The following is a 248,452-nucleotide window of genomic DNA, read 5'->3' on the forward strand; positions in this document are numbered from 1 at the left end:
CACCAGTTTCAGAATTCAATCAATAGGAGAGAGATTGATAATAATAATAATAATAATAATAACTTATCTTCGAATTGGTTTTCGTATCTAACCTCACCTACGGTTATAAATGTTGGGTAATGACTGAGAGAGTACGATCGCGAATACAGGTGGCAGAAATAGGATTTCTCTAAATAATCTCTGAGAAACGTTATTCAACAGGGTACGAAGCTTGGCGGTCAGGGATTCTCCCCAGATGGTGTCGCTATTTCTCTGCTTTGAGAGGCCACAGCTCCGGTGCTAAGAACGTATGATTAGAATGTTGCAAGACAGATTCTTCAAGCAGATCCAACCAGTGGGAGACCTAGGGACAAACCAAGAACAAGACGGTTGGATAACATCCATAGTCTTAGTTGGTCGCGCTTGGGAGTTAAACTAGAAAGTGTAATGACAGTTGCATCTGATAGGTCCCGACGGAGGGTGGAGAAAATGGGTGGGTGGTTGGATGCTGTCAAAGCTATCAACTTTCCACCAATAGGTATGCTAGACAGTTATTTGGCAGCATCATGTGTCAAGAAGCCCAATGTTAATCTCTATATACTCTGGTTGTGTAGGGAGAGGCCACAGTGCATTGCTTTGCCCGGTGCCTATAATACTGTTAAGATGGCTCTGCCAGGAAGTCTGCAGAAACAGTACAGAAACTTTTGAGTTGTGTTCAGAATTTTAAAAGGCAGCAGTGTATTATTACTCAGTTTCGTGTATCTTTCAAAACAGAGGTGAAATTGAGAAAATGAGCTTATTAGTAAAATCGGTATCTTGAGAAGTTTCCAAAGCTTGGGATCCGAAGAAAAATTCAAATATATAAAGATCTTTGGTAGTGAAAAGGTTGGAAACCGCTGCTCTTTGTGAAAGCTCCACCAGCTACTAATAGCAGTCAAATATTCCCTTAAAAACAAACAAAAAAAATTTAGGACATTGTATAAAGTTGTCCTAGAAACACTATTAGCAATTAAGACGGTATAATCATGGCTGGAATGCCTTTGAGCATAGCTCTGCTTGACTGGGGCTGATCTGGAGCTAAACAGGAATAACTCTCCTTCATCAATGTTGATAAATGGCAGAAGACTTAAAACCTTTGACAAAATACTGTGTAGCATTTAGATCAGTGTTTCCCAACCTATTTTCCCCCAGGCCCCACTAAAACTTCCCAGAAAAATTTATGCCCCACAGGTAATTGGAAAATTTTTAATTTTTAATATTTTACCACAATTATTTAATACAAAAGAATCTACAAGTAACTCTTTTATTAAGTACTGAGTACGAAAAGAAGTACATTATTGATTAAGAAAAAAAGTGAATCACTTTAATAAGAACCTTGTGCTTGGCAACTACAGCTTCACGCCCCACCACATTTTCCCAGGCTCCATCGGTGGGGCATATACCCCACGTTCGGAATCAGTGAGTTCAAATCTTCGAAGCCAACTTAGTCTTTTATCCTTCTGCGATCAATAAACAAAAGCACCAGTCAAGTATTGGAAACAGTTTACATTATTAAAATGAATCTTAGGAATGAATAGAATTACTAATAGATTTTCACAGTCTCACTGTGCAGCACCTTTAGCAAGTATTTTCTACAATAGCCTCATAGCCTCGGGCTGAATCATGCCTCGTGATTGAATTTGGTTGAGAGAAACCTTGAAAGCTCGTCACACACACATGTATGTGTGTGCGTTAGTTTCCCACAATGGCTTGACAACCGGTATTAGTTTGTTTACCTCCACGTAATTTAGCGGTACTGTGAAAGTGGCCAATAGAATAAGTACCAGACTTGGAAAAGCAAAATTCCCTAACATGTAAGTACCGGGGTCAATTTCTTCGACACCTTTCAACGCGGTGCTCCAGCGTGGCCAATTCAGTGAACTGAAATAAGTAAAGAATAAAAAGAAAGGTAAAAAAGATGTCGTGTTTCAGTGGAAGTTGTTACATGGTCGCTCCTAGTTGCCAATCTCTCCCGTGTCGTAATCTCAGACATCCACAAAAGATGGGATGGCCAAGGATGGAACATCTCTGACTATTTAAAAACAACAGCCAAATTTACTTCAATTAACACCCTTCCGTCTATGTTCCCTCTGTGGGTGTATGCAAAAAATTTCTAGTAAGCAAATGTTGTGTTCCTTTGCAAAGTATGTGCATACCCATGTGAGTAACCATCACTCAAATTTCTTAAATAAAATTTTAAAAAGTACAATTTCATCTTGAAAACCCATATACGCGCATTTTTTTCGCTCCAGGTTGTAAAATGTGAGACGCGCCCACCTTAAAAGGAACACTGCCTACCCTCTTTAAAAAGGGAGGATAAGCTAGATAATGTAGACTTGGATACATCTCCTGAATAAATGGTGTGATGGTCACGGTTAGAAGATCTTTGAATATAAATTTGCTTTCTCAGGATGCTTGGGGACTAAACATCATTATCACCACCACCGTCAACAAATTACGACGAAGCCTCTATGTGGTCACTAAAATGATTAGAATTAGCAATCAAGGGCACATTGGACAATGAGATTTTTTTAAAATACGTGATGGTCATGGCTGGGATACCTTTGATCACGTGTCTGTTCAGTCAGTCGACCTAGAAATAAATAACTTGTAAGAAAAATATGATTTGAAGAATCACACACGTGTTACGACGAAAAAAAGGTCCTCGAGATTAAATTCTTAATTCAGAATTACAATTAAATAATGTTAATTTTTTTTCTTTTTGCTACCCACTATATAATTTTAGCGACAATATATGGTAAATGTAGCAGAGTTGTGATGATATTTCTCTGGATAATATCTTAAATGATTATTGAGAAGATGACCGGCACAAGAATTTATACGTTATGTATTGGTCGTTGGTCAATGGGCCGCTTTGCGTGGCGTATGAATTCATATGTTAAAAGATACCAAATTAATGAACAACAGACTTAAGATTGAATGTGTTCTAACAGTACCAATACTACTTTTCATTTTTCCAAACATAATGTAACTGCAACTACATTATTGAATATGTATTTGTTGTTGTTGTTTAATCCCAAATCGATAAAACCGAACCAGATTGATATGAAAATGGGGGTCGATATGATCGATTAAATTCTCTTGAAGGCAGTGCTCCAGCATGGCCACCATCCAATGAATAAAACAAGTAGAAAAGTCAAAGACGATACTGTAACAACCGCTATTGTTTTATTCCGGCAGTCCTTCGATATAGCTCGACAAGGCCGAGACATTTCACTTGAGGTATCTCCGTGAATTGTGGAGTATAGATATAACGAAATTATGCCAGCAATGTCTCATTTTAAACTTGAATGCAAAATCCGCAAATTTCCAAGCAGAAAACAGAATCGAACTGCCATTTGCTTCCACAGAAATACCCGAAGTGAAGTGTTTTGATTTTGTCGAGTTATATCGAAAGAATGCCTTTATTCCTTAACAATGGAGACGTTTTGTAGCCCAATAGGGTTTATTAGCTTGCTGTGCTGGGATCAAACAATTTTTCACTTTCAATACACGACTTCAGATCAAACCACTTGTTAATAAAATACAACTCCCAACTATTGTTTTTTTTTTCTCACCCCACTCTTTTTACCCCCACAAATGGTTTCAATAGAGTTTTTGCAGAAAGATTTGAAAAAAAAGAAAGTTCGGGGCTAATGCAGGATCATACCCCTCCTTGAAAACTGCATAAAAAAAAAAAAAAAATCGGATTCCTACTTCTTAAATGCCGGGGATTACGAATATACAAAAAAAAATACACCTTTTGAAATTCCCCCCTCCCCCTAATTAAAATATTTGAACTATTTTTCAAATTTTTTTTAAAAACCTCCTTTTCCAAATATAAAATCTCACACCTTAACTTCCCCTTCCCCTATATTTAAAATTTTTCAAATCTCACCCCGTCTCTCCGATGGACCTGGTGCACAGTTACCCCCACCCCTAAAAAAACAGACCTTTCCGATTTTTTTTTTCAGTGGATTCCTATGGTTTTGATGACGGAGATTCTAAATGTGCATAAAATCACGTTATCAAAATTTAAAATTCAGTAAGCATATAGATATGTGTATAAAGAGACGTATGTATGTATGTATATATATATATATATATATATATATATATATATAGACATATACAGATAGATAGGTGGACATGGATAAACGTATAGGCATAAATAGACAGACTAATAAATAAATGATTAAAAAAGTTCAAAATTTAAAATTGAGGGAGAGGGTGAAATTTGAGCCCTTATTAAACTTTATAACATTAATTATTAAACATTAATGTTTGTTTCTCATAAAATGGTATATATTTAATTTACATTTAATTATTATTTACGATTATTTAAGGTACAACACAAGTAAAATGCAAATAATTTTCACTTTAATGTTTTTGTCTATATCTAATTTCGATTTGCTTATGCTCGTCAATTCGTTAAAATCTCTTTAAAGTAAACAAAATCAAAATTTTAAATCAGGGAGGGGGGGTGAAATTTGAAAAACTATTTTTTTTTTTGCATATTCGTAACCTCTGACATCTAAAATAGGAATCTGAAGGAATTTTTTGTTTTTAAATGCATTTTTCAAAGAGAGGTGCGATTCTGCATTAGCCTCGAAAGTTCTTTGGTAATTTTCTTCAAATAAATAATGTTTATGATAATTTAACAATTTGCCAGCAGAATCTTATAAAATGACAATGTTCTTAAAAGATGTACATTTAGATGGAAATAAAATTATTAGAAACATTTCAAAAAACAAAAAAGAAAGATTACAATTATGTTTTTTATTCTTTTACTTGTTTCAGTCATTTGACTGCGACCATGCTGGAGCACCGCCTTTAGTTGAGCAAATAGATCCCAGAGCTTATTCTTTGTAAGCCTAGTACTTATTCTATCGGGGTCTTAGACTGAACCGCTAAGTTACGGGGACGTAAACACACCAGCATCGGTTGTCAATGTTGGGGGGACAAACACAGATGCACAAATATTTACACACACATACATACACATACGACGGGCTTCTTCCAGTTTCCGTCTTCCAAATCCACTCACAAGGCTTTGGTCGGTCCAAGGCTATAGTAGAAGACACTTGCCCAAGGTGCCACACAGTGAGGCTGAACCCAAGACCATGTGGTCGGTAAGCAAGCTACTTACCACACAGCCACTCCTGCACCTATGTTGATAAATATCTTTCAAAAGTGATCAAAGGAAATAATTCAAATGGTCTATACCATGAATTTTCATAATTCAAGTAGGTGGTGATGTATTGAATGGCACACACAATAAATTCTTGGTGAATTGAAATTTGTCTTTTAGTTTGAGAATGAAAACAAAATCTCAATGGCAACTGTTAGAGACTGTCAAATAAAATAGGAGATAATTTTTAAAAATTAGAATTTCATTTCACAGAAAACTGGATTTTTATACTCAGTAGAAAGAATATAATCTTTCTTATCAGGCAATGTGACAGCTACATGTTTCAGACTTCATCAGTGAAGAAGTATCTTCTTAAACCAGCTTTAATTAGGGGACAGAGATTTTTACAAGTACAAAAAGAGTTAGCCAGAATTTCAGGTAATGGATATGTAGCAAACAGTCACCAAATACCTAAGCCAAGATTTGAAATCGAATCCACATTTAACAATCTATTATTTTAGCCTGTTGCTCTAAGAATTTTATGAGAATAAGCTAACCTTTTTTAAGGCATTCATCAGACAAAGCTGATTAGAGAGGAGACATCCTTTGTTTTTACCTGACCTAATTTAGTTATGAAGTATATAAATATGTGAAGACAAATAGCTTTATTTCTCTTTGGGTCAACCATCTTTGGTCAAAGAGCAACTTTTTCAGTATGCTGATCAATGTACGATAGTAGATTTATCATCCTCTCTACTAACCTAGACTATTATTCTGTCTCTCTTTAGTATTAACTCACAGACGAAGCTAGTTACCATACACAATGGACATAGAACTAAAGGCAATTTATTTACTACAACAACAAACAAGCTGTGTACACAAACTAAAAAGCTGTATTTTCCATATTGTAATGACTAATATAATAATTATCTAAATAAATGATCATCATAACAAACCAATTAATAATATTCATCTTCATTCATTCATTTATATGATGCAACATTGTCATTACAAACTGATGACTGATTATCATATTTTTGTTACAGATATTACATAATTAGAGAGATAACAGAATTTTTGTAATTATGCCAATTTTACTAGCCAAAATTCTTCATAATACCTTTTTTTCAACAGGCAAGTACTATGTTACCAAAGAGCTGCTTCACAAAAATCCTGCTGTAACAAGGAGTCTCCTAACACAAAATGCATTTTTCTGTTGACTTCCATGTAACACAGGGAAAAATGTGTTGCATTATGGAACTTTGTCAGAACAAGATATTTCAGGCATGCAACACTTTCATAACACAAGGATGTCTACTCCTGTAAAATCACTGATCAATATAGGTTTTAAGAAAACTATTCTTTACAGATGAAATCATAACAGGACTCTAGCATGTTCACAGCTGTCACCTTACCTGAAATCACTAGGTTTTTCCTTAAACTTAAAAATATAATTTTCTGTGAAATTTATTCTTGTTTTTGCTTTTTAAATATTCCCTCTTTGTTTTATTTCAGTTCCAGTTATAATTGCCATTAGGTATTTGTTTTCTTTTTCCAAATAATTCATTGAGAATGTTTTAAATATATCACTCAGTGCCATCACCACCTACCAAAATATCTTCTCTCAGATCAAACAGTTTATAATTGAAAATGGTACAGAGAACTAACTACATGTCCGTTTGAGCAGTGGATAAATTGATTTGTGGTAATGGTTCTGGTACTCTGCACTCTGAATTCAAATCTCACCAAGGTCAACTTTGTCTATCATCATTTCAGAGTTGATAGAATAATGTGCAAGTCCTGTACTAGGGTTGAATCTTCCATTTCCATCATTCTATCTGTTTCTCTTTCTGGAAGAAATCAGCAATGGTCAGACCTAGAGAAAAATAGACTCTATCAGGTCTAAAACTAGCCATGATATGCTGTATGTCATGATAGGGATCAGGACCCTATAACTCTATCAAGAAATAGAGGGCTGATAGCAAGGCAAGGATTTTTTTTACTACTCACTGAATTTGTTAATCATTTAGCTATTATATACCATAGCTCTGTAAAGTTCTCCATCCTAAAAATTGTTAAATATTATCTTCTTGAAAGTAACCTATACTTAGCAAGCTTCACACATTTCATTAGGCTTAGTGCCAAAAGATAAAAAAAAATAAAATAAAACTAAGGACTGATTATTTATTGGAAGAAAAGTATTTCCATTCAATACAAATGCATAATTTTATAATCACTTTATCTATACTGTTTATCTGTGTGAAAACTTAACATATTGTTATGGATTTATTATTCAATAAGAAACAATTTCATTGGTGAGTAGTATAACATCCCATGCTGTATATTGGTCACTGGAACTATGTACATTGTATGAATTTACTTAATGAAACATGTTCCCAAATGAGGATTAAAAGCAGACAACAGCTGGCTCTCACTGAACTTATTGAATTATCAAAACACCATTAATGCTAGACCATTTATTGAATAACTATAAAAAGTAATTTGCTTGAAATCACTGCTGTCATGTTGGGATATCACATCAGACAACCGGTGCAGGGAGCAGGATATCAAATTGACGGCAAACAATTTTGATTGGTTATAAGGAGGACACAAGTATTACAATAACTCAGTTTACCAGCTAGTATGAATAAATAGATATCCACACTTTTAAACAAATACTATATTTTGTGCTTATTGAAAACTAGCATTATTTGTGGAAAATTAATATAAAATCTAGAATTTTGATCAGCTCCTTGCTGATGCATTGTCAAACTTTTAAATTGTAAGAGACTGGCAGTAACTCTACAGGCAAACTTGGCATAGAGTGAAAACTGTTACAGACACCCTTCCTTTCCTCAAATGTAAGCATTAAGAACTGAAACAGGATTTGTAGGGTTGTTAGATTGTTGGATAAAATACATTGGGGGTATTTGTTCTGACTCAGCATTTTGAGTTTGGAGCAGATTCAAAACCAAATTGCCAAATTGCTGAGCAAAATGGCATGGTTTAGTCACAGTCATTTCACATGATCAGCTGATTAACTGAGCCGTCATATGTGATTTTCTAGAACCTTTCTAACAAAGCTTATAAAAAGACGAATTTTTGGTGCTACACTTCAGAATGTTGGAGACTGCCACTGTGATATTACATTCTCGTTTTTCAGTCAGAGCAGAAACAGCATGCAACATGTTTTAAGGCGGCAAGCTGGCAGAAACAGCACGCCGGGCGAAATGTTTAGTGGTATTTCATCTGCCGTTATGTTCTGAGTTCAAATTCCGCCGAGGTCGACTTTGCCTTTCATCCTTTCAGAGTCGATAAATTAAGTACCAGTTATGCACCAACCAGTACCAACCTAGATGACAAGTTCAAGTTTTACTGAGGTCAACTTTGGAGACAATAAAGGAAGTACCTTTGAGGCCTTGGGACCAACAAAGTACTAGCTATTACTATGGTCCGTTCTCTGTCCTCCTCTATAAGGAAGAAATTGACTGTGTTCAGGTCTGTAGAAGGATAGGTTTCACCAGGTATAAAATGAAGATACATCGTATATCATGGCAGTGGCCCCTACAACTCTAGCAAGAGTTAAGGGCATCAAGTAAGGCATCATCATCCTCATTTAATGTCCATTATTCCATGCTTGCATGGGTCAGATGGAATTTCTTGAGGCAGATTTTTCATAGCTGGATGCCTTTCCTGTCACCAACCCTCACCTGTTTTGAAGCAAAGTACTATTTCCCATGACCAGACATGCTTTTCACTGATTGGAAATGAACACTGCTTGTATAACAGTGATGCTCATTTACATCCATCATGTAATTTAAGGCATAGGTACAAACACACAAAAATATACAGATATATGCATAAATGATGGGTTTCTTTTCAGTTTCCTTTTACCAAATCTACTCACAAGGTTTTGGTCAGTCTAAGACTACAGGTGTTGGGCAGTGAGATTGAACTCAAGACAACATGGTTGGGAAGCAAACTTAACCACATAGCCATACCTGCTCCTAGACTCTTGATAGAGTTGTTAGCTAATGTGAAGGCTTACGATCATGAGGTTGTGAGCTCGATTCCCAGAGCAGGCTGCATATTGTGTTCTTGAGCAAGATACATTATTTCACGTTGCTCCAGTTCACTTGGCTGTAGAAATGAATTGTGATGTCACTGGTACCTAGCTGTATCGGCCTTTGCCTTTCCTTTAGATAACATTGGTGGCGTAGAGAGAGGAGGCTGGTATGCATGGGCGACTGCTGGTCTTCCATGAACAATCTTGCCCGGACTTGTGTCTCGGAGGGTAACTTTCTAAGTGTAATCCCATGGTCATTCATGACCAAAGGGAGTCACCCTAGCTCAAAGACACAACAAGCAGGGAGATCAGTGGTTTACCTCTTGTTACTTGCACTGCATTGTGTTTATGGCCAAAATACTCAACACTCCATGCTCCCAGTTCATCTAGCTGTAAGAGGATACCACAAGCTGGTTCAGATTACCATTGTAACCAGCAACCACAAAATAAAATTGACAAATAATTGTAAATTTCTCCAAGAAGAAAACTTACCTAGGATAAGCTGGTTTTTGTATCCAGAGTGAGATTTGTTCAGCATTCAACTGAATGCTACAACTAATGAAGATATAGACAAAGCCTTGTGAGTGGATTTGGTAGGCAGAAACTGAAAGAAGCCCATTGTATATATATGTGTGTGTGTTTGTCCCACCACTATCGCTTGACAACTGGTGTTGGTGTGGTTACATTCCCATAACTTAGCAGGTCAGCAAAAGGAACCGATAGAATAAGTACTAGGCTTACAAAGAATAAGTCTTGGGGTCGATTTCTTCGACTAAAGTCGGTGCTCCAGCATGGCTGCAGTCAAATGACTGAAACAAGTAAAAGAAAAAAAGATAGCTCTAGATAGTGTGAAAGTCTGTATAGAGACTAATAGTCATAATCAAACAGTTTCATGTTTATTCATTTTTCTTGAGGCCTAGAATTCATGAAGGTGGTCACTTGGTTCCCATAGAATACCTGACTGGCTCCCGTGCTGGTGACATGTAATAAGCACCATGCATGGGTCATTGCCAGTGCTGCCTGACTGTCTCCCCGTGTCAGTAGCACGTAAAAAGCACCCACTACACTCTTGGAGTGGTTGGCATGAGGAAGGGCATCCAGTTGAAGAAACACTGCTAGATCAGATTGGAGCCTAGTGTGGCTTCCCACCTTGCCAGTCCCCAGTCAAACTGTCAAACCCATGCCAGCATGTAAAACGGACATTAAACGATGAAGAAGATGATGATAATATCACAACATTCATCTGAACAGGAAGTCGGTCTTTTGCTGGATTCAAGGCCAGCGATTTTGAGAGGAGGGGAAATTGATTACATTGACCTCTGTACTTGATTGGTACTATATTTTATTGGCTTTAAAGGAATGAAATACAAAGGTGACTATGGCTGTACTTGAACTCAGCACATCAAATGCCAGAAAAGATCTGACATGCAAATGATTTTGCCAGTTTGTCACCTTTTTAATATTTAGCGAAGAACATATGCCGTGCATGCCCTCAAAGTCTTCAACAAAGATGAATAAGAGTATATGTGTGTGTGCGCTTGTACACATATTTATATATGAAGGGGTTTGAAAAAGAAAATACAAGAGGATCAGATAATTATGATTTTACTTAATCCCCTCTTAGATTCACACACTTCTTGCCACCATCCTCCAGTTTTTCTAAGCCTTATAAAAAAAAATTCAGAATGGGCCTCCAATGGCCTTTTGTGACACCCTTAAAACCAGGAACTTTTCAGCATCCCCTCGTATATAATGTAGTCTTCTGGCTTGCCATTTCCTGTCAAAATTGTCCAACTCGTGCCATCATGGAAAATTAAATGATGACAATGATATATATGTGTGTATACATACACACACTTTTATTTATGGTGGGTTTCCAAAGGCAGAGATTTGGTGATGACACTCTATTTCATAAATGTCATTTTGTGGATAATTCCCTTGTTTGTTGCAAGAGTCCATCTTAAGTGGATACTGGTGTTAAAACCAGTTCTCATAAATGGGGCATGGTTAACCCTCTCAAGTATGTAAATACCTAGCTTGTGTAGTAGTTATAGTGTTCCATGTGAAATATTAAAATGAGGAAGAAAAGCAGAGTAAAAGAACCATTTCAAGGCCTTCATGGAGACATGGGGGCACAAATGCTTATAATAAATTGTATTCAAATAAAGGCACACCTGGACCAGGTGGTGAAGTTAAGCTAGGTGAGACCATTAAGCCGACCTGAAAAAACTACTTTCCAAGTACTAAACCTGAGATATTCTGGTTGCCTTGACAAGTTCCAATGCTCAAATAAATGATCCAAAACTATAACAACTGTTATAATAGGGCAGACATTCACTCAAGATCTTAAGTGAGGTTCCACATAATATGCATACACTAAACATTAAATAGTATAAGTTAATGAAGTGTTTCCAGGTGGTCACTTGATTGTTAGAAATAGCAACTGAATTTCCTTTGAATTAAGTCTCCACCCTTAAAAATAGAATGCACATTTTCTTTTATCCTTGACTCGTTTCAGTCATTGGACTGCAGTCATGCTGGAGTACTGTCTTAAAGGGTTTTTGTTGATCAACCCCAATACTTATTCTATCTGTCTCTTTTGCCAAACTGCATGGTTATTGGGATGTAAACAAACAAGCACCAGTCAAGCAGTGGAACAAACATGAAGACACACACATACAGATGTGCATGCATGTGTGTGTGTACGTGATGAGCTTCCACACAGTTTCCATCAACCAAATTCATCCACAAGGCATTAGCCAGCCTGGGAGCAAGGGTAAAAGTGGAACTGAATCTGAAACTATGGGGTTGCAAAGTGAGCTTCTTAACCACATAGCCATACTGTTGTATAAAGTAAATATATTGTTTAAATAAAAGATGACCAGGGCTGATTTTAGGGATAAAAGTAACAACATTAAATGGGAAAAGTCTTACAACAGACACCAAAGTTATTTGCTTAACTCTTTAGCATGGCCTAAATATTTAAAAAGGTTCATGTTAAAACCAGCCAGATCTGGTCTCTCATACCTATCCCATAATGTCATTCTAAAAATAAGCAATCACACTATGAAAATGTCTTACCTACAAAATAATGCATGATTAATTCAAAAAATCATCATCATTTAACGTCCGTTTTCTGTGCTAGCACGGGTTGGACGGTTCGATCGGTGTCTGGGAAGCCAGGAGGCTGCACCAGGCTCCAGTCTGATCTAGCAGTGTTTCTACAGCTGGATGCCCTTCCTAATGCCAACCACTCCATGAGTGTGTTGTGGGTGCATTTTACGTGCCACTGGCACAGGTGCCAGGGGAGGCTGGCAGCGGCCACGATCAGTTGGTGCTTTTTATGTGCCACCGGCACAAGCCAGTCAAGGCGGCGCTGGTATTGGCCACATTTGGATGGTGCTTCTTACATGCCACTGGCACAGGTATCACAACTGCAATTTCCATTTGATATTTATTTTGATGTTGATGTACTTGACTCAATAGGTCTCCTCAAGCATAGCATTACAATTGAGAGTAATTTGAATGCTAAAACCCACATGCCCATGCATACACACAACACATACTGTTTGATTTTATGGCAAAAGCTGCAGTGAAATTGGTGCTAAACATGCCAGTGTATACACTTTGGGATCACACCAACAAGGATGAAACTATTTTGTCAGTGTTTAGGAAATGTAATCTAATCATTCATGCTAAAAGGAAAATTTCTTCATCATCATTTCATATCTATTTTTCTATGCTTACATGTGTCAGAGTTTCTTGAGGCATATTTTCTTTGGCCAACCTTCATCCATCTCCATGTAAGGTAATATTTTCTCATGGCCAGTCATGTTTTTCACTGAAGACTGGAAACAAACCTCTTCGCTTGTATAACAGTCGTGCTCATTTACAACCATCACATGGCTATACACACAACAGGCTTCTTTCAGTTTCCATCTATCAAATCCACTCCCAATGTTTTAGTTGACCAGGGGAAATAGCATAAGACTTTTGCCCAAGGTGTTGTGCAGGAGAACTGAACTTAAGACCAATATGGTTGGGAAGCAAGATTCTCAACCACACAGCTATACCTTCAAGAATTTTTATTTAAAATGAAACACTTTAATAAAGTGTGGTTTCAGACAGTTTAGCATTAAAAGATGTTAGAAAAAAATTTTTTAAATCAATATTTATACAAACCACTAACATAAGTAATGTCAGATTATAGCAACAATTGGAAAAACAAGAAACAATTTGACTTGGAGGATCAGACTTTATTTAATAAAAACACTGACTCTGTGTCAATGTCTACATACACACACACACATGCAACATTGTGTCATTCATGTAACATTGCTGTGACACTTGTAACACACGTAACATCACCAAAACATTGCTATGACACACATGTAATAAATGCTAAAGGATCCACCACCACCGCCACAAAAAAATAAATAAAAAAGAGTATCTATTTTAGAGATATGCTTATTTACACAAGAATATTTCTGAAGAGAGCAGTAATGTCACTGTAACCCCGCAGGATTGTCGATATAAGGGCAATATCAAAGGATTCATCTTCACATTGCGATTCAAGGGGATATATATATATAAACCACAACAGTCTCCTCAGAATTCAGTAATAAGCAGTACCTCCACATGGTTCTTATATACAACTAGGTGAACTGGGCCTTTGACAGTTAGGTGCCTTGGTCAGAGATACAGCAAAGCACCAGTGATGAGGTAGAAGCTACAGGCCCTACAGTTAGTGCACCTAAGCTGCAATTTAAAGTTATACTTTCTCTCTCATATACATACACATATATATAGTAGAAAAATGAATGGGAATTAGTGCATACAAACATAAGAAAAATGTACCCATGCACAAAGTGTAGATCAATATATTTATTCACAGCTGAATCTTCATTACAACTAATTTGAGTTTCATGTTCCAGATCATCAGGTAATAGACATAATAAACATTATATATAAATATAGACACTTATATGGATCCAAACATCTCTATGCTAGCATGTATACCTGTCTTATTTTCTTTTAATAGAAGCAATAGCGCTAACAGTTACTATTGAGTACCAGCTTTCCTGCTACCGACTGTGAAATAAGATTTCAATGAGTCTTCTCTTAGTTGACAAAACTGAAGCAAGAGGTTTATACAGGACCAAATCATGCCCAGAATTGTCTCTCGTACAGACCTGATGGAGATCACTTTGGTAGCAGACTTAATCTATTGCCTGATTCAACACCATCTGACAGCTTGACTATTTTTGATATAATCCACTCTATTACATGTATTCAAACCAGATCTCTGTTTTGAGGATACCATCCTCCCTCCTGCCAGTTTTTGAGGCTCTGTTAAAGGGTCATGGGCACTGCCTTCTCTCTTGACTAAAGACAAACAACAAAAAAGCTAATATCTTTTTCATTATTGCATTAAGCATGACAAAACTGAAGCAAAAAGAGTTGTCTGTCTTGCTTAAGAGTACAAAACGAGGAACCCTCCATGGTAATATTTAAAACAATCACAAAGTTATTAATATCAGGAATTGACAATTCTGAGCCAACATTTATATAATATACGAATTATATTTAAACAGTATGAAAAAATGCATTTGTTGTTTTATCAATGAGTTGCCAAAACTGAGGTACAAATGTTTTGTATGGTACCTAAATATGAGTATTCTAAATCAGACAGTTGGCCCCAGCCCTGTCGAGGAAATTTTACATTTTAATAAACACAGTTGCACATTTATCTCCTGAAACAGCAGCCCCAATTCCCCAAATTCCATTGGAGAATGGACTTTGATAATAAATCTTTAAATTCCAACAACTTATTCCCTTCACTTAAATTTCATGCTCATGTCTCAATGCCAGTGAAAGGAAACTATTAATTACTGATTCAAGTCCAAATGCTGTTTTCTTCAACCCTTTAGCATTTAAATTGGCCATATCCAGCTCAAATAGTCAACCAGTTTTAAGTTCAAACCAACCAGATCTAGTTTCTCATATGTACCCTAAAAGTAAACAATCACATCATTCAAGATCTTAAAGCTACAAGATAATTCATAATTCAAAACAATGTAAATAAATAAGAATAACATTTGATAAAGTAATCTGAATGCTAAAGGATAAAATAATATAGAACTAACACCTCTATTACTAGCAATGAATTTATGTACAGCTCCTTATGACCATGGTTAAATGACAAAACTGTTACATTCTTTCCATGGAATTTGAAATCGGAAACAAACTACAGCTGGAGTCATTTACATTCCTCCCTCAGACACCATCCTGATAGTAGACTATTAATGGAAAACTAACCAACTTTCAGAACTAAAGAAGACAAAACTAAGCTTCCATTTTCTGACCAATTCCTCAATAAATCACAAACAACCAGCTTGTCACTAAACTGTCCACCATTAACGTACACTTGTATTTTATTTATTACACCATGTCAGACTGGTTACTAAACTGTCTGCCACTAAGTCAGTGATTCTCATAAATCAGGGACTGTGACGATTGAAAACAAGACAGAAGACAGACAAATAGCCATGTTTTATAAAATTAAGATGCTTTACAGACTTGAGAGGATAAACAAATTTAACTAATATTTTAGGAAGGAGGGGAAGCTGGCAGTTACCAGTTTCAGAACCACTACTCTAACTTTCACTTTATTTACTAAGCAATATATCCAAACTCATTAATAAACTTTTTCACTACAGACTTATACCTATATTCATCAAACAATATGTGAGATTCATTACAAGAGGTTCATTTGGTACTGAAATCCCCTCTCAAGTTTTAGTGAAGCTATGTTAATGTAATTCATCTCCTGGTGATAGTTTCAACAGAAATATGCAAACATTAGTATCTCATTGACTATCAAATATAATGAGGCAAGCTGTAGGCCAACAACAGAAAATCATTAACAGTAGAAAATTAAAAACACACCTCCAAAGCAAGGTACAAACACTACTTGCATAACAACACAAATGCCACTTCCACAGAATCACAACAACAGCTTCCTTCAAGCAGACTGGAGCAGTCAAGGGAAGGAAGCGGAGGACACAGAGACGGCAAAGAAACAGGTCTCCTTGTCTTTGACTATTTACAGAAATGACTATCACAATCCAAAAACCACTGAAGGATACCCTACACGATCATCTGACTTAAATAGCAGCCAAATCTTTTTCAAATCCCACCTTTGCCATTTTTTAAAACAGATGAATGCCATATCACAATGTATTCACACCTCTGATGTAAACTAGGTTTGCAAAGTCAAGCTGGTCATGGCAAGAATGTCTTTGATTATAGGTCTGAGGTTAAATAAAGCAACTTTATGTTTATATGAGAGAGAAAGACAATTCAGACCTAACAACAAGGTCTTATCTGAATTTACTGTGCATTGTTCATTATTAGAGGTAGAAGTAGTGGTGGTGGTGGTTATGGTACCAAGTCATCTTGGATCGTAGAATGTGACACAGAATCAATAAGTGAAAACCTGGGCCACTAGTTTGAAATTGGTATCTTACTGAATCACCTTATAGGGCCATAAACCTTAGGACTTGGCAGGTTAACATTCATAAGAAAACTGTCATTCAATTTCTGTAACTTTTCCAATTATAATTCCACAGGTATGTGAATTAAATAAGGTATAATTTTTTTTAGATAAAGACTTCAACATTTGTTCACTTTCTAATAAATATATCAGTCAATTTGTGGCTAATAGCATATCAATTTTTTTTAGACAATTTTATGAGCATATATCAATAAATTTATTTTACCAAAAATTTTACTTTGGTTTGGTCACTCTTCATTGTAAAATTTGTAAAATTCTCGAGAGCTTTACTACAAATTTCATTGGCATAGGATTTCTCCTGTTATATCAATAAATTAAAAAGTAGATCTAAATCTTCATCAAAAGATCGATTCCATGGAAATGCATATTTCCAAACAATATTCTTCCTTTGTCAGTGAACTAGATTGTAGCTTGGGAAGATTGCATTAACAACAGCTTAGTAAAATTTCACAGAACATGAAACGGTAAATTGTTCCAACAGGACTCCAAAAGGATGGTTTACCACCAATATCACCAGTAGTTCCTCAAACAACATCCGTGATTACTGTACAGTTTCCTCACTATTATTTGTCTCAATCTTTACAGTAGTTAATGCTCGGTTATCTGACAGCTGGTTAGTTAATTCTTGATCAACCGATGGCTGGTTAGCTGGTGATTGGTTATCCAACAGCTGGTTATCTACTGGCTGGTTAGTTACTTGCTGGTGAGCTGCTGACTGATTAGCTAATGACTGGTTCTTCGTGTGAGTCTGTTTGTGGCGAGATAAATTGCTATTCTGGGTAAAGGACTTACCACAGACGTCGCAATAATATGGTGCTCTCTCTGTGTGAGTCAGTATGTGCCGAGCTAAGGTGTCATAACGTGCAAATGCTTTGCCACAAAGGTCACACACATATGGCTTAACTCCACTGTGAGTAATCTGATGAGTAGTCAAAGCACCACTTCGTGCAAAACTTTTACCGCAAATGTCACAATGGTATGGTTTTTCACCAGTATGCATACGTTTATGATAAACTAATGCATTTCTCTGTGCAAATTTCCTACCACAAAAATCACACTCAAATGCTTTCTCACCTGTATGGGTCCGCCTATGACACTTCAACATACTGTTTTGAGCAAACGTTTTCCCACATATATCGCAATGGTAAGGCTTCTCCCCTGTGTGAATACGTTTATGGCAAATTAGAACACGATTTTGAGAAAAAGCTTTGCCACATACATCACAGGAGAATGGTTTTTCAGTAGAATGTGTTAGTTTGTGGCCCCGAAATGAACTTTTGTCTGAGAATGTTTTACCACAGATTTCACAAGCATAGGGCCGCTCCCCGGTATGGATGCGTACATGAATAGATAAATGATTATTTCGATAGAAACCTTTGCCACAGATCTCACAACGATAAGGCTTTATACCAGTATGGGTCAGTTTGTGTCTAATCAAATTGTAAATGTTTGAGAAAGCATTACCACAAAACTCACAGACGTATGGCTTCTCTGAAGAGTGAGTCACTTGGTGGGTAGATAAACCACCCTTTCGGGAGAAAGCTTTGCCACAGATGTCACAGTGGTACGGTTTCTCTCCTGTGTGTGTACGCACATGTGTAGATAAATAGCTGTTTCGAAAGAACCCTTTGCCACAAATTTCGCAACGAAATGGTTTTTCGCCAGTGTGTGTTAATTTGTGGGTTGTTAGGGACCCGTTTTGTGAAAAGGTTTTGCCACAAATGTCACAGTTGTAAGGTTTCTCACCTGTATGAATGCGACTGTGACGAGATAAATATGTATTTTTTGAGAATTTCTTACCACAAATGTCACAGGCATATGGTTTGACTCCAGTATGAATCATCTGGTGAGTGGCTAAAGAACTGCTATGAGAGAATGTTTTGCCACACACGTCACAGTTGTAAGGCCGCTCACCTGTGTGTATGCGTTTGTGAGCAGCCAACTGACTGCTCCAGGCAAATGTCTTGTTACAAATATCACAAGTAAACTCCTTCTCTTTATCATGATTATGCTTATGGCGGAGGTAAGACCGTTTTAGAGAGAAAGACTTATCGCACATTTCACAGTGAAATGGTTTCTCTTCAGTGTGGCTTGCTTTGTGGAGAGACAGATCAGAATTTAGTGAAAAAGATTCGTTACAAATGTCACAGGTATAAGGTCTCTCTGCTGCATGGACACGGAGGTGCTTAGTCAAATGAGCACTCTGAGAGAATGCTTTACCACAAAACTCACAGACAAAGGGTCTCTCCCCTGTGTGAATCCGTCTGTGAATGGATAAAGCACTGCGATGAGAGAAAGTTTTCTCACAAACTTTACACTGATGAATTTTCACTTTTGTATTTAGACATTTATGTTGAGTGATATCACTTTTAAGAGAAAATGTTTTCCCACACAATTCGCAATGGTTGGTACTTCCCTTTGACTGACTCTGTTTGTTGCTCACGGTCAACTGGACTCCTTTATACTCACCCAAATTTTCATGGTTGGACTCTTCTTCTTCTGAGTGAATTTCTTTTCCAGTAGACAACTGGCTATTGTGAGAAACAGACTGACTTTTTGTGTCACAGTTGAATGGTTTCACATCTGAATGTGTCTGTCTGGTGTTATTCTCCTCAGAAAATGTCTCATCAGTAATGTCCTGATGGAATGGTTTCACATCCAACAGACTCTCATCTTGACTGTCCCCACTATACTCCATCGTTGCAATGTGAAAATGTTCTTGTTGCAATAAAGACAGTCAATATAAAGGCAGGAGTCAGACAATAAACGCCATGTAGTTAACAGGTAACATAGTGCTGCAGGATGCAGGGGGAGACAAACAGTCTTGCTACAGCAATTTACTTTCTCAAAAGTCAATGATTCTGTACGTCTGAGACATTCAGACAACAAACCAGTTTCCCTTGGCAATTACTACAATAAAAAAAAGAAATAAAATGTGTCACCGCAAATGAAATTTTATAACATTAATATTTATAACAAAAATAACATCATAAAAATCCTCATTAACAACACCACTACCAGTAAACAATGGAGTTTCTAATATGGTTGCTCAACTTGCAACAAATAGCAGCCAAGATTTCCTCAAAACACACCACACTGTCTTGAATAAGAAACACACACATTAATATATACACAAACATGTGATTTATTAATTACATATTAGTACAGGTAATATAATCAGCAATTATACTGTACAATCAGTACACAATAATATAGATGTACAAATTTCAAGAAAAGTGTGTACACCAACACATATCAAGCAGGTCACCTATTCAGCATGTTTTTTTTATTACAATATGTAACAGATATGTTCCTTAGAAGCATATCTGTTAGTATATTGTACAATAATTAATTTATTATATATTATGCATGTAATATTATTTTGAAGTCTTTTATTCTTTGGTGTAAAGGGAAGGTACTGAGATGGAACGAAATACTACTATGTTTTTCTTAAGCATTCTGACATCTGCTCCATCACACGCACATCCAGCAAGACACCATTGTTTTAACGCCTATCAAATTTCACAATCAAGGCTATGTCTGACTACAATCTTTGAAGTGCTACAGTGGTATTGAAACTAGAAGCACATGATTGTAAATTTCTTAACCAGGTTACCATATCTGCACCATGTTGTATTTTCATGTGTGATTTGGGAAATTTGATTTCAAACTCAACTTTAAAGAAACTCACCCCACATAGAGATAAATTGTTCATATGTATGGAATGAGTTGTGTCAACCATTGCCTTGAGATAAAATTACACAAATGCTTAAAGTAGGAATTGGTGGACTGTGTGATCAAGCAGACCTATGACCAATTATTGACACTTACAAAGAACTTATCAAACAGACTAAATAAATGGATGCTACAAATGGCCCTAAATGTGAAATGGTAGCAACATATGACAAATCAATGCCTTTATGGTGACCTACCAAAAGTTAGAAAGGAGATCAGGCAAAGATGGCTGCAACCATCTGGTTCCAATCTGAACTGGAAGCATCCAAATTAGGGTTGTGGAACCCACTTCATGATGATGTGAAATGGGGAAAATGTTATCACACATCAACATCTTGATTGCAGACACTGGCCTGGAAAGTATCCGGGACCTTGAGACAGTGATAGTGGACTGAGAAATGTAGTGGGTGGACCTTGTTGCTGCAGCCCAGGTTGGAACCCGGCCACAATAAAATAATAATAACGATCAAAGTTCTTCTAACCATGAATTCCCATTGTTTTCCTTCAGCATGTATCTAGGACTACCTCATCCAATGCAACTTTCTTTTATAAGATGATGTAGTATAATCTGAAGTTAACCAACCATATTGATATTCCCTCATTTTCTCAATGCTTCTGAGGTTGGTTAAATGCACAGGCATGGCTATGTAGTAAGAAGTTTGGTTCCCAACCACATGGTTCCAGGTTAAATCCCACTGTGTGGTACTTTGGACCACCAAAGCTTTGTGAGTGGATTTGGTACACAGAAACTGTAAGAAACTTGTAAGAAACACAGGGTGCAATGGGTAAATTGTTGCCATTTTATATTTTTAATTTCACACATGTGCATTGTTAGCTTTTGATTTTGTAGACTACACAGTATAGTAGGATCAGTTGGGCACTGTCTGGGAGAAAAACAGCACCATGATGCAATTCACTCAGCCAGAAATTTGGAAACGACATGCTGTACTGCTTGGCATTCATGCCGGAAGCTCCAGTACAGTGGTGGACACACGGAACAACTGTTGGCTTGCCGTGTCCCCAAAATATGTACTAAGAGTGATAAAAATCAAACATCCATTCAACATGTTTGAAGTGATCACTAGTTATGGCGATGTTATGCCTCCATTCATCCTCCCACACAGCCTCAGACTCAACACAGAGACCTGCATAAAGTGCATGGAGGAGAGTGGCTGCTGGAACACCCTATGTCTGGCAACAGGACTCTGCATCATACCACACAGGCAGGAGAACCCAATCATGGCTATTAGACAATTTCTGCAACCACATCACCCGTAACATCTGGCCACCTAACTCCCCAGACTGCAACCACTTGATTATTATGTGTGAGGCACAGTTGAGCGAGAGACAACAAAACTCCTTGTAACACTAAAGATGAAGTGAAGGCAAGGATTATGGCAGCATTCAACAACTTAAACAAGAAGACTGTGGTTGAAGCCAAAGGTGATTTTACTGAATAAATTTACTCTTTAGTATTTCAAGATATTTTTATGTAATTTTGGTAGATATATCTGTTAAAATGAGATGTCAGTGTTATTTTAATTTTTGCATAATTTAGACAATATATTCACAACATCCTGTATTATATATATGTATGTGTGGGTCATTGTTCCCTACTACCACTTGACGGTGTGTTTACACTCCTGTAACTTAACGGTTCGGCAAATGGGATTGAGGCTTAAAACATTAAAAAAAGTAATAAGTGCTGGGGTTCTGCTAATTACATTTTTTGTCTTACAAATAAAAGAGAAGAAACCGATTTCCCCCACCCAAACTTCCAGTCGAAGTAGAAATATACTCTCTACATAAATAATATCTATAGTTATTGTTGTTTCATCCCAGGTCAACTCTGACTGAGCTATCGTCAAAGGCAATCCTAATGTGACCTTCACCTTTAACAGTATAGCTTATTCTATTCTTTTATATGTATAAAACACAAGAGACAGGGCACTGTGCTTAAAATCCTTTCCAGAGTCGGTGCAACTAGAAGGCAGACAGTTATTCTCAAGCCAAAGACCTGCCCCGAATGCTTGCAACAGAGTAGACCCAACTAAATGCAAAGGACCAGCTGTGATTTTAAAACCTGCGAAGGGCTTAATGCTACATTATACATTCTCAACAAGGATGCTTCAGAGGAGTATTAAATCAACCTCACTACTATGTATTTTACAGACGCCAAGATGTAAACTTTGGCGAGATTTAAACTCAGAGCGTAAAGGGCCATAACTAAATAATACATGTCAGTTTATTCGATGCTCAACGATCCTGTCAATCCATCAAGGCGCTTCACGTTCTAAGTTTAGATCTCGCTGAAGTCAACATTTACTTTCTACATTCCGGGGTCGATAGAATAAAGTACCAGCCACGAAGTGAGACTGATACAATATTCCTTCAAAGCATTCTAGATGCGAATGAAATTATAGCAGAAGACCATGTCCAACATTAGCTGGATGTTTCGAGCTGCATTTGTTTAAAGCGGATCTTTCCCATACAAATACACCACAACAACGTTATCTCACCCCTCGGTCATCTTAATATCCGTAAGCCTTTTACATCAGAGACATAAACCTTTCATATTTACACCCCATCCCCATATTTTACACAACAGACTTCCTTGCAAAGCATTAAATATCAGATGCTTGCAATTTACTTCGTCTTCTTCTCGGCATATAAGCTTTACAGCTGTAACAAGGATTAGTTCTGTTTTAGGGGTGTAAATGTATGTGTGTGTATACACACACGTACATATATATATATACACACATACTTCAAACAATCATTTTCAAAGCAGCCGCCATGTTATGGAGGGGAAGTAACTGTCTGTGACGACTATAATCCTCTTTAATCCGAACGATAAGCCGTTTTCTTCATGAAAGCGTTCCTTTGTCTTTGTAATTATGAGCCAACCCATGTAAAAACAAAACCTTTGGCATTTTTAACATTTACATGAGAACTATACAGAATATCTCTGATGCTGCGGCAGATGTACAAAAAAGAGTAATACATTGGCATTTGAACAAAAGCAGACACCGGGTTTCATGTAAGTGCAGCAAATATGTCAACAAAAATGTAAATAAAACAACGAAATACTTACAGCAAGAACATGAATGGCAATTGAAGCCAGCAGATAGGTGTGAATAGATGAAGCAGTTTTTATCTTAATTTAGCCGATATATAAGAAGATAAAGTAGTTTTCTACATTTGTAATTTGAATGAAGTTCCCCTGGGATCTCAGATAATATAAGGACATAATATCTGGGATGTTTCTAACTTCAGTAAACAGAAGAAAGCTAATAAGGGGAGTTAACTAGGGACACATATTAACTGTATACAGATATCAGTTTTATGTTGCATACTAATGTTTAATAATTACCTCCCCTCTCATAACGCCTAGCCATCCTTTTCATGTATATATATATCAGCATGTATGTAAATATATAATGAGATCGTCCTAAAAACGAGACCCTCGGTGGTTTCTGTTACCAGGAAAAGGGTGTAAGGTCAGGTTTATCCCCACCATAGCCTTTGTTTTTGCCGTGCTGAATCTTGAACAAGAAATAGGAAGCATCTTTGTAAGAAATTTTTTACTTATTAAAGTAGGTCGGCCGCATCATCATCACTACAAACAACAATTGTAACAGGTTTTGATTATAAAGATTTGTAGCCCGACGGGAAATATAGGGAATAAAGGAGATGGTGGGGTTAGTGAAGCTTGCATGAGAAGGATATTGACGATGGAATCAAGCAGCGATCCGGTCAGTTAACACGAGCTAGAAGCTTAGTTCTAGACAACAGGCAATGAGTCATAAGCATGTCTGAAGTTAATCCTGACCAAATCTCGATAGAGATACAACCTGACCTTAATCTGTACAGCTTGATTTATTGTTTATAAATGGTAAATGTATCATCTGTAGCATACAGAGGCTACAGTTTGAACTCAAACTGTCCATTATTTTTTACACACTGAATTACTGTATACGAGGTATCCTGCGAATGTATAGTCCTTGAGAAAGTGCGCGCGCGCGTGAAAGAGAAAGAGAGAGATTAATATATCTTTTCTGAAACAGAAAAGATACAATACGTAATAAATTTTTGGAATAGCTCTCCCTCAAAATCTCATACTTCATGTGAAAGGAAAAGAGTCTCTCTTCCTTTATTTTTCGGCAAAAGGGTGGTGCTCCAGCATGGCCCCAGCCTCTGGCTGAAACTGATAAAAGAATCTTAGTGTCTTATACAATACAAATTACGATTCTAAAAACATATTTGTGCCTTCATCTCCTCCCTTAACATGAACAATAAGACATCACAGGACAGCTACTCCAAAACTTCGCCTAATACAGAATATATTCAACCCTTTCAAATAATATATATAACAAAGAAATATATTCTTATGAAATTTTTCAAAGACCTTACAAATAAAAGAGAAGAAACCTGAGAGCCCTGATCGAACACACCTATAATCAAAGACGATCCAATGTGTTCATTCTTAACACAAAATAAGAGTAGGAATCTTAGCTGTTATTTCAGATGACCGCATAGAGGACCCCTTTGACATTGGGCATAGTCTCAAAGTAAAAAACATACATATACTTTTATATTAACTGTAAGTAGAAAATCTATGTGAAGGTAAAGATCTTCCAACCATGACCAACCTAACTTTTATTAAATTATAACAAAGGCTACATTATCTAACATGTTCCGCCTTTGTATTTAGTGAGGTCAAAAAGGTGAATGTGCCTAAGGCCCTGGTAATATAATCTTCTGGTTTCAAATGAGTCATGATAAAGAGCATCAAGTGAAATGAAGATACAAGTTAAAGTTGACTGCTGCATTTATTTCACTGCTAATAGAAGATGCAGCAAAGTGGTGTACATGAATAATTCTGTTGAAATACATTGGTTCCTCATGCAGCTTGTTCATGTTAAGGTGTGCAGGAAAAACACAAAGCATGGTGACAAGAATCTCTCCTCACTGGTATTTTAAAAGAAAATCCTTGTTTTTGTGGCCACTGGGTATGCTCAAACAGACCACACATTTTGCTGTGTTAGGAAGAAGTCTGACTAGATGACTCAGATCATCCAATCAGCATGAACAGGTATGGTCATATGACGACATGCAGAAGAACCAGCATAGGAACCAAAACGGGCCTATTTAAGTCAAGAAGGCCAATTAATGAACATAGTATACACTATATGTGTTTAACCCTAAGTCAGCCTCAGTCCAGCAGACTTAGGATCAAAGTTATTCTAGCTGTAATAATGCTGTCTTTTATTAAGTAAGGCAATATACTGCAACCTAATGAAGGCACATGACTCAGTGGTTAGAATGTTGGGCTCACAATCGCGCAGTAGTGAGTTTGACACCTGGACCAGGCTGTGATCTGTTCTTGAGCAAAACACTTCATTTCACATTGTTCCAGTTCACTCAGCTGTAGAAATGAGTTGCAATGTCCCTGGTGCCAAGCTGTATCGGCCCTTGCCTTTCCCTTGGATAACATCAACGGCATGGAGAGGGGAGGCTGGTATGCATGGGCAACTGCAAGACTTCCATAAATAACCTTGTCCAGACTTGTGCCTCAGAGGTGAACATTCTAAGTGCATATAGCCACTCTTCAGGTTAAAAATAACAACAATAATAAAATAATTAATTAGATAAATTGATAAATATACGTAAATAATCTTATAAAATATTAAATATTTTAACAAATATATTCTTGTTTAAAAAATGAGATACAATTAATTAAAATATTTAAAATAAATATCTATCTATCTATCTATCTATCTCTCTCTCTCTCTCTATATATATATATATACATATATAAGATACTAAATATACATTAAGTGAAAATGAAATACAACACTTTAAACTATATACATTAAATCAAATATATATATATATATAATATATATATATATATATATAATATATATATATACAGGGAGAAGTCACAAAAAAACAAAAGACGAAGACAGGTGGTGTAGACAACAAACAGATGTATTAGTTCAATGCTTGGGAAGTGAAAAAGTCTTTAACATTTCGAGCCTACGCTCTTCCACAGAAAGGAACACAGAGAGAAAATAAAGAATGTGTAGTGGCTAGTGATCTGTCATAGCGAATATATCATCATCATCATCATTTAACGTCCGCTTTCCATGCTAGCATGGGTTGGATGATTTGACTGAGGGCTGGCGGACCGGATGGCTGCACCAGGCTCCAGTCTTGATCTGGCAGAGTTTCTACAGCTGGATGCCCTTCCTAACGCCAACCACTCCAAGAATGTAGTGGGTGCTTTTACGTGGCACCGGCACGGGGGCCAGTCAGGTGGTACTGGCAACGATCATGCTCAGATGGTGCTCTTGGCACCCTACTAGCACGGGGCACAAGTGCCAGTAAGGTGACGCTGGTAACAACCACACTCGAATGGTGCGTGTTATGTGCCACTAGTACGGAAGCCAGTTAGCTGCTCTGTCAACGATCACACTCGTATGGTGCTCTTTGCACCTCGCTAGCTCAGATGCTAGTCATCGAATACAAATGTTGTCTCTTGTTACTTCTAATCACAATATTTGGAAGACACATCTTGAGTATATATATAAAGGTATCTAAGTTACCACATGGTGGTGGTATTAAACTAAGAGATGGTTTAAGTTTGGGCTTTGATCTTTATGGTACTTTCACCAACCATTTTACCAAATTTACTAGGTGCCTTTTATTGTGACATTAGAAGTCTAGTCTTGTCAACTCAAACAGTTGAGTGTTATGATTTACATATATTACAGTATGTTGATTTATGTTCAGGGTTAAAATCTCAACTGCGTTAACTTCAATGCAGGCAAGAAATGAAATAAGTTACTTACAGAGATCAAATAAGTTGTACAGCTCTCTTTTACGCATTTAAGGGATTTGTGCAGTTAAGAAAATTACATGGTTGAAGACAGGATCCTTAGATTCACTTGTATCACGTTCCTAACAATAATAAATGTTAGTTCATTACCAGGTCCTGTTTGACGCCATCTGGACATAAAATAGCTTGAAAACCTCATTTATTTCATAGTGTCAAAATATGAAAACATTTCCAGCGAGATGTTAATCACCTAATCAAATTAAATGTTTTAGTCCCACGTAATTTAACCACCTTGGAGAGGATCAACTGTGACACTGAACCTGGAACTATGTGGTTGGCAAGCAAGTAACTTACCACACAGCCACTCCTGCGCTTATAGTTATGTATGTTATTTTTCTTTTATTAATTCTATTTCCTTACATGGATTAGAAATCGAGAGCAAAAATATTTTAATCCAAAAACATAATCAACATACTATTGAAGGGATAAAGGTAAATATTGAGAATTCAGAGATGTTATCACAAATATCTTCCCAGAAGATTGGGTATGTCCGAAATGTCAGAACCCATCTCTCCCTCACAACATACAAGCTTATTGTATTTCATGAATATTACTACATGGTCAGCGAGAAATAGCAGTTAAACTTCTCTCAAATAATAACATTTTGAAAAATAAAGAAGCTAATATTGTACCATATGTAAACTTACATCAACATGAATCCACTGTTGAGTTTTTAAGTCCACATCATGCCGAGTAGAACCCATATCCTGGTTAAAATAAGAACTAGTCAAATACAGGAGTTGTTCTAATCAGTTATATCCTCCATACAAAATTGTGATCTTGTGCCTGTGTAGTCCTAGATACATTGTGACTGATGATAGAAAGACAAGATAGCCCAGCACCATGTAGAGACTACGCTAGTCAGTAAGACAATTTTTAGGTTATACGACACGAGTTCCCGCGACCAATCATGAAAAATCTTATAATATCCAAATTGTTAATTACTTAAACAATTAATCGATTCCTAGAACTCTCTCCGACAGAAACCATCTTTAATTATACGAAGACAAGGAAAACGATTCTATAATTGACAATTTCTGTAAGGTGGTGAATGACAGGATTGAACAAATTTTTTGTAGTATTTAGTCACGTTTATTTACTGCGAGTCCCGCTGAAGTCAAATTTATCTGTCATTCTTCCACAATAGATAAACTAAGTACCAGTTTTTATTGTTTATTGATCGAACACACCTATAATCAAAGACGATCCAATGTGTTCATTCTTAACACAAAATAAGAGTAGGAACCTTAGCTGTTATTTCGGATGACCGCATAGAGGACCCCTTTGACATTGGGCATAGTCTCAAAGTAAAAAAACACACATATACCTTTATATTAACTGTAAGTAGAAAATCTGGGCGAAGGTATACGCACACCCGGTGTTGAGGGTTAGGATTAGGGTTTAGGGTTAGTTTTAGGGTTTAGGATTAGGGTTTTTGTTACGCCAAAAACGGGGGATATGCGTATTCTTTACCTCCGCCGAAATCTGATGTTGCTGTCAACTTAGAAACAGCGTAAAATAGAAGAAACATGAAATTTGAATGAATAACTATAGGAGGCACAGACTTTGATGTAAACAGAACAAATGTTTGTAAATAAGACTGTAAAAAAAAGTGTAATACTTACAAAAAAGAACATGAATGGATGCTTAAGTGAGCTAAGAGATATGAAAAGATGAAGTAATTCAATTTGTAATGTGAATGAAATTTCCAGGGATCTTTGATAACGTCGTAGGATTAAAAGGTCCGATATGTTTCTAAGTTCAACACAAATGATGAGCAAGGGGGATAACTATGTGGGGTACTCAAAACGTAGCAAATATTAGAGGGTTGAGTAAAATACAGGGAGGCTAGCTGCTTGTAAAAGTGGATGCTAACGTACTTTATACAGTGAAACAAGATATTAATTAAAATTAAACACTTAGTCTTAAAAAAAGGCCATTTTGTAAACGACTAATAATGGGCATACATGGTAGGGGGGACAACCCTGCATATCATTTAAATATAAAATACAGCATGAGGAATAAAAATGTTTATCATTGGTGCAGTCATAACTCTAAACATATTTCGGTATTATTAGACCTCACCAGCGAAGTATACTAATTAGAAATACATTAATGCATGTATGTTTATACAAATTTTGTAAAGATATACAATATATACAAATGTTGTAAAGATCAAACTGACTACTCATACTATATAATCACACCATCACTATTATTATCATCTAAATGCTTTCTACTTCTTTAACATGTTTTAAAACAATAACCATATTTGAATAGTGATTATATGAACAATACATATATACTTGTATGCATGCATGGATTCACAAACGCGAGCGCATACGTACACACATCACATTTTTACAAGAAAGGCTGACAGTGAATTCAAAGTTTGGCTTGCTCACCTTTGCCAAACATTTATAAGGTGGGTAAGCGATGACTTTGGAGTTACTGTCAGCTTTTTTCTTGTAAAAATCAATAAAAATATTGAGTTATCTTTCAGTTTCATTTTAAATTGTTATATATAATTTGAATAAAAACAAGCATTAACACACACACACACACATGTCACTCTGTAAGGTGGTTGGTGTTAGGAAGGGCATCCAGTCATACAATCCCAGCCAAAACAGACAGTGAAGCTTGGTGCAATCTTCTGCCTAACCAGCCTCTGTAAAACCATCCAACCCATGCCAGCATGGAAAACAGATGTATGATGATGATATATATATCATGATTTAAGATCCACTTTCCATACTTGCATGTGTTGGGCATTAGGAAGGGCATCAATCTGTGGAAACCATACCAAACCAGACTAGAGCCTGGTGCAGCTCTGGACAAACCGGCCAACCCATGCCAGCATGAAAAACAGATGTTAAACAATGAACATGATGGTTTTCTACAGGTTCACACTCTCTCCTTATATATATATGTTTATACACACATTCATACAGTCTTGCAAGCTTCATGGTGACCTCACTAATGCTGGTGACACAAATAAAGCTCATAGTATAAGCTATAAAGTGGTTGCCATTAGAGAGGGCATCCAGCCATAGAAATCATACCAAAGCAAACGCTGGAACATGATACAGTCATTGTATCCATTAGATCCTGTCAAACCATCCAATTTGTGGCAGCATGGAACATGGATGTTAAATAATGATGATGAGGATGATGAATGAACATGATAACACTGTTTTGTTCAAATGGTATCATGTGAAAACATATGGAAAGTAAACATTCTCATGCACACACATACAATGCGGTGCTGAAAAGTTCCTGGCTTTGAGTAAAAGAAAATACAGGAGGATCAGTTATGATTTTATTCAACATATTCTCCTCTCAGATTCGAACACCTATTGCAGCAGTCCTTCAGTTTTTCTAAGCCCTGTAAAAGAACTCAGAAGATTGGGCCTCCAACTAGACCTTTCATGATAACCTTAAAGCTAGGAACTTTTCAGCACCCCCTCGTGCATATACATATATGTATACAATAGTCTTCTTTTAGTTTCTGTCTACCAAATCCATTCACAAGGCTTAATTGGCTTGAGGCTATAGAAGATACTTGTCCAAGGTGTCACACATTGGACAAGACTACCAGCTTTTTAACCACAAATTCTGAAAGATGCACTGGACAATGTTTAATGGCAGTTTGGAATCAAGACACTGTTAGGTAGTATGAAAGACAATTGTTTGGGATTCTTTCTACTGAATTTCTTACAATTTAAATTTTCACTTGGAATTACCTAATCCCATGTTATGTTGTTATTTTTATATCAGTGGATACATTGCTCAGTGCATTGTTAAAGATGGCAATAGGGAAGGAGATACGGTCATTTGTGGCAGGTTGAATGACAGCAGAAAAACATCCATGTTGGTATATGTTATCATCATTTAGCATCCGTTTTCCATACTGACATTGGTTTGATGGTTTGACATAAGCTGGCAAGGCCAGGAGCCACACCAGATTCCATAGTCTGTTTTGGCTTGCTTTCCCCAGTTGGATACTCTTCCTAACATCAACCACTTTACAGAATGTATTGGGTGCTTTTTAAACAGCAACAACACCAGTGGGGTTTTTTTGTATGTGGCACCACCATATGCTTTTTACTTGGTACCAGCAGCAGTGCTTTTTAGGTTGCACTAGCAACAGGGACCCTTAAATGACAGCCAGTTTGGCCATATTTGGAAAATATCCTTGAAGATAAAATGGAAATCATTAAAAATATTTGTTGTGGCAGAGGGTAGTAAAATAGGTCTGTGGAAACCTGCTCTTTATTCACTTTCCTCAATTGAATTAAAAATTATTTAAGAAACCAGAACACTATGCTTAGCCTGCATACATCCTAATCAATGGGTAAGATGCTGTCTCTCAGATTTTAAAAATATTTTCAGTTTACAAAACAGATTTTTGTCATTCTCTTATTTGCTTCCTGCTCATTTAAAATAATCATTAGTTCAACATTAGAGGTACCATGTAAAGAGCAACTGCACCAGCACTGCATAAAAGGTACCTGTGCTGGCATCACATAACATATCCTGTTGTCACAGAAAAAGCAACTGTGCCAGTGCCATGTAAAAAGCACCCAGTACACTCTGTAAAGTGGTTGGCATTAGGAAGGGCATCCAGCTGTAGAAACCATGTCAAAATAGACAATTGGAGTCTGGTGCAGCCCTCCGGTTTGCCAGCACCTGTCAATCCGTCCAACCCATGCCAGAATGGAAAACAGATGTTAAATAATGATGATTAGAGGGATTTCCAGAAGGTTGATGACAAAGGAAGTGGGGTTTGGATGAAGGAGTTAGCATTGTGAGACCCAGAATAAGTGGAGGAAATGGTATGCAATTGTATGGAAACTGTTATAAATAACAGTGAGGTGACAGTGTGTCTGTAAGTTGGAATGTGTGATGAGTGAGTTCATGTTAATCAACCAGATGGTTTCTTTTTATTTGGTAAAATATTATCATATTATCATGCATGTAATAGCATCCTTATATGTTGGAGCAAACTCTGTTGTAGTCCCACTGAAGCTGTGTAAGGTCAGATGTTAGAAGCTTAATTATGATCCAGATCTAAAGAAAGCTAATATTAACGATACAGTTTTTTACTATGTTATGGATGTCAAATCATCAGTGATTGAAATGACTAGCTTTGTAGCTACTAAAGTAGAGGCACATGGCCAAGTGGTTTAGGGAGTTTGGCTTGTAATTGTAAGGCTGCAGGTTCAATTTCTAGACTAGGTGGCACGTTATTTCTTTGAGCAAGGCAATTCATTCTATATTGCTGAAGGCTACACTCTGTAATGAATGCCAGCCATTGCTGGTGCAGCCTTTTTTCCTATTTCTTATATTATAAACATTCTACTGGAACAAGGGTGACACAGCTGAGAGGGTGTTTGTCTGCTTAGACTACACGAGCACCGAAAACAGTGGTTCCCAAACATTTTGGGGTTGCTGGCTCCTTAGCACCCAGGTTGCATTCCTAGTCCCACCCCTTACTGCCACTACAAACATTGACCACTTTCTGCAGCAAATTCAAAACAACTGAATTTGATAAATAAAACTTAACCTAATTAACCCATAATTTTGTTGTTTTTACATCCATCACCCCCTTTTGGTTACCCCATTATCACCCCACTTTTCTTCAACATCCCCCCAGCCCCCAAATTTTCCACTGCCCTCTCTAGGAGCTACTGACCTAAAACAATAAGTAGATGCATGATACAGATTAGCAAGCTGTGTTTGTTTTATGAGTGACAGCTGAGTGTATTTGTAGACTGAGGGTTGAATTGTCTCCTGACAAAGTTGGTGAGAAAGATATCTATCACTTTGAATATGAGGATTAATTTTATGTAATTTTTTTTGTACAGTGGAAGAAAGCAAAGTTATAATTATGCATGTCCATGTTTATGAAAGTAGTGCAGGTATGATATGCAGAGTTTTTGAGAATGATACATCAAGTGTAGAATATAAATGAGTAGTGATGAGTGGTACCAACATCAGGAAGTATAATGTTAATGTAGGAAAGGAAAGATGAGGCTGATAAAATAAGAAAACTTTACAAAAAATTAAATCCCAGAGATCAATATAATCAGCTAAACTGTTGAAGGCAGTGCTCCAGCATGACCACAGTCTAATGACTAAGACCAGTAAAAGAGAGAAATATCACAAAGGCATGTTATTATAAAATACGTTTTATATATCTTTGGGGTGTAATTTTATAGGTAATATCAACAGGGATAAAGAATTTTATTCAAGAACAATCCTAATTGTCAGAATCACAGTCCTTTTTTAATTTTTTTCACAACAGGTTCACTATCATCAAGGCTGCTATCATTCCAATCAACGTCATCTGTTAACCAGTCAAAATCATCATCAAATTCTTTGCTGAAATCTTCAACTTCCTCATGGTCTTTTTTAGTAGGAGTGGTTATTTTGAAATGTGATGTAATCTCTGTTTGGTGACGCTTGGAATCTGCAAAATTAATAACAGAGATGGTTATCACAAACTAGAATAATAACAAAAATAGCATTAACACATCAAGCGCAACGGGTCACGATCGTGACTGTGAGGCACAGATTGACAGGCCATGATCGTGGCCCAGATAGATGCGTTTAATTTATGGGTGTTTGTTGGTATCTAATGTCACTCAAACGCTCTCCGATACCCCACAGAATGCAAGAGGACTAATAGTTCAACTAATGACGTTTCAGATGATATAAAACTTGCCACTATTATATACTAAGAAGATATTTTAACTATTTTTTGTTTTATATGTCTGCATAGTAGTCTCATTTGCATAAAATGTGCTCAGCAGTCAATGCTATGTAAGTGCAAATCCCAGTGCTTTATGGGTTAAAAGTGGTTGTTGACCTGTTAGAATAGCAGCTAAATCACCTTCAAATCACACATCCCACATCTAAAAAAAGATCATCGTCTTTTAACATCCACTTTTCAATGTTCACATAGATCAGAGTTTAAGGCAAATTTTCTACAGCTGGATGTCCTTCCCTTTGCCAAGCCTTGCCTGTTGTCATGTAATATTTCCTCATAACCAGATGTCTTCACAAAAGATTGGGCATGAAAGACACTGCCTCCATGACAAAGACATTTGCTTTGCAACTATCATATGATGTCATAGCAAGGAGACAATAACACACACACAACAAGCTTCTTCCAGTTTGTCTACCAAATCCATTCACAAGGATTTGGTTGGCCCAAGGCTATAGCAGAAAACACTTGACCAAGATGCCACACATTGGGATTGATCCCAGAATCATGTGGTTGGGAAGCAAACGTCTTACCTCACAGCCATACCTGTAGCTACACATTAAAAAAGAACATTGCAAGATATTGTAGAGTGAGGAACATGATACTGGAGAAAAAAGATATGGTCAAAACTTGAATGCTTTTAATCATACATCTGCTTTTCGACAATAACAACAATGTAGATCATATACTTCTCGTTTCTCTTTGGTTTCTACAAATCTTCATTCAACATTTCTGTTTCATTACTACGCAACACTGCACTTATTAACTGTATTCTAACGTATATAAAGAACCCTTTTTTGTCAAAAATTAGGTTAAAAAAATATGGAAGTTTCTTATACATGGATAGCATTATAATCCCTTACAAAACCTTTTTTCCCAATTTTAAGCCTCAAAAATTAGAGGGTTCCTTATACACATTAAAATACAGTGGTTACTTCCACCTACCTCAAATAGTCAGCTCTTTTCTGTCTCCTGTTTTTCTGGTATGATGGTAGCTTATATATTTATGTGTTGAAGGAAGTCAAGTCATTATCAGTACTTTTTAATGACTACTTTTTTCAGACAGGATTCATTGAGGCAAACTTTCTATGGCTTGATTTCTTCTTGTTACAAATCCTCACTTGTTTTGAAGCAAGCTAATACTTTACCCTTATCCAAACATGTCTCCAAGGTAGGCTGCTTGTACGACAGGGACACTTGTTTAGAATTAGCACATGATGTAAAGGCAAGGAAATACACATACACATATTCATCATCGTTTAACATCCGTTATCCATGCTGGCATGGGTTGGACTGCTTGACAGAAGCTGGTCAGCTGTCCAGACTCCAATTGTCTGTTGTGGCCTGGTTTCTATGGCTGGATGCCCTTCTTAATGCCAGCTACTTTACAGAGTCTACTGGGTGCTTTTTACGTACAGCGGTGCACTTACACAGCACCAGCATGAGTGCATTTTATGTAGCACTGACACCTGTAAAGGACAAGTCTCTGTATGTATGGATGGCAGTGATTTTACTTAGGTTGATGCATCTTCTGAAGTACAGCAAATTTCCACATCTCCCAGTCCCATGTCATTTCTTCAGTGAGGTGCAACATCCAAAGATCTTTTCTCACCACTTCATCCCATGTCTTCCTGGGTCTACCCTTTCTACAAGATCCCTCCACAATTAAACACACACACACACACACACACACATTCATTCTTTCATACCCACGCTCAGTAGGCTTCTTTTCCATTTCCGTCAAACAAATTTGCTCACATGGTTTTGGTTGGGCCAGAACTACAGCAGAAAACACTTGCCACAAGTAAAACACAATAGGACTAAACTTCAAGCATATTTAGTAAGTCCTCATTGTAAAGTTGGTGCTCCAGCATGGCCTCAGCCAAATGACTGAAACAAAAGAATAAAAATAGAGAAATACCTTCATTTTTACCTTGCTTTTTCTCTGTCCCATTTTCCTGTACAGACACCAAGTTACCATCAGATTCAGCAGCATTGTCATCCAATATATCGTCATCATTTATTGAGTTGTCATCATGGTTTGATTCTTCAATGAAAGACTCCTCAAAGCATTGAAGAATAGTTTTTTGACGGGGATTCTAGAAAGGGGGAAAACAATAACAATTATTATAGCATTAATAGTTTCTAAATGTTGATGCAAGATCACAAATTTAGGTAAGGATGTAAAGGGCAGTGGAGTAGCTAGTTTAAACCGTGCTTGGGGCAAGCTGCAAAAATGCCTTCCCCCACCGGTTACAAAATCCATGATATTATATAGTACTCATTTGGAATTAATGTTTTAAAGCAATATTTTAGGAATAAATATTTTACCAGGGTTCATTTACCTGCCAGTTCAGTACAGCTGGTAATTCAAAATATATTATTTGAATATTTACTTTTACAAAACCTCCTTATTTTAACTGTTAAATGCACCAACTTCCCTGATTGAAACATTAAAAAAATCAATGTGTGAAACGAGATGTAATAAAAAAAAAATACAGGCACAGGAGTGGCTGTGTTGTAAGTAGCTTGCTTACCAATCATATGGTTCTGGGTTCAGTCCCACGGTGTGGCACCTTGGGCAAGTGTCTTCTACTATAGCCTCGGGCCGACCAAAGCCTTGTGAGTGGATTTGGTAGACAGAAACTGAAAGAAGCCTGTTGTGTGTGTGTGTTTGTCCTGCTGCCATTGCTTGACAACAGATGTTGGCGTATTTATGTTCCCTGTAACTTAGCAGTTTGGCAAAAGAGACCCATAGCATAAGTACTAGGCTTACAAAGAATAAGTCCTGGGACCAATTTGTTCGACTAAAGGTGGTGCTCCAGCATGGTTGCAGTCAAGTGACTGAAACAAGTAAAAGAATTGTTTAAAGTCTCAACTTTCTTGCTTTTGATGAGGCAACCTCCTTCAATCAGCGCCCAGGGCACATGTCCCCCTTGCCGTCACTCCCAGTTGCGCTACTGGTAAAGGGTAATCAGATCAACCCCACTACCCAATCAGTATTTATCCCATTGGCTCATCATGTCCCAGAAGGATGAATAGCAGCTCCAAACATAAAAGAGATACAACTGAATAACTCTTGATATTTTGTCAGGTACTCTACCAAGTATGCCATCAACAGCAGGAACAATAATTATAATGGTTCTTTATTGGGGTACAAGGCCATCGACGGTAAGGTATAAGTTGATTCCATTAACCCCACTAATTGACCAGTAGTTTATTTTAGTGACCCCACTGAGATGAGGGTCAAAGTTGACCTCAGCAGGATTTGAAATCAAAAAGACAAACAGCCAGAACAAATATTGTAAAGCATTTTGTCTGATGTTCTAACGATTCTGCCAACCCATCAACCAAGTAATGATAATAATAATAATTCTTTCTACAACAGTCACAAGGCCAGAAATTTTGGCAGAGGAGACTAGTTGATTACATCAACCCCAGTGCTCAACAGGTACTTATTTCATCAACCCCGATGGGATGAAAGGCAGAGTTGACCTCGGTAGAATTAGACCACAGAATGTAATGAGTCAGAAGAAATTCCACTAAGTACAAGGGTGAGTCAAAAATTATCAACACTTTCTTCATATCTTTATTATTGCCACACTGCCTTCTGCGTATGTCTGCTTATAGTTGGTACTATTGTGGTCATGTGATCAAAGTTTGAGTCTGATCAAGCGATTTTTCTTTCTGGCTTTACAGTGTAAGCATGGCTGCACCACGAGAATTTGCACCAAAGAAGAACAAAGAGCAGTGATCCCTGAGATGGTAATGGTGATCCAATTCCCCATTACCAACTCTTGAACTTGCTGAATCTTCTCATCAGTGGTGAAGGTTGACGGGTATCCTAAACACTCTTTGTGCACTACACTTGTCCAGCTACTATTAAACTTGATTCACTCGAACACATTTTTACACAGTAGTGCACTGTCCTCCTATTGTGCTGAAAGCCTCCAATGAATTTCAGTACCTGACAAACCTTTCAACCAGAGAAATCGAATCACTACTCCTTGTTCTTCTTTTGTACTTATTGCTAGTAGAGTGCCCATGTAAAGCCAGAAAGAAAAATGGTGCGATCAAGCTCAAACTTTGACCACATGACCACAATAGTACCAATTAAAAGTACATATGCGCAGAAGGTAGTGTGACAATAATAAAGATATGTTACATTGAAAGTGCAGATAATTTTTGACTTCCCTTGTAGTTTGTCTGATGTGCTAACGATTCTGTCAGCCCACCACCTTTCACAATCCAAATAATAATAACAATGATTTCTGATATCTAATACTTATGGATCAAGGCAGCTGCTATTCCCGGATCAAATCAGTTACTAATTATACACCCAACATTTGTTACTTATGGACAAAAGTACTTGCTATTAATCGATCAAGACAGCTTAATAATCTGGAAATCCATAACTTCTTAATAGTTCAGTCAGTTACTAATGTATCATTCGATCATCACTGACAATATCTATCTGCCCATATATTATTAAGAGCTGGAAGTCCATACAAACTTTTAATCATATTGCCAACCAAGTTTATACTTCTTTAATATAATAAGGAGAGAAATGAAAAATACAGGGAATTGTATTGAAGTGTTGAAAGTGAATACTTACTTGGAATAGAACAGTGTCTGTTTCTGAAAAGTCATCTTTAGAAAGACCAGCTTTACCCAAAATATTCAGCTTATTTTGTATAAGAGGCCTAATAAAGGGGAGAGGGTAAGAGAGGTTTAACAGCGAAATTATCATCAATATCATACATACGTGTGTGTGTGTGTGTGCGTGTGCATGTATGTATGTATAAATAAATATAAAAATGGAACAAAAACGCAATAGAGGACATTAAAACATTCGAACAGATAGATGATACAAAGGTGGATAAGAGAAACAACAATTAGGACAGGCAAAAAAAGACGGGTCATTCATGGCTTTCTTTCCTCAGTCAAGTTCCAGAAGTCACGACCATTTCGGCCAGTTACACTTGAGATGGTTCGATCTGGTTGCCCCCGAAAACGTCTAAGCTAAGAGCATTAGATTCCTTTGTAAGAAAGCTACCGAATTTGTACAGCAACAAAGACAAAAGAATGGAGAACATATATATAATAGGCATGGTTTGCTCCTGGCACAAAATGTTATTAAGGAGAGAGAATTTTCCTCTCAGACATATTTATATCTACAAGCAGGGTGGTGCTGAAAAGTTCCTGGCTTTGAGTAATAGAAAATACAAGAAGATCAGTTAATTATGACTTTATTCAACATATTTCCCTCTCAGATTCACATCTTTATTGCAGTGGTCCTTCAGTTTTTCTAAACTCTGTAAAAGAACTTGGACAATTAGGCCTCCAATCAGGCCTTTCACAATACCCTCAAAGCCAGAAACTTTTCAGTATCCCCGTGTAAGAACTTACACGTTATTTTAATTCTCTTTTTTTTAAATACAAAATAAAATGAAGCTCTTTAATTTCACACACACATATGTAAAGATGTGAATGCATAAATATTACCATATAAAATCATCAGCAGTTCCTGTAGCAACAAGATAATGAATGTTTACTGAATCCATTTGTCCAATTCTATGTACTCGATCTTCAGCCTGGACTAGAATCTGCCAAGAAGAATATATAAATTAACACACAAATACAAATATAACACACACACACATATAGTTTTCATGAAGCATTGCCTGATATATACATATATATAAATGCTATTAATTATTTTTTAAAGCTAAAAAAACGCAAGTGATAAAAAAATTAATAATACAGGTCAATAGTTATTACTTTTACCAGGTATTTCAATATTTCAGGGTCAGGAGTCCTTCTTCAGGAAATTTCATAGAAAAGACGTAATAACTTGTCCTGAACTTTTCCAAGTGTAATAACCTGTCCTGTACTTTTCCAGTTTATAATCTTAAGAATATTATTTCTCTTGCTTGCATTTTTCCATGTAACGACATGGAACTTACATGACAAGACCTCTCAACTGAGTGGGAGAGTAATATTGAGGGAGGTGGATTAATAGCAAGTGATGAGAGGTTAAAGTATGATAGAAGGACAGGAACCAGTGCCTTGCTGTAGAGGAGATACATGGCTAACCCAATTAGGAAAGAAAGAGGATAGCAGTGAAGATGTATCACAGCATACACTCAAGTTACAGAAAGATGAACATAAGAGAAGTAGTATGGTGGGGTAAGTAGGTTTGCTGGAGTGTGAGAGGTGAATGGCAGATAGAGATGGGGATAGAGGGAAATGCAGTGAGTGATAAACATGGATTAGTACATAAATACCTTCACTGCAAAACCTTGAAAAATCAATTACATAAAGAGCGGAAAGGAAAGAAAATATAATCAACAAATAATTTTTGTACTCACTCCTGGGTTCCAGAACAGTTCAGCAAAGATAACCAAGGATGCTGCAGTTAAATTTAACCCAGCATTTGCAGCACAGATGGACAGTATTGCTAACTGAATATCTTCATATTTTTGAAATTGGTCACAATAAAACTTGCGCTGTTGACTAGTTGTTTTCCCATCAATGCGAATGTATTCAACTTTGCACTAGAAAGAATTATAATAAAGACAGAGTGTAATGTTAGCAGAGAGATTTTGTCAAAGATAAGAGTTCATAATTTACTTAAATTGCAAGATCCTCTTATGAGGGGATGCTGAAAAGTTCCTGGCTTTGGGTAAAAGAAAATACAAGCAGATCATCGTGCTGGTGGCATGTAAAAAGCACCCACTACACTCACGGAGTGGTTGGCATTAGGAAGGGCATCCAGCCGTAGAAATACTGCCAGATCAGACTGGAGCCTGGTGCAGCCTTCTGGCTTCCCAGATCCCCGGTCGAACCGTCCAACCCATGCTAGCATGGAGAACGGACGTTAAACGATGATGATCAGTTAATTATTATTTTATTCAGCATATTCTCCTCTCAGACTCACACACTTTTGCCGTGATGCTTCAGTTTTTCTAAGCCCTGTAAAAGAACTCAGAAGGTTGGGCCTCCAACCAGGTTTTTCGTGATCCCCTCAAAGCCAGATACTTTCCAGTACCCCCTTGTACATCCTTTAAACACATATTTACTATCCCCCCCAATCCCAATCTCTCATTTATATAATTCTTTACCATTCCACTTTTCATCATCAGTATCATCATTTAACGGATGCTGTCCATGCTAGCATGGGCTGGATGGTTTGATTGGGCTGGCATGCTGGAAGGCTGCGCCAAGATCCAGTCTGATTTGCCAACCACTCCAAGAGTGTGATGGGTGCTTTTATGTGCCACTTGTATGGGTGCCATTTGCGTGACACCAGTATCTGCCATGACTGCGATTTTTCTCAGCTTGATGGGTCTTCTTCTCAAGCACAACCGAATGCCAAAGGTCTTAGTCATTGCTTCCACAAGGCCCAACACTCGAAAGGAGCTTGGCTACTTTGCCTCCATGAGCCCCAACACTTGAAAGGAACTCAGCCACTTGGCATCCATGAGGCACAACGATCAAAGTTTGATTTTCTTTATGTACCACTAGCATCAGTGCACTTGGCTTGGTGGGTCCTCTTAAGCAGAGCACATCGCCAAAAGTCTTGGTCACTAGTCAGTGCCTCTGTGAGGTTCAAAGTTTGAAATTCATGCTTCCCTACCTCGTCCCATGTCTTGCTGGGTCTACCTCTATCACAGGTTCCTTCAACAGTTAGGGAGTGGCACTTCTTTACACAACTGTCCTTGTCCATACACATCACATGGAGGAGGCGTGTGAATGTACAATTCTACATGTGAATGTATAATTTACCAGCATCCAAGCAGTGCACTAGGACTGAACCAGAAACCATGTGGTTGCCTACGTCTACCACACAGCCATGCTTGAACCTATCACTACTGTAGCTACTGCTGCCTCTTCCTCTTTGAATGTAATATATCAAAACAAAGACAATTCACTTGTGTCAGGATGCACTACTGTAAAGTGGTTGGTGAAAGGAACAGCAATCATCTGCGGAAATAAACCTAAATTGAAATCATCATCATCATCACCACCACCACCACCACAATCATCATTTAACGTCTGCTTTCCATGCCGGCATGGGTTGAACGGTTTGATTGAGGACTGGCAAGCTAGGAGGCTGCATCAGGCTTCAATCTGTTCTGCATGGTTTCTAACACCAACTACTCCGAGAGTGTAGTGGTTGCTTTTTACGTGCCATCAGCACAGGAGCCATTCAGGCGTCACTGGCAACAACTACGTTTGAATGGTGCTTTTTACATGTCACCAGCATGGGAGCCAGTCAGGCAGCACTGGCATCAACCATCCTCGAATAGTGCTTTTTACGTGCCACTGGCACGGGTGAGTAAAATATGGTCCTCCAACCTGAAGGTTGGAAAAGCAGTAATTCAATATAAGACCTAAGACCATAAGAACTCACCTAATCCATGCCAGCATGGAAAGCAGATGTAAAAATGTTTAAGATGGTCATTATGTGGAAGATAAGTCACTAAATCATTGATCATCATTTTAATGTCCACCTTTTCCATGCTTTCATGGATCGGATGCAATTTGTTGAGGTGGATTTTTTTATGGCCAGATGCCCTTCCTGTCATCAACTCTCACCTTTATTCCAAAAAGGGTAACATTTCCAGACAGGTTTTCATGAAAGACTGCAAACAAATGACACCACTAGCATGATGGGGACACTTGTACAAACTCTCATAGTAAGTCAAAGCAAGGTGATAGTAACACGTACATACATACACAATGAGCTTCCTTTAGTTTCCATCTACTAAAACCACTCACAAGGCTTTGGTCAGTCCAGGACTTTAGAAGACACTTATTCACTGTGCCACTTGTTGGGACTGAACCTGAAACCATGTTGTTAGGATGCAAGCTTCTTTACCACACAGCCACATCTGTGGCTATATTGATTATTTTCATAAATCAAAACAAGCTGTGTAATAAGAGCAGAATGGATAGGTGAGTGGTTTAACAGACTAACCTTATTTTTGATATGATTTTCAATGGCATCCATCATCACACAATGGTGTGCAAATACCAGGAACTTTTGACCAGCTTCCACTCGGTCTGTGATGTAGTCGCTGTTGGATAAAACATAGAATTGGTAGAGATACATGTTTAAAAAAGTGAGATGCAGGAAACATGTAGTAGTGGCAGCTGGACATAGAATGGACATGGGTTTGTGTGTTGGCATCTTGTAAGAAAAATATACATCTTACATACTAACAAATAGATTAGTGGTATGAAAGTTGGACAGAGAAGACAAAAGAGAGGGAGGGAGGGAGGGAGGGAGAGAAGGATAAAGGAAGAAAGGAGAAAAGAAGGAAGTAAAGGAGAGAAGCTAGTGTAAGAGTGTGAAATAGAAAGCGAATTATTATATTTTCTGGCAAATAAGTTTACATTTTCAGACCAAAATTTACAGCAAAAATGGTAGGTTGACTCATACAACAAAATGACCTTGGCGGACCATGATTTGGAAAGACAGTGACAATGTTTGAATATTTACACTATAAATTATGTTGATTTCTATGCCAGAAAATACAGTAAGAATACGTGATGGTAGCAGATGTTAACTGATGTGAGAGTTTGCTGTAGTGGTGTGAATACATGGAGGGTTAGCTAGAGATAGAGATAAAATATTGACAGACTTACCAAACAGCGGAACACTTGGCTGATGCTGTTTCTTGAAAATATTGAAACAAGAGATTTCGCCTTTCCTGTAAACACAAAAGAAAACAAACAGTTTGCATATATGTACAAAAGGCAAGTGACTTAGGCTGACCTAGAAGTAAATGGCTGCTAATGATTAAACATATAATTGCAAAAATATACTTTTATTTCTTTACTTGTTTCAGTTATAGGACCATGGCCATGGTGGAGCATCATCTTTGAAGCTTTTGATAAAAAATTATTCATCAAATGTTCAAAAGGTAGGTAGGTGTGTGTGTGTGTGTCTCTCTCTCTCTCTGGCTTTCATATTTTACTTGTTTCAGCCATTAGATGGAAGTCATTCTGGGGAGCCACCTTGAAGAATTTGAGTCAAACAAATTGACCCCAGTGCTTAATTTTTTTGTAAATATGGCATTTATTCTAATCAGTTGCTTTTGCCAAGGTGCCAAGTTATGGAATCACAAACACAACACTGGTTGTCAAGTGATGGTGATGGTAGGACAAACAAAGACACACACACACATACATACATATATATGATGAGCTTCTTTCAGCTTCCATCTGCCAACTCTACTCACAAAGCTGCAGAGGAGGAATAAGAAATAAAATGTTTTTGGTAGTGTAGAAAATAGTATATTGGAAATAATAATGTTAGTCTGAATGAACGTAATTTCTTCTGACTAACCTTATGCATATATGTAAGTATTCATACTCACACAAAAGGCTTCTGCACAGTTCCTCTCTACCAAATTCTACACACAAGATATTAGGTAAACTGACACCATAGAAAAAAATATTTGTCCAAAAAGCTTTGCAGTAGGACCATACTCTAAACTACATGATGGTGAAGCAAACTGTTTTTGGCCATAGATGGCGCTGCTACCACCAACGACGATGCCATCATCGGCATTTAACATCCGTTTTCCATGCTGAGATGGGTTGGACAGTTTGAACAGAAGTGGCAAACAGGAGTATTGAAAGAAGTACTGAGATATTTCATAAAGCAGTATTGCAATGCATAGTTGAGAGGTAACGAGATCTAACATAAAACAGTAGTAAGATGTATCATAGAGAAGCAGTGATTTATATCATAACAAGTTACTTACAGCTGATGTTGATTTCTCTACCAAGGCAGAAACTTTTTTCATGGAGGCATCAGTCTTAATGGCATTGGGATTCAACAAGACAGCTTGTCTCCTTTTGGATGGCAACTGGCTGAGAACATCTTTCTTCATCCGTCTGTAAATAACAATAATTAGAAACAATTATTATTATTATTATCATCATCGTTATTATATGAAAACAAACAGCTTATTTTGCTGGGTATGATGGAAAGTGTCAGCTGTCCACAGCCAGCAGACTAAGAGGACACTTGTTTACTGGTCAGGCTTCAAGAACCCTATGAAGAATTCTGTGCGACAGGTGCTTAAGAAGTTATCCCCCAAGACTAAAGCATTGTCATCACTGCAGTATTTAAATAATACCTCCAACCCACCCCCACCACCCCCATACTAAACCATTTAAGATTTTTCATCGTCTCTCCTCAGACTTGCAACTCTATGTTACATTTTGCCTACAGATAATAATTGGATGGAGAAGAAGGTAGAATAAGAGGAAAGAGAGAAAGAAAAACAAGAAGGAAAAACAAGGAAGTGGAGGGGAGGGTGCAAGAGAAGATGGGCATAACGAAAAGATAAGCCATGAAGTAGCTAGCTTGATCTGTAATAAGCAACTGTATGGTAGCACACCTGTTTCTGTCTTCACTCCCGATCTTTCTCTCTCCAACCAGGTAACCTTGTACTTCCTCTTCAGCAAGACACCTATATCTGTCACATTATAACCTTTGCATCATCACTTCTTCCAATGCCTCTTTCCCTCTTAAAAGCTTTTGTCTTGCAAGTACTTGGTGACCCTGTCAGTGCAGGTGCCACTTAAAAAGCATTCGGTCCACACTGTAAAGTGGTTGGTGTTAGGAAGGGCATCCAGAAGTAAAAACCTTGCCAAAACTGACCTTGCCTGTGCTTGTGCCATGTAAAAAGCAATAAGTTCACTCTGCTGAGTGGTTGGTTAGGAAGGACATCCAGCTGTAAAAATCTTGCCAAAACAGTCACAGAAGTCTGGTGCTGGCTTTGGCCTGGCCAGCTCTTGTGATACCATCCCACCCATGCCAGCATGGAACGCAGATGTTAAATGATGATGATGATGATGAAACAACAACTACGAAAGTGAAACATTATCTACAACAACAACAACAACAGCAACAGTAGATATTTAACAGTTGGGTACTTACCTGATCATAACCTTCTCTTCCATAAACACCTGTAGTTCAGCCATGTTGGAATAACCACTGAAATCCCAACCCCAGGCATTCTGGGAATGAAATGAATATTTTGTTATAGAAGCATGTATAGTATAGGACTACAGTGTGTAGAATGTCTCTCTTGTATTGTATATAGCATGTAGAGTAATCTATATGATATTGTCTGAGGCAAAGTGGATGAGTTCCCTTTGAGCATTGGGCCTCACAGAAATAAGTTCCTTTTGAGCATTGGGCCTCTTGGAGGCAATGATCAAGACCTTTGGCATTGTCATGGTAGATACCAGTGTTATGCAAATGGCACCCATGCCAGTGGCACGTAAAAGCACCAATTACACTCTTGGAGTGGTTGGCATTAGGAAGGGCATTCAGCCACAGAAACCATGCCAAATCGGATTGGAGTCTGGTGCAGCTTTCCAGCTTGCCAGCCCTGGTCAAACTGTCCAACCTGTGCCAGCATGGACAACGGACGTTAAATGATGATGATGATGTAGGTGCATGGCTTAGTGGTCAGGGTGTTGGACTCCTGATTGTAAGATTGTGATTTCGATTCCTGGCCCAGGCGATAAGTTGTGTTCTTGAACAAAACACTTCATTTCATGTTGCTCCAGTCCGCTCAGCTGGCAAAAGTGAGTGATACTGCAATGGACCAACGTCCTGTCCCAAGAAGAATACATGCAACAGAGAAACCAAGAAACTGACCCTATGCTCCTTACAGAGTAATGTGGACTAACTATTGTCTATAGTGTGTAGAATATCAGTGTGATGTTGTGTACAGTGTGTATAAGATACTTTCTATAGGGTAATGTGTAGAATAACAAGGCAGCGAGCCAGCAGAAACATTAGCACGCTGGGCAAAATGCTTAGCAGTATTTCGTTTGTCTTTACGTTCTGAGTTCAAATTCCACCGAGGTTGACATCCTTTCGGGGTCAATAAATTAAGTACCATGTTCATACTGGGGTTGATCTAATCGACTGGCCCCCTCCCCCAAAATTTCAGGCTTTGTGCCTAGAGTAGAAAAGAATGTGTAGAATACGTTAATATTATGTATAATGTGCACAATATTTGTGCTGTATTGTCTACAATGGGTATACAATATCATTGAGGTATTATATATACTGGGTACAATATCAGTATAGAATTGACTACAGGGTGTATATAGTATAAAGATGGTATTGTCTACATTGTGTATACAACAGCCATATGGTATTTATAGTGGAAATACAATATCAATGTAATAATGTTTACAGTAGGTTTCAGCAGCCTTTTACAAGAAGCGAGCTGCATGAGACACAATTCATCAACAGGTAGACTACTAAAAAGATTGAAAGTAATTTTTTGTTAGGTGTACCATTCAGGAAGTCCTACAGGCTGCACATTGTCTATGACTGGTTTACAGAGTGTACACAAAATCAATATGGTGTTGTCTACAGTGTATATATAGTATCAGTGTGAATAATATTAAAAAAACTAACACTCATACAAGCTCAAGAGAAGTCTCTACAAAGCCACATGGCCTACTACAAATATTGGTCAAATCTCTCTTAAATCTCATTCTGTCTTATACACACTTTCAAATACAATCACACATGGATACACATTAACATGCATGCAAACACACAACTACATACTCATTTTCAAACTTGCACACACTTTTACAGATTCACACACATACACATATTCAACACAAACGTACATATTCGTGTATACAATACATACACACATACTAACAATTCAAACTGAACATTAACCACACTAATTTCATCTGGATATTCCACTATCCCATCCCTTCTCCACCTGACAAGTCAAACAAGAAGAATGGTGCTGATCTGTGGGCACTGCATTACATCTTCACAGAGCATCATTGTAATTCAGTCTCTGAAAGTTACCAATCTCACCGAAGGGTTTCACTCTCACACATCCTAAAAATACCTTGTGCTCCTTACCTTTTTGCCATCACAGTAACGCAAACCATATTCAGTGAAATTAATAGGTTGAAGTACCCCAACAATTTGGGTGAAAAGCTCTGATGGACGAGACAAAGCAGGTGTCCCGGTCAAAAGGATCACACGGGTAGCATTCTGAAAATGTAAATACATGGCTATTTGACAGTGGAATAAAAAAAATCCCTTTCTTGAAAAACAAGTAAGGACTGGCAACAAGGAAAGCATCCTACTATAAAATATTGATTGCAAATTTTGGTACAAGGCCAACAAATTCAGGGAAGGAGTAAGTCAATTACATTAAACCCAATGCTTAATTGGTACTTATTTCATTGACCCCATAAGGAAGAAAGGCAAAGTTGACCACAGCGGAATTTGAACTCAGAATGCAAGGATGGACACAATGCTGCTAAGTATTTTGCCTGATGTGCTAATAAATTCTGCCAACTAACTGCTATCTATAAAATTTTCTTTTCTACTCTAGGTACAAGGCCTGAAATTTGGAGGGAGGGGGCCAGTCAATTAGATTGAACCCAGTAGACAACTGGTACTTAATTTATTGACACTGACATTGGCAGAATTTGAACTCAGAATGTAAAGACAGACAAAATACCGCTAAGCATTTCGCCCGGTGTGCTAACGTTTCTGCCAGCTTGCCACCTTGTCATCTATAAAATATTCTTTTCTACCCTAGGCACAAGGCCTGAAATTTTTTTGGGGGGGAGGGGGGCAGTCAATTAGATTGGTCCCAGTACACAACTGGTATTTAATTTATCGACCTTGGCGGAATTTGAATTCAGAACGTAAAGACAGATGAAATACTACTAAAATTTCGCCCAGCATGCTAAAGTTTCTACCAGCTTGCCACCTTGCCATCTATAAAATATTCCCTATAAGTATTCTTTAAGTCAGCATGAAAACGTGGACATAAAAATGAAAGAGCAAATTTCATCATCACCGTAATCATTTAATGTCCATGCTGCCATGGGTTGGACAGTTTAACAGGATCTGAGGGGGTCCAAGGATGGCACCGTGCTCCATTATCTGCTTTGGTATGGTTTTTACAGCTTGATGCTCTTCCTAACACCAGCGTACAGCATGTACTGAGGGCTTTTTTTTGTGCCAGCTGCACTATTGAGGTCACTATACAGCTTGCAGGACTATGAACCCTGGGAGAGGCGGGTATCAGCTTCATGCTAGGGGACAAGGTGTGTAAGTGTGTATGTGTATTTGTGTGTGTGTTTTGTGAAAGACAACTAAAGGGTTGGCATCAGGAAAGGCATCCAGCCATAAAATGTGTGGGTTATCTATGACAATTACTGTGCTAAATATTAATGAAATAATACACTAACCTGGAGTATTGGAAGTGCTGCTTTTGTTCTGGCACTCTTGAAATTCTTCAGGAAGTGGGATTCATCCTTTCAAGGAAAAACAAAAAAAGGAAAATACACAAAGAAAAGATGATACCAAATGTCAGAGAATGTTGATAAAAATACAAAAGGAACAAACACTAAGGTGTAGCATGGCTGTTCACACACAGGCATCATAAAATATATATATATATATATATATAAGACGGAGATATCAATCATTATTCTCTTCCTCCTTGCTACCACTGCCATTGTCATCGTCATCATCATACATCTGTTTTCTGTGCTGGCATGGATTTCATGGTTTGAATCTGATGAGGTGCATGATTGTGTTGAATTCCAATGCCAGTTTTGGCAAAGTTTCTATGGCTGGATGCCCTTCCTAATGCCAACCATTTTACAGAGTGCACTGGGTGCTACTTTCATGCTACTGGCACCACTGATGTCACCAAGTAACTTGCAAGACAAAGAAAAGAAAAAGCCCCCTTCAAATGAGTGGGACCGTATTTGAAAGAAGGGGAGGCAGCTTTATGCCAGGTGTTGAAAGGTTAAAGTATGATAGAGAGAGACAAGCACAGATGTCTTATTTCTTTATTGCCCACAAGGGGCTAAACATAGAGGGGACAAACAAAGACATTAAGTCGATTACATCGACCCCAGTGCGAAACTGGTACTTAATTTATCAACTCCGAAAGGATTAAAGGCAAAGTCAACCTCGGCGGAATTTGAACTCAGAATGTAATGGCAGACGAAATACTGCTAAGCATTTCGCCTGGCATGCTAACGTTTCTGCCAGCTCGCCGCCTTAAGATGTCTTGCTATAGTGGAAACAAAGCTACCCCGTAACGGTGAGTAGAAGTAGCCAGAAAGATGACAATGATGGTGGTGCCAAGGTGTCGAACCACTCTTAAGGTAGAAGATGAGTATAAGAGAGAATACAGACAGATAAATGGGGGTGGGGAAGAAGGAGAAGATTAGTAGTATCATTAAAGTATGAGAGGAGAATTACAGATGGTTAGAATTGGGAATAGTGGTGAACATAATGAATGATATACAAGGGTGGTTGTGTAGTCAGAGGTAAATATTAGTATGAGGGAGGAGGAAGGTGAGAGAGATAGAAGTGGCTCAGAATGGAGCTGACAAGCAGCAGTACAAAAGGTGTGGAGAGCAACAGTATCAAAAACCTGTAGATAGATCAGAAAGTAAGGAGATGATATACATACAATTACACACACAAGCTTCTACACAGTTTTCAGCAACCAAATTCAAACTCAGAAAACATTGGTCAAACAGAGGCTACAAGTGAAATGACAACTGATCAAAATATCTGTGCTCTTGCTCCCATCATAAATAATACTCTTCCCCATCACACTAAACAAATTAAGAAGCAAGCACACATACATTCATATATGTATGCATGCATAGTTAAGAGGTATTTGCGTATATATGTGTAAATGCGTGAGTGAGAGGGCAGAGGGAGAGAGCCAGAAAAAGAGAATGCATGTGTGCACCTGCATATCTGTGTCTGTTTTTTTGTCTCTTTTTCTACACAGAAAGCTCAAATAATCAAGCTGCCAAAGCCCTCCACCCATGTTTCTCCTGTGCCAACCTGTACAGTCATGCAAAACTTCTGCCACTAGCTTCTTTGATGTTATTGCTAAATCTGGATTTTGGTCTTCCTCTTGTTCTTTAGCAGTATAGCATACCTGTTTAGCCATCTATTTAAAACTGTATACAGCTATGGTACGACCACACTTGGAATTCGCATCATCAGTTTGGAACCCCTATCTTGCACAGAACATTGACCTCCTGGAATCTGTCCAGAGACGTGCAACCAAACGCATACCCTCCATCAGACACCTACCATATTCTGAGCGCCTTGTTTCCCTGGGCATGGATTCACTGAAGCTCCGGCGTTTGGCGACGGACTTGGTAAACACCCACAAAGTTATCAACCACCTCACCAACAACAACACTGAACACCTTTTTGATCTCCATGTGTCTAACACACGTGGACATGCCTACAAAGTCAGAAAACAACACAGCTCCCATGACTTTCGGAAACATTTTTTCACGCTCAGAGTTGCTGAAGCATGGAATAAACTGCCTGCGTCAGTTGTTGACTGCCATGACACTGCATCCTTTAAGGCCCTCATGCTTTCCGAAATCCGCCGAAACTACACCTGATTATATATACACTTTAGATGAGTTGTAGTGCACCTGAGCACTGTACACAATTATTATTATTATTATTATTATTATCAAGAACCTATCTACAAAGTATTTGGCCAGAAAAGCTCCATTTTCTTTTCATGATGGTATTTAAGCCATATTTGCCTATAAAAAAATGAAGTTATAAAATTTCACTGTATTTAGATTAAACGTTATGGTAAGCTTTCACAATCTGGAAGAGAAGGTCAGAATGCAACTGTTAGCTACTGGTGTTGACTATCTGCCAAACATTTCATATGCTCAGTCAGATGCTTCTCAGCGAGTTCATGTCCAAACAAGTAGGAGCAGGTTTTTGCATTGCAAAATTGCAACCAAGGGTATATATGGGTTAAGAGTCTTTCCTGGCACTTCATCTTGCAAAGGGCCCAATCATTAGTTCCTTTATCTATCCAGCTTATTCTGAAAACGCATCTAAAACACCGCTGTTGTTCAAATGCTTCAAATTTCCTTTTATCAATTTCCTTTATAATCCAGCATTCAGCTCCGTAGGTAGCTATGAATAGTCCACATTACTCCATAAGGAGCACAGGGCTAGTTTCTTGGTTTCTCTGGTGCATGCATTCCTCCCTGGTTGCGACACGAGTCTGTCACAGGATTACTCATTCTTGCAAGCTGAGTAGATCTGAGCAATGTGAAATGAAGTTCATTGCTCAATAACACAGCACATCATCTGATCCAGGAATCAAAACCACAATCTTACGATCATGAGTCTAACACCCTAACCACTAAGCCACGCACCTCCATAGGTGGCTCTGCTAGATATCAATGAATCGAGGAGTTGTTTTTTTGTTTGCAAGGAGATGTCCTTCATCTTCATCACTTAACGTCTGTTTCTCATGCTGGCATGGGTTGGACAATTTGAGAGGAGCTGGTCAATTGGAGAGCTGCCCAGTTTCCATGTCTGCTTTGGCATGGCTTCTACAGTTGAATGCCCTTCCCAATGCCAACCGTTTTACAGCAGTTTCTATTACACAGCACTGGTACAGGTACTTTTATGCAGTGCCGGCACGGGTGCTTTTTACATAGTACTGGCACATGATTAGGTATACTCAGCTGGAGAGAGATGCTAGGGACATGCCTGTATGCAAGGACAACCATGTATTTACTTAGTTTGACATACCTTCTCAAGCACAACAAACTGACAAAAGTCTTGGCCCATCATCCCCTGGGTGAGGCCCAACACCTGAAGATCGTTTTTCACCACTTCGTTCAACATCTTTTTGGGTCTACCCCATCCACACATTCCCTCCACAATTAGAGCTGAGCCTTATTCTTTCATATAGTGTTCAGTGATATCATGGCATTCTTGGCCATGCCTGGTTCATAAGGGCCGGTTTCCTGGTTTCCTTGGCATATAGGTTCCCCACCTGGACAGGACGCCGGTCTGTCGCAGGTGAGCTGCAAGATGCAGAAGGAAAGAGTGAGAGAAAGTTGTGGCAAAAGAGTCAGCAGAAGTTTGCCATTACCTTCTGCCGGAGCTATGTGGAGCTTAGGTATTTCACTCATAAACACACACATCACCCGATCTGAGATTCAAGCCCGCGATCCCTCGACCTCGAGTCTGCTGCTCTAACCACAAGGCCATGTGCCTCCACTTATCAGTGTCTGTGAATATATATTTACATACAACCAATGCCAATATGAAAAACAGACATTAGAAGCTGATGATGATGATGATGACAACACACACGCATATATGTATACCCTGACACACACATACACATTACTGACATGGAACCCTACTTACCATAATTACAATTTTAAACTTCTTGGTTAACAATTCATTTGATTTCTTTGACATCAGATCATAGCTGAGAATATTAACCATTCCACTTACACCACTATCTTTGCCTTTCAAGGCCACATTTATCTCTTGTGGATCCAAGCTGGGTACCCAGCGTCGAATTTGCTGAACAAAAGAGGTGATGATAATAATAATAATAATAATAACAATAATAATAATAATAATAGTAACCATAAGGGCATCACAGCAAACCACAGCACATACCCAAGGCACACAGAGCTGTGCTCGGTAGTGCAGTGAAAGCACGTTATAAAAATAAGACTACTGAATAATAATAATAATAATGTGATAGATAAAAGAAAAATGGAAACCAAGATCATAGATATTGCCACACCTGGGGATATAGGGTATAGATGACAAAGAGCTGGAAAAGATGGAGAAATATAGACTACTAAAAGATGAAATTACAAGAATGTGGGCAATGAGGAGAGAAATTGGAATTGACATGAGGGCAGAGCCAATCCAAAAAACTGCTCTGTTGAGGACAGCTAGGATTTTGAGATTGGTGCTTGGGTGTTGAGTGTCTTCCATGAGTTAACAACCAGGTACCAAAGCTTATGATTTATGGAAACAGATCCGGTGAGATCTCTGACAACAAGTTGCTGTCCACTCTCACAGAATCAACCAGAACAAGTAAGACCAAGAGCTCTAAGAAATAAAATAATAATAATTGGTCCTTTTCGTCTATGCAGACGGTCAATTTAGCTTAGAGGTCACTTAATTGAACATATTAGGGGCTCCCTTTCTTGCAGCTTCTTTCATGGCTGATTCTTCCTATGATTGAAGCGCAGCTTCTGTCACAGTACTTGCATGCCAAGAGGGTGGCTCGGCACTCTGCATTTCTGTTGTTTTCCTTTCGCCGCTGACGCTTCTTAATTTTTTTGTTTCTGTAGCTATTCTCTAGCGAAGCAGTTCCTTCCCTCACTACAGTCTTCCATGTTGTTCTGTCCTCAGCCCTCTCTTCCCAAGTGCTGACATCCACCTCACACTTGGACAAACTAGTTTTGCAAGTGTTCTATACCTCAGTTTTGGTCTTCCTCTTGGTCTCTTGCCCTGGGCCAGTTCTCCATAGAGCAGTTGCTTCAGGATGCGATGGTCATCCATTCTCCTGACATGCCCCAGCCACCTTAGTCTTCTCCTGCACCAGCACTTAACATTGGTGACCTTGTTGCACCATGTTAGGCCTAAGATCTTGCGGAGGCATCTGAGATAGAAAATGCAGAGGCAGCTTTCCTGTCTGCTGTACAAGGTCTATGTTTCAGATCCACAGAGGAGTGTGCTGAGAACACATGCTTCATAACTCCTGATCTTTGTCTTGATGTCTAATCTCTTGTTCTTCCATACTTGTTCTGTCAGTCTTTCAAAATTTGTTGCTGCCTTCCCTATCCTGAAATTAATCTCATCATCAAGTGAAGTAGTAGAGGAAATGGTAGACCCTAGACAGCAGAACCTGTCCACTGTCTCAAGCTTGATATGGCCTTTCACTGTGCCCTCCTGAGTGAGGATGACTGTCTTCTTTACACTGATGACCAAACCGAAGGCCTTACATGCTGATGATAGGTGGTCCATCATTATTCCTGCTGAGAAGGACTGGTGCTAAGACACAACCTTGTTTTACTCTGCTGTTGATGTTGAAGCTATCTGATATTAAACTGTCAAAGAGAATATTGGCCTTCATGCCATCATGGAATGAAACAATAAGCTGCAGTAGTATTGGGGGACAGTCACATTTTCCAAGCACCATGTACAGTCCTGACTCTAACCCTAACCCTCATACCACTTTACCATGTGAAAAGGGGATACCATTTCACTACAACATCCTGAAAGGATGAAAGGCAAAGTCAACCTCAGCAGAATTTGAATTCAGAATGTGAAGACAGACAAAATGCATCTAAGCATGCTAAACATGCAGGGACAACTTGAACCTAATCTAAAATCAAAGTGAAGCCAACAATTGAATTAACCACATACCTAAAATATATCCCAAAGCTTGTAATGAATTTGCTTAGTAGTTTAGCACATGCAGATTTAGATGAATTATTTCTAATAATCTAAAATATGTATATAATAAAATTATTTATAATTTATATGCATGTGCTTAGTAAATATAATAAATTAAATAGAAAAATACAATTGACAATAACAATTTATAACACATATATAATATACTATAAAACTATAAAATAAACATCAGATAATATAACCAATTTTTTTTTAAAAAACCAAATATATATATATCATCGCCATTTAACATCCTTTTTCCATACTGGCATGGGTTGGATGGTTTAACAGGAGTAAACAAGGGCAGGAGTTGCACCAAGCTCTATTGCCTGTTTTGGCATGATTTCTACAGCTGGATGCCCTTCCTAATGCCAATCACTTTACAGAGTGTACTGCATACTTTTTACATGGCACAGATAGATAGATGGATGGATGGAATGACAGACAAATAGGTAAGATAAATAGAAAAATAGATGAGATTATATATATGCATGTATCTAAAAATATGAAAATTGAAATAGAAAAAAATTGTAGCCAGAAACTTTGTTTGAAGATAAGACATACCTGAGCCCAGTCAAATCGTACTGAAGAGGGAACAACAATCAGGAGGGGCCACTCATTTCTGTAATAACAGGCAACTGAAATGGCTTGAAGTGTTTTGCCAAGACCCATTTCATCAGCCAACAAAATCCTGCCTCTTCGTTCAATACTTATTCTGTGAAAAGATTGATGTATATGATATAAATATTGAGATGAAATTTATCACACTTCATGTGAATATCATGGATATTCTATATAAAATACTATGTTCTGAAGAGCAGGTAGACTATTCATTCCATACCCACACAGAAAAATAAATACTGAACAAAGAATGACAACAGTTGATATTAGGTAGAGTCAAAGGGATAAATGATTATCTTATGAACTTCATTAGTTTACAGCTGTCTCTGCCATAAAATGAAGTGGACTTATAGTTGAATAATGTCCTACAGCTTCACTGGAGCCTCAAATATAAAGTGCAGTATTTGGAAAAAGGAATTACAGTTATTCCTTAGACATGTTAGTTTCTTATTACCACTCTGTACCTAACTCTTCATTCTGAAACAAATGTATATTCAGCTCTATACAAGGTTATTAGTCTCGAAATGCCTCAGCGAAATATATATATATATATATATATATGGCTGTGGTAAGTAGCTTGCTTGCCAAAAAATTGACCCCAGGACTTATTCTTTGTAAGCCTAGTACTTATTCTATCAGGCTCTTTTGCCGAACCACTAAGTTATGAGGGACGTAAACACACCAGCATTGGCTGTCAAGCGATGGTGGAGGGGACAAACATGGACACACAAACATATATATATATATGATGGCATTCTTTCAGTTTCCATCTACCAAATCCACTCACAAGGCTTTGGTTGGCCCTAGGCTATAGTAGAAGACACTTGCCCAAGGTGCCATGCAGTAGGAATGAACCCTGAACCATGTGGTTGGTTAGCAAGCTACTTACCACACAGCCACTCCACACCTATATATATACATATATATATATAATTTAATGAAGACACAACAAACGGATATATTACAAAAACATAACAAACAGAAAATTTGTAGCTTATTTCTCATCAGTCAATGTCCAAAAGAACATTACAATTTTGGACCTTTAACATTAATATTGTTCACTTTTGGTGGCGCAAGGGCAAAAAGCCACTGGGAATAGTTAATGAATGTACAGAACAGTGACGAAAACAAACATGACAAAATAAAACATAAATATGTAAAAAAAAAAAAAAGGCATGCAGCCACAAGACAGACTGACATGGGGTAATGAAAATACATGTGTGTATATATGCGTATATATATATATATATATCAGGATGGCCATTTCTTTCTTGCTAAATAAACATGCACTATATATTTGTTCTTCACTCATTTATTATTGTTCTTATGCAATCCAGAATGGACTCAACAGAACAGAAGGAAACTCATGGTTGGAAGAGTTGCTAAAGAGGTCACAGATGAGTGATGAAAAATTTCCAGACAATGGACATAAGATGAAATAAGAACAATAAATAAATGAAGTGAAGAATGAAGATACAGTGCATGTGTTTATTTGGCAAGAAAAAAAAATATCTGTTTCAACACACATTTTCACATCAGTAATCTTGCAAAACAAATTCATAAACATCATCATCATCATTTAATGTCTGTTTTCCATACTGGCATGGGTTGGATGGTTTGACTCAAGTCTGGAGAGCCAGCTGCTGCACCAGGCTTCAATCTGATCTGGCAATGTTTCAACAGCTAGATGCCCTTCCTGACACCAACCACTCCGAATGTATTGGGTGCTTTTTTTACATACCACTGGCACAGGATCCAGTCAGGCACGTCTGGCATCAATCATGTTTGGATGGTGCTTTTTATGTGCCACCGGTACGGGAGCCAGTCTGGGGATACTGGCATCAGCCACATTCGGTTGGCGCTTTTTACATGCCACTGGTACGGAAGCCAGTCAGGTAGACCTGCATTCGACCATGTTCAGATGGTTCTTTTTATGTGCCACTAGCACGGGAGCCAGTCTGGGGGTACCGGTATTGGCCACATTCAGTAAGTGCTTTTTATGTGCCACTGGCACAGGAGCCAGTCAGGAGACACTGGCCACAGCTACGATATTGGTTTTACTTGACTCAATAGGTCTTCTCAAGCATATGCATCAGGAATATTCTTAACAGGGCTGGACATGCATGGCTGCAATCTCACTTTAGTTTCTGGGTCTTCTCAATCACAGCATATCTCCAAAGGTCCCGGTCTCCTGTCATTGCCTCTGTGAGGCCCAATGTTTGAAGATTATGCTTCACCACCTCATCCGATGTCTTCTTGGGTCTACCTCTTCTACAGATTCCTTCAACAGTTAGGGAGTGGCACTTCCTCACACAGCTATCTTCATTCATATGTAACACATGACCATACCAGCGCAGATGCCTCTCTCTTGCACACCACATGTGACACTTCTTATGCCCAACTTTTCTCTCAGGCCACTTACACTGTTGTGTATGCACACTGACATTACACATCCAGTGGATCATACTAGCTTCATTTCTTTCAGGCCTATGCATGTCCTCAGTATTCATGGCCCATGTTTCACTTCCGTGTAGCATGGCAGTTCACACACATGCATCATACAGTCTACCTTTTGCCCTGAGTGAGAGGCCCTTAGTTGCCAGCAGAGGTAGGAACTCCCTGAACTTTGCCCAGGCTATTCTTACTCTAGTTGCTACACTTTCAGAGTAGCCACCTCCACCACAGACTAGGTTGCCTAGGTAGTGGAAGCTATTAACTACTTCTACATACACACACATACACATATATACATATTTATATGCATGTACACCAATCTCTATGGAGGGAACCTGCAGAAGGAGAAAAACCCAAGAAGATATGGGATGTGGTGGTAAAGCATGATCTTCAAATGTTGGGCCTAGTGGAGGTGATGACCAGTGACCAAAACCTTTGGCAATATGCTGTGCTTGAGAAGACTTGTCAAGTGAAATTGTAGTCATGACCATTGTCAGTGTCATGAGAATGGCACCCATAAATTCGTAATCATGGTCATTGCCAGTAGCATGATCCTTGAATGTTGGGCCCTATAGAGGCGATGATAGATGATCAAGAACTTTGGCGATATGCTGTGCTTAAGAAGACTCATCGAGCCAAGTGAAATTGCAGTCGTGACTATTGTCAGTGTCATGTAAACGGCACCTATGAAATCATAGTCATGGCTGTTGCCAGTGTCGTGCCGGTGGCACATAAAAAGCACCTATGACACTCTTAGAGTAGCTGGTGTTAGGAAGGGCATCCAGCTATAGAAGCCAAACCAGATCAGACTGGTGCAGGCCTCCAGCTTACCAGTTCCGGTCAAACCATCTAACCCATGCTAGCATGGAAAGCAGACGTTAAATGATGATGATGAAGCATACATGTACTGTATTAACAGCGGTGTATTTGTAAGGCAGAACAAGAACATGTCCGTACAACAATGGATATAGAATGCTTTAATAAGAGAAAGTATGTCAGTTGGTCAACTGATTATGTTTTATTCTGCTCTAGAATGTTTGTGCTGACTGATGATGATGATGATGTTTGGGGAAAGGAGAGTTTAAGAATGCAATATACTCACTTAACCCCTTCCAACTGGAATGGCATCAAACTCTCCAGAAGGCATTTATCTATTATAGACAAATCAATAGCTGATTTGGTAGGTGATGATGATGATGATGATGGTTGCTGCTGCGTTTTCATTTTGTGTGCAAAAATCTGAACAATGAAACTTGGCAGTGGTACAACTTTGACTTCTGGTTCTAAAACTCTGGCTTGCTTCACTGTAATATAAAGAACACATTAACATCATCATCAGCACCACAATAATTTAATTTAAATGCGGGAAAGAAGACAAGGGTTAGGAATCAAGAGAGTATAAACTGTAATCCCTCAACTACTACGGGTGTAATGTTCCAAAACCACCACCCCCGCGATAGGTGAAAATCTGCAAAGTAGAAACAGTACTGTACTGTATATTTTAAAATTATTTTTATAATCTGTATATATTTATTTTATTATAAATGCAAAACAACACCACAGAGGAATCGGCGTAAGTTTAAATAATAAACCGTGACAGGTGAACCGTGATATGGTGATGAATTACTGTATATATATAGGATCTTTTCCTTTTGAACGGCACATGTCAACACAATTTCTAGTTAACTTTAAAACTTCGTATACTGGTAGAATGTGTCAAAATAAAACATTTTTTTCTCTTCGCTTTCTTGATAAAATTGTAATTTGTTTAACGTAGTTTAATTTTTCGAATTTTAACCAATGAATCGCCTCTAATTGAGCTAAAATCATTTGCTGTGTCTAAAACTGAGACAACATCTTGTCACTAACCCTAACCCTCACCCTAACCCTAAATTTTTTTTTCTTAATTGTTAAATTAATTTAATTGTTACACGTGTAAAAAAACGAAAAGCTAAAACAAAAAGCGTGAGTATAAAATTATAGAATTATTTTGTTTGTTAATTGTTTAAATTATTTTCCATTGCTTTCGTTTTAGTCTTTCATTTTTTTATACGCATAACAATTAAATTAATTTAACAAAAAAAATTTAGGGTTAGGGTGAGGTTTAGGGTTAGTGACAGGATGTTGTCTCAGTTTTAGATGCAGCAAATGATTTTAGCTCAATTAGAGGCGATTCATTGGTTAAAATTCGAAAAATTAAACTACGTTAAACAAACAAATTACAATTTTATCAAGAAAGCGAAGAGAAAAAAATGTTTTATTTTGACACATTCTACCAGTATACGAAGTTTTAAAGTGTTTAGTTAACTAGAAATTGTGTTGACATGTGCCGTTCAAAAGGAAAAGATCCTATATATATGTATATATATGTGTGTATGTGTGTGGAGGCGCAATGGTCCAGTAGTTAGAGCAGTGAATTCACAGTTGTGAGATCGCAGTTTCGATTCCTAGACCAGGTGTTATGAGCATTTATTGAGCATAAACACCTAAAGTTTCATGAGGCTCCGGCAGGGGGGGGGGGGCAAAACTTGCTGTACTCTTTCACCACAACTTTCTCCCACTCTTTCTTCCTTCCTGTTTTTGTTGTACTTGCATTTCAAAGGGCCAGCCTAGTCACTCTCTGTGTCACGCTGAATCTCCCTGAGAACTACATTAAGGGTACATGTGTCTGTGGAGTGCTCAGCCACTTAAACGTTAACTTTATGAGCAGGGTGTTCTGTTGATTGGATCAACTGGAACCCTTGTCATAACTGACAGAATGCCATGACGATATATATGTATATGTGTGTGTGCACATATATAGTTAATCCAAACAAGAAAGCACAAAAAAACACAACAACGCGAGGACATGGAACAAATATAGTATTATTGAACGCTCAGGAATAATATATATATATATATATATATATATGTAAAAAGCACCCACTACACTCACGGAGTGGTTGGCGTTAGGAAGGGCATCCAGCCGTAGAAACAGACCCCAGTTAAACCGTCCAACCCATGCTAGCATGGAAAACGGACGCTAAATGATGATGATGATGATATAATTGATATAGGATAAAAATTCTTTCGGGAAAAAAATTTTATCAATGGCCAGCATATCAAAAAATGCCTTTAAAAGGTAAAATTTTTTTTTACATAATTTACAAGATAAGAGCAGAAGAAAAATTCTAATGCCAGATACGCCGAAATAAAAAAATTGTCAATAACCATTAAATTTATGCGTCTCGAAATAAACCGATAGAAATCTCTAAAAAATTCGTTATTACCATATTGGTCCAATTTCGGGGTTAATTCACAAGAAATTTCCCCCTCTTCAGCGGCACATATGCGAGATATAAATGAAATACTTATTCATACCCATGGAAGAAGTAAGCATATATATGGACGCTAAATGATGATGATGTATGTATATATATATATATATATATATATATATAGAGAGAGAGAGAGAGAGAGTGATGATGATGAGAGAGAGTAATCCCTTGACTATCACAGGTGTTAAATTCCAAAACCCTCCATGATAGATGAAAATCTGCAAAGTAGAAACAGTACTGTACTGTATATTTTTAAAATTATTTTTATAATTTGTATATATTTATTTTATTATAAATGCAAAACAACACCATGGAGGAAGTGATGTAAGCTTAAATAATAAACCACAACATGGTGAGGGATTACTGTAATGCGATTTGTGATGATGATGAAGATGCTGATAAAGATGATGCGCCAGATGATGATGATAATGGTAAAGATTCAGACGAGCTTCAGAGATCCAGAAAAAGGTTCAATGGCACTGTCCTTCCTCCTCTAACCAAGACATTTAAATAAAAAGAGAATGAATATTTACCTAGTTTATGATATTCCTGCAAACTGAAGGACCATTTCCTTGTGACAGCATCTGGAGACATTAAAGGACAATGATGCAAAAAATAATAGATATGATTAAATTGATTGATTCAATAGATAATTGAAGAAGACTATCAATTCTTTTGCTGGCTGGAGAATGACTCCTCTTCCTATGTTGCTGCCACCTTCCAGCATGCCAGTCCAGTCAAACCATTCAACCCATGAAATAATAGAATGCAATTTGAAGAATTTGATTGTCATTTCTAGCAAGTCAGAGAATCCTGTAGATTCCTTTGTTAACTCATCATTTTTTGAAGTTGATAAACTAAGAACTTTTCAAATAAAGAAGTCACTGTAATCAACTAAAATTCTGAAGACAATGTTCCAGCATGGCTACAGTTCAATGGTTGAAAGCAGTAAACGAATTTAACAACAAAAGTATATGAAAATTGTATATTGAAAGGGAAACAACATGTAAAAGTATAAAATACAAATATCTAAAACATTCAGGTTGTTATTGTTGTTTAGGTCATCCCTGGGTGAGCAGGTCTATGATCAAATGCATTCATCTGAAACCGTCTCTTCATTTTAGGGCTAAGTAAGGCTACAGTTAGTTGCCAATGTCCTTTTCCTTATTTAGGACAGTAGGATATAAGTTGAGAGAATTAAGCTACTATTTCTGGTAGGTCAAGGGACCATACTGAAGATTCCTGGTGGAGCTCCAGCTTGGCCACAATCTGAAGGTTGGGAGCATAAAAGAGCAAATAAATAGACATATTTTTTTCAATCAGACAAAATGTAATTTAATAAATAAAATAAACAAAAACTAAAACAGCAGGAGAGATGCATGGAAATAGCAGTCACATCATCATCATCGTTTAACGTCTGCTTTCCATGCTGGCATGGGTTGGACAGTTTGACTGAGGTCTGGACAGCCAGTGGCTGCACCAGGCTCCAATCTGATCTGGCAATGTTTCTACAACTGGATGCCCTTCCTAACACCAACTACTCCAAGAGCCAGTCAGGTAGACATACATAGATTTTAAAATCACATCCTTCCAGCTTGTAAAAAAAGATGCACTGAATGATGTGATCTTGAATATGCTATAAAAATAAAGACAGGATGGTCGTGGATGGAATGCTTTCAAGCAATGTTTGCCAGGGTAGTACACTATAACAACATCAACAAAAAGAAAAATATAAAAGTAAAAAGGCCTTTCTTACCATATTGTTTTGTCTCCATTGTCTTAAATAAATCTATTAGTCCCTGATTAAATATCACATCAACAAGAAATCTTGATGGAGATTCTAAAATAAATTTAGCTTCAATAACTTTCTTTGGTGTGCTTTTAAAAGTTTTATGATGAGAACTGTTTGCGAAAGAGTTTGTTTTTTGTGGCAACATTCTGCCATCTTTATAAATTGTTTGTGTTTTCGATACATAATTACTTTGTGAAACAGATCTACTTGATGTAACTGATGGACTTGAAGGAGGTTTTACAGAATGAGATGGAGTTGGCCTTGGTGACAACTGTGCTTTTTTTTCAGCAAGCTTTTGCAGTGCTCTTTGACGGTTTTCATCGATAATTTTCCTCTGCTCAGAGGTGAGACAACTAGACATCTTTATTCATAGAAGTAACCTACAACAAAAGAAATTTTTAGAAATCCTTTTATACCATGGTAATAGATGTTGGATAATGAGTGAAAGAGTATGATCACAAATACAAGCAGTTTAAATGGAATTCCTTCAAAACATCTCTGAGAGTAATGTAACTTGACAGGGTGTATAGCTCAGAGATCAGGGGGTCTCTCCAGATCAAGCCACTATTACTCTGCATTGAAAGGTCAAAGCTCTGGTACAATGGACACATGATTAAAATCTGAGATGGGCACCGTTAATTGAAAAGTTAACTGTGTTAATCATTAATCCATTAAATGTTTGAAAATGGAAGTTAATATTAATCTGTTAAAGTTAACTTTTATTGAGGAAAGTGGGAGGAAGGGGAGGAAAGGGGGAAGGAATGGGAGGAAGAGAAAATGGAGAAGGGGAGGATGAGGGGATGAAGGAGAGGACAGAGAGAAGGGTGAGAGTTACAGTTAGGGTAAGGGAAGGAGGAGGGGATGACGGGGAGAAGGGTGAGGGTTACAGTTAGGGTTAGGGAAGGAGAGGAAGGGAAGAGTTGCTGGAGGAGGAGGGCATTGAGGGGAAGGGGAGGAAGGAGGGGAATAGGGAGAAAAGAGGGAATGGGAGGAGAAAATTAAGGCGGCAGAGAGAAGGGGAGGAAGTTCCTTTCTCACTTAGACATCTATTGATATTTTTCAATATTTTTCTCCCCATAAACAAATTTTATGGAATAATGATGTCAAAGTAACACACACATAGTCCCAACTGAGTGAGGCTGTGTTATGTGTGTGTGTGTGTGTGTGTGTGTAAGAAAAAACCCCCACCTAAAATCATCTTTAGTGTTCATATTAATCTGTCAAATGTAATGCTTATTTGTTCATGTTATTTTGAATTATTCAGGTTCAATGGGTGTGTCCAGAATATTTGCTTGAAACTTTGTAAATTTTTTACATACAGATTTGAAATTTTGTCAGTGGGTGCTTTATATACCACTGGTTTATAGTTACATAATTTTAGCTGATCTTGCTGAGTAAATTTGACTTTTATGGGCAGATAAATTCAATTAACAGACGTAAAAACAATAACATTATGGATAAACACTAAAACTGAAATTCTAAATGCATCTTGCCTGTTTGATTTGTTACTAAAATTATCTTAAATGGCAACCAACAAAAATTTTGCCACTTTTCAAAATGAGGTACATTAATTTGAATTAATTAAAATATAGGTATAAATGGTACAAGATTTCATTCTTTTGGTAAATATTTTGTATCTTGGTGTGGAATAATATTTTTCCACGTTTTTTTTCAGGTGCATTTGACGTATATGACCTCCAAACCCACTGCAAGCCACTTTTTACCGAAAAAAAGGTGGGAGGGGTAGTGGGTACCTCTAAGTTTCCCAACAAGAGAATTTTGTTTCGTGGGTCTTTTTTTCTTTTCCAGGTTATTTTGCATGCTTTCAATGAATGTGACACTGAAATCATGCGTAAACAGCTCCTTTTTCCAGAAAAGGAAAGATTTGGCTGCTATTTCTAATATGCCCTGCTACCATGTAACAGCTATTTGCATTCACACCGAAATATTTACCAACATTTTTCCTTCCATTTATTTTTTCCACTTTATGGAAGTCAATATTTTCTCTGTTGACATCCACCTCAGCAAGGTCACAGAACAAGTGGAAACGCATCAAGCAACAAGCGAGTGGATTTGGTTTCAAATCCAGACAGGGCCAAACGAGGTCCTACAAGGTATTTATGATAACAAGTGGCATTATATCAGGGTTGAAAGAATGGCGCATACAATATTAAATATGCTAAGACAATCTGAAAACAATAGAAACTTTTAAATGCTTACTGGTTTTTATGAAATTTTTGGGCTAACGGACTTGAGTCAATGGAAGTTAATTAGTCCAATAATGATTTTCAAAGTTAACTTAAAAGTTAAATCATTAATGAAATGTTAACTTTGTTAATTAATGATTAACGGACTTATGCCTAGCTCTAAAATGTTCTTTTCTACTCTAGGCACAAGGTCCAGCTCTGATTAAAATGTCACAGGAAAGAACTGCACGACAGACTCTTGAAGCTGAGGTAACCAGCAGGAGTCCCAAGGGGTGATCAAGAATGATCCATAGTCTCAGGTGGTTTTGCTTGGAAATCCAACTGAAAAGTCTAAGGACAGTTGCTTCTGAGAGGACCCTATGAAGGAATACTTGACAACAATATCCTCAGGAATAGAGGTCTGTGAAAATGGATAGATGGATTTTATACCGTTTTTCTGTTTTGCATGTTTGAGATGTTGTTCTGTTGAAGGAATTTTTACAGTTGGATGGATGCTCCATTCTAATCACTGCCCATTCAACTGTGAAGTAATAGGGAACCTGTTTGGAGCAGGGGAAGGAGAGTTACACTATGCTCAAGGGACAAAATACAATCATTGATCTTATGATTTATTATTAGAGAAAATGTGTGATCTCCTTAAACAAGTTACTTAAGTACACTTTCTCTAGTTTACCTGATGAATATAAAAAGTCCTGCTCTCTACTTCATAGTTAAGTGTTTAGTATCAAAGAGGCACTTATCCAGTCCCCCACAAAAAAATTCAAGTATATAATAATGGATATAAAGAAATTGCAATTTTGATGTCGACTTTTCTTGTTTCAGTCATTTGACTGCGGTGATGCTGGAGCACTGCCTTTAGTTGAGCAAATCAACCCCAGGACTTATTCTTCGTAAGCCTAATATTTATTCTATCGGTATCTTTTGCCGAACCGCTAAGTTACGGGGGACGTAAACACACCAGCACCAGTTATCACATACACAGTTTCCGTCTACCAAATCCACTCACAAGGCTTTGGTCGGTCCGAGGTTATAGTAGAAGACACTTACCCAAGGTGCCATGCAGTGGGACTGAACCCAGAACCATGTGGTTGGTAAGCAAGCTACTTACCACGCAGCCACTCCTGCGCCACTTATGTTAGCATAAGTCTTTGTCGAAGCTGGCTTTTCTACAGCCAGATCCTCTTCCCAGAGAACTGTAGGCAAGTGACGACACTCATTTGAGTGACCGGTGACTGTTTGTTTACAATCAAGACAAAGAGAATACATATTCAGTCATGCCCGCACATACACATACATCATCGTCGTTTAACCTCTATGATCCCTGCTGGAACTGATGCGATGAAAGTTTGACAGTTATTCCCAGAACTAATAGCGATCACACAGACAGTTTCATTAGTTCAAAGACTGAGATCTCCATTGAAGGATAATCATAGTTCCTTAGACCTAATTTTTATAGGTAACACAGTGCTTTGAAGTATTAAGTATTCAAGTGGTGGGTTTGTTTCTATAATATGTGTAATGTACGTAGCTACTCGTCAGAGAGAGAGAGATGTCAACGCACATTAAAATTAATAGTGAGAGTTGAAAACAACGGGCAATATGGTGAAATAGAAAATAGTCGCCAACACCTCAAGACCGTGAAGAAAAGAAAGAACAAGCAAACAAAATCAAGAACACTGGGACAGAACTATCACCCGATGTTCAAACACGTGCGAGATAGAATGACTGATTCACCTGCAAGTTGTGACATACGGTTGTATCTTCGAAATGATTTATTACTCAGACAGGAATATTCTCTGGTGTTTAAGAGGAAGTCGCGACGGTTTTATATGACTGGGTACGGGATAATTATGATAATGAAAGTAAATATTTCATTTCTTTCACTTTCTTTAAATAGAGATGATGTAATAAATAATGGACAAACATTAGAATCATTAAAAAAGGTCTCTAATATTAAAAACTTATCTAATATTTAAAACTTATCTATACTTACATTAAAAATTAAATAAGCTGGGATTTCTTCATATAAAATCACTTTCATGTAGGTAGAAGATGACTCAAGTCAGCTTCATAAAAGAAATACTAAATAGCAGAGGGAAGAAATTTCTGATAAGCATATCAAGAGTAAATTATAAACTTAATTTTTGTTCTGTTTTAAGGGAGCAATGACATTTAACCGTTTGAGTAACAGTTGTAAACACCATCGTGCTCTTTTGGTTATGAGGAAAATAAACTTTAAAACGGACAATCACAGTATAAGTTACCTAAATATATTCTTTCCACTAGATTCGTTGGACCGAATTAAAACTTGATAGTTTGCCATCCATTTTTTGTACCATTTTTGTTTTGTATTATTTTCTTTTCTTTATTTTTCCTACTAATTAATCAAACATATAGTCTTCGTATATATATATCAGAGATGCATATTGAAAAAAAGGTGGTTTTCTATCCAATAACACATGTTCAACGGATCTTTTCGGTTTGACCGGCAGTTTTTTAAAATAATTTCCACGTAACTAAGCACTTTTAAACTTCGTATACTGGTAGAATGTATTTATAAAACATCTTTTTCGGCGATCTTTCGTTTGTAGTAGCACGTTTCCGTCGATGATTTCCGTAAAAAACTTTTATTTTTTTACATATGGGCTTGCGGGAACATTTGAAGTAATGAGAGCAAAAGAGACTAAGAGGAAGCGATTTTATGACGAGGGAATTTTTATGATAACAAGTGGCATTATATCAGGGTTGAAAGAATGACGCATACAATATTAAATATGCTAAGACAATCTGAAAACAAACGAAAGATCGCCTCTTCTTGGCTTTATTGAGAAAATTCTATAGTTTGTAAGATATTTGTTGTTGTTTTCTTCAATTTCTGCAATTTCAACCAATCGATGACATCTATTGAGGTGAAAACATTCTGTGCCGTATGAATATGTCCCTCGTTTAAGAAACAGATTGGGTTTATTTACATTTCTGAAGAAAAATTATACCCCCCCCAACCCTAACCCTAAAACAGATTGAAATGCAATAGATCGATACTAGGGTCATAATTATGGGTGACAATTTCATATGACACCGCTAGAAAAAAAATGCCGTTCAAACCGAAAAGATCCCTATAAACTTATAGTTATCGTTATTTCTCACATACTACATATGTATGTATGTACAAATGAAAACCTACAGTATGGTAAAAGCCATAGCCACTCATAATAAAAAGGAGTACTGGTGGAATGTTCCAGTGAAAACCTCAATAAAATGTAAACATAGGTGTAGGAGTGGCTGTGTGGTAAGTAGCTTGCTTACCAACCACATAGTTCCGGGTTCAGTCCCGCTGTGTGGTACCTTGGGCAAGTGTCTTCTACTATAGTCTCGGGCCGACCAAAGCCTTGTGGGTGGATTTGGTAGACGGAAACTGAAAGAAGCCCGTCGTATATGTGTGTATATATATTTATGTGTGTGTCGTGTATCTGATTTCCCCCCTCCCCAACATTACTTGACAACCGATGCTGGTGTGTTTAGGGTCCTCGTAACTTAGCGGTTCGACAAAAGAAACCGATAGAATAAGTACTAGGCTTACAAGGAATAAGTCCTGGGGTCGATTTGATTCGACTAAAGGTGATGCTCCAGCATGGCCGCAGTTAAATGACCGAAAGAAGTAAAAGAATAAAAGAATAGATCTGACATAGTAATTTGGGACGGAGAAGAGAAACTGTGTATGGTTGTGGAAATCAGCTGCCCATAAGCTAAAGACGGACGAAAAAGAAAATACCTATGCTGAACTACTGAGGAATCTTCAGCTACTCTATCCTGATTACAAGTTTATACTTGTAATCATTGAGGGACTAGCATATGTAACACACTGCTTAAATACCAATCTTGAGAAATTAGGCTTCTCAAAACCAGAAAGGAGACAGATGATTCGAAGACTACAGATCCAAGCCATCACTAGAACAATAAAAGTCTGTAAAACTTTCCAGAAGTTTATCCATGTTTCTGGAGAGATTACGTTTTTCTTTGGTGGTATATTCTTTTTTCAATATTGTAAACAAAAAATTATGAACACAGAGAAAAAAATACACGTTTGCTGATCTCAAGAAAGTCTCATCTCCCTTCTGTCTTGAGACTACATCAGACGTGCTGCAGCATGCCTTTACTGATCCCAACAAAGTCTCACCTCCCTTCTCTCTCGAGTCTCTATTTGACGTGCTGCAGCATGCATTTGCTGGTCTTGAGAAAGTCTCATGTACCTTATCTCTTGATACTCTCGCCTTCGGTTTTCTGTAATCCTCCTTGCTTGATAGGTGTTTCTGAAGAGATTACGTTTTTTTCTTTGGTGGCATTTTTTTCTTTCAATATTGTAAACAAAAAATTATGAACATAGAAAAAAATCATACATTAATATCTATTTTGTAAGCAGTTGTATGTAGCATGTCTGTAATTTTGTGTGCAGTGTAAATTAAGCAAATGTAAGCAAATTGTAAATACCTTACAACCTTGCGATAATTATGAACTGGTAACTGAACAGTAGATATGTATTTTTAGATACCTTGAACCTGCCACTTAATTGTTCTTTGTCAAGAGTTTCGCTTCCAGCCGTTCTCATCACGTATGTATATGTATGTGAGGATATGTGTGTATGTTTAATAACGTACGTAATGGCCGCGCAGACACCCACACACTCAGACAAATATACATTCATATACAAAATGTGACGATACACACAAATACACTCTCACATACAGTCACATACATATAGTAAGAGAGATACATGCAAACATATATTCACGCATGTCAGTCGTACATATGTATATGTATGTGAAGACGTGTGTGTATGTTTAATAATGTACCTAACACAGAAGCACATACACACTCATACACCCACACGCATACACTGACAGACACATACACACTCATATTCAAAATGTGACATCGTCATCGTGATTGTATAAAATGTCCTTTACTATCACGTACATATCGACGCGCAAACACACACACACTCACAGAGACACACACAAACTCATATAAAATGTCCTGTAATATAGTTGACTATAGAAATATTATATCTATGCAATGTTATATTGTTTAAATGGAAATGAAAAAAATTACATATTGACAGCTGCGGGGTGTAACACTATAAAGTAAGAGAGACACGCACAGGCATACATTCACGCATGTCAGACATCACATATGTATGTATAGATGTGTGTGTGTGTGTGCTGAATAACGGCCCTGGTGCGGAAACACAGACAGACACATATATTTACACGCATAAACACTCATATGCAAAATGTGACATTGTCGTCGTCGTGGTATAAAATGTCCTGCACTATATTTGACCATAGAAAGATTATCTCTATAATGTGTTATAATATTTTTATTTATATATATATATATATATATTATATATGGAAAGACTTCCGCCCATCCCCCCATTTTCTCCCAAATATGTTTATTTAATTTTTTTTTTTTTTGCCAGAAATCCCCATTTTCGTATACGGAAGTTCTGGAAAATTGCCAAAAAATCAGCATTGTTAAATTTCCCCCCTTCCCCACCCCAGCTCTTCATTTTGACTTTTTCCTCAACACTAACTCTAACCCTAAAACGCTAACCCTAAAACGCTAACCCTAAAACCCTAATCCTAACCGTAACTACAGGAATGTTTTGAAATTTTTGTCCGAATCATAATGTCTGTATTTTTCTGCATATTTAGAAAAACAAATTCCTAAAAAAAATTTTACCAAGATTTTGGGAAATTTGTTTCAGAATCATAATATCCGTATTTTTCCGCATATTTTGAAAAAAAAATTTCAGAAAAAAGCAAGAAATTAAGGAAATAGGGGTGGTGGTGGGGATAATTTTAAAATGCCGATTTTTACCAATTTTTTTTTTTTTGCTGATTCGTATTCCCCGTAGCCGAAAAGGGTGGTTTGTGTGAAAAAAGAAAATTAAGAAAAGGTTGTTTTTGGGGTGGGTGCGGAAGTCTTGCCATATATATATGGGAACGTCTTTCACAGCGGTGGTGCCCCAGTATGGCCGCGGCCTTCGGGCTAAAACATTTAAAAGGATTTTAAGGATTTATATATTGGGTTGGCAATTATGTACCCGCGGTTTTTTGGAATCAATTTTTTTTCGAGAATTCTATTTTTTAATCATTTTGGAATCTTTTTTTTATAATTAATTTTAGTTAATTTTTGTTTATTTTCAGATCATTGAAATGGAATGTCAAGTTAAGAAAAACGCGCATTTTCGACACCTCCTTCTTTTTGCTTTTAATCAAGGTTCTAAGGCCACAAAAGCTGCTCACGACATTTGTGCTGTGTATGGAGAGGGTGCCATAGTTGAAAGAACCTCTCGTGATTGGTATGCCAGGTTAAAAAAATGGAAATTTTGACCTCAAAGACGCACCTCATTCTGGCCGTCCAGTTGAGTTCGATGAAGAGCAATTAAACCAACGTTTGCACGAAAATTCTCGTCAAAAAACAAGGGAACTGGCAGAGAGAATGGAATGCTCCCATACTGCTACAGAGAAGCATCTTCACTCGTAGCAGTTGCCTACATTTTGTATGTAGTGTACCTATAACGAATCAAACCCTATGGATCGATTTATGTATTTGTTTACATACACATTCCATTTGCATCTATGTTCATTGATACACACTTAACCATTACAGGTAGCTTATCTGGTATTCCTTGATGAAATCTGCACAGACTCCGTTTAAATGTGATGGGATCCTTTTCCTCTTTAATCAGTTTTGGGACAATGTTAAACAGGGCAGGGCCTGTTGAGGAAAAGAAATTATGTCGCAGTGTACCTATATGTTGTGATCTTGTATTGGGCAGGGGACGTATGGCCCGTGGTCCCAGCCTTGGATGAACCTTGAAACTAATGTTCAGGTCATTTGGGCAATGCTGGCGGTACATTCTCCACATCGTACAAATGATGTACTGCTCGCAGCGACGCTGGAGAGAGTAGAGTTTCAAGGCTTTAAGGCGGTCCCAGTAATCGAGGTCAGTCATGCCTTCAATTCGTTTAGTGAGTGCCATCTGGGGTGATTCAATCCTCGAGATGTTTTGTTTTGTATGGGGAGATCACAAGGGGCAGCAATATTCGAGGTGTGGCCGTACAAAGGAGAAAAGTGGAATAATGACGCCTAGTTCTCTGGACCGGAAGGTTCTTAAGATCCAGGAGCTTGTAGCGGGCGAAATTGATTAGTAAAGAATATTATGATGTGTTGATAGTTAGCAGTTACGATAAAAATTTGTTGTTATAATTGCATGTTGTAGGATAAGAGGTTAGAAAGGATCAAGTGGTGAAAACATTTTTTCGGCCTAGCTAAAGGCATCTGGAAAATCTAAAACTGCTGTCAGAGAAAAACCATTGTTCCACTGTGGGAAAAGTTCTGTAGCAGTGTTAATTTAAATTTGGCTGTGGTGGATCGAATCCGCTTCATGCTTGCAAGATTCACTACAAGCTCATCCTACGTGCTATATCGACCTTATTGTTGATGTGGGCACTCCAACTGAGATTGTTATCAACAATTACACGCAGGTCTCTGATATTATTAGATGCTGTGAGCGGTTCCCTAGAAGGAAGAGAGTATGGCTGTTTCAGTATAGACTTTCTCCTAAAATATCTTTTTTTATCTAGTCGAGTTTCGTAAATTTTATATCAAGTGCCATTTTTCCTTGACTCTCTTTTATTTGACCCAGATATATATATACTTATTTAATTTCTTCTGATTTTTTTGATGTCTAGAGATGGATATTGATATGTATGAGTCTGTTTTCTGGAGAACTAAAGTGGCAAATTTACATGATCTTGTCTAACTCATTTTGTCCCAGCCAAATTGGGTTTTTTATACGCTCAAATAGAACGGTAATGATTTTCTGAAATAGGGATCAGATTATGTTATAATGCTTTTTATGCATTTATGGAAGGCAATTTGCTTAGCTTTTGTAAGGGAGTGAATATTTGCAAAAAATATATTTTGTCTCAAAGTCAAAACTGCAGAAAGAATACCTCATTTTGGTACTCGTCTATAACAGTAATTATCTTGACTTGTAATAAAACATAAAAAAAACTTTCATATGAGATTTCAATTTTTGACATACCGGGGCTGTGTGGTAAGTAGCTTGTTTACCAACCACATGGTTCCGGGTTCAGTCCCACTGCGTGGCACCTTGGGCAAGTGTCTTTTACTATAGCCTCGGGCCGACCAAAGCCTTGTGAGTGGATTTGGTAGACGGAAACTGAAAGAAGCCCGTCGTATATATGTATATACATATGTGTCTGTGTGTGTTTGTGTGTCTGTTTGTCCTTCTAGCATTGCTTGACAACCGATGCTGGTGTGTTTATGTCCCCGTTACTTAGCGGTTCGGCAAAAGAGACCAATAGAATAAGTACTGGGCTTACAAAAAAATAAGTCCCGGGGTCGAGTTGCTCGATTAAAGGCGGTACTCCAGCATGGCCGCAGTTAAATGACTGAAACAAATAAAAGAGTATACCATTGTGGTTAATGGTGGTGCCTCAAGCCCTCAACCCTTTTTGGCAAGGACTGGCGTACTAAACGATGCATAAATCATCGGAATGGCGTACTAAACGATGCATAAATCATCGGACTGGCGTACTAAACGATGCAGAAATCATCAATCTTCAGCTTTTATAGAGTAGAGGGCCTCATTAACATTTCTCTAATTGGGCCCCGCACTTCCTAGCGCCGGCCCTGGTTTCCCTCACACCATATTTTATTTAAAAATAAGGACACATTGAATATCGTGATCTGACGGTATAGTCATCAATGGAATACCTTTGATCACATGTATGTTCGAAAGATAATAACCCGGGAGTTTTATTAGTAACCACAACAACCACAACAACAAGTCTGCTTGTACTTCCTCTCTCTCTCTTTCAGCTTTTTTACCGACCGGAAGCCTATGTAATTCAGACATGCGCGTTGTAAGCTTCTGTCCATGGTGGCTGAATGTCGCAATTAAGCGTAATTTGCGGCTTGACTTTTACATATAAAGATATATAAACAACATTATACACACAGATATATATACACATATATAAAGAAAGATAGATAGATATATATATTTATATTTTTTCTATTTAACTCAGTTTTCTCAGCCCATGGAACATTAGTGAACCGTGAGAGAGGGGTAAGCTTTGCTTTATCTTATTTAAATTGTTATTTTGCTTCACTCAGCCAATTAATATACACACATACATGATAAAAAGCACACATAAACACACGTGTGTATGTGTTTTGATCTTTTTCATCTATACACAATTTTTGCATTTGCTTCTTGGATGGAAATCTGTCTTTTCAAGTCAATTACGTCGTTAACGATTCTTCGAAAAAGAAAAAAAAAAAAGAAAACAGATCAACATTACATCCCATTCCTCTCCCTCCTCCATCTATGATTTTCCGATTTTATTGTCTGTTTAAGAAATCAAGAGTATTTTAGACATTTAAAAAAAAGCAAGGAAATGTTTTTCATGTTTCGTTTTTGTTCCAGTTTATATATATATATATTATATATATTTATGTATGTTTTTTCGATTTTAATTATATCCCTTTTCTAGCTTTGAGTTCAAATCCCTTCGCAGATGGACGTTGTTTTACCTTAGAATAAGTACCGCTATGGTACTTCGCTTCATCCCAAAGACTCCTCTTCGTCAACCAAAATGTTTGGCCTTGAGCCAATATAAGAAACTATTAATATCATAGTTTTTCGGTTTCTCTTTTATCCTTCCGGTTTTGGGAGCGGTGGAGTCGATCAAACGAAACGATACCTATCATGTACCGAGGTAAAAGTAGCCATCTACTCGACTGTGCTCTCTCCTTCCTCAGATTTCTGGACTTGCGCCGATATTCCAACGGAATTTGAACTCGGAATGTAACGAGCCGGAAGAAATGCTGCTATGTGTTTTGTCTGGCATGCTAACGATTCTGTCACATCGTCTCCATAAAATGTCAAGCCTTATGCCTATAGTAGAAATAATAATAATAATAGTATTATTATTATTATCGGCGACGAACCAGTAGAATCATTAGCACACTGGACAAAATGCTTAGCGGCATTTCTTCCGGCTTTACGTTCTGAGTTCGACCGTCGAAGTCAGTTTTGTCTTTCATCCTTTCGGAATCGATCAAATAAGTACCAGTTGAACACTGGAGTGAATGAAGTCGACTAGTCCTCTCTCCCAAAATTTCAGGCCTTATACTGTCTGTAGAAGAAAGAATTGTTATTATCTTTGGCGTATTGGACAAAATGCTTAGTGACATTTCTTGTGGCTCTTTACATTCCGAGTTCAAATCTCGTCGAGATCAACTTTGCCTTTCATTCTCTCGGGGTCGATAAAATGAGGTACCAGTCAAATTTCAGGCCTTGTGCTTGAATTAGAAACAAGGGCCCCAAGCCAGTAGGACAGGTGTTCCCAAACTTTTTCGGACTGCTGCTCCCTTGACGCCCAGGCCACATTCCGAGCGCCTCACCCCAACTAACCATCACAAACATAGACTCCTTTCTGAAGCAAATTCAAAGCAACAGTATTTCACAAATAAAACTTAACCTAATGAACCCATTATTTTGTTGTTTTTACATGAATTGTTACCCCATTATCGCCCCATTTTTCTTCAACGCCCCCAGGAGGTGCAAAACCGTCTGCTTTGGAAACCACTGTGTTAGAATTGCTGATACGGCGGATAAAATGCTTTGCAACATTTCTTTTGGCTGTATCTTTTGAGTTCAAATTCAGCCGAGGTTGACTTCGCTTTTTCCTCCTTTCAGGAGTCAGTAAAATAAATACTACTCAAATACTGGATTTTCTTCCTTCCACTAAAATTGCTGGCCTTGTACAAAAATATGAAACAATTATTATTATGGGCATTGAGCGGGTAGAATTGTTAATACATCAGACGGAATGCTTTGCGATATTCTGAATTCAAATCCAGCTGAGATCAACTTTGCATTTAATCTTTTCATTGTCTGTAAAATAAGTACCAGTGAAGTACTGGTATCAATGTAAGGGATTAATCTGCTGGCCCTTGTGTGTATATTAGAAATAATTGTTGTTTAGCTCCATCCAAGTTCTGATCCAACAGATCTCCTCTCAGAGATGTTCCATCACCACCATTCTGTCTTTTATTCAGGCATAGTATATCTAGAACAGCTTTATCTAAAACAGTGGAGTCACAGTCTTGGAGTTGGAGTCAGAAACAATTAAGGAGTAGCTGGAGTCTGAGTCTGTAAAACTATACTGACTCCGACATCTTTATTGTTTAATATAAACCAGTTATAACATATAGGCCTACTCAAAGTACAAGTGTATGCATAATGAAATATGCAGACCACAATCACTTAATTACATATAGAGGAGTCAGATTTTTGTTTCGACTCCACAGCCCTGGTCATGTTAAAATTTGTGCAACAGATTGATTATACTTTTACACTGCACAAAATAATTTAACAATTTTTTAATATAATTCCTAATATTTAATTATAAAAATATGATAGTATTTTTTAAACACTGAATGACTGTGTGGGTTTACCCAAGTAAAATAGAAATCAAAGGGGTTCATAGGTAAAAAATGATTGAGAGATCTAAAATGATCTAAAGTGTCCTTTGCGGTGGTTGTTTATTTCTAGTTCCAGGCCAGCCCTAATCTGGAAGGCTTACAACCAAATGTGTTTCACCATCAATCTTTTATCCTGACGTAGTGTATCTAGGACTAATTTACCCGATATACTCTTTCTTCAACATAGTAGGATGTGATTTGAGGAGAATGTCAAATCGCCTCCCCAGCAATGATCTCTTGTGACTGGGCTTTCACCTTGACTCTTTTGCGCAACATTTTCCCAGAATTAGGGGAATCTGAGGAGAAGAGGATCAAGCAGGTTAACTTTGTGTGTGTGTTTGTTTGTTGGGGTACGTACTTGATTATTTGGATCGTGGTAGTTAGTTCTGTTGTTGGTAATGGACAGCTGTTTGGGTAGAGGTAGATAATGCAGTTGGTAAAACCCTAAACATAATACTGTCTTCTGATATAGACAAATTTTGAAATCAGACTCCTGTAACAAACTTACTTTGCAGCTTACTAGAAAAAAAAAATCAGTACCAGTCATGTTGTCATATAATTGACTATGTCCCCTTCTTCCCACCCAGTGTGGCCTTGTTAGGACTCATCGTCATTGTTTTAATGACCACTTTCCCATGCTCCCATGGGTTGAATGGAATTCGTTAAGGCAGATTTTCTATGGTTGGATGCTCTTCCTGTTGTGAATCCTGAACTATTTCCAAGTAAGGTAATATTTTCATGGAAGATTAGGAAAAAAGGATGCTGCTTGTATAGATATTAAATGACAATGACATCGTCATCAATTAATGTCCGTTTTCCATACTGACATGGGTTGGACCTTTTGACTGAGGTCTAGAGAGCCAGTGGCTGCACCAGGTCCCAATCTGATCTGGCAGAGTTTCTACAGCTGGATGCTCTTCCTAATGCCAACCACTATAAGAGTGTAGTGGGTGCTTTTTACACACGCGCATACATATTTACATGAAAGGCTTCATTCCGTTCTCAACGGTTCGGTTGGTCTGGAGTTTCTACATAGTGGGACTGAACCCATGACCATGTGGTTGGGAAACAAACTTCTTACACAGCCATGCCTGTGTGTATTTGAATGAATAAACAAAATCGTTTTATTATTTTAATGTATTTACATCAACCTTAAGTTGAAAAATTCCTGGAGAAACCAATCTTAATGAGCTGTGTGTCTATCTATTTCCTGCTCTTCACCACTCCTTCCCACTTAGATAGGTCAGTTAGACTCTTGCTAAAAATGTGTCCTTCTGTCTGATATGTAGAGGTGAAATGTCTTTTTTTTTTTAGATTTGATATCATCATCATCATCATCATCATCGTTTAACGTCCGTTCTCCATGCTAGCATGGGTCGGGCGGTTCGACCGGGGATCTGGGAAGCCAGAAGGCTGCACCAGGCTCCGGTCTTATCTGGCAATGTTTCTACAGCTGGATGCCCTTCCTAACGCCAACCACTCCGTGAGTGTAGTGGGTGCTTTTTACGTGCCACCTGCACTGGTGCCAGGCAAGGCTGGCATCGGCCACGGTCGGATTGGTGCATTTTACATGCCACCTGCACGGAAGCCAGTCGAGGTGGCACTGGCTTCGGCCACGATTCGGATGATGCTTTTTACGTGCCACCGACACGGAAGCCAGTCGAGGCGGCGCTGGCATCGGCCACGATTCGGATAGTGCTTTTTACGTATCTCCAGTCCAGGGTCCTGGCATCAGCCGGGTGCCAGTCATAGGATTGGTTCATGTCATTTTATATGTGTATATATATATATATATATATATATAATAATTATTTTCTTAAGTAAGAAGATGGATTTGGTATTAATCTTTATTTTGTACAATGGTAATAATATTTACTAACAATAGTTACTGCTTGAAATACTAATGAGGCTGTAGTGATCCACAGATCTAATCAGGATGCCAGAAGGTATATGTGTGCGTGTGTAGATATATGTATGCATGTGCATCTGTGTGTATGGGTAGGGCGGGGCAGGGTATGTATGCGTATGTGCATATGTGCATGTATGCACATGACATGCAAGTGTGTGTGTGTTTATATCTATGGGTAGATATATATCTATGCTCATGTAAATATATGTATATGAGAGTGTGTGTGTATGTATATGTGTGTCGTGCATGTGTATATACATAAAAATATATTTATGTATTTAGGGGCCCAAGTGTATGTATGTGTATATGTAAATACATATGCATGCATACATGTACGTATATGTGTATGTGTATATATATATATATATATAAAGACAGATATATATATATATATATAGGCACAGGGATGAGTGATTCACCCTTGGTGATACAGACGCCAAGCAGGTCAGATTGCCTGTGTACTACTCCAGTCTCGAGGCAAGCGTGACAACACACTACTCATGAGGCTATCTTCTAACCATAAATTATACCAAGTACAGCTGAGATTGATTGGATGGGTGGGTGGCCAATGTTCCCTGTGTGAGTGCATTTATGAGCGAAAGTGTGTGTATATGTATACGCATCCTGATCTAAGCTAGTTAGCTAAACAACTTTCCGCCCCCTAGATATCACAGCCTGCGTATATCTCTCTCCCTTCTAATACCATTACTCTGTCTTAAACCCAATGTAACTCAATCCATCCATTAACTTCCTCTACAAACTTTTTTTTTTTAATTGACTATTATTTATCTATATTTACAAGTGTTTGCAACTCTTACTGAGAAAAGATAATAGTATTAGAATATTGTAGTGATGCTTCATTCCATAAAAAACTCAGGATCTTTAGCGAGACACAAATCTTTATGTATAGATGTATCTGATGAGACCCAGACCGCAAAATTGATGTAACACATGTTGAAAGTAGTCCCACCCATAAGGATGGGTCGAAACAACCATTGTACAAAATAAAGATTAATACCAAATCCATCTTCTCGTTACTTAAGAAATTATTATTATTATTATCTCAACTAACATTATGGAATTCCTGAAGTAGATCCAATGGAAACATACCTCAACTGTGGATGACACCAGTTAGCCCAAACTGTGCCAGTTCCGCCTGACGGGCTCCTGTGCCGGTGACATGTAAAAAAGTACCATCTGAACGTGGCCGATGCCAGTACCCTCTGACTGGCTCCTGTGCTGGTGGCATGTAAAAAACACCATATGTGATTGACCCCAGGACTGCCTGACTGGCCCCCATACTGGTGGCACATAAAAAGCACCATCGGAATGTGGCCAATATCAGTACCCCATGACTGACACCCGTATTGATGGCACGTAAAAACCACTATCCGAATGTGATTGATGCCAGGCCTGCCACACTGGCTCCTGTGCTGGTGGCTCATGAAAAGCACCCACTACACTCTCGGAGATATGCCACTTTTTCTGAATTTTATGAGAGAATTATTTTATTTGTAAACCCTTTCAGTACCAAGTAAATCCTTCTCTGTAATATTTTTATAATATTGATATTCTCATGTTTAATTGATATAATTTAATGCCAAAAATAAACATTTTTGGTGTGGATTCTAAGAACATTAATAGAGCAAATTGTTATGTTTTGTTTCTTTCGATTGTTTGGTTTAGCAGAGGGGATTGCACCCATGGAGTTTGCTGGCTCCTGAAAGACCAGTGAGGTCATTGTGGTTGATTTATTTGAACAACTGCAAGTTTTGGGCAGGGAGGGATACCACAGGCCTGACATGCTGGGAAGAAAAGACTGAGCAAAGTGATTAGTGAGAGAGCTTGGGGTTGGGAAGGATAGACCTGTAATGAGCTGGCACAAAATTAGTCAGCTTTCATGAGTAAGAGTTGTAGAAGAGGAGGTAGACTGATGAGATGGTACATCTATGATCCAGGAACTGGTGTGTTTTAGTAAGCAACTTTATGTCAAGTAGCTGTGTGGCCTTTTTTTTTAAATGTGGTCTGGAATGTTTGTATGTGTAGCAGCAGTATGTGTATGACTGACAGTATACCAGCTATGACTGTCCATACATTTTTGTATAAGTAGTGTATCTGGGATCACATAGTTCATTGTGTTTTTGTTTGCAAATGGCTGTGGTGTAGTTGGAGGAGGTTTGGCTGCTTTTTTTCTAAACAGGAAAAGCAACCATACTGAAACACAAGGCTTCTGTAAGAAGTCATTCTTTCAAATCTTCAGGTTGTAAAGCTTTAATACTCATTTGCTATAAAACTTTTATGGTAAATGTGGTGTATAAAAGATTGTGCATGTGTGGTTAGGAAGCTTGCTTCCCCACCATGTGGTTTTAGGTTCAGTTCTACTATGCAACTCTTTGGATAAGTGTCTTCTATTATAGCCCCAAGTCATCCAAAGCCTTCTGACTGGATTTGGTAGACAGAAACTGAAAGAAGCCCATTGTATATTTGTGTTTACTCTTGTTTTGACATCATTTGACGGTTGTAAACAAGCATGTTGTTTATTTCCAGTTTTCTGTGAAAAATATGTCTGATCACGTGGTTATATAATTATCTTGCTTGAAAACAGATAAGGGTTGACAGCCGGAAGGACATCCAGCCATAGGAAATCTACGGCAAACTCCATCTGATCCATGCAAGCATGGGAAAATGGATATTATATGATGATGAGTATTTTAAATTAAATCATTGAGGTTGATTGCTGAGGAGTGCAATCCTTACAGAAAACAATGGTGAAACTTGTGTTATCATATTTAATAATAATAATAAATACTAAGTATCAAAAATCCAGTTAGTAATAATTATTTGGTAGAGAAAAGATAACATTAATTCAATGATTGATATTTATTTCACTCATTTCAGCAAATATGGATGATATTAGTACTTGTTTCAATATTATGAAACCTCCTCAGAAAAGCATAAACCTCCCTGTACTTACTGAGGTGTTTACAGACTGTGTGATTTTCTGTCTATTTTTGTATAGCTTAAGTGAGATTTCATTCTTCTTCAATTAACTATTTTTATAGCTAGGATCTCTGTTGTTTGTCACTAAACCATGAAGTGGGAGTGGCACACATTAATGGAGACAGTAAAGATTTTGGGTGGTTCAGTTTTGGTTGGAACATATAATAGCCTTGGAGTTTTGTGCTCTGTGATCTTTCATGTGAAACTTGAGCTGTGGTCTCTACCTCCATTTTTTTGTGTATGAGCATTAGATGGCAGAATTGGTGTGTTATGAAAATACTGTATTTGATGGTATAAAAGACACACAGGTATATTAAATGCACCACAATTTCAGCAACATACTCAGCAAAAAGTGAGTGTCTGAGGAAAGCATTAGCTTATGGGAGGCCTAACTTTGTGTATAGACTCAAGGTAATTTTTTTCTTTTTGTGAGAAGAAAATGCCACATGCTATCAAATATGGTACCTTGTGGTATTTCTCTCCAATTCATTTACATCTTTTTATGCCTAGGTCATATTTTATTTATTTTCTTTGTTCTCCTCTGGGGTTGATAAAATAACTACCAAACCAAGTATTGGATTCAATGTACAATGACTGAAACCAATAAAAAAAAATCTAAATGTATTTTAACTCTTTAGCATTCGGATTGCACTGTCAAATGCAAAGCTTATTTACTCAAATTGTTTTGAATTAATCCCGCATTATCTTGTAGCTTCAGGATTTCAATGACGTGATTGTTTACTCTTAGAATTACATTGTAGGGTAGGTGTGAGAGGCTGGATGTGGCTGGTTTGAATATAAAATAGATAGGACATTAGGGCCGCATATGACTGGTTTGAATGCTAAATGGTTAATGTTGTTTTCTTTCTTTTTGTCAGGTGATATTTTAATTGCTGAATGATGCTGGCCCCCTCGATGAATCCACATGATGCTGCAGCTCAGATGACTACAGTGAAGTCATACATTGCTTTAATTGCGGACCCTACACCTGCAAGTAGGTTTCTCTCCTTTTTTGCTTTTTATTTTTTATTCCTATTCTTAACTTTATGAAGTGGGCTGAAAAATTACTGGCTTTGGGTAAACAAAAATACAGGAGGATCAGTTAATTATGATTTTTTTCAACATAATCCCCTCTCAAATTCACACTTTTTGCAGCAGCCCTTCAGTTTCTCTAAGCCCTGTAAAAGAGCTCGAAAAGTTGGGCCTCCAACTAGGGTTTTTGCAATACTCTTAAAGCCAAGAACTTTAAAGCAACCCCTCATATAGTATCACTGAGTTTGATTTCATAATCCATTTACTTAATATTTATCACTACTTCGATCCTTGTAAGTAACCCACCTAAAAGTCATGGGCCTCAAGTAGACATTTCATAATCCTGTACTTGCTGGAGTATCAGTTGTAAACTTCATGTAGGAAAAGATTTTAGATGTGTGTTATTGATAGGTTGCTAACATGGTACCTAGAGTGGTATTAAAAGGGTTAACCACTTCACACTGTTCTTAATTGTGTTGTAAAGTTGTTCTTATGAGTGGGTTACCTCAACTCCACTGTTCAACTGGTACTTATTTTATCAATCCCAAAAAGATGACAGGCAAAAATGGCCTCTGCAGAATTTGAATCCAGAATGTCGCCAAGCATTTTGCCTGGTGTGCTGATGATTTTGCCAACTTGCTGCCTTGCCAAAAAAAAACCCCCAGTTTTGTAGACCTGCCTAACCTATATCAGTAGGGAAAAAAGGTTCATTAAAATAAAGAAGATAATGTATTTTATATTGATAATGATAATTCTAACATCCATATTGGTAGCTATAAGTCTTGATTAACAACAATTGATATGGTGAATTTTAAATGACAAGATTGTGTAGCAGAATGATGACAACTAACTAGTGAATCATCTCCTAGTGATACATCCATCAGTTTTCCCATTTATTGGTTGAGAACGTTGGTTTAGTATCTTCTAGTTGAGGTTATTGTGATTATTAGCTGATAAGATCTGACTGCTACCTGCTTCCTTCTCTCAAACTAACTACTCTACACTGCTGAATGTATCAAGTGAGGGGTGGCTTTCTTAATCATTTTAATAAATGCACCCTAATATCCTGAGCCACCTTAGTTAATGCTCCCCTCTCAACTGAAGTTAAGTTTTTGTCTTGCAAATTCTTTGGTGATCTTGTTGGTGCTGGTGCCATGTAAAAATCACTCTGTAAGTTGGTTGGCATTAGGATGGACATCCAGCTGTAGAAACCAAGCCAGAACACATGACTAGAACCTAGTGCAGCTCTCCAGCTTGTCATCTCTGGACAAACTGTCCAACCCATGCCAGCATAGAAAACGGGTGTTAAATGATGATGATGATGATTTGGTCATTCTGTGGAACTTGTCAGTTCTCTACTGATCTCTCATGAGTTCTGTTGTGCATTTGGTTGTTCTCTCAAACATTTGGTGATTCTGCTTATTTTGGGATGTGTTTGAGATCCTTTGTTACCTTCCTATTGTTAGCACTTAATACTTGAACGTGGCAGTGCAAGCTAAGAAAATATGAATGAATTATGTTAATTATATAATTCCTTTTTGGTGATGACTATTTTTCTCTGATCTCTTGTAATTCACTGTCTAGTTTTGATTTTGGAAGTCTTAAACAATCTTGGTTTTAATAATAATTTTATAAATTAGCAGTCCTCATCTGATAGGGATCTGAATTAGATATTAGCTCTTACCTGTGATACAGTTTGGAGAGATAAATAGATGAAGAGAGATAAGCTTCATCAGATTGATGCCCCCTAGATACACTAAACAAAGGGAGTTGATGGAAAGATGGATAAAACGGGGAACCGTCAACTTTGTGGTCAGCAGTTTGTGTCCTGATTGTGGTACTGTGCTGTTATCACAACAAAGAGTTTTTAAACTTTCAATCATCATCATCATCATTTAACTTCCATTTTTGATGTTGCCATGGGTTGAATGGTTTGACAGGAGCTACCCAGGTTCTATTTGTCTGTTTTGGCATGGTTCCTATGGCTGGATGCCCTTCCTAATGCCAACCACTTTACAAAGTCCATTGGGTGCTTTTAATCTGACACCGGCATGGGCACTTTTATGTGGCACCAGCACTGGTGCTTTTAACTGGCACTGGCTTGGGCACTCTTATGTGATATCAGCATAGGCGCTTTTACGTGGTACTGGTATGGGCACTTTTACATGGTACTGGCATGGGCACTTTTATGTGGTACTGGCACAGATGCTTTTACATGGTACTGGCATGGGCGTTTTTATGTGGTACTGGCATGGGCACTTTTACATGGTACTAGCATGGGTGCTTTTACCTGGTACTGGCATGGGTGCTTTTACATGGTACTGGCATGGGTGCATTTATGTGGTACTGGCATGGACACTTTTACATGGTACTAGCACGGGCGCTTTTACGTGGTACTGGCACAGATGCTTTTATGTGGTACTGGCATGGGTGCTTTTACCTGGTACTGGCATGGGTGCTTTCACATGGTACTGGCATGGACACTTTTACATGGTACTAGCACAGGCGCTTTTATGTGGCACTGACACCCACAAGACTGCATGACTAGAATCTCTCAGCTGAGAGAGGAACAAAGAGGACATGTCTATGTATGTATGGAAACCAGCCAACTACTTCATCTTCTACTAATTTGGCAAATACACAAGTCAGAAATGGAACAGAAGGGCTATTGCAAATATTGAAACCTTGTATGATGAAGGATGAACTACATAGTATAGATTAACAGCTAATAATTCAGACTCGGAGCTTGGCAAACCACAAAGACAACACAGAGGAAGAAGATATAGAAACTAAAATGTCATGCCAATTAGGAACAGATTTGGAGAAATTCTAATTGAAGCATATGTCTGTAGGGTTTTAGTAAGTAGGGAAGAGGAGAGGACCCTGATATTAGTGAAGAGTTAGTGGAAGGAAGGGCATCCAATCATAAAGTCATAAATTTCATTGAAGTGCAGGCTAGCATAGAAAAACAGACCTTTATTTTGGTTTGATGTTTTTCTTCTTATTTTTATTTTGTTGAATTTCTCTTATAGTTGTTGAAAAGAAATTAAAAGCTGCTCAAGAACTCAGTGAAAATTTTGAGGTAAGTGATAATGAAAATATTTTAACATAGAAGAGTGGCTGTGTAGTAAGTAGCTTGCTTACCAACCATATGGTTCCGGGTTCAGTCCCAGTGCATGGCACCTTGGGCAAGTATCTTTTACGGTAACCTAGGGCTGACCAAAGCTTTGTGAGTGGATTTGGCAGACAGAAACTGAAAGAAGCCTGTCGTATATATATGTGTGTGTGTGTGTGTGTGTATTTGTGTGTCTGTTTGTCTCCTCAACATCGCTTGGCAACCAATGCTTGTGTGTTTAATTCCCTGTAACTTAGCAGTTTGGCAAAAGAGACCAATAGAATAAGTACTAGGCTTATAAAGAATAAGTACTGGGGTCAATTTGCTCAACTAAAGGCAGTGCTCCAGCATGGCCGCAGTCAAATGACTGAAACAAGTAAAAGAATAGTTTACCTAGCACCTGAAAAATAGCTGTTGTTATGTGAAGGTCTTTGATCGTCTCTATGTAATAGCAACAGCATTAAAGTAAGGTCTCTCATTGCTTTAGAATGATGAAATTAAATTTTCCCAGTCAAAAGTTAAAATTTTTACTGTATTCATATTGTGGTACTTTCTAATGAAGATTTGTCGTATGTTTTGGTCTACCTGAAAAGATACAGTAGATGTGATGTTAAGATAAACTTCATTGTTATAAGTTCCAATCTTCCTATACTTCATTTCTGAATTCACTCTAGTTAGTTGGTTCATGAATATTAGGCCCTTATAATTCATAGCTGAGTTGTTACTGTTAGAAAGAATTAATTATTAAAATGTCATCTCACCTATGCTAATCTAAAAAACAATTTTTTAATGTTTTGAAAAAGTCAGTGTTAACATTTGATATATGGAACATTAAAATACTCATTACAATAAAGGGAAAACAATATTAATCCTTTTGTTACCAACCTGGCCGAAACTGGTTCTGGCTCTGAGTTCAAATGTTTTATTTTCATAAGTTTTGAATTAAAATTTTCCACCAGACCTTAGTCACAATTTATGTTCCTAAAACTAGCTGAATGATAACTAAGTTATTTTACTAAATTCTTTGTTATATTTAAAGTAATTGAAAGAAATACAGAGCATCTCAAATTAAATACAGTAACGAAAGGGTTAATGAAAACAGATATATTTTTTAGCATATAAAAGAGACATGTCTAGAGATAATTTGATTTTGTTCTTGCTGAAGTATTGACTAATGAATTACTAAATATGCCAGATTGTACATTTATTAATATTGGAAAATATTACTCTCTAGAAATGAAATAATTTAGGCTCATATTCCATTAGTGTATTCCCTTTCATCAAAGGATTGTACTCCTCTTTGCAGTTATATGCTGCTCTGTACAGGATTGTACTGCCCATTTTGATAGTGGCTGAGTTCCTATCACATGTTGGGCCTCACTGAGGCAATGACCAAGACCTTTGGCATTATGTTGTGCTTGAGAAGAAGACCCATCAAGCCAAGCAAAATCACAGTCCTGGCAGATACCAGTATCACACAAATGGCACCCATGCCGGTGGCATGTAAAAGCACCCATTACACCCTTGGAGTGGTTGGTGTCAGGAAGGGCACCATACCAAATCAGACTGGAGTCTGGTGCAGCCTTCCAGTGTGCCAGCCCAGTCAAACCGTCCAACCCATGCCAGCATGGACGTTAAATGATGATGATTCCTTTACCTAGTGAGTGTCAAGGAGTCAAATTAGCTAATTCACTGACTGACATTCCATGAATGATTTATTCTCTTTCTCTTTATTTCAGAGTATAGTTATTTCTCCACAGTATCCACAATTTTTACAAGATGCTCTTAGAGTATTTCTTAAGATTCTGGATGAAGGGGAGCCACATTTTGTGGCTGAACAAAATATGCAGGTGAGTTGTAGTTGTGTCTGCATGTGTAGTTGTGACTCTGTGTGTATGTGTATGTAGACACAAGTGTTTTGTCTGCGTGGGTATATGGATGTACATATGTGTTTGTGTGTATACATACATATATAAATATGCACACACACATGTATATTTATTTTTATATAAAGTTGTATTTACATGTGTATATAGTGTTGTTTAATCTTTGATGGTATATTGACTATGAACTGTTTTATTATGGTGAAAGACATTGCATTATTGACAAGATTGAAAAGACTGCAGATAGTCACTTTCCACTTCAGCCAAACTCTCATTATCTTCAAATTCCACTTAAGGAGGAAGGTGCCAATCTCAAGTGGATTTGCTGAAAGTTGGGTAAAAATAATGAGTTTACTCTTTGCATGTTCATGTAAACTATAGAACAGTTGAAGGAAGGCACCTACTCTCTGTAATCAATGAAATTCTGAATCTGTGAGGTTCCTTGAGATTGACTTCTCGTAGCTGTCTTCCAATTGGACTTCTTATTCCATTCCTTTGTACATTGATATTTTCTAAAATTGATTCTATGTCACTGCCCCTGCCAACTGTTTTTATAATTTGTTTTTGTAATGTCCACATATTTGTCATTCTTGTGGCAAATTATAAAGGGTTATCATTTTAGGGTCAGTGGGCTGGCAGTCATTAAAACTTTGGACAAAATACCTCACAGTATTTCTTCTGGCTCTTTATGTTCAGATTTCAAAACCTGCCAAAATCAACTTGTATTTCATCATTCGGGGTGGTGGTGGTGGGTTGGTGGTGGCAGAGGCGGGATCAATAAAATAAAGTATCACTCAAGTATATTGGAGCAATGATATCAGCTAACCCAGTCCTTCTAAATTTCAGGCTTTTCATCTATGCTTGGAAGAATTATTATTGTGATTCTCTGTTCTTCTTTTTACAGCAACTCCGTAAACTGTTGTTGGAAATTATCCACCGAATTCCATGCAACGAATACCTGAAACGGTACATTCCTCAGATCCTTCCTTTGATGTTTAAACTTCTAAAGGTAATTATCAATTCTCTCTTCCAGTTCCTATGTGTTTTTGTTCTCTTCTAATTTAAAAAAACCAAAAAACAAAACAAACTTCTGTTCTGGCTTGTTGCACCTAACTCTCTCTGGGAGTTACTGCTAGAAAGGTTTGGTAATTTTGGTACTTCAGAAGTGCATATTGTGGTGATATAGCGAAAAATTTGCATGCAATTATTGAAAAGCTAATACTGTTAACATAATAATATTATTCATTTTCATGTCTTAGAAAGAACTCATTTGTTTTTTTTTTATTTCTTTGTTTAGGTTGAAAATGAAGAGAATGTTCTAGTATGTCTCCGGATAATAATGGAGCTTCATCGCCAATATCGGCCACAGATGAATGAAGAGGTATGTATGATAGTCAGTGGGATTTGAAACCTCCCCTTTGTTATAGAGTCATATTGGATGCAAAGTTAAGGTTCCTCTCCTTATTTCCAAATTACTTGACATTTCTTTGTCAGAACAATGTAAAATTAGGTCATGACAATGTAATGCTGTTAGTGTAAGGAATTATTAAGATGAATGCAAATCGTATGACAAAGTTCTGTTGAATGATCATCTAGGCCCCCAAACCTGATGCCCTCTCGACTTTTTTTTCTGTGGGTGTCATAATGAATTGACCCCATATCTGTTGGTGTACTAAAGGAGACAATTACATTCTTTTGTAATAATATCATTACAGCTACCTTGTAATTTACAGACTCAAAAATGTCTAAACATGTTGAAAGCTGCCTGTTTGAGCAATTGTTGTAATTTTGAACATTTAAATGAATTAAGTTCTTTTTCTATGGGCTTAAATTTTTGGGCTACTCTATATAATGTATGTGTGTGTGTATATGAGAGATCTCTGTGTTTTGTGTTAGCTTTCCATGCTACTCTACCCATGCCAGCATGGAAGACAGATGCTAAATGATGATGATTATTATTATAATAATGATTGTGTGTGTATACGTGTGTTTCACTATATATATATATATATATATATACACACACATACACACACACACACACATCTACATACACACTTTATTAATAAAGCTGTAAAAGCTTAACAAAAATTGTTACTCAAAGTTTCACGCTCCCATTCGTTGGACAAGCAGGAACGTGAAACTCTAAGTAACAGTGTTTGTGATGTCTTTGCAGCTTTATTAATAAAGCATATTACTCTACCTCCAGTATTTGAGTACTATTTTTTCCCACCTTGTTTCACATTTATGTGCTTACTCTGGTGTGTGTGTATATATATATATATATTGTAATCACTTGCCATATTGTGGTTCACCTATCACACCCTCAGTACATCATGGATTTTTCTGGCTAATATATGTAAATTTATATCGCAGGTTTCTGCGGTGAATAGGTATTTATATTTTTTTTTTAGATTTTAATTATTTCTGTGGTAAAATAAGCATTTTCACGCTTAAAAATTAATAAATAGAAATACAGTACAGTACTGTATAGCACATTAATTAAAATATATTAAAGAAAATATGTAGTGTAGATGAGTAAACAAAGAATCAGTCATCATCATCATCATCATTATCGTTTAACATCCGCTTTCCATGCTAGCATGGGTTGGTCGGTTCAACTGGGGTCTGGGAAGCCCGAAGGCTGCACCAGGCCAGTCATATCTGGCGGTGTTTCTACAGCTGGATGCCCTTCCTAACGCCAACCACTCCGTGAGTGTAGTGGGTGCTTTTTATATGCCACCGACACAGGTGCCAGACGAGGCTGGTGAACGGCCATGCTTGGACGGTGCTTTTTATGTGCCACCGGCACGGAGGCCAGGCGAGGTTGGCACAGCCACGATCGGATGGTGTTTGTTACGTGCCACCAGCATGGAGGCCAGTCGATGCGGTGCTGGCTACGGCCACGTTTGGATGGTTCTCTTATGTGCCACTGGCATTGGTACCATAACTACAAATTATATTGATGTTGATCGATTTTGATTTGATTTTTTTGATTTCCATATAATGAAACTAAGGAGGCAAGTGTGTGGTGGTGTTTTACTTCATCTCTGAAGTCAAGGTTTAGCTTCTCCTATTGGACAATGCTGGAGGTCATGTGCTGTACCTGTCGTATGAGGGCACACAAATCAAATTTTTACCGCGAAACACCACACCACTGATCCAGCCCATAGATCAAAGTGTTATTCATGCTTTTAAGGTGCTCTATATGCAAATCTTCCTGCAACACCTGCTTGAGACTATGGACTTGGATGGTATCTTCTCACCGAAGGAGTACTGGCATGGGTACACCATTGCAACATATTCAGAAGGCCATAAAGGAGATGAAGAACAAAACTTTGAATGCCAGCTGGAAGAAATTGTGGCCTGATGAAATCCACCACTCTGCAGTAGATAAGACAGTGAAGCTGGCAAAATTGCTAGGAGGAGATGGCTTCACCGATATGATTATCGAGGACGTTAGTAACCTGATCGAAGCCCACTCAGATCCGTTAATGATAGAGATGACGAAGTCAGAAAATGAGGAAGAAGAAGAAGTTGGCCTGTCATTAGAACACTTCGCAACTCCAGCAAAAACGGCAAAACAACTTCAGAGAATGGCAGAAGATTGGGATTCCCATATGATTCATGTGTTGCAGTTCAGAAATGCAGCTGATAGAGCCATAGAAGTTTATAAAAATCTTACACAGAAGAAAAGGCAGTGCCAACAATCACTATGTTCCTCACCAAAAAAAAAAAAGAGAAAAGATATGGGTACTCCTAAGAGTGTGGAGAGAGTTTATAAAAGGTTAAATATCATCATCATCATCATTGTTTAACGTCTGCTTTCCATGCTGGCATGAGTTGGACAGTTTGACTGAGGACTGGCAAGCCAAGAGGCTGCACCAGGCTCCAATCTGATTTAGCAAGGTTTCTACAGCTGGATGCCTTTCCTAATGCCAACTACTCTGAGAGTATACTGTTGTCAGTCTGGCGGCACTGGCATCTGCCACAACTATAATTTCACTTGACTCAACAGGTCTTCTCCCTAAGTTTCTGCATTGACCACCAGATAAGGGATCGAGGGACCCTATTTAAGGCTTTATAATAAAATAAATGCATGCAAACTATAAAAATAATTTTTCAAAAAATATACACTGCAGTACTGTTTCTACTTTGTGGATTTTCACCTATTGCGGAAGTTTCGGAATGTAACACCCGCTATAATTGAGGGATTACTGTGTGTGTGTGTATATATATATATATATGAATATTGTGCATGGATGTGTATTTATAATTTCAGATACAAGGGTTTTTGCAGTTCGTGAAGAAGATATATGCTAACTTGCCCAATTACTTGCACAAGATATTTGAACCTCGGCAGCAAATAAAAGTGAAAGATATCACAGAGGTGAATGTTGATGTCTATCTTCAGGAGATCTTCACAGTTACCACTATTATGACCGACAAAAAAAATGCTGACAATCAAAGTGTATCTGTAAGTTTACTTAGTTGTTGCACATCTCATTGTTATTGTTGTTGTTTTCTGTCTCTTTTTTGCATCATTCATATATACCTGTCTCTATGTTATATCAAACCACACTGGTTACATGTTATACTGGAATGCAGTAAATGCCTCCAGATCACACCAGAATACTCTGTTGGATTACATTGTCTTGTGTTACACCAGACTACACCAAATATCTACATGTTACTCCTGACCACACCATATGGCTACATCCTACACCTGACTGCACTTAATGCTTGCATATTACATCAGAATACACTAAATGCCTAAATCTTACACCAGACTACACTAAATGCCTACATGTTATACCAAACCAAATTACAGATCTTTCTGAAGCGTCTATATTTTATTTGTTTCCAATTTTAGTACAACATAATTCCACGAGCTGTTCTGTCCCTCAAAGTCCTCGCTGAGCTTCCAATTATTGTGGTTCTTATGTACCAGATCTATAAACCCAGTGTTGACTATGATGTCTCAGAACTCATACCTCTCATAATGAACACCATCACTCTTCAGCCTCAAGCCCAGCTTCGGTAAGTTTTTTCTTCCTCAATTACACCCTGAGATGTCTTGTTCATGTCATGAGTTAGTTCAACAGTAAATCAGGCTCTCTGATTTTGTGCAGTGCATCATCATCATCATAATCTTCATCCTCATTTAATGTGTATTTTCCATACTGCTATTGGTTGGACAATTTGAGAGAAGCAGACAAGGCCAGAAGCCACACCAGGTTCCATCGTCTGTTTTAGCTTGGTTTCTACAGCTGAATGTAGACTTGTGTCTTATCCAGAGGATGATTTAATTCTCATTCTGTGTTTTGTTTTCTGGTCAGAACACTTTGTATCTATTTTATATTACTTCAGTTCACCTACTGTAGCTTTCAGGAATATATAATGAATCATCTGGGGAGTGTACAGTGTTTTATAAAATAAAATTATAATGTAGGGTATCTAAGAGATTCCACCACGCTGAAAATAGCAGTCAAAACTTGACTCTAAGACTACATTAAATGTTCATATAGCACCAGGAGAGAAGACAAAGAGACAAAATAAACTAGCAAAAAATTACTGGATAATTCCAGATCCTGGATTTCTGGCTTTGCATAGAGATGCTCTGCCTTCATCAGTAGAATAGTCTCAGATAGTGTTTTATAAAATAGATAACAATTTTTGCCTTACATTCCCCCTGGTTTGTAGGATCATTAAATTTAGTACCAGTCAGGTACTGAGGATAGATAACATTGAACACTTTTCTCTCCTTTTGCAACCTCAAAGTAAAATTAGAAATCCTTGTAATATTCCTTCTATTTTAATATTTAATTTTTATTCTACTTCAGCAATAATCCAGCTTTTAACAAAGAAGTGTTTGTGGACTTTATTGGTGCCCAGATCAAGACCCTGTCTTTTCTTGCATATATCATCAAATCTTACCAAGTAATAACAAACAAGCTTTCTTTTCCTTTTCTTTGTTGCATTTCTTTTTACTACATTATTTACATTTGACGGATATTTGTCCTGTTTGTTGTTAACACGACGTTTCGGCTGATATACCCTCCAGACTTCATCAGGTGTCTTGGGGAAATTTCGAACCTGGATTCTCATTCCTAAAGTATTTTTCAATGTTGTTGTTGTTAATATTGTTCAGGTCACTGCCTGGAATCGAGCTCGGAATCTTGGGGTTAGTAGCCCGCACTCTTAATCACTACACCATTGCCAGTGTTGGTGTGTTTATGTCCTCATAACTCAGTGGTTCGGCAAAAGAGACTGGAAGAATAAATACTAGGCTTCAAAAAAATAAGTCGTAGGGTCGATTTGTTCCAACTAAATAAACCAGCATGGCCACAGTCAAATGACTGAAACAGGTAAAATAATAAAAGAAAGCAAGAATTTAGAAACTGCCAGATAATGAAATAATTTACTTTTTATGATAGAACTCAAAGTAGATAAAGCTGTAAATAATAGTGTGTAATTATATATTGGGTTCAAAAACTCCTTTGGATTGTGAAAGTCTAGAGGTTGCCTGTGGCATTTAACTCTTTAGTATTCAGATGACTTGGCCAATCTATTACTTAATTCAAATTGTTTTGTACCCTTAACCCTTTCGTTACTATATTTCTGACCAAAATACACCTCTCATGAGTTTCAATTAAATTCTAAAAAAACATGGATTTAGACTAGTTTCATTAAACAACTGTAACTTTTTTTACTTATAAACATATTAATGTGATATTTGGAATATAATTAAAGAAAATGTTCTTAATCAATTCTATTGCATAACTTTTGTCTCAAAGTGACTCTAATTACAGGTAAATCCAGGTAAACTGAGCAAAAGGTAAAAATATAAAAGTTTTGTTTAAACATCATCATAGAAAATTAATCATCATCTAATATTTAATTGGGTATGCAACAAAATTTTTGATATAGAAGAACTGTGCACATCACTAGATTATCAGATGAATTTAATGCACAAAAGAACATGTATACCATAAAGGTGAAATAAACTGAAATACTGGAATCTACCGTAAGTTTGACTGAACTAAAAAATCGGTCAAAAAATGATATACGACCCTGGTTATGGTATGGAAGTGATAAATTCCAGACACATTGTACCCTAAGCCATGCTGACTAACATTGTTTTCCCTGTATAAAAACTAAATCCACAGCAGTACCCAGTATTTGCTTCACAAATTTTCCAAACTTTGATCCCCCATTTCGTGGGCTTTCCTGGTATATACTGTTTGTTTACATTCTGTGTAACAGTTTGTTTCAACAGTGATTGCTTCAAACAAGCATACTGAAAAAAATACTTTTACCCTTTGTATTCAAAAACTGTTGGAGTGATCTTTATATTTGTATTTGAAAATGTTACTAATAATGGCTCATTTGTTATATTTAAATACTCATAGGATCAAGTATCCCAGAATTCCCAGCAGTTGGTACAAGGACTGCTCGGTTTGTTTACACTGTGTCCGCCTGAAGTTGCTCATTTGCGCAAGGAACTATTGATTGCCGCACGTCACATACTCACCACTGATCTACGCAACAGTAAGTCACCTTTTCTTGGCTTTGTTTCTTTGCCTTTTTTTTTTCTGTATTGTAGCAGTTAGCTGGTAGAATTTTTATTCACTGACTCCCTCTGTATGCTTGTATGTATGTAAGAACCCTTATCTTGAAATATGGTTGTAAAATGAGCTATGTTGTACATTTCCAGTCTTCAGTGTAAAATGTGTCTGGCTATGGGGAACAGGAAAGGCATACTGTTGTAGAATTTCTGTCTGACTCCATGCAAGCACAGAAAAGTGAACATTAAACAATGGTGATGAGTGTTTGTGTGTACATATGTATATATCTTTGTATGTGTGTGTATATATGCATCTGTATGTATGTCTGTGTGTGTGTGTGTGTGTATATATATATATATAGATATATATATATAAGGTTAATCCAAACATAAAAACACAACAACGCAAGGACGTGGAACAAGTATTGTGTTATTGGATGCTCAGGGAAGGAAAGAAAGAAGGAGGACTTAATGTTTTGAGCGGAGCTCTTCGTCAGAAACATAGAAAAAGGAAAGATCCAAGGAATGGAAGATGGAGGAAAAAAAAATTGCCAACGATACACACGTGGTATGTACATACATGCATACATGCGTGCATGTATGTATGTATGTATGTACGTATGTATATATGCATGCATGGTGCAATGGGTAAATTGTTGCTGTTTTGTATTTTTAATTTCTTGCATGTGCATTGTTTGTTTTAGATTTTGTTGACTACACAGTATAGTAGGGTCAGCTGGGAACCATCTTTGAGAAAAGCAGCAGCATGACGCAATTCACTCTGCCAGAAATTTGGAAATGACATGCTATACTGCTTGGCATTCATGCTGGAAGCTCCAATACAAACATTTCAGAGTGTTTGGGTGTCAATCTGAGGATAGTGCAGAGAATTCGGAAAGAGTTGGATAAGTCTGATGGTGATTACGATGGTACAGCAGCTTAGAAAACTCACTCTGATTGTTCTGATAAGAAAAGAACTCCTGCATTTGTTGGTGATATCCAGACCATGATTGACAACGATCCTGCCAACTCAATCAGGTCCATCGCCAGGGACATGGGAGTATCTGAGTTCCTTGTCAGGAAGGTAGTGCATGAAGACATTTGATATTCCTCATACAATTTTTATCTCAAGCTATCAAGGACAAGAAGAACGACTGCACTACAAAGCTTTTGAACAAACTCAAGCATCCCTTCCAATTGAACACACTTCGGTTTTTCTCAGTCAAGAAAAATTTCTACCAGGATCAGATGGTGAACATACAGAACAGCTGTTGGCTTGCTGTGTCCCTGAAACATGTACTTGTCATGCTACGATTTCATGGGTGCCATTTACTTGACACCAGCAACGGTCCACTTGTCCATGCTTGCATGGGTCAGACAATTTGGTGAGAGAAATATTCTATGGCTAGATGCCCTTCCTGTTACCAACCGTCACTTGTTTCCAAGTAGGATAATTTTTTCCTCATGACCAGGCATGTTTTTCCACAGAAGTCTGTAAATGATCAGCCTTGCTTGCATGTGATAATGCTCATTTGCAGCCTAAAAATGGTGTCTGGACAAGGGCATACACAAATGTACGTGCATGCATACCTGTATGCACAGGTAGCGTGTTTCAGCTTCTGTATATCAAATCCACTTGCAAGGCTTTGGTTGACCTGGGGCTTTAGTAGAAGACATTTGCTCGAGGTGTCTTATGAGGGATGGAACCGAAGACCATATGGTTGGGAATCAAGCTTCTTAATCTCACTGCAAGTGAAGGCGTGTGGCTTAGTGGTGAGGATATTCTGTGCATGATCGTAAGGTCATGAATTCAATTCCTGGTGAAGCGTTGTGTCCTTGAGCAAGACGCTTTATTTCCCATTGCTCCAGTTCACTCATCTGGCAAAAATGAGTTTACCTGTATTTCAAAGGACTGACCTTGTTACATTCTGTGTCATGCTGAATTTGATTAAGAACTATATTGAGGATACAAGTGTCTGTGGAGTGTTCAGTCACTTGCACATTAATTTCATGAGCAGGCTGTTCTGTTGATTGGACCAACTGAAACCCCTTGTCGTCTTAATTGACAGGGTGCCAGTTAATCTTGCAGCTATACCTGTGTCTAATTGTTGTGTTTTAACTGTTTATCCTTTCTGACACCAACTACCAAAACATTTTACTATTTGTTTTTTCTTCCAGAATTTGTTCCCTGTATTGAAAAAATGTTTCAGGAGAATGTAGTGATCGGCAGTGGTTGGACAGCACAAGAATCTCACAGGTTTGTATAGTTTGACTTACTGTAAAAACTTTTCTCATTTTGTACTGTTCAGAGCAGTGATTCTCAACTAGGGCCCAAATGACCCTTGAGAGTCCATATAAGATTTGCTGTTAAGGTTTATGTGCCATGAACTGGTTATACTTCTACAATACACAAAATGTTTTAATAATTTTTTATACAATTCTTAATAATATTTAATTATAAAAATATGACATTGAAGTCTGTGTGAGTCTCATCATCATCATCATCATTTAACAACTGCTTTCCATGGTGATATGGGTTGGGCAGTATAACAGGAGCTGGCTAAGCAGAAGACTGCACTAGGCTTCAGTGTTTGTTTTGGCATGATTTTTATGGCTGGATATCCTTCCTAACATCAACCACTCTACAGAGTAGATTGAGTGCTTTTTATATGGCACCAGCATGACCAAGGTCAGTTTTGGCATGGTTTTTGCACCTGGATGCCCTCCCAAATGCCAACCACTTTACAGTGTGGACTAGGAATAGGCAGAAATGGTTGAGAACCACTGGTTTAGAGAAATGAAGTGCTATGGAACGTAGCACTACTATTAGTGTCTGTTTTTCCCTCTTCTATTTCAAAAATGATTTATTTTCTCTTTGTTATTTCAGGCCACTTGCTTATAGCACTTTAGCTGACTTGATTCACCACGTGCGCCAAAATCTGCCCCTTAATGATCTCTCTTTGGCGGTGAATGTTTTTGCCAAGAACGTACATGATGAGTCCCTGCCAAGCAGTATACAGACGATGTCCTGCAAACTGCTTCTCAATCTTGTGGAATGCATTCGGACCAAGAGCGATCAAGAGAGTGGCAATGTAAGCCCCCACTTTTCTTCTCTTTGTCATATAATACACTTTATAATATATAGCTGCAAATGAACAGAAATCTCGTTAACTAGATTATTAAATTTACTTCCCCAGGGAACTTATTTTTCTCTTGGATTGATTGAGTCATTAAGAGCTGAATGTTATTGTTTAACCCCAAGTAAGGCTTGACTGAGTAGTTTTATTATCATAGAAATTCTGTTTTAGTCATACTGTTTCTTGGATTATATTAATTAATGTGTCCTCCTTTTTAAGAATATAGCATGTAATTTAGGGAGATTTGATTGCTATCTCAAGCAGCGAATTTGCATAGTTGTTAGAGTATCAGATGAAATGCTTTGCTGCATTTATTCCAGCTTCTTGAGTTCTGAGTTCAAATCCTGCCAAGATCAACTTTGCCTTTCATCTTTCCTGCCCAGATGACTAAAATGGTGACGCCTTGGAATATTTTTTAAAGCTTTACATTCTGAGTTCAAATACCCCATTCTTATCGGTTTACATGGTCTGAACTCATTGCAAAGAAATCAAATCTAAAAGAACAGGCAAAAAAAAATTGATATTTGGATTTTACTTGAAATGTAATTAAAAACTGAGATTGTAACATCTTGAATTTCAAGCAAAAAGAAAAAAAAACTTTATTGTCTTAAATTTAAACTTCAGTTTAAATCCTTAGGATCTTGGTTATGAATAGATCTGAGTTTTTATTTATTTGTAAATTTTAAATAAAGGAAATGTAAAGTTTAAATTTGAATTGAATTTCCCTTCTCTAGTGGAGACAATTTTTCTGCTTGACATGATTCTTATGAAGAAACTGGCTGTACATTGTCCTTGATAATGTTTGTAGTAATGTGATTCTCCACAAATCACAACATTCATCATCATCATTGTCATTTAGCATCTGCTTTCTATGTTGGCATAGGTTGGACAGTTTGAGGTCAGGCAAGCTGAAACTGCACCAGGCTCCAGTCTGACCTGGCAAGATTTCTGCAGCTGGATGCCCTTCTTAATGCCAACTACACCGAGAGTGTAGTAAGTGCTTTTTACATGCCTGCCTTTCATTTTCAGGAATTGCTCTGTATTATCCAATGTTTCTTTGTTACTTTAAATACAGTAAAGTGTGATTTGAGAGGGGATTCAGCTTGCTATTTCTAGCAGTTTTAGTGACCATGTAGAGAATCTTTCAGTAGCTCATGTCAACCTTGTATTGTTATAATGTTTTACTTTTGTTTTTCTTTTTCAAACATACAGGGCCGTGAATTGTTTATGAGAATGTTGGAGGTTTTTGTTTTAAAATTTAAAACAATTACCAAAATTCAGCTTCCACAGATCCTCCAGAAATGGTAAGAACATCAGTTTTGCTTACATGCTTCTTCATCATTCTTTGTGGGTGTTAAATTTCATATAGTGGCAAGCAGGCAAAACCGTTAGCACATTGGGCAAAATGTTTAGAAATATTTCTTTCAGCTCTTTCTGTTTTGAGTTCAAATACTGCTCTGGTTAACTCTGCCTTTCAGTACTTCATGATTGATAAAATAAATTAGCAGTCAAGTACTGGGGTCAATGTAATCTCATGATGGATGCCTACTAATCAGCCTTGACTCACTGATTTTCTTCTGAATGGTGGAGTACCTAAAGTACCAATGTTGAAGAAATACAATACAAAATTTTGAATCTCGTTGAGGCAAGTGAAAATCAAATCAAATCAAAACAAATCAAAATAGATGAACATCAATGGAATTTGTATCTTTGTGGTACCAGTGCCGGTGGCACGTGGCACACAAGAAAACCATCCGAACGTGGTCGTAGCCAGTACCGCATCGACTGGCCTCCGTGCTGTGGGCACGTAACAAACACCATCCGATCGTGGCCGTTTGCCAGCCTCATCTGGCACCTGTGTCGGTGGCACATAAAAACACCATCCGAGCGTGGCCGTCTGCCAGCCTCGTCTGGCACCTGTGTCGGTGGCACATAAAAAACACCATCCGAGCGTGGCCGTTTGCCAGCCTCGTCTGGCACCTGTGTCGGTGGCACATAAAATCACCCACTACACTCTCGGAGTGGTTGGCGTTAGGAAGGGCATCCAGCTGTAGAAACACTGCCAGATCTGACTGGACTGGTGCAGCTTTCGGGCTCCCCAGACCCCAGTTGAACCTTCCAACCCATGCTAGCATGGAAAGCGGACGTTAAATGATGATGATGATGATGATTATTACCTGTAACAGAGTGGAATTGATTCCTTTTATTCTAATTTTCAGTATTGTGATTCATGTATTGAAACTTTAACTTTATCCTGTTGCACTGAGATTAAACATCATCAATGTGATAATGTCCATTTTTCTAAGCTTCTCAGAGTTGAACAGGATTTAGACAGTTTGACCAGGTCTGGTATGCCGAGGGGCTGCACCAGATTCCAGTCTGATTTGGCATGGTTTCTATGGCTGGATGCTCTTCTTAACGCCATAATTAGAATGTATGTGTGTATGTATGTATGTTTATGCCCTTACACTGTAAAAGCATTCATGGTAAGAGGGAGATTATGGAGAATAGAAGATATAATGTACTATCAGTATGCTGTATCACTTTGTATTATGAGTAGCAACTAAAAGAGTTGGTGTCAAGAATGGCAACTTACCCAGAAATATTCTCTAAAAGTCCTGTCCAACTCTTGGAAACTTAGAAGAGTGGACATTATAACATCAATGATAAGTATACATACACAATATATATATATATATATCATCAAGATATATATTTATATATATCATGTACACTCTAGTGTCTGCCTTGGCATGAATTGCAACACCTGGATACCCTTCTTAATGCTAACCACTTAATGTGTACTGTGTGCTTTTTTCATGCCAGAAGTAATGGTGAGGTTACTATGCATTTTGCAGAAGTACACTCTTTGAGTGGAGGCAGCTTTATGCTAAGAGACAAGCGGTTAAAGTATGGTATATATACTTATGCATGTATGTATACGCATACATATGCATATGGATGCATGATATATATCATCATCATCATCGTGTAACATCTGTTTTCCATGCTAGCATATATATATATATAGGGTAAAAATTAATTAATAATTTTATCAAGTAGTCAGCAAGTTAAAAAAACCTTTTTAGGTGAATTATAGAAAATATTCTATAATTATATACATAATTATAATCAGGGGTCAGCTAATTGCCTCGCCACATACTGAATTAGAAATAGACACTGTCTTTTCAACTATCATAAAAATCTCCGAGACAATAGCACTTTTTTATGCAGGCAAAAAGAAAAATGATGAATCCACATGACTTTGGTTAATCACAGACGCGTTTCGAATTTAAAGTAAATTATATTTACCTATTATTCTCCTCCGTGTGATACTCCAAGTTATAAATTTGCAAATGTTAGGGTTAAATATGTATGCAATCAAGTGTCATCACATAACTAATATTCGACCTCACTCATATTTATGCTTGTATGTATATGCATACTTATTCATATGGATGCATGAGATACATATATATGTGTGGGAGCTATATATTTCTAATCATACCTATTCTATTTGTTGTAGTCGACAGAGTCAGCTGAATGCAGAGAAGTGTGCAGCAGATAGCAATGCCAAACCAGATGTAAAGACTCCAGAAATTACAACAGTTGATGTAAAACCAATTCTTCTGGAAATGAAAGAAAAAGAGGAGAAGGTAGGAGAAATGCATTTGTCTCTTTGAAGATTGTTTAGAAGGGAGCTATTTATATGCCAATTTAAAAGACGGAGGTCTCATGGCAAAGAGCATCAGAAATCTGTGATAAAAATATCTTTGGGATCAAATTTGTCTGTTACTTGTGTCACTGAGGACAGCAGTAGATCTCCTCTATTTCCCATACAGTGTTATCTGTATAACTAAAATGCCTATACACTCCACCTAAACAACTTTCCAGGCAGTTTGGCATCAACATTCATCATTCACCCATACAGTTTATCCACCTCTTGGTGAGCTGGTAGAATCGTTAGCACGCTGGGCGAAATGCGTAGCCGTATTTCGTCTACCACTACGTCCTGGGTTCAAATTCCGCCGAGGTCGACTTAGCCTTTCATCCTCTCGGGGTCGATAAATTAAGTACCAGTTGCGCATTGGGGTCGATATAATCGACTTAATCCATTTGTCTGTCCTTGTTTGTCCCCTCTGTGTTTAGCCCCTTGTGGGTAATAAAGAAATAGGTATCCATCATGCTCCCACCTCTATCCTTTCTAGTGCTGGTGCCATAGTACAAAGCATGCAGCTATGTCTTGTCAAAGATACAAGAACCTCCTTAATGCTGATATCACAAATAAAAATATAAAAAAACAACCTCATTTTACACTTGTAGCAGCTGGAATATTCCAAACTGCATGTTTGGTTTCAGTGATGAGTGAGTCTAATGTACTTCCAGCTGGTGGATACATACATGTACACACATACTCATGTATTCGTTTATGCATACATACAGTGTCCCCCAACTGGCTCCTGTGCTGGTGGCACGTAAAAAGCATCAGTCAAACATGGTCAATATCAGTGCTGCCCGACTGGAGTGGTTGGTGTTAGGAAGGGCATCCAGCTGTAGAAACATTGCCAGATCAGATTGGTGCCTGGTGCAGCCTACTGATTTGCCAGACCTCAGTCAAACTGTCCAATCCATGCCAGCATGGAAAACTGACATTAAACGATGATGATGATGATGATTATACATGTACATCATCATTTAGCATCCATTGTCCACGCTGGCATGGGTTAGATGGTTTGATCAGGTCTGCACCAGACTCCAGTCTGATTTGGCATGGTTTCTACAGCTGGATGCCCTTTCTAGCACCAACCACTCTGAGAGTATAGCAGGTGCTTTTTACATGCCATCAGCGTGGATGCCATTGATCTGACACTAGCATCAGCCATATATATCATCATCATCATCATTTAATGTCCATTGTCCATGCTGGCATGGGTTAGACAGTTTGACTGGGGCTGGTATATTGGAAGGCTGCACCAAACTCCAGTCTGATATGTCATGGTTTTCTATGGCTGGACACCCTTCCTAATGCCAACCACTCTGCTATCTGAAATGATCCTTGACCAACTAATGCTAGCAGGGAAAAGCTACTCTTAAATGAATATAGAATAGCAGTTGAAAGTAAACCAAGTACACTGCCCAGTTTAATACCACCACTTCCAGGGTTTACTCTATTACAATATTCAGACGAAATCTTCAGTTTCCTTCTAACCATGTTTTGTCAGTAGATAGACTGATCTTCAGCAGTATCAGGCTTGCTGGCATATGATGGCCGGAAAATGTCATATGTACTAGCTTCTCCCAACACGACCATAGTAAAACAATAACAAGAAACATTTTAGTGAATGTGCTGTTAATCATCACTCATTGTCTCTTTCTTTTCTCTCTTACAGACTGCTCGGTTTGGGGTGTCCGCAACTCCGTACACAACATATTCTGTGGCGGACTGCCGAAGTCTTGTGAAGACGTTAGTGTGTGGCGTAAAGACTATAACCTGGGGTTTAATAGCATGTAAAGGAGGACCAGATTTAAACAAACAGTTCCTGCCTAAAGAGATCTTGGTTTTCATCCGCCTTGTGCGTTATGCATTGCAGGCTCTGGATATTTATACAGTGAATCTCTCGTCTACAGGACAGGCCATGGTCAGACCGGCTGTGTAAGTTATCATTTCAGGCATTTGGCCATCTTCATTGTTTTTTTCTCTCTCTTTCTTTCAATTTTATTTTTTCAGCTATTAGAATGTCATACATGCACTCCTTGTGCATTTGACAGACATATACATACACATTTTCACATGCATTGGCTCAGTCATTTATGCTTCATTTGTAAAGGCGTTTGGCTTAGTGGTTAGGGTATTCGGCTCACAATCATATGGCCATGAGTTCAATTCCTGGCAGCACGTTGTGTCCTTGAGCAAGACACTTTATTTTACATCGCTCCAGTCCACTCAGCTGACAAAAATGAGTTGTACCTGTATTTCAAATGGCCAGCCATGTCACATTCTGTGTCGCACTGAATCTCCCTGAGAACTACACTAAGGGTACGTGTGTCTGGAGTACTCAGCCACTTGCATGTTAATTTCATGAGCAGGCTGTTTTGTTGTTCGGATCAACTCGAATCCTTGTTGATATTAACTGACAGTGTGCCAGTTTGTTACACTCACTCATACACATACACACTGTCACATGCTTACAAATATACACAGTCAAGATTATCCCACTTTTCTTTGTTCCGTGATACAGTGTTTGTAAATTTTTTACTTTAGTTCTTCCCTGTTCTCAGCAACGTCTTCTTTTTTACAGAGGTCAAAGTGTCAGGACAAAAGAAGAGAAAGAAGTACTTGAACACTTTGCTGGTGTGGTAAGTAATATAATTCATGGACATACAGTAATCCCTTGCCATGTCGCAGTTCACCGATCGTGGTTTATTATTTAAGCTTACATCATTTCCTCCTGGTGTTGTTTTGTATTTATAATAAGATAAATATATACAAATTATAAAAATAATAAAAAAAACATACAGTACAATACTGTTTCTACTTTGCTGATTTTCACCTATTGCAGGGTGTTTTGGAATGTAACACCCACGATAGTCGAGGGATTACTATATACATACACACACACGCACACATGCAATAAGAGTTACTATACTTCTTGCTGTGAAGGTGCATGGCTCTGATTAGAGTGTCAGGCTTACAATCATGTGGTAGTGAGTTTGATTTCTGGACAGGGCTGTGTGTTGTGTTCTTGAGCAAGAGACTTTATTTCATGTTGCGCCAGTTCACTCAGCCGTAGAAATGAGTTGCAACATCACTGTTGCCAAGCTGTATTGGCCTTTGTCTTTCCCTTGAATAACATCAGTGGTGTGGAGAAGGGAGGCTTGTATGCATGGACGACTGCTGGTCTTCCACAAACCACCTTTCCTGGATTTGTGCCTCAGAGTGGAACTTTCTAGGGACAATCCCATGGTCATTCATGACTGAAAGGAGTCTTGTCTCCTCTCTCTGAAGCTTTTCTCTCTTTTTATTGCTGTCCTCAAGTATTTGTACTTTTTCTTTGCAGTTTACAATGATGAATCCACAGACATTCAAAGAAATCTTTTCTATCACAATAGAGGTGAGGACCATTATCATTTTTTTTTTTGTTTTAATTTTGATTTTCACTTCCCATTGATTTCTCCATTAGGTTTTGCTGTTGTTGTTTAGCTCCGAGTTAACCCTGATTGAGAAACTATGATCAAAAGTGTTCTAGATGTGGCCATCATGTCTTTTTATATATCCAGGATTACATTATCCATTGTTTCTTTCTTCTTTTAAAACGCTTGTAAAGGAAGTTTGGTTGCTACTTCTAGCATGTTGCATGATTGCATAGAAACCTTCGTGTTGGAAAGATTCTACATTACTTTTAGATATCAAACCAGATCTCGATTTTCTTGAGTATCTCTCCTGGTAAACACACATCCTCTACATAGCAAAGACTGCATTTCAGCAACTAGTCTTTCTCTTCAGAACCAGGAAACACTAAAACCCTCAGCAACTATTAACCCTCTATGAAGGTAATGTGAGAACCACTGTGGAGTACTGCTCCCACATCTGGACAGTATAGCACTGTCCAAGATGCTAGAATGCATTCAAAGAAAGAACACCTGACTGGTTGACATGAAACCCATCATCAACACACTCCAACCTTTCTCCATCTGACTCACTGTCTCTTCTCTCTGCTTTTTCTATCACTGCTACTACAATGGCTTCCATTTCTTGAAGCTAAATAATGTCATGTCACCCTAACTGAACCGCTCCTGATTCACTCATCCTCTTTTCCTTTTCTACCATATTGTGTTCACCTTTCCATGCTCCTTATTAACCAATATTCCGTTGTGCTTTCTTCCCAGAAAGTAACCATTTGAACTTCCTCTCTGTACATGTTTTCTGTTACAGTCATTGACTTGCAGCTGTTCAAGACAAACATCCATATCAACCTACACCAGTCATGGTCCCTTCCTCTAACCCAAACCAATAAAAATGCATGATAGACATGCAATACATACCCATCTCCTTGTCACCACCATCCCCTAATGGATGGAGTAGCAGTTTCATAACATTGCTAGTTAAATTGTTGTGGTTTTATGGTTTAGTCCAAGTAGGAAGGTCATCAGCCATAATCTTTTTTTTTCCCTTTTATTGACTCTGACGTTGCTAGGAGAACCACTCTGCTGGGTGGTTGATGTTAGGAAGGGCATCCAGCCATAGAGACCATGCCAAAACAGACACAGAAGTCTGGTGCAGGCTCCTGCTTGGCCAGCTCCTGTTAAACTGTCCAACCAATAATGATGATGAACCCATGCCAGCTTGGACAACAGATGTTGATGATGATGATGATGAGAGAGAGTTATCCCAAGACCAGAAAATGTTTGCACTGGGGTAGACTCTGCTAAAGTTATTGAATGATCAGATGGTGATATCAAACATAGCGATGCATTAAATGAACTTCAAGTCAGCTCTGATGATACAAGCCTATGAACTGAAACTATTCCAGCTGTGACCATCCCAGCTTTTATTCAATCATAGTATATCTAAGACTGTGTTATCCAATGTACCTTTCATTACTATTGTATAATCTGCATTCAGGTTGATGGACTAAGTCTCTACAGTTGACACCAGGGGTGAACCCAAGGTGGGGGCCTGAGGTGCACATGCCCCCCTCAAGAAAAGAAGTGCACCCTTCTAAATAATGTTATTACACCCTTTTCTCCTGGAATTGTATTCCCTTCTGACCTTGTGCCCTCCCTTCAAAAAATTCCTAGGACCAGCCCTGTACACAGTGCACTGCTAATCACAGAAAATGAACTCCCAATCTTTCAGTTGGTTGTCTGACATTCTATCAACTCAACCATCTGAAACTGCCATAGTCATGTGATCCTACCAACATATGAGTTACAAAGGAGCTTCTTTATGATCACTCCACACTCTACTACCTTAAATGGGTAAGGGGATGTTAGGTGATAGGGGTGGTCAAGTCTGGAATAGTTTTTCCCCCTCTCTCAAATGCATTCTCACTCATTTGAGGGGGCTTTTTCCTTTTCCTTTCACTAGGGCTATTGTCATGTAAAAATAAACATCCAATACATTCTATAAAGTGATTGACATTAAGAAAGAGCATCTGGCTGTAGAAGCCATACCAAAGCTGGAACCAGACACAGCATCTTGTTAGACCTTGTCAAACTGTCCAAATCATGCCAACATGGAAAACAAATGATGATGATGATGATGTCTGCTGGATCAGCTTGACATGGAGGGAAACAACAACAATAGGCATACAGAAAAAGTCTGGATCAATCTTAACATAAAGCACTGTATAGTTGAGTACACTGTACTGTCTTCTACCAGAAGGAGACATTGTGTATCTGGAGCATTGTCCTAATAACATTCATGTTTCTATTCCCGTTACACTTCATTCATGTATTTCATTTTATATTTCCAGTACATGGTTGACCGTATCCATAACAATTATGCACTCCAGGTAAGATATTCATTGTAAATCTTGTGTGTGTGTACTGAAGTTGTTTTAACCCTTGGCATTTAAACCAGTCATGTCTGGCCAAAATATTCTGCTTGTTTGACGATCAAACCAGACAGATTCAGTCTCTCACACCTACCTTACAATATCATTCGAAAAATTAACAATCACATTATTGAAATCTAACTTCAAGTTATTGTAAGACAAAGTCATTTCCACTTAAAAACTGTGAAATTTTCAATATATGATTTTTTTTTTCAATGATTGAAATGGTGATTGATTTATTGTTATGGCTTCAGCAATTAGTGATTCTGACTTTGTCCTCAAAGATTTACAAAAATGTAGAAGAAATTAATAGTAGCTTGTCTTTGGATGAATCAGATATAGATGTTTCTGAATTTTCATCTGATGAGGAAGAGTATTTTGATAGCTAAACTGATGCTTTTCAGGACATCATTCAAAACATTATGGAAACATGGTTAAACACTACAACACTAAGACACCTTCCTGATTTTATTGAAAATACATAATTATTTCAAGTCTGCTTGTAAGAAATTTACAAAGTTACAAATATTGTTGACATCCTCTGTCTTGAGTATGATTAATTCAAGACAATGTGAATAAATAAGCATTACATTACATGACTAGAGACTGAGACCATTGGCGATATGCTGTGCTTGAGAAGACCCATCAAGCCAAGTGAAATTGTAGTCGTGACCAATGCTGGCATCATGTAACTTTCACCATTCGAGTGTTGGGCCTCATGGAGGCAATGTGGCCGATGCCAGTGGCACTTAAAAATACCCATTACACTCTTGGAGTGGTTGGAGTTAGGAAGGGCATCCAGCCAGAGAAATCATGCCAAATCAGACTGGAGTCAGGTGCAGCCCCTCAGCCCTGGTCAAACCATCCACCTCGTGTCAGCATGAACATTGGATGTTAAATGATGATGATGATTTAACATAGTAATCTAAATGCTAATGGCTTAACAGATCTGGGATATGATCTTCTCATCTATAACAAATTGACCTCTACAGGCAAAGAACTTGTGAAAATCCACAAGAGAAAAGAGAATACTTAGTGATGTTGAGGAAGTAGGAAGACAATTGTGACTGTTACACTGTGAAATTGAACCTTGTTTGTGACATGGCTGGTCATTGGTGAAAGAGACCAGTTATTAAGGAGAGGGTGTAGGTTTCTATGATTTCTGCGTGTTGTCTCACAAGTATTACTGTAACCCTGCAGTTCAACAACATACGAACACTCAGAGCAAGAATTCAAACAGTTCAATATGGAAATGGGTGGGGAGAAAAATTATTGGTTAATCAGGCATTGGAGATAGTGTAACTAGGTTGTCAGAGAAAGATAAACATCCATAATGGATTCTTCAAGCTAGAAAATTGATGAGAGATATGTTTTCTGTGCTGGTTTGTGTTGCTGTGTTTATTTCTGTATGTTGGTGTATTTTCTTAGTGTGCGTATATGTCCCTGAATGCAAATGTGTAAGTGTATATACATTCCTGAGCAGTCAGTGTGTGTTAATATACAGACGAGACTATTTAGTTATGTGTGTGTACTTATGACTACAAATGTGTTTGTGTATATGCATGTGTGTTCCTGAGTGCAAATGTGTTTCTGTCTGTGTATGTATTTGTATACCAGGATGTGTTTCTCTGTGAGTTTGTGTGCTTGTATATGAATGTATTAACTTCCCTCTACATTATTCCTCTCTTTGAGAAAATAACCCTACAAATCTATTGTTATACTTCCAGATCATAGCCAACAGTTTCTTGGCTAATAACACCACCTCAGCAACATTTGCTACCATTTTGGTGGAATTCCTGCTTGCTAGAATGGAAGAAATGGGATGTAAGTACCTTTCTTTCTCCTTTCACACACTCTCCACCCCCGTTGTATACATATACACATGCACACACACACATCTCTTCCTCTTCAAAACAACACCATATTAGATGATGGAGTGGCAGGAATGATAACACATTTGTTAAAATGATTACTTCACTGCTATTGTATATTGTTTTATTTTTTAAGGCATGAAAGCTGCAACTTCTCATATTGTGTCCTCCCCCCAACTTCCACACTCTTTGTCTGTTTAATGCTGCATTCTGTAATTTGTTGAAATTGTTTTCCAGCTTCAAATACTGAAAGATCAAATTTGTATCTGAAATTATTTAAATTGGTGTTTGGATCAGTATCTTTGTTTGCGGCTGAAAATGAGCAAATGCTGAAGGTATGTTGCAGATTCAAATACTGAAGATATATTATATATTCAAATACTTGTTGTTAAGATGATAATGAATTGGCAGAGTCATTAGAGTCTTTGAATAGATTGGCAGAGTCATTGGTTGGATTCAACAATGTCATAGAGTCAATGGATGAATGTGGCAGAGTCAGTAGAGTTGATGGATAGAATACCTCACTGTAATTTGTTCAAACTTTCTGCATTCTGAGTTCAAATCCAGCTGAAGTCAGCTTCACATTTCACCCTTTTGGTCAGTGAAAACATACTGGTTGAGGGCAGTAGATTGGTAGAACTGCTGGAGGGATGGGCAAAATGCTTTGCAGTATCTGTTCCAGCTCTTTGCATCTTGACAGCAATGCATCTAACAAGACTGTTAGCCATCACTTTTTTTGTTAATTACTTGTCTTGAAAGTAAAGAAACAAAACACTATTTTTTTAAATGCATTATAGTATTTATCTGTGTTTAAGCTTTGACATGTTTGACATAGCATTTCAACCCTTCAAGACTGACAAACGAAATACAAGGGATATCCTGTGATCAATTTGATTGATTATAAAGTATCCTGTCTTCTCTCTAAAATAGTTGACCATGTGTCGATGAAAATAAAATAAACATCTTTAAGAAAATACAGTTTGGCACCAAACTGTTGGTTCGAGTTGGCAGCGTTTCTCTTGTATAAGCATCAGTGGTCTGGAGAGAAGAGACATTCCTGCTTTTCTTCTCAAAACATGTTGCCTTGACCTGCTCATATAAGAGTCAACAAAATACAAGATGACATATGATATGGTGTTATCATTCCTGCCACTCCATCATCTAATATTTTGAGTCCAAATCCTATCAGATTTAACTTTACCTGTTATACTTCCAGAGGTGGATCGAACAAAATACCAGCTGCAGACTCAAGTTGCTTTAAATGACAATATCTACTCCCCAAAATCTTTAGGCTCCTGCCGGTATTAGAAACCATCATCATCAAAAGCAGTAAGCTGGCAGAATCATTAAGCATGCTGGACAAAATGCTTATTCCATTCATCTCTATATTCTGAGTTCAAATTCCACCAATATTGACTTTACCTTTTGTCCTTTCAGTGCTGATGAAATAAATACCAGCTGAGCTCTGAGGTCAATGTAATCAACTAGCAACCCCACCCCATAAGTTTCAGACATTGTACCTATAGTAGAAAGGATTATGCTTATTATTAATGTGGATTGGTAGCATTATATGTTTGGGATCTGTACATTCTGTGTTCAAATCCCAACAAGGTTGACTTTGCCTGTCTTCCTTCTGGGGTTGATAAAGTGCCACTCAAGTAATGGGGTTGATAACATTGACTAATCCTATCATCATCATCATCATCATCTAACATCTGTCTTCCAAACCTCAGCCCCTTCTGTTAATGTTTTATTTTCTCTCCTTTAGTCAGGAGGAAGATGGCAAGCTAGCAAAATTGTTAGCCCATTAGACAAAATGCTTAGTGGTATTTCTTCTGGCTGTTTATGTTTTGAGGTCAACTTTGCCTTTCATCCCGTCACATTCAATAAAAATAAAGTACCAGTCACATATTAAAGCTGATGTAAGCAACTTGCCCCCTCTCCTCAAAAGATAAATTGCTTGCCTTGAACCCTGCACTGGATCAGCATCATGTTCAGTGACTGTTGTTATCTCAAGCACTTTTTACGCTGTGGAAACCGAGAAACCAGCCTTAACTCTTTCAAGTTGGAAGGTACAAATAAAGTACCACTTATTTGTATCAGTTTAATGAGTGGTGGTATGTAATTCGTACGGAAACTTAAAATTCTGTTTGCTGAATGGTTGCACAGAAAACGTACTGCTTCATCTATCAGCCAATCAGAAGCTACCCTTACATCTGGCAACAATTTCTGCGACACAAACGGAATATTTTCTCAGTTGAATCCATTTTGTGCCAAAGGTCAGTCGATGGAAAAACAAGAAAATTTTTGCCCTTCTAGAGTTTTTTTAGCCTATCTATCTCTCCCCTGAAAGACTCCAAGAGTCCAAGGGCTTGAGAAAAATCAGGTGGAAATGTCAGTAGCCTTGACCTCGACAGGCTCTTGATGAGGAAGGATTTAATGGTTAATGTGAGTGGAGTGAAGAAGGTAATGATAGGTTAGGATTAGACAGGATTGGCTGGAGGTGGTGATATTAATTTGTCCCAATTATTGATGTGTTTTTTTTTTTTTTGGTCAGCCTCACCTACATACCATCGTCAACCGTTCCATGTCATTGGCGATGACTGCAAAAGAACCATACAACTATTTCCTCCTGTTACGGACTCTGTTCCGCTCTATTGGAGGAGGAAGTCATGACATGCTTTATCAAGAGTTTCTGCCATTATTGCCAAATTTGCTCCAAGGTAAGTGAATGCTATTGTTGTTTAATCCCAAGTCAATCCTGATTCAACAAATATGGTCTGAGATATTCCATGTGTAAGCATTATATCATGCAGTATTATATTATGCAGTAGTATGTGATATCCTTGATACTGTATGATATTCTTGATTTTGTTGATATATGATATGAGCATGTTTTTTCTTATCTTTTAGGTTTGAACAGTCTCCAAAGTGGCTTACATAAACAGCATATCAAAGACTTGTTTGTTGAGCTGTGCCTAACAGTACCTGTACGACTCAGTTCCTTATTGCCATATCTACCCATGCTCATGGATCCTTTAGTATCAGCTTTAAATGGATCACAGACCTTAGTTAGTCAGGCAAGTAGTTCAGATTTTACTCTCTGTTGGTTTGCTTTCAAAAATTGTTCCTAACTGACATTAATATTATAAAAACTTTAAAAAAAAATTAATGTAAATATCTTTTTAGTACACAGAAGGGCATGTTTAAGGACTAATGTCAATGTTTGCTTTTACATAGTTAAAAGGATAAGAGATAAATCTAAGTTTAGGGCATTGCTCTATCACAGATAACATTTCCAGGTGATTTGGTGTCATTTAATGTGCTAGAAATAGCAGTTAGATTTCACTCACATCACTCACTCTACTGTCTTAAGGAAGATATGTTAGATTATGTAGTCACAATTATCCCTAAATGACAAGGTGTTCATGGTTGGAACACTTTTGATCAGAAGTCAACTGGGGTTAGTAAACAACAATATGAACAGGACCAATATTTTCTGCTAATGTTACTTGTAATAAATATTATGACCCAAGAAAAGGTTTATCCCTCATCTCCTAAATCAGAACAAAACAGAAATTGGGTAATATTTAGAACTTTTATATTTTTTAACATTGTGAGAAAATTTCACTGTAAGAGAATGTGTGGCTGTTATGCTTTTCTGCAACATTTGTTGAAGCTCTACTAGACTAGAGACTGATGTATGTATGGTGTTTGTTTAAGCATTGTGAAATGTTTGTCCTGTATGCTATACTCTGTGTGTGTGTATTGTAATATGTAATCATAAAATTATTTTTACTGTTTTGATTTCAGGGTCTTCGTACATTGGAGTTGTGTGTTGACAACTTACAGCCAGAATTTCTATATGAACATATTCAACCAGTCCGTGCTGAATTGATGCAGGTCAGATTCTAGATATTTCTTTTACTTTCCCATGCTGCATCACATCTTGATAACTCTATTAGAGATGGCATTATGGTGTGGCTTTCATTGATTATTTTTGTCTTTTTATAGAAGATGAATGGAGTTAGTTTCATGGTCAGTGGTACTGGTTGCGGTATTGGTGATGGCAGCAGCTGATGTTCCAATCAAACCCAAGAGGCTGTGTTTCCATTGGTTTTTCAGACTATTGATATTACAATACCTGACACAAGTGCCATCATTTTCTTTTATTATTGTGGGATTTGAACTGAAAATGTATAGAATCAGATACCACAAGGGATTCTGTCCAACATTTCAATTTCACCAGTCCACTGCCCTGGATCAATACATTTTTATCAACCTTAATAGGTGCACATGTGGCTGTGTGGTAAGAAATTTACTTCCCAGCCACATGGTTTCAAGTTCAGTCCCACTGCATGGCACTTCCGGCAAGTATCTTCCACTATAGACGAGCTGACCAAAGCCTTGTGGGTGGATTTGGAAACTGAGCAAAGCTTGTCATATAAATATATGTGTGTGTTACTGCCACCTTGTCTTGGCTTCATGTGATAGTTGTAAACGAGTGTGATCATTGTGCAAGCGGTATCCCTTGTTTCCAGTCTTCCATGAAAACATGTCTGGTCATGGAGAAATAAATATTACCTTACTTGGAAACAGATAAGGGTTGGCTACAGGAAGGGCATCAGTCTGTAGAAAATCTGCCTCAACAACTTTCATTCGACTCATGCAAACATGGAAAGGTGAATGTAAAATGATGATAATATTGATGGTGATGATGATGAATATATCCTGTGTCATGCAGAGTAAAGGATGAGGAAGGGAATTAGATATGAAGCTGGGAAGTCAGCAGTTCAAGTCTTGTTTGGCCGGATTGTATAATTTTGTTTCCTTTTTTTTTCTCTAGGCATTGTGGCGTACTTTAAGAAATCCATCAGACAGCATTGCTCTTGTTGCCTTCCGCCTTCTGGGAAAGTTTGGTGGAGGTAACCGAAAAATGGTTAGAGAGCCTCAGCAAGTAAGTTTAGCATAAATTATAATAGCATGTGTATGTGTTTAGCATAAATCATATTTCTTGTGCATACAAGTTTAGCATAAATTAGCATAAGTATCACCAGCTTGTGTGTGTGTTTAAATTTGCATAAAATATATTAGCTTGTGTGTGTGTATAAGTTATTGAATGTAGAATCACCTTCTTTGCTTGTGTGTAAATTAACATAAATTATAAAGTTTGTGTGCGTGTCTGTTTCAAAGTGGATTTTCAGCTTTTCCTCTTTATTTTCCTTATGGTTGTGTTTATCTTCTTCTTCTTCAGCTCAACTATAATGAAAAAGAAACAGTTGGTCCCTGTGTTGTACTTCAGTTCCAAGATTGTAAGATTCCTATTAATTTACCAGTAGAGAAAGTAAGTACATTTCATTGCTTGTAAGGTAGTTGTGTGTGTATTAGTATTGGTGAGTGAGTGTTTATCAGTTGGTCCAGTTACCTAGTTCTCACAGTTACAACATTGTCCATGAACAAGTACAACTGAGTGAACCAGAGCAATGTGAAATGAAGTGCTCAAGAATAGGATGTGCTGCTTGGTCCAAGAATCGAAACCATGACTTAGCAATTATGGGTACAAAACCCTAACAGCTGGGCCACGCTGCTACATTAATCTGGAGCTGAAAAGAATTGACTTTACAGAAGAACTTCAATTGAAATGACTATCTTTTTTTTTTATCTATTATTGGTGGTAGTGATGATGATGATGGCGGTGGTGGTGGCAGAGTTAGGATATAGCAATAACTGATCTCTCTACATCTTCCCCACCTGCATTATTGTTTAGCTCCAGGTCAGTGCTCATTGAGCAGACATGTGTCAGAGTGTTGTCACTATGACCATTCTTGTTTATCTTAAAGGGTATATTGGTTCTCACAGTAGCGTCGTATGTGTGAGTCATTGTGATAGCATTGATACTTCACTGCTACCATGACAACCATATAAGTTTATAAGTTGAGTTAACAGAGAGGAGCTAGAACTATATGAAATCTCCAGATGGTTTTGGCTGAAAAGTGTTGGCAGAAGGGCACCCAGAAGTCATGACCTGTAGGTGGCCCAGCCCTCTCAAGAGTGTAAGAAGTTAAAGGTGGAAACACTTGCCTGAAGAGTGTTTCTCTTCTGAAGTCAGCTCTCTTGAGGGTTTCTTACCACTAAAGCTATATTACTGAATGGGCTCATCATTGTTTTAAAGACATTTTGATTTGGTTGCTCTTTCTAGCAGTCAAGTGACTATGTAGATGTTATCTACTTTCATTTAACCCTTTTGATACCAACCTAGCTAAAACCACCTCTGGCTCTGTAGTACTAATGTCATGTTTTCAAAAGTTCTGAATTAAAATCTTCCATCAAACCATAGTCACAATTTATGTTCCTAACATTAGCTTAATGATAACTAAGTTATTTTACTAAATTCTTTGTTATACTTAAAATTAATTGAAAGAAATACAGAGTATCTCAACAGAAATATCGTAACAAAAAGGTTAAGGGTGTGTTAAGAGCAAGTTTTCAGAGATATGGAATTCTTGTTTAAGCCACACCCGACATAAATTTGTTAGATTTTTTCCTCTTTGTGAATAAAAGAAACTTTGCAAAGTTCATATCTGACATACATCATATTTCTCTCAGCAAAAGAGCAATAGACTGTGTATCATACTTCACTGAGAATGTTTGCAGGAAAGCTGGGGTGGAGTGAATGTGATTACGAAACGAAATAGAATTGTGTGTGAGTGGTACAATGTTTCTTGATGTTTGTCTCTGTGTGTTAGGTACATGCATTTTGGAGAGAGAAAGAGTGTGCAAGATAATCATTCATTGTTTTGACATAAATCCAAATTAAACTGTAATAATATTATAATTTCTTTTCATTCTGTTCTATTACACAGGCCATTGACACTGCTTTGTCCAACCTGAAGTGTAGTACAACAAATGCTTTTGTATTGCGACAGTCTTGGGAACTGATTCGCTGTTTCTTGGTATCAGCCATGAGTCTAGATGACAGCCGCCAATCTCTTCAGCATCTCTTCGCACACAACAGGTCAGTATACCTGCTGCACAAATCAATTTGTTAGTAAACTCTTCAGAAGTAGGTAGGTTGGGTGACCAAGATGTTTGTAGGCCCTCTCTGACTACTGAAACAACCTGAGCATTTGTAGGTCAACACCAACAAGAAAAACATGACTGGATGAACAAATTTGCTTCAAATGTTGGCAACAGAGTGAAGCACTCAATACAAAGGTACCCAATAAAAGATGGTAGTGTTGTTAAACCAAACAGTATGCTAGCCTACTGTCTAATGTAGGCACCAAATGACCAGGAGTTTGTGTTAAATAGGGTGGTATGTTAGACCTATTTTATATATATTAGTCAGTGGGGAAGGAACAGAAGTAGGCCCATCCAGTCTGGTGAGATTTATGTCATACATAGTTGATGTAAACATCTACAGATCAAAGATCTGCTTGACCAGGACTAATCTAGGGATATGCAATGACATGCATATCTACATATATATATATATATATATATATATATTATATATATATTTATTTATACATACATACACACACATACATAAAATATAATTTTGGTGTCTAGTCTATGAAGGCTTAGATTATATATTCAGAAAAATCACCTTTCACTGTTAAACCAATACAATGCAATGAAGAAGCTCAAAGCCTATTCACTATAAAACTGCCTCTCATTTTTGTTTCTGTTATGTTATGAACATTTACAGCTTCACAGAAAAGGAGATCCCTGTTCATTCTGGACCCCTATACAAAAATCCTGATGCCAACCTACGCAAGGTTCATGAACAAGCTCTTACAGGAATGTTTGGTAAGTAAACACCTCTTATTGACATTTTGATTTTTTTTTTGTCATCTTTTTTACAAGCAATGGAATTAAAAGGTGGAGTGACAGAAATAGTGAAATGCCAGGCAGATTACTTTATGGAGTTTATTTATATATCCTTACTTTGTTCTAATTCTACAATGATTCACTTTGACTTTCATAGGCAGGCATGGCTGTGTGGTAAGAAATTTGCTTCCCAACCACATGGTTCCAGGTTCAGTCCTACTGCATAGCATCTTGGGCAAATGTGTCTTCTACTATAGTCTAGAGCCAACTAAAGCTATGTAAGTGGATTTGGTAGATGGAAAATGAAAGAAGCTTGTACATATGTGTGTATGTTGTAAATCATTCTTTTCCAATATTCTGCTAAAACGTGTCTAACCATGGGGAAATATTACCTTGTTTGGGAACAGGTGACGTTGGCAACAAGAAGGACATCTGACTGTGGAAAATTTGCTTCAATAAATCTCTGTCTGACCCATACAAGCATGGATAAGTTGATGTTAAAACAATGATTCTATCATGAATATGTTTTGATCAGGAGCACAAACCAGTGGTTTAAAAACAAAAAAAAATTATATAAGCTATTGGTGCAGGAGTTGCTGTGTGGTTAGTAGCTTGCTTACCAACCGCACAGTTCTGAGTTCAGTCCCACTACGTGGCACCTTGAGTAAATGTCTTCTACTATAACCTTGGGCCGACCAAAGCCTTGTGAGTGGATTTGGTAGACAGAAACTTTATATCATCATCATCATTTAACATCCATTTTCCATGCTAGCGTGGGTTGTACAGTTTGACTGAGGTCTGGTAAAGCCAGCAGCTGCACCAGGCTCCAATCTGATCAGGCAATGTTTCTACAGCTGGATGCCCTTCCTAACGCCAACCACTCCGAGAGTGTAGTGGGTGCTACATATATATAGTGAGAATTTACAAAAAAATAAAAGATGAAGGCAGGTGTGTAAACAACAAACAGATGTATTAGTCTAATGCTCAGGAAGTGAGAAAGTCTTTTACGTTTCGAGCCTATGCTCTTCGACAGAAAGGAACACAGAAATAAACAGGGAGAGAAAATCTAAAAAATATATATGTGTGTATGTGTTTGTATGTCTGTGTTTGTCTCCCCAACATCACTTGACAACCGATGTTGGTGTATTTACGTCTCCATAACTTAGCAGTTTAGCAAAAGAACTGATAGAATAAGTACTAGGCTTACAAAGAATAAGTCCTGGAGTTTATTTCTTCAACTAAAGGCAGTGCTCCAGCATGGCCACAGTCAAATGATTGAAACAAGCAAAAGAATAAAAAGAAAAAGCTGATAATCATGCAATGCTTAATCCAACATTTTAACTGCCCATCTTAATATGCACTTACAGATTGTTAATTAATAAATGAAAGGATGTGAAGTTAAAGAGCTGGATTACTGACTACTTTGTCACTAGAGCCATTGAGTTATGTCTCTGAGTAATGCACTTAATTTTGCTTATACCACATTGCTTACTTCACTGTCCAGTGATTAATTGTGAGGACAGGACATTCATCTGTGAAAACAGACAAATTGCTCCAACAAATATACCATGACTCTTATATAAGGACACAAAAATAGATAAAAATTGTTATAAATGGACAAAATCATTGTTAAAAATGGTGAAAAAATGAAAACACGTGATTGTTCAATTTTTGAAATGTGGCTGTGATTCCAGGTGCAGTCCCACCTTGGACAAGTTTTTTCCACTATATTTCCAGGCGACCACAGCCTTGTGAATGGATTTGGTAGACAACAACTAAAAATCCCATTGTGTGTTTGTGTGTGTGTCCTTGCCATGACATTGTGTGATAGTTGTAAATGGTTGTTACCATCATAAAAACAGTGTCATTCATTTCCAGTATTCTGCAAGAACATGTCTGGCCATGGGAGAAATATTACCTTGCTCGAAAACAGTTAAGGATTGGTGGCATGAAGGGCATCCAGCTGTACTAAATCTGTCTCAATAAACTCCAACCAACCGACGCAAGCATGGAAAAGTGGATGTTAAAATGATAATGAATTAATACATTTATCAAATATTAATGAAAAATTTTTTAAAAACTGGCTATTATCAAAGGAATATTTGCATTTGTTTTTCCAGTGGCTGCTGCTATCAAAGAACTCCGTAATCCTGTTCTTTCATTTATGGGATGCATGGTTCGGCACTACACAATGGTTGCTATTTCTCATCAATGTGGTAAGCCTTTTGCATGTTTATTCTTTTAACATTTTGTCTTTTATAAATAACCCCCAAACCTTTCACCTCACCTTTTGGTTCTTCTCAATGAATCCACTTCGTTGCAAGCATTCAGATCAGTTCTTCAGTCTGAGATTAACTCAGTATCATAACATGCTACTTCCTAAAGTGCCACTGTATTAGTAATGATTACTCCCATCTCCTCAACCTCTTGGCCCTATTGAGCATTCATAAATGCTGTTTTTCATACTCTCACTTGGTTGTAAAAACAAATATAATACCTCCTTGTTGAGAATGTAATACTCCCTTGATGAGAATGTAATTCCCCCCTTTTTGAGAATGTAATACTTTCTTGTTGAATATTAATTTTCATCAAGGATCGAGATACCTGGCGCCTGGCTGTACTTAAGAAGTTACACACCCCCACAACAGAAGTGTAAAGCACTTCTGGTAGTGCCACATAAAAGCACCTGTGTGGTGCCAAGTAAAAGCGTCTGTATGATTTGTAAAAGTGCCAGTGTGACACCACGTAAAAGTGCCAGGTAGTGCCATGTAAAAGCACCCAGCACACTCTGTAAAGTGATTGGCGTTAGGAAGGGCATCCAGCCATGGAAACAAATCAGACTGGAAGCCAAGTGAGACTGGAGTCTGGTACAGCTCCCCAGCTTGCCAGCTCTGATCAAACCGTCCAACCCATACCAGCATGGATAACAGATGTTAAATGATGATGATTAATTGTGATGGTGTTTTGCATAAGTTTGATATCGTTTTACAGGCTGAATGCCTGTAAGAATGCAACAAATGATGGAATGCTGTGTTGGAAAAGACTTGATTAACCTATGCAAATATGGAAAAATAACTGTACAGTGATGCTTGTGACAGCCATCATTGTTATCATCATCATCATTACAATATACCCTCAATGTCATCTTTGTTTGGGTTTCAGTGTGAAGGCTTACTATTTGGTGGTATTATTGTTTATTAATTTAGGCCCATGATAATGTGTCTTGGGTACACTTGGCTAAGTCCCTCTATATGAGTGCTGTGCTAAATGTCAGGCAAGTGGTTGAATAAGTGGTGAGAGGTATTGACCTCCCCCGACCCTGACATACATTTGAGCTTTCTGAATTTCAGAATTTCCCTTTCTATTTCTGTTGCTGCACCTCTTCTTTGTTGATTGGAGTTTGTCCTATACTGAAGGCTTAGAGACTGAACTGCATTGCCAGTGAAACACAAATACTCCTTATTTTGTCAGCAACACTCTATTCATGCCGCCAGTTTCCTGTTTCTTGCTTGCCCTGCTGGAATTGCCATCTGTACCATTCCTCTTGTAGGTCCATTCCCAGTTGGGGAGAAGCAGAACAAACTGCAAGGAATCGATACTCAGATATTGGTTGATGCTATAGCTGCTGTGATGGGACATGAAGAGAAGGAACTCTGCAAACCAGGAACTGTTGCCTTGATGCTCATTCTAAATACTGCCACAATCATTTTGGGCTCACAAGAACGTGTAAGTACCTCTTTATTATTTCCATCGAGAACTATTCATCATGTATAATTCTTCACCATCTTCACTCTAACTGTTTATTATATCAGAAGGTTTCCTTTGCATGTAAACTCTTTGGGGATGGATATACACATGTATGGTCAGGTGGACAACACACACTCTAGAATGCACACATATTTGGATACACACACACACATACATACATGTGTGTTTGTATGTGTGATCGCACATACATACACATGACATACACACACACAAATAGACAACATGAACACATGTATACAAGCATACGTTCATGCACACATGTGGATGGGTGATGAGTGATCAACACTCATGGATGTCTACATGCACACACACACAAGCATATGATTTGACAACAAACACAGAAGGCCTCACACACATACATGCATACAGACATATGTACTCGACACCATATACATATTACCACTATATTCCCACATTAATCTAATCATGTTTATTGTGACCAATTCCCTCTTTATCTTCTCAACTCCTCCTACTCTTTCAGGCTTGCCAGCTGCCATTTTTTGAGTATTTGGTAGAACGTCTCTGTGCCCTATGTTATGACCGAGCTTGGTATGCTAAGTATGGCGGGTAAGTTGATACTCTTCACTTTTATATCTGGCTGTGTGGTAAAATGTTTACTTTTGGGTTCAGTCCTACTGTGTGGAACCTTGGGCGAGCGTTTTCTACTTTATAGCTCCTGGCTGACCTAAGCCTCATTAATGAATTTGGTAGATGGAAACTAAAGAAGCCTGTCATATATATATACGAGGGTGAGTCAAAAAGTAGTGCCATTTTGTTGAGGACAGGTATAATTACCAACACAGGAACATGTATCATACATCAAAATGAAGCTGGTCCTCTGTAGATCACATCGCTACTCCTCAACATAGTGACCGTTTCTCTCAATATCAATGTTCCACCTTTGAATGAGAGCATGCATCCCTGCCTCATAAAATTCTGTTGACTCTTCTTTGAGCCACTTCTTCACTACAGTTTTCACTTCCTTGTCACTGGAATAATTTAGTGCCTTCACATTATCATCTCTTCAGCCCCATGAAAGAGGGTTTGAGAGGCAAACATTATTCCAGTGACAAGGAAGTGAAAAATGTAGTGAAGAAGTGGCTCAAAAAACATTCAACAGAATTTTACGGGGCAAGGATACATGCTCTCCTTCGGAAGTAGAACATTGCTATTGAGAGAAACGGTGACTATGTTGAGGAGTAAGGATGTGATCCACAGAGGACCATCTTCATTTTGATGTATGATACATGTTCCTGTGTTGGTAATTATACCTGTCCTCAACAAAATGGCATTACTTTTTGACCCTGGCTTCCCAGACCCAGTCAAACCGTCCAACCCGTGCTAGTGCGGAAAGCGGACGTTAAACGATGATGATGATGATGATGATGTATGTAAGGGGTGGTGTAAAGTTCCAGGCTTTGTGCAAAAGAAAAATACAGGAGGCTCAGTTAATTATGATTTTATTCTACATATTCCCCTCTCAGACTCATACACTTATTGCAGCAGTCCTTCAGATTTTCTAAGCCCTGTAAAAGAACTTGGAAGGTTGGGCCTCCAACTCGGCCTTTTTGCAATACCCTTAAAGCAAGGAATTTTTCAGCAGCCTCTGTATGTATGATAGATTCTCTTGTCATAAATGACAAATGAGAGTTCAATAAAATAAAGCAGTAATAATGTTCTGTGGACACAAATGTGTCTCTTGAAGCCTGCTGGTGTCTGGCAAACCTTTTGGCAAATGGAACAAGCTGAGGATTCAGTTTGATCGAGTGCTTGTGAATCATTTACTATTTGTTTTCTTGAGTGGATGGCAAGGCCTGCTTTGCTTTGTGCTAGAAAACCACAATGGCAGGTAAAGTTTCCATTTAGAAGAGCAGCTTTTTGCCAGCACGTCTTCATATATATATGGCTGGATGAATGTGTGTGTGTGTGTGTTACTATATCCTTCCCTTGACATCACATGATTGTTGTAAGCAAGTTTCACCATCATGCAAACAGTGTCCTAGGTCATAGGGAAATATTATCTTATTTGAAAACAGGTGAGGGTTGGCAACAAGAAAGACATTTGGTCGTAGAAAATTTACCGTAGCAAATTCTGTGCAACCCATGCCAGCATGGAAAAATGGACATTAAAATGATGATGATAGTGTGATATGTATATATGAATGCGTGTGTTATTGTCTTCTTGCCTTGATGTCGTTGCCAGTGCCGCTGGACTGGCTCCTGCGTAGGTGGCACATAAAAGACACCATTTGAGCGTGGCTGTTGCCAGTACTGCTAGAGTGGCACGTAAAAGCATCCATTACACTCTCGGACTGGTTGGTGTTAGGAAGGGCATCCAGCTGTTGAAACTCTGCTAGATCAGATTGGAGCCTGGTGCAGCCATCTGGTTCGCCAGTCCTCTTTCAAATCGTCCAACCCATGCCAGCATGGAAAGTGGACGTTAAACGATGATGATGACATAATAGTTGTAAACAAGTGTCACCACCATGTAAAGGGCTGCCTTTCGCTTTCTATCTTCCATAAAAACATATCTAGTCTTGGGGTAAACATTACTTGAAAACAGGTAAGGGTGAGTGGCAGGAAGGACCTCTGACTGGAGAAAATCTGGCTGACTAGTGTGACCATGGAAAAATGGATGTTAAAACAGTGATGATGGTGACAAATCTGTGTGTGTGTATTTTTATCTATCATGTTTTAAACCATCCCGTTTCTTTCCTCAATATTGCAGGTGTCAAGCGATTAAAGTCCTCTATGAACATATGCCAAAGAAGTGGGTTCTACAACATCAATTTGTATTTCTGAAAGCTTTACTTTTTGTCATGTTGGACCTTACTGGTGAGGTGAGAAAGACTTAAAGTATACTTTAACATTTGTAAATGATGTTTTAGTCTTCATCCTTTGTTTCATGTCCTCTGCAACCTAAGTAACAGAATCCTTTAGAATTTATTGTTTATATTTTGGAAATGGTTGTTGTGTTTCATTTTAACTCACATCAGTCCTCATCAAGCAGGCTTCTCATCTAAGACATTCCATTCATGAACATCCCATCTTTGTTTTTTCAAACATTGTATAATTGTGGGTATGGCTTTGTCATAAGAAGTTTGCTTCCCAACCACATGGTTCTGGGTTCAGTCCCACTCTGTGGCACTTTGGGCAAGTGTCTTCTACTTCAGCCTCAGGTCAACCAAAGTCTTGTGAGTGGATTTGGTAGATGGAAACTGAAAGAAGCCTGTCGTGTGTTTGTGTGTGTGTTTGCCCCACCACCACCACCACCACTTCACAACTGGTGTTGGTGTGTTTATGTCCCTGTAACTCAGTTGTTCAGCAAATGAAACTGATAGAATAAATACCAGGCTTTAAAAAAGTTAGTACTGGGGTCAATTTGTTTCAACTAAAGTTTTTCAAAGTGGTGCCCCAGCATGACCACTAGCTGATAACTAAAACAAATAAAAGATAGTATATTTTAGAGTACAACATCTAATGTGTCCTTATTTTTTTTCCTTAAGCCCTAGGGGCTCATAAGTTTCCCTGCTGTATAATTGACCAAGGTCACAACATTTTCTCCCTGAACAAGATTCCAGTCTGTTCAAGCCCAGCAATTTTGAGGAGCAGGGACAAGTTGATTACATTGACCCCAGTACTTGACTGGTACTTTATTGACCCCAAATGAATGAAAGGTTGGCTATATGTGTATTGGTCAGTGAATCCTTATTGTCCTTTTGAAAGGAGTTTCTCTTTAAACATCAACTCATTAAATTATGCTTTCTGACTCAGCTCAGTCAAACCATATACCTGTGTACCTACCATGTTACTGGTCATAATCATTTACAAGTTCTTATTTTATGATGAGAGATTATTATAACAAAAATTATGGCCATCTTAATCTTTTATTTGTTTTAGCCATGTTGGGGTACTACCATAGAAATGACTCTGGTCTATACTTTAATTGCAAAGTTATAAATCAAGAAAGACTACACAGTCGCTTGACTTGCTAGAAATAGTAGCCAAACCCTTCTCAAGCTACTCTTTAAACTCCTCAACTCTTTAACTAGTTTCAACTTAAAAACTCAGCCATGCTGGGGCACTGCCATTAAAACTAGGTAATGGGTGTATATGCATCGTTGTACTGTCAACTATTTTATAATAGAAATGATAAATTTAGATTATGAAACCAATGCAGTCCTAGATATAGATTTTGTGTATCTGAATTAAAAAAAAAAAAAAAAAAGGATGAGTTGCTGAGGCTGATAAGTCAGATTTGACCTGGGGCTAAACAACAGTAACAAGAACAACAAGTACAAAGCCATCTCTCTTTTAACATGTAAAATTTATGTTTTGGTGTTTTTTTTTTCTTTTTGCAGGTATCAAGTGGGGCAATAGACTTGGCCAAAAATAACATGAAGAATATGTTGATTCTTTGTGCCAAAGAGATTCCAGATGCAACAAATGATCTCCTTGCAGTTCAGAAACAGTCTTTCCACGATGTCACCTTGGAGCTTGTACGGCAGGTGACCTCTTCAAATACCTTGATAAGAGAGCAGGTAAGATTGGAGTGACCTCTTGAAAGACTTTAATAAGTGGGTAGGTAAATTGAGGGCCCATTTCAAATACCTTGTTATGGGGAAAGCTGCAACTTCTTCACATATCTTAGTAAAGAGACAGCTAAGATCAGGCAACCTCTTTTATATTTTGGGTTGAGCACACATGAATGGCTTTTTTAAAAATAATCTAACAGTTGCCAGCATCATGTAAAAAGTACCCATGGGATGAGGTGGTGAAGCATGACCTTCGAACATTGGGCCTCACAGAGGCAATGACAGGTGATCGAGACCTTTGGAGATATGCTAAGATTGAGAAGACCTGGCAACTAAAGTAAGATTGCAGCCACGCATGTCCGGCCCAGTTAAGAGTACCCCCGATACATCATGCGATATATGGTTGAGAAAACCCTTTGAGTCAAGTAAAACCAATATTGTAGCTGTGGCCAGTGCCCTCTAACTGGCTCTTGTGCCAGTGCATGTAAAAAGCACCATCTAAATGCAGTCAATGCTTGGTCTACCTGACAGGTTCCCGTGCCAGTAGAATGTAAAAAGCACCATCCGAACGTGGCCGATGCCAGTACTCCCTGACTGGCCCCAGTGCCAGTGGCATGTAAAAAGCACTATCCGAACATGATCGATGCCAGGCCCGCCTGACTGGCTCCTGTGCCAGTGGCATGTAAAAAGCACTCACTATGCTCTTGGAGTGGTTGGCATTAGGAAGGGCAGCCAACTGTAGAAACATTGCCAGATCAGATTGGAGCCTAGTGCAGCCGTTGGTTCTCCAGACCTCAGTCAAACCATTCAATCCAAGCTAGCATGGAAAACGGATGTTAAAACGATGATGATGAAACCACTATACTCAACTAGATGTGTAATGTTGAGGAATTATATTGAATTATAACAAGATTCAGATGCAGTCTGAAAAGGAGAACTCTGCACTGCTATGGGCATGTGATGCATACAGAGGATGGCAGTTGTGTAGAGAAGTGCCTCACGCATTGGTAATGTATTGTGTCAGTTAAGTGTTGGTTGAAGTCATGATCTAACATGATGTTTGATAATATATTTAACTCAAACTTCTTGGATTGATCTATAATATTCTACTGCTTCCATCAGACTTGATATTGTTTTATCACACTGTGCTATATCTGTCCCTTTTTCATATGATTAATTCCTTAAAAAGTCAAATTAAAATCTCTCATCTTGGAAGATGAAGTTCCAAAGACAATAAAATTATAATTGTTTTAACTATTAACTTCATCTCTTGCAATAAAAGAGTTCTCAATATTTACATCCACACTAAGTTTCAATTGGTTTAATTTCATTTCATCATTAGGTGTCATATTCAGTGAGTCCTTGAATACATACAGCAAAGTTTGCTCTTTAGCAAGCATTTGAGCCAGGTTTGTGATTTGAGGATAACACCATCCTTCCCACTCTATTTTCACATAGAGTGGGAAGGGCAGTACCCATGAGCCTCTGTTTTTCTGAGGTTTCAAGACTGATGGGAAGAAGGCTGGAGTTATCCTCAAATCACAAACCTGGCTCAAATGCTTGCTAAAGAGTGAACTTTGCTGTATGTATCCAAGGACATGGTAGTGGTGTCAAACAAGGTAACACATTGAGTTCACGCAGTACTGGGCAGAATCCAAACTAGGAATGCTTATATCTAATCAAAGAGTAACAATATTCTTATCTACAAGATCACTGATGCATATCCATGTATCAGTATCCTGATGGATAAAATTTAGAGCTTGAATCCAGTCTGGCATTGATGTACACATCCAGGAATAAGACACATGAGAACAACCAGTGATTAGTGGGATTGAAACATAGGGTAGACATAAATATTGTAATAAATTCTATCATTTAATACTTAGAGCAATCGTAATTGTGTTAACGATGTCTAATTGTGTGTGACATTTTATTTTCTTATTGCTAGGCAATGAATGCTTTAGAAGTATTGGCGGAGACAACCGGCAAAACAGTTACCGACATAATGGAGCCGCACAAAGAGGTTATGCAGGATATGATCCCCCCCAAGAAGCATCTTCTGCACCATCAGCCAGCGCATGTTCAGATTGGATTGATGGTCAGTTCAGCGTCTCTCTCTTTTCATGTGTTGTTGACTATGATGAAACTACTAGGTTTATTTCTGCTAATTGATCTGTATTTTCTCTTTCTGTAAGACATTGTGCTTAATCAGCATAGATTATTATTGTTATTATTAATATTAATGTTCCACTGTGGTTCCAGAAAAATGAAGAATATGACAAAAGTTTTTCGAAATATTGGTGGTAGAAAACCATTGACAAGACTGTATAAATGCTGCCTGTTGTCTTGAAGTTGAATGTCTTTTAATCCTATTTTGTAGGAAGGGAGCACGTTCTGTACAACTCTACAGCCGAGACTTTTTACCATAGATCTCTTGAAAATGGAACACAAGGTCTTTTTTGCTGAGGTATGCTTTTGTTTATCATTGCTGTCATCCTTCAGTTTTTCTTCCCTTTGTATTTTTGACCTTTTCCATATATATTTTTCTTCTTTTCCATTACTTCGTTACTCTCTGTTTTCCCATCATTGTGTTTTCTGGTGTTTGTCTTTGAAATGTTCTGCCATTTTAGAGATTTCTCTATTACTAGATATACATCTGTGACCATAGGTGCAGGTGTGACAGTGTGGTTAAGAAGTTTGCTTTCCAAAGTTTGTGCGGCACCTTGAGCAAGTGTCTTTTACCAGAACCTCAGGTTGACTAAAGCCTTGTGAGATGGAAACTGAAGGAAGCCCATCCTCTATATATATATATATATATATATATATATATATATATATACACACACACACACACACACACATCACAGTATCGACCAGATGGGCATAATACTCTTTGCATCATTTTAGCTTTTGAATGGTGCCACCTTGCTGGCTAGGTGAGTAGGCCAACATTCCCTCTGACCAGAAGGATATTTCATTGCAAGGGTGACCCATTTACAGCTGAGAAGACCCTCTAAATAGAGACCTGGTCCAAATACTTTGCAACAGTATGTATTTGGCTAAAAGTACCCGAGGTGCCTGGTGGTGGTCTTGAACTTGATGAAGAATTAATTTATCCACCAAGATTAAGCCTGCCAGGCAAGATTAAGTCTAGTGTTGAAGATTAAGTCTAGTAATCACCCGGTCATTGGGTCCCTTTAACAGAGTCTAATTTGTTGCAGACATTCTGGCAACAGATCCAGTCTGGGAATAACTTGCTGCCCTCCTCTCCAAGCATTAGTCTTGAAGGTTCTGCAAAAAATAGTCACAGATGGTAGCCTGTCTCTTATGGAATGAAACCCTCCCTCTTGCAAAAAAAAAAAAAACCAAAACAAATGAAAATGTTACATCTTTGAGAAAGTTCTAAATATTACAAATATTTACCAATTCCTCTCTTTTTCTCTTTTTCCTTTTTTATCCTTTCTTGTTCATTATCATAAAATAAACCAAATCTGCTTCTTGTATTCTAATTGATTCTCAATTTTTTGTTATTGTCAGCTCTTGAATCTTTCAAATGCTGAAGATTCTGCTCTGATGAAGATGGCCTGTTACAAGAATATCTCCAACTTAGTTCCACTCCGCAAGAGTACTTTACGTAAGTAACATATCTTATGGAATGCTAATCATATGCAAATCATTTCTCACAACTTTTTCTATTGGCCAGTAAAAATAAAATGACTGTGTGATGGTCATATGAACTGACTGAAGCAAAAAGAAACTCAAAATATTCTAAATTATTTATTGAATTAATTTAAACAATAATTTTTCTTTTAGAAATTGTAAGAAGAATTTTCACCCTAAAACAACATAACCTATTTCATTCATTTTTGTTGTCTTATTGTGATTCAGCTAATGATATAGTTGTTGTTTTTAGTCCATGTCAGTCAGAGACATTTCAACAGTGACCATCCTGTATATTTTCCCAAACACAATGTAACTGAAATTACATTATACTCCCATTTTTTCATGACAACAGTGTATGATTTGAGGGTGCCATTTTGCTGTTGTATCTAGCAGGTCAAGCAACCATGTTTTCTCAAGATGCAGCTGTTTTGGTAGTTAGTAGCAGCTGACTACTAAATATGTTCTGTTCCTTTTAATATCTCTGTATTTGTGTGTTTTATAGGAGCCTTAGCTGCGTGCCATTATATCCAACCGAGTCGAGAAAAAATCTTCCACTTGCTTTACAAAGCATTAGACAGCAGCAATACAGAACTGCAACAGGCAGCTCATGAGTGTATGAGAAAGGTATGTATATAGGTGTGTGTAGTGTGTGTGAGTGTATATGGATGTGTATGTATGTATATAAGCATCACATAATGTATCTGTGTGTGTATATGTACATATGTATCAAGCTATGTATCCACTTTTGCATATACTATCATTATACATTATCATCATTATTGTATGCATATGCATATATATATATATATATATATATATATATATTGTGTCATCCCATAAATAATGCGGTTTTTTCAATTGCATGAACTAAAAGTCGGAGGGGGACAGGATAAACTGCCTGAATCAATTTGCTATAATAGCAGGTAGTAATTTTACTTCGTATTTATTCTTAGCGCAAATTTTGATGAGTGCAGTTCGACTTTAACAGTTATTTTTTCAAAGCTATAATGGAAGTGACAAAGGAGCATATTCAGTCTATTTTGCTTTATGAGTTCAATAAAGGCAACAACACAATGGAAAGTGCAAGGAATAATAATGCAGTGTATGGAGATTAGGCAATAAGTGTCAATGGTGGTTCCTGAAATTTTGAACCGGAAACCACAGCCTCGAAGACGAGCCTCATCCTGGAAGATATGTAGAGCTCGATGAGGGCATCCTGCAAACCTTGGTGGAACAAAATCCCATCGTAACAGCAGAGGAACTAGCAGAGAATCTTGGATTTGGTCATTCAACCATTCATCTATGTCTGTGCTAGAAGAATAACGACCATCTTTGGTTTCAAGATGAAAGGCGTTCTTCCATCGAGATAATGCTTGGCAACATGCAGTGAGGATGACATTCCAAAGGCTGGAGCAGTTTCAATGGGAAATTGTGCCTCACCCACCATATTTGTTGGACATTGTCCCACCTGATTATCATTTATTCTGCAGTCTTCAAAATCATTTGGACAGAAAAAATATGAATTCTGTAGTTGAGGTCAAAACAGTACTGAAGAAGTATTTTTTGTCATGGATTAGTGAATTTTGGAAGAGGGGCCTTGCAAATCTGCCACAGAGATGGAAGAGCATTGTAGAAAATGAAGGAGAATATCTATTTTAGATTAAAAAAGAACTTTGTTTATCTTAATTTTAAAAAATAAAAGAAGTATAAAAAAATGCATTATTTATGGGATGACCCAATATATTCCCAAGATTAGCATCATCATTGCTTTATATATATATAATGTATATAGTATATATTGTGTGTACAAATAAATGTATGATTGCTACTGTTGTGTTTAGAGCTCCACATAGATTATCATCCTCCAGTCTCCTACCAGTATTGAGATATGGTTTACTAGTATCGCAAGAAGAATTACTGGTTATGATATACAGAGTAAATGTAGGAGAAGTTATGATACACAAATTTTATATCATTTGTTCCAGTACATTTTGCCATTGAAGTTGTTTGGAACCTCTCCCTAGGGTGTTTTGAATGCTTAACCTCAATGGGTCATCAGGGGAACACTTTATTTCATTAATTTCTGTAACATAATGTTGTAAATTGTTCCCTCATTGACCTATTGTGGTTCAGCATCCTGCTGCACTTCGAGTATTCAATGCAGAGGTTGCAGAGAACTACACCAATGACACGTATGTAGGGAGCAAATGATATAAACTTGTATTTATTATAATTACTCCTACATTTATATGGCTATGAGGTTAGAAGTTTGCTTCCCAGCCACATGGTTCCATGTTCAGTCCTACTGCATGGCACTTTGGGAAAGTATCTTCCACTATAGCTTCGGACCAACCAAAGCTTTTTGAGTGCATTTGATAGGTGGAAACTGAAAGAAGCCTGTCGTGTATGTATATATATAGTCTTTGTGTCTGCATTTGTCATCCCCCACTACTGCTTGATTTTAAATGATGAGTATATGTATATATGATATGTGGAGGCGCAATGACCCAGTGGTTAGGGTAACGGACTCGCGATTGTAGAATTGTGGTTTCGATTCCCAGACCGGGCGTTGTAAGTGTTTATTGAGCGAAAACACCTAAAGCTCCACAAGGCTCCGGCAGGGGCCGGTGGCGATCCCTGCTGTACTCTATCGCCACAACTTTTTCTCACTCTTTCTTCTGTTGGCCTGCTCGCTTAGCCAGCGGGGTGGTGTCATCTGAAGGCTAAAACAATGTGAAACGCATTGTGACCAGCGACGTGTAGCAACATCTGATAGCCTGGTCGGTCACGGTGACGATGATATATTTATATATGATATATATATATATATATACACACACACACACACACATATACATATGTATTGTTTTGTAGCTTTATGTGATGTATGTGTGGTTTATGCCTATGAATGTTGTATGTGTGTGTATTTTACCTCTGCATGTTTGTGTCTTTGTTTTTCTTGTCTGTACTGTGTGTGTTGTACATGTAACTTGAACCTGTTATGAACTAGTTTCTGTTTCTCACCACCAGTTTATCTCTGGCTTCAACATTGATATGGAAATGGTTCACGGCGACATGCGACCCCTTCTCGGCTTGCTCGGTGACTACCGCAACCTCAACTTAAATGTGATACAGCGTCTTACTAGCCTCACCCAACTGTTCCCACACACCTTTAAAGAGAAACTTCTTGAACAATTATTGGTAAGTTGACACACTGTCTCAGTATATCTTCAATCAATCACGTCACGGCACAAAAGCTAGCATTGATTTACTCTGTCTTTCATTGCACCATAGAATATAACAGAGCAGTACTTCAACATGGTTAACTATATCTACAATTACATCATAGAGCAGAAGTTGACATTGGTTCTTGATAACTTCCAGTTATATCACTGAACAAAATCTGACACTAACCCACTTCATGTATGTTTTTTTTCTTTTTTGATAATTCCAACATTTCTTTTTAGACACATCTGAAGAAATTCATGGAAGTGGCGATCTCAAACCAAAAAAGTGGTCAACAACGAAATAATGGTCAAGTCTTGTCTCAGGTAAGATTTAAAAGTCAATTTTTGTTGCTCAGTCCTGATCAGTGAGCACTGTCCTTCCCTTTCTTAAATAGATAGTAGTGTGTGATTTCATTACTTTTTCTAGTGGACCAAGCAGTCACATATGAAGCACCCTTATTGCCTAGTTGTAGTAGTAGTAGTTGTTGCATAAGTCTGCTTGATCAGGTCCACCTTGATTGACCATACTTATGGTTAAGACATTCCAGTTATGACCATGCCATCTTTTGTCATAAATCAGTCATTTTCATTGCAGGAATTGAAAATTTGTGCTGCCATTATCAACATCTTCCACTTAGTGCCAACTGCAACCCAGAAGATTATTGAACCCCTAACGAGACTAATTTTCCAAACAGAAAAGGCCCTATTTATGGAGGTAAGTACACTATTACTTTCTCGTTTGAATATCAGCTGTGGTTTTAGTGCTACCTTTTTTTTTTTTTAACATTTTTGCATTCTCTTTGGGCTGAAGAAATAGAAGTGAAGTTGCAACAATAATAGAATGGTGGGTGAAATGTCTTGTAGCAGTTGTGGAAAATCTTCTTAATGAGCTTAAGCATAGCTAGTAACCACAATGTTTTGGAGTTGGTCTTGCTAGGTGATTCCTTAGGCAGATGTCATTGCAATAGCCTCAGATGATTGCTAATATCTTGTAAGTCAGATTTGGTTAATGGATTCAGAGTTTCGTCCTCCATCTCCTCATTGCATCTGTCTTGGAGTCTCACTTCCGACTAAGCTATGCAAAGCATAACGTATGTTGCTGAATGCCCTGCTGTCTATTATATCTATATATTGTGGAGGAATTATCAAATAAAATCTATCTGTTTTTCACAGGCTGGCAGTCCATTTAGAGAACCCCTCTTGAAGTTCCTACTTCGTTTCCCAGGACCAACTGTAGAATTGTTCCTCAATGACAACACAATTATTGACCAACAATGGACGAGATATTTAGAGGTAAGTTTCTCTTCCATTTCCTTTCCTGTTCCACATATTTCCATTTTTATAGCCATCATTTTTCCTCCGCTTGTATCAAACTGTTGTTTGGTTAGAGGTGAGGGTCACACCTTTTCATGTTAGTTGGTCTTATTTATTTGTTTTTGAATCATTTATCTTTTACAGTTTATTGTGAAACATAAAGATGCTCAAGTGATCCGAGATGTAATCATGGCCAACCCAATGAGACTCGTCAACATGGCTCTCAAGAACATTCAGGTATCTTATTCCATTACAAAGTCCTTTATTTGAACCCTCCCCAGCCCCGCACACAACCTACTAATGTTGATGTCAAAATCTAATGAACAGTGGATTAGGGACTATTGAAATTATTATATTACACTAACTATTTGTATCGAACTTTAATACATTTGTTGAGCCTGATGGGTTGTTTGGCTAAATTCAGCCTCAGATGACAATTTGGTTATTCTTGTTAACCCTTTCAAGACCAAATTTCTATTGAAATATTGCCTGTATGTTTTAATTAATTTTGAGAGATTTGATAAAATTAAAAATTTCCTTTTTTGTTGGTGTTTTAAGGAAAACTGAATAATAATAAAAATAAAAAAATTAAGATGGAGTACTTGTCCAGCAAGTGACTTGATTTGAAACTGTGTGCTGAAACTGAAGCAACTACATGGTGGTAGAGTCATTTAATAACATACTTAGATATGTCATGAGCCCCAAGATTGATAAGGCTGGAGATTAACCCAGTTTCCATAGCATATGACTGGGATTACAATACTGAACAGGACATCAGGTCATCACAGGATTAATTTCCTACTTATTGCTGGAATTCATTTACAGCTGGATGGACCAAAGCAATGTAAAGTGAAGTGTTTTACTCAATACAATTTGCTGCCTCATCCAAGAACTGAAACCATAATCTCACCGTTGTGAGTGCAACACTCTAACCACTATGTCATTCACAGAGCTGTTAAATTCACTTTAAATTTATTACATAATGTGTCAAAATTTTCATTGCACTACTGTAACCTGGTCACTGACATGGATGAATGTGGACATTGTTAAAGGCGCCATATGCCCAGGTGATGGTGTTAAACTGGGCAATGAATTAAACCTACCACCTAAGTAGACCTGGACAGGATTTGAATTTAGAGTGCAAAGAGACAGAACAAATGCCACAAGACATCCAATCCAATGTTCTTACAGTTCCATCACTCCACCACCCTGGGTATATCCACTCAAAATTCAGTTATCATTAACTGTGGAAAGCAATTATATTCCATGGCTTTGAAAAAAAAACCTCTTCTTATGCTGCAAGAAATGGAGACACCTCCTGTGACACTTTTTATGTTTTTCAGATTTTCAAAATATTTTCACATCATCGAACATCTTTTTATAGTATTTTCAGTGGTGGATATGAAAACTATATTTACAGGAGATGCCAAAAAAGTTTTTCAGATGCAGAAAATATCATTTCTATTTTTTGAGGGATAATTACCATCATTAAGGGGAATGTCCATGCAATTTAATTATGCTGTCAAAAGGTTAAATACAAACAATTTAAAACATTTTCTATCATGGAACTAGAAGTGGATTCATGTGATTTGGTATTGAAAGGGTTTACCAAGAAATGACAGTCTCGAAACACTGTAACACTATATATGGTTTCTTGAATATAGTAATCCCTCGACTATCATCCCAAGGCCCCTCCCCCCATGATAGGTGAAAATCCACGAAGTAGAAACAATGTTGTACCATATATATTTTTATAATTTGTATATATTTATTTTATTATAAATGCAAAAGAACACCATGGAGGAATCATAAGCTTAAATAATAAACCGTGATAGATGAACCATGATATGGCAAGGGATTACTGTATTGTAAAAGCAATGATTTTTCTTGTTGCTGCTGGTTTTGCAGATTTTTTCTGAGTTCATTCTATATATTTGATATAAGAACAAGTTGGTCCATAGATTTAATAGATATAAATTGATCTGTATATTTGGATCACACCTGCTTTTGCAATCATTAGTGAAAATATTTTTTCAGATTATACATGTGTTTATAGCCTAATGCAGAATGCATTGGTCCTTAAACTTTAAAATATCAAATCCCCACCACTACTAAAATATTAGTGAAATGTTTTGTCTCTCCTGCCTTAATGAGGAGACAAAATATTATAGTTGTTTGCATTGCTTTGATTCTTTTTTTCTTTTTTTTTTTACAGAATGCACAAGATACACAACATGCACAAGATATCAAAGCAGAAATGCAATTCCAGGCAATAAGGTTGATTAGTCTTTTAGTAGAAATGAATGAAACATGGTTGTCAGACCAAGTCTTAGCTGTAAGTATTTATTTCTCATTTCTGTACTAGGTTTACATTTGTTTTTAGCAAAAGCCACTGTTGTTTGTCATCTTGTTTTGGCTTTGGATGTTGTCCTCATCTCATTTCAGCACCAACTATCACAATTATTTCATCTCATAATCTTCATCATTATATTTTAACAATAACTGTTGCCCTCCTCCTCTCCTTCATCATCATTTCATCCTCACTGTCCTTTCTTTCTCCCTTCTCTTCCACTCTTTTACCTCTTTCTCCTCAAAAGCCTTTACTGTTTCTTATTTCACCAGTAATTATTGTCTTTCATTTTCAAAATGCTTTAATCACCTTATAAACACCATTAAGTATTCATCAATCAATTGACATTTCCAATCAATACTATCTATGGACTCTACACTTTAACATCTCTACAATTTTTCATTGAGTAACTGTATAAATGTGGTATGATGCGGCTATGTAATGGTGAATATGGTGTGGAGATAAAACTAGATTTGGATGCCTTATCAATTTGTTAATTAGTGTCTTGCAATCTTGTTAAGTTGAAATTTTGTAAGGGTTGACTTAGCCCTTTATTGCCTCCAGACCTCATTTTGGAGCTGCAGGTTTGGCATTCTGGTTAAGGATTTCATTTCACAACCATGTGGTTTTTCAGTCCCACTGCATGGTGTACCTTGGGCAAGTATTTTCTGATTTGGTACTGGTTCATCCAGTCCCATGTGAGTGAATTGGCAGGTAGATACTATATTAAGCTCATTGTGTATGTGTGTGTAAATATACATGAAAGTCAATACTTTGCTTGTTGTCATTATGAGAAAAGCAGTGTTGATGTTGTCATTATGACTGGCTGCTCTGTGCTTTCAAAAACCCAAGTACCCAAAGAACAAGTTAGGGTCAGCAACAAGAAATGTATTTACCTTAAAGTCTTGTTTCAAAATCAATTCCCATCCAAGCCATGCTAGCATGGAAAATTAGACATTAACCCTTTAGTATTCAGATTATTCCGTTAAATGTAATTCTTATTTATTCACATTGTTGTTGTTTGTTCCTTCTTGAACCACACCTGGTTCTTAAGGGCCAGTTTCCTGGTTTCATTGGCATATGGCTTCCCCATTGGATGGGATGCCAGTCCATCACAGGTGAGCAGCAGATGCAGGGGGAAAGAGTGAGAGAAAGTTGTGGCAAAAGAGTCAGCAGAAGTTCGCTGTTACCTTCTGCTGGAGCCGCATGGAACTTAGGTGTTTCACTCATAAACACACACATTGTCTGGTCTGAAATTTGAACCAGCAATCTCTCGACTCTAACTACTAGGCCATGTGCCTCCACTTTATTCACATTGCTTTGAATTAATTGTGCATTACTCCTTAGCTTCAAGATTCTTATGATGGGGTGGTTTAGTTTTAGAATGACATTGTCGGGTAGGTGTGAGAGGCCAGATCTGGCCACTTTGAACATAAAGCAGGTAGAATATTTTAGTTGGATCTCTCTCCCTGGTACTCCGTCGGTTATGATGATGAGGGTTCCAGTTGATCCAATCAATGGAACAGCCTGCTTGTAAAATTAAGTAGCTGAGCACTCCACAGACACGTGTACCTTTAATGTAGTCTTCAGGGAGATTCAGCATGACACAGTCAAACCTGGCCCTTTGAAATACAGGTACTACTCAACTTTGCCAGCTGAGTGGACTGGAGCAATGTGAAATGAAGTGACTTGCTCAAGGACACAATTCTTCGCCAGGAATTGAACTTACAACCTTACAATTGTGAGCCAAGTACCCAACCACTAAACCAATGTACTTTCACTTTGGTTGGATATGGTCAGTTTGAATGCTGAAGGGTTAAACAGTTGAATAAATAATTCTGGAGTCTGCTCTTTCCTGATCATGTGTCTAGTCAAAAAATGTCAGCTGTTAGACCACTACGACCTTGTAGGGTAAGACTGGGTTACCTCATCATGACATAATAGTACAGTGGTAATTGTGTTAATAGAAGTGGTGGTAATATCAGGAGGAGTAGTGTCAGTAGTTCAACATGTTAACTTTACTCCCATTGTGGTTGCTACTGTGAAGCATTTGCATTCATTGACCCAAAGTATCTAACTTGATTTTCGTGTGTATGTGTTTCTGTACTCGTTATGTTTATCTGAATTTTGTGTGTATGAGGGTTTTTATTCTTTGTCTGAAACTGGTGTGAGAAAGGGACTTAGAATTACAAAATTAAAAAAACATCACATCCTCAGATCAAAGATTTAGACTGAATGTTTGCAACAGACTAAACTTCACTAGAGGTATCTAGGGGCCAGCTCATGGTGATGTTAAATCAGACAACAAAGAGTACCACCTTTTAGTTATCTGGACCCTACAATCTCATAACTACACTGATATTTTCTGTTAAGTTTACATGTGTATCCAAAATGTTTAATCCACTCCTATTATTCTTTCTTTAAAAGGTGGCCAAGTTAAGAATGATTTGGACATCAGATAGTTTTCAGGAAAAACATAAAAAAATTGTAAGTATTTCAAAACTTCCATTTCTCTTTTATTTCTGAGATTGCTGTTTAGTATTCCACTGAGTATTCCTTAAATACATGGATAACATTCCCTTATCAGGTTTTCTGATTGTTCTAATTCTTGTTATTCTCTGTCGATTGAGAAAGACACCACCACCACCACCACTCACTCACCTGCAGCCTATAGCCTGTATTCCACAAACTTGACAATTATCAAAATGTACAAAACTTCAATAATCATTTACTCAGTAAAATGAAAAACAAATAAAATAATTCAATTTTTTCAAAATCATAGAAATCCATAATACTGAATTTTTTTCAGTTTTACAGTGTTAAATGGTTGAGGGATAACTCATCCCCTGGATAGCAGATAGCTCTTTCTGTAGTAGGAATGCAACTTGTACAACAAGCCATTGAAATACTCATCGGTTCTAGCTTACTGTGTCTGCTAATTATGCAACACCAAAGTGTCAATTTTTCAGAAGAAGTTGTTGAAATGGTTGTTTGACTAGTTAGAAATAACAGCCAAATCTCTCTCAAATCACATCCTACTGTATTATAAGAAAAGGGTGTCCAACTCATGCCAGCATGGAAAAAAGGATGTTAAATGATGACAATAGTCCACTTCCCAGCTTACTTTAAAGAGGTTCCATAAGATTGAAACAACTTCTTCCTCCAAATTGAGATAGTACTTTGTTTGTTGTTGCTTAGCCTCTTGTAACTGATTGAGTAGGTCTTATGATCAAAGACATTCCAGTCTTGACCACCTCATCTTTTTAAGGGTACCTAGGACCACAGTGATATGAGAGTGATTTAGCTATTGTTTCATGCAGATTGAGCGACCATGTAGAGGATCTTCTGCTGGTTCATGGCAATACTGATGGCTGTTGCAGTGCTGAGTCAAACTCTTTAAAATGGTTGGCGTTAAGGGCATCCAGCCATAGAAACTGTGCCAAAACAGTTATGGATCTTGATACTGTCCACTGGCTTGTCAGATCCTATTGAACCATTGGACTCATGCCAACTTGGAAGCTGGACGTTAAATAATAAATTTAGAAACAGGCTCTTGTAGATTCATTTACTCCTATGTATAACACTACATAAGAAATTTTTCATTGAAGCTTCCCGAGTTAAGAATATTCATCAACATACATACCAATATTTATCACTTTTTTATAAAATAAACATTTTATTTCATAAGTAATTTACATAAGAATTTTGTTTTATAAATTATTTTATGTAATCATTTTATTTAATAGATATATTATAACATTAGCAGTTTTGTGTAATAGATACTTTATAACCGGATTTTTAAAAAGTGATTTTTAAATGTTGTTGGTTTCAGTTTGTATAATAGTTGTGTTTGTTTCCAGGACAATTTGGACTACATTCACTGGCAAGAACCAGCTCTCTTAGTTCGATGTCTTCTAACATATTTCAAGTAAGTAATCTGCTTCAGTCATGTATAACATTTTTTTTCTCCAGTGTTGGTACAGGTTGGATTAGTCTGCAGTACAATGTCTCCTTGTGAATTTTTATGCTGTCAGAATCACCATCCATGTGTCTGTCACATGTTGTGTCCATGGTTCTGTCATATTACATCCATGAGTCATTGATAATTTTCGTGACTGATGGGTGGAAAAAAGCCTGCTCCTAAATACTTACAGCAGTTCAAACTCTGCTAAAGTGCTCCAAATACCAGATAGTGGTGATAAACCAGTGGACAGATTAATTCTATCACTCAAGAACAGGAACAGTTTCTTGAACAGATTAATTTCCATACAGTTTTGCTGGGAGTGAATTTCACTCCTAAGTCCTTGGCTATTCAAGGCTAAGGTAGTAAATACTTGCCCAGCATGCTGTTAAGTGTAATGGAACCTGAAATCACATAGTTATGAAACAAGCATCTTAACCACACAGCCATTCATTTTTGAGTCGATTATATAATGACGCTTCTTTTAAAATATTGGTGTCATTGGCATGTAAAAAGCACCCACTACACTCTCTGATTGGTTGGCATTAGGAAAGGCAACCAACCGTAGAAACCATGCCAAACCAGACTGAGTGCACTCCTCCAGCTTGTCAGTTTCAGTCAAACTGTCCAACCCATGCCAGCATGGAAAGCAGACGCTAAATGATGATAATGTTGAGTTGTTATTTATTCTACTTGTTCATGTTGGATATGGGATGTTTTGGCACTGACTTATTGACATCAGATGTTTTAATGATTTTTCTCATTCTATCCCTTCCTTCCCACTTTCTGCTTATGTATGTGAACTTTATTCTCTTTATGTGTGTGAGGAGGTTGGGAAAGTGTTCATGTCATTTGTGTTCAGTTAGTAAATTGTAATGTCTCTCTCCTTCATTCTCTCTCCTCACCTCTTCTCTCCCTTCTTTCTCCTCTCTTCGCCTCTCACTTCTCTTTCTCTTCCTCTCATGTTTGTGAGCATATTTCTCTATGTGTAGAGAGAAAGTGTTTATGTCAATCATATTCAGTTAATAAACTGTTGTCTCTCCCTGTTTGTCATCATCATCGTCATCATGTGAGCATATTTCTATGTACATGAAGAGAGGGAAAGTATTTATATCAGTTGTGTTCAATTAATAAATTGTAATATCTTTCTCTCTCTCTCATTGTCTCTATATATTTCTACATACTTGTGTGTGTGTGTGATAGTCTCCAGTGCCATATACTGAATGTCCAGTCAGCCATACCAAATTGTCAGCATCCAAACACCTGTGTCCAATCATTTCATTCTGTCAATGCTTATATTTCAGACATCACACCAAGGAAATTGACCTCCTCTTCCAGATATTAAGATGCTTCATCAACCGGTACATTCCACAGTTTCAGTTTGTAAAGGACTTTCTAGATGATGTTGTTGCTGCGGTTAGTAAATTTTTTAATGAAATTTCTCCTCACATCATTAGATAAAGGTAGGGCCTTGTGTCTCTTCAAAACAAATCCAATGTGAAAGCACACCAAGAAGGATCTATGAATTAGTTGTGTGATACAACATGGTAGAGAGTTCTTTATTTCAGTCATTAAACAAGATGTGGCACCATCTTGAAAGGTTTTAATCAAACAGGTCAACCCCAGTGATTTTAAGCTATTTTTAAGCCTGATCTCTTTTGCCTCACACACTGGTTGTCAAGCAGTTGGGGTAGGGGAAGAAATACAGGCACAAAGAGATACACATACATATGTATATGTTGGATAGAGTGTCAGGCTCACAATCATGAGGTAGTGAGTTCGATTCCTGGACCGGGCGTGTGTTGTGTTCTTGAGTAAGACACTTTATTTCCACATTACTCCAGTCCACTCAGCAGTAGAAATGAGTTGCGACGTCACTGGTGCCAAGCTGTATTGGTCTTTGCCTTTCCCTTGGATAACATCGGTGGCATGGAGAGGGGAGGCTGGTATGCATGGGTGACTGCTGGTCTTCTATATACAACTTTGCCCGGACTTGTGCCTTGGAGGGAAACTTTTTAGGTGCTATCCCACGATCATACATGATCGGAGGTTGTATGCGCATACGCATATGTGTATGTATGTATGTGTATATATATATATATATATTGAAAAGTTAATCAAGAAGCAGATAAAGCTATACTAGCCTGGAAATATTGGGTTAAAAACCCCTTTTGGACAGAACAAGCTGAAGGCTGCCTGTCCCAAGGACAGCTTCCAAGATACACCATTCCAAAAGTTATTTAATATCCTTGAAGTTTCTAGATTTTTATGATGTTACCAATGTACTCTAGGCTTCCACACAGTTTCTGTCTGCTAGATTCACTCACAAGATTAGCGTAAAATGTGGTTGTCTAAGGTGCCATGGAGTGGGATTGAACCTGAAAGCACATAGCCATGCTTTAATCACCTTATAATTCAGATTCTTGGCTTTTTATTTAAAAAGAAATTTGTTTATTTGTTTTATTTTAAAAAATTGTTTCTGTCTTATAATATTCACAGACATATCCTGTAGAATGGAAGCGAGATGCTTTTTTTAAGTTTGTCGATGTCTTCCATTTGAAGAACTGCCCCCAAGAATTGAAAGCCAAGGTTTGTTCTCATCCTGTTTTTTCTTTTTAAGTATATATGTAGGACAATGTGTGTGTTAGTTTATCTATCTCTAAGAACCTCACTGCTACACACACACACGCATGCACACACCATATTTTCCTATCTTTGCTGTCTTTAACCATTACACCACCACCTCCATGACCACACCACCAGCTCCTTAAATGTACCAAACTGTTTCATGTATGTCTTGTTCTCATCACTTAACCCATTAGCATTTAAACTGGCTTTATCTTGCCTAAATTTTCTACCTGTTTTCTGTTCAGACAGGCCTGATCTGGCCTCTCGCACATACCTTTCAATGTCATTCTAAGGATAAACAATCACATCATTGAAATCTTGAAGCTATGAGATAATGCATGGTTAATTAAAAACAATGTGAATAAATAAGCATTAGATTTGACAGGGTAATCTGAATGCTAAAGAGTTGAACATTTAACAAGATGGTGAGTCAGAAATGATGGGTGTAGGTAAGTACTTAGGCATGTATATCTGTATGTGTCTAGGAATGTGTGTCTGGAGTGTATGTGGGCATGTGTCCAGATATGTATGTGTGGGTATATATCTGAGTATGTATGTGTGAATATGTTGGTGTATATCTAGGTGTATATGTGTGAGTGCATATGGGTGTATGTCTAGGAATATGTGCATTTGTGTGTTATTGTGTGTGTGTGGGGGTATGTCTAAGTATGTTTGTGTCTTGGTGCTTGTTGGTATCAATATACATGTGTATGTGTGTATCTGTAAGCATAATTCTATGTGTACTTGTGTCTATGGATATGCATGTGTCACTGTAAGCATACTTCTAGATATGTATACAAGGGCAAATGGTTAGGATATTTGCTGCACAATCATGATGTTGAGTTTGATTTCACTGTGGCATCTCAGTCTACTCTCGTTTACTATAAAGCTTCAAGTTCCCCAGTAAATATTGATGATGATGATGGTGATGATGCAGTATCCAGGCAAAGAAACACACACACACACACACACACACACACGCGTGCAACTGGCTTGTTTCAGTTTCTGTCTATCAAATCCATTCATAATGCTTTGGTCAGTCTGGAGCTAGAATAGAAGACATGTGCCCCAGGTGCTACACAGTGAGGCTGAACCTGTGATCCATGTGATTGAGAAGGAAACCTATTTAACACAAAGCTGTGCCATGAAGGGCATCCAGCCATTGAAAATCTCCTTCACCAAATTCCGTCTGACCCATACAAGCATGCGACAGTGGTCATTCAAATGGTGATGATGTGGCTGAGTATTCCACAGACATGTGTGCCCTTAATGTTATTCTGAGGGTGAATCAGCACAATGCATCAAGTAACCAATACATCAAGTAACAAGCATCTAACAGACTCCCATAGTGTTTATCCATCCAGTTTCATTCAGTTGATTAAATTACTGAATATCATTGGCAAAACTGACAAAGGTCCATTTACCTATTTACTTTGTGTGGGTGTGTTTAAATAAATGTACACATGCCTACATATGTGTCAGTATTGAAGAACAAATGTTCACATGTCTGTGTGTCATTGCTCAGCCACTGATAGTCTCCCTACATATATTAATTCCTTACACTCTGTATAATAATATGTGCATCTTATCTATTTCCAGATCCTGCAGTACATTATCATTCCCTGTTTCCAACACGCCTTCGAACACGGTGAAGATGAGGCCCTGATAGGGGGACCTCCCAGCCCGGATCAAGATAACTCTGATAATGTTATCAGTGTTTTCATTAACCGTGTCATTGATCCAGAGAATCCATTTGGCACCTCCGATGCTGTCAGAATCCTTCTGCTCCAGTTTTCCTCACTACTTGTTGAACAAGCTTCTCCACACATCCATGATGCTGCTAATAAGTAAGTACACACTCTTTATACCCCTCCCCATCTCTCTCTGTCACTCCCTTGTATGTATATGTGTGTTTCTGTGTATATGAGAAGATCTGCGCTCTACAGTAGAAGTAAGGCTGATCCCCTTGGTGAAGAGAATCAAACTGCAAGAGTTGTGTTCCAGTGCCATGTAAAAAGCACTCTTGTCGGTGTCACATAATATCACCCAAACTCATATCACCTAAAACTATGGTGCCTCTTAAAAAGTGCTGGTGCAACATAAAGAACACCCAGTACACTCTGTAAAGTTGTTGGCATTAGGAAGGGCATCCAGTCATAGAAACCCTGCCAAATTAGACTGGAGTCTAATACAGCTCTCCAGCTTGCCAGCTCTAGTTAAACCATCCAAACCATGCCAGCATGAATAACGGATGTTAAATAATGTTGATGATATATATCATTTCGTTTATCTGGAACTATGCTGTCCTATACCTCCTTTGTTTTTTAAAATAGTAGCATGTCATTTAAAAGCAATTTAAATGCTAGTTCTAGAAGATTGAGTGATCGAGTGGAGGCTCTCTGATTGGCTTGTAATAATAGTTGATAGTAACATTAGTTTCTACTATAGGTACAAAGCCTGGAGTTTTTGGGGACAAGGCTAGTTGATTACATCAACTAAAGTATTGGTGCAATATAAAAAAGCGCCTAGTATACTATTTCTATCTATTTCTACTCTGGACTCCCTTTCCTTTATTGTTATTTATTGCTATCTCTTTGACTCTTTCTCTCTCCCTCTCTCTTAATTTTCTTCTTTAATTTTGTTTCACTCTGTGTTGTGTATCAGAAAGGTTGATTGTTTGAGGGAGCAAACAAGCAAGTGAGAGATGAGTGAAAGAGATTACGAATGAGAAATAGAGAATTACTTGACTATCTCTATCAATTCAACTTTGACTATTCTCTACAGGAAACAGGGCAATAAGTTACGGCGCCTTATGACATTTGCATGGCCTTCATTGTTGCCCCGCAACTGTGTTGACCCAGCCAACAAATACCATGGACACTTGCTGTTAGCCCATATCATAGCCAAATTTGCCATTCATAAAAGAATTGTCTTGCAAGTAAGTTTTTAATTTTCTTTTCTTTCAAACAACTCACCTCCACAACACTAATGTTAATAATATGCCTGTAAGTCAGAAATGAAAGGGATGTGTGTGTGATGAACAGGTGTTAAAGAAAACTGGGGGACAAACAGATAATCTATTTCAATTGTTTCTTGATATTTCAGGTGTTTCACAGTCTCCTGAAAGCACATGCAGTGGAAGCTCGAGCTGTAGTTCGGCAAGCTCTTGAGATTTTAACACCAGCTTTCCCAGGAAGAATGGAGGATGGCAATGTAAGTTGAGCCTCTTTTTTTTTCATTTTTTTTCACTTCTGTCCCTTTTTCAGTGTCTCCTTCTTACTCTCAGTGACTTTTCTTTTGTATTTTGTCCTGACACAAAGGATTTTTCAGTAGATTCTATTGATCTATGGGTCCAAGAAATGTGGTATGACAAATTTCTCATTTTCGTCCAAGTCTTGCTGCCATACAGTAAGACTTGAACGTAAAGCACTTACTACCCTCTGCTGGATATTTTTTTCCCTTCTAATATAATTCACTTTTTACCCTTCTTTTTGATAATTCTCTCTCTTCTAATTTCCATTTCTCTGGCTTTTCCAGCCTGCTTTTCCTCTAGTTATTAACCTTGAAAAGTTCAAACAGAACATTTATTCTATAAACTAGAAGTTTCTTTATTCTTTCACTCACAATCTTGTGCTACAGTACCATGCTATAAAGCAATTCTATGTGGACTTTGTGTGTCTATATTTTTTTTTTCAACAAAAAGTATTTAAAGAAATAAGCCACTTGTTTTAGATATATCAATTACTTCGATGTTTCATATATGGAAAACTAGCTTTGTGTATTTTTGTGTGTGTGTTTGTATATCATAGGTGCTACCATAGTGATGTGGATATAGTAAGTTTTGTTACCACATGATTTCAAGCTCTACTTCACTGCATGGCATCCTGGGCAGATGCTTTTTATAGTAACTTCATTCCTACCAATTTCTTGTGAGTGGAAGTGGTAGCTGTTAACTGTATGGAGGCCCTTCATATATTTATTTCTTTATTGCCTACAGGGGGCTAAACATAGGGGGGACAAACAAGGATAGACAAAGAGATTAAGTCAATTGAACTTGAACTCAGAACGTAGCGGCAGATGAAATACCACTGAGCATTTCGCCCAGTGTACTAACGATTCTACCAGCTTGCCGCCTTCATATAGGCATACATGTGTGTATGTGTGAATGTTTATGTTCTGCATCTTTGTGTGATAGGCCTAACATAGTATCCAATTTCATGCTATCATCTTCTTTAGATGTCTTTAGTGATGTTCATTCTGTTACAGGCATTCCCTCATTCCATTGACTGATCATGTTTTCCCACTAAATATTCATTTACCAATGTTAATATTGGTTATCATCTGTATCAATCTAACCAATCTGGGAAGGTCTATAATGATCACCTGGACTGACACCCCACCTCTCCCTGCTTCACCTCTTCTGTCTGCTTTTGATTTCTCCACTCTGATTGATTTTTCTTTCTTTCTTTTCCACCATCTTTGTTTCCCAACTACCAGGGAATGTTAGCACACTGGACCAAGAAAATCATTGTCGAAGAAGGCCATGCAGTTCCTCAACTTGTCCATTTGCTGTAAGTATATTATTTTATTGCTCACCTTCTTTATGTTGCAAAGATCTGTTATTACAGATGCTGCTGCCACTGGTTCATGTTTATTAGTGGTGCAGCAATGTAGAAGTCAGGGCAATCAACTGTCACGGAAGGTCTGAATGTTTCTGAAGATCCTTCGTCATTGACTGACTCCAGATGTCTCAAATTTGGCATGGAGAGCATGCCACATACTCCTGTCAGACTAACTGGATATGACAGTGCTTTGTGGTTATCGGTGCAATCAAAATTAGGGATTAAACTGTTTTATCATTGACTGTGGGTGGTACTATGATGAGGAAACTGTTATAGTTTGATGTACCATATTTTAACGTGTATAATGAACCCCGTAATTTTGGGGGCTTAAAATTTGGAAAAAAGATGTTGTAAGGGATTATAATACTATCCATGTATAAGAAACTCCCATATTTTTTAAACCTAATTTTTGACAAAAAACAGTTCCTTATACACATTAAAATACGGGCAGAATATCTTAAGCTATCATCCTACATCCATCTTATAAATTAGTTTTTAAGGTTTTTGTCATATGAAATTTTATAAATGTTTAACCCTTTAGTATTCAGATTACTATGTAAATTGTAATGCTTATTTATTCACATTGTTTTCAATTAATCATGCATTATCTCATAGCTTTGAGATTTCAATGAGGTGATTGTATATTTTTAGAATGACAGTGTAGGTTAGGTGTGAGAGGCCAGATCTCTTCAGCACTTGACTGGTATTTTATTTTATCAACCCTAGCTGGATGAAAGCAAAGTTGGTCTCAGTGGAATTCAAACTCAGTATTATGTTGAACCAGGACAAATACCACAAGGCATTTTCCCTAATGATCTCTAATGCTGCTGTCAATTGACTGTCCTTGAAGTCAAATACTGCAGACTATCAAATCAAATATGTCCTGTCCATCCTTCCATCCATTTTCACTGTCCACTATTTCTGGGAAGGTCACAGGAGTCTTCAGGTACTTGCTCCTTAGGGTGTAATCAGAAGCAACTGTCATTGCCCTTTCTGGCTGGAATCCCAAGCATGACCAATTGAGTCCATGGATATTATCCAACTGTCTTGTTCTAAGTCTCCTACTCTCTTCCAAAATTTGTAATTTTATACCTAAAAAAAAATTATTCTGACTGAGAGACATAATTATGTTTTATCAACTCCCAGCTTTCTGTCAGTATTTATGTTTCATGTTCTCATTATTTCTTGTTGTTCTCTTAATCCACAGACAACTTGTGGTACGTCATTACAAAGTCTACTACCCCGTACGTCACCATTTAATTCAGCATATGGTCAGTTCCTTACAGCGACTTGGCTTCACACAAAATGTAAGTTTTCCCCACATTTCTTCACAATATTTTGAGGTCTGTGTTCCTGTCCATTGAATTTCAAATAGCCTTTTCTCCTATAAACAGGATTATCATTGTCATCATCATCATTTAATGTCTGCCTTCCATGCTAGTAGATCTGAATTTGACATTGTACTATTTCTTCATCATCAATCATTTTATGTTTCTCTGTGTTAAAGATGTTGTTACAGTTGGAGTCTTGTTTGGACTTACTACTCTTCTGAAGATGAATTGAAAAACTACATCTTGCTTATATTTCATTTTTGGATTGTGTTCTATGCCTGAGGGCTCTTTAAACACTGTCCACTCTCCTAGTTCCTCTGTCCCTTCTCAGTTTCACTTGCCTTGTACCTTGAGGGGGGCTACCTGGACACTTCATTACCATTCTTTATGTCTCATATCTCGACCCACATCTGCTAGCATAAAGTCCCTACCCTCTTGGTTTCATAATCTTGCAAGTTGCATGGTGACCTGATTAGTGCTGGTGCTACATAAAAAGCATCCAGCCCACTCTGTAAAGTGGTTGGTGTTAGGAAGAGTACCCAGCTGTAGAAACCATGTCTAAGTAGACATTAGATCCTGTCAAACTGTTCAACTCATTGTCAACATGGAACATGGGTATTATATGATGATGATGATGTGTACACACACACATTTTGTTATTTACCCCTGGTTGGCCCTGAAACCGATGATCAAATGTCTTCCAGCTGTGGCTATTCTGTTTTTTATTCAAACACAGTACATCTAAGACTATAGTATCTAAAGTGGACATTGGATCCCAACACAGCCCACTGGTTAGTCAGACCCTGTTGAACTGTCCAAGCCATGCCACCATGGAATATGGGCTTCAGTTATATGATGATGACAGTGTGTTACGATTGGAATTTAGCTGTTATTTCTCTTAGATTGATCATCCTCACTGAGAACCACTTATTGACTAAGTGTCGTTTTTTTTTTTTGTTGAAAGTTGTGCTAAAAAAGCTACAAAAAAAAGACTCTTTCATATTTTAACAATATTATCTGTTATTTGTATTTTCTTGTACAGCTCCTGCCCCCATACATATACCTTGTTTGTTGTTGTTTTTGTTTCATTGTTGTCATTTCAATCTACAGCACTCATTTGAACACAAGAAGTTGGCTGTGGAGTTATCTGAAGTAATAATTAAATGGGAAATGCAAAGAATCAAAGATGACCAACAACTACCATCAGAGGTAACCAATAACATTTCTCTCTCTCTCTCTCTCTCTCCCTTCATTGAGTCATATGATCTAGAGCTTTTATATGTATTTTCTACTGTCTGTCACTGCTTGTTTCTATGGATCATTGACGCAGGTATTTTAGTATTAGGGACAGATGTGGTGTGTAGTTAAAAGCTTGCTTCCCAACCACATGGTTTGGGTTCAGTCCCATTGCATGTCACCATGGGTTAGCGTCTTCTATTATAGCCCCTGGCTGACTGAAGTCTTGTAAGTGGATCTGGTAGACAGAAACTGAAAGAAGCCCATCATATATGTATGTGTGTTGTTGTCTACTTGCCATAACATTGCATGATAGTTGTAAATGGGTCACCATCATGCATAAAGGGTCTTTTGTATTCAATCTTCTATGAAAACATGTTTGGCCATGGAACGATATTACTTCACTTGGATATGTGTGAAGGTTGGCAACAGGAAAAGCATCCAGCCATAGAAAACCTGTTTATGCAGATTCCAGCCAACCAATGTGAGCATAGGAAAGTGGACATGGTGAATAATAATAAACAGTGATAAATAAGCTAGAGTGGTGCCACTTCACTACCAGTTCTTATAGTGTAGAACTTACACTGCCAAAACCTTAGACTGTCAAGAACCACTGCCAAGTGCTCTTACATTTTTAATGATACAATTGGATTGCCAGTCAGTAATTAATCACTGTTCTTATATTCACCTCTTGCTGTGGTAACCCTTGTCTATAACCCTGGACACAGTTCCCTTACTGGCTGCTGTCAGCTAGAACCAGCTGGTCCCAGAACTCGCAACAAGGTGGGTTGTTACGCTCTGCATATTTAACTCCTTGTTCTTGTTTGTTTCTGGAGAAGATTTGATCTCAGGATTGTGAATTCAAATGAAACTTACTCTCCAAATTTGGGTTTGGTTTTCTAAACTACTTTTTGGATATTTTGCACGTGGCAAGTTTAACTGAAGCAAAAGAATAAAACAGCTTGTATAAAAAGAAATAAAGAAAGCTACTACAAAACAGAAGAAAAAGTTCAACTGGTTTAGTATTTCAGCTTTAATAAGTCCTGATTGCAGAAAAATTAAAAGTTGATGGCAGTTGGTGCATTACAATTATCCATGATAAGACATTATTAACCCTTTAGCAATTAAGCTAGCCATATCTGGCCCAGATTTTCTACCAGTTTTATATTCGGATTGACCAAATCAGGCCTCTCACATATACCCTGCAATGTCATTCCAGAAATAAAAAATCACATCATCAAAATCTCAAAGTTTTGAGATAATGTATGATTAATTCAAAACAATGTGAATAAATAAATATTATATTTGACAGAGTAATCTGTATGTTAAATCTAAAATATTTAGTAAATTTATTTTTTCTCCAGTTATGGGGCCAGGAAACCTCTAAATGAGTAACTGTGTGATCAAAAGTATTCCAGCCATGGCCACTCTGTCTCCTATATGTGGAATGAAGGTGTGTAGCTTAGTGGTTAGGGTATTCGGTTCATGATTGCAAGATCGGGAGTTCAATTCTTGGTGGCGTGTTGTGTCCTTCAGCAAGGCATTTTATTTCACATTGCTCCAGTTCACTGAGCTGGCAAAAATGAGTAGTACCTGTGTTTCATAGGGCCATCCTTGTCATATTCTGTATCATGCTGAATCTCCCTGAGAACTACATTAAGGGTATGCATGGCTGTGGAGTGCTCAACCACTTGCATGTTAATTTCACAAGCAGGCCGTTCCATTGATTGGATCAACTGGAACACACATCATCCTAGCTGACAGAGTACCAGTTATATATATGTGGAACTACATTGTTTAACGTGTTCCACTTTTTTTCTTTTTTCAAGGACACTAAAGTTTGTGAGAGATCTGACTGCTTTTTGTAGCAGGTCAAGCAACAATGAAAAGGCTCTTTAATTGACTTGAACAGCCACAAAGTTTTTCTGAGTTGTGGTGGTTTTCATTAGGTTCTACTTAGCTATATATATATATATATATATATATGTTTTTGAAATACTGCTGTACAGTTGTTAAGGAGTAACATTAGTTCATTGTAGAAAGGCTTATTGTCCATTTATGCTTTAAAGTTTCCATAACGAAATAATTTAATTAATTTTATTCATGTTTCTCCCTTGATTTCAGAGTCTGCGTAATCAAACCGATGTGAATAAACCGATTGATAAGCAATACTGTGATTCTGTCGTTAACTTCCTTCTACGAATAGCTTGCCAGGTAAGTTGGTATTCTGCTGCTATTCTCTATAGGAATGGTCCACTTCATTGTTATATTCACAGACCACTTTGTCCTGGTCACCCTCTCAGTCACCATCATACCATTGTGCTTATAGATCATTTGCATAATTATCATGTACATGGATCACTGTGTATATGTATTCACACACACACACACATCTGTATGTGTGTGTGAGTGTTTGCGTCTCCATGTCTTGGTATTATGTAATTGTTGAAAATAGATGTCATTCCTTCTGATTGATATTCAGTGAAAACATGTCTGGCATGGAGAAATATTACCTTGCTTACCAGGTAAGGATTGGTGACAGAAAGGGTCCCCAGCTGTAAAAAAAATCTCCCTCAATAAACTCCATCCAATCCATGCGAGCATGGGAAAACAGATGTTAAAATAATGATGAAGCTTTTTGATTTTGTAATATTGACAACAGGCTACAAATTTTATGGGGAAAACAGTTGGTTATAGAGAGTTATAATTCACTCCTGATTTATTTAGAATTTAGGTTATCCAAATTTGACTGTTGTTGTTTAGTACCATATCAATCTTGATCAAGTTGACCTGAGATCAAAAATGTTTTAGTCATGACATTTCTGTATTTATACAGTGTCTCTAGAATTACATACCTAATTCAATTTTCCTTAAGATGTTCAGATATGATCTGAGTGAAATTTTGCTGCTATTTCTAGCAGGTTCTATGACAGCATAGAAGTTTCTTTGAACAAGCAGCACTATCTTGAGACAGACTGTCTAATCTTGGTTTGTTGACATGTCAATGGCAGTAAGGAAAACCTCCACCAAGTTACTGAAGTGGAGTGATTTTTTTTCCTTAGTTTTATAATTAAATACATCCAAAGACTGAAAATAAGAAAAGAAGTGAGGATTGAAATCCTTCAAAGGGATGTCAAACATCCAAGTTCGCCAATACAGTCCAAGCAAAGAATATATATAAAAAAATATATATTCAGTATTTGCAAAAACAATAAATGAAGTGTAAGGAAAGGAAAAGAAATTGTAGCTGTAGACAATCTTTAATTCATAATCCAATTGGTACAGATCCAATATGAATTCAATATAAGTCGGATCTGTACCAACCTGGATTATGAATTAAAGATTGTCTACAGCTACAATTTCTTTTCCTTTCCTTATACTTCATTTAAAATAAGAAAAATATATTTTCAACTCTCTTTCAAAAAATATCAATAACTGACTATAAGAATCTTCAAAGTAATATTGGTTTGAAGGCCAGAGATTTGGGAGAAGCGGGTTAATCAATTACATTGACTGGTACTTATTTTATTGACTCAAAAAGGATGAAAAGCAAAGGATGAAAAGCATTTTGTTCGGCATGCTAACGATTCTACCAGCTTGCCACCTTAATCTTCAAAGTAATATTATACTCTCTGGTTTAGTAACCTCTAGCATCTTTCCTTGAACTGCTGCTCCCTGGAACTCACTACCTTCATCTTGTTTTCCTCTGGTCTATGATATTCAGTCCTTTAAACTTTCAATTAGTTGACATCTTTTGAATTTGTTTGCCCCTTCTTTTCCTTTTTTCTAATCTCTTAGTCTCTGCATTGGTTTCAAGCTTTGTTTGGGACAAAATCATATTTAATAAAAAGAAAAAAAAATTTTTTTACTTTGATTACAATTTTGTCATTTATTTCTTCAGGTGACAGAATCTACAACTGCCTTGGCCACTCAAGGAGAAGCCCTCTCAAGACGATGTATCAACTTACTGAAAACTGTCATGAACAAAGATGTATGGCCCAACATTGAACTAAAACTTGCCTGGTTTGACAAATTACTGATGACCGTTGAAAACCAGTCTGGCATCACCAATATCTGTACAGCATTAGAATTGTTGACCTTCCTGTTAGGGATTATGGTAAGTTTAAATTTTTGATGGTCTGGTTGATTCCTGCTGTCTGTTAGATCAAAATTTCAAGTCTTTATTGTTATTTCTTCGCCATATAAGGTTTTTTGTACATTGGGGAAACTTTCAAATATATTTCAAACTCTTGTTTTAGCTTCTTGTCGGTATGAACACTGTATATTCTCTTAGATTTAGACCTACTGCAAAAGGTCAGGTAGGTGTGGGCAGCTGATTAGAGATGTAACCTTGTTATGAACATATGTTTGTGTATGTGTGCATGCATGCAAACATATACACTCACATAATACATACTGTAGTAAAAATATATGTTCTGACATCAATATTAAACATTTTCCCACCAATAATTTCATCTGGTATAAATGGAACTTGTTTCAACATTTCTGATTGTCATGATTTATGATAGATGCAGATGTGGTTTTATGGTTAAGCTGTTTGGCTCCCAATTATATAGTTTTAGGTTCAGTCCCACTGCATGGCGCCTTGGGTAAGTGCCTTCTACTGTAGCCCCAGAACAACCAACGTCTTGTAAGTGGATTTGGTTGATGGAAACTGAAAGAAGCCCATTTTGTGTGTGTGTGTGTGTGTAATAGTGTTTCCTTGTCTTGATATCATTTGATAATCATAAATGGTTATTACTGCAATACAAACAATGTCATTCATTTCCCATATTCTATGAAAACATGTCTGGCCATAGGGAAATATTACCTTGCTTGGAAACAAGTGAGGGTTGGTGATAGGGAGGGCATTTGGCCAGAGAAAATTTGCTTCGATACACTCCAATCTGACCCATGTGTGCATAGTAAGTGGACATTGAAATTATGAGGAGCTTAACTTTGGTTTTGCATTCAATGTTTTCAGGTTGATTAAGACTTGTGACTCATGGAATTAGTCTTTTTTTTATATGTTTAAGAGTATTTTTGTTCTTGTATACATGTATCTTTTATCCTTTACTGGTTTCAGTCATTAGACTGTGGCCACCTTAAAGAATTTTTAGTTGATTGATTCGGCCCCAGTACTTATTTTTTCTTTTAAGCCTGGTACTTGTTCTGTTGGTCTCTTTTTGCTGAACTGCTAAGTTACAGGGTTGTAAATACACCAACACTGGTTTTCAAATTGGTGGTGGAGTGCAAACATAGTCACAAAAACAAACACACACACACACACATAAAATAGGCTTCTTTCAATTTCCGTCTACCAAATAGATGTAAAGTGGTCTTTTGCCAGTGTTGTATCTGTCTTTTGATGACGGCTGTCGCTCTGACAGATATTGTTATATTCTAAAGTCGTCGATAGAATGGTTCTATCTGGCACTGTATGATCTCCAGTCATACAGTGTTAGTATCTTCAAAAGGATTGGATCATTATAATGTCCACTCAGTATCACAGTATAATTACTATATCAACACAGACACGACTTACTCATACTCTCAATCTTCTCTATAAATAGACCAGCTAACTGGTCTATTTATAATGGCTGGCTACTCCCACTTTTTACTGGGATGGGTGTACAGTTTCACTATACAACAACACAAATCCACTTGCAAGGCTTTGATTGGCCTGGAGCTATAGTAGAAGACATTTACCTATGGACTCATTCAGTGGGAGTGAACCCAGAACAATATGGTTAGAAAGCAAGCCTTTTACCATACATCTATACCTGCGATGCATTTTTTACCATAACTGACCACACTATTCTCTGATATGAGATGAAACTTCACATCTTCACTCTCTTACTTCTCTTCATCTACTAATCAACCCGTTTGTGTGTTTCTTACAGAAAAAAGACAACATCCTTGCTAGTTTTAAACCTCTACAACGAGGGATCGCTGCCTGTCTGACATGTCCAAACCCCAAGGTAATCCGTGCCGTACACTCCTTGCTGTCTCGTCTAATGAGTATCTTCCCTACAGAACCAACCAATGCCCCAGTACCTTCCAAATACGAGGAGCTCGAGTGTCTGTATGCATGCGTCAGTAAAGTCGTCTATGATGGACTCAACAATTACGAAAAGTAAGACATCCTTAACTAGGGTTTTTGGAGTTTTTTTCCCTTTTTTTTTATTAAAAAAAAATTAATTACATTTTTTGTTTGTATGTGCCAGGAATGTATTGATATCTACATTTAGATTTGTGCAGTACCTTTTTTCATGTTTCATTGAGGACTTATCACACTCTTTTGTGCTAGTGCCATGGGAAATGCATGAATTATACCGGTTGGTGACACAAAGAGTATGCAACTATGGAAACCAAAACAAAATGACATGTAAGAGCACCAGGCTGTTTAAGAGCAGTGGTTCCCAATAAATGATTTGGATTATGAAGACATGTCTAATCCATGCCTGTATGGAAAGAGGATATAAAATGGTAATGATGTAAAAATAATGATGATGATGTGGTGGTAACAACAGCTGTTGTTGTTGTTATTAGTTGGTTCTTGTGTGGTGTATAGGGGTTAACTATGTTTAACCCTTTATCATTTAAACTGGCCATATCTGGCTTGAGTATTCTATTTGTTTTATGTTCAAATTGGACAGATGCAGCCTCTCGCACCTGTCCTACAATGTTATTCTAAAAATAAACAATCCTCATCATCATCATTTAGCATCTGGCATGCTGGTATGGGTTGGACGGTGTGATTGAAACTGGCAAGCTGGAGGGGCTGCACCAGGCTCAAGTCTGATATGGCATGGTTCCTGTGGTGGATGTAATGGGTGCCAGTGGTGTGATACCAGCATGACTATGATTTCACTTGGCTTGACGGGTCTTCTCAAGCACAGCATATCGCCAAAGGTCTTGGTCAACTTATCATTGGCTCCATGAGATCCAACATTCTAAGGGTGCTTTTTATATGTCACTGGCACAGGTGCCAGTTATGTAACACAACTATGATTTCATTTACTTCCCACCCACATGGTTCCACATTCAGTCCCTCTGCTTAGCACTTTGGAAAAGTGTCTTCCACTATGGCTTTGGGCGAACCAAAGCCTTCTGAGAGGATGTGGTGGACAGAAAGCTGTCATGTATGTGTGTGTGTGTGTGTGAATGTATGCATGCATGTATATGCATGCGTATTCATCGTGAAGGTGCATGGTTTAATGGTTAGGTTATTTGGCTCATGATCGTAAGTCATGAGTTCAATACCTGGTGATACGTTGTGTCCTTGAGCAAGACACTTTATTTCATGCTGCTCGAGTCCCCTCAGCTGGCAAGAATGAATTGTACCTGTAACGAATTGGATCAAATGGAACAATTCATTGGCCACAACTATGATTTCATCTTGCTTCACAGATCCTCAGTTGACCTGTATTTTTTGGCTGTAAATTTTGGTCTTGAAAATTCAACTTGTTTGCCAGAAAATGCTGCAGTGTGTGGAGTGGAGTGGACAGGTTAATCCTTGGGCGCTGGGGTGCCAGTTTGGTAGCAGGGTAGGGATGGGGTTAGCTTTTACACTTTATTTCTAACTGTTGTATTGGGAATGCAGTGGGATCATTAATATATGGAATTCAGGTTTGGTGGTAGGGGAGGGGCTGGTGTTAATTCTTGGCATTACTTTGATCTTGTTTAATCCCAGTTAAACTCTGAGTACCTTAGATCAGTTATATTCCACACATGATCATCCTGTTTTATGCAGATGTAGTCTATCTAAGACTATGCTGTCCAATGCATTTTACCTTTTAATTAGATAGTAGAGTGCTATTTTAGGGAGTTTTGGCTGCTATTTTGTGCAGTTAGTGTGACAACTAGGTGTAATGTAAGGACAGGGTTGGTAGTAACACTTCACATCTAAATGTTGTGAGCAGAATGGTATGGAATTAATGTTTAGATTCTTGGTGTTAGGGTAGACATTGGGGATATTATGCCTTCATGACTGAATAGTGTAGTATTGATGTTCAGAATTCGTGCAGTTGGTGGTACAGGTATCAATAGTGCACCTAGATCAGAAGTAGTGTGTGAAGTTGTATTGGTGATAGTGATCTGTCTGTTGCGATGGAGTTATGGTTTGGTATTTTGAGAGGCGACAATCCTTCACTAGTTCAATCTCAGCTAAGGATAATCTAAGTTTGTCTCAAAGAAAGAAAAAATTATACAAACATGAAGGATTATGAGTGTTGTATGCTCTCTACCCACATACATACATACATATATGCATGCATACATACAGACAAACAGACATAGATTTGTGGCTCTCTCTCTCTCAAATACTCTGTTTTCATGTCTCTACAGGTCAACTGGGAACTCTAACAACATACTGTTTCCAACCTTGATGATTCTGAAGGCTGCATGCATGCATAACCCTTGCTATATAGACCGACTGATTGCCTTATTTATGAAAGTACTACAAAAAATGGCTCGTGAACACCTGACAGCTAACAATGAGCAGAATCCAGGTGAGTCAGCGGTTCTCATACATCTTTTGTAATTTTTTTGTTATCAACCTAAATGTCTAAAATGAGATATTAGTGATGTATATGTGTATCATCATCATCATTTGATACTGATGTGGGTTGGACATTTTGACAAGGGCTGGGGAATCAGAGGACTGCAATGGACTCCAGTGTCTGCTTTGCCATGATTTCTATGGCTGGATGCCCTTCCTAATGCCAACCACTTTATAGCATACTGGATGTTTTTAATATGGTATCAACACTTCTAGGTGCAGACTCGGCTGTGAAGTTGAGAGAATTACTTTCCACCCGCATGGTTCCAGGTTCAGTCCCTCTGCTTGGCACCTTGGACAAGTGTCTTCTACTATGGCTCTGGGCCACACAAAGCCTTGTGAGTGGATGTGGTTGACAGGAACTGATAGAAAGCTGTCATATATATATGTATGTATGTACATATGTACTATACACACACATACATACTTATATACAAATACACACATGGCTTTTTTCTCTACCCTCCCCCCCATTTTCCATCTATTTTCTCTCCTCATTCCTTCCTAAAGAGCTTAGGCACAAAATGTCAGACGTCTCCCATTTTTCTCTGAGCATCAAACCTCATTTGTTGTTCTCATGCCTGTCCTTCTCTTTTGCTTTTTGTTTAATTTTGAATGCTGTGTGTGTGTGTGTGTACATGTAAATAAATACATATGTATACAAACATACAAATATAAACATATACATACATATACATACATACATATATATATATACATATATATATATATATATATATATATATATGTATATACACACACACACTTTCATTGACATCTGTGTTGATCATTAATGTCTCTCTTGTGTACACAGCTGCCAGTGAATTACTCATCCTCAGTCTAGATTTGGTCAAGAACAGAGTCGGGGTTCTCAGTATTGAAATGCGTAAGAGTTTCATTGGCAACATCTTGGTATGTCTCATAGAAAAGACTTCAGACCCGAAAGTGGTAAAAGCAATAACTAAAATGGTTGAAGACTGGGTTAAAACAAAGGTAAGGCCACTATTGCTGCTGCTTGTGGATATCACGTCATACGTTTTTTTGTCTCTTTATGTCTTAGTGTGTGCATGTGTTTATGTATGTGTAAATTCATATGGGTAAAAAATGGATAAGGTTTGTAGTGTATGTGTGTGAAAGAGAGAGAGAGAGAGCTATTCTGCTTTGTAGGGAGATAGTTTGTTGAACATGAGAGAGCGTCTGCTGTGCATGTGAGTATAAATGAAAGAGGGTGAGTCTTTTGCATATGTGAGTGTGAAAGAGAGATAGGGTTCATGTGTGTACATGCAAGATAATGTACTTGTGTGTGTGTGTAATTCTACTGATGTGTTTGGCTACCTTTAAATATCAGTGGATGTATATTATACGTTGTGTCTATGTAACGGTTGGTATCCCCAACATCACTTTATTGTGTTTGTTATCATTTCATGTACCACTTCTAATGTGACATATGCATCCATGCCTCACACTCGCTTTAATACCTGTGTATCAATTGTGATACGCAGTACATTTTTCCTGGTATCCATGCCGCATGTATAATGCACACTCATGATTTTTGTTTAAACCACCAGAGTAATCTGGGACTTATGAAAGAAAGGGCTAATTAAAAGTCTAAAAACAAACATGGATGTTTAGGACTAACTTTGGAAAATGCTTTGGACAGGCAAAGGATTACAGAAAAGATCACACCCCAGTCTGCATGTACCTGTGCAGACATATAATGAACCTTGACCCATGGAAGTCTTCATCAGTTTTTCTATATTGCCTGCATCTGGAATATTGGCCTTCACCGTTGGTCTAGCTTCTCCTGGGTCACCTTATCTCTGATACTCAACAATCTTTTTCAAAGTTAAATCTTTTACACTTGTAACATATATTTCCCTACCCTGTTCTCTTCTTTGCTTCATTCTCTTGTCTTTTACTTCCAGACACCCATTGCTATCAACCAGTCTCCATCAATACGAGAAAAGGCCATTCTCTTGTGCAAGCTGATGGTTCATGTTGAGCGCAGATTTCCTGAAGATGTCGAACTAAATGCACAATTCCTGGAATTGGTTAACCACATCTACAGGTAGCTATGTACTCATTTAATATACCTGTCCATCTACTTGCTTTTTCCTCTTTCTATCCTTCCCTCTCTCTTCTTCCTCTCTCCCCCTCCTCTCTCCTCTTTCCACGTCCCCTCTCCCCCCCCCCTTCCCCCTCTTTCTCACCCCTCCCCTCCCTCTTTTCTCCCCCCTCCCTCTTTTCTCCCCCCTCCCTCTTTTCTCCCCTCTTCCTCTCTCCCCCTATCCCCCCTCACATTTCTTTTTTCTCCTCTCTTTCACCCCTTCCCCCTGTCTCTCCTATTGATCCATTCTACCAGTGTACAGTATTTCTAGTTTCTCTAATCTGTGACACCTTCCTACCACATGACATTAGGAGAACAGAAGGACTATATTCTCTCACATCCCATCCAATATCTCCTATCCATACTTAAGACTGCAGGGTATGATTTGAGGGGAAATGTGGTGTTTTAAATAAGTATTCCCAGTATAATGTCACATTGATATGTTTCCTTTCAGAGATGAGAGTTTGGCTGGCAGTGAACTCACCTCTAAGCTAGAACAAGCCTTCCTTGCAGGCCTCAGATGCAACCAGCATAATATTAGACAGAAATTTGTTGAGGTAGGTTCACTACTTCACTCTGCTCTTCATATGTCTTATGACTCTGTGTCTGTGTGCTTGATGGATGTGATTTTTATGTGTGCATTTTGTGTGTGTGTAAGTATGTACATTTGTCCATATGTACACATGTATGTTTGTTTGTTTGTTTTTTCGTATGTATGTATGCAAATATATGTATATGTCTGTATATACGTGTTTGTATGTGTGTGTACATATATAATCATCATCATTTAGTGTGTTTTTCATCCTGGCATGAGTTAGACGGTTTGGCTGGGACTGGTAAGCCAAAGAGCTGCACCATGCTCTTGTCTGTTTTGGCTTGATCTCTACAGCTGGATGCCGTTCCTAACACCAAGCACTCCACAGAGTGTACAGGGTCCCTTCTATGTGTCATTGGCACAAGTGCTTCCTACATGTCACTGGCATGGGTACCATTTAAGTGTCACCAGCACAGGTGCCTTTTATGTGTCACTGGCATGATCGAGATGCAAACTTCTTATATTGCTTCCTCACCATGTGGTTTCAGGTTCAGTCTTACTGTATGGCTTCTTAGGCAATTTTCTTCTCTCAAAGCCTTGTGAATGGATTTGATTGACAGAAACTGAAAGAAGCCTACTGTATTTGTATGTATGTGTGTATGTGTATGTATGTATGTATGTATGAAGGATACACACGTAAGTACATACATACAGTGACACGTATGTATGTATGTATGTATGTACGTACGTACATGTGTGTGTGTGTGTGTATCCTTCATCTTTACAGATGTTCATGGGCTGTAAATCATTTGTGGTGTCGGATAGTGTCGTTTGCTTGCAGTCCACTGTGAAAACATGTGCAGGTGTCATGACATGTGCAGACTTTGTAAACAAAAGACTCATTCATACAGTGTCAATTTGTTTCCAGTTTTCTATGTAAATATGTCTGGGATGTTTGTTGTTTGATAGCCTGGGAGATTGTTATTGCACTTGGAAACCAGTGTGGATCAGCATCAAGAAGTAATCTAGCAGTTGAAGAAGAACCTACACTAAGTTACTCTTGTCTTCTTTTAACATCTGCTTTTCCATTCTTCAAAAAGGAGACATTAAAACAATGATGGTTATATCTATATATATAAAACTGTAGTTTTGTGAGGTCTGTCTCCTACGATTTAGATTCCAACCCTCCCACATTTTGCGGTGCAGTTTAACCAAATTCGGGTATCTTATAGTCGTGATTAATATCGAGCCCGTCTGGCTTTAGCGCGTCTACGATGAGTCTACGATTTAAAAAATAATTTAACATCATTTTTTATTCCATTTTAATGCATAATTTTTCGTGTGTCGATGGCGGCGGAGTTGGCATTCACGCTCAACCCTGCACCTGTGTTTGCTCCCCCTTCTCCCTCCCTCGTGAAGGGAATTTAAGGAAATCAACATCGTAATGCGTTGTCAAGGAGCCAGCGTTCTTTTAGAACAACGACTTCATGGCTTGAAGACACCAAAACAGAAATGGCTAAGAAAGCCCGAATTGGCATCTATAAAGGAAGTAACTCTTAAAATGCTTATATAGTTATTTCCCTTACAAACCGAGCACGCGGGCGATACTGCTAGTTATATATATATGTTTGTGTGGAGTTGCATGGCTTAATGGTTGTGGTCTCAATTCCTGGTCTGGGCAATGTGTTGTATTCTTGAGCAAAGCTCTTCATTTCATATTATTCCAGTCCACTCAGCTGGTAAAAATGAATAATCCTGTGATGAAACAGCAGCCCATCCAGTGGGGGGAATATATATATATATATATACCAGAGAAACTGGGAAATCAGCCCTATGATCCTTATGGAATAATGTGGACTAACCCATGTGTGTGTGTGTGTGTGTGTGTGTGTGTATATATATATATATATATACACACGTACATGTGTGTGTACATGTATGTATAGTGTATGTGCTATCTTGTGTTGTTTACATTTACTCTCCTCTTTTGTAGGTATTTGATAAAAGTATGAGAAGACGTATATTTGATCGTCTCTTGTATATCAGCTGCTCTCAGAACTGGGAGCACATGCAAGGCCACTATTGGATCAAACAATGTATTGAGGTAAGGTGAATGTTTTCTGTTCTTCCTATCAACTTCTTTTCCCTTGACTCCAGTCAATGTCAACATAATTATAATTCTATGTTAAACATACCAAATTTAGTTGATGGTTCCAGTATGGCTTTGTGATTTCAGTCAAGGTGGTGGATGGTCATGTGTTTAAAACTTACTTGCTTTAATTACCTCTCGCAGCAATTAATGAGACAGATGAAAATAGGTTCCTCTCTCAGTTACATGGTTTGAACAGTTAGAACATACTAAAGACATTCAATTGTAAAAATATAAATTTTTACAAAAGCCTATCCTGTCCAAGGTAAAATGGATTGAAAACCTGCAAGATATTGCTGCAGGGTTAAGATGTTTGCTTCACAAGTATTTGGTTTCAGATTAGATTCCATTCACAGCACTTTGAGTATGTGGATCACTGGGGTTAAAGTAATTGACTTAGCCCCTCCCCTAAAAATAGCTGGCCCTATTCCAAAATTTGAAACCAATAATCCTTCTAACTGTTCATTTTCTGAGTTCAAATCCCACCAATCATTTTCACCTTTTATCCTTTTGGGGTCAGTAATATAAAGTATTAGTTCAGCACCTAAGTTGATGACTTTGACAAACCATTCCCCTTCAAAGTTTCTTGCCTTATGTCTAGATCAGAAATGTATTATTGTTGTTGTTGTTGTTGTTGTTGTTGTTGCTGCTGCTGCTGTTGCTGCTACCGCAATGTGCTGGTAGAACTGTTAGCATGCCAGATAAAATGCCACAAAGCATTTTGTCCTTTAAATTCTGCATAAAGTGACTTTACTTTTCACATTCCTTGAGAATAAGTACCAGCTGGGCACTGGGGTCGATTGTAATCTGATAAACTCCACCCCCAACATTTCAGGCCCACACTGGGCAAAATGCTTAGCGGCATTTCATCTGTCTTTATGTTCTGAGTTCAAATTCCAACAGGGTTGATGAAATAAATACCAGTGAAGTTCTAGGGTCAAAGTAGTTGACTAAACCCCCCCCAACATTTCAAACTTTTTGCTTATAGTAAAAAAGATTATTATTATTATTTTTGTTGTGGCCGTTGTTCTTTATTATTAATGTATTCTTTATTTCTAGCTACTCTTGGCTGTAGCTGTCCCTAACCAACCCATTCAAAGTTTATCTCCAATGAGCCTTCTACCATCAATATGTTCAGTAATCAACATGGCTGACAGCCAGGAACGAGCTGCTTTCTCAACAATTCTCAAAATGAAAGAAGAAACTGTTGATATGGACGTTGTTGATGGCAACAAAGACGAGGTAAGGACCTTCTCAATATTTTACAAACACACACACACATATGCTTGTGCACAGGTACATGTGTATACGAGTTTTCTCTGAGATAAGTCCCAACATTTAATCATCCTCTAACAATACAGTGAATATTAAGTCTCCTTGCTCTGAAACCAGAAGTTCTTTGTTATTGTGGCTTATTACAATTGCTTGATTGAATTCTATGTTTATTAGTGTTTGTGTATATACACACACATGTAGATACTGTATTTAATGGAATAAAAAACACACAAGAGACATCCCAATTGCAGCAGTGCATATTTGAGAAAGACAGTTTTTATATTACAGGCTTTAGTCTGTAATATAGCCCTAACTTCACAAAAAGGACCTTGGTTGATTTTTTTTTTTAAGGGACACTTTTGGTGGAAAATGTGCATTTTATGTACTACCAAATACATTAACACTTTTGTTACTGTATTTATTTTGAGATACTTTGTGCTTTTTTCAATTACTTTAAATATAACAAAGAATTTAGTAAAATAACTTGGTTACCATTCAGTTAGTGTTAGGAACATAAATTGTGACTAAGGTTTGGTGGAAGATTTTAATTCAAAACTTATGAAAACAAGGCATTTGTACTCAGAACCAGAGCTGGTTTCAGACAGGTTGGTATCAAAACGGTTAATTACATTATTTTTATTTTACTACTGCCCTAACTTTCATACACACATACACCATTGTATTCTAATATCTCTCTCTTTCTCTTTTTATGTTTGTTTTGCTTTCACTCTCACTGTGTCTTTCTCACTGTAGGAGGAGATTGATATGGCATTGAATTCTGTGCCAAGTGAAGAATCCATTCCAAAAGATCATCAAAGACGAGACAATCAAGAAATGAAACAAAACCTTCCAGCACTTTTACAGCGTCAGTCCTTATTTCTAGAGCAGTTGAGAGAAGTCAAAGTAAGATGTATTTTTATTATCTCCTCTTCTTTAAGGCGGTGAGCTGTCAGTCGCCTGTGCTGGACAAAATGCCTAACAGCATCTGCTCTGGCTCTTTACATTTTGAGTTCAAACACCACCAATGTTGACTTTGCCTTTCATCCTTTCAGGGTTAGTTAAGTAAGTTCCAGTAGGGAGTTGATACAATGGATGTAGTCCCTCCCCTCAGTTTTGTGGGACACAAGACAAACTCAATAAGGCTTTTTTTCCTTGATAAAATGCACTCAGTACACTTTGTAAATGGAGGTTGGTGTTCAGAAGGGCATCCAGCCATAGCAATAGTCCAAAATAGGATGTGTGATTGACATGTGGTCCTCTGATATGTGTAGGAGAGCAGTAACTTTTAATAAAAACTAGTTAGGAGTGTGAGAACTTATCTTAGTGTAGTAAGGGAGCATAAAAGGATGGAATAATCATCATCATCATCATCGTTTAATGTCCACTTTCCATGCTGGCATGGGTTGGATGGTTTGACTGAGGGCTGGCAAGCCAGAAGGCTGCACCAGGCTCCAATCTGATCTGGCAATGTTTCTACTGCTGGATGCCCTTTCTAATGCCAACCACTCCGAGAGAGTAGTGGGTGCTTTTACATGGCACCTGCACAGGCGCCAGTCTAGTGGCATTGGCAATGACCAGGCTCGAATGGTGTTTTTTATGTGCCACCGGCACAGGAGCCAGTCAGGCAACATTGGGTGAAATATATATTTATCTAAGTTTATAAATATGTGTGTATCTTTTATCTTGTTTCAGTCATAAGACTGTGGCCATGCTGGAGCACCACCTGAAAGGGTTTAGTTAAACAAATTGACCCTGGTATTTCTTTTAAGTCTGTACTTATTCTATTGGTTTCTTTTGCTGAACCACTAAGTTATGGGGACATATTCAAACCAATACCAGTTGTTAAAGTGGTGGTGGGATACACACACACATCAGACCTCCACATAGTTTTTGTCTAGTAAATTCACTTGCAAAGTATTGGCTGACCTGGTGGTGTTATAATAGAAAACACTTGCTAAAGGTGCCATGCAGTGGGATTGAACCTGAAACCACATGCTTGCAATGTGAGCGTCTTAAGCACACAACCAAACTAATCCTACACACACACAAACACACACATATATATATGTCTTTTATAGCTACAGTTTTAGCTATTGACACCTCTAGTCTGAGTAATTCCATCAGTAATTGTTGAAACTATACTGATGTTTAGTTGAATAAGGAAGGGAGCTTGTTTGTATCTGATTTTGATTTTTTTTCTGTCTTTCTGTATAAATTTTTCCTCTTCTTGTAAGATATTCCACATTCTGTGTTTTTACTTCATTCTGTAATTTTTGTTATTCTCTCGCTCTCTAATTTTAATGTTTTTTTTATATATGGAATATATGTGTTAATGATGGTGGTTGTGGCAGTGGTGAGATGTACACATGCTTGTGTACACATACCTGCCTACAAGCACACGTTAATGTCCATACATATCTCAGTATATACATGTCTATTTCCAGACGACAACATTCCTGAATGCTCTGTCCCAGCTGTGTCACAACTCCACCTCTCTGGCTCATTCCATCTGGATGGACCTCTTCCCACGTATATGGAAGATTTTATCAGAAAAACAACAGCAGGTAAGCTTCTGCTTGTATCCTCTTCATTAACAGGCTGATATTACACGGCAGATCTTGGGCTTTTATTTGCAGCATTCTCCCAGTCTGGTTACAGGTAGATCAATGTAATTAAAGTAAAAGTCATATATGATGATATATTCATATATATGTGTGTGTTAGATAAAGATAGCTATGGCTGGTCTACGGGGTTACCCTGGATTTCATGTCCATAAAGCACTTGGCTTTACAGCTTCTCTTCAGACCCTAATGGTTGGTGGCCTATAACCTCTCTTCAAAGTGGAGGTTATAGGCTACCAGCCATTAGGGTCTAAAGAGATGCTATAAAGCTAAGCACTTTAGGGTAGCCCCATAGAAGTTTTACAAAAAGAAGAATGGTGGAGTGATTGTGACTTTGAAGTTTTAGCCTGTGAGCCTTTATTGGATTGTCTGTCAAAGGTATTGTTGGTGCAGTGGTAGTAATGTAGTTTGTGTTGGTCGAATTATTGAGTTGGTGTCATGTGTAAAGAGGCCCTGTTACATATCTGGTGTGTTATTATATCACTCTTTCACCTTCTGTAGGGATGCAGTGTATGTGCACCTATTGTTATTTGTCAGCAGTTGTCATTAGGTTCTCACCTTTGATCTTCTTTCTTGCTACCCAGGTATTGGCAGGTGAACTTGCTCCATTCTCAGCCAGTGGAAGCCATGTTGTCCAGAAAGATTGCCAACCTAGTGCAATGCACACCTTCCTCGAGTCTCTGTCTTTGTGTGTGCCTCCAATTCCTATTCGCCCTGTGGTGTTGAGGGTAAGTACAATATCTCATTTAGTTTTTTTTTTTAATTTGTCTGGTGAACAGAAAGCTATGTTGTCTGTCTGTGTATGCGTTTGTTTATCTTTGTCTCCGCAGAATTTTTGTATGTATATATCTATGTGTATTGAGGGTAAGTAGTTGTGTTGTCTCACTGGGTGATTGGGGCTTAGTAATAATTTTGTTTCTCTGTATATATTTTTGTCTCATCTGTCAGTGTATTCCTATCTGTGTGTGTCTGTGTACATATCTTAAGTATATTACATCTGTTTTTGTGGCAATAGAAGACATATTAGTAATTACTGTAACATTCCTGTATTTTACACACATACATACTTTATTTTTATATGTTCTGGTATTCACCATTGACCATGTTTCCTTCTCAGTTTGCAGGGAAGATACATTAGTAATCTAGTCTTAAGATACATGACATTTTAGCTATTGACACCTCTAGCCTGAGTAATTCAATCAATAATTGTCAATAAAAGACATGATGGTCATGAATGAAATCTTTTTGGTCATAGATCTGCTGGATCAGGACTAACCTGGGGTTAAGTAACAACTTACCAACAGATAATAAGGGTATAATAAATACCCTTGCAAGAATGTCCATCCTACTTCATGTGTCAGCAATAGCCTCTATATAATTGCTAAATCTTCTAGAAATAGTGACAAAATGCCTCACGTGAATATCTACATCTTAAATATGAAGGGATGCATTAGGTAGGGTTTGGTCACAGAAAACACTGTTCCAACATACTTTCATCTGACCCGTGAAAACATGGAAATGATGACGTTAAAAAGAGGACCCCTTCAAGCCAAGTGCACCTGTGCTGGTAGCATGTAAAAATTCAACCTTTGAACGTTGGGCTTCATGGAGGCAAAATGGCTGAGTTCCTTTTGAGCGTTGGGCCTCATGGAGGGAATGTGGCCGAGTTCCTTTCAAGTGGAAGCATTGACCAAGACCTTTGGCATTATGTTGTACTTGAGAAGAAGACCCATGAAGCTGAGCAAAATCATAGTCATGGCAGATACTGGTGACACACAAGTTGCACATAAAAGCATCCATTACACACTTGGAGTGGTTGGCATTAGGAAGGGCATCCAGCAGTAGAAAACCATCCCAAATCAAACTGGAGCCTGGTGCTGCCTTCCAGCATGCCAGCCCAGTCAAACCGTCCAACCCATGCCAGCATGGATAACGGACTTTAAATGATGAGGATGATGATGAATGACACTGGACAATGTAGGATCTTCATCATTATCATCATCATTTAATATCCATGTTCCATACCAGCATGGCTCATACAGTTTGATAGGATTCAATGGATCCAAGGACTGCATCATGCTCCAGTGTCTGTTTCAACATGGTTTCTATGGTTTGATGCCCTTCATAATATCAACCATTTTACAGTGTGTACTGGGTGGGTTTTTTCATACCGCTACCACTAGTGAGACCATAATTCAGTTTGCAAGGCTACAAACTCATGAAAGGGTGACTGTAAGCTAGGAAACAAAGGGCAAAAGATGGGTAAAAGTATAAGAGAAGGGGCCAGAACAGAACAGGCTTCTTGCTGTATAGGAGCTACATGACTTTAAAAAGCACCATCATGGTATGATCACAGCCAAAACACCTTTGATCACGTTTGTGCTGTCTGGCCTGACCTGGGGCTAATCAACACCAGCAGGATCATGACCTAGTTATTATTTTTATTTTTCTTCTCATTTCTATCCAATCCCACTGACCTGACAGCTTCTGGGTAAGGGAATATTTTTATCATTGGTCTTTGATCCACCCCTGAACTTTGGAAAGTGAGAAGTGGGGTGTGATAAATATCCCTCAAACTTCCCTCCATTCCTCATCCTACATATTCCAAGTGAATGATTCTTGTTTTTTTTTTTTAATGTTTCATTTTTGTTTTCTTTTGTTCTTTTTCATCATTTCCTCTGAAGTATATGGGCCGAACTCATAACCTCTGGCACCGAGCCTGTCTTGTGTTGGAACAAATGGCATCGGAAAATGGTCCAACAACAACAGCAGTTTTGAAGAATCGACCTGCTAGCGAATATGAATTTGAGACTGTCACAAATCCACACCAGGTAAACTGAGTTGTCTTGCTTCTTAATGTTCGTTAACTATTGAGAGAGAGAGAGAGAGACAAACAGACAGACGCCACTGTAGAAATCCTTTCATCATTGAAATCACTGTCACCATCATAATTTCTATCATCATCATTGTGGTGACTTCATGTGCTAGAAATAACAGCCAAATTTCCCTGAAATCACGCAGCACTGTCTTAAAAAGAAAGACATATTCATTAATGACAGTTCTAGATACCTCTGAAATTACAGAGTATCTAGAACTACACGGGGAGAATTGGAATGTCTTCAGTCAAAGGTCTGTTGGATCAGTGTTACCTTGTAACTAAACAACAGCTACCACATCATCATCATCACCAGCACTAGCAATTTTTAGGTAAGAAAAGAGGTGCACTTGCCCATGATGTATGTAGACCCTCTTTCCAGACTAGTGTTACCAACCTTGAATAACTGCAGGAAAAGCCCTAGTTAAGTAGGGTACCAGAGATCTGATCCAAGTGTTTGCAATAGTGATTTGTATGAAAGACATTCGAAAGACTAAGTAGTGGCATAAAATCTGGCTAACATTCAGATTAGATCTTTGGTTTCATCCTTACATCAATCCTGGATATCCTGCAAAAAAACTGTGAAGGGTTCACTTCTATATTTGATTAAACCCAATACTGGATTAAGGTATGGGGGTTGCAGCCCAGGATAGGGTCTCCAGAGATTAAGTGAAAAGTTCTTGTAGTCCAAAGGGTGACAGTGTGGAGGCGCATGGTTTAGTGGTTAGGATGTTGGACTCCTGATTGCTAGATTGTGGTTTCGATTCCTGGACCGGGTGATGCGTTGTGTTCTTGAACAAAACACCTCATTTCATGTTGCTCCAGTCCCCTCGACTGGTAAAAAGGAATAATCCTGCAATGGACCAGCATCCCATCCAGGGAGGAATATATATATATGGCACGTAAAAAGCACCCACTACACTCACGGAGTGGTTGGCGTTAGGAAGGGCATCCAGCTGTAGAAACACTGCCAGATAAGACTGGAGCCTGGTGCAGCCTTCTGGCTTCCCAGATTCCCGGTCGAACCGTCCAACCCATGCTAGCATGGAGAACGGACGTTAAACGATGATCATGATGATGATATATATATATATACATCAGAGACACCAGGGAACCGGCCCTATGCTCTTGCTCCTTACAGAGTAATGTGGGTTAACCAAAGGGTACAAAATCTTAATCTGTTTCTAACTTTGAAGGTTATCAGATGGTTGTGTTTGACTAAGTGACACAGATTTAGGAGGTTGTGGTAACGTTAGTGATGTAGCTAATTTACTGCAAGGTACATTTTGTTTTGTTTTGACTAATTCTTGCCCTAAAAAATGTTGAACCCGTCTTTGATTTCAGGAGACCCTAGATGCACTCTGTGATCTTTACTCCCTACTACACGAGGACGACATGTGGACAGGATTGTGGCAGAAACGATGCAAATATCCAGATACAGCTGTAGCCATTGCTTATGAACAACATGGATTTTTTGAACAGGCACAGCTCGTTTATGAATCAGTAAGTTTTCTTTCTTTTTCTATTTGAAAGAGAAAATTTCATGCACACATGCCTGTGTGTGTGTGTGTATACAGTTAGTTCGAGGAAGTCATATCCTCATTAGGGATTATTTAATCCAAGGTATTCCACTTGTTTAATCCATATCATATAATGCAAAAGTCGTTGGTGTATGTTCAGGATTATTGAAATTATCAGTATTGGGGGAAAAACAAGGAGAAAATGGAGAATAAATGTATGTAATTATTAATTTATTTGTATGTTACAAATAAATTGATTAGAAGTTGAAAGCTTTTTCTTTTCTTTTTAATCTTAATTCATTTTTCTTCAGCTTTCAACTTTTAATCAATTTATTTGTACTGCCATTTAAAAAAAAAATGTCATCTTTTTGTAGCATACAGATAAATTAGTAATTACATCCAATAATCCTCCGTTTTCTTCTTGTTTTTTCCTTTGTGTGTGTGTGTGTGTAATTATAAGCATAAAAAAAGTTTGTTACTATCTGGGAGATATTTATGGTAGCGGAAAAAGTATTTTAACTGCTATTTCTAAATTTGGTGTGTGGCGAACCAATTAGCTGACCCCTGATTATAATCATACTTATAATTATAGAATATTTGTATAATATTACCCAAAAAGGTTATTTTAACGTACCAAACTACTTGGTAAAATTATTGATTAATTAATTAATTTTATCCTTTTATTATTATTGATATATATATATATATATATATATATATATATATATATATATATAATATATATATATATATATATAATATATATATATATATAGTTTGACTGTCAGAAGAAAGAGTACTTGATGCCATTGAAGAGATTAATATTTTTAGCTTGGTCAAGTCAGTCTCTTGCTACTTTCAGCTCAGAGTCTTCAGGTAAGTTATTATTTCTATGCATCATCAGAGATTTCAGGTATGTATGATGAATAATCATGCACATATATGAGTTGGTAACATTGTAATGTTAATCTCTTGTTTTTTTTCTGTTGCCCAGGTGATGTCAAAGGCTCGTGCTGAGCATAATACTACTCCTGCCTCCCCTGCGGTACTCCCAGAGTATCGCTTGTGGGAAGATCATTGGATCCGTTGTGCCAAAGAGCTGAACCAATGGGATGCAATACAAGATTTCTCAAGTTCTAAAGGAAATACCAATCCCCATTTGGTATTAGAGAGTGCTTGGAGAATTCCGAACTGGACTCTTATGAAAGATGCTCTTGCACAGGTGAGGCTGTTTATAAGGATTCTTGAATGATGAGGATGAAGGTTATAAATGAATCAGATTGTTGAAGTGAGATATGGCTGTGTGGGCAAGAAGTTCAGGGTTGTGTATGATATGTCAGATAAGTAAAACGAGAAAATGTACCTGCTTTCTATTTTGTTATTGTTTCATTTTAGGTGGAGATAAACTGTCCTAAGGAGCTTGCATGGAAGATGAATCTCTACAAAGGATACATCACCATTTGCCACCCTGATGAACACACAGGAAATTTTATGAATACTGTAAGTTTGATGTGTTTGTTTTATTTCCTTTCATTATCGAGTGAAGAAGTGCTTGATCTTCCCCCATGTTACTTTTGATGTTATTTTGGGGGTTTTGTCATCATTTAACATCCTTCTTTTCATACTGGCATGAGTTGGACAGTTTGACAGGAGCTGGTGACCCAGAAGACTGTGCCAAGCCACAGTGTCTGCTTAGACATGGTTTCTGTAGCTGGATGTTTTACCTAATGCCAACAAGCAAATCTGTGATATTGATCAGAATATTTGCTAAAACCCAGCTTTTATACCAAGAGATGGGCTACAACAAATACTGCTGCTGCTGCTGCTAATAATAATAATAATAATATTAAGGCAGTGTGCTGGCAGACTTGTTACAGTGCTGGACAAAATGCATAGCAACATTTCACTTGCCTTTACATTCTGAGCTTAAATCCCACCAAGGTTGACTTTTCCTTTCATCCATTTTTCAGGGTCAGTGTAATCAACTGTCCCCCCTCCCCACCAGAATTTTAGGCCTTGTGCTTATAGTAGAAAGGATTATTATTATTATTTCTATTAATTATTACCAATTTTACTACATCCTTATTGACTGACATTTCATAAATGAAAAAAAGAAATGTTCAGTTTTAATTACATTTAATAGCAATCATGTATTTGCTTGATATATGTGTGTGTGTTTTGTTCTTGTATCAACAATGTATAAGGGAGAAATTTTAAAATGAAATCCATAAGCTAAAAAATAAATTGTGTATATTTGGGTAGTTTTACTAATTTTCAACATTGTAACACTATGCTATAGTTGGGTCCTTATCATTATAAGGTCTGCCTCTTTGTATGTTAGATTTAAAAGCTTCTTCATTGTATTGCTTCATAATTATCTCACCTCCTTTTTTTTTTCTCTCTCTTTCACTATGTTTTTCTGACTGTTTCTCTCTCTGTCTCCTTTTCTCACTGAGTTTCTCTTTTACACCTTAACAGATTGAGAAAATGGTTGAAGTTGCCAGTAATTTGGCAATAAAGGAATGGCGGCGACTCCCTAGGATTGTTTCAAATGTTCACGTACCTCTGCTACAGGTGAGAGACTCCAGCTGTTTTTTTTCTTTTTCAGCTGCCTTTTTCTTGTCCATGTTGGCATGGGTTGGACGGTTTGACTGGGCTGGCACACTGGAAGGCTGCACCAGACTCCAGTCTCATTTGGCATGGTTTTTTACAGCTGGATACCCTTCTTAATGCCAACCACTCTGAGAGTGTAATAGGTGTTTTTACATGCCACCGGCACAGGTACTGTTTCCATGACACTGGGGTGCTTTTATGTGTCACTGGCATGAGTTCCAATTTGTGTGACACCAGTATCTGCCATGACTGTGATTTTGCTCAGCTTGATGGTTCTTCTTCTCAAGCATGACATAATGCCAAAGGTCTCAGTCATTGCCTCCATGAGGCCCAACACTTGGAAGGAACTCAGCCACTTTGCCTCCATGAGGCCCAACGCTCCTCACCAATCCCCATCCCTTATTTTTCTTCCCATTCTTTATTGCACCTCAGCAATGTGGTTGAGAAGACACATATCTTCAGCCCCACACTAAAGTACTTCTTAAGAACATTTTGCTAAAGTACTGCTGTCATGCCTCTATATAATGTAACAGTCTCTGTCACTAAAATATGAATTCATAAAGCATAAATCACACCTGGTTTTTGAAGCCAAAAATGTCTTTTAACATTCAAACTGGCCTATTTGGCCTGAAAATTCTATCTGTTTTATATTCAAACCAACCAGATCCACATTCCCTTCCCACTACTTACCCTCACCTGTTTCCAAGTAAGATAAACACTTTCCTGTAACTAAACATATTTTCAGGGAAGACTGAAAGCAATTTCGCATGTATTATGATGATGATGCTCATTTACGGCCATCATCATATGGCACACGCATCATCATCATCGTTTAACGTCTGTTTTCCATGCTGGTATGGGTTGGTTAGTTTGACTGAGGTCTGGAAAGCCAGCAGCTGCACCAGGCTCCAATCTGATCTGGCAATGTTTCTACAGCTGGATGCCCTTCCTAACGCCAACCACTCCGAGAGTATAGTGAGTGCTTTTTAAGTGCCACTGGCAAGGGAGCCAGTCAAGTGGCACTGGCATCAACCATGTTCGGATGGTGCTTTATACGTGCCACCAGCATAGGGAGCCAGTCAGGTGACTCTGGCAATGACCCATACATGAATGGTGATTATTGCATACCACCAGCACTGGTATTGGCCACAACTACAATTTCTATTTGATTGTGATTTGATTTGATTATATATATACAGGTTGCGACAGAAATAACGCCCTTTTTGCAATTAATAACTTTTAAAGTATGTTTAAGTAATTTTTTATTGAACACAAATTTATTGCATTACTTAACCCTTTCGTTACCAACCTGGCTGAAACTGGCTCTGGCTCTGAATACAAATGTCTTGTTTTCATAAGTTTTGAATTAAAATCTTCCGTCAAACCTTAGTCACAATTTATGTTCCTAACTCTAGCTTAACGATAACTAAGTTATTTTATTAAATTCTTTGTTATATTTAAAGTAATTGAAAGAAACACAGAGCATCTCAAAATAAATACTGTAACGAAAGGGTTAAAGAAACGAATAATATACTAATGGAAAAAAATCGCAGAAGTTTTTAGGAAACTCAATCAGAAACCAGAAAACTTGAATACAAAAGGGTGTTAGTTCTGTCACACCCTGTATATATACACACATACAGACACACATATACATCCCACACACATAGACACAACGGTCTTCTTTCAGCTTCTATCCCCCAAATCCACTCAAAGCATTGGTTGGTCCAAGGCTATTGTGGAAGACACTTGCCCAAAGTGCCACCCAGTGTGACTGGACCTATCTAATAATAAATGAATTGAAAATTTAAATGATTTTACATTTACTTGTGGTTCTTTTCATTAGGCTGCCCAGCAAATAATGGAATTACAAGAGGCTGCTCAAATTAACCAAGGTCTCCAGCCAGCCAACATCAATCGCAGCTCATCTTTACATGATCTGAAAGCTATTGTGAAAACTTGGAGGTGAGTGGTTCTGTTTGATTATAAAATCTCTGTTCACGTTTCTGTGTACATATCTATCTGAATTCAATGAGTATCTAAGTACGTATGTAAATGTGTACATGTGTGTGTTGCTTTTTTATCTTTAAAGTGCCTGGGTGTTTGTGCCTTACTTCTAAGTAGGATCAGTTTATATTTTTGTATTTTATTTACTGTCTGTTTGTAACTAATTATGCAAACACACTCCAATACCAATTAATGTGTCTCTGTCATCTTTTTTTTATTATTGTGTTTGTTTCTTCTAACTTTGAAATGCGTATGTGATCGTTTTATTTTACATATTTACATATGTGTAGATACACACCAACACCATCTAATGTGTCTCTATTGTTGTTGTAGGAATCGTCTACCAATGATTTCAGACAATATGTCACATTGGAGTGACATCTTTACCTGGAGGCAGCACCATTACCAGTTCATCATAACCAACCATGACACGCACACCCAGCAAGAAGTAAGAATAGTTTTCATCCTTTTCCCGCTTCACAACAAAACACCTAGTCTTTACTGACCATTAGTTTACAAATAACATAGGGCTTAATATTGAGTAACAGTAAGGGTTGAACCTGCATATAGTTGAAACACTTTTCCATGCTTTCATGGGTCAGACGGAGTTTATTGAGGCAGTTCTTTTTCTAAGACTTGATGCCCTTCCTCTTTCCAAACAAGGTGCAGGTGTGGCTGTGTGGTAAGTAGCTTGCTTACCAACGACATGGTCCCAGGTTCAGTCCCACTGCATGGCACCTTGGGCAAGTGTTTTCTGCTATAACCTCGGGCCGACCAAAGCCTTGTGAGTGGATTTAGTAGGCAGAAACTGAAAGAAGCCCGTCATATATCTGTGTGTTTGTCCCCCCCCTCCCATCGCTTGGCAACTGATGTTGGTGTGTTTACATCCCCATATCTTACCGGTTTGGCAAAAGAGACCGATAGGATAAGTACTAGGCTTACAAAGAATATGTCCTGGAGTTGTTTGTTTGACTAAAGGTGGTACTCCAGCATGGCTGCAATCAAATGACTGAAACAAGTAAAAGAATAAAAGGTGATAACCAGGCATGTTCTGGTCATCACACCAACAATAATAATAAACGATATATTTATACTCAAAACTATATAATACAAATAACTATTCAGCTCTTATTATTATTTATGATATTTAAATAAATCTTTACATATTATACAATAGTAAGAAAAGAATTAATATAAATATCCTGAGTCACATCCAGTTTTAAAAGCACCAATCATAGACCCCAATATTCAATTTATTCATTACAACAATATTAATATATATATATAAAGGCAATGAACTGGCAGAAACGTTAGCACGCTGGGCAAAATGCTTAGTGGTATTTCGTCTCACTTTATGTTCTGAGTTCAAATTCCACCAAGGTCGATTTTGCCTTTCATCCTTTTGGAGTGGATAAATTAAGTACCAGTTGCGTACTGGAGTTGATCTAATTGACTGCCCCCTCCCTCAAAATTTTGGGCCTTGTGCCTAGAGTAGAAAAGAATATTAATATATATATAACCTGTAAATATTATTTTAAAAGCAATACAATCTATGCACATAAAAATTATATTTTCAAAAATTTTTTTTCTCATGACAGGACATGTTCTTGCAGAATATTGGGAACAAATGACACTGCTTATATGACAGTGGCAATCATTTTACAACTATCATGCGATATCAACACAAATAGACAAACACACACACACATGATGAGCTTTTTTTCAGTTTCCATCTACCAAATTCATTCACTGGGCTTTTGTCGGCATGGGTTTATAGTAGAAAACACAACACTTGTCTAAGTTGATATACAGTAGGACTGAACCCAGAACTATGTGGTTATTACACAAACTTCTCAATCACACAGCCACACCTATGTGGCTGCACCTGTCCCTAATATTCTGCATTAAAAAAAAATGATACAAATAGTTTAAGCAGTGAAATATATTTTATATTGTGAGGAATGTCCAAGCAAGCTTGACCAGATGTTGGTGATTGTGAGGGAGACAAGTCTAAAGTTATAGATGCTTTTACTGCGGCATCCTAAGTTTGTCCTACTTTCAGAAAGAGAAAAAAATAGGTTATATCTTTGGGCCACAAAACTGCACTTATGCTGTGCCCATTGATCCAGTTTCATCTCTCACTTACACCTGTTTCTGACTGAGACATCCTTTTAACTATAGTACAGTTGCAAGCTCCTTGCAAAAAAGAAAACTCATATCCATGTTTCCCTTTTTTGTTCTGTTTTTATTTTTCAAAAAGTCATTAATTTTTTTGCATTTATTTCAGCAACACAGTAACCATTCCATGCTGGGGGTCCATCATTCTGCTCTTGCTATCATCCATTTTGGTAAGATCGCCCGCAAACATAATTTAACCAGCGTTTGTATAGACTCATTAAATAGGTATGTATAGCTTGATGTTTATTATTGATTTTTGCATCATTTTACTGTTTTACTTGCAGTTTTTCAGGATTCTTTACATCAGGTGGCAGTTGTTTAACCCTTTAGTATTTAAATCAGCCATGTCCGGCCCAAATAATTTATCTGTTTTATGTTCAACCAGCCAGATTTTATCTCTCACACCTACCCTGCAATGTCATTCTAAAAATGCAACAGCCTTCATCATCATTTAACATCCGTTGTCCATGCTGACATGGATTGGATGGTTTGACCAGGTTGGAAGGCTGCACCAGACTCCCGTCTGATTTGTCATGGTTTTCTATGGCTGGATGCCCTTCCTAATGCCAACCACTCCAAGAGTGTAGTGGGTGCTTTTACATTCCACTGGCACAGGTGCCATTTGCATGACACTGGGTTGCTTTTACATGCCAATTTGCATGCCACCAATATCTGCCACGACAATCACATTATTGAATTCCTAAAGATATGAGATAATGCCTAATTAATTTGAATTGATGTGAATAAATAAGCTTTACATTTGACAGAAAAATCTGAATACTAAAGGATTAACTATTTTGATTCCAATCTGCCCAAGACCCTTGATTCTCTGGTACAAACTTCCTGTTTTAAAGTGATCTGAATTATAATTTCCTACTAAAATTTCCTGTTACATCATGTTCCAGCATCTGCTTAATAATGCTTGAGTCATTTGGGTTGTAACCTAAACAAAATTTCTACATATTACACTAATAAATTAGAAATGGTACTCAGTTCCAGATTCATTGTGTAAACTGGCAGGGAGATAAATAATCTCCTTTGGGGTAGAACACCAGTCTGTCACAAGCTACCCTCAACATATATTCTGACACTAAATATTTTTGCCAAGCAGCTGAGTGAACTGAGGTCATGTAGACTAAAGTGTTCTGCACAGTTGCACAATACCAATGTATTACTCAGCTACTTTAATACCACTACTTTCACTGTTGCATATGACAGTTAAGGAATTTATATTCTAGTGTCCTCCTTTGTATAAAATTTATGATAATGAATTATATTTCCAAGATGTAATCATAGAGATTTAAATTATTTCATTTCAGGATCCACACAATCCCGACAGTGCCCATTGTGGACTGTTTCCAGAAGATACGACAGCAAATCAAGTGCTATCTCCAAATGGCTAGTACGATGAGTCGTTCAGAACTCCAAGAAGTATGTCTTACTATTGTTTTGTAAATTTTTTTTTATGTTTAGTTTTAACCATTATCAAAGGAAGTGGGTGAGTTCAATCTCATTAAATGCAGTTGTGACATAAATTTTCATCTCCCTTTATACTCATAAAGAGGAATGCTGTGATATATTGACTCAACCATTGCTGTTATTATTCAGACACCATCTTTAGCAGGCTGCCAGCAAGGCTAAAATGGCTCTCCTGCCAAAGGCCACCTTGGTTACTTTATGGCCTCTGTGTACTTATTATTGTTACTATCACTATCCAGTAGTACAGGGTTCCATGATTTATTATAATAATAGCAATAGCACCACCAACACTATTAATAATAATAATAATAAGCGTAGTATTTGGATGGCTGTTGACTCCCTTGAAGGGTTTTGTTTTTCATCCTGTAGATTGTCCAAATAGACGAAACACTCTCCTCACTGAGAATGATCTCAGTGGGGATGCTTACATAGTCACGGATGGCCACACTGTACTCTGAATGTTGTTCTGACATACCCCTTCATGATGTTGCTACTTCTCTCTTCCTATTAGGGAAGGTGAGGGTACAGCTGTCATGGCTATTGCTAATAAGGGTACAGGCCAAGGACATTATTGATATGTGTGGGTTGGGGTATACCCTGATGAGAGCTGTGGAATGGAGACAGGAGTCATAGAAGAGAAAGATGAATTTAAATATCAAAAAATCTTTGTAGGACATAGATAAGAATGAGAGGTGGAGCTAGGGGAAAATAACTTTAAATAGATAAATCATTGTTGTGACTTTGGTTTTTAGGTATTATTTTCTTCTAATCTTGTGTTTATATACCCTACTCTGAATAGTGGGACAGAGACAGGAAATAGAAAAGAGAAAACAGATTTTAATGTAGATGGAAAACAATGGAAAAAGTAAATTTAAGTTGACAAATCAGTGTTGTGACCTGTCTTTCTATATATTTTTTCCACCAATCTCGTATTTGTAGGCAGAAGTAAGGGAAAAGAAAATATTTTATTATTATTGTGAAAACTTTTCCTTGATATCTGCTGTATTTACACATTATCCATAGAACACCTCCCAGACAGTTGAGGTTGTTAACAGATGTTGTTTATAATACACTGGATAAGATGTTGAGGAGTATCAGGACAGGATAAATTTTTTTTTTTTAATGTGTACCCATAAGTGTTCAGTAAAAATATTATAACTATGAAATTTAAGGTGGTATTATTGTTGTTAATATTTATTATCAAAATTTTTCTTCCCCCCATCCAGTTGTGTTTGCAAGGTTTGGACATAATTGAGATAACAAATCTGAAATACTTTACCAAAGAAATGACTGCTGAGCTTTACGTCCTCAAAGGAATGTTCCTGGCACAGCTCAACCGTTCCGATGATGCCAACAAGGCATTCTCAGCAGCAGTTCAGATGTCCGACACTTTAGTGAAAGCTTGGGCTCAGTGGGGTGACTATCTAGACGCTGTCTTTACACGTGATAAGTAAGTACTCTACTTCACATCATCATCATCGTCATTATTATAATCATCAATTCTATCATCATCATGGACAACAGCAGCAGATAAAGATTGAATGGGTGTAAAGCACAACATGCCACCATTCTTTTTCATCATTTGTCATCTCATCTGTGAGAGACTGTATCCTCAGCAATGCTTCATTTATCTTCTTTGATCTTTTTATGTCATAAGGTGTCTATTCTTGTCAGTGCATACCCGCGTGCGCGCGCACACACACACACATGCACACACACACAGAGTTATAAAGTGGTTAAACAATGATCGAACCATTACCTGTGGATATAAATATATACTTATATACATATGTATACATAATTTAACCATGTACTTAATGGAGAAATATGGTGGCTCTCATAGTGCCAGATATTGCATTTAAATGAATTTATATCCAGTTATGTCAATACTTGAGTAAATCACTTGAATTTGTCTGACGAAACCCAAAATTATCACCAGTTTAGCAAAAACTAAAAACCATAGCCTTACTACATAAAATTTGTCTTGAGTTTTCCAATAATCACTGCTGTACCAAAAGCCTATATGAGAGTTTCCCTCATGGTAAAGTTTGTTCACAGAACATCCATATTTAAGTGGGAATAAATATTACCTCAATATATATGTATCATCATCATCATCATCGTTTAGCGTCCGCTTTCCATGCTAGCATGGGTTGTATATATATATAAATTTATATTTGGGACAAGTGAGTAAGTGTACAGGCCGAGCCACATGCTGAAAAAAGACACCAAATGTCTCTAAACTACCTTGAAATATCACAAACATGCACTGAACTCGGGCAAATGAACGAAAAGATTCATGTAAAAGGTTCAATTACATATCAATTGATTTCAGGATTAAGGGGAACCCCACCTTTTTCCATCATTAGTGTAATACAACCCAATACACATAAATACAAACAATTGTACAAAATTCATATATATATATATATATATAATCTGTTTTTCTGTGCTGGTATGGGTTGGTAGCATCTAACAGTGTTTTCTATATATCATAGTTTTGAGTTCCATTTTTCTGTTTTCATCACTAAAACCTATATATAGCACAGCAAAAATTAAAGTTTTGGACTTAGAGTTACCAAAGGTTTCGTATCCACAAAACCAAAGCATTGTGGACTTGAGGAAACGCTCAGAGATCGAGATTTAAGTCTTAACATTTAAAAACGTTTATGAGGACGTGTTGTCTCCTCTGAACCAGAGGCGCCCTCCCCTCCAAAAAACAATCCTTATAGACCCGAAATAGCCCAACTAGCAAACAGGGAGATCCAGCTTTTCAGCAGGTAGCGCCTGAAGTGGACACACTTAGAAAAAACCTCCCCACTCAAGGCACCAGGCTTTTGTTGTAATAATTACTGCTCTATTCTTTAGATTGTGCTTCATTTCTGATTTATGTTTTTTTGACTATATGTATATATTCTATTCAATTTGCTGTTTCTTTTCAATTTCCCACCAGACAAATTCAACAAGGTGTTTGGGCTATAACATGTTACCTGCACGCCTGTCGACACCAGAATGAAAGCAGATCTCGCAAGTACCTTGCCAAAGTCCTCTGGCTTCTCACATATGATGATGAAAAAGCAACATTGACCGAGGCAGTAGATAAATACTCGAATGGTGTTCCTGCAGTGCAGTGGTTGCCGTGGTAAGTAGCATCTGCAGATGATTTCATTGTGTGCAACTTCCTTTCACAGGTTTTGTTAGTCATTAGTCTCTGAACTTGCTGGGGTACCACATTCAAGGGTACTTAGTGAATTATATTGGTCCTGTTTCTTTGTCTTTTATCCTTTGCTTGTCTCAGTCATTGGACTGCAGCCATGCTGGAGCATTGCCCTGTGAATGGTTTTAGTTGAACAAATGAACTGTGGTACTTATGTTTTACTTCTAGTACTTAATCTGTTGTTTTCTTTTGCCAAACTGCTAAGTTAGGGGAACATAAACAAACCAACGCCAGTTGCCAAGCTGTGTCGGTAGGGCATACACACACACACGCATTTTTATACAATTGAGCTTCTACACAGTTTCTGTCTACCAGATTCACTCATGAGATGATGGCCAGCCAGGGGCTGTAGTAAAAGAAACATACCCAAGTTTCCACACAGCGGGACTGAACCCAAGGCCACATGGTTGCTAAGTGAGCTTCTTAACCACATAGCCATGCCTCATTAGTTATTTCATTGACCTCATAAAGAGATGAAATACAAAGCAAAGTTACTTGCCAATAATTTTCATCGTTGTTTTTTTTTTCTTGTGTAACATTTTTTATTATGTTCACAGCCTCCTCCTTCTCCTCTAATATATCATACCCTCTGGCACAACAAACAGCCATGTAGTCAGTCTCACATAAGAATAACTACTGTACATTACTACAATGTAGTACCAGATCACATGGAGGCTGTGTGTACTGCAATGTACTAATAGATGCCAAATAACTACCAATTTACCAGCAGACTATCATTAACCATCAGGTACCTACATTGTCACATGACCATGTACTAATGCTATCACATGACCACCATGATCAACAGACTATCACTTGACGACCACCATGTACCTGTGGACCTGAAGACTATCAAATGACCTTGTACCACCAGACTATCACACAACTACCATACACCACCATGCGTACTCATCTCATTCTCGTTTCAGGATTCCCCAATTGCTGACATGTTTGGTAAGAAGTGAAGGCCGCTTGATCTTAAATTTATTAACCCAGGTGGGTAGGATGTACCCACAAGCTGTCTATTTCCCTATTAGAACCCTCTACCTCACTCTGAAGATTGAACAGCGGGAGAGATGTAAGTTTTATTGGAGTTTTTTTTCTTTCTTTTGCCTTTTATCACAGATTGTTTTAAAACCCTACTTGACATGGCAGCACTAACAGAACAGATCTTTATCTAGCATATATGGATTTGGCAATTTCTTATTGTGTGTGAGTGTGTGCGCATGTGTGTGTATGCATGTACCTGTTACAGTTTCTTTTATGTATGTGATGTGTGGTTGTGTAAAAGTGAGAGATTGTGTGTACATCATTACCATATTGTTGTTTTCTGTCTGCTTTCCGAGCTGGCATGGGTTGGACGGTTTGACTGAGGACTGGTGAACCAGAAGGCTGCACCAGGCTCAATCTGATCTGGCAAAGTTTCTACAGCTGGATACCCTTCCTAACACCAACCACTCCGAGAGTGTAGTGGGTGCTTTTACGTGCCACCGGCATGAGGGCCAGTCAGGCGGTTCTGGCAACAACCATGCTCAAAAGGTGTTTTTTTACGCGCTACCTGCACGGTAGCCAGTCTGGTGTCACTGGCAACGACCGCTCTCAAATATTGTTTTTCATGTGCCGCTAAAGCGATGCTGGTAACGATCACGCTCACATGGTGCTTTTTACGTGCCACCAGCACGGGAGCCAATCTGTGGCTCTGGCAACGATCATGCTCGGATGTGCTTTTAACATTCCACTGGCACGAGTGCTAATCAGGCAGTTCTGTCATCAGATACGTCAGCGATTTTGATTTGACTTCACTTGCCTCAATAGGTCTTCGCAAGCAAAGTTTATTGTCCAATGATACATGTCTACAATAATTGATGTGTGTGTACACGTGTTATATTTGTTCTATCAAACTATGACCTTGCTACCTTGCTTACTTCACTCTCTTTTTCTTTCTCTCATCAACAGACAAAACTAACGAGGCAGCTAATGCTACCACAGCCAGTCGCAGCAGTAGTAGCAGTCCTTTGGTTACTATGACCCCTAATGTTGCAAATGCTGCTGCTACTGGAGGTACAAATTCAGCAGCATCCACTCCTCTATCTCAAGTGACCAGTCCAAACACTCCTCGGACACCAGCCACTCCAGATTCAGGTGAGAATGGCATTCTTCAAGTCGTACACTGCCACATTTTCCTTTCTGAGAAAAGACCATGACTGCATATGTGTGTGTGCATGTCTGCAGAATGAAGTGGTTTGGTGCAGCTGTTTGACCACAGGCAACTTGGCACCACTGACTGGACATTCTGCCTTTATTGGTGAGAGTACATTTTGGTACTGGAGTTAAACATGGATATGCACTGAAATATATACATAGAGTCCATATGTGTGTGTTTGTTTTTGCCATTTACTTGTTTCCGTCATTGGACTGTGGCCATTCTGGAGCACCACTTTGAAGGGTTTCGGTTGAACATATTGACACCAGTACTTACGTTTTAAGTTTGGTACTTATTCTATTGGTCTTGTTTACCAAACTGTTAAGTTACATGGACATAAACAAACCAACACCAGTTGTCAAACAGTGGAGCAGGGACAAACACACACTCACACACACAATAGGCTTCCATACAGTTTCTGTCTACTAAATTCACTCAAGGCTTTGATCAGCCTGGGGTCATAGTAGAAGACACTTGTCTAAGGTGCCATGCCATGAGACTGAACCTGAAACCACGTTATTGCAAAATGGCCTCCCTAATTACACAGCCATGCTTATTTTTATGTGAAGTTATATATAAAAACATTTTAGCATTTGACTTAAGGGTTACTCAGTACTTTTTAATAGAGTATGTATTTATTAACTTTTCCTTATAAAAGTTTATATGGCCTAGTGGTTAAGATGTTGGGCTCACAGTTATGATTCTTGGACCAGTCAGTACATTTGGTCCTTGAGCATGGCCCAAGCTGCAGTTTCTCAGCTAAAAATCTGTGCCAGCTGACTGCTAATAAAGCCCTCCTTGAGGATGTTCCACAGACCAAGAGCAGGAGAGTCAAAATAGTGTCCACCTGTCCACAACTACAAACACATTTAAAGTAATCTGTAAATGTATGGCACATGCTCCCAAGTCACGATCATTTGCTAGTGATGGTTAAGCTTTCTTTTACACACACACACGTTTATGTAAGTGTGCATATGCAATAATTAGGATTACAATCCCCATGTATTACTACACCACACACACAAACACACCATTAACAGCTGTTTGTTCAGTCTGAGAGTAACTCAATAATTTGAACACCGTTTCCTGTCCCAGCTTACTCTCTTCACTCCCATCCCATGAGTCACTATTTCTTCTGAATTCCATTTATACCCAGTCTTGGAAGCCCTACAAAGGTCAGGACTACTATGCTTTCTTTTTCTGATCTTTTTTTTTTGTTTTGTTCTTTAAATTCATTGAAATTTTGTGTTTCTTTTCCTTTGCCAGATTTTATCTCATCCGGCCAACAGCAGGCCAGTGTTTCTCCTGCTGGACAACAGTTGGCTCAAGTGCAACAGCAAGCACAGCCAGCAGCAGCAGCAGCAACGGCAACTGCAACAGCAGCTACAGGCCAGCAAGGGGAGAGTGGTCCAATCCGAGCCACTGCCTCCATGTGGCGCTGCAGCAAAATAATGCATATGCAGAGAGAGATCCATCCGACAATCCTTTCATCACTCGAGGGAATTGTTGACCAAGTAAGGCCCCTTCTTTTGTTTTGTGCTCTTTTGTGTATAAAGCTGCTACTTTCATGTCTTGCATGTATGTATGCCCAGTATTTCTACTGATTCATTGATGGCTCTGAGCATATCAATGTCTATGCATATGTTTGTGAATACATCGATGTGTAAGTTTAAATATATGTTTGTGAGTATATGGATATGTATGTTTTATCATGAAATCGAAATTGAACCAAATTTGATGACTGGCACCTATGCCAGTGGAGCACTAACAGCTCTATCCGAGCGGGATCACTGCCAGAGCAGCTGTGTGGCACGTAAAAAGCACCATTTGAGCATGATCGTTATCAGCGTTGCCTTACTGGCACATGAACAAAACATTCGAGTGAGGTCGTTGCCAGTGCCGCTGGACTGACTCTTGTGCAGGTGGCATGTAAAAAACACCGTTTTGAGCGTGGCTGTTGCCAGTACCGCCAGACTGGCCCTTGTGCCGGTGGCACGTAAAAGCACCCACTACACTCTCAGAGTGGTTGATGTTAGGAAGGACATCCAGCCATAGAAACACTGCCAGATCAGATTGAAGCATGGTGCAGCTATCTGGTTTGCCAGTCCTCAGTCAAATCGTCCAACCCTTGCTAGTATGGAAAGTGGACGTTAATGATGATGATGATGATCATTGTCATTTTACATTTGTTCCCCATGCTGGCATGAGTCTTGCTTGTGCATTTCATTTTTGGCTAGTGTTAGTATGGGCATCCAGCTGTAAGAACCATGCCAAGGCAAACATTAGAGCTTGGTGCAGTCCTCTAGCTCACCAGCTTCTGCCAGACCTTCCAACCTGTGCCAGCATAGAAATCAGATGTTAAATTATGATAATGATACATCTACTGCTGAATCCCCTTCTAACACTAACCATTATACAGTGTATTGGATGTGTCTTTTGGAACTCCAAGTTGAGGGAGTTTGTCACATCTTCAGTAGAAGTAGACTAGAGGCCCCTCTTAACTGTACACATTCTCTATATGTTCGTGCATGTGGGTACATATGGTTGTGTGTGCGGATGTTTATGAGTATATAAGTTCTAAGTCATGTATAATGTTTTTGCTTATCTATAATTCTCTTCTTCAACAGATGGTCTGGTTTCGTGAAAATTGGTACGAAGAAGTTTTACGGCAGTTACACCAAGGTTTGGCTAAATGTAATGCTGTAGCTTTTGAAAACAGAGGGGCTGGTGAGTATTTTAGAACTGTTCTTGTTGTTATTTATCAGTTTAGACATCTGAGGATGTATCCCAGTGCTGCTAGGCTATCTTCCATCCTGGGTGTTGTATGTTTGCAAAACTTGTGTAGGTTGAAGGAATTCTTGTACCTGAGCATCAATAATTTTTACATATCCTTTCTTGAAGTTGTCTCAACAGTTCCACCATGTTCTGACTGCTTCTTTTTTCTCCATCTTCTCCCAAACTGCAGTTGCCGAGACCACAATAACCCCGCACACGCTGAACTTTGTGAAGAAATTGGTGAGCACTTTTGGTGTCGGCATTGAAAATGTCTCCAACGCTGTCCAGACATTCTCCAGTGCTGCATCTGAGTCGCTGGCTAAACGAGCCCAGGCAACTGCCAGAGACCCTGTTTTCCAGAAAGTGAAAAGTCAGTTTTCTACAGACTTCGACTTCAGGTCAGTTAGTCAGATTATAATATCATAATTAACTATCATGTTTTAAGAGTGAAGCTATTTGAATGTGATTACCTGCTTATTTGTGAGTGGGTGTGTCTATATGTCTGCATGTGGCAATCTGTCTTGAGTGTGATTATTAATTTGTTTGTGAGCAGGACCATCTGTCTGAATGTGACTATATGCTTATTTGTGTCCGTCTGTCTGAGTGCGACTCTGTGCTTATTTTTGAGTGTGGTTGTCTAATTGTCATAATGTGCCTGCCTGTCTAAGTGTGTTTGCTTGCTTGCTTGTGAGTGTGGCTATCTGTGTGTAAGTGGGACTGTCTGGCTAAGTGTGACTATACGTCTATTTGAGTGTGACAGCTTGCTGGCTTACTTGTGAGAGTGGCTGTCTACTTGTGTAAGTGAGACCTCTATTTATTTATCTGAATGTAACTAACTTCTCATGTCTCTGAGTGTAATTTTTTACCAGTCTATCAGCCTGATCTTCATTGTCTGTTTATCTTGTTCCATTGTCTGTCTGTATGTAAGTCTATCATTTTGAGTTTCAGTCTTTGTGAGTGTCTGTTTCTCTGTGTAGATGTGTGTCTCTGTCTCAGTAGGTACACCTCAGCAGTTGCTCATGTTTGTGCGTGTGTGTGCATGCGCATATCAGTATTTGCCTGTGTATATCTGTATGTCAGTGGTTGCATGTATGTGGGTGCACATCAATAGTTACATATGTGTGTGTATGTCAGTAGATGCCTGTGTTTATGTGTCTGTTAATTGCCCTGTGTGTGTGTATGTGTGTGCACGCATGCACATGTCAATAATTATGTGTGTTTCCATCCATCTGTCCCTTGTTGTTAGTGTTGTTCCAACAAATGTCTATACAGTAGAATCAGTCACAAACTAACAGACCAATGCACAGCAATATTCAAAGCTAGTGAAGGCAGTAATTTTCATGAGCACTGTTGTCCTTCTCTAAAATTGTCGTTCTAACCTTATTCTCTCTCTTCTTTAGTGTGCCAGGTTCAACAAAACTACACAACCTCATCAATAAAATGAAGAAATGGATCAAAATACTTGAGGCCAAAACACGCACACTACCAAAGTAAGTGGACACTCTGGTTTTATAGCTTCCTCTCTCTCTCTCTCTCTCTCTCACTCTTTATTTTTCTCCTTTTTTCTCTTTCCATCATTTTTTCTTCTACTCTCTCTAGCTTTTTTTCCCATTTATTTCACTATTTTCTACCTTTCAGACTTTCTCTCCCTACCCCTCTCACCTCTTTCCCCAAACACTCTCTCCCCCATCCTACTCATCTTTTCACTCTCCTCTTTTCCCCCTCTCCACTCTCCTTTCCCACTACCCCTCTTTCCATCCCTCTCCTTTCACTTTTTCTCATTTTTAAAACTTTTTATGATGGACTAATATCCAAAATGTTAAAACTCTTTCCCTTTTAAGTATTAAACTAATTCATCATCATCATCATCTGTCGTCCATGCTGGCATGAGCCAAGCAGTTTGACCAAAGCTGGAGAGCTGTACCAGACTCCAATTGTCTATTTTGGCATGGTTTTCTATGGCTGGATGTCCTTCCTAACATCAACCACTTTACAGAGTGTAATGGGTGCTTTTACATAGCACTGCACGAGTGCTTTTACAGACACTGCATAGGCACTTTTACATGACACTAGCCCAGGACTCTTGCAGTTCGATCCTCACCACCAGGGGCACCAGTCTTAACTCTTCTGCTGTGTAGTACTAGTCTTCTTGAGTACAGCAAGGCACCAGGCATTCAGTGTCCTGAGGTTGTTCTTCAGTACTTCATCCCATGTCTTTCTGGGTCTCCCACTTAACGTATTCCATCTACTTTGAGAGATCAGCATTTCTTTATGGAACTGTTAGCATCCATCTGCATCACATGACCAAACCAGCTCAATCTTATCCCTTGCACTAAAACTTGTCCCTTCTTTGTTGTCTTCTTTTTCTGCTCATTGCCTAATATATATATATTATGTTCATTCCAGATCTTTCCTTATTGAAGAAAAGTGTCGCTTCCTTAGTAATTTCTCCATCAACAATGTTGAAGTTGAACTGCCAGGCGAGTTTCTGCTTCCAAAGGTAAGAGAGAAGAAATTTTTTTTAATTAAATGATTTTAGTAAAAGTTGTATGAGTCTTAATATCTGCAATTACCACAATATATATGTGAATGTATGTGTGTATGTGCATGTGTATTCCACTCCAATACTGGTGTCATGATAAATCCATCCAGGTTTCTCTGAAAAGTCACTGCTAAGTGAGTGGAACTGTGGCACTAAGAGGACCCTTTTGTTTTTTGAGAACTTGGAAATTTCTAGAGAACTGGTGTTACAATAGAATACATCCAGTGCACTCTGCAAAGCTGTTGGCTTAGTTACTTTGGTATCCAACAATAGAAACCAAAGCACAAATGGAATGTTCAAGTTAGTTACAGTCCTCCAATCCATCTAGGACAATAATAAATCAACTGACTTTGACAAAAATGACCTGTCCACTTCATGCCACCAGCATTGAAAGCAGACTATGATGAGGGTGAAATGTGTGTGCATGTAATTTGGTGTTGTCATATTAAGTGGGTGTTTGTTGGTTTAATCTTTTGTATTCTTTCTTCCAGTCTGGACACTATTATGTAAGAATTGCTCGATTCATGCCAAGAGTAGAAATAGTTAAGAAACACAACACTGCCGCCAGAAGGTTGTATATAAGGGGACACAATGGCAAGGTAGGTGGACATGATGCCTTTTCTTATCCCTTAACAGGGTCACATTACACTGTTATTCTTTCAATAGATTTTCTTCACTTCATCATCATCACAAGGAAGAACCATTACAATTCCTCCACCATTGTCATCATCATCAGCCACTATAATTTCTCCTCCACCACCACTGCCACCATCATCATCATCATCATCATAATTCCTCCATCATCATCCTCAGTATACACTATATTTCCTCCATAATTATCATCAATTCATCCATCATCATCACTTTCTGCAATTCTTCCATTCTCATTCCCTTTATCTTTTCCATCAGCTGTGGCCAATGCTAGTGTTGCATAACCAGCCCATTTAAAAGTACCCTTGAATCGCCGGACGACACGTTGTACTTGAAAAGACCTGTTGAGTCAAGTGAAATTGTAGTTGTGGCCAATGCCAGTGCTGGTGGCATGTAATAAGCACCATTCAAGCATGACTCGATGCCAGTGCCACCTGACTGGCTTCCTGTGCCAGTGACACGTAAAAAGCACCATCCAAACATAGTTGATGCCAGTGCCCCCTGACTGGCTCCCATGCTGGTGGCATGTAAAAGCACCCACTACATTCTCGGAGTGATTGGTGCAGGAGGGGCATCAAGCTGTAGAAACCTTACCAGATCAGATTGGAGCCTGGTGTAGCCTTCTAGCTTGCCAGCTCTGGTCACACAGTCCAACCCATGCCAGCAAAAAAACAAGACATTAACAATGATGATGATGCAATTCTTCTGTTATCATTTACTACAATGATCCTGCTATTATTCCATATTTATATATGTATGTTTATCTCCCCCCTTATATTTCAACATAATGTTTATATGTATACATGTACATATATCACTGTTCCCTTTGTCTTCCTATACAGATTTATCCCTATCTTGTCATCAACGATGGCTGCCTCACTGAATCTTGTCGTGAAGAAAGGGTCCTACAACTATTAAGGATGCTGAATTTATTCCTCACAAAACAAAAGGTAACTTCCTTTTTCTAATCTTGTTGAGTGCTCACCACAAGTGTATCTGCACACGTATGCACTTGCAGAATTGTGCACAGACATGCACACATTTATTGAGAATAACTTCATCTATTTTGGCAAGTTGAGTTGCAATAAAATTAATTCTTTGGTTTTGAAAATAATGAAAAAAATTTAGTAAAATAACTTTGTTATTATGAAGCTGGTGTTTGGAAAACATAACATGAAATTTTGACAGAAGGTTTTTTTTTAATCGAAAGCTATTTAAAACTTTTGTATTATCGAAATGGGAGAGTCATGGGTGGGTTGGTATCAAAATGGTTAAGTCTGTAACCAGGTTGCTGAAGTCTGATGAAAATAGTGAAACCTCAAGAAATAAATAAAAAACACTTATGGCTCTCTCAGCGTAATTACTTCAGTTCTACCCTTTTTCTTTGATGAATATATTAGAATGTGAATTTTCATGCTTTAAGATACTTGCTTATATATATGTGTGTGTGTGCGCATGTATACTGCTCCAAAGTATGGTGGTTTTAAACTAAAATTCTATGTCCGCACAAAGGAGAATAAGTTCAAGATAAGATCTTACTCACGTAGAGGAACCTGTTTTTTTATGTACGCAAGAGGTTTTCGACAGGACTTTCCAGAGATACATGGAGACTAAAAAAAGCTATTGACAGTATTTTAAAAATATCCTGGTTCATACTTGTTTCTGTACTTGCTTACAAGTATATTTCCAATTATTGCAATAACAGAAATACTCCTGTGAACTAATCAAAAGTATTCATTTGACATTACTTCAATCTATGCATTAGTCAAGGAATATCTTACCTGGCTCTACTGGGAGAGTTACCTATGTTTGACTAGCAACCTATCCGAGAAGGTTAAGCTATGCTTGATACACTTCTTTCTCCAGAAACCAAAGTTGAGAACTGTGGTTTAGGAAGTCATTAGTCTTTTGTTCACTGGTTGCATTTATATAATTTAAACACAGGGCAGTTTTTAACCTTATCACAAACCAAACAAGAAAATGCTCAAAAACAATTCCTCTTGTTTTATATATATGTGTGTGAGTGTGTGTGTGTGTGTATTTTTTAATTACCATCTTAATGAAGTTTTGTTGCATCATTATTTCAATCACCCCACCTCCTTTTCTCTGTCTACTTTCAGGAAACAAGCCGAAGATTGTTGTATTTCACTGTTCCCAGAGTGGTATCCTTCTCGCCTCAGATGCGCCTTGTTGAAGACAATCCTGCTTCAATCTCTCTACAGGACATCTTTAAACAGGTAACTATCTCTTTTTGTTACCAGTACTGACAATAAACTGACATAGATATTTTCTCAACATTAATCTGAAATATTTCCTCATCAAATAACTGTAAATGAGTATTCGTTCACCATAGGCAGTTAGTTATCCACCCTTTTTTGTAATATTAGCCTCAGCTGGTATCTCTATACACTATGTTGTCTGAAGCATAGTGCATATAGATATCATTATGTTTGCCAGAAAATTTTGAAACCCTTTCCGAGTTTTACTTTCCAGCTCCCACAATATATCTTTTCAAATTAAATCATCATCTGATATCCACTTTTCCATACTTGCTTGAATCAAACAATATTTGTTGAGGCAAATTTTATATGACTGGGTGTCCTTGTTGCCAACTCTCATTTGTTTGCAGGCAAGGTAATATTTGCCATAGCTAGGCATGTTTTTCATGGAAGACTGAAAGTGAATAACGTGGTTCTATGATTGTGATACTCATTTACAGCCATTGTGTGATGTCAGACTAAGAGTGTACACACACACACACACACACACACACACCATCAGGCTTCTCTCAGTGTTCATCAAACCAGAGCTGTAGTAGAAGATACTTTCCCAAGGTGCCATGCAGTGGGATCGAAACTATGACCATTTTATGAAAAGTAATCTTCTCAACCACAGCCTTACCAGCACTTAAATCCATTTAACTTCCACTTTCTTGGAACTGGTAAGCCAGAGAGCCACACCAGACTCCAGTCTGATTTGGCATGGTTTCTACTGCCCTTCCTAATGCCAACCACTCCAAGAGTGTAATGGGTGCTTTTTATATCACACTGTAATGTATATAAAATAGCAAAAATCTATTTTGAACCCATTTTGATTATTATGCTGTCTCATATGTGTGTGATATCTTTGCTATACACACACACACGTGTGTGTGTGTGTATAGCAAAGATATTACACACATATGAGACAGCATAATAATCAAAATGGGTTCAAAATAGTGTGTGTGTGTATATATATATATATATATATATAATAAATATTAGGGAATAAATCCAAATTTACAGGGAAAAAAATCAGATTTAGGATTAAATCCAATTTTATAGTAAAATATTATATAATATTAATTAGAGACAAAACCACTATTTTGCAAAACAAACAAGGAAAGACAATCAATACACACACACATATATATATTTCACAGACAACTGGAAATTAGGGTCACTGATTGTATGACTGACACTCATTTATATCTGTCAAGTGATGTCAAGGCAAGGAGATGCAAGCATGCCCCCCCCACACACACACACATACACGACAGTCTTCTTTCCATTTCTGTGTGCCAAATCCACTCGCAAGGCTTCAGTTGGCTCTGACCTGTTGAAGAAGACACTTGCTCGCGTTGCCATCCTGTGTAACTGAACTTGAAATTGCATGGTTGGGAAGCAAACGTCTTAATTATACTATCATGTCTAAGCCTATACATACAAGCACAAACACATTTGTATCTTTTCTTCTTTCGCTCAATTTCTTTCTTTCTTGTTTTCATTATCTCTCTCCTCTTTTCTATACAATTCACTGCAATCTCTCTGCCTGTCTGTCTATCTTTCTCTCTCTCTCTCTGACACACACACACACACACACACACAAACACATACTGAAGACTCGACAATAACCTCTTTCCTATTGTAGCGCTGTCTGAAACGAGGAATTGAGCATGACGCCCCTATTGCCCGCTACTATGAACGCCTGGCTACTGTGCAAGCCCGCGGCTCCCAGGCTAGCCACCAGGTTCTCAGAGATATATTAAAGGACGTACAGACCAATATGGTACCACGGGGACTGTTGAAAGAATGGGTTCTGCACACGTTTCCTGATGCCACAGACTATTGGACATTCCGAAAAACTGTGAGTAGCTTTTTATCTTTTACTTGTTTCAGTCATTGGACTATGGCCATGCTGGTGCACCAGGTTTCAGTCAAAGAAATTGACCCTAGTACTTATGTTTTTTTTACAAATCGGATTGTTATTCTATCAGTTCATTTTGCCAATTTGCTAAGTTACGGGAATGTAAACAAACTAAATCAGTTGTCAAATGGTGTGGAGGACAAACTTGAATACACACACAATGAGCAGTTTCTATGTACCAAGTTTGCTTGCAAGACTTTGGTTGGCCTTCAGATGACACTTGCCCAAGATGCCATGCAGTGGGACGGAACTCAAAACTACATGGTCACAAAATAAGCTCCTTAACCACACAGCTGTGTCTGTGCCCAAAAATGTCACTAACTTTCTTAATAACTTTTTTATGATAATAAGGTCATATTTATGTATGGGGTTGTTAAAATATAAGTTCTTCATGTCTTTAGTTTGTTGTAACCATTGTGGCCATGGCCATGGTAGTGCAGGAAAGCCATTGTTTATTGTAAGAGCTTTAAATATGATAAATGAATGAACAATAAATCCTTTTTGGAATCACTCAAACTGCTAGAAATAACAACTAAATCTCCCTCAACATCCGCCTCACAGTTTTAGATAATGGAAGGACACACTGCATTATGTAGTCTATTGTTTTGATGACAGAAAAAATGCAGGATGGACATAACAACTGGAATTTTGTTAATCATTGATGGATCTGTTTAATCAAGTCTAATCTTGATCTGGAGCTAAACAACAAGATCAATGAAACTGAAATCAAAATGTGAATGAAATGAGTTAGATTTCTACATTAAAACGTTTTTGTTTGTAAGGAAATGATATCAAAATATTGACTGTTTTTATGTGAACTTATCTAACTGACCCTTCTGTTATGGTTCATGTGTATGATCCCAGCTTCTGTGATCTGATACCTCCAATAATGATGCAGAAATTGACCAAGGCATTTGCTGTTATTTTCTTTCTTCCTTGGTATAATCATTGTTGCTTTGTCCCAGGGCAGCCTGAATGAGCAGACCTGTGATCCAAGTTACTTCAGCCAGAATTGTCTTGTCTTTTCTTCACATGTTTTGTATCCAGAGTCACACCAGCCAAAATAAGGAATTAGCTTAGTTGTCAGAATGTTGGTGTGCCTGCTGTGTGGCATTTGTTTTGGCTCTCTACCGTCTGAACGGAAACACTGTTAAGATCGAGTTTGTCTGTCAGTCTTTCAGGATTTGCAAATAAAATACCAGCCTTGTGCTGAAGTTAATTCTTGCTTCTGTCTTTTTCTTTCTGTGTAGTTAAAACCTGCAGAGGAATAGGTTTACCAGATTTAAAAATGTTCAAACATACTGTATATCACAAAGGTGCTCTTACAACACCATTAAGTCTTAAGGGCCCAAAGCAAGTCATCAACTGATGTGTCTGTCCTTTTCAAGGCAGAAGCATTTAATTTGAAGGTTTAGGTGCTATTGTTTTTCAAATTAACTGACCATGTAGAGATTCTCAATAGCTTTGTTTTAATATGTATTATGATGTGCTTTGTTTTAATATGTATTGCGGATGTGCTACCAGTGCCGGTGGCATGTCAAAACTCTGCTTGTGAAGACCCGTTGAGGCAAGTGACGATCAGAATCGAAATCGATCAATGGAAATCGATCAATGGAAATTGCAGATGTGTTACCAGTGCCGGTGGCATGTAAGAGAACTTTCCGTTTCGCGACCGTTGCCAGCACCGCCCCGTTTCGTGTCCGTTGCCAGCCTCGCCTGGCCCTCGTGCCGGTGGCACATAAAAAGCACCATCCGTTCGTGGCCGTTTGCCAGCTCTGTCTGGCACCAGTGCGGGTGGCACGTAAAAAGCACCCACTACACTCACGGAGTGGTTGGCGTTAGGAAGGGCATCCAGCCGTAGAAACACTGCCAGATTTGACTGGGCCTGATGAAGCCTTCTGGCTTCACAGACCCCAGTAGAACCGTCCAACCCATGCTAGCATGGAAAACGGACGCTAAACGATGATGATGATGATGATGATGATGAGTAGGTGAAAAGGAGTATATTGTTTAAATCCTTCTCTAAGTAAAAACTCAAGCAGCAAGGAAAAAGCAAAGTGCAGGTTACAACACTACCACCATTTTGAGCATGCAAAGTTTTATAAATAATATTAACCTTTAACCCTTTCGTTACTGTATTTATTTTGAGATGCTCTGTGTTTCTTTCAGTTACTTTAAATATAACAAAGAATTTAGTAAAATAACTTAGTCATCATTAAGCTGGTGTTAGGAACATAAATTGTGACTAAGGTTTGGTGGAAGATTTTAATTCAAAACTTATGAAAACAAGATATTTGTACTACAGAGCCAGATGTGGTTTTAGCTGGGTTGGTAATAAAAGGGTTAAATAATTGCAGGTATTTGTTTAGTTTAGGAGTTGAATTCTTACTAATTGGTAACCATTTCTGTTCTGGCACTATTTCTGCTCCAGTGACATTGTTCTAATCTTTCTTTTCCTTCTCTTCTTGCCCAGATAACTATCCAGCTGGCACTGATGGCTTTTGCAGAGTTCATACTTCACCTCACTCGCATGAATCCAGACATGATGTATCTTCATCAGGACTGTGGTTTCCTTAATATTGCTTATTTCAAGTTTGATCTTGACGATCAATCTGGTAAGGATTCTTTTCTTTAGTCGAAGGTCTTTGGATGTTTATATTTCAAATTTTCATTAAATTTTCACTTATTTCAGTCACTGGATTACTGCTAAAGGTTTTAGTTGAAGATATGAACCTCCCTACCACTCCTAATTTCTATTTGCCAAGTGGTTGGGTGATTTTTTTTTTTTAACATTAAGGGACACAAGCACTGGTGATGGTACCATGTAAAAAGCACTGGTGCTGCTGCCACATAAAATGTACCCAGTACACTATGTAATGTGGTTGGTTTTAAGGAAGGACATCCAGCTGTACAAACTAAGCCAAAGCAGACTGGAACCTGATATGGCCCCTGGCCTTACCAGCTCCTGTCAAGCTGTCCAACCCATGCCAGCATGGAAAACAGATGTTAAATAATAATGATGAAAATGATGATATATATCATCATTTTAACATCCATTTTTCTATATTTGCATGGGGCGGATGGGGTTTAGTGAGACAGATTTTCTATAGCTGGATGCCCTTCCTTTTGCCAACTCTTACCTGTTTCCAAGCAAAGTAATATTGTCTCAAGGCCAGATATATACTTGTGCTAAATATTGGAAATGAATGACATCCATTTACAATTATCCAATGTCAAGAAAAGGGGGACACACATCTCTCCATATCCACTACAAGAGCTTTATATAAGTTTGTGTGTTAGCGTCCATACAGTTTCTGCTTACTAAATACCACTTACAAAGCATTAATCAGCTTGAAGTTGCAATAGAAAATGAAGACAACACAGCTTGGTGCCATGTAGTTGGATGGAAATACATGGCTACAAAGTAAATTTCTTAACCGCTCTACTCTGCCTGTGTCTATGATAAGTTTTATTAAATTATTTTCCTTTTTGTTTATTCTACTGAATGGTTGTGTTGTTTTGTTGGTTTCAGGAGAACTTGATGCCAACCGTCCTGTCCCCTTCCGACTGACCCCAAATATTGCTGAATTTCTTACATCGACCGGAGTGACAGGTCCCTTAACTGCTTCAATGGTCTCAGCAGCACGCTGCTTTGTCCATCCTCAATACAAGGTTCCCAGTTTCCTGCGAGCAATTCTCCGAGATGAATACATTACATGGCACAAGAAGGTAAGCATTCAGTTATCCAGCATAAAATACTGCTTCAAATATGTCTTTGTCCAACCCATGCTTGCATAGAAAAGTGGACATAAAACAAACTAATGGACTTTCTAAAGATGAGGTTGGTAGTCCAGACAATTATATTGAGATATTTATTGTGAATATTATTTTATAAAAGACATGTCCTGTGTAACCCTTTCGCATTTCAACCAGCCATGTCTGGCCCAAATATTCAACTTGTTTTATGTTCAAACTGGGCAGATCTGGCTAGAATCATAGAACATTGTAGAATAACCGATAATGTCATTCTGAGCTGTAGTATGCCTGAACACTGCACGCGCACGCACAAACAACAACAACAACTTCTCCTCCTCCTCCTTCATCATCATCATCAAAATCTCAGAGTCATGAGATAATGTATGGTTAGTTCAAAACAATGTGAATAAATAAACATTATATTTGATAGAGTAATCTGAATGCTAAAGGGTTAAATACTACTGTTATATACAGTGTATAAAATATACAGAAATAGGGATGATGTATCATTGCTCTATATTATTCCAGGTTCTTGGATCTTGTGGTTACACCCTGATACTGCAAGTCAATCATCATTTCCCCTCACTTCCTTGCTGGAGTAGCCATGTATCTCCTCTACAGCAAAACATCTGCTCCTGTCTTTCTGTTATATTTCAGCCACCCAACACCGAGCACCAATTTTGCACCCTCAACTCCATCAAGAGATCTTGTCTTGTGAACTATTTGCTGATCTCACTGGTATTGATGCTATGAAAAAAAAAAAAAACATTCAGTCCTCTCTGTTAAGTAGTTGGCATTAGGAAGAGCAACCTGCTGAAGAAACCTTGTTAAAATAGGTTCAACTCCTGTTGAACCATCCAGCCCATACCATTGTGGAAAACAGATATTAGATGATGAGGAGGAGGACGGTAGCAGTGGCACCGTCCACAACTCCCTAGCTAGTTACTTATCTCATTTAATTGTTTGTTGGACTGACTTGAATATGATTTGTATGTTGTTTTCAGAAACAAGAGGAAACTAACCCATGTACCCAGCCACCTGCAATGGAGGGAGAACTTTTAATCAGCTTGGTTAATAAGGCAGTGTCGGCCATTACAACTCGTCTCAACAGTAAGTCTGTTTATTCAATCACTTTTTACTTTGTTACATTCAATCTGGTCACTTGCCTATAATCTTTTGGCCTGGTAACCTCTCCATCTTACCAGTTACTAGTGAGTTTATTTTAACTATTTATACTTAGTCGAGAAGAAGAGACAGTATCTACAGCCCTTTACAGAGCTTCTGAGGCTGGTGGGAGGGAGAATGGGAGCAAGTTATCTTTCACCTGAAGACTTGGCTAAAATGCTTGTAGCTGTTTACCCTACTAAAGGCATTTAAAGACCAGGTGATGTTAAACAGGGCTACTAATTAAGTCTACCACCTACGTAGACCATGGTGGGATTTGAACTCAGAATGCAAAAAGCTAAAATGTGTACTTATCTAATATTCTAACCATTTTGCCTGTCCACCACCCAGGCTAATACTTTACTTAATGATCCCGAAAATGATGATAAGTAAAGTTGATTTCAACAGGATTTGAATTGGGAAAGCAGAGCTGTAACAAATACCACAAGGAGCTCATCGAATGCACTAATTATTTTGCTAGCCCACTGTCCTAAAGAGGTACTTTGTGATTTGTGTTAGATATCTATGTAAAATGATGTAACATCTTGAAATCACTCATTTTCATCCTTTATGCTATAGGCGAGAAATATTTATTTTGATATTTTGTAATGTCGCTTAGGCGTTTAACAAATGGCCTTATGTCATACTAAAATCCTTCCTTTCAATTAGTTAAGGTTAAAAAACTAGCTAGTGTAAATTAAATTATTTACACTCTCGTAGATTTAATACTAGACATATTTAAATGCCAAATGATACAGGTTTCTTTATTACCTGTCTACCTGCCTTGCCTTTACTGTAATATGTAAATTATGAAATAATTTCTTTATTAACAAGAAATAAAAGATATTTTAAATGTATAAATATTTTGGAACTTGTCCTTTTAAATCTTACATAAGGAATATTGCATGTAAAAATTGTATTTACCAAATATCTGTTTTAACAAACAATTGAACACCTTATAGACATCCTATATAGAACTCTTCTAAATTTAAGACATTGATTATAATATCGATAATTTCTTTTTATAGTTTTGTTTGTTAAAAATATAAATAAATAAGTATAACTAATGAAGTAATCTTAAACACAATATTTTATTTAATTAAATAGCCTTCTGAATACAACTTATATACATTTAACTATGCTAAACATAAAAAAGGGCGTTTAAACATGTAGCCCCATAAAAGTAACAAATCATAACAAACAATCGTATAAAAGTTCCCAGAAAAGAAGTTATGGTTTATGTGTGGTATAATCAGTTAAATTGGACAGCATCAGTTTTTGCTAATGTAACAAATATTCATGTAAGGACAGTTGCTTGTTGTTTCTCTTCGATATTTTCTTAATCTCTGTCCTTATCTTTTTTTTGTCTTCTTGCTCTCTCGCTCTTTCTTTCTCTTTAGCCTCTTCTTTTTCTCCACTTTTCTTTCTTTTAATTTTCTCCTCACACTCTCCTCCATCTCTTTCTCATTTCTCACTCATTCAATCTCTCTCTCTCTCTCACCTCTTTTCCCTCCTTGTTTATAATTTTCTGTTCACATTCCAAATTAACCGACCTTATATTCTCTTCATAATCATTGTCATACATCTGCTTTCCATGCTGCATGGATCAGACAGTTTGACAGAAGCTGACTAGTCAGAGGACTTTACTGAGCTCTTCTGTCTGCTTTGGCATGGTTTCTGCAGCTGGATGCCCTTCCTAGCACCTATAGTACAACTAAATATAAGCTATGACTTTATCTCTGATTCACTGTGTGTGTGTGAGAGAGACTGAGTAGCTAACTATCTCTCTCTCTCGCTCACTGCTGAAAGTCTCTATTCTCTCAGTGAGACTTTATAAATATTTTGGCTCCTGTGCCAGTGGCATGTAAAAAGCACCATTCAAGCATGGCCGATGCCAGTACCACCTGACTGGCCCTTGTGCCGGTGGCATGTAAAAAGCCCCCACTACACTCTGGAGTGTTTGGCATTAGGAAGGGCATCCAGCTGTAGAAACAATCCAGATTGGATTGGAGCCTGGTGCAGCCTTCTGGCTTGCTAGACCTCAGTCAAACCATCCAACCCATGCCAGCATGGAAAGCAGACGTTAAGCGACGATAACAGTGATAATGATGATATATCTGCCGTGTATGTACACTGTTTAATATATTTTATAAGGAATTCCCAAAACCATTTCTATTCCCTTACTCTCTATTTGTTCTCTGTTCTTTTTTTCCAGATCTGGCCACATTTGAAGGTGCTGAAAGTAAAGTGAGTACATTGGTAGCTGCTGCCAATAGCCATGACAACTTGTGTCGTATGGACCCAGCCTGGCACCCCTGGTTGTGAGCAATCCCAATTCAAAACCATTATATTATCAAAGTTTTTCCCCCTCGCTTATATTATCAACTCTCTCATCCACCACCATCACCACTGCCATTGTTACCACCACTGACCACATCATTGCCATCTTCCGTAATTTCTTTTAACTATTCATTAAAGAATATTCTGTGTTTGTGCGTGTGTGTGTGTGTATATATATATATATTATATATATATATATATATATATGCATGCATATGCATGTACACACATTAAACATTCATCACTGCTTTTGCCATCGTGAGAAAGACTACTCTGAATATAAGGTGTCATATATAATAATATGTGTGTGTATACTCACACACACACAGATACACATTCACAGATATATTCATATATACATATATATATGTACATAGATAAGTATCTAGATATATGTGAGTGCATGTATGTATATGTGTATTTATATGTGTGTGTGTGTGTGTACACACACACACACACACATATATATATATATGTATGTATGTATATATATATATATATATATATATATATATATATATATACACATACACACCTACATAAATGCACACATTAAACATTCACCACTGCTTTTGCCATCGTGAGAAAGACTACCCTGAATATAATGTGTCATATATACATATATGTATATATATATATATATATACATAAAATGATAATAATGTGTGTGTGTATGCACACAGATATATTCATATATACATATATATGTACATAGACAAGTATCTATATATAGATATGTGAGTGTATGTATGCATATATGTATGAGTGTATTTATATTTGTGTGTCTATATATTTCTCTGTGTGTATGTGTATGTATATATATATATAAATATTTGAAACTTTTCTAAGATATGTACTAATGCCAAACATTTGGTAATGCACCAAAAGTTGGAATGTCAATGAATAAGGAGAGGGTAAGGATGGGTGGAGGAACTATTTGCCATGGGAAGAGGCTGCGGGATGGAAGGGTATGTAAGAAATTTATGGTTGAAGTATCAACAGTAGAGGTTGTGTTTGAGAGTGAACAAATAAAGTTAGATGGTCCATCATCTAATATTTGAGTAGATACTGTTCATTCCAGAAGATAGTTTGACACTTTTTAATTTATTCCATTAGTATTTTTTTTTTCGTAAATATTTGCTTGAATTCTCATTCGTGAATACATGTGTGCAAGAAGGTGGCTTTTAATCTCACTTCTTTATGCTCTTCTCATGGCTCCAACAACAGTGTCTTTGACATTATCATCATCATCATCATCATCATATCTCACATTGTTCTCAGATTCCTCAAATTGATTTTCAGGTTTGTTTTTTTTTTCTGAACACAATCCAGTCCCTTTTCTTATTCTATTTTACAATCTGACAGTATTCTAGATTATAGTAATATATGAAAGCAGTCATGAGCATCTCTATTTTTGCACAAATACTTTGTTTATGTGTGTGTGTGTGTGTGTGTGTATATAGAAAGTGCGACACTGATTATACACAAGCATTATGTGCAGTAAGTACACACGTGTGTGTGTTTATACAGACATATACAATGAATTTTGCAACTTGCAGATATCTGTCTCTTATCTTCTAAATGTGATAAAATGAAAAGAAAACAATGGAGTTTAAGTGAGCTTGGATGTTCAAATGTGTGGAATAAATGAAAATTATGTGCGCATGTACATGTACATACACTTCACACACACACGTGTATATTCAGGACATGGTATGTTGCAGGTAGTTTGACTGATGGAAACAACCAAACATTATTTTCATTTTGTGCCCACTAAGACCATTGCTGATACTAATTGACTGGTCAGCAGATGGACTTTGGTCCAAAATTTTAACTTATTTCTGATATTTATAATACTTTTGGAGTATTATTATTATTATTTTCTACTTATTTATTTCACTATCCCTCTGTGACATGGTCAGTTGGATCATCTTCTGCATATCGTGTACTGGAAAAATGATAATTTTTTTCTACTAAGCTGAGTCTGCACTGTAGGTTCAATTCCTGTTTTCCAGTGATTTTTAGCCACAATCAATAACTGGGAGAAAGATTGAAGTGTTTCTTCAGGTTGACTCTATTAGATGTCTTTTTTTTTTTTTTTTGTCACTCACAACATTTGTGACATTGAGTGAAACCGTCAATTGTGACCCAATAATACACATATCAAAGTGCTCTTTTATCTTAAGGTCTGAGCAAATTGTGTGTGAGTGTGAATCTAGTGAAGTTTTGACCACATGATGTCTGCTGTATTTTTAGGAGAGTGAGGGATGAAAGGATGAGTAAATGAACGAGAAAGAGAAACTATGTGTGAGATTGACAAATGAGTTGTGAAGGACTATTTTAAACATCTTGAAATAAATGTATTTCCTGCTGTAAGCTCTCTTTATTTAAACACTGTTGCTGAGAAAGAAATCCAATGAACCATGTCTCTGACGGTTTTTGCTGTTGTTCTTCAATTGATTAAAATCTTTTCATGCTCACACACACAAGTTCCTCTGCAACTAAACCACTGACTGCTTTTCCCTTGAAAAGATGTGACTGTTGAAATTCTGAATTACAGCAATGTCTCTGACATGAGTTAGATCGTGTGTATGTATGTTTGTATTTATATCTGAATTATTATGCATTATATGTATACATATGTGAAGGCACGTGACTTAGTGGTTAGGGCATAAGGTCATAAGTTCAATTCCCTGCGACGTGTTGTGTCCTTGAGCAAGACACTTTATTTCACATTGCTCCAGTCCACTCAGCTGGCAAAAATGAGTTTTACCTGTATATTAAAAGGGCCAGCCTTGTCACATTTTGTTCTCAGTGAACCACATTAAGGGTACGTATGTCTGTGGAGTGCTCAGCCACTTGCATGCTAATTTTACGAGCAAGCTGATCCATTGATCAGATCAACTAGAACCCTCACCATCATAACCGACAGAGTGCCGCTACTCATGTGTATGCAAATATTTATTTGATTTAGACAGTGCTGAACCTTCTACAGTAGGCAGTTTACAATTTTAGAAAATTTCCTTTCCAGAATTAAATTTTTTTCTGAATTTTGTTAAATTTCTTCCAGTTAATCCTCAGCTTCTACCATCTACTTTCCATCATTTTTTTCTTTAAACAACCTTCATAATCCACTATGGAAACTGTCTTCTAATTCAACAAAATATCTTCAACATCAAGTCCTTCCTTACTAAATACTTCTGCATATTTCTCTTTCTCTATATTTTCTTTCTTTCCCAGCTACATCCTCAATCAGTCTTATTTTTGAAACCCTGTTAACCATCTTCTCAAAATCTGTGCTTAGATCTCTAATCTTGAATTTCCTTCTACAATTAATCTCTGTATCCTGTGATCTACCGTTTGGTTTAGCTACAGTGGAATTGTCACTGGAAATAATACTTGCTGAGAGAAGCATGGTTGCAGTCTTGAATGTGTGTGCTTGTGTGTATATACAAGTATGTGCATGCAACAGTATAGTTCACATATACAAGACTTGTTGCAGAGATAAGGATGGTTATAATAATGTATGTTATTATTGTTGTTGTTAGTGTTGTGTAGTGCCAAGTCAAAACTCTGACTGAGTAGAGCTATGTTCAAGGTTCATCTTATGGTTAGGATGATGATGTTGATGATGATGGTTATAGATTATCATGATGACAATGGGAGTATGTAGTTGTCTGGACTGTAATACACCAGTTCCCTTTTGTTACCTTTGAAGTGATTGCTCCCTGATATTCATGGCAGATAGCCAGGTTGGTAATGGCAATTCATTGAAATATAACCAAAGAATAGATGGTGCTTTGGAAAAGACTGTATACAATCTGGTAGAAGTGGTTATTGTTGAATGGAGGTAGTGAATATTCTTTTCTTGTTCCTATTTCTCAAATGGAGGACTGGAGGAAGCTGGTTGAGATGTCAGTTGTGTGCAATGGTGTGGGACACAGGATGGTGCTGGTTGAGATACAATCTCATCGAAGTGATGGTAAGACGAAGTCCCTTCAGCTGGTTCTGGGCACAACAGGTATACTGGCCTATACACATACACACACACACACACACACACACACATTCCTCAATCTGAAATGATGGCAAGTTGAATGTTCTTGGTCTAAAGCCAACTACACCAATTACAATGATGGCATGGTGAAAATTGTTAACATGATGGCTAAATGAAACCATCTGAGAGAGTTCTAGGTTGAAAGTGTTGTGAAATAAGTAAAGATGCTAATTTTATGATGAGGGTATCATCAGGGTAATTCCTCTATTGATAAAATGAATTAGGGAAGTTGTTAATATCACATATCACACTTACATAATTTGTAATTAATTTAAATTTCAAAGTTATCTCCCTGACCTTTCTTGATCAGAATTATTTCAATGGTTGTTTTTCTTCCCTGTTCTCCCCACATTATGTTAACATCCACTTATTTACTTGATTTTTTTTTATGCATATAGTGTCCCTGGGTAGTTCTCCCCTTTCCAGTCAATATTTTGAGATCAGTACTGCTTGACTGATTGATTTTAGAAAACTGTTGAGGTGGTTGTGATTTAACTTCTCAGGTGACATGACCTATAACTGTTGCTTTGTAAAAAATGTTCTCCATGTGCACCCTGTCTGGTTGATGGCTGCAGTGTTTGCAGGGTATTAGTGCTGCAGCCTGATGGTTTGTTGTCCTCACCTCTTACAGGGAAACAAGCTATGCATTAACTGAATACAGTATGGTGGAAGTGGGGGTAATAGCCAATGCAGGGGTTTGCCCTCACACTCATCCCTGTCTCCCTTTGTGGTGCAAGCTTGTTGGTCTTGATGTGCAGTGGACAGCCTTGTAAAAGAAGCTGCACAATATTAGTGCCCTGGAGAACATTCACTCCCTCTAGATAAACAATACTTGTCTTAGTGAACTGAAGTGGCAGGGATGAGGTATATACTGATGCAGGGAGATACCTCCCCCTTATGCTCTTCTTCCTTTACAATGTACATTTGTAAAGCATGTTCTTTGACGAATATGCAGAGTGCAACGAATAGATGCATATGCTAAAGGCAAGAAAAACAAAGTATGTGCTGTGGTCTTTGTCAGAAAACAAATGCGTACATCTTGGCTCTTTGTCGGTTATGACAATGAGTGTTCCGGTTGATATGACCTCTGAAATACAAGTTCAACTCATTTTTTCCAGCTGAGTGGATTTGAGCAGCAAGAAATAGTGTTTTGCTCAGGGACACAATGCACCACTGGATATCAAACTCACAGCCTTACAATCATGAGCCGAATACCCTGGCTACTAAGCCATATGCCTTCTTGTGTGCGCATATGTGTGTGTGTGTGTGTGTGTGTTTGTGCTAGTTCTACCATAGAAATTTAACTTTTCTGCTGTTGCTGTTATTAAATGGTTCCAATCACCTATATTGAAACAGACTTATGTTATTGAAATGTGGGAGTAATCTGTTGATGTAGTATTTTATATGTCTCACCTCAGCCTGGTGTTAAGCCATGTTGCATACAGTCAAATTTGCAATACTGTATTGAAGATGCAGTCTGAAAGTTTGAACATCTGTTAGGGTTTGCAAAACGACTGTCTCAGAATGTGTTAACAATTGCAGTATCTCAATCTAAGCATTTGTTCAGGGCTGCGCTGTCTTTGTCTGTGTATGTGTTAGCAGCTGCAAGTAATTTTATAACTGTGTTGCATTTGGGACCTGTACGGTTGTGATCTGAACATACTGTGTTGAGGGCTGTAATGTGGTATTCTGAACATATTGTGTTAGTGTGTTTTAAACTGCAATATCATAGTTTAAACATATAGTGCTGTGGACTGCAGTGAAGCAGTTTTAACATCTTGTTTTAGAGACAGCAGTGTAGCATTCTGAACATGTTAGAGAGTATTGAGTCAAAGTCTGGACATCTTGTGTTAGTGGGTGCTATGTCACAGTCAGAAAAACTTGTGTTAGGGGCTGCTATGTCAGTCTGAACAACTTGTTAGGGACTGCAGTGTGATAGTGTGAATATAAAGTGTGTGGGTGTTTTCTTTTCTTCCAGTGGTCTTATTGGTGACTTGAACTGTGGCTTGATTTCAATAAGACAACTACAAAGAATCAAATTAGGGCTTGATTTGGACTGGTCAAACAATTTATGTTGTTGATAATGTTTTAGAACTGTCAAACAAAACTACTGGTTTTTGATGATACAAGGGAATAAATAGAACTAGATCCAAACTAGTTTGAACTGGATCAAACTGGTTAAGTTTTGGTTGCCCTAGAGAACAGAATTGGACTGGATCAAGTTGATTGACAGATTTTGGAAAATGTTGGTTTGGATAAATTTGTCCTTAGACTGGGACTAATCTGGGACACATCTGACATAGAGAAATGGCTTGACAGAAAGAAAAAAAAACAGTTGGTTTGTCTTTTCTTTTTTTTTATGTCTTTTATTTATTTATTTATATTTATTTATTAATTGTTGCAATTGTTTTGATTCCTCATTGGAAACTATATTGGTTTCTCAATCTGTAACTGGTGAACTTGTAAATGTTTGGTTGGGATGAAACCTTGAAGGAACATTTCAGTCTTGATAATCCTATTTATCTACATGTGAGTGTATGTGTATATATGTGTGTGTATATATATATATATATATATATATATATATATATATATATATATAATATATATATATATATATAATGAGAGAGAGAGGGGTAGTGACACAGAGTACAAATTGATACCTAAAGGTGTTATACTAACATCTCATGCTGGGACTTGTCAGTTATTTTCAGGTAAATTTACCTTAAAGTGTGGATGATTGTACAACACCTCTAGGTATGAATTTGTAATCTTAAGAAACCTTCATTGCAACTCACACACACACACTACTGTCTAGCTTAGTGACATGAATCAACTTAAAGACCCCTTTTATATGCACATACAAATATTATACTTTTACTAGAAGAGGGTCGACAGTAACTTCAAAGTTTTGGCCTGTTCACTGTCATCAGACTGCCTGAAACTTTGAAGTCATTTGTCACACCTGCTTTTGTAAATGTATAATAAATACGTACTCAACTAAAAATTACTGAGTAATTTTTCAGTTCACTGTTAATTTTTTTTTTTTATTATTATTATTAACTTGACATTGAGGCAGTGAGCTGGCAGAATCGTTAGCATGCTGGACGAAATGCTTAGTGGTAGTTTGTCTTTACGTTCTGAGTTCAAATTCCGCTGAGGTTGACTTTGCCTTTCATCTTTTCGGGGTCTATAAATTAAGTACCAGTTGCGTACTGGGGTTGATGTAATCAGCTATTTCCCTCCCCACAAATTTCAGGCCTTGTGCCTTCAGTAGAAAGGATTATTACCTTGACATAAAAACAAACTTTAACACACAATCACACACGTCTGTGTATGTTAAGCACAATAAGGTGATAAATGTTGTTTTACCAAGGAAATATGTGGAGAAATTTTAGTGGGACAATATTTTTCAATCAGTTGATTGAGGTTGTTCACGTCTTACATTCCCAGATATCTTTCTTTCTCTCATATCATTCATTACTACACCACTCTCTCTTTCTCCAGTACAACATATGCAGTAGAAGCTAATTGGCTGTTTAGCTCAAGGTCAATTCTGATCAGAGGGACTTTTGTTCAAAATCAAATCAAAAGCATTGCAGCCATGATTATTGTAACCCTTGTGTGTGTGTGTGTGCGTGTAATTTGGAGGAGATTTGGCTGCTATTTTCAGCTAACCTAACAATTTTGTAAAGCCTTCATTGTGCTAAAAGTATAGTTTTCATGTATGTAATACTAGGGGTCTTAGTTTATACCCTTGATTTCTCACAATTCGCCTGACCTGAGATGTCTCACTTTCAATGTAATCTGTGTCAGGTGAGTTGTATGTGAAATGTAGGTATGGATTACAGCTATCATCAGTATTACATTTGAAGGTGTAAATGTGTGTGTATGTAAGTTAAACTGGTTTACATATCCAGATCTAAAGGTTTTGTGCAATTATGGTCAGTGCTATCGATTTGCAGACTAATAGAACTAGTATTGGTTATTATTCAGTGTGTGTGAGTGGGAGGGTTCATTGAAATTGAATGTACTCTGCCTCTTGTACATATTTGTGTACAAATATGATTTTTTTTCAGTATATATATATATATATATATATATAATATATATATATATATATATATATATATATTAAGTTTGTGTGTGTGTTTATTTAAGTATAATGCTCATTAAAAAAACTACGAGAACCACAATTTAAGCTAAAATACTCAATGACAGATGTAGAGAGGATATGTTTGTATTCTGACAATGCCACTCACAAGACTAATGGTGTTTCTTCCAAACTTCAAATTCATCAGAGTACTGCTCTCAGTGATTTCAAAATTTGAAAGAAATAGCACTAGTCTTGTAAGTGTCATACTCTCAGTAAAGCTTGTATAAAGATGCATTTTAAACTGGTTTCAAATGAGAATATGTAGACCAAGGTTGTATCTCTTCAATCTGGGTCTGTCTGTGTGTCATTGCATCAAACTTATTTCATCCTATCACATGTACTTAACTCATTAACTCTATCAGAATCTTCTGTGAAAATATATAAAGTCATGCTTGTATTCTTCAGGGTATGAAGATCTTTGATGGTGTGGGAGTCATTTTTAATTATTGTCCATCATCACTAACTATTCCGCCCCCCCTCCTTCTGTACCCCCGTCTTTTCCTCTCACTGGTGGTGGTAAGGGTGAGAGGGCCCCCTCATAATGTTCATCTCCTTCCTCTTATGTATCAATTATCACAATCAACTGCTGCTGTGGGGCTATATAAACGTATGTGAGGTACATATATATAGCTATGGAATTGATCTGCTACCATCACACAAGTGGTTGCTAAGCAACCTCTCAAATTCTAAAATCTTTAAAAATATATATATATATAATAAAATATAACAGAAGTAAAATGATGGTGAGTAAAGAACAACCAAACCCATGATTTCATCAACATATCCATCATCTGTAACAGTTTTTTTTTTTTTTGGTCATCAATAAACTGTATTAATTTTTAACAATTTCTTGTTTTGTGTCTCTTTTTCATTTTTATATTTATTGCCTTGTACTCTGGAGCCATCATTCTGTAGTTCACTTCCATTTTATTATCAATTAACTCATTAGCTAATTCATGGTACCTGCACTTTCCAACACTTACACAAGTTACTGAAACAGAAGCCAAATCCAGTTGTTCACTCCTTCAACAGAGATTATGAACAGATTAACAACACCCCATCACAACCCAAATACGATAATTTTTTTTTTTTTAATTCATGGATGACAAAGAAAGAACACAAAATTTACATCAAGAATCTTGCAAATCAAATACAAAAATGAAATAGTGTTCTGCATACTAAATATACATTAGGTAGGATCTTATATATGTAATATACTAAACTAGAAAATTTTGATTAACTGAGATTATCTATGCAGTTAGGAGATAAAACCATCTTAAAATTGAATGGTATCAAAATAAAGACAAGACAGGTGAAATGGATCTTGTTTTTAAAAAGCAATGGACATGTTTCAATATTATTTGCTCTTTTCAGGAAAATATAGTCAGAATAAATATCATGTGTATATTTAGTTAGCAAGATGCTTCCAGAAAGTATTTTCCCCTTATTCTTATTGTATGATTGTTAATAGTGATTTCTGACAAAGCAGCAGGCCACAAATTTTAGAAGATAGAATTATAGTAGATTAAATCTAAAATGATGCAGAGTTAGATGTGGAAATACAGGTGGAGTTCTCAACAGCTGTGATTTTGGAGGAAAAGATTGAGGAAAGTGTCAGTGTATTGTTTAGCCCCAAGTCATCTCTGGTCAAGCAGACCACAGCCAGTGTCCTTCCTCGAATTTGAACCTGGAATGTTAAGTTTGAAAGTCAGAACCTCTGGCAATTAATGCTACTGTATTTGGTAATATTGACCCAAGTTATTTTGACTATATCTCTGAATTCTATTATAATGTTTACTGACATTTTTTCTAGCCAATCATCCTTGACATCAGGCAGTGAGAGACAAGAAAGAAAAGTTGCATTTTCATGCTTAAAGGCTTTATAGAATATTTGAGAACTTTTTGGTGGGCTTGTAAAAACCCTAGAGTTTAGCTCTCTATAGGAAATTTTCTTATTGCAACCAGATATGTGTTTTTATACCCACAACTTTCCTAGATTATTCTGTCAAAATCAGTGACTATGTCCTAAATTTATATATTTCTGCTCTATAGGCATAGGAGTGGCTATGTGGTAAGTAGCTTCTTTACGAACCACATGGTTCCGGACTCAGTCCCACCGCGTGGCACCTTGGGCAAGTGTCTTCTACTATAGCCTCGGGTCGACCAAAGCCTTGTGAGTGGATTTGGTAGACGGAAACTGAAAGAATCCCGTCGTATATATGTATATATATGTGTGTGTGTGTGTATGTTTGTGTGTCTGTGTTTGTCCCCCCAACATCGCTTGACAACCGATGCTGGTGTGTTTACATCACCATAACTTAGCAGTTCGGCAAAAGTGAACGATAGAATAAGTACTAGGCTTACAAAGAATAAGTCCTGGGGTTGATTTGCTCGACTAAAGGCGGTGCTCCAGCATGGCCACAGTCAAGTGACTGAAACAAGTAAAATAGTAAATAGTTGTCCTTTGACAATTTCATATTTCTTGATTCACCCGTGCAGCATGAACATAAATTGTGCATTATACAAATTTAAAATGTTTAGTGCTATTAATAAACATTGCTAAAGATAATTCTTTATCTTATTAATCATTGAACATTTTAATCCTCTAGTGTTGTACACTGGCTCAAATATTCTTACCTGTTTTATATTCGAACTGGTCAGATCCAGCTTCTTGCACGTATCCTACAATGTTATTCTAAGAATAATTACATCATCAAAATCTCAAAGGTATGAGATAATGTATGATTAATTCAAAACAATGTGAATAAATAAGCATTACATTAGACAGAAAAATCTGTATGTAAAATGGTTAAACTAACATATAACTATAAGACCTATCGTGAAAAATGTTTTAACTTTGACCAGTAGTTCTTTATAGCAAAGACGACAATATGTTCCCTTGTATCCTTTTGAGACAGTATGCAGGGTTTATAAAAGGAGAGAAAGTCAGCTGAAAACTCTATAGACTCTCTGACAAGACACATTCAAAGAAAAAAAAGTAACTTCACAACTTCCTTACAATTTTTGAATTTTGAGAGGAATCTCTCTCTCCACTTCCACCTCCACACACCAGTGTCTGAAAAAACTTGATCTGCCTTGCAAAATTTATTTCAGAGGCCCTTATGGTAAGATGAGATTTGAGAGAAGAGTGGCTGTTATTTCTACCAGATTGAGCAACCCTTTTTTGAGAATCAGGACACATGAGACATGGCGCTTCATCAGTGAAGAAAATTCATGGTAAATGTTATTTAGAAAGTGCTGCAGACTGCAGTTCACCCCTAAGTGATCTAGAGGCAGCTACATCATTGAGAAAAAACTTGTAACTAAGACCCCAGATTCATTGTCAAACGAAACAAGCAAATTCGTGGGTAGCTAAATAATAGATTTTCAAACAGCTGGGTTTAGACTATGGAAGTCATCATCATCATGGTGTAGCATCTGCTTTCCATGCTAGCATGGGTTGGTCGATTTGACTGAGGACTGGCGAACCAGATGGCTGCACCAGGCTCCAATCTGATCTGGCAGAGTTTCTACAGCTGGATGCCCTTTCTAAAGCCAACCACTCCGAGAGTATAGTGGGTACTTTGATGTACCTGTGGCACGAGGGCCAGTCAGGCGGTACTGGCGGCAGCCATGCTTAAATGGGGCTTTTTATGTGCTACCTGCACAGGAGCCAGTCTAGCGGCACTGGCAATGGCCTCACTTGTGTGTTTTTTCATGTGCCACCAGCACAAGTGCCAGTAAGGCGACACAGGTAACAATCTCGCTTGAATGGTCCCTTTTACGTGCCACCGGCACAGAAGCCAATTTGTTGCTCTGGCAACGATCACGTTCAGATGGTGCTCTTAGTGCTCCACTAGCACAGATGCCAGACATTGAATTTGATTTTGATTTCACTTGCCTTAACAGGTCTTCGCAAGCAGAGTTTAGTGTCCAATGAAGGAAAGGTATGCTTAAGTGGGCTGGTTACACCCCTGGCATAGGCCACAAGGTTATGGTCTCACTGAGCTTGCTGAGTCTTCTCAAGCACAGCATATTTTCAAAGGTCCTGGTCACTTGTCATTGCCTTGGTGAGGCCCAATGTTCAAAGGTCATGCTTCACCACTTCATCCCAGGTCTTCCTGGGTCTACCTCTTCCACAGGTTCCCTCAACCGCTAGGGTGTGGCACTTTTTCACACAGCTATCCTCATCCATTCTTGTCACATGGCCATACCAGCGCAGTCGTCTCTCTTACACACCACATCTGATGCTTCTTAGGTCCAACTTTTCTCTCAAGGTTATACTCTGTCGAGTATGCACACTAACATTACACATCCATTGGATCATACTGGATTCATTCCTTGCAAGCTTACGCATGTCCTCAGCAGTCACGGCCCATGTTTCACTACTATACAGCATGGCTGTTCGTAAACATGCGTCATACAGTCTACCTTTTACTCTAAGTGAGAGGCCCTTTGTCACCAGCAGAAGTAACAGCTCTCTGAACTTTGCCCAGGCTATTCTTGTTCTAGCAGCTAGTGAATCTCCAGTTTAATTCTGAGAGCAGACGTACATTCAAAAAATGCTGTATCTTTGTTGAGCTGACAGAGACATTTTTTTTCCTTTCAATACTCTAACTATTCTGCCAATCTGCTACTCTATTTATTCAATGTTAATAAATAAATTATTCTTGAATAAAACAGTGCTTATTTATTTGTAATAGTTACACTGACTCTACCACAATGTAATTAATCATATTATATTTTGTTTGTATTTCATTAGTAATGGTTTTAAATTTTGTCACAAGGACAGCAATTTTGGGGGAGGGGATGAGTCGACTACATCGTGTTCAATTGGTTTTATCGATCCTAAAAAGGTGAAAGGCAAAAGTCGGCATACCTACATGTGCTCCTCTCCCCCGACTTTGTTTCCTCATAACTTTCAGAAAAATTAATATTTTTTAACGAATATTTTTACAATTACCTCTTAGAGTATGTAGATTATCAGAATTTAATGTGAAAAAAAAAAAAAATTGGTGGGCACACAAGCATGCATACTAACACACGTCACGCATATACTTTCAAAATGAAACTAGAAATTTCGGGAAAAAGAATTGTGATGTGTGTCAACACTTATAGAGTGGTCATAAAGTCTTGTCACCCGCTACCGAAAAGTAATAAGAACAATAGAGGAACAATATAATATCAAACACATTTACTGGTTTTAGTATATTCACTTTCATTGACAATGTCACACATCGAGAAAGTCTGTATGAACATCGTCATTTTCATAGCACAAAATGATGCAGCGTCATGCCCTGTGTGATATTTTATGAAGCTGTGCTTTGGTGATAGTTGCAAAGGCTGTCGAAACAATGTCCTTTAACTGGTATTCTGGTATCGCTCGTGAAACTCTCTCCTTGATAATACCCCCACAGAGCGTTGTTGCAAGACGTAAGGTCTGGACTTCTGAGAGGCCAATCGAGAGGTGCTGGAAGTTTTGATCCTCACCCCATCCATCTATCCCGAAAAACTTCATTCAGGTAATACCTGATATTGATAGCATAGTGGGGTGGGGCACCATTTTGTCGAAACCAACAATCATTTAAATCCACATTCCACCTCTGGAGCTGTGGTACAAACCACTCCCTTCACATAACAAGGTAAGAGCGCTGGTTAACAGAGCCCTCGAAGAAACAGGGTCCTATCAAGTGCCTACTTGATATAGTGGCTTGATATAGCATCTGCCCTGTTTCTCTCCAAAGGCACGAAAACCACATTCAGCTTCAGTCCAAACTCGGCAATCAATTCTCCTCGAACTCCCAGACGGCGCTTCACCAACATCTCCGTGGCACCTTTCGTCTAAACTCTCTTCTCATCGGTGATCACCGATCCTATCCAGCCAAGTACAGTGGCCGAGTCCGTCCCGATTTCGATTGAGCGCAGCCCCCATTTCAGGGCCAAGTTCACTCCTTTCAGCACCGCGTCTAATTGGGTGACATTGATGTGGTTAAAGTCATCTGCTTTCCGAAGCCAGGCCGCGTCCTCCACCCCAGCGCCTTCGATCTCCAACACAACCCCTATTGCTATACTGCTAGCATCACACCAGACGGTCCCGCATTCCGTCTTGGGCACATGCCAGTTACCCCTGACCGGGTCTTCCACTCTCGTCCTCTCTAGGATTTCCTGCATCATCGCCACCGTCCCTTCTCCCACCTTGTTGCCCCAACTCTCCCCCTCCTCTCGTCTCTTAGTGTAACTGTGACCGACCAACTTCCCACACACCGAGAACAGTTCTCTCCTGCTGACACTGGAAGTCAGCTCTGGGATTTCATTTCCTCTCCGGAACACCAACTCACCCGATCTATCTCTTCGCAGCTTCAGTCTCAGTGCAGCTCCCCCTTCCATCGACTCTGGTGGACTTTTCGGACATCTCTGGCTTCGTTTTCTTTCATTTTAATCCCACTGTTGGAATCATGTTTTTGTCCCAAATCTACGCCTATGCTAAATTTCAGAGGTGATGACACTGTCCATTGAGTGGTCCATCTAGTATTTACTATAGAGATATTGTTTCTGTATTAAAACGGTATCGCATTAAAAAGTACCGCCTAAAAATATAACCAACAACGATTTTATGTTTACATTATATTTATCAAACTTCGCAGAACATTTCCCTTCAATTAATCGATTTCTCTCAGAGCAAAACAACAACGGCAAGACTTCCGCCCCCCCCCCAGCCTTTCCCTTTTTTTTTGAAACAACATCAATTTATCGATTTTAAATTAATCCATAAAAGAAAACATATTAGGTTTAATATAATTTGATATGACACCGTTATGTCTGCTCGACTGAAAGACGGCAAAATGAAACACTCAATTCATACAGCTAAAGTAAAATTAAACAATGGCTTATTAATGCCCATCGTTGGTTGTACGTATTATTTTAGTTCAATTATTATCGTGTTAAATTTTAAGCTTACTGAAAACGGAAGTTTATTTGTAAAAGGCTGTTGTTATTGGTCACGCGTAGTTACCAAGCTACTGTTGTGTAATCTCAGAAGAATCAGATTTGTGATCAAAGGATTCCAGCTGTGACCATACAGCCTTTTTGCATATATAGAAATATATTCTTCCACGTGTCCTTCCCTTTTTATACCATAGGGTGAGATCCAAGTGAATATGACCAGTATTGCTGGCCATGTAGATTTTTGCTCGTTTGCTGGTTGTTGGTAAAAGAATTCGTATACCTTCGATGTAATGCAAACAACGTTTACAGCGCGCTCACAATCCATTTAAAAAATTATTCCTTAGAAGATAAAATAAAAAATCTAAAGATCTACAAACATAGCATTTCATTTAAAAACAGAAACTCGATTTTTACTCTTCTGTTGAGTCATATAACATCTGTTACTTCTGTCGTGGTATTTAAGTAGCTTCCAGAAACAGCTTATAATTACTGTTTCCTGTAAATTACTGCTGTGTGAATCAAAGTTTTTCTTTCTTTTTTATCTTAATTATAAAAAAATATAGTATATTGTTGTTTTAGTTATAAGAATCATAAACTGTCCTTGATTTCCTGTTGCCAATTTTGGCACGCGACCATAAATGTTTTATTCTCTAATCTTCTGCAAATTTGTAGTCAAAATAAACGAGCAGATATTGTAAAGATGTTATTATTCTTGTGTTTCTAAATAAAATGTTGCTGGCAGAATTAAGGATTTATCAGATATAACCAGGTCAATATTGTTTAGGAGTTAAAGAACGTAGAAGCAAGTACTTGGTGACTTCACTCGTGCTGGTGACACTAAAATGCACCCAGAAAATTCTCTGACGTAATTGGTATTTGGAAGGATATCCTGCAGAAGAAGTGAGGCCAAAACACTGACATTAGGTCCTCTGGTCCATTGGTTCCTGTGGAACCATCGAACCCTTGCCAGCTTGGAAAAGATGATACGGGTGTATATGTGTACCAAAGAAAGGGCCATTACTTTATATTGGTTTCAAATTTTTGCACAAGACCACCAATTTCAAGGGAGGGGAAGTTGATTACATTGACCCCAGTGCTCAACTGTTACCTAATTTATCGACTCTGAAAGGATGAAGGGCAAAGTCAACCTTGGTGGACTTTGAATGCTGAACATAAAAATGCTGCTAAGTATTTTGCCCAGTGGGCTAACGATCTGCCAACTTGGTGCCTTTCTGTTACTTTATAGTGTTGCTTTTAGATGTTGAGTAAGGAAGCACCATTTTGATCAACCAACGCACACGTATATGTATGCTTATGTCACTGTAACTTAGTGGTTTGGCAAAAGAGACCAACAAAATACCAGGCTTGAAATAAAAATAAGTATTGGGGTTGATCCATTTGACTAAGATAAATTCTTCAAAGCATGCCCACAAAAATTCTTGAAGGCATGGCCCAACATGGCCACAGTCTAATGACTGAAACAAGTGAAAGATAAAAGATGGCAGTCAAGAATACTATAATATTCTATATACGATGAATGGAGGTAACCATATGTTAAACTGTAATCAACAAGTAAAGAATATTTGTTCATTTTATTTAGTTATTTATTTATTTTTTTGCAGTGGGGACTCACAAGATTCAAGGCAAAGAGTTGATTTATTCTGTGTTGGATGCTGCTTTGGCAGCTGGTTACCGATCTATAGGTAAATCTTATATTTTACTGTAATTTATTTTTTAGTGCATGGAAATAACTACAGGGATATCAAATTGCTGGATCAGGTGATGAAGGTCACGGAGAGGGTCATAGCCCATCTCATTAGGGAAAGAGTCTGCTTAGATGAGATGCTGTGGCACATAAAAAGCACCATCCAAACGTGGCCGATGCCAGTGCTGCCTTGATCAGCTCCCGTGCCAGTGGCATGTAAAAAGCACCAACCGATCGTGGCTGTTGCAAGCCTTCTCTGGCCCCTGTGCCAGTGGCATGTAAAAAGCACCCACTACACTCATGGAGTGGTTGGCGTTAGGAAGGGCATCCAGCTGTAGAAGCACTGTCAGATCAAACTGGAGCCTGGTACAGCCTCCTGGCTTCCCAGACACCGGTCGAACCGTCCAACACATGCTAGCATGGAAAACGGACGTTAAACGATGATGATGTTTGCACCTGCTCAATTTACCATTATAAGGGAGACAATCTCTTCTAGGTTAAGTTGAGGAATATACTTTTTTTTCTTTCTACATAATCTAAAGTTCTTAAAGCTCCCACTTATTGGTAACCTCGTATAATACTATTTCATCCTTCTTTGGGACCATCAGCATAGCATAACAAATGAAGCTAAATTTAACACTCTACAAAGCTTATAAAGAGAAAATAGTTTATAGTTTAACCCTTCAGCATTCAAACCTACCATATCCAGCCCAAATATACTACCTGTTTTATGTTCAAACTGGCCAAATGTAGCCTCTCACACCTATCCTACAATGCCATTCTAAATATATAACAATCATGCCATTGAAATCTCAAAGCTACAAGGTAATGCACGATTAGTTAAAATAATGGGAATAAATAAACATTACATTTGACAGAGTGTGGAGGTGCAATGGCCCAGTGGTTAGGGCAGCAAACTCACGGTCATAGGATCGCAGTTTTGATTCCCAGATCGGGCGTATTGAGGGGGTGGTGGTAAACCCTGTTGTACTCTTTCACTCTTTCTTCCTGTTTCTGTTGTCTTCCTGTCATGTGATGCATACGGACGAGGACAGTTGTGTAAAGAAGTGTTGTTCTCTATGGAGGCAACCTGTGGTAGAGGTAGACCCGGAAGACATGGGACAATGTGGTGATGGTTGACCTTCGAACTTTGAATCTCACAGAGGCAATGACTAGTGACCAAGACCTTTGGCGATGTGTTCTGCTTAAGAAGACCTATCAAGCCAAGTGCACCCATGCTGGTGGCATGTAAAAAAAAAAAAAAAATCAACTTTTGAATGATGGGCCTGACAGAGACAAAGTGACTGAGTTCCTTTCAAGTGTTGGGCCTCATGGAGGTGAGGTCACTAAGTTTCTTTCAAGCATTGGGCCTCATGGAGGCAAAGTGGCCGAGCCCCTGGTCTTCACAGAGGCAAAGTGGCTGAGTTCCTTTTGAGTGTTAGGCCTCACGGAGGTGAGGTGGCTGAGTTCCTTTTCAGTGTTGGACCTCATGGAGACAAAGTAGCTCAGCCCCTTTCAAGTGTTGGGCCTCACAGAGGCAATGATCAAGACCTTTGGCATTATGTCGTGCTTGAGAAGAAGAACCATCAAGCCAAGCAAAATCACAGTCATGGCAGATACTGGTGTCATGCAATGACACCCTTGCCAGTGGCATGTAAAAGCACCCATTGCACTCTTGGAGTGGTTGGTGTTAGGAAGGGCATCCAGCCATAGAAAACTATGCCAAATGAGACTGGATTCTGGTGCAGCCTTCCAGTGTGCCAGCCCAGTCAAACCATCCAACCCATACCAGCATGGACAACGAACATTAAATGGTGGTGGTGGCAGCTGCTGCTGCTGTTGTTGTTTTTACAGAGGTCAGTGAGGTAGATCACTGAGATTCACTGATCCTGTTGCAGTTATGTGTGATGTGTATGTATATGCTATGTACATACACACACACACACACACATACACATGCATGTGCACATTCACATACACATACTATTAGAGATTTAATAAAAGATTACACACGTCAATGCTGTTCTGTTATTCCACTTGACAGACACAGCCTCAGTGTACAAAAATGAATCAGACATCGGATCAAGTCTTCTGGAACTACTTGCTAAATATAACTTGAAAAGAGAGGACATATTCATCACCAGTAAATTAGGTGAGTATTATTCATAAATTTTAGTTAAGGTGACTTGTTCAGCATAAATCATTTATCGTTTTTACAGTACCTCCAATATTTACAACAGTAACAGTATGCCGTACCACTCCATATGGTACCTAACTCCAGCTAGATGAGTTGAGGCATTTAGAATGAAGTATCTTGGTCAGTAATAATTTTTTCTAATTTTCGCTCAAGGTCAGCAGTTTTAGGGGTGGAATAAGTCAATTTCATCAACTCCTGCATTTGACTGGTAGTTATTTAGTAACCACTAAAAGGATGGAATGTAAAGTGGACCTTGCTGGCATTTGAACTCAGAATGTAAAGCTGAGAAAAATGCCGTGAAGCATATTGTGTGGATCACTGACAATTCTGCTACAATGCTGACTCAAAATACAGAAGTAATAGTGAGGTATTAACTATTAATAAGTTTATCTCTACAGATGTTTTATAGAACTCAGAGCCAGTACTGAAAGTTACAATGTTTTGTATTGTTGTTTCTTCCTTCTCAATCCATGCTTGGCTCATAGGGCTGGTTTCCTTGGCATATTAGGTTCCCCACCTGGATGGGACGCCAGTCCATTGCAGGTGAGCTGCAAGATGCAGGAGGAAAGAGTGAGAGAAAGTTGTGGCGAAAGAGTCAGCAGAATTTTGCCATTACCTTCTGCCAGAGCTGCGTGGAGCTTAGGTGTTTCACTCATAAACACACACATCGCCCAGTCTGAGATTTGAACCCGCTATCCCTCGAGATCATGAGTCCGTTGCTCTAACCACTAGGCCATGTGCCTCCACTAATGTTTTGTATATGAATACATTTATGTAAACAATGCAGTCAAAGATAGGCAATGGGTATATATGCGTATTTAAAGAATTATTGCTCTTTCATCAGCACAAAGTTGTATCCATGCTAGCAAGTAATATTTACATACCAGCTGTCAGGAATGTATTTAATATGTAAATTGGTCTGTCCAATAGTACTACATCACCAAACTTGGTGGGTATTTAAGCAATGTGTTTATGGGTAGTTGATGGATTGGATGTGATGCTGATAAAAGAGCAATAACTCTTGAGATAAGCATATATACCCATTACCTATGTTTTCTATCTTTATTTGCAGCTTACATAAACGTATTTGTATAGAAAACATCATAACTTTCAGTGTTTGTTCCAAATTGTATAGAAAATCTGTAGAGACAAACTTAAAAATTGCAACACTGTACTACAAACACAAAAAGGGAAGGCACAACATTGACTTGTAAGCCTTTAACCCTTTAGTGTTCAGATTACTCTGTTAAATGTAATACTTTTTCACTCAAATTGTTTTGAATTAATCATGCATTATCTTATAGCTTTGAGGTTTCAATGATGTGACTGTTTATTTTTAGAATATCAATGTAGGTTAGGTGTGAGAGGCCTGATCTGGTCAGTTTAAACATAAAATAGGTAGAAAACTTTGGCCGGATATGGCCAGTTTAAACACTAAAGGGTTAATATACTTGGTAGTAATTTATAGTTGCAAAATGAAATACTCTGTCCTTGCTAGCAATTAATACAAACCATCGACTCAGATGTAATAGATCACAACTAATAATTCAGCTAGCTTAAGTCTTCATTGGAAGAAAACGTCTCTTTTTTTTTCTATGTCAGTATGAGCTGGGGAGGCATTTCTGCTGTAAGTTGACAACCATTTTATAATGAGACAGATTTTGAACTTATGAGATATAAGTGCATGGTCCTACAACTTAATCAGTTGACTAACATAATTTCAAATTAACACATGTGATGACTCTCTTGGATCAATTATTTGCAGGCCCAAGAGATCAAGGAAGTGGAAAGTGCCGAGAAGCTTGTTTACAATCATTATCACGCTTGAAAACTGACTACCTCGACTTATATTTAATTCATTGGCCTGGTGTACAGGGGTTCAAACCTGCAGACAGCAAGCAAAAGATTCTTCGTCAAGAAAGCTGGAAAGACATGGAGATGTTGTACAAGGAAGGTGAGACTTCAATTTGAACCCTCAATAAATTTCATTTTTTATGACAATAGATTTGATTAAACCTTGACCATGATATTACCCCTATTTCTCAATGATTCACACTGACTTCCATCTTACTCATGACCATAAAGCTACTTTTATCTCTTGATGTATTTTCTTTTCACTCTCCTAATTGACCATAATGTTACTTGTCTTCTCTCAGCTGCTCTATCAAACAATTTTCCCACAGACTGGGGAATTACATCATCATCATCATCATGGGTCCAGCACGCTTCCACTGTGTGTATAACAAAACACAATAAAGTGCATAATATATAATTTAATTACAATATATATAATACATATATAATGCAAAAGCACCCTGCAGACTGCAATAGTCAATAAAATAGAAACAAGATTTTAAAATATACTCTTTCTGGGCAGCCGGTACCCAATAATCTGCAGTCCTTTACTGCTTAGTGGTCTGGTGATTGGAGATCCCTGTTTTTCAGCATTTCTGTCTCAAACTAGAATTGGGTTTATCATTGAAGGGAGGTAACTGACACTGATATTTTATACTTGTTATAACTACACTTCATTAAAATGTCAAATAATGTTATCTATTCTGTTTTTATTTACTTTAATGTTTCCTTTAATATCTTCTGTGGCTACATTTAGGTATTACCGTAAATCTTTGAGTATAATCTGCATTTTATCCCCAACATTTAAAGGTCAAAATCCCTAGTGCATACTATATACAAGGTTAAAAATGAAAAATATTTTCTAAGCAATGTCCGAGTCTCTATTTGCTGTTCAGCAATGTTTATTCTGAGGCATTTTGTGATGTCGGGCGTGAAAATACCTTAAGCTAAGCCTGAAAGCAATGAAGTCATAAAAGAATCATCCATAATTTGCAGTAAGCAACATTTATTAAAATAAAAGTATTCAGAACACAGAATAACATGTAACAAAAACAATTTGCAAACATTTACATTCCCATATAACAGTTAAGAACATCACCATTATTGTATTACACATGCACGGAAGTATTTGTTCAACTAGGTGTTGCTGGCTTTATTATGCACGAATTGTGATTAATAGTTTAGCGCTAAATAGTGTTTGTATTGGTAGTTTGCATCATTACCGTGGCAAACAATAGATACTTAATTAAATACCAGTATTAAATGTTTGAACTTCTGTGGGTCTTTACTAGGGTTTTTTACAAGCGCGACTTAAATCTGTACATTAATCTCCAATAAAACATTTTATACATTACATGCCCATAAAATGCCTCGGAGATCTTATTCAGCTATGTTTAAACTTGAAGTTATATCATATGCTGAAGAGCATGGTAATAGAGCCACAGAAAGAAAATTTAATGTTGACGAAAGCAATGTCTGGTTATGGAGAAGAAATAAAGATGAAATTAAACAGATGCCAAAGATAAAGAAGGCAATAATAAAGGACGTTACCGTATACATTTTTACAAACCAAGGACGTTACATAGACCTCCTTGACTCAAGTTAGAGAAGGGGTGCATATTATACACAAGGTTTAGGTTTTTCAGAGGCACAGCCCCCTAAAAATCCCCTGCGTATTATATTCAAGGGCAGACTATACTCGAGGATTTACAGTATATTTCCTTATATACACAAAAGATTCCTACACTAAGATATATGTAGAAATATATCTTCTAAAGCCAATGTGGAGTTAGTTGTATTTATTAGCTTGTCAGTTAAATTGCCTATTAAAATGTATTTATTCAAATATAGATCTATTAATTATGTTGTTTGTTCCATCTTTTGCAAAAGGTAAATTGAAGTCAATTGGAATTTCAAATTATCAAAAGCATCATCTGGAAGAACTTCTACAAGATTCTTCTGTGAAACCAGCAGTTCTTCAGGTATTTCATTACTTGATCGCTACTTATAATTCATTTTCATTCCAGCTCTTTATATTTTCTCAGTTAAAGAATAGGGGAGAAGGGAGATAAATATATATTGTTGCATTTCGGGATGGTAATTTCTTTTTTTTTTGCCAAATAAACACATGCACTATATATTCTTTCTTCACTCATTTGTCACTGTTGTTATTCTAACTCATGTCCATTGTCTGGAAATCTTTCGTTACACATATGTAACCTCCTCAGCGATACTTTTCATCTTCATGTGTACTCTTGCTCTGCTTATTCCATTCCAAAAATATAGTTTGTTGAATATTATCACCCTTGCTTTCAGAAATACTTTAAAAAAAAAAAGAAAGACAATATTTTTCACAGCATGCATCATCACCATCATAATGCTCATCTTTTCATGCTTGTGTGGATTGGACGGAATTTATTGAGGTGGATTTTCTATAGCCAGATGCTCATCCTGTTATATTATCATCATCATCATCATTTAACATCCTCCTTCCATGATGGCATGAGTTGGATGGTTTAATAGGAGCTGGCTTAACAGAAGACTGCACCAAGCTCTGCTGTCTCTTTTGGCATGGTTTCTACATTTGAGTACCCTTCCTAATGCCAACCACTTTACAGAATGTACTGAGTGCTTCATACATGGCACCAGCAGCAGTGAGGTCACCAAATCAAGTAACTTGCAAGATAAGACCCCCTTAGCTAAGTGGGAAGTAGTATTGAGAGAGATAGGTTTCTGCTGGGTGATGAGAGATTAGACATGAAACGAGGGACAGAAAGAGGTGTCTTGTAAAGAAGATACATGACCAGCTCAAGAGACAGAAGATGGTGAAGATGAGGTAGTGGGTACATTCAAGTGGGTACAGGGAGGTATATATATATATATCATCATCCTCATCATCATTTAGCGCCATTGTCCATGCTGGCATGGGTAGGATGGTTTGACCAGGGCTGGCAAGGTGGAAGGCTACAGCAGTCTCCAGTCTGATTTGGCATGGTTTCTATAGCTGGATACTCTTCCTAATGCCAGCCACTCTGAGAGTGTAATGGTTGCTTTTACAACTGGCTTGATGGATCTTCTTCTCAAGCTAGGCACAATGCGAAGATCTTAGTCATTCGTCATTGCCTCTTTGAGGCCCAACACTCAAAAGGAGTTTTTCTTGTGCCAGCGACATTGGCCACATTGCCTCCATGATGCCCAACGCTCAAAAGGTGCTTTTTATGTGCCAGCTACATGACAACAGCATTGGCCATGTCTGTAATTTCAGTTGGCTTGATAGGTCTTCTCAACCACAGCATATCACCAAAGGTCTTGGTTACTAGTCATTGCCTTTGTAAGGCCCAAAATACAAAGATCATGCTTCAGTACCTCCTCCCATGCCTTCCTGACTCTGCCTCTACTACAGGTTCTGTTCACAGTTAGAGATCGGCACCTCTTTACACAACTGTCCTCTTCCATATGCATCACATGACTATACCAATGCAGTCATCTCTCTTGCACACCACATCTGATGCCTCTTATGCCCAGCTTTTCTCTCAAGATTCTTACACTTTGTTGTACATAGACACTGACATTGCACATCCAGTGAAGCATATTGGCTTCATTTTGTCAAGCCTACACTTGTCCTTGGCTGTCACAGCCCATGTTTTACTGCCTTGTAGCATAGCTGTTCACACATACAGGCATCATACAATCTGCATTTCACTCTGAAGGAGAGGTCCTTTGTTAACAGCTGAGGTAGGAACTCTCTGAACTTTGCTCAAAACTTCTCAATTAGGATGTCCATAAATCTCTGACTATATGAAGGGTTCTCAAGCTTCCAAATCCTTCTTTTCCATATTGGTCTCCTTCTTGGCATTCTTCTGGCCTGGAGTCTAAAATCACTAATGACTATTCTATGCTGGTGGGTACATTCCCCACCAAGGGGTGTGTGTGTATGCTGAGACCCCTTTCGGTCATGACTGACCATGGAGTTGCACCTAGAAAGTTACCCTCCCAGGCACAAGTTCGAGCAAGGTTGTTTATGGAAGAGCAGCAGTCACCCATGCATACCGGCCTCCCCTCTCCACGCCACCAGGTTATCCAAGGGAAAGACAATGGCTGATACAGCTTGGCACCTGTGACGTCGCAACTCATTTCTACTGCTGAGTGAACTGGAGCAACATGAAATAAAGTGCTTGAATATAGCTTCATGAGAGCTTTGAATATGAAATGCAGTTTATTTGGGTAAAGAATTATTTGTACATATATATATACATATATATATATATAGAGAGAGAAAAGCATTACCAAATGAGAATGTCAATACAGATATATATAACAAAGTATATATCTAAATAGTGTATGTATGTATGTATGTATGGATGGACGGACGGACGGACAGAAAACAATGTAAATATTTTGGTTTCTATAATTGATGTAAATTTGTCTATAAAAATGGTTTATTCTTTATGTTTGATGCCTGTGCAGTCATCTGAAGAGAGCAGTAGGCACAAACCCCCCTACACAGAGTCTTGATATTCAATAATCAAATAATATTGTTGAACTATATCAAACTAGTAAGGTGCCTCAATTTAAGTACCTAATTCAACTGAATCTTAATTATATCTATACATGGTGTGATGGGTATATTGTTGCCATTTTATATTTTTAATTTCGTGCATGGGCATTGTTTGTTTTTGATTTTGTTGACTACACAGTATAGTAGGGTCAGTTGGGCACCATCTGTGAGAAAAACAGCACCATGACATAATTTAGTCTGTCAGAAATTTGGAAACAACATGCTGTACTACATGGCATTTGTGCTGGAAGTGCCAATACAAACATTTCAGAGTGTTTGCATGTCAATCTGAAGACAGTGCAATTTGAGGACGTGTACCAAAAATGACAAAATTCAAACATCCAGTCAACATCATGGTGTTTGGAGTGATCACTTGTTATGGCAACGTTATACCTCCATTCATTTTCCCACATAGCCTCACACTCAACATGGAGGCCTACATCAAGTGCCTGGAGGAGGTAGTGTTGCTCTGGGTGAAGAGGGTGACTGCTGGAAGACTATGTCTGGCAACAGGACTTTGCACCATGCTACACAAGCTGGAGAACCCAATCATGGCTGTCAGACAGTTTCTGCAACCACATCACCCCTAACATCTAGCTACCTAACTCCCCAGACTGCTACCTCCTTGATTATTATGTGTGAGGTGCAGTTGAGCAAGAGACCAACAAAACTCATTGTAACACCAAAGATGAACTGTTGGAAAGGATTTTGGCAACATTCACCAACTTAAACAAGGAAACCGTCCAGAAGAGTTGCAGGAGATTCTGAAGTCGTCTGGAGGCTGTGGTTGAAGCCAATGTCGATTTTATTGAATAAATTTACTGTATAGTATTTCAAGCAGCTCATGAAAGTGGACTAACAATACACACAATACATATGATGTTGCATAAGGAATTGAATTTTCGTCTGTGGAAATCCCATTACATGCTGGAGCTAAAACCTGAAGACCGCAGAAGTCCAGATCTCACTCAATGTGATTTTTACCTGTGGGGTTACACAAAAGAAGAGGTGTACTAGAAAAAATCTCACACACTAGAGGACTTGAAGATTCAGATGGTTCTCAATGATATCCCAGACGATGTCCTTCAAAAGGTTGTTCATTCCATCCCTGGCCATTTGAGGAAACTAGTTGATGCCACCGGTGCTTATGTTGAAATATGAAGACTTACTTTCATTTTCCCATATAATAAAGAACATGTGTCATTTGTTTCCATAAATTTGTAGAAAGAATATGGATTTTAATACCAATTTTTTATGCCTACTTACTTTTCACCCACCCTGTATATGTAGTTGTAGCGAGTACTGACTGACTGGTGACATGTAATAAGCACCATTTGAGCGTGGGTCATTACCAGTGCCACCTGATTGTCTCCTTATGCCAGTGGAATGTAAAAAGCACCATGCTGAAGTGATCAGTGCCAGTGCTTTCGACTGGCTCCCGTGCTGGTGGCATGTAAAAAGCACCCACTACACTCTCAGAGTGGTTGGCGTTAGGAAGTGCATCCAGCTGTAGAAACCTTGTCAGATCAGGCTGGAGCCTGGTGCAGCCTCCTGGCTTGCCAGTCCTCAGTCAAACCGGCCAACCCATGCCAGCATGGAAAGCAGACATTAAGCGATGAAAATGATGATGATATATATATATATATATATATATATATATTATATATATATATATATATATGTATGTATGTATATATGTATATATATATATGCACATGTGCACACACACACACACCACACACACACACACACATGCATAGAAACATGAGTGTGTCTGTGTGAGTGTGTAGGATGTGTATGCATATGCATGTGTGCATGTATGTGTGTACATGTATGTGCATATGCATCAGTATTTATATTTTCACTGGTGTAGTTTATATATGTATGATTTTTTATGTTCTGCAACTTAACAATTCAACAAATGGACATTGATAAATAAATACTTGATTGAAATAATTACAGGAGCCATGTGAGTACCTAAATCTTTGACTCTGGTGCTTTAGTATGATCAAAAACTAAAATTTGAAATCAGTCAAAGCATAACAGAATCCACAAAAACAATAAATTTCAATAGTAATCTTGTCAAAATATTCTGGTTTTGATGACAATATTTATCCTTTTAAACTTTCCATTCAGATATTAAAATATTCTCATTAAACTTTACTCTATGTAGTGATTTGAAAAAAATACAAAACAAACAAACCTAAAATCAACCAAAAATTTATGATAGAAGTATTTCTCTTTGTTTTAAAATAACCCCAGTACCACAACTACTACTATCATCACCACCACCACCACTACTGCCATTACTACTTCCACCACTATCATTTTAAACTAACCATTTCTTATAATTAATTTTCTCTGTAGACTGAACATCATCCGCATCTGGTACAGCACGAAGTATGGAAGTTTTGTCAAGAGAATAACATACAATATCAAGCATATTCTTCACTTGGAGCATCAAAAGACAATATGGTAAGTTTCCTAATCTTAGCACCACAAGCATATAATTGAAGCTTGCCTCTGATTGCTGGTTAGTACCAGGTATCACTGTTAGTGACTGGTCAGATTGATGTATAATATGTATAATAGCCACTATTTGTACACTTCTTACTCTAACAATATTTACAAATGCATGTGTGTATATACACATGCATGCATGCATACACACACACACATACACGCAACAAACTTCATTTGGTTTCTGTTTACCAAATCCACTCACAAAGCTTTGGTCAGCATGGGGTTATAGCAAAAAATATTTGCCCAAAGTGTCACACTGGTATTGAACCCAGAACCATGTGGTTGAGAAGCAAACTTCTTACCACACAGCCACACCTATATGACTATTCAAATTTACACAAACTATTGCATATATTAACATGAAACAAATGAAATACCTGAAAATAGAGCAGTGTTTTGAATAGCAATATATAATGAATGGTACACCATGGTTAGTAGAGCAAGGATCATATACAATGAACTGCTATGGTGGAAGAACATAGGTGTGTATTTTAAATATTCATTCACAACTTTTTTCTATTGAGCATGGTTGGCTGGTTCTGTAAATCTAGAGATTTTCATGAATCAATTTCTTTACTCAGTTCAGAAGCAAGTACAATACATCAGAAAGAGAAGGTTGTAGGCTATTTAAGGTTGTCTAGAATAATCACACTTGTGCTTCTATTCTTCTTTTGGTTGTGGAAGCTTCTTTAAGTTTTTTAGTCTACAGCTGGTGCCTTGAAAATACACCCTGCACCACTCTTTAAAGTGGTTGGCATTAGGAGAGCGTTCTGCTGAAGAAGTCGGTAATCTTTTGGCTGCCAAATAAACTTTATTTTCATTTACGTATTTTCTATGTTATCTCAACAACTAGCTATAGTTATATAAAAGACACAGCTCTACAAGAATCATTAGAAAGAGAAAATAGTTTCACACTTTCAATTTTAACCAAAATTAGAAAGTGTTGCATTGTGAGAGTGATGATGTGTGAATAATGAAAGTAATATTTTTCTGAATTAGCCACATCATCATCATCGTCGTCGTCGTCATCATTTAATGTGTGCTTTCTCTGCTGGAATGGGATGAACAGTTTGATTGAGAACTGGCAGGCTGGGAGGCTGCACCAGGTGCCAGTCTGATTTGGCAAGGTTTCTACAGCTGGACGCTCTTCTTAATGCCAGCCACTCTGAGAGTGTAGTGGATGTTTTTATGTGTCACTGACACAGGAGCCAATCAGGCGGCACTGGCATCAGCCACGTTTGAATTCTGCTTTTTATATGTCACCGGCATGGGTGCCAGTCAGGTGGCACTGGCATTGGCCATGCTTAAATGGTGCTTCTTACATGCAACCGGCATAGGTGCCAGTCAGGCACCCATCTGTACTATAATAAAAAAAGCTGCTTATCATCTATGTCATCATCATCGTTTAACATCCGCTTTCCATGCTAGCATGGGTTGGACTACATACACGCACACACATATATACGACGGGATTCTTTCAGTTTTCGTCTACCAAATCCACTCACAAGACTTCGGTTCAGCCCGAGGCTATAGTAGAAGACACTTGCCCAAGATGCCACCGAGTGGGACTGAACCCGGAACTATGTGGTTGGTAAGCAAGCTACTTACCACACAGCCACTCCAGAAAAAAGTGAAACATTGGGAGGTTTTAAGCTTTTTCAAAGCGGGTAGGTGATGGGTGGATGTGGTGGAGTAAGGGGCAGTGAGTGTTTCTTTAAGAAAGCTTAAACTTTAAATAAAATATATATTTGCCAGATTCATAATCTCTGTATTTTTCTACATGGATAAAAAAAAAAAATTCGAAAAAATTACAAATTAAGAAATTGCAGTGGGGATGGGGGAAAATAAAAAATTTGAAATTGGGCAAAATCATATTAACCCCCTTTTATACAATGAAGCAATACATAGTTTGTGATCCTTCTTAAGAACAGAAAGCACTTTCATGCAAACCCATGCAAATTGTACCCTTCCTACTTTCACTTTTAAATAAACAATAACTTCCATTATGCCAGTAATCCAGTTCACTATATATCAGCTGTACCGATTCTGGCCATAAGAAAGGAACAAATAATACAATGCGGTTGTAGGTCATAACACCCTGGCAATGCCGGGATGCATTGCTAGTGTGTGTATGTGTGTATATATGTATATATGTGTGTGTTTGTATATATATATATATATGCATCCGTTCATGCATGCGTTCATTCGCGTGTTTGTTCGTTTGCTTGTTCTTCTTGTGCTTCTTGTGCTTCTTTGCTTGATATCATGTCAGCTGTAAATGAGTGTCACCACCATACAAGCGATGTCGTTTGTTTTTAATCTTCTATGGAAACATGGAAACATGTCTAGTCATAGACACAAGTAAGAGTTGGTAACAAGAAAAGCATCATACAATAAAAAAAATCTGTCTTAATGAATTCTAACTGACCTGTGCAAACATTGAAAAATGGATGTTAAAAGAACAGCTGATGATGATGATGATGTGTGTGTGTGTGTGTGTGTGTGTGTGTGTGTGTGTGTGTGTGTGAGAGTGTGTGTGTGTGTGTGTATGTGAGTGTGTGTGTGTGTGTGTGTGTGTGTATGTGTGAGTGTGTGTGTGTGTGTATTGTAAGTGTATGTATGTATTACTGTATTTTGTCATGTATCTATGCATTTGTGTTTAGTTTTCTTTGTAATGGTTTCTTTCTGAATGTTCCTGTGGCAAATAAAGAAATCCTTTTTGTGATTGTAGCTTCTGAATGATGCAGTTATAAAAGAAATTGGTAAGAAGCATCAAAGGCCAGTTGCCCAGATATTACTCAGATGGGCAATACAACAGGGAATTGGTACGTATCATTTATATAACAACAACAACAACAATATATGTTTATTGATTGACATGAGCATACCTTGTGGTCATAATATCTCAGCAAAAAAATTTGATAAACTCGGGAAAATATAAAGATTCGCTGATTGAAAAAAGAAAATGTGGTATCTCAAGGTTGTTACAATACCAGTGATTGTAGGAGCACTTGGAATGATAAAAAAAGGAACTGAAATTATTTTAGGATGATTCCTGGCTTATCATCTATTCAAGAAGTGCAAAAGATTGTTTTAACTGGTATGTCACATGTACTGAGAATAGCATTGTTATTGTGAATTTTCTTTCCTTGTTTCCCCATTATTTTCTTTGATTTCTTTTTTCCCTTTTTTCCCCTATTTTAAAGAATTTTTCTTCTTTCCTTTTCTTTCTTTCTTCCCCTTTTTTTCTGTCTCATGACTTTGTAAAGGAACAATCTGATGTGTTTATTTTAATGGCCTACCAATGTATACAGTGAGTTTCTTTGCCCTAGGTGTCAGGAAGACACTTGGCAAGAAATGGGAACAAAATTTGTGGGGGAGGGAAGTCATCAATTACATTGAACCCCAGTGTTTCACTGGTATTTATTTAATCGACCCTGAAAGGATGAAAGGCAAAGTCGATCTCAGAGGAATTTGAACTCAGAATGTAAAGATGGGATGAAGTGTTGCTAAGCATTTTGCCCAGCATGCTAACGATTCTGCCAGTTCTCCACCTTCATAATAATAATAATAATAATAATAATAATAATAATTATAATAATAATAATAATGGTTTCAAATTTTGGTACAAGGCCAGCAATTTCTGGGGTTGGGAGGAGTAAGTCGATAACATCACCCCCCCCCCCAATGCCCAACTGCTACTTATTTTATCAACCCTGAAAGGATGAAAGGCAAAGTTAACTTCAGCAGAATTTGAATGTTGCTAAGGTTTTTCCTTGGGGTGCTAATGACTGCCAACTTGCCACCTTAGCATTAATGATAACAATATTTGTAAGTCCAGTGTAATTCAAATACAGTATTGTTGGACTGGCTAGATGGGACTTGATTAATTGGTATGATGTTTAGGCTGCTTGCTGTCCCATATTAAAATCAACTCCAAACTGTGTTTGATAAACATTTATTTATACATTTCAAATATTTACATGATTATACAGCTACTTGTCAGGGCTGTATTGTCAGTAGTAAATTGCATTTCTTGTTGAATTAATAATAAAGAATGGCTTCTTGTGAGAGGTGGGAAAATACTCTGCTCTTCATAGACAATGATTCCTTTAGCTCGAAGTTGAGCAGCAACCAAGGAATCTGTCTTCTTAAGGACTTGTATGTGTCCACCTGTGTGTGTGTGTGTTTTTCTCTCTCTCTCTCTGGTGTGATCACCCATGTCTCTGCTTTTATAACCCCCATTTGTGCAGAAATATAGAATTTTTGATAATATGGGGTGATATTGCTGCAAGATGATTGGTTAGTATTCAGGGCAAGTTGCCTGATCTGATGTCTGATCCTAGTTACAAAACCTACACGGTTTTGAATCTAGGCCTCACTACTGTATCATAATCAGCATCTATTAAACCCATACCATGCTGGTATGGGTTTGATGGCTTGTCAGGATTTGACTAGACTGAGGGCTACATTGGTCTCCAATGTCTGCATTAGAAAATTTCTATGGCTGGATGTATTTTACGGAATGTACTGGGTACTTTTTTATGGCACCAGCATTAGTGAGGTCACCAGGTGACTAGCAAATGAAGATTCTTTGACAGAGTAGAGATGTGGTATTGAGAGTAGTTGATTTGTGTTAGGTGTGAGGCCAAAGTATGAAAGATGTCTTGCTTTTTAATGTTGGATGCCCTTCCTATCTTGAATCCCTTTACAGCATAGATTCAATACATTTTATCATTCCTCTGGTACTAGAGGGATATTTTCTAAAACCTGTCTACTATATAAAAAATGTTATATGCATTTTCAGTTTCCATCAATGTCCTATATTAATATATATATATATGTGCGTGTGTGTGTGTGTATGCATGCTTGTGTACACACATATGCATGTGCATGCACACACACAATTGTAAGTGTACTAATTTTACTCAACTGCTGTTCTGATTCTGTTTCTCATCTTTTGTAGGAGTTTTACCAAAATCTACAAACATGCAACACATATCAGAAAATGCAGATATCTTTTCGTTTGAACTCGATGATGAAGAGATGAAGATGATTAGCCAAATAGATAGTCAGCATCATTATTGCTGGGACTCCTCAACTATTGTTTAAAACTTAAACATTTAAATAACTATCTTGTCTTGTTTTCATTGATTTTGTAAATATAACAACATCATTATTATCAGCATTAGCATAGGTATTATCATTTAATGTCTGTTTTCTGTGCTAGCATAGGTTGGACAGTTTGACAGGATCTGGTGAGCCACAGGGCTATATCGTGCTCCATATCAGCTTGGCATGGTTCCTATGCCTTGATGCCTTTCCTAATACCAAGCAGCTTGTTGTGTGTACTGAGCGCTTTTTTTTTTGTGCTACCAGCTGTTACTTGCAAAATAAAAAAGAATAAGGAAAAAGGAAAAGGAAGGGTGGTGGGGTGAAAGGGAAAAGTTCTCCTCACTAAGTGGTTTAGAGAGTATTTGAGAAAAGATTTTATTCCAGGATTTTATGCCTGATTTTATGCTATAGAGAAGATTGAGGGTTGCCCTGTATTTATATAAGGGTGGGTAAGAGTATCTGGGAAAAAGTAAGATGATAGTGATGGATTACCAGAGCAAAACCCTCAAGAAGCAAGAGATGGGAGCAGGGAGGCAGTTATAAGAGTGTGAGGGAAGAGTAAGAGCTGGTTAACTATGGCAGTATAGGTGTGTGTGTGTGTATATATATATATATATATATATATATATATATAATTACAGGGGTATCAAGTAATGAAGGTCATGGAGAGGGTCATAGCCCAACTAATTAGGGAGAGAGTCAGTTTAGTTGAGATGCACTTTGGGTTTGTGGCAGAGAAAAGCACCACTGATGCTATATTTCTGGTAAGACAGCTGCAGGAGAAATACCTAGCCAAAGATAAACCTCTGTACCTGGCTTTCGTTGACATGGAGAAAGCCTTTGGCAAGGTCCCCGGATCCCTTATCTGGTGGTCAATGAGGAAACTGGTGAGAGCTGTGAAAGCCATGTACAGGGATGCTGTCAGTAAGGTGAGGGTTGGCAATGAGTACAGTGAAGAATTCAGAGTAGGGGTAGGGGTCCACCAAGGATCTATTCTCAGCCCCCTCTTATTCGTTATAGTCCTTCAAACATTGGGCCTTACTGAGGCAATGACTAGTGATCAGGACCTTTGGAGATATGCTGTGCTTGAGAAGACCCGACAAGCCGAGTGAGACCATAGCCCATGGCCTATGCCAGTGGTTGTAACCAGTCCATTTGTGAATACCCCTCAGTCATTGGACAATAAACCTTGCTTGTGAAGACCTATTGAGATAAGTGAAATTAAAATGAAAATTGCTGACGTGGCCAACGACTGTACCGCCTAATTGCCACTCATGCCAGTGGAACTCTAAAAGCACATCTGAATGTGGGGTGTAACCAGCCCACTTATGAGTACCTCTCATTCATTGGACAATGAACTTTGCTTGCAAAGACCTATTGAGGCAAGTGTAAACAAACCAAAATCACTGATGTGGCTGATGACAGTACCACCTGATTGGCACTCATGCCAGTGGAACATTAAAAGCATATCCGACTGTGATCATTGCCAGGGCTACAGATTGGTTCCTGTGCCGCTGACACGCGAAAAGCACCATTCAAGCATAATCATTGCCAGGGCTACAGATTGGTTCCTGTGCCGGTGACACGTGAAAAGCACCATTCAAGCATAATCATTGCCAGCATCACCTTACCAGTACATGTGCCGGTGGCATGTGAAAAACAACATTCAAGCATGATCATTGCCAGTGCCGCTGCACTGGCTCTCGTGCAGGTAGCAAGTGAAAACACTTTTTGTGCATGGTCGTTGCCAGAACTGACTGACTGGCCTTCTTTTCGGTGGCATGTAAAAAGTACCCACTACACTCTCGGAATGGTTAGGATAAGGAAGGGTGTCAAGCTGTAGAAACTTTGCCAGACCAAATTGAGCCTGGTGCAGCCTCTGGCTCACCAGTCCTCAGTCAAACCATCCAACCCATGATATATGTATATATATATATATATATATATATATATATATATATATATATATATATGCATACACACACACACAAAATATTTACTTTTATAAATATAATTATAAAATTATAATAATAAATTATAAATAACATTTATAGTTTTATAATTTTTATAATTATATTTTATAATTTTATAATTATATTTATAAAATTAAATACTCTTAAGTTTTACCTAAGTTGGTTTTTACATGCTAGCTACTTGATAAAGTAAGTCCCTTATAAATTTTATCCTTGGTTATAGTTGATATATATATATTACTCTAAGTAGAAGTGGCAGTGCTCATGGTCTTTGTAGGTTACAGTACAATATTTGTAAGATTAATGTGGTTGATGTTCAACTTGTAAGTTCATGTCTTCTTGAAAAATATAGTTGGAAAGAAATTCCAAAGGGTTGCAATAGAATATACTGGGTCAAATTTTTAGTGTGGGATCTTTGAGGTGAAATACAGCAGAGTTGATGAAAGGAGGAGAGACAGGAAGGATGAATGGATCTAAGTGAGGATGATGACATGCAGATAGCTAGTTGACAGGAGGTGGAAGTAATTGTAACTTTGTAAGAGTGGTAGAAGTGCCAGAGAGAGAGAGAGAGTGGAAATGGTATTTTCGTGAGGAAATAGTTAAATGTGTTGATAAGTGAATATTTAGCAAAACGTTGGATGTCTTTCCTTTAGTTGTATCCTTGTGTATCTGCGTGGGTATCAGCAACGCAGTCCTGTATGTGTGAGCAGTAGTCCAATGCATGTCTTGTGTATGTTCACTAATTGATTATGGCTATTAAAAGGCAATATTTGTAGGGGTAGCTTATCCTGTTCAGGCTATATTATTAGTATTATCCTGCGTTTTAGAATATATAATCACTTCTTTAACTTTCTAAGACATCCCAACGCTTCTAAAACAAACTTCGTTTGTTTGTTTACTTTCAATGTATGTTTATGAGAGATTCATCATCATCATCGTTTAATGTCTGTTTTCCATGCTAGCATGGGTTGGATTGTTCAACTTGGGTCTGGGAAGCCAGGAGGCTGCACCAGGCTCCAGTATGATCTGGCAGTGTTTCTACAGCTGGATGCCCTTCCTAACGCCAACCACTCCAAGAGTGTAGTGGGTGCTTTTTATGTGCCAGAGGAGGCTGGCAACGGCCACGATCGGTTGATGCTTTTTATGTGCCACTGGCACAGAAACCGGGCAAGGTGGCACTGGCCTCGGCCACGTTCGGATGGTGTTTTTTATGTGCCACAGACACGGGTATCACAACTACAATTTCCATTTGATTTTTATGTGAATTGTTAATGTGTTTGAAGGATTTAATCATACTGTTGCAGGTAAACTACTTGAGTATTTTAAAGGCATGGGTTTAATAAAAGTAAAATGAAGAGACATGTTTTCAGTTACTAGCTGAGCTGGTTCAGAGTGATTGATAGTGAAAAACATTTGCTGCCAGGAGTATTCAGCATAGAATTCACAGTAATTTACTGCTGTAAGATCTTACAGGATCTGGCACCAAATTTTAGCAGTGAAAAATATGAAAGACCTGAACTAGGTATCATTTATGCAGTACCAAACATCTTCCAACCACTTTTCCCCAAGTTAAGACCTGATACTCCAATAGACTGGAGTGCAAAGGGTCTCAGGTCTTCGATGTCTTTCTGTAAAACCTGTATGGAGTAGGTGAGACGATATTCAAAAAACACTTGGACACTGCTATGTAAGGTTCTCAGATAAAACTGTATCACAACAAACAGAGGTACAAATTTACCAAGTACAAATTTCCTTTCTATATTGTGTGTTCTTTAGAGGAACACTCATACTGCTTGAAATAGCAGTCAGATCTCCCTCAAATCACACCTTAATCATCATCATCATCCAGTGTTTTAAATCTGGGTTTTGTCCCCGTTAACAGGGGTAGCTGGATCTACCTCAATGCCATAGCAACCACCCTCACACCATCTTGCCATATTGCCCTGTTTTGCGCATCCTCCCATCTCAAGCCAACCCTCCCATACTCCTCCTCCACCTGTCCCCTCCACATTTCCTCAGTCTACCTTGCTTTTTCGGTCCATTTACCTCAAGCACCCTCCTCAGAACATGCTCCTCAACACATGCCCATACCACCACACTCCATTCACCTTTGCCAGCCATTCCATTGATTCCCCCAACCCCAACATCTCCATCAGGTCCTCAGTCCTCCTTTTATCAAACAGCTTCACTCCATACATTTCTCTCACCATAGCTCTCTTGGTCCTTCTCAAAATTGCCATCTCTCTCTCCCTCAGACACCATGTCTCACTCTCATACAGCATTGCAGCTCTCATGCAGTTCCTGTAGACCCTTCCTTTCATCTTCAATGAGAACCTTTCTTCCCATAACAACACTCCACATTCCCTGAGCTTCACCCAGCCAAGTATCTTACAGAAATGAAAAGGAGAATGCAGTCATAGAGATACAAAAAAGGGGTGGTCATAACTAAACAACTTTGATTGTAAGTCTGCTGGATTGAAGCTGGCCTCGGGCTAAACAGATACAACAACAACAACAACAACAAAGATAATCCTTTCTATTATAGGTACAAGGCCAGAAATTTGGAGGTAGGGGGCAGTCGATTAGATTGATCCCAGTATGTAACTGGTACTTAATTTATCGACCCCAAAAGAACGAAAGGTAAAGTTAACCTTGGCGGAATTTGAACTCAGAACATAAAGGCAGACAAAATACCTATTTCTTTACTACCCACAAGGGGCTAAACACAGAGAGGACAAACAGATTAAGTCGATTATATCGACCCCAGTGCGTAACTGGTACTTATGTAATCGACCCCGAAAGGATGAAAGGCAAAGTTGACCTCGGCGGAATTTGAACTCAGAACGTAACGGCAGACAAAATACCATTGAGCATTTTGTCCGGTGTGCTAATGATTCTGCCAGCTTGCCGCCTTAACAACAAAAAAGATAATGAAACCCTTGATGCACTATGTCTAGCAGATCAGGGCTTTTCTGAAGCTAAACAACAACAACAAAGGACACATTAGATAATGTAGATACATTATGTCTGAGAACAGAGCTGAACAGGGGCTAAACAACAAAATATCTTCAGAGGTATCCTTATGACTCATATTTACATGACTGTTGTTCTCCCACCTCAATATCTGGGTTATCTGTCTTCCCATGATTAACTGACTCCATCGATTTCCTACTTTATCTTGAAGTGGAAGTGATATCAAGTTTTAGATAAGGATGGTTTAGTGACATATTTTTCTTTTATGATTTAGTGTGAAGAGGGGGACAGTACCCATGGCCCTCACAGATCTAACCACAATGGTCAGAGTATTAGGGTTTAGTCAGTAGGGAGGGGCAGTAATCGTGGCCTTCACAGATTTGCTCACGTTGGTCACATTGTTAGGGTTTATACTTGGTTTAGTCAGTAGAGAGGAGCAGTAACCATCACCTTCACAAATTTACCCACCTTGATCACATTGTCAAGGTTTATACTCACTAGTTTATTGTCAGTAGGGAGGGGCAGTACCCCTAGCCTTTATAATTTCTCCTAGACTACTCAGTTTATACCAATTGCTTGAAAAATGAGTAAAAAGGGAATTTTAGTTTGATATTGGAATGGCAAGGAAGAAATTTCAGTCTGATTTGATGCCATGTTTTCATTTATATATGAACCTATGGTCAATCAGGAAGTATTTAAAAGATTTATTTTTAAATGCCATTCTGCTTTTTGAGGAATTTTGCAGATGTTGGAAAGTAAACTTCAGAAAAGTCACAGATACTTATTTCCCAATTTGGTTAGGAATATAAATTTAAATGTCTTGCTCAAACAACAAGAGTAAAATGTGAAATCACAGTTAATAATTAATGAATTGGTAATTTGATAAATATTTTCAGTCTGTCATTTTAATAATAATAATAATAATAATAATAATAAACATTGTGTACAGTGCTCAGGTGCACTACAACTCATCGAAAGTGTATATATAATCAGGTGTAGTTTCGACGGATTTCGGAAAGCATGAGGGCCTTAAAGGATGCAGTGTCATGGCAGTCAACAACTGACGCAGGCAGTTTATTCCATGCTTCAGCAACTCTGAGTGTGAAGAAATGTTTCCGAAAGTCATGGGAGCTGTGTTGTTTTCTGACTTTGTAGGCATGTCCACGTGTGTTAGACACATGGAGATCAAAAAGGTGTTCAGTGTTGTTATTGGTGAGGTGGTTGACAACTTTGTGGGCATTTACCAAGTCCGTCGCCAGACGCCGGAGCTTCAGTGAATCCATGCCCAGGGAAACAAGGCGCTCAGAATATGGTAGGTGTCTGATGGAGGGTATGCGTTTTGTTGCACGTCTCTGAACAGATTCCAGGAGGTCAATGTTCTGAGCAAGATAGGGGTTCCAAACTGATGATGCGAATTCCAAGTGTGGTCGTACCATAGCTGTATACAGTTTTAAATAGATGGCTGGAGAGCGGCTAACAAAAGTCTTGCTGAGTGATGCCAAGACACCCTCCATAACTATCAATGACACACAACTAAACTGTTAAGCCACTACCATTTCTATCTGGACAAGACGTTTTTATAATTTATATGTGGCTGTGTGGTAAGAAGCTTGCTTCCTAACCATCTGGTACCACAAGATACAAATTCCATTGATGTTCATCTATTTTGTCTATTTTGATTTGATTTGATTTGATTTGATTTTCACTTGCCTCAACCGGTCTTCACAAGTGTCACAAGAAGGAAGGAAGGTATGCACAGGTGGACTGACTAGTCTTGCCGGGTCTTCGGAAGGTGTTTTTATGTGCCACCGACACAGGTGCCAGATGAGGCTGGCGAACGGCCATGATCGGATGGTGTTTGTTACGTGCCCACAGCACGGAGGCCGGTCGATGCGGAACTGGCTACGGCCACATTCGGATGGTTCTCATGTGTGCCACCGGCACTGGTACCACAAAGTGTGTACCACCACAAAGATACAGATTCCATTGATGTTCATCTATTTTGATTTGTTTTGATTTGATTTGATTTTCACTTGCCTCAACAGGTCTTCACAAGTGTCACAAGAAGGAAGGTATGCACAGGTGGACTGACTACGTCCCAGGTAGGGGGGGGGGGCATGGGTTATGGCCTGACTAGTCTTGCCGGGTCTTCGGATGGTGTTTTTATGTGCCACCGACACAGGTGCTAGATGAGGCTGGCGAACGGCCACGATCGGATGGTGTTTGTCATGTGCCCACAGAACGGAGGCCAGTCGATGCGGTACTGGCTACGGCCACTTTCGGATGGTTTTCTCTTGTGTGCCACCGGCACGTTCGGATGGATTCTTGTGTGCCACCGGCACTGGTACCACAAGCGGTACTGACTACGGCCACGTTCGGATGGATTCTTGTGTGCCACCGGCACTGGTACCACAAGCGGTACTGACTACGGCCACGTTCGGATGGATTCTTGTGTGCCACTGGCACTGGTACCACAAGGATACAAATTCCATTGATGTTCATCTATTTTGATTTGTTTTGATTTGATTTGATTTTCACTTGCCTCAGCAGGTCTTCACAAGTCGGAAGGTATGTACAGGTGGACTGACTACGTCCCAGGTAGGGCCCACGGGTTATGACCTGACTAGTCTTGCCGGGTCTTCGGATGGTGTTTTTATGTGCCACCATGTTCCCACAGCACGGAGGCCAGTCGATGCGGTACTGGCTACGGCCACGTTCGGATGGTTTTCTTGTGTGCCACAGGCACTGGTACCACAAAGATACAAATTCCATTGATGTTCATCTATTTTGATTGATTTTGATTTTCACTTGCCTCAGCAGGTCTTCACAAGTGTCACAAGAAGGAAGGTATGCACAGGTGGATCGACTACGTCCCAGGTAGGGGCCATGGGATATGGCCTGACTAGTCCTGCCGGGTCCTCTCATGCACAGCACACTTCCATAGGACTCGGTCTTCAGTCATTTCCTTGGTGAGACCTAAAGTTCGAAGGTCGTGCTTCACCACCTCGTCCCAGGTTTTCCTGGGTCTACCTCTTCCACAGGTTCCCTCAACTGCTAGGTTGTAGCACTTTTGCACACAACTATCTTCAGCCATTCTCGTCACATGACCATACCAGCGCAGCCGTCTCTCTTGCACACCACAACTGACACTTCTTAGGTTCAACTTTTCTCTCAAAGTACTTACACTCTGACGATTATGAACACTGACATTACACATCCATCGGAGCATACTGGCTTCATTTCTTGCAAGCTTACGCATATCCTCAGCTGTCACGGCCCATGTTTCACTACCATGTAGCATGGCTGTACGTACACACGCATCATATAGTCTGCCTTTTACTCTTAGCGAGAGACCTTTTGTCACCAGCAGGGGTAAGAGTTCTCTAAACTTTGCCCAGGCTATTCTTACTCTAGCAGTTACACTTTCAGCACACCCACCCCCACTACTGACTTGGTCTCCTAGGTAGCGGAAGCTATCAACTACTTCTAGTTTGTCTCCCTGGAATGTGGTAGAAGTTGGACTCTGCACATTTCCAGTGTTTATTTCTCCTGAGCATCTGCCACAGACAAAAACTATTTTCTTAGTTAGCCTTCCTTTGACATTGCTGCACCTCTTATGTGTCCATAGCTTACACTTGGTGCACCTTATAGAGTTTCTACCTACACCTTTTTTACAGATCGAGCAGGGCCATCTACCTGAAGTCGTTTGTGGTTGGTCCACCTTCCTACTTATTAGGACTTTGGTTTTGGCTAGGTTGATTCTAAGGCCCTTCGATTCTAATCCTTGTTTCCACACCTGAAACTTCTCCTCCAGTTCTGATAGTGACTCAGCAATTAGAGCAAGGTCATCAGCATATAGGAGCTCCCAGGGGCATCCTGTCTTAAATTCTTCCGTTATTGCCTGGAGGACTATGATAAATAGGAGGGGGCTGAGGACTGATCCTTGGTGGACCCCAACCTCTACCCGGAATTCTTCACTGTACTCGTTGCCAACCCTCACCTTACTAGCTGCGTCTCTGTACATGGCTCGCACAGCTCTCACTAACCATTCATCTATCCCTAGTTTCCTCATTGACCACCAGATAAGGGATCGGGGGACCCTGTCAAAGGCTTTCTCTAAGTCAACAAAAGCCAGGTACAAGGGCTTACCTTTGGCTAGGTATTTCTCCTGCAGCTGTCTTACCAGGAATATAGCATCAGTAGTACTTTTCCCTGGCACGAACCCAAACTGCATATCATCTAAGCTAACTCTCTCTCTAATTAACTGGGCTATAACCCTCTCCGTAACCTTCATTACCTGATCCAACAGCTTGATGCCCCTGTAGTTATTTGTATCTAGGGCATCGCCTTTACCTTTGTAGCAGTTGACTATTATGCTGCTACACCAGTCATTGGGTATGACTCCTTCGTGTATCACCTGGTTAACTATACGGGTGACTATGCTATAGCCGACACTACCAGATATTTTGAGCATCTCTGCAGTAATTCCTGATGGGCCTGGGGCTTTCCCTGTCTTCATGCTTCTAATTGCCTTAGCTACCACGGAACTATCAACTCGGATAGCTGGTCCCTCTGTCGGGTCAACATTCGGCAGACTCTCTTTATCCCATTCATTTTCCTCATTCAGCAACCTTTCATAGTGGCGTCTCCAAGCTTCTCTCTTTGCATCCTCATTTAACGCAAGTGAACCATCCTCCATGCGAACACAGACAAAATAGATGAACATCAATGGAATTTGTATCTTGTGGTACCAGTGCCTGTGGCACACAAGAAATCCATCAGTGCCGTAGTCAGTGCGGTGGGCACATGACAAACACCATCCGATCGTGGCCGTTCGCCAGCCTCATCTAGCACCTGTGTCGGTGGCACATAAAAACACCATCCGAAGACCCGGCAAGACTAGTCAGGCCATAACCCATGGCCCCTACCTGGGACGTAGTCAGTCCACCTGTGCATACCTTCCTTCTTGTGACACTTGTGAAGACCTGTTGAGGCAAGTGAAAATCAAATCAAATCAAAACAAATCAAAATAGATGAACATCAATGGAATTTGTATCTTGTGGTACCAGTGCCGGTGGCACGTGGCACATAAGAAAACCATCCGAACGTGGCCGTAGCCAGTACCGCATCGACTGGCCTCCGTGCTGTGGGCACGTAACAAGCACCATCCGATCGTGGCCGTTTGCCAGCCTCATCTGGCACCTGTGTCGGTGGCACATAAAAACACCATCCGAGCGTGGCCGTCTGCCAGCCTCGTCTGGCACCTGTGTCGGTGGCACATAAAAACACCGTCCGAGCGTGGCCGTCTGCCAGCCTCGTCTGGCACCTGTGTCGGTGGCACATAAAATCACCCACTACACTCTCGGAGTGGTTGGCGTTAGGAAGGGCATCCAGCTGTAGAAACACTGCCAGATCTGACTGGACTGGTGCAGCTTTCGGGCTCCCCAGACCCCAGTTGAACCGTCCAACCCATGCTAGCATGGAAAGCGGACGTTAAATGATGATGATGATGATGATGATGACACACACACATATAATATATACATATATATGACATATATATATATATATATATATATATATATATATATAATATATATATATATATATATATATATATATATATATATATATATATATATATATATATATATATATTATACATATATATATATATACACACACACACACACACACATATATGATGAGCTTCTTCATATGTGTGTGTGTGTGCATCTTTGTGGCTGTCCTCTACCACCACTTGACAACTGGTGCTGGTGTGTTTACATCCCTGTAACTTAACAGTTCAGCAAAAGAGAACAATAGAATTAGTGCCAGGCTTAAGATTAAAAGTACTGGGGTTGATTTGTTTGGCAAAAAAACTATTCAAGGCAGCACTCCAGCATGACCGTAGTCTAATGACTGAAACAAGAAAAAGATATACAAGACAAACTTACTTCTCTCACACTTCCTTTCATAACTGTTACTCTAAATACTCATTATAATCGGATTAAACCTATTGGTAAAAAATAATTCATGAATAAGAAATAGGTTTGTGTGAATGAGAGCATACAGCATTCTTTTTGCAAATGAATAAATCACAAGTTAATAGTAATCATTATCAAACAACTTTAAAGTACCATCATACTTTTATGGGTGTGTTGTTAACAGTAGAAATGAATTCAATTAGAACCATTTTCTCAGACATTATATGAAAAGTTTCAGAGAAACACTTTTCCAACTACAGCCCTGGTTTGATGAATACTGAAAGAAGCCTGATGTGTATGTGTGTGTGTGTGTGATCATTATCATTATTTTAATGTCTTCTTTTTCATGCTTGAATGAGTCAGGTGAGATTTACTGAGGCAGAATTACTTGCAGCTGGAGGCTCTTATATTGGCCAACCTCCACTTTTCTCCAAGCAAAGTAATATTTTTCCCTAGTCTGGAAATGTTTTTGAAAAAAGTCTGCAAACAAACATCACTGTTTGTACAATGGGGATGAAGTTTGTTTACACACACTCTCTCTTTCTCTCTCTCTCTCTTTCCCTCTCACACACACAAACACACATATTACAAGCTAC

At 38.0% G+C, this 248,452-nt stretch overlaps 4 protein-coding genes, 1 long non-coding RNA gene and 1 other non-coding gene across 8 annotated transcripts; 3 read left to right on the forward strand and 3 right to left on the reverse strand.

Annotated features, from left to right (window-relative positions):
• Nucleotides 1–13,440: 13,440 nt before the first annotated feature.
• LOC115216760 (zinc finger protein 260-like) lies at nucleotides 13,441–24,376 on the reverse strand. Its single transcript, XM_029786323.2, has 2 exons — nucleotides 23,621–24,376; nucleotides 13,441–19,701 (listed from the first exon to the last, which is right to left on the reverse strand). Exon 2 carries the CDS (start codon nucleotides 19,487–19,489, stop codon nucleotides 17,333–17,335), a length of 2,157 nt encoding a protein of 718 aa, XP_029642183.1. The 5' UTR covers nucleotides 19,490–19,701; nucleotides 23,621–24,376; the 3' UTR covers nucleotides 13,441–17,332.
• Nucleotides 24,377–33,603: 9,227 nt separating this feature from the next.
• LOC115216406 (SWI/SNF-related matrix-associated actin-dependent regulator of chromatin subfamily A-like protein 1) lies at nucleotides 33,604–68,164 on the reverse strand. 2 transcript variants are annotated; one of them, XM_029785714.2, is made up of 17 exons: nucleotides 67,924–68,164; nucleotides 63,688–64,103; nucleotides 62,465–62,515; nucleotides 59,717–59,918; nucleotides 56,104–56,254; nucleotides 53,482–53,643; nucleotides 49,485–49,550; nucleotides 48,136–48,270; nucleotides 46,162–46,241; nucleotides 44,978–45,110; nucleotides 43,854–43,918; nucleotides 43,183–43,282; nucleotides 40,571–40,756; nucleotides 39,705–39,805; nucleotides 38,815–38,902; nucleotides 36,121–36,298; nucleotides 33,604–33,902 (listed from the first exon to the last, which is right to left on the reverse strand). In XM_029785714.2, exons 2-17 carry the CDS (start codon nucleotides 64,082–64,084, stop codon nucleotides 33,706–33,708), a joined length of 2,292 nt encoding a protein of 763 aa, XP_029641574.1. In that variant the 5' UTR covers nucleotides 64,085–64,103; nucleotides 67,924–68,164; the 3' UTR covers nucleotides 33,604–33,705. The 2 variants fall into 2 exon arrangements, with proteins under 2 accessions (XP_029641574.1, XP_029641576.1); XM_029785716.2 differs by having other exon boundaries at nucleotides 36,133–36,298; nucleotides 67,924–68,162.
• A 6,737-nt stretch (nucleotides 68,165–74,901) lies between these two features.
• LOC115216407 (transformation/transcription domain-associated protein-like) lies at nucleotides 74,902–204,154 on the forward strand. Its single transcript, XM_029785717.2, has 90 exons — nucleotides 74,902–75,096; nucleotides 83,307–83,422; nucleotides 86,493–86,542; nucleotides 88,315–88,425; nucleotides 89,363–89,467; nucleotides 89,756–89,839; nucleotides 92,741–92,935; nucleotides 93,332–93,498; nucleotides 94,302–94,398; nucleotides 95,871–96,009; nucleotides 98,204–98,282; nucleotides 98,913–99,117; nucleotides 100,375–100,466; nucleotides 102,689–102,818; nucleotides 104,553–104,815; nucleotides 105,462–105,519; nucleotides 106,221–106,274; nucleotides 108,639–108,677; nucleotides 110,447–110,543; nucleotides 110,828–110,925; nucleotides 113,148–113,313; nucleotides 113,504–113,670; nucleotides 114,404–114,493; nucleotides 115,437–115,547; nucleotides 115,845–115,934; nucleotides 117,454–117,605; nucleotides 118,302–118,402; nucleotides 120,544–120,639; nucleotides 121,974–122,149; nucleotides 122,673–122,758; nucleotides 124,920–125,031; nucleotides 126,553–126,732; nucleotides 128,675–128,824; nucleotides 129,107–129,193; nucleotides 130,264–130,360; nucleotides 130,892–131,013; nucleotides 133,420–133,590; nucleotides 133,857–133,940; nucleotides 134,212–134,331; nucleotides 134,790–134,909; nucleotides 135,075–135,167; nucleotides 137,146–137,265; nucleotides 139,708–139,767; nucleotides 141,141–141,208; nucleotides 142,546–142,657; nucleotides 143,741–143,830; nucleotides 145,469–145,716; nucleotides 146,654–146,807; nucleotides 146,975–147,082; nucleotides 148,367–148,440; nucleotides 149,699–149,798; nucleotides 150,933–151,031; nucleotides 153,183–153,272; nucleotides 154,960–155,175; nucleotides 156,962–157,194; nucleotides 159,408–159,571; nucleotides 160,436–160,614; nucleotides 161,547–161,689; nucleotides 162,183–162,285; nucleotides 164,257–164,367; nucleotides 165,472–165,654; nucleotides 166,441–166,590; nucleotides 168,132–168,251; nucleotides 168,893–169,036; nucleotides 170,993–171,139; nucleotides 172,528–172,686; nucleotides 173,698–173,925; nucleotides 174,099–174,203; nucleotides 175,182–175,277; nucleotides 177,163–177,281; nucleotides 177,657–177,771; nucleotides 179,611–179,726; nucleotides 180,821–180,932; nucleotides 182,207–182,430; nucleotides 183,934–184,122; nucleotides 185,127–185,275; nucleotides 186,154–186,339; nucleotides 187,667–187,914; nucleotides 189,028–189,127; nucleotides 189,366–189,573; nucleotides 190,576–190,665; nucleotides 191,582–191,675; nucleotides 192,209–192,316; nucleotides 193,211–193,318; nucleotides 194,489–194,605; nucleotides 196,278–196,493; nucleotides 199,027–199,168; nucleotides 200,086–200,282; nucleotides 201,314–201,419; nucleotides 203,689–204,154. Exons 2-90 carry the CDS (start codon nucleotides 83,326–83,328, stop codon nucleotides 203,796–203,798), a joined length of 11,589 nt encoding a protein of 3,862 aa, XP_029641577.1. The 5' UTR covers nucleotides 74,902–75,096; nucleotides 83,307–83,325; the 3' UTR covers nucleotides 203,799–204,154.
• LOC115216870 lies at nucleotides 117,055–117,182 on the forward strand. The gene has a single exon (XR_003882122.1). It is a non-coding gene; the product is annotated as a small nucleolar RNA SNORA11 (small nucleolar RNA).
• A 10,013-nt stretch (nucleotides 204,155–214,167) lies between the features above and the next one.
• On the reverse strand, nucleotides 214,168–235,319 carry LOC118765166. The gene is made up of 3 exons (XR_005001033.1): nucleotides 235,174–235,319; nucleotides 229,862–229,871; nucleotides 214,168–214,179 (listed from the first exon to the last, which is right to left on the reverse strand). It is a non-coding gene; the product is annotated as an uncharacterized LOC118765166 (long non-coding RNA).
• Nucleotides 218,781–236,951, forward strand: LOC115216695 (glyoxal reductase). 2 transcript variants are annotated; one of them, XM_029786222.2, is made up of 8 exons: nucleotides 218,781–218,935; nucleotides 220,594–220,674; nucleotides 222,721–222,828; nucleotides 224,639–224,827; nucleotides 226,618–226,709; nucleotides 231,653–231,760; nucleotides 234,540–234,633; nucleotides 236,775–236,951. In XM_029786222.2, exons 1-8 carry the CDS (start codon nucleotides 218,842–218,844, stop codon nucleotides 236,918–236,920), a joined length of 912 nt encoding a protein of 303 aa, XP_029642082.2. In that variant the 5' UTR covers nucleotides 218,781–218,841; the 3' UTR covers nucleotides 236,921–236,951. The 2 variants fall into 2 exon arrangements, with proteins under 2 accessions (XP_029642082.2, XP_036362686.1); XM_036506793.1 differs by lacking the exon at nucleotides 218,781–218,935 and adding an exon at nucleotides 220,380–220,514.
• The last annotated feature ends 11,501 nt before the right edge of the window (nucleotides 236,952–248,452 follow it).

The sequence above is a fragment of the Octopus sinensis genome, linkage group LG10 (genome assembly GCF_006345805.1).
Source record: "Octopus sinensis linkage group LG10, ASM634580v1, whole genome shotgun sequence".
NCBI lineage: Eukaryota > Metazoa > Mollusca > Cephalopoda > Octopoda > Octopodidae > Octopus > Octopus sinensis.

What these genes read in the sequence shown, in the direction of transcription:
- LOC115216406 (XM_029785714.2), bottom strand. Translation starts at nt 64,084, where the DNA reads ATGTCTAGTTGTCTCACCTCTGAGCAGAGGAAAATTATCGATGAAAAC. An exon ending in TAGAGAAATCAACATCAGCT is followed by an intron (nt 43,919 to 44,977) that starts GTAAGTAACTTG and finishes TTGTGTTTACAG; the next exon opens with GAAAGGCGAAATCTCTTGTT. An exon ending in AAAATCATATCAAAAATAAG is followed by an intron (nt 40,757 to 43,182) that starts GTTAGTCTGTTA and finishes AATTCTTTCTAG; the next exon opens with TGCAAAGTTGAATACATTCG.
- LOC115216407 (XM_029785717.2), top strand. Translation starts at nt 83,326, where the DNA reads ATGATGCTGGCCCCCTCGATGAATCCACATGATGCTGCAGCTCAGATG. An exon ending in ACCAACAACTACCATCAGAG is followed by an intron (nt 151,032 to 153,182) that starts GTAACCAATAAC and finishes CCTTGATTTCAG; the next exon opens with AGTCTGCGTAATCAAACCGA. An exon ending in CTGTCACAAATCCACACCAG is followed by an intron (nt 171,140 to 172,527) that starts GTAAACTGAGTT and finishes CTTTGATTTCAG; the next exon opens with GAGACCCTAGATGCACTCTG.
- LOC115216760 (XM_029786323.2), bottom strand. Translation starts at nt 19,489, where the DNA reads ATGGAGTATAGTGGGGACAGTCAAGATGAGAGTCTGTTGGATGTGAAA.
- LOC115216695 (XM_029786222.2), top strand. Translation starts at nt 218,842, where the DNA reads ATGTCTGCTCGACTGAAAGACGGCAAAATGAAACACTCAATTCATACA. An exon ending in ATTCATCACCAGTAAATTAG is followed by an intron (nt 222,829 to 224,638) that starts GTGAGTATTATT and finishes AATTATTTGCAG; the next exon opens with GCCCAAGAGATCAAGGAAGT. An exon ending in TGAAACCAGCAGTTCTTCAG is followed by an intron (nt 226,710 to 231,652) that starts GTATTTCATTAC and finishes TTTTCTCTGTAG; the next exon opens with ACTGAACATCATCCGCATCT.